The 288,358-nt window shown below is 37.4% G+C and overlaps 4 protein-coding genes across 4 annotated transcripts; all 4 read right to left on the bottom strand.

Moving 5' to 3' along the window:
- Window positions 1–27,422: 27,422 nt before the first annotated feature.
- Window positions 27,423–28,484, bottom strand: LOC149075031 (speckle-type POZ protein-like). The gene has a single exon (XM_089245993.1). It carries the CDS (start codon window positions 28,482–28,484, stop codon window positions 27,423–27,425), a length of 1,062 nt encoding a protein of 353 aa, XP_089102119.1.
- An 18,893-nt stretch (window positions 28,485–47,377) lies between these two features.
- Eip63E (cyclin dependent kinase Eip63E) lies at window positions 47,378–170,422 on the bottom strand. Its single transcript, XM_089246050.1, has 18 exons — window positions 170,166–170,422; window positions 141,830–141,907; window positions 121,351–121,397; window positions 104,840–105,089; window positions 100,272–100,438; window positions 79,694–79,785; window positions 65,981–66,060; window positions 65,765–65,859; window positions 61,197–61,259; window positions 60,376–60,437; window positions 55,718–55,779; window positions 52,779–52,899; window positions 52,452–52,545; window positions 49,755–49,818; window positions 49,571–49,668; window positions 49,390–49,480; window positions 49,195–49,290; window positions 47,378–47,499 (listed from the first exon to the last, which is right to left on the bottom strand). Exons 1-17 carry the CDS (start codon window positions 170,203–170,205, stop codon window positions 49,205–49,207), a joined length of 1,590 nt encoding a protein of 529 aa, XP_089102176.1. The 5' UTR covers window positions 170,206–170,422; the 3' UTR covers window positions 47,378–47,499; window positions 49,195–49,204.
- A 9,897-nt stretch (window positions 170,423–180,319) lies between these two features.
- Window positions 180,320–180,925, bottom strand: LOC149075033 (protein GVQW3-like). The gene has a single exon (XM_089245994.1). It carries the CDS (start codon window positions 180,923–180,925, stop codon window positions 180,320–180,322), a length of 606 nt encoding a protein of 201 aa, XP_089102120.1.
- Window positions 180,926–263,121: 82,196 nt separating this feature from the next.
- Window positions 263,122–264,390, bottom strand: LOC149075034 (F-box/LRR-repeat protein 6-like). The gene has a single exon (XM_089245995.1). It carries the CDS (start codon window positions 264,388–264,390, stop codon window positions 263,122–263,124), a length of 1,269 nt encoding a protein of 422 aa, XP_089102121.1.
- Between the last annotated feature and the right edge of the window lie 23,968 nt (window positions 264,391–288,358).

The following is a 288,358-nucleotide window of genomic DNA, read 5'->3' on the forward strand; positions in this document are numbered from 1 at the left end:
ATCAAGTTTGGGTCCGGACCCGTAGCTCAAGAATCCATCACTGTTAGTTGATTTGAGCGACCCATCTCAGAAGCCCCTGCGAAACAAGTTTGGGTCGTAACCAGTAGCTAAAAAAAAATCCCGTCGCTACAGTGGTGGTCGGCTGAAGGTAGTTTTCTGTGGTTCTCCTAACTTCGAGACGGGAAATGCGAGCCGATCTCCCCGTCGAAAATTCCCGCCAAAGAGAGCAACAGGCCTACAACGGAACAATTAATCATTAAACTTCACTGATGGTTAGGAAATTTGATGGTAGTTGGCAGCGCTACAGATATAAAAAGCAATACGCAGAAACAAACTTCACGTCAAGTTCACAACACGTACACACATACATTCCGGTATGTAACCAATTCGTTAAAAATTCCTTAGAGGAATGTGTACGGGCCACATGTAAGGTTAACTATTAGGCATGAAATCCCTGGCTATTAGTGGATTTGAACGACCCATCTCGGAAGCCCTTGTGATCAAGTTTGGGTCTTGACCCATAGTTGCAAAATTAATGGCTGTTAGGGGGATTTGAATGACCCATCTCGACCCTCTGCGATCAAAGAGTCCCTGACTAGTAGTGGATTTTAACAACCCATATTAGAAGCTTCTGTGACCCATAGGTTAAGAACCTCCAGCATAGAGTGTCCCACACGTGTTCGATTGGATTTGTATCCGTGGATCTTCCCGACCAATCGATGTGCGTTGAATATCTTCACTCCCCAACACAACTCTGCGACAGCCACTGTACGATGAGGTGTCGTCCGTGAAGACGAACTGAGGACCCATAGCACCTCTAAAAAACGGCGTACGTGAGGAATTAGAACCTCGGTACAATAGCCGGCATTAGTCTCTTTGCGGCGTTGTGAAGTCGCTTTGCGGCAAAATTATTATCATTTATTAAACTTCAATAGCTATGAATTGAGAAAAAATTCATAGTTAAAAAAAAATCGATTGCAGATGGCAGCACTACACATAACAAGCATTACACAGAAACAAACTTCACGGAAGGTTTCCTATACGTACACACACATTCCAACATGAACTAATTCGTTCGAATTTTCCGCAGAGGAATATGGTCGAGACGCATGTGTGGTAGTAGCATAAGTAGTAGTAGTAGCCGGCATCAGTGACTGAACCACTTTTGAACGTGTACGAGTACCAAGCATGATACCCAGGGCCGCCTTAAGAGCAGCATGGGCCCCCGGACCAAGTGATTTTTCTGAGTCCCTACTCGTCAAATTCTGGAAAAATTAGCTACTTCTCTTTTGCTGAGGTCCCATGCAGGCCCGAACTGATGATACCTCCCCAAACGAGAACTCCAAATCGTTCCCTTTCGATGCTGTTGGAGGGGGTTATTGCGTGTGTTCCCCGCTCTCTCCAGATGTGTGTGCGTCTGGAATCTCTAGTCAGACTAAAAACCTGCTTTCATCCGTAAAGAGTACTCGACCTCTATTTTTCAGCTTCTTCTTAATTTTTGGCATACCGGTGAACCTTTCAACTTTACCTCTTTGAATTTGCGGTACCTTTTGGAACTGAGGTGAAAAAAAAAGACATTTTCCGGGGCACCCTTGCGCTAAATGGATGCGCACGATTCAGCGGCACAAAACTTTCATTGGATGCGAGATTCCATAATTATTTCAAAATGATTCAAGTAATTACTATGGCTGGTCCGATTAACCGATCATTTGCTAATCTCAGTTGAAAATTTTAGTTCAGTTAATCGACTCGATCAAAATCCGATTTAAATTTTTATTAACGGCTTGTAATTTTGCTTGATTTTTTTGACCGAACTGATTAAGTGTTTTAAATTATGTTTCCACATCCCGGAGCAGGGCCCCTAGGCCCTGGAGCCTCTGACGGGCCCTCAGACCAGACTTTGCACGGTCGAGTTTATCGTTAATTTACAGTGTGAAGGGAAAACCAAAAAAAAAAAATAAATCAGAATTGTCTCTTGTCCCAGGGCTCCAGCCCTGTCAGTTCCGCCTTTGTGGGGAGGGGTGGGGAGGGTCATGGTGTGACCGTAATTACCGTAATTTTTAACTCATCTCTCGATAAGGTCTCATCTTCTCGATACACAATTTCCACAACTGCATTAGTTCTTTTCTGGCGGCGCCACCTTATAAAGGCGAAACAGACCTTCTGGAATCATCTTGACGGTTCTAGTGACATCTTCCCATTTCCGGTTTGCCATCATGTTGGAGTTGTTGCCAAACGTGCCACGTTTTTTTGTAAATTTTGTGAGGGAGGTTCACAAAAAATTCACTACTGATTATTTACAGGTAAAAAGCATTACATAAATGATAAAAAAATCACTATTTACATAATTTTCATAACACTTTTTATCACTTTTGGGTTTATCAGCTGTTTGGATCACTTATTTTGATAAGTTTAGCCGAAAACGCGCAAATATTGAAACACATTTTACAAAACATTTTAGGAGAACAGTTTCCATTGAGTAACATGGGTAGAGTAAACATTCAAAAAGTTCTAGAAATTTGCACATTCATGATTCTGGCAAAGGAAGGGATGATGTTATATACAGTCGAATACCGTTTCTGAAGACGAACACTCTAGCTTCAGTGCGCGCTAAACAGCGTCCCTTGGCACTGTGGTGATAGCCTTGTTGAGATGCATTCCTGAAGAGTCCGATGGTTCTCGAAATCTCTCACTGAGATAGTGGATGATCCTGAAGTACACGGATCTGAAGTCTTTTAATACTTGCAGTATAAAAGACTTGGGTATAAATCGTTTCTCAGCAACGCCGGCCCGTCTTTGTTGTTATAAGTTGTTTAATAGTCCTATACAGGAAGACATAATGCCTCCTGAATAAGATGTATTAATAAGTCTTAGACAAGCACCACAGACATCCATGGACACCATAACCGACGGGCCCATATAACTGAAGTATAGGCGCGTAACTTACATAGTTCATCTACGGATGGTAAATAAAATTGTAAAATTGACATGGTAAATTGCAGCTAATATATGATCTAAATTTGCCGGTGATTAAAACAACCTTACGTACTGATCTTTGATTTGATGATCGCATCTGAGGTGCCCGTTAAGGGGGATTTTACTGTAATATTATACAAGTTATCAACACTACGGTTGCTATGAATGAATAGCATGTGAGAATATTCGATAAAAGTTCGATGAATCGATTAAATTTTTTTTGATTAACCAGTTAAAAGTTTTAATCGATTCTCAGTCCCATTAATTACGTTACTTCTTATATAACGAATATTACCCCCCTCCCTCTACTACGGATGACAACTCTCTACAACGTACACTATCAATTCTCCGCTCGTTCTTCGCATTTTTAATGAGGGGGATTAGAAAGGAAAACAAAAAAAATAGCGATTTATATTTCTAGAGTTCGCGGTACATCAAGCACGTTGAATGCAGGAAAGAACGAATTGATGGATGAAAAGCCTCCACTCGCTCATCTGGCGAGTTTTATGCTAATTTATAGGTAGCAATTCCAAGCCGCCGTTATTCCAGTGCTGCCTGTTGGGAGGGAGAGAACATACATCTCAATTCACTCATACTTTCCCTTCCCTCATCCATTAGGAGAGAGGTTGGTACGCACGTGAGTAGTACGGCGGAACCTCGTTTAAACGACGTCGAAGAGGCCGGGTCAAAACGTCGTATAAATGCGAAAATCGTATAACTGAGAGTTATTATTTTTTTTTCCAATTTTGTGTCACAAAGACATCTCCCTTTGCACCACACAGTATAACATAGGGCCATATAAAATGGTACAATCAGCATATTTACCGTGGAAACAAGTTGAAGAAGATAATAAAAGGCGAAAAAGAAAACAGTATGAGAAGTGAAAGAAAGAACAAAATAAGGAAAAGGCGTAATCGTGAAAATACTTAAAAATATAATAAAAACACGTAAAAGAGGAAAACGAAAAGAAAATATTCACATATAATACAAACAACACGAAAGAAAGAAAACAGAAGCCTCAGTTCTTAATGCTATGTACAAATCTTCAAAGGGCACACAGAGTCTCTTTTGAGTACACCAATTTCGATGGTATTGGTGGCCATTGGATTGATAGCTTCCGTATATAGATCGCGTTCAAATACACAGGGGCGTCGGAAGTGTTTCGAAACTGTGGGTGCTCGTCTTTAGTTTTATATCGGAAATTTTAATTTTTGGATCAATTCTGGGGGTGCTCGGATCCATGTCACAAATTACCGTGGGTGCTCAAGCACCCACAGCACCCCCTGCCCCGACGCCACTGCAAATACAGTTCTCTCTGAATTGTCACCTTTGAACATTCAAAGATCTGATGTTCGGGATCCTCCTTTCCCTTTCCGCAACTGCATATGTCACTCTCTGCTAAGTTGAATCTTTTGAGATAAGATTTGAAATTTCCGTTTCCAGTTAAAAACTGGGTGAGAAGGAAATCCGGAAAAAAGTAAGGTTGCTTTAACCGATGACGCACTGTTGGAAAAAAACGTTTTGTCAGGTAAAATGAATTTTACAGGACGAAACGTACTGGATTTTAAAAACTCGGTGTTCCAACTTCTGTCGACTTCTTCTCGGTAGAGGCGTTTCCAGAACGAATATGGAGGTTTGCATACTTTATTAACTCTTCGGAGAGCAGTGGAGGACTAACTGAGACTCCAACCAACAGACATGCAAAATTAAAGGCATTTTTCTTCCTGGCCGAGGTACATTCGGAAAGAAAAAGTCATCTGGTCTCCACCGGGACTCGAACCCAGGCTTTCTTGCAAATAGGATAAGCGTACTATATCCATACACACAGTGGTTAGATCCCAGCGTCATAAAAAAAAAAAACTTTGTGAGTGGAAAAATGTTTTAAACGGGAAACCTTAATGAAAATTACTTAGAGTTAAGACCACGAAAAAAAGTAAGTCGCACTAAGCGGGAAAGCGTTCTGAATGGGAACGTTATAAGAGGGATCGCCTATACACCAGTAACTAATTGCTGACTAACCGTACATATCCCACAGGATTTCTAACCGCAAAGCCATCATCGGGAAACAAATTTTCAATACGTTTAAAATGCAAAATGAAATAATACATGGGTGCATCCCGTACACATTCCACACTTTCCAACATTTTGGAGATAGAAATACAGACAAAAATGCGTACATCAGATAACCCAGTCGCATATGGCTACTTTACCGCACGCCAACTCCGGTCATATATCGCCATACGGCAATTTCCAACCAGAGAAGTTGGGTGGGAAATGAAGGTTCCATCTATCGGTGGTCGCCCCAGGTTCTTTAGGTAAAGAATTTAATTCTAACGCCCTATGCCTGGATTCCTACCTATGGTCCTTGATAGTAACCTTCATAGTGGAAGACGTTCATCTTACCACGGCACCACTCGGGCGCTTGGTCATATATTTCGAGTCATCAGAGATGCAATACACTACCAGACCACACCACTGGAGACGTGACCAATACCTTCCTTATTCACGCACTGTGGCGTTAGACAATGAAGGAGAGTCCTATTACCCCCCCCCCTTAACTTCAGCAAATGGTCCCCATATGGTGGCAATAACAAGAGTGAGAGTCTCAGCCCTATAGATGAAAAGGAAAGGCAATTTTCAAACTTCAATCCATTGGGCTGAGAAACACATTCCAGACATACAAAATATTATAAAATTTAATCTGCTTGATTGTATCTCCAATTTTGTTATGAAAAATTATTTCAACCATATTTGAGGGGGGGGGGGAATTGAATTTCACATCTTTTAGAGCAATAAAATTGGCAGAACATTACCTTTGCTTAGAAAAAGTTCCCATATTGGACTCTCATCTTATTGGCAGTAAATGATCTGCTACCAGCAGCTTGGTCTTGGACTTTATTTCTCGACTTTGTAATCGTTTTCAAAGTTGACGCAGGGATATTGAATTGTTTTTCAGGATCAACTTTTGTCATTAACCCCCTTAAGCGCCCTAATTATAAATCTCTGAACCACCCTTCAAAATTTCATATCTTTTTAATGAAATAGGCTTTCTTAAGATTTTCGGTACGTAAAACTAAAGGTTACAGAGAGAATTCTGAATCTCGCATTGAGAAATCAGCTGTAAAATATATCTGGGCTTGTCAATGCTAAAATATAGGAGGCTTTTACAGAGGCGAGATATCTCGTCATTGCCGCTTCAAGTTAATTTGAAAATTGTTGTCGATTTCTTCCGTAATATTTCCATTTTAGCTTTTAGAGCAGTGGTTCTTAACCAGTTGCAATACGACTTACCTTCCCGCATCCCCCCCTGGATTAGGATTAGCCAGTTTTTAACTGTAATTAGTTTTCTATTCGTTATTTCTTTCGTAACCAATTAACATTAATTCATTTTTATGAACTCTTTTACTCATTATTTAATTCCTTTTTACGGCAACCGTTATTATTTAATTTTGGCTTTTTCTTTAATTAATTTGAAAAACCGAACTTAAAAAAAAATATATATTTTTGCACCATTTTTCGAAATTTGGGAAAAAGGTTCAATGAATATATTTTTCTTCACGTACTGATTCTAGCCGGTACAACAGCCGCTGTGGTGGTCGAGGGTCCGGGTTCAAACCCCACCGTCGCCGCGGTTCCCAACTTGGAGGCGCGAATGCAAATCGATCTCCCCGTTAAAAAGTTTCGCCTCAGAGTGTAAGAGGCTTACAACGGTATAATTATTAATTCACTATACTTCATTAACTATGAGTTGAGAAAAACTCATAGTTTAAAAAAATTGATTTCAGATGGCAGCACTACACACAACAAGCATCACACAGAAAACAAACTTCATGTATAAAGTTCACTATACATACACACACACATTCCAACATGTACCAATTCGACAGAAGTTCCACAAAGGAATATGGACGAGGTGCATGTCTCGTTTAGTAGCCGGTGCAACAATATGCAGGGTGTCCTAATTCCGCCTTTATCTCATCAAGCGTTCGTTGTAGAGAAATGGTTTCAATTTAAAAAAAATGCTCACAATATGTTCGAAAATCATCCTTTATCAGTTTTGAGAGTGAAAATACACTGTGTCTGAAAATAGAAAATCTAAACTTTACCTTAACACCCAGTCCTGAAAAACCCAAATAGAAAGTGAAACCCGTTTCTCCGAGGCTCGCTGCGTCTGCGTCTTGTTTTTCAGAAACAAGCAATATATATTGATTATTTGAAAACCAACAACAATCCAGGCCCATCGCTGGGCGATTTACTGCCTTTAAAGGGGTGGGTTGAAGCGAAGAAATTTAAAAACAAGAGAAAGAGATTGAATCAACTGCCATGAGACATTAGGCTATGCGAGCAGCAGCAGAAGCAGCCTCAATCTACGTGGTGTGTTTCACTTGCTGTTATGCGACAATTGCTTTTTTGGCACCGCATTTGCCTTCTTATTATGTACAATTTTAACGATGTCAACGTCTATTACACACTGTAGTCTATTATCTTTTTATCTTTGTTGTCAACCGCCACTTCTTCGTAGAAAGCCCTGGTGAGCACCCCCCCCCCCCGCTTCCCAAGGGTGCTCAGTTGAGTCTCTTCAAGTCGTGCCGGGCTCGCCGGCCGGCAGCCAATGGGACTTTGTTCTTTCGTTGGAGGGCCTCGAGTTGGCCCCCCTGATTAGTCGGTGGAGCCTTCGACTGTGTCTTCATGTAGTGCCGGACTTGCCGGCAGACCGTGATGCCAGACAGTGCTGGAAAGAATTACTCAGCATAGAGAAGGAGAGAAATCCATCGTGGGGGTGGGGGAGAGACAAAGTGCGGGGCAAAATGATAGCAGCAAACAAATCACTCATGTGTCCACTCTAAATGGTCATCAGAAGTTCAATTGCTATTTTCGTATATATGTCAACAACCACCCTAAAATTTATGACTTTTTCGGTAACAATATCCAAGAAGAAATGTTGCAGCAACGCGTTTTCACTATCTCCATAAATTGCACGCATTTGATGGTTATAAATGACAGTTTTTCTTCAAAAGATTTCGGAGTTCGAGTGATAGACACCCAAGCTCTGTCACAATCGGTGATATAAGCACATTGTCCCAGGGTACTCAGGTGCTTCCGGGAACCTAACCATTTATTGAGCTTGAACAAGATACATATATGGGCAGGTGTCATTATGCACATCTCCAGTAAACAAGTATGAAATTTATGATCGAAAAATGGTGATTCAAGTAAATAAATCACAGATTATAAATCACATAATCCTCATAAATCGAGAACAGTTCTTGATAAAATTTGATCTTCTTCTCATCGGAGATTTTCATTGATTGATCGGAGTCCGAGTTGAAGCGAAAACGTCGAATAAATGAATTACTTTAACACTAAAATGTATAGGAGCCAATTGCGACCTACGCACAAACGTCGAATAAATGTGAAAGTCGTATAACTGAGCGGTGTATAAACGAGGCTTCCACTGTACGTACTCTGAGGTGTAATCTCTCCCTACATTTTATCGAACAGCAAAGAGTAAGGTCTGGGAATTTCACATCTAATGCAATCGATATAGTTTAGGGAAAGTGACTAATTTTTTGAGGGGGAAGGACTAGCCTCATATACGTGATAATTAGCGATCGTTTCAATGGAGTCACAGAGGTTGCGGGAGATGACTGAGTGATGTGATGATGACTATGCCGTGTCGTATCCCTGTCAGTGCCCAAGAAATTGCAGTGCTATTATTATTAATTTGGTTTTAGGGAATCACTGGAAGGGAATTATGTACCGTGGGAGAAAGCAAACAATAATTCATAAATAATTATAGGGATGATTTTTGAAGAAGAGATAGTAGCTTATTGTATTTATGCCCGGGGTGTTTTTCTCAAAGAACAGTGACTGATTATGGATTTAGCAATCAGTATTATACTGTGAAATATGTGTATATGCACCCGTAAAGAATTGCAAGAAGACCCGAATTTCGAGTGCAGTAGGTGTGTATGTACGTGATGTCTCATAAATGCGCAAATACAGGGTGGTCAAAAAGTCCGTAGTAATTTTAAAAATGAATAAAAACCGGGAAAATAACCGAAATAAAAAAAATGGTCTGGAGAAATTGGAGAAACTGCGAGACACCCAGGCTCTGTCGCAAGAAGCAACGTAAGCTCTTCGCCCCCCCCCCAGAAGGGGGAGGTCCAGGGCATCTCCGGCAAAACCATTATTTATTGATACGTCAAAGATTACATATAGTGAAAGGAAATTAAAAATTATGTAAAAAAGAAGAATGGTCTGCAGGGTTAACATCGCTAGATCGCGGGAATTTCTGTAAGACAGGAAAAAAAAACAACCGATAGGTGGCGATAGTACGAGCGACTTCGGTGGAAATATGCAAATGAGACGGTTGTAAGAACTTGCACACTCCTAATCCTCCTTTGTCCAACCTGAGTTTGAAATTTCATAGAAAATCGAGGAATCGGTACATTTTAAGTGCAGTTTGAGAGAGAAATGGTATTCTTCGAATAAAATTGTTTTTGGTCGATAGAGGGTGCTGCACGAAAGCAAATCTCAGAATTCAGAACCTGGGATAACTTTCATCAATCTCTTCTGCGTCCGAAACGTCCGTAAAGCATCAACCGGCGATTCGTGGCTGAGGTAGGTAAAACAACCTCATGCTTTGACCAATAATGTCACCATCACAATGCCAGCAAATGGGAAAATTCAGAAATGAGCTGTTAATCGTACATCGTTCATTTTCTACGACTGTGATTTGCGTATTTTCAGTGATTTGCTTTAATGCACTGCCAGCTATCGAGAAAAATTTGAACTAATTTTTCTTTCCTGCACGAAAAAAGAAACCATTTTTCGGGAGATTAACTTTTTCGCAAACTCGTTCAAATGTACAGATTCTTCCAATTTTTATGAATTTTTAAACTATTCACGAATTTAAACGCGTTACAAAACATTTCAGGAAAATAACTTCCATGCAGTTACATGGAGATAGAGAAAACATTCCCCAAGGACATCGCACATTCGTGCTTCTGGCGTGAGGGGAACGATACTGAATATACGCAGATCTATTTGCATGGCCTCCCCCATATTCTGGATCAGAGTCCCCAGTCTGCTTTACCGCACCCCAACTCCGATCACATATCGCCATACGACAGTTTCCAACCAGTGGAGATGGGTGGGAAACGAAGGCGCCATCTATCGATGGTCGTCCCAGGCTCAGTAGGTATAGAAGTTGTTTCTGATGTTCTTGCGCGGATTCGATCACGTGGACCTTGACAATAACCTTCATTCGGGAAGACGAGCATCTTACCACTGCACCACTCGGGCGAAGGTTCCTAGGCTGGGATCTTTGGTGGGCCCACATGTCAACCTTTTCACGGTTCCCTCTAGTTAATTTATAGCGTGAAAAAACAAAAAAATTATGATAATCGTCCCGGGCACAAGGGCTAGAGTCCTGTCAGCCCCCCATCCTTGTGGGAGAACATGTCTATTTGTCAAGTGCCATATTTCGGTGAATCTCGCACTATTTTTTTGTATCATCTGAAGTATCTGTTGTCTGAATTCGGCGCCATTTCAGACTAGTAGAACTCCGCCCACGATTCCCTGAATTAGGGAATTTCAATTTCGATGACCCAGTTTTGTACTTTATTTCCCCGCAAATTATATCACGGATTAAATAATCTCGATCCAGGACATAAAAGGGCGAAAAAAAAAAAAAAAAACAACACAGGACATAAATTAAAACTCGCAATTATCGCGAGACTTAAGCGAAGCATATTTCAAAATGTCCCGAGACAATTTCCGTCTCTGGAAATCGGGCAGCAATTGGATTAGCAAACGTTGAGTCTTTCGACATCGCGACAAAAATGGTCTCTTTCCAGGACAACACACACACACACACATATAAATCCCATTTCCTAATAAAGCGTTTGCTTCGCGCCCCCCCCCCCCCGGAGATTACGTCAACGCAAAGCGCAAATCCATCCTTTGTGCCTTTGAGCTTAAAACAAATTTCCAGGCTTTTGTGCGAAAAGACGTCGAATGCGTCTCACAAAACAGAGGCTTTATCCTGTTTTGTCGTCCCGGAAAAATAATTATTATCCCTTTTTTTTTTTCTTCGTTGCGCGTGTGTAAGCCGGGAGAATCGTGTGAATTATATATTTACGCGTCGGATTATTTCCCGGATGTTTATTCACCTGAAGAAAGACGAGATTGAAGGGAAATGTTTCTCCCGGACGTGCTAGATATGATTTTAATTTATACGTAGAAGCTTCCGGGGCTATAAAAGTTGTGTTTCAGATGGAAATTGTTCCAGATGTCTCGTCAATGGCTACGTTACACGTAGTCAATGTCGACGAAGTGGTCTCCACGAAGTGGCCAGAGACTACATACTGACTGACCGAGTTTCCTGAATCGTCTCTGGTCAACCACGTCCATAAGAGTGGATAAAGCCTCCGCGAACGGGAGGGGGAGGGGGGGGCGAAGGGTGTGTTTAGTGAACGAAGCGACGAATTTGTACCTCTGCCCTCCCATCTGTGCAAATAACGAAATTTCTCAATGAACAGGGGCCGGGTTGATGATCAGCCCCTTCGCTCTCCCGCCTAAGCCTTTGCCCTTTTCCGCTTATGATTGTATGGCTGTTGTCCCCCAGGGCCGTCATTTCAACTTTTTCCGGGGGGGGGGGCAAAGCACATGTACCCAATGTATGTATATATATACCATTTTTAGTGTAAAGCAGGGGGGCAACGGTCCCCCCCCCCCTTCCTTAAATGACGGGCCAGGCTCTCTTTGTCGTGACTAACAAAAGGAAAGTGGTTGCTAGTGCTGTCTGGAGCCTCCCCCCCGACAGCAACAGGCCTGCAACGATAGCTATTCAATCATTACACTTCACTCATAGTTTTAAAAACTGATGGCAGATGGCAGGACTATATAAAAAAAAGCATTACACAGAAACAAACTTCACTTCAGGTTCACTACACGTACATTCCAATATGTACCAATTCGTTAGAAGTTTCGCAGAGGAATATGAACGAGGTACGCATGGTCTAGTAGTAATAGCGCTGTCTGGAAGGTGGAACCTAGCAACGTGCACGTACTCGTAAGTCTGGCGTTGCTCTGCAGATGGTGTGTAAAATAACATCTGCCGGACTGTCGTTCCCGAATTCAGAAGGCAGGTAGCAGCACCGTCGTGAAAACATAAAATAGCGATTTCTCAGAAACAGGGATTACTCTCGCTACGTACGCAACAAACACGCAGCAAATACGTTAGAACACCGATTAGTTAGAAAATCTAACCATCTAATCTAATCTAATGTCATCTGCCACTCAAATCGTAAGTGAGACATTCGCAAGGTGCAATAAATATCTCAAACGAATATATATACATTTCTGAAGGAATGTAGGATTTGACCTCCGACATAATTACAGTAGTAGAGTCCAGATGACTTTATTCCAAAAGTTTCGTTGACATCTGTGGTGCCGAGGCGATGTGACTATAGCTCGGTACAGAGGGAGGGCGTCCCCTCCTCACAGTTCAATGAAAAATTAGTATTATTGGCATAGGCGGAAAGGGATGGAAAGTCGCCCCATTTCACTATACACGCCCTTCGGTGATTCACACCCCTTCCCGCCATGACTCGTGGTCTAAGAATCGAAGGCTAAATTGATATTGTAGTGTTCTTGGCGCGTCTGTACTCGATAACCAAAGTTCCATTGGTGGCGATCCGTCCGCGTTCGTTGGATGTCACAAGTTATAATAGTGTAGGCCGTACAACGACAAATCGATGTCATGTTTGCGTCACAAGGAGTCCTGGTTTTAGCTCGTTCTAGGCGCACATTTCTGTTCCATATAAGTATCCTACATCTTAATTCTCCTGGGTGAATTCTCCTGGCGAGAATTTCATCATTCCCGAAGCTGCATCTGCTGGCTATTATTTATTTATTATACAGACATAAAAATACGAGACGGAAAGACAAAAATAAAACTACAAAACAACACTATTTGACCCAAAAGGGAATAAGATCCTTCCATGTGTCATAAACAGTAACTCACACGAATTTCTTTGGCAAGCATATTCCAAACTTCGATGGCGATTGGTCGAAACGTGTAAATGTGTGGTGAAAAGAGACACACACACAAATAAAAACTCTCATATCAATGAATATGAGCCGTTGATTGCGAGAGTTGCGTTGTCTGTAAATTTTGAGTTATTCAATGAAATACTATTTTTGTTTTTCACAGTCAACTCAGTAGTGAACATGTTTAACTATTTGAGTATCTTTCATTGATACTCATTCCTGTGGTTCCCAATTTCGAGGCGCGAATGTGAGCCGATCTCCCCTTTAAAAAAAGTCTCGCCACAGAGAGCAACAGACCTAGAAACAGTACAAATGTAATTCAATCATAACACATCACTCACTTCACTTCTGAAATGTAGATGGCAGCAGTGAAAAATCAAACATAACACTACATACGCACTCAGGCTGTTAGGTACATACACAGTTACACTTCCGGCACTATCGCCCATAGATGGCGATAGACCTGAGTTGTGCTGAGTTGAGTTTGAAAGAAAGAAAGCGATACTAATTCAAAATTGGATAAATTATTCCATAGTAAATTTACTTGCACCGCTTTTGCAGAAAAAAAATTTCTTGCAAAAAATAACTTGCACCATTTGTGCACGACTAACACCGCTTTTGCGTGTAGTAAAATTTCATTTTCACTCTCGTACAAAGAATCATAAAGGAATTAGGCTTGAATGAAATTATATTTTTTAGCAGGCGGGTCTGATGCTGCTGGTGCCGGGCCAGAAGGAACACAAAAAAAGTTCACCCTTTAACCTCTTCTTCTAAGGCGTCTGGGGGGACTATTTTTTCACTTGCGTCTTCATCATAGTCCAGCGGTCCAATGTCTCATCCATTTTTCTGAAAATTTTCAGAGCGATAAAGAAAAGACAGGGGTATAAAAGAAAGCAAGTCCACCCCGTGCTATTTTTTATCTTCTATAACTGACCTTGTTGCGGTCTACAAAGGTCGTTACTTGATTTGTGCAAAAAATTGTTCACATCACTTTTGCAGGTGGCAGTTTGAGTGCGTGAAACTGCTCTAGATCGTTGAGTGTATGTTTATAATCTATAACACGTGGGCTGTCCGGTTTGAATTGCATCAACTACTCTTGAAGCATTGTACTGTCGTTGTCGTTACGTTCTTAAAAGATTTTTTTTCCTTAAAACAGTCTTTCCGGACTGCGCTGTTCATTTTAAGTCCTGCTGTGATATTATTTGCTCATGGAACTTATTGCTTTTCTGGGCGGAGCGGATAGTTTCGTACGAGTTCGAAGGTACGTAATGCACTTTTTTTTTTTCTGGCGGCGGTTTCAATGTTTCCAGAGTGTAGATCGTTCCTCATAAAACTGTGGTCTGATACAAAATATTTGTGATCAACTACCGTAATAGTATTATTTGGGTCCATGACAATTTTTGTCGACGTTTAGCCGCCTCACAGTCCAGTGGTTAGGGAGCTAACTTCTGACTGTGCTGGTCTGGGTTCGAATCCCGGTTCGGGCATGAGTGTCTACTAAAACTAACGAAGTCCCTGTACAGATGTTACGGATCTCTTGGTAGTACTTGAGGATCACAATGCCATTATTATTATTAAAGCTAATTTGAAATCACGGTTTTTCCCATTGAAACTGTCACTGATGCACGCGTTTTTTTTTTTGCTACTGTTTCCAGTTCAAGATGCTTTGTGAGACAAGAAGGGATCCCCCTTGAAGCAATTGTCTCATTCCGCACGTACATCCAATCCTCATCCGACACCAGCTCGTGCCACATTCATTCCCTCTTTTGTGTTATGACTTACACCACTTTCGCCATTTCATTTCATACTAATAAACTTCTGCTGCATTATGGCGATAACACGTTGAACTGGAGTCAAACAAAAGAGATTGATGTAAAGCTACCCACCTATGGTGTTAGTTAAAATTGCACAAAGAAAGTGACTTTTGCAATCAACGGCTCGTATGTTTCAGATTGAAAAACAAAGGAAAAATGATTCCGGTAACCTGAAAAGGCGGACGGAAGGGAGAATTTTCTAAAACGTAGGAGGACGCTTTTGAAATGGCATCAAAATAGAGGACGTCTGGTAACCCTACTTAAAATATACATATTAGTTCAAGAGCAAAAAAGGAAGATGAGAAACACCGCTTTGCAGAGTCAAAGCTACAAGAGAAAGAGATACTTGTATAACGGAGCTCGTGAAGCCAAATCGCTAATCACATTAATGGATTCGCATCCAAACGAAGCGAAAACTCCAAATTTAATGAATCAATAAGCATATATCGGAGACATGAAAGTTGGATGTATCGATTCCGAAGCTTTGTGTTCCATTTCTCTGTTGATTTCTCCCGGACCCACCCCCCCCCCTCCCTCTCCACTCCTATCCAGTTTTCCCAAACATCATCACAGAGGAATTCGCTAACGTTTCAGAATAGCAGGATGCATGGGAAAAAAAGGTAGGCGGGAGTCTCTCTCTCTCTCTGGAACAGCCTCCCAATAGCAAAGATTTCTATTTACCTTTCGACATCGACAAGCAAAAGAGACGGGGGAGGGGGAAAATTTTTATTAAGCGTGTGAATTTTTCCAATTCGTTGCATCTGGAATGCCATTACTGGAGATCGGGAGAATAAGAGCACAAATGTAGCCCTATTCATTATTGTATAACCGCGGGATATATCGCTCTGGAGGAGGAGGAGGACGATGAAAGAGAGGACCATGAATACCTCGATTATTATATCCCATCTCAACTATGGCTATCGGCGTAGTTTCAGAGTGAAAAAGAGGTAGCCGAGGAACCCTATGTGCAATTTGCATGTATTAAAAACTAATAGTACATTCATAATTATTTATTCCTTTGGAATCCATTTCGTTTATCTTATCATAAATTAGGACTTTTATCATAATTTCACTAACGGAAGGTACGGAGGCAAAGTGTAACTACAACTTTAATCAATTGCTTGAAAAAGGAACCTATTATTTGTACTCTATTGTTTGTAGTTTAATGTCTGTGAACAGATGACTTAAAGGCCAGTCGTAGTCCAGACTCTGTCCCTGGTGGGATGTAAGCCATTTACCTGGAAGGGTTGGACCACGCTGGAGAAGGCCAGCCACGCCGGACCGGAGGGCCTGGAATCCAAGCCCCCCGATCCGGCGCCTCCGGCCTTCGACTCTAAGATTGGTGCTCCAGGCCGTAAGCAGGCCGTAATGCCTGGTCCCCTTACTCCCATTGTCCGGAACAGCCTCGGCTCACAGCTCCCCCCACCCAGGGCACGCCCAGGAGGGCCTCACAAACCCAGTAGACGTCGACGCCGCCCCCAATCACCCCCCCCCCCCGGACGCCGATCCAAAAACCCCCAGAAAAAGTTTTATTGTTGCAAATTCAAAAATATACAGTATATACAAAATGTACTCGTTCACTTCTGACCGCTTACGGAGTGACAGGTGCCCAGAGTGGGCGCGGTCTTTACACAGAGTACTGCCGTTGGTCATGTTTTACGAATGACATAGCATGAACAGATGACTGACGATTCTATTGAGATTCTCGATTTCTTCATCAGTTATTTTGTACGATTCTCGATATCAGATTCACTATTTATCCAGATTACATCAGATTCTACATTCCTACCACAAGTATTGCTGGACGGTTGCAAAAGATACTCGATCTCTTCGCTAACCATATCTGGATGATTACACGAATTCTATACTCCATCGCCGGACGATTATATACACAAGATACTCGATTCCTCTTCGCTAACGATTGCCGAACGATTACACAAGATACTCGTTTTCTTTACCAACTATTTTTGGATTATTACACAAATTATCGATTCCATCGCCAACGATTGCCGGACGATTACGCAAGTTTCTCAATTCCTTCCTTAACTATTGCTTGGCTGGACGATTACACGAGAATCTTGTGTAATCGTCCAGCAATCAATAGCGATGGGATTGAGAATCTTGTGTAATCGTCCAAGAAATAGTCAGCGAAGAAATTGAGAATCTTGTGTAATCGGCCAGACAAGCAATAGTTAAGGAAGGAATTGAGAAACTTGTGCAATCGTCCGGCAATCACTGGCGATGGAATCGGTAATTTGTATTTAATCGATAATGCGATTACACAAGATTCTCGATTTCCTCAACGACTATTTCTTGAAAGATTGTACAAGATACTCGATTTCTTCACCAAACATTGCTCGATTATTACCTTTTTTTGAAGGGTAAGCAAGCTCCAGTCCATAGATGTTGAAAAACCCAACTTTAGCCACAAATGTACAATAGCGAACTCTGATCCACACTATACCCAGATGACCACACAGGGCTTGAGACGCTCAATGCTTTCGTTTATTTTTACAAATACAACAAATACAAATACAAAATATAACTTGAACATAAAGAATTATTCCTCTATAACTTATTTTGATGGAACGAAGTGAGTTCATTACACGAGGTCCGGCTGTATGGCATATACATGAAAATGGTCAATGGTCACGTTCTGATAAACAAAAGTGATTGAGGATTTCCTTAGATGATTAGTCAAAAAGGTCGGGAACCTTTAATGTATAATGTAATTCATAAACATGTTGCTCTCGCAGCTCTTTGGCGTGTCCCATCAGAGATTTTGTAAAGAATAGGAACCATAGTATATGGACTTGGTGGCAGGGCTGGCGCCAAGCATGAAGCGACGAGGCGGCATTTTTTATAACAGATTGAACTAATTTTGAAGGGATAGCGTGAGTGTGTGGATAAATAAGTGCAATTAAATATGTAATACTTTTCAGTGTTAAAATGCTGTTCAACTCTTTGCTATTCAATGCTCAAGTCATCTCAGCACACACACACCTCCTTCCTTGCACTTCCAAAACGTTCTACCTGTCGCTAGAGACGCTGGTTTCTGAAGGAAAAAAATTAGGTCCGATCTATCTTTTTTTGTGAAGGATTTTTTCGCTCTTTACCAACATTTTTCCCAATTGATTTTTTGTTTCTTTAGTCAAGTTTGTTGTTCCATCAGCTCAAGTTTGGATTCCTTGTTCATCTTCAGAACAAACACCTCTTTCAACCAACACCCACGCCAGCAGAATCTCTAGTGTGGTGCTGTTTCGGCTCCGGAATGTTCTGACTGCCATTTCTGTATACCTACATCTGTTCTCTATACCAGGGTTAAGTTTCTCGCAGAACCCTTGATAAGGCGGGTCCGCGGAACCCTTGATGATAATTATGCTGTTCTACTGAACTCATACAAATTTTTGTGTATTTAATCAAAAAAAAGCGTGTCCCTACTGCTTCCCCAACAAAATCAAAGCCCCAGGACAAAATGAAAGAGGGCGGCCTAAGCAGCACCTCTTAATTTACATATTTGTGGTCATAAATCATTGTGCCAGATCTTATCGTGGAAGTTCCTATTCTATGCAGGACTGAGGTCCTTCAATGGCCCCCTACAGAAAGATTGGGCCGAGCAGGGCTCCTGCCCGGGGGCCGATAAAATTCTCATTAGATGTGATTCCGTTTTTGTTTTTCATACTACAAATTCATATCAGAGAGATCCCATGAAGAGTCTGGACTGAGGGCCCATCAAATATCTCAGCCTTGGGAACTAGTGCGGGACTACGGGTCTCCGCGCCGTGCCCGGTTGAACTGATGGTTGGGATTTATGAGGTTGGAGCCTCTCAACCTATTGAGAGGCATATTCACGGAACGTGAGCTTTGATTATAACCATCACCAGAAGAAAAGAATCCTCACACGAACTCTGACATATGGCTTTAACTGAAATAATCACGATGCTAATTATTTAATCATCGGGTGTTCATCTGAGTTGTCGGTGAATGCCTCCTGAGTATGAAATCAAGCATCTATCCTCAATGTTTAAGTGAACACTATGATTCCTACAAGGGTCGGGCTCGCAGGGCACTAGCACGGGTACCCGGAAGAAACCTCATTGCTTTTCTTTTTTTTTTTACTCTATAAATTCACTATAGAGGAGGCCCCACCAAAGATCTCAGTCTTGGGGGGGGAGGGTGGCTCAGTTTCCAAATTGTGAAGGGAATGATGAGCACCAAGATGCTCGCAATAAAAAGGAAAAATGTTATCACATGAAAGGTGCCCCTTTTTTCCAGATAGGGGGGCACATTGATTCTTATTACACTTACCATACGATGTTTATATTTTGCGACCTTTATTAATAACATTTTACCACGCACAAAAGAACAACTGTTAAAATTTCGAGGCAAACTCTTGATAATTTAAAAGTATTAACTAATATTATACCATATTGTTTTTTTTATATGGCACGTTAATCAAAATCCGGTTACTAATTTCAATCGAAGAATTGTAACAGTTTTATTTGATAGGTGGCGTAAGTGGTTCTAGTTCATTGATGCCTTTCTAGTATGTAAAATACAGGGTGATTATAAATTCGTGGGACAAACTTTAAGAGGTGATATAAGACACCTAAACAAGCATTTTTGATCACAGAATGCGCTGTTGAATCGAAATAGCAAAGGCGGTAGAAGGTGTTTTTGGAGAACGATTTGTTGATTTTTTCCGACGGATTTGTTGCTATCATTCGATTGGAGTTTGTTTTTTGTAGGTGCAAGGACCATCAAGATTATGCTGCGCCAAGCCAAACAATGACTAGGCGGTACAATGACTTGTGGTAGAATTTGAGTTACCAGGTTGTACCCATGACAGACCTACCACATTACAATACCCTACGCCCTGTCACGAGCATCGGCATACGCAAGATCGGCCTTTTAAAGGAGGGAGGGCACATTGGGTTCGGGGGGACACAAGCAATCTCTGCCAGAGAAATTTTGAGCTACAAAAATCTTCAAAAAGCATCTTAAATTAACAGAAATTGTAGAGATAACATAGAGGTATAAAGGTATCTTCTTTCGATATTTTAATTTGTTACTGAAATATTTGGAATTTTTTTACTTTTTTGATCGTCTTGGGGAGGGCACCTGCCCCACTCCATGTCCTCTCCCGCGTGCTACGCCTCTAGTCACAAACGTATGATGAACTCAGGGCTGTTACTTTGCTGCAACGTATAAATAAAAGGGTAGGAAAAACTTGTGTTTATGTGCTATGCAACCTAACAACATGTGAGCAACATAACGCGACGAATCACGATTTTAAAAACTAAAGGATGGGGAAAGCGTTTCTTGGATTTTCAATAAATGCATTTTATCTTTGGATGCAGAATAAATATATTATTTTTTCAATTTTCGTTTTCTCCTAAAAATGTGTAAAAACATGTTTGTGATACTTAACTGAATAAATTTTTCCTTCATATTATTTTTAGTAAATTTTAATGTTCCATATGATATATATGTGCTAAATAGCTCAATTAATCCTTTGAAGGGCAGACATTTTTCCAAAACCCATAGGATAAGTGCACCCACTATGGGACCAACCTCCCTCTTCAACGGAGAATTATTACATTAATTTCATATGTTTACTCCGTCTGAGCATTTTTATTTAGGAAATTCTCTCGTGAATGTCTTAAATCATCGACGTTACATACGCCCCCCCCTCCCCACAAGGGAGTCGTGACCAACACTTTGGGAACCACTGTATCAAGGCAATAGAGGTGAAGAAATAAAACTCTTTCCGGACAGTCGTATCTTGAGGGCGGCAAGATTTCCAGGACCGGCCCTGCGCTTGGTGGCTCCTGTTTTCATAAAAATTTTAATGTGGTCTGCAACGTCGGAAAGATGGGAAGATCCCTAATTTAATAGGTAAGAAAAAGTGAAAGGGAAGAGAGAAGAGAAATTTTTGAAATAAAAACAAAAAATATCAATGCACCATTCACAGTAGAAAGAGAGAAGAAAGGGAAAGATATGAGACGAAAACAGAAGAAATAACAAAAAGAAAGAAAGAGAGATAAGAGATATTTCAAATTGAAAGGAAGAAAAAAATACACCGTTTAGCCGCTGTGGTGGTCGAGTGGTTATAGTGACGGACTCGCGATGCGAGGATCCGGGTTCGAACCCCACAGTGGTGGTCGGCTGAAGTTGGTTTTCTGTGGTTCCCAACTTCAAGGCGCAAATGCGAGCCGGTCTCCCCGTTAAAAGGTCTCGCCACAGAGAGCAACAGTCCTACAACGATAAATCATTCAATCATAACACTTCACTCATAGTTAGAAAAACTAGTGGCAGATGGCAGCACTACACATAACAAGCATTACAGAGAAACAACAAACTACGTACGTTTCACTACACGTACACGCACATTCCCGCATGTACCGATTCGTTGGGGGGTTCATGTGTGGTGCAGTAGTAGTAGGTAGGGCCTCCAAAAAATGGCTCGGGGATCCATGATGTTCCTAAGTCAGCCAACTCGTTGCGCAATTTGCCTGTTGTGGCGTTGTATTTGTGTATAGAAGAGATAAATAAATCATTTCAAATAGTATTTTAGGGTATAAATATCAAACAGAAGAGTGAGAAAAAGTCACATCGCGGAGATTATTTTTGAAAAATTCCAAATTTTGTTATTACAGCAATTGCAATTTCAAAAAAAAAAATGGAATTTCTTAAACGTACGAATGAAAATAAATGGGAATAAAGATTCATTAAAAGAGAAAATTCGAACACAATTCCAGATCAACCAATAAAAACAAACTCCACGATAGGGTTTTCAGCAATAGGACTTTAATGAAAAGAGAAAATACAAAGAGAAAGAAGACGATTTCGATGAACATATTAAATTTTATGTTTCTGTATTTAAAAACCGCATAAAAAATATTCCAACATCATATAATATTTAAAAAAAACCACGATTCCCTTTCCTTGGAAATTCCAATTTTACTCCAAACTCATAAAATATTTTAAACGAATTTCTCTGCCCTTTTTTTCCTTGAAATAAAACATCGATTTCATTGATTCACGGAAACGAGATAAAAACTCTTTCCATAAGCGACATGATTTTTTTTTCCGAGAAAAAATTTGTATTTCGTATATAAAATCCAACTTTATTCATTTTTTTTCCAGATCAGAAAGAATCACGTTTTTAGCATTTTTGAGGAAAATGCGTATCGATCAATTGCAATTCCAAAATACAGTATATCGTTATTATCTTTCCATCTTGATCCTTTTTATTTTCCGTGGGGGGGATTTGTGCAGCTCCTCGTCTCCCGATGTCGTTTCGGGTAGCGCGGATTTAAAAGCGCTGTAAGGTGTATTATGCATGAATATACATATTCCTGGGAGTTGTTTACTTCTCGGTTTTCCCGAGACTTCCCGCTGACAAATGACTTGCATTTCTTGGAATACTTTCCGGAATATACCATCATTTTGTATCAATCCGTTCGCATCGTTCGGGATATATTTGATGCAATATCTCGTAAATGCACTGATGCCCATAAATTAAGGGACGTACAACAAATGTACGGGACATAATTTAGGACGTAGATGGTGATTTGATTTACTCGCCACCGGTAGATTAAGGTTGGTTGTGGGCCCTGGTGCAGAAGAAAATATAAATGAGTCAAGGAAACGAAATAGAAACCCCTCCCATGAGCGACATGATTTTTTTCTGAAAAAAATTTGTGTTTCATAAAATATCCATCTTGTAGCGATTAGTAATTGGTAAAGATTTTTAAAAGTTACAGAATAACCAGCAATTATTTTCTGTAGCATGTATAGTATGTTTACCAGACCTTAGAATTATTGTCTTTGGGGATATTTAAAGAGATTTTGTTGATAAGAGTATTATATTTTAAAAGTCGGGTCTCGACGAGAGCCAAGAGGGGTCTTGGGGTGCCCTCAAGAGAGGACCCCGAAACCACTCTCTCCCTCTCGTGGATGGACAGGGCTCGAACAGGGACGAAGATGGGAGGCTTTGGGTGCAGGGCATCCCCCAATTCCCCCTCAATGGGCTAGGGCAGGCTCCTGTCACCACAGGTGAAGTATAAAGGGACCATACAGTCCCTCTGTCGTCAACGACGAGCTATAAAGAGGGCTACTGTGGGCCCGTGAGGCGAACTGTAAAGGGGCCATACAGTCCCTCTGTCGCCAACAGCGAATTATAGAGGGCTACTGAAGAACCAGACAGGGCCCTGGCTCTGTCCCATTAGGGATGTAAGCCATTTACTCAGCTGAGTTGGGCCATGCTGGAGAGCTACTGTGGGCCCCTACTACTACTTCACCAAACACCAACTCTGGCCATACCGCTATATTGCAATTTACTGCCATTAGTGAGATGGGTTGGAAGTGAAGGCGCTGTCTATCGGTGGTTGCCTCGAGTTCGTTAGGGAAAATAACTTATCTTCTTCCTCCCTTGGGTTCGAACCCGGGATCCTGACAACAACCTTCACGATGGTAGACGAGCATCTTACCACCATGCCACTCGGGCACACTGTGGGCCCCTGTCGTATATAGCTATAAATGTTTGTTAAATAGGCACCATTAATTTAACGCTACTGAAAGAAAGCATAACGTAGTATATCAACATCATCACTACGGAAACACTCAGATCACTCTCTCGTTGATCATGCTGCAGTTTTTTTTTTCAACATGCTGGACGTCTTTCTCTACATATACATCAACATCTGGGGGTGGGGGGGGGCTTAATGTCATTTGAGAGCTATTGGCGAAATGTTGCCGCCGTCAATCGCACGGAAAAGTTCAGCATTTCAATATGCTCAATTTTTCCTTTTATCCTCCATTTTTATTATACAGGGTGAATAGCTAACTTCTCGAACCGCAAATTACGGGCGGACCAGTGATCCTAGAGGAATACTTCGAATTATAGAAAAATTATCCAGTTAACGTGTGGACCTCAGAAACGCCATTCATGTTGCAAGGGGTGTTGTATAGTTATTGAAATAAAAGAAATTAACTTTTTATACGGACAGAAAAACCACGTTTCCCTTAGAAACGTGGATTTTTCAGGCTGGCCTCAGGAGAGACAAAATAGTTACTTTATAAATAGGGTATTTGAACACAGGGTGCCTTATAAAAAGTTGGTTTTTTTTTTTTTTGATTGCTATACAATCCCTTGCAATATAAATGACGTATCTGAGGGGTCCGCACGTTATTGGTATATTTTTTCCATAATTGGAGGTTTTCCTATCAACGGTTCATCCGTGATTTGCGGTTCAAGGAGTTAGCTGTGTATGCATGCTCCAAAGAGAGAATATTTCATCTGCTTTTATAGCTTAGAGGTAGAGCACTTGTCCGGCATAAGAGAGACCGGGGTTCGAGTCTCCGTAAGGACAGTGATGAATTTTTCTTTTATAAACATCAATATCTCTTTACGCAGCCAGTTTTACTTATATATTGTGTTTCGAGGACATCATTCTCTACGTTTGCCAGAGGTAACTCTTAATATTTTTTTTGTTAAGATGAACTATAAACTCTTACTAGAAAGCGGCTCGTGAAATATCCTGACCTGAGGACAAACCGAAGCATGAGAAGCATATCCGAGAGCCACACGAGGACAGCCTAGTAAAACTTCTGCGTCATTGTTAAGGATAAAAGCTCAAAATGCCCCCCCCCCTATCGGATAGAGTATGAACTATTTTACTTCCCCTTCACCAAAAAAAAGGAAAAATTCCATTGCTACAGTAGTATGTTAACACGTAAAATATATAAAAATATTTTTTTTCGAAACATTACCAATAGATATTTCTGTGTGTGACCATTTTGAAAAATCGTAACTTAAATTATAATCACCTTGTATTACCAGACATTCTATTTGTGTACTCAATATCTAGAACGGGGAGCATTCAACAATTTTCAGCGGAAATTACCATTCAAAATGTTTAATATAACCCAAGAAGTTCATGTAAAGTTGATAATTTAAGCTATCAAATAATCGGGATTTCTCGAAACTCTGTAAAATATTACAAAACTTCTTATTATAAGTCTTTGATATAAACACACACCCACCAACTGAACTCAAAATAGCTTCCGAGAGAAAAGCTTTCTTACGCGACAAGCGGATATTTTGATCACGAATTCAGTTCTTTATCTTAAGTTTACATTTAAGCGATTTTGATATAATTTGATCAGAGCAACTAAAGAACCTGCCAAACACCATAAATTTTTCTGCGTTGTCTTTTTGCAACACTGCTTTCGAGGTGTGGTCCAGTGAAAAAGTAACGAGGGTTGCAGAAAAATACTCAAAACATTTTTATAAAAGCTGAATGTAATGATTTTTATCGTTAAAAAATTGCGATGTTTCGTGTGGAAAAACACGAACATGTGTTGTCTGTTCAGTCAGTGTATATAGACATCTTGTAAATGCAATTCCCTGCAGCATCTGCATCGTGCCACAAACCTGGAGTGTGTTGAATGTTTGTATTACGTTTTCTCATCACATTGTCTGCCGATATGTGTCTCGGCAAACAACATTTCCTGCCGATATGTGTGTGATGCAATGAAGCAACAGTATCTTAAACTTGACAAGAATGCATGTTTAATCTTTTTGTATAAGCATGCTTGAGCGTTTGTGGGGGAATTTCGCGCAAGCGTTTCAAGTGTACAAAAGGCTTGAAGACTGAATGAATTTTTATTATTTATGCTTGCAGTGCCTGCGAAAGTGAAACTGAAGACGTGCTACAGACTGTAGGAGCGTGAGGAGGGGTGCCTCTCGATATGTTAGAAAATGGCTGATTTTTATTAAATGACATCATTAAGTTCTTGTCCATTGTTTTGCCATTTTGGTCCCTCACCGAAAGAAAGCGAGTGAATTATCTTGCCCGAGCATGACATATTCCAAGTATAAACAGATTCTTGTGCAAGCACTCTTGTACCTTATGGTTGCCGAAAGAAAAATTGTTCACGTTTTTACAAAAACATTGAACATGAATATATCGTCGAGCTTGCAGTTACGTCTGTAACCGTCTTTACAGGATTGAAGACAGAAAGTGACTGGTTGTTAATAAGAATCCGTATGAATAGGCTGGCCGTCCAGTTTACTCTCACAGCTTCAGCTCAGTCATCTTGGACCGTTGCTGAATGAGCTCTTTGAAGAACACAAAAACATTATAAATAATCAAGCGTACTATAAAACGTTTCAGTACCTGCATCGTGCCACAAGCGCCCTGTAGTGGGTTGAATGTTTGTATTACGTTTCCCCACCACATTGTCTGCCGATATGTGTCTCGGCAAACAACATTTTCTTGCCGATATGTGTGTGATGCAATGAATCCCCAGGGGCGTATTCTGGCTACACACTGGCCCAGCCTGGCTCAATGTTCCTTGGCGAATACAGCATTTGCTGACAGGGCTGCACGCGTGTCTGACCCAATACTTGTTCTCCAATATTTGATTTCTCCTTATGCATAAAAGCAGCAGAGGCAGTCAAGCTACACGCTTCCAGAAATACGTTGGCAATAATACGCCAACGCGTTTTGTGATTGTTTGCGCTCTTCGACGAATGTATGGCCAGACGGATTGGAAGATCGCGAAGGAAGGTGGCTTCTTTATGACTAGGGCCGGAAGCTGCAAGGTACTCGATCAACCTTCCAATACCTTCCGAGAGACACCCAGACTCTATCGCACAGGGTGATTTAAGCACATTGTTTCATGGGAACTGGGAGTGCCTCCGGATATTTATTGAATATTAAAATTACAATACCTTCCATTCTCCAACATTTGACGTTCATTGCTAATGGTGGAACGGCCACACCACGCTCATGACTAACCTTGGAACGTTGGGCCAAGCTGGACACGGGTGCGCCCTAGCTTCCCTCAAAAATCATCCGAAGTGAGCCTAAAGCAAAGAAATTGTGAGGGTATTGGTTGCTTTCACAGTCCAATGGCTTTGAGGAGGACCGGCTTGAGAATCGATGAGATCTCTGCCTTCAGGTTCGAGGAAGTTACTTCCAACTGGCACGTATATTTATTCAACGCGTCACATACTCTCATCATACATTTAATCAACTTTCATAGTATGATTCGATGTGAAAACTTGACAGAGGATAACTATAACTAATACTTTACCGCACACCAACTCCAGTCATATATCGCCATATGGCAATATTCAACTAGTGGGGTTAGGTGGAAAATAAAGGTACCATCTATCGGTGGTCGCCTCAGGTTTGAGAGGTAAAGAACTTTTCCTTATGTTCTTTTGGCTGTATTCGGACCCGTGGACCTTGACGGTAACCTTTATAGTGAAGACATCCTACCCACTGTGCCATTCGGGCACGGGTAACTATGACTGTCATTCCCCCGCAAATATCATAATCGTATTCTGAAATACAATATAATGAAATAAATTTATTACTAAAAGCTTCAAGGAGAATATCATCAACAGAATAAAAGAAATCCCAGACCAAACAGGTCTTCCATCAATGGAATGAAGACACCGAAGCACACGTACAAGAACTTGCACAAAATAAATTACCTAACTATTCATCAGTGACGTAAACAAACACCCTCCCACCATTGTCTTGAGCGTAATACTTATTTCCTGTATTTGAGAAATTCCTGAACCATGTCATAGATCAGCTCGGGTCGTAGCTTAAGGATCGACCGTTGAGCTTCGAAAGCTTCTTCCGTCATATTCGCCCAGAAGTGCTTCACGGCTTGGCTATGCAGCTTGTCGGCGTTGTAAGTGTCCGTGCCCACCAGGATCTGGCAAACGTTGCGGTCGTTCAAGTGGGATATCAGGAAATTGCTGCAGTACAACTTCAGGCCGACCACGTCGTACTTGTCGCTGGCTCGCAAGAGTTCTACGGCGAGATCGAAGTTCATTCTGCCCACGTTCCCGCAGTAGATGAATTCCAACATGGAGTTCATCGTCTCTTTCTCGAAGTCGGTTATTTCAACCCGTCGGGTGTCCTTCTCCAGCGTCTCGTGTTTGAACATGGCCGCGAAGACTTTCGAACGTGCACCGAGGACGACTGAATGAACGGGGAGGTCATCACCTGCCACGGAGATGACGCAGTCGGTGCTCTCTCGGCTGATCCACAGTCTCCTCCAGTCGTCGATGACCGTCAACATGGAGCTCATTTCGGGAAAGCGGTGGAATTCATCCCGCTCCTTGACGCATGTCATGCTGTAGGTGGCTTCGACAGCGACTACCAGAGTGTCGTTCTTCAATTTGGACTCCAAATCTTTCGCCTCGATTGTTCTACCGCAACCGTATCCTGCAGTTGTCAAAACGACCCAGTCATTAAGTAACGAGTCGAACAAGATATCGCCGATCGTATTGCATATTTGAAGGCCCAATTTCAGTTTCAAACCTTCCGTCGTCCCCTTCTTTACGTTGAGGTAACACGAAACGTTTCCTCTGTACTCTTCCGAACTTCCCCCGGGAAACACTTGCAGTTGCCATTCCATGCCCTTTTCTTCTATAAGGAACCCCTTGCTTTGGATGGACTTGCCGACGCGCGAATCGAGCGTGCTGAAACGTCCGATGGTCCACGTGCATTTGAAGTTCCCCAGCGCGCTTCCCGATAGTCGCAGTTCTTCTGTGTGTCGATTCGGAGGATTCGGAGAAGGCAACCTGGAGACAATTATCATCGTCGGTTATCGTTTTCGGTTCGCTGTTAGCATCAAGTTGGTTGCCAGAAAAAAAAAATTGTGGCTCCACTTGAATCGAAGAGCAAAACGAACTGAAACTTAATTCAAAAACGCGTCAGCCACGAGCGCTGAAACTTCCGTGAGGAAGCGCGAATAGAAAAACAAAATTGCATCATTATTGTTGATGGGTAAAAAAAAAAAACCAGTAAGAGGCATTTTGACCACAGAAGCCATGGTAGCCTATAATTTTAATTCAGTCGAGATAGCGCTTAGGGGCCATTCAAGTATTACGTAAGCATATTTTTAGCCATTTTTGACCCCCTCTCCCCCTTGTCAGCAAAAGTCAGCAAAACACTGACCCCCCCCCCGTCAGCAAAATTTCGTCAGCAGCTTAGAATATTTCATATCTTCAAAAGTCAGCAAATCCGAACCCCCCCCCCCCCGATGCTGACGTAATACTTGAATGACCCCTTAGCGAAACATTCATAAATAATATTCGTATACAGGGTGATTCTGAATTGATAGGACAAACATTAATTAGGCAATATAAGACACCTAGAGAGAAACAAGCATTTTTGGTCGTAGAATGTGTAGTCGAATCGCAATAGTAAATATGGTAGAGGGTGTTTTAGGGGAGTGCACACAACTGGATTTCACTAAAAAAATATATCATAGTTTCCGACGTATTTGGAATGTGGTAGGCCTCCTCAAGGTGCAACCTGGGTAACGCGAAATTTACCGCAAGGCATTGTACCGCTTGTGGGCCATTCAAGTATTACGTCAGCATCGATAGGGGAGAGATTTCGGGTTTGCTGCTGTCAGCAGCATACCCGAAATCTGGGTTATATCATGGGTTATATCTGGGTTATATCTGTGCATATCTCTTGGTTACGACACACACACTTTTGATGATACGATTCTTTTCACGTAACAAACAGTGATCTCATCATCTGAAATGGCCGATTGTGGAGTCATTTGGACCAGCAGAGCACCCCACCCCCCTTCACAATCCTCTGAGTTTGGTATTTAATTTTTCAATAAATGCAAAAATTCATTAAAACTAACTTATCTCAAAGGAGGCTGTGCATATCTCTTGGATTTATAACATCCACGTAGTTTTACAGTATGTACTACGGATACGAACTGGTTCATATCCGAACGCAATCCCAGAGCTCCCAGATCCTACAATATAATCCCACATAACAGATTAAAGAATCCGGGGATTCTCCCTACCTTTCCCGATCCGTATAATAATCTTCCGCCCTAGCAATTCATCTTCATCCTGCCATCCTCATATCCATCCGAGTGCCACGAGAAGGAACATCCCACTATACACAGTATCCATATATTCTCTACGATCTAGGATGATATACGCACGACGCAGAGAAAATCTCTCTTTCTTTCTCTCTCTCTCTCTCCTAGTCTTTCCTCGGGAAATATTTAAGAGACTTTTTCCCGGGAAAAACATGGAGCATATATCCCGGTGCTGACAAGAGGAGGAGGAGGAGGCGGCATCCTCTTCCTCGTTGCCATTAGACGATATGGAGGTTAAAGGGGTTGGATACACACACACACATGCAAACCCTAGGTGAGGAAAATGGTAATTTCCTTTTTCGGAGATGAAGTTGTGTAGGGTTCCTTCGTTGAAAGTTGTGAGTAATTGGTCTTGGGTTCGATCCCTCTTTCCTCCTTCCACTATGAATAAATTATTTGCCCTGAATGAAATTTCCCTCAAGAAATGAATATTTCACTCTCCAGAGATAAATCAAGAAACGGGAACAAAAAAATAAATCGAAAAATTTGATCGGGATCCCGCCCATCCTTTTGATAATAAATTGACCAATTGAAGACGACTTTCCGATTGCGATCCTTGTCTTCATTCATTTTTTTTTTGCTTTGTATATTGTTGGCAGGGCCACGACTGGGGGGGGGGAGGAACAGGCGGGTTTGGTGCCCCGGGCGCACCAAATTCACCCTTTAATTGCCCCTTCTACCTTACACGGGGTTGACAAAATGTTGCTCGCCCTGGGTGGCAAAGTATCTAGTGGCGTCCCTGGTCCAACGACAGTAGTGCTTGCAGTAGATGTTGGGTGGCTCGCAGTTTCACCAATTCTTCAGTAGTGCCCGAAGTCCAAAAGGAGCATCCACCAAACCCTTGGAAAGGGCTTGCTGTTTCAAACGTCTAAAACAAACGTGTGAGGGGCAGTTGGATTCTGCCGAATGATCTGAAACGAACACATGCGAGGTTTCGTTGAGTAGGGCCACAACTGGGGGAGGGGGCAGCAGGTGGTCTGGTACCATCAAGGAGATTTTTCCGGGTTGTTGTGTCGTAATCGACTTGATTCGTATGAACATGGTTTTGTTTACTATGGTGGTGGACATCTTCCGTACAAGATCCCCCTAGCGCCCGAGTGGTGTAGTGGTAACATGCTCGTTTTCCACTATGAAGGTTACCGTCAAGGTCCACGATTCCGAATCCGGGCAAGAACATCAGAAACAAGTTCTTTACCTACCGAGCCTGGGGACGACCACCGATAGATAGCGCCTTCATCTCCCACCCAACTCTATGGGTTGAAAATTGCCGTATGGCGATATATGACCAGAGTTGGTGTGCGGTAAAGTAGTAGTAGTACAGAATCCGGTCTCCACGGAAAACAATGGAGGATTGATTGGTGGTGTGGTCAAATTTATATCATTAGTGTCATTATGACGTAGATTCTCTTCATTGGTTAAGCAAAGAACCTCCTTGTATATCAGGAACCTCCAAGGACTGATAAACACACGAAAAGATCCACAGACATGGATTCAGATTAGGCTAGGATTCTTTTTTTATCGTCTTAACTTAGTCTCTTTTGGATACTCTAAGGAAGAAGAGTGAAGGCACATCTCAATAGTTTAAAAACCTCCTCGTATAAATTAGACTTGTGATTCTCATCCTACCAATCAGAAGCCACATGTCCCACTAACCGTATTAACTAGACCGCACCGCCGGTTATCACGTGATTCTTCTAGTAGATCGCCTCATCTCTTTGCTAGTCACATGCACCGAAGACGCCAACCACAGTGATGGACGGAACGTTCACGATTAAACCGACATGATCCAGCACCTCCTAGAGATAGAAGGCCTCTGCACTCTGCTTGTGAAGTCAGTAAGTAGTCGATTTTCCCTCAGAATATTCAGGGAAAAAAATTCCCTGCTCGTACCAGTATCGTCGTTGTGAGGAAAAAATGATCGAGCTCAGAATTGGCGATTTCTATGCCCCACATCCAATCACTATGCGGCGTTTGTGAGGCAATAAGGAAGATCCGACGCCAAAATAAGAAACGAAATAGGATGCTGTGTTTCAAAATGTGGCAAACTTGCTAGATAGTCTGAATGACGTTTATGGCAAACACTGCAGAGGCCTTCTATCTCTAGGAGGTGTTTCTTGATCGCGGCATAACACCCCCGTCAGAGAAAGATATCAAGTCTCTCCATGATATTCATTAATCTGAAAATGAGGTTTAAGAAAAGAAAAGAAATCAAATGGATACGGGCAATCAAACCTATTTTGGATTTCTCTCAAGTGAATTACTTCGTTTATTTTCCCTGGAAATGAACGGCGTTGAAAGGAGAGTAAGTATTGATTTTTCCCGGAAAAGAAAACAAAAAAAATTACCTGGAATCGTTCCCGGTCTTTTCCCCCAAAAAAAAGAGAGATCTTTTGAAATAACGCAAACACGGTATAAATTGAATTTCCCGGATGTAAATCATCCTTGATATTTCTTTCTTTGAAGTTCGGTTGTTGTATGGGGGGGAAAGAGTTTTCAGGTTGGTCCCGTTGGACTTCATATTGGCTTCGTAAATGAAGAGGAGTTGCCACATCTTCCAAAGGCACCTGAGTCCATCTTGATATTCCGGAAGGTGATTTCGGGATATCCTCGGCCCTTAAATCCGGTCGCGTGGTCAATAAGAAGTAGAAATTCCCGTCATATGTTCCCAGTTCCAATGGCCTGCACCTAAAATTTTGAATTCATGTTTTTTTTGTGTGCAGAAACTGCAGGTTTTGAAGATTTTTCACTCACCGATTCGGCTTCGTGAAATCTCTTTGGGAATCCATCTGGGCTATTCGAATATCCCTTGAGGAAAAAAAACCGTAAAATTATGTTATTGAAGGTAACTGAGACAGAGAGAGAAAGGATATGCGAACTGACAGCGAAATTTGTCCTCCTGGAACAGGGGGCTTCAGCGAATGCCCTCCTTCCGACGTATTTTGCAATGGGGCTCTGACGAAAAGAATTACAAATTACAGAATTCATAGAAGTGCTACTACATAATTTCATAATTATTGAGAGAAATAATGGTGTAATTATTGAAATATAAATGAGTTTAGAGTATTTGAAATACCGTATTCTCCCGCATTAGCCGGAAAACAGCGAGGGAGCCCAGCATGTTGGGAATACCCGTATTTCCCGACATGTCGGGTAATTCGAGTTATAGATTCTGAAAAAAATTCTTGAACATCTTTATCCAGAAAAATCCATTGAAGTGACACTGAATGCATACCGTGATCCTTATTAAACCTCGCTCTTTCCGGCATGCCGTGTACGGGCCAGAATCCATCATTCAAACATCTGTGTCCCTCTAGTTTTACGGGACGGAGTGCTGGCTAATGCGGGGGAATATGTGAAATATATATATATATATATATATATATTAGCTATAATACCCAGCGCTGCCCGGGGTTTTTTTCAATGAGGGTTTTTGGATCACGTGATATCTCCCTCTCTCTTTCTTTGAGGGACATACAAACTGTGTCCATGTTAACCAATATGGCGACTTCCTACGGGACTCATGTAAGAAACAAATCTAGATTGAAGAAACATAGAAATAAATAGTTTTTTTTCTTTTCTAAGGGGCGCTAGAGGTATTTCGCCCCCTTGAACTTCGAGTTTCCATCTGCATGGTTCAGCTTCAAAAAATGCTTAATTAAAGCTATGGAATTTCTTCGATGTACTTTACGGACCCACAAGTAATTTTAACACATCCTAAACTATATCAATTTATGCAGTTGAATACTGAGACATTAATTTTCATGCTTGAGAAGATGTAAATAACAAGTTCAAATGAATGTTACTGCATGAATATCCAACTCAAAAATAGGCCCTTCTAATTACTTCGTATCTAATTTTCTGGGCTTCGTATCTTTAAGCTAACTCAATATATTTCAAAAATCCAGAATTCAAACCAATTTTTAAAATGATCGATGTGGCAGGAAATCCCCACTAAATTCCCGCATTTCTATAGTAAAATTGGCAATTTCAACACTGATTTCTATGGGGGATCATCCTTTACCTGTCCCTCAAATTGATGCTGATGATGATTCTGATGTTTAATCAAAAAGCTCTCATTACAGGGAGGATTGAAAAAGTTGCAAACCATTATAAAGGAATAAACACTATTATACATATACTAACAGGATTAGAGAAGTGACAAACCATTGTAAAGGCATATACACGTCTGAAACGCATTGCTAGGGAACCACTGTAACCAAAGTACGCGTTCGGAAAGTGATTGTCGAGGCCCAAAAACCATTGTTGCCCGACAGATTTTTGCCCATTTCTGTCATTTGTGCCCTACTATGACGAAATTTCAAAGTATCCTATCATTCAAGTTGGGTCCCACTTGGTATATATGCAAAATTTGGCGACGATCCATCTAAAATTGTAGATTTGTATATACTGTATATTGATATTTGTATATACTGTATATATGCACACACACACACACACACACACACAGAAAATCAATTTTATATATAGACAGATATATCATTCAAAGAAATCATTTGAGAATTAATTGGAGAAATGATTCTATGGTTATTTCATGAATTAATGTTAATTAATATTTTCAGAATTAACGCTAAGAAAAATATATGCAGTCGAATCCCGTTTTAACGAATACCGTTATAGCGAAAATCTCGTTTTAACGAACACTTTTCTAATCCCCCCAAATAAGTTAGCATAGGAACGATGATAGGTAACCTGGAATTCCTTTCTAACGAAATTTCGTTTTAACGAAGTGATTCCTCCGGTCTCTTGGCGTTCGTTGTAACGGGATTCGACTATATATATATATTTTTAGTTAACAGAACTTGGGGACATTGGCAGTTAAAAGTACTGAAAAACATTTCCAGCTTTGAAAACACTCCCAGAATGAATCAAAGCCGCTGTGGTGATCGAGTGGTCATAGTCACGCTATCGCATCACGAGGCCCCGGGTTTGAACGCCACGGTGGTGTTCGGCTGAAGTTGGTTTTCTGTGGTTCCCACGTTCGAGGCGCGAATGCGAGCCGATCTCCCCTCACCACAGACATCAGCAGTCGTACAAATATATAAATCATTACACTTCACTTCTGAAATACAGATGGCAGCACTGAAAAATCAGACACAATACAGTCGAATCCCATTATAACGAACTCCAAGACACCGGAGAAATCAATTCGTTATAACGAAATTTCGTTATAAAAGAATTCTAAGCTTTTGCATTGTTCCTACGAAAACTTATCTGGGGGGATTAGAAAAGTGCACGTTAAAACGAGATTTTTGCTATAACCGTATTCGTTAAAACGGGATTCGACTGTACTAGATACGCACTCAGATTGTTAGGTATACACACTTGAACTTCCGGCACAACTCATTAGGTGATAAATTGTCCATGGCAATAGACCTGAATTGTGCTCGGTTTGAAGGGGGGGGGGAATCAACAGAATTTTGAGAATTAACGAATGAAGTGACTGAAAATTAATGATACATTTGAATCCCATCTTAACGAATATCGTTATAGTGAAAATCTCGTTTTAACGAACACTTTCTAATACCTCAGATAAGTTTAATTAAAAAAAATACAAAAACCTGGAATTCCTTTATAACGAAATTTCGTTATAACGAAGTGATTTCTCTGGTCCCTCGGAGTTCGTTATAACGGGATTCGACTGTAATAATAATTGAAAATTAATGAGTGAAATAATTCCAGAATTAATAAAAAAATTAAGAACTTGATCTCAGAATAAGTGAACGATTTCAATAATTTTGGGTTCCGTTCTGATTCGTCGTCCACGAGTCAAACCTCGTTGACCAACTCATTAAGCCTGGTTTCATTAATTTCAAAAACCAAACATTTCATCATTTATGAGTACTTAACAAGCATTTTCGAATTCCAACAGACCCACGAGTCACGGAATTGATAGTGTTGGTGATTTTGGGTCGCACACAAAAGGTCAAGAATCCCCTGCTCGACACCATTGTAACCTCTTCCCCGTATTTGCACAATTAAGTACAGTCGGATCCCGTTATAGCGAACTCCAAGAGACCAGAGAAATCACTTCTTTAGAATGAAATTTCGTTATAAAGGAATTCAAGGTTTTTGAATTCTTCCGATGAAAACGTATCTGGGAATTAGAAAGGTGTTCGTTAAAACGAGATTTTCGCTATAACGGTATTCGTTAAAACGGGATTCGACTGTAATATATTGCGATGTAAGAGTTTGTAGATTTGTGGCCGGGTGGGGGTGGGGATATAATACCAGGAAGGGAAAAATCCCGTATAAAAACGGAAATTAAAGAGATCTCGTCCTGGACCATTCCGGGTAATTCATTTCCTTCTAAAACATAGTATTTTTATTATTACTGTGCGGATGGGAACTCCGCACGCACGTGGTGTCCATGTCCATAGCTTGTGTGTTCTGAGAAAACAATGGATCACGGAATCGTCGAGAATATGCTCGTGGCAAAGAGACATAATGGTCGTAAAACTGTTTCCCTCAATATGTCTGTCGTCGATGGACTCTCGTGACCAGACCACAGATGCTGACAGTAAATTGGTTCAAGGAATTCCGGGTCTTGTCATTATCTGATATTGAGGAATTATTCGAACTCAAATTACAGACCAGAGACAATCTTACCAAAAAAAAAGAACATCAGATTCAGATTCTCTAAAGCGCAGGTGCTCGATCTGCTGGTCAAATGCGGCCCACGAAAGGCTTTCCCGGTAGAAAAGTAACAGGAGTAAAAGGTTTACACACCATGTTTCGTTCATAGAAATACGGGAAACCGGGATCCTTACGCATGGTCCCCCACATACTGGAGCAGGACTCCTAGACTGGAATCTTACGTGGACCTCCAAGCCAGATTTTCCACCAGATTTCCGCAGATTTTCCTTCAATGGTAAATTTATAGTGTGAAAAAAAACTAAAAAAATGGCGAGAATCGTCCCGGGCCCTGTCAGTCCCCACCCTTGTGGATCCATACGGTACGCGGCCAATTATCGCCGAAAACATTGTCAAAGGTAAGTAAAGTAGCTAAATCACTGAGAAATCTCCAACGGCAAGGAAAAGATTCCTACCGCAAAATCACTAATGATTGAATATAAGTCACCAAAAAAAGAAGTATATGTTTAACAAATATATTGGATGAATAAAGTGACCATATGACCCGTATTTTCAGGGATAAGGATATTTACAAGGACATTTACTGAGATCAAGGATAAAAATTATTTTCTCAACTCATAAATTACCAAATTATGGTAATTACGACTGAATATGAGTATTGATCTTACATGTTTGTCCTGTTTGAAAGGTATTTTTTACTTGCATTCATTTATATCATTAATACGCCGTGATTTCCAGAAGTGATAAATTTCCCGTCACTATTTCAAAGTGATTTCAGAAGTAATTGGCAATTTGCTTAAATTTGGCATCATTTTCAGTACAAACTGGCTATTTTTCGTTTTTGAGATACCAATTCCCGTATTTTTTCCGAGAAGTAAGCCTAGACATGAATACATTTATAAAAGTCGAGATGGCTAAAATTACCGGTTTTTTTGTCCCGTGTAATTCAGGCGGTATGGTAAACCCATGAATATAATAATATCAGGTAAATCCATGAATAACGGTATCTGGTAAACCGGTATGGTAATACCGCATATCTAGCCCACGGACTGAAAGGGTTGTGCACCCTGCTCTGGTGTAACCAGGTATTATGTATCTGCTCATCACCAAAAACATTAGCTAATGATACTTAGCCTGGTTGTCACGTGGTCAGTAGGGTATGCCATCAGTTTATTAGACCGAATCCCTAATAGGTAACGGGGAATCCACGGCGGCAATCAAATAGAGTATTGATTCTTGCTTGTCCAATGTGCCTCTAAACTGCAGATATCATAGGTCTCCAACCTTTCGCGAGTCGTCGTGAGCATCGTCTGTGCTCTTTATGAGAAGGCGTGAAGCACCCTTTTTATATATATATATATATATAGTGATTATACAATAAGTGAAAATCCTTGAAGGCAACTCGATTGGGGTGTAACGTTTTCAACACCGCAGATGGCGCTTCAACGTTACGTTCTGAATTCCTTACACCCGAATCCACGTCTATGGCGTGACACCCTTGGCAAAGGCGGATGAGGCCGCATTTTGATTAACAAACATAATATTTGAGGGGAGTTGGTGCACGACCCTGAAATGCTGTTTGCTAAAATGCAATTTTTTGTATCTCCCAAAATGCTATGGATATTTTTATACAATTTAACACGAGCTTTTTTTAGGATTTTAATTGTTTGTTATTTTTTCTCGAATTTTCAACAATATGCAACATTTTCAAAAATCACCAAAATTTACCCATACGTTGTGTCATGAAAATATTTTTTTAAAAATAATTTTAATAAAAAATCCTCATGTTAAAGTATGTAATACCATAGTGTTTAGAGACACACAAAGTTTCAAGATATTTGAATGAGTGGTGTTTGAAAAAAATTTTTCCCTATCTCCAACAAAAAAACGTAGTTTTTGAGAACAGAGCATATTAGAATGGAATGCATTGGCACAGTGGTTCTCGACCTTTACAAGCCCGCGGCCCGGTTTCATTCATTTTTGTGAGTCGAAGGCCCGGTCAAACACGCGACCAACGGAAAATGAATGAGGAAACATGAAATAGCTAATCACTCGCGGCCCGGTATGAATGATATCAGGGCCCGGTACCGGACCACGGCCCGGCGGTAGAGAAACACCAGCATGGTATGGCCGTTGGTCTTATTTCAAAATATTTTTTTAAATATTGCTAGTACAGGGAGGGGGGGGGGGGTTTAGAACAAAAACTTGAGAACACAGATAGAAGCAAAAAATTTCATAGTATTAGAAAATTGAAAAACTCGAAAATGTGTCCTGTAAGTGCTAAGACGGCCCTTATCTCACCAACCGTCCGTCGTAGAGGTACGATTATAATGAGAAAAATGCTCAAAAGGTGTTCAAAACCCTTTTGAGTGTGAAAATACAGCGTGTGGGTAAGGAAAAACAAAATCCGGATTTGCATACGGTGCCCTTGTGCTCCAACTTCCAGTTAGAAAGATCTCTATCTCTCCTTATGCCAAAAAAACCCCGTGTTTCTAAGTGCAATATTCGCTGAGATATTCGAATTCAAAAATCGGATGAAAATTTGGAAAGGACACCGTGAATGAGGGAAAAGAGAGTTGTGTGTCCGTTAGTTTTTCATGTTATTTGATAATTTCTCTCCGATTTTTGGATTCTCATACTTTAGTGAATATTGCACTTAGAAACGTGTTTTTTTTTTTCTGTTGGCCTCAGGAGATACAGGGCAACAACTTTCTTATTGGTCATTAGAAGACAAGGGGACATATAAAAATTAATATTTCTTATTTTGTGACACACTGTATTTTCACTCTCAAAACTGGTACAGGGTAATTTTTGAACACCTTTGAGCATTTTTTAAACTGTAATCATACCTCTACGGCGAATGGTTGATGAGATTAAAGCCGTGGATGAAGTAGCTACACCCTGTGTACAGGGTGCATAGGTAACAGGGCGTATGGCATTTTACTGGCGAATTTTTGATCCCGGAGGCATTGTTAGGAAAAGTATCCAAATAACGTGTCGTACATTTCGCCTCTAGAAATTTTGTCCCTGACATTTCGCTCCGGATATTTCTCCCCTAATATTTCACCTGGCCTGACCGTATGAGTGACCATGCACATAACCAAGTGAGTGACGAAGTGAGCTACCAAGTGAGTGACCTAGTATTGGCCTAGTATGACCTAGTGACTGTATGAGTGAGTGGCCATATGCATAAGCGAGTGAACACATGAGTGACATCATGTGTGTATAAACGAGTAAACAAATGAGTGACCGTACGAGTGAACATACGAGTGTATAAGCGAGTGAACATAGGAGTGTATAAGCGAGTGAACACATGAGTGACCGCATGAGTGAACATATGAGTGACCAAGTGAGTGACCGTATGGGTGAATATATAAGTGACCAAGTGAGTGACCACCACTCGTATGTTCACTCAATTGGTCGCTCATACGGTTACTCACTTGGTCACTCATATGGCCGCAAACTCATACAATCACCCACTCGATCATTCATATGGTTATCTACTCAACCATATAATCACCAACACTCCCACTTATTCATACGTTCACTCACTTGGTCACTCATACAGTCAGGGCAGGCGAAATGTCAGGGGTGAAATCCCTGGAAACAGAGGCGAAATGTCCGCATCCCAAAGAAAAGACAACTGTTAAAGCGCTATCCATTCGAGAGAAACACTCTATATATTAGTATTTGTTTGAAGTCACGAACCCGGCAGCATTGTCGAGTGCCTGGCACGTAAGCGCGTCACTGGGAACTTCTATTAAAAGTAATGTTTACTTTCCTCATCCGTCACTTTTTCCTATTTAGTTCATCCCGGAACTTCCCCCGGAAGGTCGACGACCCGATCGTGAAAGTCCGAAACGTGCCGATTGAAGCAAAGGTGAGATTTCCGCGTTTTGAAACACACATAAATTTCCGGCAGCGTCACGTACTTCCATAAGCCTGCTTTTAAGAACCCAACCGAGAGAGAGAGAGAGAGACAGACCCAACCAGAGCCACAGCGTTTCGTGCGGCCCTACCTTCGAGAACGACCATAAAAATAAATTTTCCCGAAAACATTCGAGGATTGTGCCAAGAATATTTTTCACTTATTAAATATTGAAAAACTGGAAATTTTTGGGAATTAATACCAGAACCACACATACACACACACACAATTTATTTCGAAAATTCGCATAATGTGCTAATTCTCTTAATTTTGCACACGAGTGTAAAAAACCTGGATTCCAGAGCCCGACAAAATTATTGGATATCGGCCTAGGCCGTTTCGCGGCCCATTACGAAAAAATCTTGTAGGCCCCCCTATATGGCCTATTGATAAAACATCAAACTATTGCTTCGTTGAGCACTTATAGTGAAAATATAATAATTAGTGAGAAAGTGTATATTTTTCAAATTCTTTGGTCCCCATAATCACGAAGATCAGACCTGCATACCCATGGAGGAAAACACAAGCCCTGTCCCATATAACTGCACAAGTATGGCGCGGATCCTGGGTGATTTGTCGAGAAGGGACCAAGGCCTGTTTCTGGACTAGGCAAATATTTTTCAGGCTTAAGAATTGGCTGCCATTTGTGTTATAGACACTACTTTACCGCGCACCAACTCCGGTCATACATCGTCAATTTCCAACCAGTGGAGTTGGGTGGGAAATGAAGACTCCATCCATCGGTGGTCTACCCATGCTCGGTAGGTAAAGAACTTACTTCTGATGTTCTATGCCCGAATTCGAACCCATGGACTTTGATGGTAACCTTCATAGCGGAAGAAGAGCGTCTTTCCACTGCGCCACTCAGGCGATAGTACAAGCACTGCCTCAAATATCACTATATATGAGGGTCCCGAAAAATTCTCATTTGCCCAGGGCTTGGAGTTACGAGAAAAAGACCCTGAAGGGGATACGACATATTGTGGATCAATGGTCACTGACGAACCCCAAAATACGGAGTAGACCAATTTTTCAATGTTATCGGGCCCTGTTGGGGTAGTGATCAATACAATCGTTGCATTCTGTATCAGTGCTTGGCGTAAGGCTGGGATTTTTGGTGGGCGGAAAGGGCCCTGTATAGTGTTAGGGAAAAAAAAGTTACTCCGGGCCTCCAAGTTGGAGTCTATCAGCGCTCTTAGGGGCCGTTCAAGTATTACGTCATCATCGATGGGCTGGGGGTTTCCGATTTGCTGACTTTTGATCACGAGGGGGGGGGGGGTTGGATAATGCTTACGACATCAACCACCCTTTATGGAAACATGAAGTATTTTTAATGGCATCTTACTCGGTGCGCCAAAAACGAAGAAAACCTTTCGATAGTTTGTGGGCACTTGAAATAACATTTCCCCCTATTGATAAGTGCCCTACAGAGCCACTTTTGTGATCCCTAAATATTTTGCGGATCCAAGTGATCTGGAAATGTGTCCGGGCCGCTCAAGTGCTCTGGAACTGCGCCACGCATCACTCAAGTGATCCGAAATTATATGCCGCGGATCACTTAAATAATCTGAGAATGTGCTGCGGGTTACTTGACTGATGTAGAACAGCACTGGGGCCACTCAAGTGCTCTAAAACTACATCACATGTCACTCAAGGGATCTCTAAATGTGTGTGTCACGGATCGTTTAAGTGTTCTGGAACTGCGTCCCGGGTCATTTAAGTGATCTGAAAATGTGCCACGGGACACTTAAGCGATCTGTAAATGTGCCGCTTAGTTCATTTTCACAAAATTAGGTTTGAGGAGGGCAGGCCCCATCAGATAACCCCCATATTTGGTCCGCGGGCCAAGGATCTTTATGCGATTCATCATTATATGGCTTAGAGCGTGGGTCGCAATGAATTCATTAAAGATAAATTTTTTGAGTTCACATCCTTCAAATAACGTTGAAATTAACAGAAATTGATTATAACAACATGTAAAGTTATTGTCTTCTGAAATTTCAAATTTAAAAAAAATATATTTTTTTGCACAACAAGTTTTGATTGTGGGTCGTGGGGGAGGTGTGTACGACCCCCTCAATGCCCCCCCCCCGTGTACGTCTCTGATCGATCCCACCAATATGCGTTAGGTTTCAGAGGGACAGAGCTGATGACGAAATTTTGCTGACAAGGGGAGGGGGGGGGCGTCAGAAATGGCTAAAAATTTGCTTACGTAATACTTGAACGGCCCCTTATGTGGCGGTGGTGGGTGACCATCTCCTCGTCAGTGATGATATCCATGCCGAAATAATGACTGACATATACGCACTGTATATGGTAAAAATCCATTTTTTTTCTTTATTTCTATGCGATCAAACCTCCAAATGGTTACATGAAAAAAAATCCTCATGGAAAACATTTTCATTATAATTTGCCCTACAAACTCGCGCACAGTACATTTCTTTCCGGTTACAATACAATTAATTCTCAGTGTACATAACTGTATATAAAACATGCTTTTTCGTGCACCAAACACACGCATACAGAGCAAACATACAACCTTTTGGAAAAAAGGAAAACAACGCGTAAAAATCATCACCGAACTTGTTACGGGTAACGATAGCTATACAGCGTAAAATGAAAACGGAGGCTTTTTGCTATATTATATAGTCAGTAATGGACATTGCATTATCAATGGCAGGGATAATATAATTCATATATGTATACATATGTTGTGTTTGTGAGTGTATATATATGTAGCCTAAAAAAATTTAATGGAAAAAAGAAATTTGGCTCTCGTAACAAAGGCCCGCCGGTGATATGGACATTAGGCAGGAATCACAAAGCTGCAGGATGAGAAGCAAGAATGAGTTATAACTTGGTGCGCAAGCTGTTGATTATGCAGTGGTGAGTTTGCGGCACGGTGAAAACAAATTTTGTGGCCGTCTACAATGTCTGTATGAATTACTATGGGTCTTTAATGGGCAGGTTAATATGCTAGGCCTGATTTCTGCATGGACAACCGTGACATTAATCAGTTCCATGACTCTAATTTAGAGACTTGGGCGATCGATCTCTTATATACAGGGTGATTATAAAAAAACTATCCCGACATATGGGCCCCTAACTATCATACCATTCACAGAAGCTGAATGAAATTTTGGCATAAGATGTTTTGATGTAGGCGCTCAAGAATGATATGGAGAACAACAGTGTCACTCTAACAGTTACGGTTACAGTGAGAAAATTTCGAAAATATCAAATGGCAACACCAAGTTTTTTGTATTGGAATGCGATCTCCTTTATGAAAAACCCTAAATAGCGTTCGAACGGCAACTGTAGCATGAAAATCACCGGCGGTGGATAGGCTAAAAGTGAGGACAACCAATAAGGACAGAGAAGCAGCATAAAATGAAGCATTTTGCTGTGTTTCACAAATTTGACCTTGCGGAGGACTAATCAGGCTGGGATCTCAGCCGAAGAAACGGTGTGACGAATGAAACGAACATTAATGCTCTGGTGCACGGCAAAGTACTTTTTCCTTGCCTAGCTCCGGGGATTTTCGTGCTACAGGTGCCATTCAAACGCTATTCAGTGTTTTTCAATATAGAGATCGCATTCCAATACAAAAAACTTGGTGTTGCCATTTGATATTTTCGAAATTTTCTCACTGTAACCGTAACTGTTAGAGTGACACTGTTGTTTTCCATATCATTCTTGAGCGCATACCTCAAAATACCTTATGCCAAAATTTCATTCAGTTTCTGTGAATGGTATGATAGTTTGGGGCCCATATGTCGGGATAGTTTTTTTTATAATCACCCCGTATATTTTTCTTTATAATTTCACAAGAAAATCAATATAGTTGGCTTGCTGAAAGTCTCGACTGAGGAAGCCTAGCTGGGGAGAGGGTAATATGGTACCGTCCCCACATGCGCCACTATATTCGTCCCGTTTCACGTTTTTCTAATGAAATACATTTTTACTCTCTGTGATTTGTACCAGACTTTTATTTCCAGTCCATTTACCCTTTAAGCGATTTTTAAAATTTCCCTGATCTGCATTATAACTGCAACAGTGGAAATCACTAAACCTTCTTGAAACTGCCATCCAATATTTTTTTTTTGATTTGGTGTGAGCTGTGATAAATGCTTCCCCACCCCCAACACAAAAAATAATAAAAAAAAGGAAAGGAGAAAGAGAAAAACTCCCGTTTTTCTGTTAGTTATGCTGTGCGCAGTAACCCTACACAACCTCGAAGGGGAAAGAAAAACATTGTCTCTTTTCCCCCTTCTGTTAGCGGACTTTCAACAAAAGCTGACTCCACTCCCCCCCCCCCCGGCAGTTGATTGATTGACACGACGTTGGGGGAAAAAGAAAATATGTTATCAGGGAAAGACTGTTCTACAGAGTTACTAGCTGGGCTCGCCAATGCCGAAATACGAGCACTTTAAGAACCCGAGATATTTCGGGATTTCCAACATAAATTGAATCAAGTTAGAACGAGATATGTCGGGATTACCGCTACAAGGGTTTTTTTTTTTTTTTTGGATCCTTACATGTAAGAAAATCAAGACATTGCTAATTGTTGCCAAAAAGGAACTACCCGTGAGGGGAATTTACCAATTTATTCCTAAAATTGTGAAAAATTGTTTCATAATTTTAGGAATAAATTGGTAAATTCCCCCCAGTAGTTCCTTTTAGACAAGAATTAGCAATGTCTTGATTTTCTCACATGTAAGGATCCAAATTTTTCTTTATTTTTCATCGAATTCCTGCAAGTTCTTTGTTAAGGAGTTTAGGGGCCAACTCCGACTTCAGGATAAACTTCAGTTGAGAGGGCATTAGGACGGCCACCTACGATTAACGTTGACGATGTTTGATTACCAGTAGTAAATCCGTCTACCGTTTTAATTACAGTTTATAATATCTGCATTATATATAACCCAAGTTAAATTGATTTCAATCCCAAAATAAAATTTTAGTAGATCCTCAGGCCAATTCCAGGACTACCATTACCAGACGCGGAGCCGGTAGAGAAACTGATATGTGGGGCTCCCTCGTGTTGAGAATAATTCTCCTTTATTTGTTCGAATAATCATTGCTATTTCTATAAAAGAAACATGACTATGTTGTTCTATTTTTGTGAAAAGAAAAAAAAATAACTTTGTTTTTAATATCACTCCGTATGCGGAACTCCATCAAGCGCGGGGCCCCCCTATGTGGTCGAATCTGTCAAACGCCCCCGAGGGCCACTCTGGTCAATTTAATCGAATACTAAATGTTTCATAAATAGCCACGATAGGCATGGTTGTTTGCAGTACAAAAAATAAAATCAAAACAACATGCGCCCCAGAGCCCTGTCTGCTACTACTCCGCCTTGTGTGAGCTATGATGTCAATTCATGACCTCTTGGGACAGTCATGGGTCAGCTAATCAAAGACAACGCAGTCTAATGCCTGAGTGAGACATATTATGTAAAGCACGTGGAGAGAAACAAAAATTTATAAAATTTCCTCCCTCTGTTTTCCTAACAAGGGCTGCGTTCATCTGAAACAAAATCATTCACGTCTAACACCGTCCGGTCAAAACAAAGTTAATGCATGGCAATACCAATCTCTCAGATCACTTATTTGAGTATAAATTGGCCTGGGGGGGGGGGGTTTCTGATGTTAACTAATACTGAGCGATGAAAATTTTGAAAAAGATCAATTCTTTTGGAGTTTCCAGTGTTCAAAATATCCAAGTTTTACAGATAATGCCCTCTGAGATTCACTAATAAATTTAAAACTATGTCAAAATAGGCACACATTTATGGTACGAAAAAGGCATTTTTGCCAAAAAAGTTTGAAAATAGGCAAAAAAAGGCATTTACGACATTTTGCCTGAACTTCCGGGCTTTATTGATGAATATGTTTTAATTTGAAGCCCTGAAAGTTATAGGAGACGTGGGTGATTGCTGCAATCAGGCCCAGATTCAAGTCAAATTGAAATATATATAAATAATATTTCTTTAATTAACGATCAACGACGCGATATCTCGGTCCTGTGTGAATAAAAGCAATACATTCGAGCACTCTCTCCCTTCCTTCGAGACTCTACATTGGTAACCCTATGAAAGAAACTTGTCTTTTTCTTCCTTTCCTTTACTTTCAGCATTATATATCTCTCTTTCTCCCCTTGCTACAGTGTTGGAGGAGTAAATGAAAAATCAGTAGTGTAAAATACGTAGGGGAAGGGTCGCTGGGGGAGGGAGAAAAAGCGGAAAGCTCTCCTCTCACCTCTTTGTCCCCCGTTTCCTCATTTGTAGATAATAACGCTAGTTTTTGAGATTTATCTCTCTTAGTTCAACGGCACGTCATCAAAATTTACTTCCAAAAGCCTGTACGTGAGGTGGGGGGGGGGGTTATATTTTGACGATCAGGTCACACCTGTCAATTCCCGGATCCAGTAGACAATATTTGGCGATATTTTGGGATGATTTGATCAAGAACAGAACAAATGAGGGTTTCTTACCCGCCAAATAAATCTCCAAAGCACGATAATTGGCGATTAAGTATTACGTCTGCATTGAATTTTTTAAATTTAACGATTTGGAAGATGTAATACAAGTTTTACTATTGGCCACTTTTCCTCCTACAAACGGACAGAGCCAATTAGAGAATAAGTTCCAAAAAAGTTCATTCTTGCTTCTCGAAAATTCAATTACAAAAAAAATCAATTGTCGATTGTTACAAAATGCTTGTCTGAAAAAACAGTATTCATTTACATATTGACTGAAGCAGTCCCATCGCTCACAATATTGCACAGTATTTTGTCCCTTCCTGATCCGTCGCTGATTGGCGAATTATCGAGTCACAATTATATAAGATCCCGCCAAATTCTCATAATTCATTCACATATCAAAGGGGGGGGGGAAATATTTTCACTGTCCAAAAAGTACATCATTGCACTGTGGTCACGTGACGGCCTCTTTCACGCATTCCAATATATATACACCATGCCATCATCCGAGCAGGTATCGAGCCTACTTTTTGACTAGAGATATAAACACCAAACGTTTCGCTGAAATCAGTTATAGCCACGAAAGAGACTATCTTTTCCTCGACAATCATATTACAGTGATGAACACGTTAACACTGCCGCCATGTTTTGTTGTTGCACAGCTAGTCAGTTCTCTGTCTGAAAGAAAGGAAAAGAAAAAGAGAAGAAGAAAATTAATCTTCATTAAGACAAATAAATTGATATTAGAATTTCGGTAGCCAATTTCTTTTACAGTTAATTCGCCAATTGCGGAAACTTTTGATCTTATTGAAAGAAAATCAATATTAAAACTCTTGATATTGTAATAATCGATTTTTTCCCAAGACACTTGTACTTGATGCTGGCAACTCTTCAAGTTTATCAACTGAAACTTTTACTTCTTTTGGCGAAATAAAAGTGTGATTGGCTCAGCCCCCTCTCTAGATCAGGGACAGTATCTAAAGGTTGGTTCGGTTCCCTCTAGTCTAGTATCTAAAATTATGGCTCATTTCCTATGCTTTAGGTACTACCACTGAGCTAGAGAGGGACTAAGATGATATTTTAGGCACTAGAGTTAGAGGAACTAAGAAAACTAACTCATTATTTTAGATTCTGCCACTGAGACAGAGGGAACTGAACCAACACTCTAGAACTGCCACTGAGCTGGAGAGGGACTGAGAAAATACTTTCGATACTACCACAGAGCTAGAAGGAACTGAGCCAATACTTCAGACACTGCCGCTGAGGCACGGAGGGAGACTGAGGAGATATTTTGAATATTATCACTGAGCTAGAGAGGAACTAAGAAAACTGAGCCATTATTTCAGATGCCACCGAGGTCAACCACGGGGCATTGTTAGTCTCTTATCCATAGTCCACCCATAAGGGGGGGGGGGGGAGTGGTGGGGTGCAACACCCGCAGGCCCGAGATGAATCCTCTTTTTTTTCCGCTTGTGGGAAATTCTGGACCCTTGTAATTCTACTTTTTAGTGAGAAAAAAACCAGCAGGACTCATCTCAGGTCCTGAGTCCTGTCAACCCCCCATTTCCTTTATGTGTGTTTGTGTGTGGGGGGGGGGGACTGATGAGAGACTGAAAAGACCCGTGGTCGATTCCAGTGCCGAAGAGAAGGCCGATCTCCAGGATGGTGAAACAATTTGTACTTTCTTCTTATAAGCTTCCCCACTTATGTGGGTAGTGTGTGTAACCTAACAAATTGTATTATGAACGCGGAAAGGGAATTCGACAATTACTCTGTATTTTAAGATACATAAATTAACTGGTATTCATCAATTAATTAGTATACATTAGATGTGATTCCACTATGATGCCAATTTTAACCAGTTTAGTGGTTCCACCAGCGGAAAGAATTCAATCCAGAGTTCTCTGTGTATTCTTTCCTCTCTCCTCACCATCGCGAAGCGTTATTGTAATATCATACCGAGAAGTTTTTTTTTCCTTCCCGTTTTTTCCATACTTAAGTTAGTGGTTTTCCCCGCACATATAATGTATCTTTCTACTTTATATACGCAAGAGCGAATGAGAACGGTTATAACCAAGAGAACACGTAGGGTGAGGGTGAAAAAGAACAACCTACTGTATGCTCTCTTACATACGTATGTTTTAAGTATACTATTTTCCCTTTTAGATTTATTTTTTCTTAGTTTTCTTCTACTTTTTCTTTCCCATTATTCCTTTTTCTTACGTGCGGTTAAGTTTGGACAAGGTTACCAGATTTATCGCCGTTTCGCCAAATACAGAATTTGTCGCCGAAAGTTTTTACGTAAATGGGTTAATGTGAGAAGGTTGCTTTTCTTTTCCTGGCGATCAAAAATTTCAAAAAACTGAAACTTACTGCTTTTGTTCTAATGCCGTACTTTGATCAACGATTTGTGAGTGTTGAAATTCTCTGGACTGAGTTTACAGCCGGCAACGGTATAAATGGAGACATCTGTGGAAGAATTACAAAATAAACTAATTTATATAATAATCAATTTATTTGAGCGCAATAATTTTTTTACGCTAGATGATTTCAAATAAATTATATTACGTTCTGGCAGGTCATAGATTTTGGGCGGAAGCTCTTCAAAATAAGAATGGCGAGAAGCTTCGACAGCTGATATTCGATACCTCGGCTGCAGCTGCAAATAAATAAATTTCGGTAAAATGAAATGTTGGATATTGATTTTTTTAATTTACATCGATTAATTAATAGCAAAAAATTAATTAACCTGTAGAAATCTGTGAGCCAATTCCTCGGCTTGGTTGATTTCTTTCAACCTCGGGAAAGTGGAGGTCAGATGCTGCGTCTTGTAATGGCCAAAGTTTTCTGAGGAAAAATAAATATATATACCATTCAAGCAATTGATTAGCTGACTCGTTGATCTGTAATTATATAAAATATTATGTATTTACTTGGCTTGTAGTTCGGCAATTCCGATACTCCGTCCCAAGTTTCTTCCGTCGGGGTCCCAAGTACCTGAAGAATTGCAAAAATGGTAGAAGGTAATGTTTTTAATTTCATAAATATTACATAAACTCATAATTTGTTCAGTACTTTCAGTACTTTTGAGTTAGATATCCATGCAATAACATTGATTTCAATTTTTTATATAAATATTCTCAGGCACGAAAATTAATGTCTCCGTGTTGTCTTTTAATATTCAACCACATAAATTCATGTTGTTTAGGTTGTTTTAAAATTAATTATGGGCCCGTAAAGCACATCGAAGAAATTCCACAGCTTTAATTAAGCGTTTTTGGAAGAAGAAACAGGCAGAAATAGATAACTTAAAGTTCGGGGGGGGGGATCGAAATACTTAGCGCCCCTTAAAAAAGGAAAAAAAATATATATTATATATATATTTTTTCTACGTATATATATTCATTTCTACGTTTCTGTAAATCTAGATTTTTTTATTTTATGAGTCGTGCAGGAAGTCGCCATATTGGTTAACTTACACACGGTTTGTATGTCCCTCAAAGAAAGAAGGGGGAAATCACGTGATCCAAAAAGCGTCATTGAAGAAAACACGGGCAGCGGGTATTATAGCTAGTTTGTTATATTTTCATAGTTTAATCATTATATTTTTATAATTTATTCATTATTTTTCCAGTAATTTGTTCAATATTTTTTAGTTATTTATTCAGTACTTTTTTTCCCAATAGTTTAATCAATATTTTCCATAATTTTTTCTTTATATTTTCATAATTTATTTCTTTATATTTTCATAGTTTAATGATTACAATTTTATAATTATTTATTATTTTTCCGACAATGTGTTCTATATTTTATTAATTCATTTAATTTCTCCGGTAATTTATTAATAATGTATTCATAATATACATTTACAATTACCTATCTATTCATAATCATATTTATAATCGTATTCATAACTTATTCATTCTTTTCCACAATTTATTCAATATTTTTAACAATTTATTCAATATTTTTCACAATTGCTCCCTGGAGCAACAGGGGGATACAAAGCAGATTTTTTTTTGCAATTGCTCCCTGGAGCAATTGTAAAAAAAAAAATCTGCTTTACAAAAACTTACTATTACATGGTTGGTATAATGGTTAATACATTGTATGTCTCCCATGCGATGAAATACAGTCCGCACAACGCCTAGGCATGCTGAGTATCAAATTATCGATCTGATCTTGGGGAAGATCACTCCACTCAGCAAGCAATGCTCTCCGAAGTTCCGGTACACATGTAGGAGGTGGTTGACGGGCTGCAACTCGTCGGCCAAGCATGTCCCACACATGCTTTATCGGATTCAAGTCAGGTGGAATGCTGGCCATTCCATACGGGTTATATCCTTAGATTTAAGGCATTCGTTTACTATGTTTGCTCGGTGAGGACGGGCGTTGTCATCCATAAACACAAATTCTGCGCCCATGGCACCCCTAAACAAACGTACATGTTGTTCCAGAATGATGTCCCGATAAATTTGGGCTTTCATGGTTCCGGTTTGAACATGCAGATCTGTTCTGGAACCCAGTATAATTCCACCCCAAACGAGCAATGCTGCACCACCGTAACGGTGTCGTTCAATGATGTTGTCTTGGTGGTAACGGGTACCTGGCGTTCTCCATATGAAAGTCCGACGTGAATCAGACTGCAAGCTAAACCTGGACTCGTCGGAAAACATCACACAAGCCCACTGTGACGATGTCCACATTGCATGTTCTCTACTCTAGGCTAATCGCTGCCGATAGTGAGTTGCCGTGAGCAGAACACATCTGACAGGCCTGCGAGCATATAGACCAATATCTCCCAAACGTCTGTGCAAGGTTTGCCTTGAAACTGTGGTACCCGTGGCTGCAGATAGCTGACGAGACAGGTCGGATGCTGTGCTCCGTCTGCTTCTTTTGGCAGTTACTCAAATACCGGTCTTCATTCGGCGTTGTAACTCGGGGGCGACCTTTACTGTAACGTCTACTGACATTTCGGTTATCTTGGAATCGTTGCCAAACCCTAGAGATGACACTTTGGGCAATTCCAAGTTCCTCGGATACTTCCATCTGAGAACGCCCACATTCCAGGCGGCCGATAATTCTACCACGTAAAAAAACATCCACATGCCTCTCCTGTGTCATAACTATTCGCTTATGGCACTGAGCGCCTTACAAAACTCTTGTGAACAATTTTACTTCTTTGCCACCATTCCTTATCTACCCCCCCTCTTACACTCTCGTCATTGTGACGTACTATCGGCATCAACTGGTGGCTTCCTGAAATTTGCATATCATTCTTGCAGATGTGTGTGATAATTCTACAGGTGAAACTTTTACTTCAGATTTCGATTTCCGTGTGATTCTGAATTATCCTTAATTTATGGACATGAGTGTATTTGTCCGCTTATTGTAAGCAAACGCACCTTTCCGTAGGATAAATTATATTCCCCATGTATATTTCCAAAATAAAAACAAACGTGCGTCCGTGTCATCAGCACGAGTGTCAATAACCTCTAAAATTACATTTTTAAAAGCGTAAGCGCCGAGGCGAATAAGCCGTAGGTCGAGAAATACGGCATTCATAATAACATTCCCGATTAAAAAATTTTTTTCAATATTATCGGTGATTAATGTATGAACTATTGTACCTTGAATATCTTGTCGAGCTGATCCATGGTATCCTTTATGCCCTGGAATGCGGCTTTTCCTGTGATCATCTCGACGAATATACAACCGACACCCCTGTCGAGAAAAGATTATCGAAAAATCCCGTAACTGATATGCAAATATTATGTAAATAATGGTAATTGAAAAAAAAATATGTTTCCATAGCGAGTATTCAGTTTTGATTATCGACGATTGGCTCGGATATTACATAAAACAATACGAGAGAGAGCAACAAAAATTTAATAATCAATAATTATAAAATATTGGATGATGATAAATAATGAATGATAAATTAATAATTTCATTACCACATGTCTAAAGATGTTGAGTAGTTTCTAGAACCAAGGAGAACATCTGGAGGGCGATACCATAGAGTCACGACTTCGTGTGAAAATGTTCGGCTCGGAACCGATTTAGCTCTTGCCAGACCTTACACGAAAATATTTATAAAAATTATACACACATTAAGAAATTATTACTAAAATAATTTATTTATTATTAATCGCTCTTTTAGAATGTTAAAAAAACGAATTAAATCAAACTAATGAAGAATAATAAGTTTTTCTTTATGATAAGAAATTGCTGAACACGTAAAAAGAACTTTTCTCGTAAAACTGTTTAATTACAAAAATTTTTAAATTAAAAATCTTTAAAATTAAATATATTAAAGTTTTAAATCAAATACATTTTAATTCTAATATTTTCGGTGGATTTTAAAATCAAATATTTTCATGTAGTGGTGGACCTTTTATATGTCCAGGGGGATACAATATTTAGCAAGAGTGGTGGGGGCGTAAAATGTCCAAATTTATTGTCAAAAACGGCTATTTTACCGTGTTATTTTGTAAACAAATATGCATTACGGAATTTTAGATTTTCTGAAAGTCTAAACTGCTGTATTTAGAACTGTGACATACTTCCCAGGTTCGATAGTAATGCTGTGCATTTGACACATTAAAAGGGCCAAAACTGTTGTTTAGGTCTATGATTTCATATGGGTTACATATATCGACAGGCCAATTAGTACATTCAAAATGTATACGTAATTACAGAATTTACAGAAATGCTAAGAAAACACCTTAATGGAAAAAATAGTTTTAGAGTTATTGATAAAAATAATATCATAATTATTGAAAATTTATAATTAATGAAAAAAAATAGTTACGGAACTACTTATACAAATAAGTTCAAAATTATTAAAATTACATTGATAATTCATGAAAAAAATTAAGATTTTTTTTTTGAAAGAAATAATTTTACAAATAATGAAAATTTAAAATTAATAACAGGGAGAAAAAATTTAAAATAAGTGAAAAATAATTTCAGATTTAGGGAGACAAACTTCAGATTTAATAGAAAAAAAATTGATTAAAGAAATTAATTAATTAAATATTGAAAGGAATTTATTTGAAAATAAATTAAAATTAAAATTTAATGAAAGAAATAAATTCAGAGAAAATAAAAGTGTTCACAATAATTTGCACATCGCCGTTTAATAACCGATAATGCCACAGCATGAATTGGTGGCCCGCGGGCCTCGTGGAAAGTACAATTTCTAAAGTAATATCCCGTACTATCTATACCTGCAAAAATCTGAAAGGTTGAACGCCCCAGATATAGACGCTTTCCTCGAACAGGCGTGCTCTGATTCTTTCTTGTGATTGACCGACTAAACTAGTGACGGGCAAACTACGGCCCGCGAGCCAGATGCGACCCACCAAAGGATTCCACCCGGCCAGCTAAAGTGTTTCGGTAGAAAAGTATCAACAAACATACAACACAATAAATACCTAGGGTGACCATATTTCCTTCATAAAAATACGGGAAACGGGAAATCGTAATCTATGTGGGATATCACAAACTATCGGGGAAAAAATTATCCAACGGAAGTTGAGTTGCTAATTGTGGCCAAAAATAATTTTTCAAAGAAAAGTATATTTTCCAAAAAAATTGTCAAAGGCAAGTAAAATTGCCAAATAATCGTTAGAATTGTTGAAAAATACCCAATGGTGGGAAGTAGGGAGCTTCCACACGAGTGAAGATTTATAAGTCATCAAACAGAACGTATGTGTTTGACAAATATGCGAGATAAATATGTTTATATGACTGTAGTATTATGATATTAATTCATATTATATGACAATTATGAATTTATGAAAAAAAATATCAATTCTTGATTTCAAAAATCCAAGAATTCTCCATTAAAAATAAGAGGAAAAACGGGAAATTTTATAAAAAAAAGTTGGAACGCCTGAAATTATCCGGAAATCTACCGTAAAATACACATGTTGTGGATAAAGGCTTCTGGCCCGCGAGCGACAGAAATACAGAATATCTGGCCCGTAGACAGAGAAGTTTGCGCACCACTGGACTAAACCAACACGTTATATTTGTTCAAGCAATTATGAGCGAGAAAGTTCCTCCCGTGTATTTTCCTTTTGACTTGTCACGTGTTTGCTTTAAGATTCGTTCGAATCCAGTAAAGCCAATACATTAAAAATATTGACGACTTAACGAAAGACATTTTAGCCGGGAATCGTTCCCGTAAGAATAAACTTGAAAGGCCAAATATATTCTCGACCTAACCTAAAAGAATGGATTTTTTTTTGGGGGTTGGAATTGCATTTCGGGATGCCTTAATGAGAAAAGATTGGCTGTTTGGGCGGCTTCCCCCACAGGGTCCCTAGAGAAGAAGATAAAGGGAAAGTTCAATAAAATGGGGAAAAGATCGAATTTTTAAAATAGGATTCCACATTGGGGAAAGAGTGAAATACGTTGAGAAAAAAAAAGATCCAACAAAAGGGGATTCAATTTCCAAGTTATCGCAATTTTGTTTTAAGAAAATTCACATAATATTTCAATAATATTTCATATAATGCAAAATGTCTAGAATTTAAAAAAAAATTAGATGTTATCTTTTCGATGAAATGCTTCTGCTGATTTCTGAAAATACATAATAATTTCATAAAAGCCATCATTTTCACATTTTCTGACGTAATAAAATTACTTTAAAGTGAAGAAAATTATGAAAAATAATTATTTTAATGTAATTCGAACAATTTTTATATATGCTTCCTATTTTTAAAAGATCAATCGTTTAATACATTTTCATTTAATGAATTAGAAATTTCACGACGCATCTGCTGTATTCATGATCGTAATTCAATGAAAAATGTTCACAAAAAATTATAATTTTGTAATACACGCACATGTAATGACGATTGCACAATTTAATAATTAATCTCACCGAAATCGGCCAGCTTCAATTCCCCCATTTCACTTATCAATAGATTTTGAGGCTTGAGATCTCTGCAAAAATTGAATAAATTGCATTTCACGTGTTCATTTTTCAAATATACATTTCAATGTTTGATTAAAAAAAAGGCAAATAAGAAATAATTGAACTTATTGATCAACTCATTAATGTCACATATTGCACCTTTTCGAGTAAACGAATCAGATTTTTGAAATTCAATCCAATTTTTAATTTTTGGTTGATAAATTTGATCAAATAAATTATTCCAATTTACTTTTTAATGTTATCGATTTTTTCTTCAAATTACTGATTGGTTAGTGCTGATTTATTTATGCATTGTTTTCCTAAATTTAAATTAAAATACACACGATATACTAAAATACTTTTTTCAAATGAACTAATCATCGGTTAATTATTTCTAAAAATCACGTGAATTTATAAGATTGAAATTTATTTTGTTTTTAAACATTTTTTTTCACAAATTTTGACTTTTTCAGTGCCTTTTAAGTAAAATTTTCAATCGTTTTTTTTCAATGAACTTCCATATTGTGTTAAAAAATCACAACAAAGATACTTATTTGCTAAAAAATTCATACTCATTAACATTTTAAAGACCAAGTTAAGAATAACTTCCATCAAACTCATTAAAAATTTGAAATTCTTATGTGACATTTTTTTTTTTTAAATCCATTATTACTTATATTTCATAAAATTTTACACTAAATTTAACGAAGTTGCTTGTTTTTACATAGGCTTGAAACAAATAATATTTTGTTTGCTTTCTTTGGTGCCGTTCAAGTATTATGTCAGCAAATTTTTAGCCATTTTTGACCCCCTCTCATGTCGGCAAATCTCTGAACCCCCCACTTGTCAGCAAAATTTCATCAGCTCCGCCCCTCTGAATCCTAACGCATATTGGTGGAATCAGAGACATACACGGGATGGGGGGCGCACGAACCCCTTCTCCCCTTATGCCCCCCCCCCGACGATCAAAAAATTATTTTTTTTTACCTGTTATAATAGCCAATTTCCGTTAATTTTGATGCTATTAGGAGGCTATGAACTTAAAATTTATCGTTAATAAATTCATTGCGGCTCACCCTCTAATCTATATAATGATGAATCGCATAAAGGCCCTTGGTCCGCGCACCAAATATGCCCTGGGGGGTAATCTGATGCAGCCTGCCCTTCACAAACCTAATTTTGTAAAAATGAACTGAGCGACGCATTTACAGATAGCTTAAGTGACCCGTGGTACAATTCCAGAGCATCTAAGCGGTCCGTGGCACATTTTCAGATCACTTAAATGACTCGGGACACAGTTCCAGAACTCTTAAGCGGCCCGGACACATTTCCAGATCACTTGGATCCGCGAAACATTTAGAGATCACTAAAGTGGTTCTGTAGGGCACTTATCAATAGGAGAAGGAGGATGTTACTTCAAGTGCCCACAAACTATCGAGAGGTTTCTCTCGTTTTTGGCGCACCGAGTAAGATGCCATCAAGAATATTTCATATCTTCATAAAGGGTGGTTGATGACGTAAGCATCATCCAACCACCCCCCCCCCTCCCCCTTGTAATCAAAAGTCAGCAAATCGGAACCCCTTCCATCGATGCCGACGTAATACTTGAATGACCCCTTTCTATACTTTGCATTTAGTTCTTTGATTAAATTTACTTGAAGTTTAACATTAATTTAAGGTATAATTTTTTTATATTATTTTTACGTATATCAAATGTAGTAATGGAAGCATAATAAAGTATAGACATATATTAAAACACTTGAATATTTACCAATATGTATCATATTTTTTAAAAATTATATGCATTTAGATAATATCAATTTATATTACGCATGCTCAACCTTGACCTGCGGGGCTAAATGTGGTCCCCGGAGTCATCTGACGGGGCCCGTGAAATCAAACGTAACTTTGTAAAAATGAACTAAGCGGCACACGAACAGATCTCTTAAGTGAACCGCGGTGCAGTTCCACATCATTCAAGTGGCCCGCGGCACGATTCCAGATAGCTCAAGTGACCGCAGCGCATTTAAAGAACACTTAAGTGACTTGAGGCACTGTTCCAGATCTGCGAAGGAGGCAGCGACGCATTTTCATGTTACTTAAGTGACCTGTGGCACAGTTCCAGATCACTCAAGCGATTACGGCACACTCATAGATCACTTGAAAGGCACATCCCGGTGTAATCCCAGGTCACTTCAGTGACTCGCGATATAATTACGGACCATTTGAGTGGCCCGCGGCATATTCAAAGATCAATTGAGTGGTCCACTGGCGCAATCCCACGTAATTTAAGAGCCGCCGCAGGTTTACAGATCACTTGAGTGGCCCGCAGCACAGTTCCAGAGTACTTAGCGGCGCACATTTACAGATGACCTAAGTGACCTGCAGCGCTGTCCCGGGTCACTTAAAAAAAGCCCCGTTTTCAAACCAATGAAGTGGCGCGCACTCTCCCGAAGGTTGAGCGCCTTGATTTAGATAATATCAATTTCTAAATTACTTAACTAATTCTAAATTACATGACATTTTTTTATTTGCACATACGGCATTACCCATTATGAAGGACCCGTTCAAGTCTTAAATTAGTTCTTTCATAAATTTTTAAATTTTTTTTATATTAAATGATATTTTATTGAAAATATAAAAATAATCATCATAAAACCCTGTAGGTAACTCCACGTTTGAAATCTTTATGACAACTTTAATTAAATTTTATTAGCATTTCAATATCAATATTTAAATTTCCATTAAATAAATTTATGACCATACACTACATTCAACGAAATTGGAAGACTTGAGAAAATTCGTACATTGTATTTTCCGCTTTGTTACATGTTGAAATAAAATAATTTGCATGATCAGGAAAATAAAAGCAAAATGGAATTTGAATTTCCCGTTTTCACGAAAGAAAATTGAATGTATATGAAAAAGAAAGGAACACGTTAAAGTTTCAGATGTTTCTGACACAATGAAATATGTGTGGAAATAAATCAATTTTTTTTTAGTAAATTTTTCAATTTTTCAGTGCACGGTATTTGCCAGGATAAAAAGCGCTTTGTCTTTTCCGAAACGGCTTATAGACAGGAGAAGAAAAAAATTACATGAGGAATTTTGGAGTGGAAAATAAATAAAGGGAGCATACGTTATGTACATGTATAAGAACAAATATAAAAATAAGCCAAATTCTCGAATTTATGGAAAATTGCCAAAAAAAAAAAAATCGTATTTCTTTATTTCATATTTCCATTCAAAATTCCTATAGACGTCAAAATGGATGCTGTTGTAGAATTTGATTCCTTTTGAATGGCATTTTCGCAGAAATTTCGGTCAGCGTATGGGCAAATTTGGCTAGACGTGTCAGTTGACTGACGTTGCGTTTACGTAAACGGTTTGTATAAAAAAAAATTTAAGTAATTTTCATATATATTTATTCATGTGTCAACTATTTTTGGGGAATTAAAAGTTCTAAATAATGTCATTTTTGAAATAAAATTGGGAAAATGGATATTTATTTATGCTTTAATAAATTTTCAAAAATTTTATCTTGATTTTCAATTTTGAATTTTTTATTTTCTGTACATGAACAGAACTGAATTAATAAAATATATTACTTTTTTTTTTTTGGTGAATAGTGCATGGGGTGTCTTGGAATAGTAGTTACTTATTACTTCAATTTAATGAAATTTTACTAAAAATTTATTTTTCAAAAAGTTTATTAATTTAAAAGAAAAAAAACCAAACTGTCAGTAAATTAAGCACAGTTTCTGTAAGCTTATCGAATACAAAATGTTTTTCCAAGTCGTCCGTAACCATATGAATGTAAGAAAAATTTAAAAAAAAACGCAAAAATTTCAAAGATAAAGTTATGGAAAAAATTACGAAGATAAAACTTTTGAATAATCATGAAGATAAAATTTTTTGAATAGTTATAAATGCGGAAATTGTGAAAAAAAAATCATAAACTTGTGAAATATAGAAAAACTAGGACTATAAAAATTATAGAAAAATTACAAAAATGAAAATAATACAAAAAATTGCTAGTATAAGAACATAAGTAAATCATGAAAACATAATTGCAGAGAAATCATGAAAACATAATTGCAGAGAAATCATGAAAACATAATTGCAGAGAAATCATGAAAACATAATTGCAGAGAAATCATGAAAACATAATTGCAGAGAAATCATGAAAACATAATTGCAGAGAAATCATGAAAACATAATTGCAGAGAAATCATGAAAACATAATTGCAGAGAAATCATGAAAACATAATTGCAGAGAAATCATGAAAACATAATTGCAGAGAAATCATGAAAACATAATTGCAGAGAAATCATGAAAACATAATTGCAGAGAAATCATGATGTAAAACCAGGAGCGGAGCTAGGGGGAGTGGGGCATTTGCCTCGGGTGGCAAAATTCAGGATGGCGACAGTTTTAGGAGGGAACAAAGAACACCGTTATAAAATTATCGAAATTTAAAGTTGTGGGGGGGGGGGCAAAGGCGCTTTTGCCCCAGGCGGGAAATACTTTAGTTACGGCCCTGTGTACGACTACTTTTAATGTAGATCGATAATAAATATGAAATTTTTTTTTTATATAAACGGTGACAAGAAATTGAACCAACCTGTGCAATACTCTTCTCTGATGACAATAAGCCAAACCACGTAACAACTGGAACAAGAACAACTGAAATAATAAGAAAAATAAATATGTAATTAGAAATGAAATTTTTTTTTGAATAAAATATTGCTTTTGTGTAATAATTTGCATGGATACCATCATACATGAAAAACATAAAAATTATACTACTTGCGAAAACCGTTGCGTATGAGCAACTGTTGTTGGATCTCAAATTATGAGAGTGAATCGTTGGATAATTGGAACTTCTATGTCTCAATGGTTAAGAGTATTGTTGGATTGTGAGGGCAAATAGATGGGTCTGCTGTTGGAATTCAGATGTGAAGGGGAGCTTTTGCATATTGCAAAATTAGCTTGCACAAATTGAGTACAGTATAACTTATATTTTCCTTGATCCCAATCGTGAGAGCTGATTGTTGGATCTTAATTGTTGAAGGAATTTTTTGGATCTTAAATTGTGAATTGGAATTTTTCGGATCTTAGTTGTGAATGGGAGTTTTTCGGATCTTAATTGTGGATGGGAATTTTCCGTATCTTAATCATGAATTTGAATTTTTCGAGTCTTAATTGTAAATTAGAAAACATGAATGAAATTGTATGAAAAATCCACAATTGAACTAGATTCATGATCAATATTGTTGGAGTGAAAATTAATCATTGTTGAACCTTTCAATCTTTGACGAGGAAAAAGCATTATTCGTTATGCCATATTAAATTAAAGTTATGCAATTATTTTTTCTCTAGCAGTTACGAAAACATCTCAAAAAATTTATAACATAATACTAAATTAAATATTTGACGTTTCACCTTGACATTGTTAGGATGAAGACCTCCAGGATGCATCTCCATGTATTGACTGAGATCTGTATTCTACAAAAGATTCACAAACAGATATTCATAATACAAATAAATACTATCAAAATTAATTTCAATACAATAAATATATTACAGAACATCGATAATAAAAACTTTGCAATAAATCCATTCCTAGACCAACATAATGAATCCACCTATAGCGATCAATAAACATATTATACGAGGTCTTTGAAAAATAACGGTGAGGAAATAACTAAAATGCAGAGAGAAGGAGATAGCATAGAAAAAATAGGATATCCAGGATCCTTCCCAATATTGCCGATTGTCAACGAAGTTATAACTAATTGATCTTTTCCTAGAGAGCGTATCGTTCCTTTTCTGTTCTTAACTTCCATTTTTCCTATTTTTTTTCCTCTCCTTTATATACGATAGAATTCCCAGAATACGAAAAAAATATATATAGGAGAGGATCGGGAAAAACGGGAAGAATGAATGAATGAGTCTAGAAACCGGGAAATAACAAAAGGAAAAAAAACCGGGAATCTGCTAAGAATAGGAAAAAAAAAACCAAAAAACGGGGAGCGTGTAATCGAGCGCCCGTGAAGTTGTTATTGCCTTATTCTCCCCCAAGAAACGAATATTCGCTTTCTTCTTATCCATGCAATAAATATTTCGGGCAAACTCCCATACTTATCAGTGTATACAGAGTGTTTCGAAAATGCGTACAGGGTGATGGAAAATTTTTCTGGTCAATTTTTAGAGGATGGTTGAGGAAAACCACAAATAGTGGGGGTTTTTCCATAGAATGTAAGTTTGAAGTGCTTCGTTCTGGCGATGTTCGCCACTGTTTTGTTCAGTCGATGATATCATTCCTGTGAATAAACGTGCTCGTGTTCGTTCTGTCCGAGTTTTCGATGACGTGCCTCTTCTTGGATTCGGAGAATGAATACATAGGAGCTGTGTTCAAAAATTGTACACACAGAGCACTTTATACCAGACTATTGCTGTCCATCTCACAGCAATAACATTTCTGTTTCCAACTTCGAGGAGCAAATGCGAGCCGATCTCTCCACAAAACAAGTCTCGCCACAGAGAGCAAGCGGCCTACAACGATACAATTATTCAATCATTGAGCTTCACTCATAGAAAGGAAATTGATGACAGATGGCAGCACTACACAGAAACAAACTTCACAGAAGGTTGACTACATTACACGAATATTCAAACATGTACCGATTCGTTAGAAGTTCTGCAGAGGAATATGGACGAGGTGCATGTGTGGTTCGGTAGTGGTAGCAGTAAAATTTCCGGATACACTTATCCTTCGATATCGCTGAGATGCGAAGCGAGTAGCATTCGGTTCTTCGATATCAATGTCCAGCTCACATAATTCCTGGAAGCACAAAACGGTACGTGCCTCTTGTAAACATTCCTTATGAGAAATGTCTAATGAATGGGCGCATGCCGGACCACACTGTGTGACTATATCACGGCTCTAAAATATTTTTTGATATCAAGGTTATGGGTAAAACGCTTCTTTCCCTGATTTATGCTGTTTCCTTTTTCCTTGCGAGTTTTCTCCTTTTTTTAATTCAAATATCTCAGCGAATATTCAACTTGGAAACGGAATTTCGTTTGTTGGAATCAGGAGAGACAGGGCAACAACTTTCTAGTTGGCATTTTGAGCACAGGGTGCCCGTATAAAAAGTTAATTTTATTTTGATAACAATACAACCCCTTGCAATACGAGGGTTACCATATTGCAAGTTATATCAGATATGACTTATCTGAGGTCTACATGTTATTTGGATACTTTTTCTAATTAGAAGAATGCCTCTAAGATGAACGGTTCGCCCCCATACATCGTCCATGACTAAAAAATGTTTAATTTTGACTTCCCTGCAACACAATTCAAAGTTCGCCCAGAATACTGGATGTACGAACACAGCCAATGTCAGAAAACCCTAAAGCCGCATTTCAATATTAATTCAAAAAACAAAAACAAAAATACCGATAAGAAATTTTGAAAACAAGGGGAAATAAAATTTTTGAATAAATATTTATCAAATTTATACACATTTATAAACACGCATGTATAGGAAATGAATATTAATATCATTATGAATGTAATATTATTTCTGTATTCACTAAAAAGAAAAACATGAATATGGAATATTAACTATATGACTATTCAGCAAAAAAGACGGATATTTTCCGCTGAAAATATTCGTTCCTGTTTCCCAAAGGAATCGTTTTTTATTTGCTGGAAAGCCATATTGAATTATTCATGTAGAAAAATACCGATAAATCCTCTGAATTTTTGTGTTATTGCGAATGCACTTCTTCCTCGCGCTTCTTTACTGCATCATAAAGAACACGTGGCGCATTATTATCATTCGATTGTCCCAATTGGATAGTTTCGATATTCAATTCCTTTCATAAAATTCCGAAGCGGGGGCGGGTGGAACGCATCACTAGGGCGAAAACGCCATTATAAAGTATAACTTTTTTTAAGATTTCGGTCATCGTTATGGTGGACTTTTTGATGTAAGATGCTATGAATTTTATGATGCTATGAATCCTGATTTAACAAAGAAAATGCAATGAGGAAATTGAATGAGGCTTGTTTATGTGTTTTTTGCCATTTGATACCACTGTATGTTTTACTAAAACGTGATAGTTTAACTGAAGTCACGTGACTAGTTCCATCTGATAAGACTAGTCCGACAGTTATTCATTGTTGAATTGAATTTTTTTTATTATTCCCTCCGAGGGCCGTTGTACAATTTACCGACTGTAGGGCTCTGGTCGACTGGTGCATTTTGAAGTTTCCTAAATTCAATGAGCGAATGCGAACTGGCTTTCTCGTTGAGAATATATCCTCAAAGCAGTCGCTATACCCGTAATATTCTAAAATAAATACATTCATTTTAACATTAAATTGCCAATTACATTAATCGGGCAATGCTTTTCACAGTAATAGTTTCACCGAAGCGCTTTGTTAGAGCAATACTTTGCTGTAACAACACGTTCTCTGCAATGGTTTGTCGCAACAATATTTCTCCATGACACTTTTCATTATAATGCTTTCTCTCTCGGCAGTGCTTTATCACTATACTTTGATCACAGTATTTTTCCTAGCAATACTTGTTCTGCGTTGCTTTTCATAACGGTACTGTAGCCATATTTGCTTTTCACAACAATACTTCCACCATATTGATTTTAACTAAACAGTCCATATCAAAGCCTTGTAGCAACAATACTTTCCTCGCAATGTTTTGGCAACAATACCATCATCGTAGTGTCTTAGCCACAATACTTTATCAGCAATGCTTTGCACTATAATACTCTTTCACTATAATGCTCTGTCACAATATTTTCTCGGAAACACTGTGTCACAATATTTGTTATCGCAACACATTTCCCAACAATACTTTCATCGCAATCATTTCCACAATAAGGCTTTCACGTCATTTCTTTTTTGCAACAATACTGTAACCACATTGGTTTCCTACCTTCTTAGCAATGATTTATAGCAACAATACTTTCATCGTAATGTTTTGAAATGACTACTTTCTTCGTAAGCTTTATCACAATTCTTTTCGGCAATGCTTTGGATTCGTATTTATTATTGCATTACTTTTAGAAACAATAATTTTTCATCGAAATTATTTTCCCAAAAGTACAGGGGTGCTTCGTCCTAGATGTATACTTCCAATTAGAAAAAGCATCCAAATAACATGTAGAACTCAGACGTGTCATTCATGTTGCAAGGGGCTGCATAACCATTAAAATAAAAAAAATTAACTTTCTACACTGTACCCGTGTGCCCAAAACTCCGATTACAAAGTTGTTGCACTGTCTCTCTTGGTGCCAACTAAGAAAATCCCACATTTCTCAATGCAATATTCACTGAGATATTCGAATTCGAAAAACGGTGGAAAGTTGGGAAAGAACAAAATTAAATGCGGGTAAAACGGTTTACCAGTATTTAACGCTGTTTTTTTCCAACTTTCCTCCGTTTTTCGAATTCGAATATCTCAGTGAATATTGCACTTGGAAACGTTCATTTTTTTTATTCGCCTCAGGAGAGACAGGGCAACAACTTTTTAACTGGGTTCTTCAGCACGGGGTATCCATACAGTATGTACCCTAAAATCAACCGTTCGTCAGTAAAATGCCATACGTCCTGTTACCTATGGACCCCCGTGTTAGGAGCTCTGTCGCAACAATACTTTCCACCAAAGTATTTTGTCCGTAATAGCTCAGCAACGATACTTTCTCAGCTGCGTTTTTGCAATAATGTCCCTGCAACTATATTTTTTAGAAAATTCATTTCCAACCATAATTCCTCCTGCATGTTTTCGCAATAATAATTTATGAAATTTTTTTGCAAGTTACAAAAATACTTTTTGAACGTTGCTTCCACAGAAATAGTTCTACAACGAAATGGTGATAGATCACCTTTGGGGCTGTACACTCGTGTTGTGCGTGGTACACGCACACACGTACCCTATTTCCAATAAGGTAATTAGTGAGAAAAGATGGAATTTACTCACCACATATTCGAAGACGAAGGTCAGAGTCTCTCTCGTGTGGATTATGTCGTGAAGAGTCACGATATTTGCGTGTTTAAGACCTCTCAGCAGTGAAGCTGATTGGAGGAGAAAAAGAACGTCTATCAATTTTTTAATAATTAAATTATAATGAACCAACTTTTAAAAAACATTGAATTGAAACATTATACTGTTCAAAATTGTACATTAGTTATGTACCTTCTCGTATCGCTGTGAATGGTGTACCTTCTTCTGGTTGGAGTCGGATCTCTTTCAAAGCGACCACTTTGTTGTTAAGTCTGCAAAAAATAATTACGATCGGTCTTAATTGCAATAAGTTAATTATTTTTATTTTTTTTTTATGATTTGAAACTTGAATATGCTGTATAATCAGCATATTCAAAAATAAAAAAATGTTGAGCAATGGAAGAAAAAATTATTGTATGAATGCATCATTAAAAAAAGTATTGATTATGTATTAGAGGTTACAAAAAATGAAAAATATTTTTGAAAAAAACTAAATTTGTCTTTACACATGTATCAACACACCTTCAAAAAACGTTGAATGCTTTTAAATTTTAAATTTTATAAACTCAAAATTATCAAGTTTCAAAAATTCTATGAAAGGTGAATTGAAATCGAAGAAAAAGTTTTGCAAATAAATGAAAATCAATTTAAGGCAACTGACTGTTTTTAAAAACACTGTGATTTTCACAAAACAAGCGAAGTTTTAATCCAAATACAGTATGAAATTAGAAAATCCAGTGAAATTTCTGGAATATCTCTAAAACATTTTGAGATATTCTAAATTATGTCTTCAAAATTGGATCATTTTCAGTACTTACGGCAGACATTGTACAATAAAAACCACAGAATTTATATTAATAGTTTTGATACTGTATGTTTTTGTAATTGTTATCTGTGCAGTGCACTAAAAGTTTTAAGATACATATAATATTCTCTGAGATATGGCAGTTTTTTTGAAATAATACCTGAATTTTCACAAAGAAATTAAATTTTTTTTATTCAAACTGCTGTAAAATATTAAATTCTTAATATATAGCCACAGGATCCTCCTTCATTGCACAGTGAATGTTATTTGGAATGCTGTCACTTTGTGAAAAACATGTATGGAAACAAAAAGTTTCAAAAAAATTATCTAATTTTATTGTAAACTAAAAAAAATTTATTATAAGAAAAAGTATGCATGAGTGTAAATAATTCAATTTTAAAAACTGTGGAAAATATAAAATAAATAATTTACAAAATTCGATTCAAAAATGAATGAATAGTAAAAAATACCATAAACATACTTTCTCAATTGATTGGATTGTAAAAAAACAATTAAATACAGTAAAACCTTGCTATTACGATACTCTATATAACGATAACTCATAAGACAACCATGATATTCTTTATGGGCATTGTATATTATTTTATCATGTGTATATATTGTTTATAATTTTTGTGATTGTGTTTTTAATTGGATTGAGTGTTTTCGAAATGTATGACATCCATATTTGTTACGGGCATCTTTTTCTCAGCCACCTCGTTGGGCATTTTGCCTGTTGTGGCGTTGTATTTGTATTTGTATAGCTCTCTCTACAACAATATTTTTTCACATCTTGAAGGTGACAAGTAATCACTCTAATGATAAACTGCCGTGTCTCTTGATATAACGATAATCCTTCTAAAACGATTTTTTTTCTTGGTCCACAGAGTATCGTTACATCGAGGTTTCATTGTATTCATTTTAGAAAAGGCTCTTTCTAAGTATAAATATATCTAGAAAGAAATACGGTGTAACATAGACACCATCTTGTAGTACGAGAACTACAATACTTTTCGATTGTCGAGAGAAAAACTCGATTTTCTTATTGTATTTTCATACACTATAGGATATTTCTTCACGCGTATTCTGCAACACAAGCCATTTTTTCCCATAGAAAATAAAATCACAAACAAACATGAATTTAGACACACCGAGAGGTTTACTGATTTCCTCCCACACAACATCGTATCGTGTTCAAACACTCGGAATACCTTACGAGGTTGCAAAAAACTGCAAAAAAAAGAAGCAAATATCGAACATTGTTATGGAGAATATCAGTCTCGAGAAAAAAAATATCTATAAATATTTTCAGCCACGTGACAAATGTAGTGCAAGGCAAGTGATAGGTTCCTGGGTTCTGTACGCATAATCGGTTTGCTATCCACGTACACAACAAACGCTTTCCGTGGTAAAAAAAATGTTTTATATGGATGACATTTTTTTTTTTGGCAAGATGACAACGCATTGAAATACGGAACGCATTTTTCTCGAGATATTCGGTTAGAAGAAGTAAAGTGAGAAAAACTAGAACCTGAATCGAGTGGATGGAAATATCGACGAACTGTGAATCTATTTTGTTTCTTAGCTGAGGTGGAAAAGGTCCATGCATGTCAATGTGTTTTGCGGCGCATGTGGCGCAGTTGATTGAACAGAAAATATGAGATTTGTTTTCGAACATAGACAACGTTAAGTTGATGAAATGTTTTATTTATATAGCGTATTCAGAATATATATGTTACGGTAAATGTGATAAGTTGGTTATTATACATAATATCTGAATATCTGGTTATTATTTGTACTTACCAATCATCACAGGCACCGGAACATAAGGGCTGAGGCCATTCGATCTCCCCCCGCCAAATAAATTTTGTGAAGGGACTGAACCCCCCCCCCAATAATTTCTGAAAAAACAATGCAATGCACATTCCTCCTCCTGCGTACGCGCTTGAGTCCCGTATATACGGAACGACCAGCAAATTTCAGCCCCCCCTCCAATGTTTTCTTCACGTCGACGTCTCTGCCATTCGTCTTGGTAAGTGTGATAAATTTATCACTTTCACCGCCGAAGATACATTATACACAAGCGTCGTTGGTAAAATTGATATAAATACTTGAAATTTATCTCTTTTATCTGTGATTATGCATAATACCCAATTGCAATTGGTGAATTTGATAAATATGAAAAAATTCCAAATGACTCTAGTATGTGTGATGAATACAGTCGGGCACTGATATAATGATAATAAGTTTAGTGATTGTACCCCGATATAATGATACGATACGATACATGTATGAATTATCATGTACAGCAGTGTTTCCCAAAGTGGGAAATATTGCCCCCTGGTGGGAGATGGAATTGTCCATAGGATCCTATGGGCATGCGGGGCGATGAGAGAAAAATTTCTGAAGGGGCCGATGGAACAAAAAGTTTGAGAAACTATGATGTATAGTAAGTGTATCATATAATACGATTTATCATGTTTACCAACGATGTGACGCTAGGTATTGTGCAGAGTCGCGAGTAAAAGTGATAAATTTAGGAAAATTTATCAAATTTACAAACGACACTTGGGTACTATGCATAATCGCCAGTAAAAATGATAAATTCAGGGAAATTTATCAAACTTACCAAAATGCTTGGTAAGTATGCATAATAACGGCATTTATGCGTAACATATATATAGCGCACTCAAAATTTATGTCATTCGAACTTTCTGTTGAACATCTGTGATTAGAATGTTTCAAGAATTTGTGAATTATTTTTCGATATAATTTTTACAGAAACTTTTTCAGAACTTTTCGATTTTTTTAGAAATTCTGAGTATTTTTTCTAGAAACATTATAGAAATTACTTAAAAAATTTTTAAGTTTTTTTGTAGAAACAGTTTTAAAATTATTTTAGAAATTAAAATTTTTTTAAAAATAGTTTCTGCAAATTAGTTTGGAAATTTAAGGTTTTTTCTAGAAGTAATTTTTATATACAAAGTAGTTTATAATTTTTCAGCCCCGAAACTACTGATTTTTTCTGAAAATATTTAGAGCACGAAATTTTCTTCAACTTTCTGGTATGAAATACCATAAATACCATAATTTCTCATTCTATTTTGCGGCAATAGAGAATGACTCTCCACGTTTTTCACTGGTAACCTGTAATCATATCTTTCATCTTTCCTGTAGAATGCAGATTATTTCTACAATGAATGAGCATTTTATCATGTTTACGGAGGGTGTTTACGCACAGGGATATGGTTTCAATTTTGAATTTAAAAAAAAAATTTGTTTCGGAACATAAAAATAAGGGATGCCATTAATTTGTAAGGAAAACACGTCAAGTTTTAGGGTTAATTGACAAAAACCAGAAATTATATTACAGAAAATTTCAAAATCAGAAAAACACCACTCGATTGCAAAGAGCTGTGGAAAAGCATTGAATAAACTAAAAATGAAATAATTGATAAACATTTGAATATAATCAGAATAAGAAAAACGTATAGTTCATCGCTTGCTACTTCGACATGCCACTGAGAACGAAACTAGATGCAGACTATCATATGGGAATTGTTTACCAAGAAATAGATGAGGAGAATATTATCAAAATTGACAAAGATCGAGTTTATTTAATTGATTTTAATTGATAAAATATCAATTCACTATCAAAAAAGTCCCCCGTAAGGCTTCCAAATTAGTTGAAGAAAAGAAAGGGTACATTTACAGAGGGTTTATGGTCATTCCCGGTATATTCTAAAACAGAAAGTTAAAAATATATAATAAAAGCTCAAAAAATAATATATGTATGTAATTTTCAGTTCAAGAATAACCGTTAATAACAGTTCTGCATATTATAAGTTCTGCATATATATAATTTGCGGACGGACAAAAGATAAATAAATGGAAAAAATAATTTGCGGACCGACAAAAATGAATAAATGGGAGAAATTATTTGAAGACCGAGAAAAACAAATAAAGGAAATGATTTGCGGAAATACCGTTGAAATACCGTTCTGATAGCACATACAGTTGAATCCTGTTATAGCGAACTCAAAGAGAACGGATAAATCACTTCGTCACAACGGAATTTCGTTATAAAGGAGGAATTCCAGAATTTTGCATTGTTCCTATGTAAACTTATTTAGGAGGGGGATTAGAAAAGTGTTCGTTAAAACGGGATTATCTAGAAATGATGATGCTATATGATAGTCGAAAGACAAGGCTGTCAAATAAGAGTGGTTTTTCAACCTTTTCACAATTGCAGACCGGCGAAAACGGGAGAATTAATCTGCGGAGCGGCCAAAAATGAATAAAAGGGAGAAATAATTTGTGTGAAGCGGCTGAACGTAATAAATGGGGGAAATAATTCAATAAAATAATAATTCATAATAAATAAATAAAGTAAAAAATAAATATGAAAGTAATTTGAGAAGCGGTAAAAAAATTAATAAATGGTAGGAATAATTTGTGGATTAGCGAAAGAAATAAAATTAACAAAAAATTAATAACCGGGAGAAATAAATTAACGACCAGCAGAAAATAAAAGTAGAAATAATTTTCGGACACAAAAGATAATTAACTGGGAGAAATAATTTGCGGAAAATCAAAAGATAACTAACTGGAAGAACTAATTTGCAGACCGACAAAAGATAAATAAATGGAAAAAATAATTTGCGGACCGACAGAAATGAATAAATGGGAGAAATGATTTGAAGACGGAGAAAAATAAATGAAGGAAATGATTTGCGGACCGGCAAAATATATGTAAATGGGACCAATAATTTTCGGCCTTCCCAAAAAAAAGCAAATGCAGTGAATAGGAGAAATAATTCGCAAACCAAGAAAAAATAATTTACGGGCCGGAAAAAAGTAAACAAATGGAATAAATAGTTTGCTGATCGGCAAAAAGTAAACAAATGGAATAAATAGTTTGCTGATCGGCAAAAAATAAATAAATGGTAGAACCAATTTATGGACCAGCAAAAAAAAACCAATACAGTAAGTCGGAGAAATAATTTGCGGACCAAAAACAAAATTCAAATATCTTACGGACCAGCAAAAAGTAAACAAAATAGGAAAAATAATTCACAGACCTGCTGACGAGCTAGACAGAACATTATAGAGACGGCATAATATTTTATTAAGTTGGTTGCGAGCGCGCAATTTTTCCAAAAAACACATTTTCCAATTTTTAAACACTATGGAATTTTGTGCGTCTAACTGTGTCCAAGTTTTTGTTCTACCTCTACTAAAAATATTTTAATATACACTGCTGCCAGGCATTACACACACATGCTAATGTTTTTTTCTCAAAACTTAGGTTTGTAAGATAAGGAACATTTTTTCGAACACCACTCATTCAAATGTCTTGAAACTTTGTGTGTCTCTCAACATCATGGTGTTAATACTCTGAAACGAGCTTTTAGGATTTTAATTGTTGGTTAATTTTTTTTATCGAATTTTAACTCCGACAACATGCAACTTTCTCAAATATCACCAAAATATTTACCCATATTTTGTTCCATAAAATTTGCAAAATAATTTTAATAAAAAAATCCTCGTGTTAAAGTATGTCTCTCAACACTACGGTGTTGAGAGACAGACAACGTTTCAAGACCGGTGGTCAAGAAAACTTTCCTTATCTAACAAAAAACTTAGTTTTGTAAAAAAAGACATTTATGTGAAAAACATTAGCATGTGTAACGTCTGCCAGCAGTTTACATTAAAATACTTTAAAAAATATTTTTAACACAAGTAGAACAAAAGCTTGGACACAGTTAGAGCAGAAAATTTCATAGTATTTGAAAATTGGAAAATGTGTTTTTTGGAAAATTTGCGTGCACAGAACCCCCTTAAATATAAAAAAAACATTCAGAGGCTTTAATCAACTATTCGGTATGTTCCGCGCAAATTTAATTATTTTTATTGACGTTGCAGAAGTCAACAACACGTGTTAATGATTATTAACATGTCATCGTGGTTAAGTATCCATGTGAAATTTCTACCATCCAAGTATTAATAAAAGTTGTGAAATTATATATCTGGATATGTATGAATGCCATTAGGTTTGGAAAGAGATTTTATTTTGAAAAAAATTGCGTGAAGAAAAATTGTCTTTTTTCACCAAAAGAAAAAAATACCGAGGGATCACTTTTCACGATAAAATAAGATAAAGAAAACGACAGAAAATGAGTGGCTTTTTGGCAAGTCACGTGGCCACTAGACGGACTCTCGCAGCTATATCAGGCTATCGTGTTTCGATCACTGAACCTTTTTATTGCTGCTTTCAATGATATAAGAGCTTATTTTTTTGGCCGACGTTCAAAAAATACTTCTTTCTCCATTTTTGTTCGTCCTTTCCCCCCATCCATTATTCTGACTTCACGTAGCGTGTACACACGCGGACACTCACATGAACTTCGCTTTAACCATTTTCCAAAGTACTTTACTATTCTGAATAACACGTAACGTTATATCGTGGTCACGATCCATTCTCAACGTTACAATATAAATAGTAATGAACTGAATATTTACATAATAACCATTTTTCTTCTCCCGCGTGAACTGATTGGATGTCTCGTTTTTTTCTGAGAAAATGTACTCGAATTACAGATGGGACGTAAACCAATGCTTTAAAAGCCCGTTGAAGGCGATTAGTATAACAAAAAAAAAATTATACGTATTTCTTAACTTTTAATGCACTAAGTTTAACTTAATTTTTGCAAAAAATGTAAAATTATGTAGCAAATACAGGGTGGGCGAGAAGTTCTGGCCACATTTTAAAAATTAATAACAAATCAACCAATCGGCATAAAAATGATGCGGTTTGCACTTAAATACTTATCATAGACTAGAGCTTCTTTTCGGATCAAATTTCATTCATAGGTGGAACTGTAAAACGAAAAAAACGTGACACAACATAAAATGCAACACATACGGTACATAATTAATGTTTATGACAATTGGCGCGTTACTTGAAACTATCAATTACATTTAATATTAGCGGCTTTCTTTAACTAGAGCGCTACATCTGAATTTGTGAAAGGGTGCTTATATTGAAATATGGTAGTTTTATGTAACGCGCAAATTGTCATAAACATTAATTATACACTGTTTGTGTTGCATTTTATGTTATATCAATTTTTTCGTTTTACAGTGCAACCTGTGAGCTAGATTTGAACTGTTTTTAATTCCACCGAAACAAGAACAAACAGATATGATAAATATTTTTACATGATAATGCATTAAAATACAGTAAATATCATTTACATATATTTTATATGATAATATATTATACGGCAATGATAAGTATTTTTGTGCAAACCGCACCTTTTTACATCAAATAGTTGATTTATTATTAATATTTTAAATGTTTCCAGGATTTCTCGTCCACCCTGAATATTTACCGTATTTTTTGATTGATACATAACGGAAAATACGTTTTAAATAATAATTTTATTGCAATTTGATTAATAATTTTGGAGGCTTGCGATGCTTACGCTGATGTGGGAGTGTTTATTGCGTTTTGCTTCAGGAAAAGTTTATCCGAAATTGACTGTGAACACATCACTGTATAACATTCAAATGAGCATTGTGCATTTGTTAGATTATATAACACATGAAACTAAATCTCACACTCTAAAATATTTCAGCAAAAAATAGTTTGTTCCATGTATGCGCCACATTGGTGTAAGGGTCGCAAATGTACAGGGAGGAAAAAATCAGTCTTAATTACTACTTTTTTCATTTTCTACGAACTAGATATTTTCAGAAAATGGTTGTTGAACGCTCAAAACGTTTCTGAATAGTTAAAACGTAAGTTAATTAATTTAGATTTCTTTGAGATTGTGTATACTGAAATAAAAATCGATAGTTGGGGCCACGTTTGAGTACGCGCTACATGCCTCCAAAGTTGTGCTTTTAAAAAAGTAAGCGTGACAGGGAACATACCAAGAAATATGGTAATTTCAGTTGAACCTTTTAACGAATCAGGAACGGAAAAATCTTACATTTTTATTTGTTATATCGGGGATGAAACTAACACTAAATTCAAAATACTCAGGAACTTCTAAACAAAATTGACTGGCTCAAGAAATTAGTTAAACTAGAGTTTGTTATATCGGGGGTCCGACTGTAATCTTTTGGCCGATTCAGAAGTAGTTTGTGAATACTTAAAATCAGTTTTAAACAAATATTTATTTTTACAATACAAATAAGCTGTGTTTAATTGGAAATTAATGAGGTGGATTTAAGATGCATTTAAGTATTTTTAGCTCTCTATAGCGATTATTACAAAAAAATATGGTATAGTTTATCCTGTTTATGACATCCCCGGTTACAACGTTTTCTCCCTTGGTAAGCCCTTATTTTCGTGGTCCCTCCTTTCACCAATACTGATCAAGATTTCCCATGAAAAGAATTTTCCCGCTTACAACGTTTTTTATGAAAATGTTATGAGCGGGATCCGCCGTGTAATATAACTGTAGAAAATATGCACAAATGCACGATTTTCTAAATAGCTTTCACTGCCACTTCACTTTTTTGTGCACAAAAATACAGAATTTTTCAGTTTAATCTCATTATTATGGCAAATTTTCGACAAGTAAGTTTTGCATATGCACACGTCTTCGGAAATGAATAAATTTTGTTATCCAAAAATCGATGTTCCTTTAATATTACCTGAAAGCTGAAAACCCCGAGTATCTAACGTAAGTATCCCCCCCACCCCCCTATTTCCTCTTCAAATATTACCCAATGCCAGGGAAAAGGTAGAGTAATAGGAGGAAGAAAAGAGAATCTTACAATATGTTATCCTATGGCAATAGCCTTTCGCGTTTGTGTGGGTTATTGCTCACGGTTTGAAATGATATATCATAAAAGAGAGGCCGTAAATCAAAACGTTGGTAACGATATCCCCCTCTTTGAGTAATTGCGGTTCGTGGTGCGTGTATACGTATGTACGTGTGTGTGTAATATGTCTACATGAGTGGTCCTTCCCCTGTCGTCTACAACTTTCAATGGAACTTGTAGTAGTACACCCGTGTATTGCCGTCCTTGTTGCACGACAAGAACGTATTCGTTCCAGTTCGTCATGGAAACTAAATTGTATGACGAGTAGCTTTTCTTTTTTTCATTTATTTTTTTGTTTGTGCTTGGACAGACAAACGAAAATGAATTGATTGGTCACGTGATGTATGAGCCTACGAGGGATGAACGAGTACGGCAGGTCATACTCGCCAAAATATATTCCAGAAAATTTTTTCGAAAGAAATGCCAAAGATGATTAAGCCACCTTGTTGGGCATTTTGCCTATTGTGGCGTTGTATTTGTATTTCTAAATACAAGGACCGTTTGGCACACTTTAGAAGCACAAATTTGAAACGTATATGAACATTTCTTTCCAGGGTATGACGAACATTTTCTAAATGTTGTTTTTAATGTATCAAACATTTCTCTGCAAAGAAATAATATTTTCTGTCATTGGATGTTGCGGACTAATGTGAAAGCGATTTCGATCATTTCTCTCCTACCAACGATTCCTAAATTTAGGTTCTAGCCAATCAAAAGCTTTACTGAAGAAACGATATTTTTACAGCTGTTAGATGTTGTGGAGAACTGTGATAACTGTAAGGGGTGGTGGATCAAATGAGAACAGAATAGCTGTAATAATTATTTATTATAAATTGGTTGGTTTATTTTTAAATGAATGTGGCGAAACTTTGTGTAGAGATAGAGCGGGATATAAAGAAGGCAACCTTACTGCGGATTGAACTTGCCCTAGGTAGTCGCGCCAGCACCTATCACGTGATAAGTGCTGGCGTTCGGCCGACAGTAACGTCCAACAGGCAATCAATTGTATTTATCTGCGCCTGCGGAATGTTTGTGAGTAAAGAAGAACAACGTTGTGTCATTCGTTTTTTTAGCGGCAAGAGAAATTAGAATTCGCGAAATGCATCGGCGAACGAAGGCGTTGTGCGGAGAACATGCACTGTCATTAACTCGTATGGCAGGGATGGCACAAGTGTTTCCGCGAGGGACGGAAATCTGTAAATGAACGATACTTGGTCAAAGTCACCTCGTTATCGAGGACGCTATGGTGAAAGAAGTTGATAAGATAATCAACCCGAATAGACGACTTTCAATAAGGAAAGCGTTCAGCAAGAAGACGGGAGTGCGTTTCGGTTCCGTTCATGATCTTCATTGCAGAGAAACTCCTATACAGGAAAGAGAGTGCACAGTGGAAACTCTTGTGCCAGTCGTGCGTACGAGTCAATTACAGTGCATGTTCTCCGTACAATGCCTTCGTTCACCGATGCAGTTCGCGAATTCAAACTCCTTCCGCCACTAAAAAAGAACTTGCCCACGTTGCTCTTCTTTACTCGCAAACATTCCTCAGGTGCAAATAAAAGAAAAAGAAACTATTGATTGCCAGTGGGACGATACCGCGGGCGACCCCAGCACATATCATGTGATTCTGCGCGACTATCTAGGTAGTAGGGATTGCCTTCCTTATAGCCCGCTCTACCTTTACACAAAGTTTCACCACACTCATACAAAAATATAATTATAACAAATGGTTGGTTTTCATTTAATCCACTCTTATATTTCAACAACAATGAAATATTAATAATAATTATCAATGATTAGATTTACAGCAAAAATTCAAAAATTTGGAGCATAAAAGTCTGGGCATTTTGTCTGTTGTGGTATCTGTGTTTGTATAAATACGTTGCAATTCAATAATTACAATTCTTGTATCTTCTCGTTATTAGTAGTAACATTTCCATGAAAGTTCTAGATGACCAACACAGAACCAATATAAAATCTCAATTTACGTTTTTCTCTTAAAATAGTAAATATTCAAACCAGAGTTAGTTTTTAGTACATTAAGCTAACCATTATTGTGATAGGAATATTTTACAAGCACAGAAATCTCAACTAATAGTTTTTATTACACTAGGAACAAATGAAATCATTGATTTGACTTTTATAATTATCTACCGAAATCTTAACTTAGTCTTTGAATTTTGCAGAGTGATACTTTTTGATAAAAATTAAATAAATCAAATATAGTAAAACAAATAAAATTAAATAAAAGTTGAAGTTTTTTACTAAGTTAATATACGATTCTTTTTGGCTTCTGGGGGTGAATGAACTATAAAACATTTCTTTCTCTCGAGAAATAAAGTTCTTTATTTTCATTGTTCATTCTTTCCGGAAGGAAAGAAAATATTGTTTCTATTGTTTCAAATTTGGCAATGATTTGCATTTTAACTCCATCCAAAAACGACTAAATGCATTGTTAGTTTTATGTATTATGAGTCTGTATTAGTTGATTTTATTATACGGGGGATTCAAAAGTAATCATCGGAGTTCACAGTTATATATTTAAGAAAGTAATTACAGATAGCAAGATGGATAATACCTCGTAAGTAGCAGAGATATTTGTAGTTTTTTTCCCAACTACTTATAAGTGTTCCATGTGTCCTCCTTCCGTTACGCGGCACACATATACCCGGTAGTTCAATTCCTACTTGATACAGCATGTCAGTAGCCTATTTATGTTCGTAAAAGCGATGGTAATTCGGTTCTTGAGCTCATTCAAAATGGCTGTGGAGGCACGCACACAGCGTCTTTAATGAAATCCCAAAGGTAAAAAGTCACAAACAGTAAAAGAGCAGTAGAGACCTTAAGGACTCGCCGGATGGGACGGCGACCGTGCTCCATATTTTCTTCGGTGCGCTCGTTGCACTGAAACAAGTGATGAGAATGTCGCGCATTCCAAAACACAAATCAGTTTTGGAATATTGAAAGTGTGGAAATAAAAATTTAACCTTTGCTTCTCCGTTCCCCCGTTTACTATCAAACATTTTATGTTTCAAATAGTTTTTAAAACTCGATGATTATTTTGAATCACCCGGTATTATGAGTGGGAAAGGAGAAAAAATATTATTGATAGTGAGAACTCTCCAATGAATAACATCAGTAATAAAAAGGAGACGGAATTTTGGAAATACAACCTTAATGAAACATCACGAGAGGTCATGTTTATCGCCATAAGTATAAGTATGACCCTAGAAATAACTCTCCGTCAATGGCAGTAGATAAGTTCCTGAAAATTTCATACCGTAGGGCGCCTATAAATGTTAGCTTCCTACTCCCGCTCCTTTTAAATATTCTATTCGAGCCAAAACTCCATTCCACACCAGCGACATCACAAAAATAAACATAAATAAAAAAAAACAGGTGAGTGAAGCACATGCAGTGGCGATAGTTATCCCAAGAATGGAAAGGAACAGCAGCAAACACGTCGTTGATGACACCAATAAACAGCGACGCGGTGTACACACACACATGCACGCATCCCCTCTCCTGAAGAAAACGCATCCACACACACACATACCAGAACTTTATGAGGATCGGCCATCAACGCTGTAGGCGCTTGTGCACCAGAGTACAAACTTCCAAGACTTTCCAAACGATTCTCAGCGTAGATGTGGGAGAGATAGAAATAAATAAGCAAAAAAAAAATAGAAATTCCGGGAGAAAATTCCGGAGAAAAGAGAACCGTTGTTTCTTTGGTTAAAGTCTTCAGGGAGAAATTATAATAAATAAATAAACTGGAGGTTTCCTTGCTGGAGAGAGAGAGAGAGAGAGAGAGAGAGAGAAAAAAAAGGCCTCCTTCACACAACGTGGGCATTCTTGGAAATAAATGCCGGGGAGGATGAGTTCTGGATAAATCGTGGTAGCGCTATCCCAAGAGCTTGTTGAACCTCAAGAAAATGAGATTCTCCATGAAAACCCAAGGATACAGAAAGCGTTGGTTCATTTAAACGAGTCCTCGCTGGTGGAATGGAAATAAAATAATAAAAACATTTCGCTAATTACGCTCATTTTCGCATTTCGATGTTGCTTCGCTTCTCCGTGCATTAAGGCTAATCCAAGAAGTTAGTAGCGAATAGATATTTATAAGAATCCCGTTTCTTGGAAAACCTTGTATTTCTTTTTTGGGAACAAAGAAAGAGGTTATCAGTTTACTTAAAAAAGATTAAATATGTAATAAGATTTTTTTTTTCAAATTAATTATAAAAAAAAGCTGGTGTTATACTTACTCGCTGAATCCTTTGTAGACAGTGGCGTATGATCCTTCACCGAGTTGTTCCAATTTGATGTATGATTCTGATCGACCGAACCCGAGCGTTGGCTAAAAATATAGAATGGCAAACTGAACTTTCAACATTGTTTTCATGGTGTTAGTTAAAAAATTTTGAATATAATATAAAAAATATTGTATGAGTTGCTTTTAATAATTCAGATAAGCATGATTTTTATTACGATGAAATATACAGGGTGATCCAAAAGTCAGAAGACTTTTGAAAACTCAATAACTTTTTAAATATGTACAATAGAAAGATGCGGTTTTTACAGGCATGCTTAGAAACACTTAGGATTTTATTTTTCACCATAAAAAAATAGGAATAGTTGCATTTTTGTTCAACAGGTAGCGCTGCACTTGAAAAATAGCTTTGCAATGGAGTAGTTGATTTCATTGAGAGAAAATCATCAGTGTCTAAATATTTTCCAACGCCCATCGTTATAAAGTACAGCCGTCAGATGATACAAATCACCCCCGCACAGCATTGGAGAGCATTTCGGAGGGTATCCCTGAAACTTGACGCAGTATAGCATCTTTCAACTGGGCAAATGACGTTATCCGATCTCTGCGCACACGTGGAATTTCAAATAGCCCTATAACCAAACGTCACGAGGTGTAAGATCTGGAGACCTTGGGGGGCCGTTTGTGCAGAAAACAGCGACTCTCAGGACACTGTTCTCTCCAATGTCGACTTCAATATTGTCTTGACAGGGTTAGCAATGTGCGCGATGGAATGAAGCACTTGTCTCTCTTGCAAGTGAGGGATGACTTAATTCTTCATAAAGCACTGCATATCGCTCACGTGTCCCAGAAACGTAAATTTACCCCTGTTTATTTCCTTGAAGAAGAAACGACCAAATGGTTGAAGAAGGTGAGAACTCGGACTAGACTGTCATCTTTAGGTCATAAAGAGGCATTCCACCACTGCATGTGGGTCCTGTTGCCCGTAAGTGGCAGTTTTGTGTGTTGACACTTCCACTAAGTGAAAAGTGTGCTTCGTTTCGCTACAAGACATTTGAAAGCCAGTTTTTTGCATCATCTCCGATTTTCAAGAAAACCCAGTTCGCAAAATTCCCACGTGCTGTAAAATCAGTTCATTTCAGGTCTTGCACAATTGAATTTTGCACGGATATTTTTTGAGAATGATCCTAGGAGATCGTCACACAGTTCCATAAGGAATTCCAGTTCGCTGCAGGGCCCCCGGTGCCAAGTGATTTTCCGCAGGCCCTACCAGGTGAATTCTCGCTAATTGCAACCAGATCTAATTTTTGTGAGGCCCCCGGGCCGTACCAAGGTGGACCCATGCATTAAGACGGCTCTGGTTCACCGTGAAATTGCACGTGCACTGCATTCACCCAGTGCTGATGACGATGTCGATTGTATGTCGGCGTCGTGTTACCAAAAAAAAGTTCACCTCAATAACGAGATGAACATTTTTCGGTCATCCGCTTCTTGGACGATCTTCCAAAGAGCCTGCTTCCTCGACCTGATCATTGTCTTCAGAGCTGAAATTGCCCTCGGTCCAATTTTCATCAATTGCCATCTTTTCCAATTTCAACGCCCCGCATCTTTCGATAGGAACGTAAATTGCCGATTCTGCATTTTCATAAAACAGTTTAGCTAATAAGGCTTTTTCTCGCAAAGATAACATGTCTACGGATCAAAATGCATCGAACTTTGGAACAAAAACATTTTTCAAAGCAAAATCTTAGTCTGGAAAAAAAAAATCTGAGCAGCTGTTCACAACAATAGTTCACCATCAAATGTTATCACGCAAAACTACTTTACCGTCAAGCTTTCTGACAAAACGACTATTTCAGAGAAACACTTTTCAGAAAATACTTTCTCAAGATTTGTCACAAAAACACTTTCTCAAAAATTATTCGTCACAACGATACATCCATCGCAATGCTTTGTCACAACAATATATTCATATCAATTTCCCACAAAAATAGTATAATTCATACGAATTTTCCACGATACGTTCTCAGAAATGCTCATTCATCACCATGCTTGGCCATTTTCTCAATAATTCATGGTAGAATGTTTTTGGTTCGATAAATCTTTCGCACCACAATACATGCCTTTCCTATAAAAATTTTTAAAGTTTTCGAAATGACATTTTTGAGAAAATTAAATATCAACAACGCTTTTCGTAATACATAAAAGAGTAATTTTTTATCTAATTAACAAAAATAATGGCTATTCTTTAAGAACAATATGCCTCTACGGAGAATTAATCGAATAAATTTACAATTTTTAATTCATAATCTTATTTTAAACTCATTTTTAATTAAAACCGTAACAACATTTTTCCAATTTAAATCAATGATAGTTATCGAAAGAGTTTTTCAGTCTTTCTCAACAGCTTTTCTGAATTTCAGTGTTTATTTCTCATAAAAACTGAAAAAAACAAGAAATAAAAACCAACAGAGGGAAAATAATTTCTAAAAAAATCGACATATCAAAGCTAATTCCAAAAAATTCCAACTAAAGTTAACTGAAAATAATAAGAGAAAAAAAATTTCCCAGAGAATTACGAATTTCTTTTTGTATATATATATTTATAGGAAGTTGTGAAATAAAATATCTGTCAAGAGGAAATTTTTTCCGTGGGAAAAGTAAAAAAAATTGGTTTTCCGAGAAAATTCCTTAAATAACATCCACGGAAGGTTATTTTCTAAAGTTTGCGATGACATTGTAAGATTTCTTCTTCGGATAAGAAACTTAAAATTATATTTACTCTATTTTAAGATAAAAACTGGAAATTTTTTTTCTGGAGCATGAAATGAAGTGTTTTTCTGCTTTTTTTTTAAGTTTTTTTCTTAATCTTATCTTTAATACTGGAATCTGGAAAAGTCTGTTATTTTAATACTGATTTTCTTCCTTTTGTATCGACAATTTCAAATTTATATTTTCTTTATTTTTTGTGTGTGAATGGCCTTTTTTAGAGAAAACTTGCTGGTCAAGAAAAAACAATATTACTAATGAGACTGCCATCGCTAATCTAGAAATTTCCACTGCTGACCAAAAACTTGCTTTTTGTAAAAATATTTTCCACAAGTGTAGGCTTATACTTTTTCAGCCGTGATTCTTGCAGCAATGCTTTTCCAGCAACAATACTTTTTCACAATAATTCCAACAACCGTATTTTTTTTAGCCGTGATTCCCACAATAATACTTTTTCACTAATGATTCCAACAACAGTACTTTTTATTCCCATACCAATTCTTTTTCGGCAATGGTTTTCACAACGATAGTTTTTCAGCAATGAATCTCACAACAATACGTTTCAGAATGGTTTCTCAAAACTACCTTTTCAGCAATGATTTCTAGAAAATATTTTTCGATCAATTATTTCCAACCCTTTCAACAATCAAGTCCAAAACTACTTTTTCTGCAATTATTTTTAACAATCAAGTCCAAAACTACTTTTTCTGCAATTATTTTTAACAATCAAGTCCAAAACTACTTTTTCTGCAATTATTTTTAACAATCATGTCCAAAACTACTTTTTCTGCAATTATTTTTAACAATCATGTCCAAAACTACTTTTTCTGCAATTATTTTTAACAATCATGTCCAAAACTACTTTTTCTGCAATTATTTTTAACAATCATGTCCAAAACTGCCTTTTCAACAATGATTTCCAAAACCACTTTTTCAACAATTTCCAAAACCATCTTTTCAACAATGATTTCCGGATAAATATTTTTTTAACGATGAGTCTCACGACAATACTTTTTCACAAATCTTCTCAACAATATTCTCTCATGCGTAAATGAATCAGTTCACCAATGTTTTAACTAACTTTGTTTTTGAACAACTCCGCGTATGATATTTTTCACAAAAATACTATCGCATGATTTTTCGCAATAACGATGCCTGAATAACCGTTATTCACAACAATAGTTTCTGAATGACATTACTCACAACTACCTTTTTGGGGGGAAATACTTCTTCGGCAATCACAATCATCTTAAAAAAGTTCCGCAGAAATAATTTCTTAACAATGCCTTCACAACTTTAACTCGTTAGCTAATATATCACATGCTGTAAATGATATTCTAGAGCATGGATCTTAGTTGTATGCACGATAAGTCTATGCTCATACGCAGTGGTTTATTTACGGGGGGGGGGCCTTAGCGGGCTATAGCCCAGGGCAGAAAATTTGCCGAATGATTGGCCAAGGAAACTAGTAGAATGGGAGAAGGGAGGCAAAATTTGTATAACCCTCAATAAATCCACCTCTGCCCAGACAGGTAGTGGCTAGATGAGTGACATAGGGAGTTTTCAATAACATGAATGAACAAAAAGAATGAGGTACAAAGCGAGGGACCAGGTCAATAAGTGACCAAGTGTGCAAGCTTGTGAACGACCAAAACAGTGACTTAGAGTGTGTACAAACATAGTAATAAACAAAAGAGTGACCTTGAGAGCGTGAAAGCTTCTCAGTCACCAAAAGAGTAATATAGAACGTGTGCAAGCTTGTGAATGGCCAAAACAGTGACCTGCAAACGCACCCACACAGCGTGCGAACGTTTGAATGACCAAAATAATAACCTACAGAGCGAGGAATCAGGTTAGTGAGTGACCTAGAGTGCGTACAAGCATGTGAATGACCTAGAGTGCGTACAAGCATGTGAATGACCTAGAGTGCGTACAAGCATGTGAATGACCAAAAGAATGACACCCAGAATGCGTGGAAGCATATGAATGGCCAAAAGAATGACTTACACTTAATGTAAAGGTGTAAATGATCAAAAGAGTGTTCCAGCAAGAAACCATGCCAGTGAGCAATCAAAAGATGACCCAGAGCATGTGAGTGACCAAAACAATGTGCAAAGTGTGCAAGCATGTGAATGACCAAAACCATGTGCAGGCATCTGACTGACTAAATGAGTAACTTGAAGAGTGTGTTAACATGGGAGTGACCAAAACAGTGACTCAGAAACACATGTACCTGCAGGAGTAAGGGGAGGGGGGGCCAAGTGGGTTATAACACAGGGTCATGATTTCAAGGAAAGAGTAGTCAAGAAATTTAGACTAGAATGGGAGAAGGGTGGCGACGTTCATGTGGCCTGCAGGAGACATAACCATAAATGCGCCACTTCTCACTGATATACGGAAAGTGCTCTTTAGGAGCATTTTAAGAAGGATGGCTCTAGTGCAATTCTATCAGGGGTAGATGCAGTTATTATGTTTAAGATGTTTTTGGATGCAGGTTAATGTATAGAACGAAATGAATTACAGAATTCACGCTAATGACATTTCCACACTTAATGTTGCCTCATTTCCACATTTTTTTTTGTCAAAATTTCATAGAAGAAAAATCTTTCAGTCTTGATACACGTATGTATACCACAACTGAAGTGCATTGTCATCCGTTCTGGGTAACAATCACGTGAACGAGGTACGTGTTCGTCCATTGACGGAAATCGACGGCTTTTGTGAGTCTTTTTGTGTGGTTAAGAGTGTTTTTTTTTATTTCAAGATTATTACTAAATCAGGACATTGAGGAATAATGGGATTTTCCAAGCACGAAAAGCTTTGGGGAAAAAAGTCTTTTGGAAAGATTGTAATTCTAAAGATTTCCCTAAAATCAGCCTCGTTAGGGAATAAACACGCATTGCATTGTTTATCTTTTGAATGCAGGGAAAAAGGAAAACTTCTCTTCAGACGTTCATTTTGTGGTTCGTTCCCACCAACAAAATCAATATAGATGGTGGAGGAAATATGTTCTCGACATTCGTATGATGTATTGTGTCTGGTTATCATAATCAGAGATCTTCTCCTTCATTCTCATCGTGTGAATAGGTGTGAGAAAAATTAATAAAAATAACTTTTCTAAATTTTCATCACATTTTGTTATTCTTAAACTTTGATTGCATTTTTTTCCAATCTTTATTATATTTTTCCTGTAATTTGTATTATAGTTTTTTCTACAATTTTTTATATTTTTTTTACAATTTTATTCTATTTTTTACACAATTTTTATTCCATTTTATTTACAATTTTATTCTATTTTTTACACAATTTTATTCTATTTTTTACACAATTTTATTCTATTTTTTACACAATTTTATTCTATTTTTTACACAATTTTATTCTATTTTTTACACAATTTTTATTCCATTTTATTTACAATTTTTATTCCATTTTATTTACAATTTTTATTCCATTTTTCCAAGAATTTTTATTCTATTTTAATTCTAATTTTTCCTAGAATTTTTATTCTATTTTAATTCTAATCTTTCCTAGAATTTTTATTCTATTTTAATTCTATTTTTTCCTAGAATTTTCATTCTATTTTAATTCTAATTTTTCCTAGAATTTTTATTCTATTTTAATTCTAATTTTTCCTAGAATTTTTATTCTATTTTAATTCTAATTTTTCCTAGAATTTTTATTCTATTTTAATTCTAATTTTTCCTAGAATTTTTATTCTATTTTAATTCTAATTTTTCCGAGAATTTTTATTCCATTTTTCTACACTTTTCATTTCATTTTTCTTTTAATTTTCATTTTATTTTATTTTTTATAATTTTTATTCTATTTTTTTTCTACAACTTCGATTACATTTTATTATTCGTTAGTTTCGTTTATATTTTATCATTTTTCAATTTCGATTAGATTTTGTTATTTTACATTTAATTCTTCTCCCCGCGGAGTTTATTTGAATTGTTTTATTGAAATTTCTTTCAACTGCCATTCCAAGCATTTCGATGCCTGCAAACACTACTTCTTTGCAATTAAGCATCACATACACTGAAACCAACTTTTGAGCGCTATCTGCCATTCAATGAAGTGGGAGGTTTATGAAATTTTTCACTTTTTGTTTCTACAATAGAAATGATGGAAACGGAGAGCATTTAGATCTATTGGAATTTATTGTCGAAAATTTCTCATTACAAAATTCTAAGGTATGGTGTCTATTTATTGATTACCCCACTAACTCATTATTTATCATTGTTCCCTTTTGAGACGCTTGTTTATGTATTTTTACCTATCCAGTGGTACTTTTAGTTTTGATTGTTGCTGTAACTAAACGTTGAATTAACTGCTACAAAAATTAAAAACTCAATAAAAATGATTTTGATTAATATTAATAAAAAATTAATTTAATAAAATTCCAACACAGTTTTTTTTTCAAATTTATTTCATGTTTCATCATACTAATTTTTTTTAACCCTTTAAGTGGCAATGACGAGATACCTCGCCTCCATAAACGCGTCTTATTTCAGCATTGACAAGCCCAGATGTTTTTTAAAGTTGATTTCTCAATGGAAAACTCTTCCCCAAACCCCTCAATTCGAACCTGCTGAAAATCGGAAGGAAGCCTACTTCACTAAAAAAGATACGGCATTTCAAAGGGGGCTTTAGTCAAAGCTAAGCAATATAGTTTTGATAAATATGAGTTAATATAATGAGTTAACCTTTAAATGCTCGATTTTTTTTCCCCGATCTGATAATTCATTCCATAGTTTAATGACACGCATTGAAAGCCGGAAAAATCATTGAAAAATAATCTATTTCTAATTGCACTGCTAATATACGGCCTTATTGAAGATGTACATAGCCTCAAAAATCTCACATAAAGTGAACGTATTGAAGCAATATTACTTTCTAGATATTTAAAAACCTTTTCTGTGCTTCAAACCATATTAAGAAAATAATTCAGATTGCAAACTGTGAGGTAAAACCAAAAAATAAATGCAAGCAAAAAATTTTAATGAATTAAGGGGGTTGGTGCACGATCTTGGCTTCCCACACTTTCCTACGGGAAAAATCTCCTTCTTTAAAAGGGAGCATTTAAAAATTTTCTATTCACTTTAGACGCTCAATTTTTTTCTCAAATACTATGGATATTTTTATACAATTTAACACGATCTTTTAGGATTTTAAAAGTTGGTTATTTTTTTCTCGAATTTTAACTTTAACAACATACAACTTTTTCAAAAATCACCCAAATTTACCTATATTTTGTGGAGTAAAATTTTTTAAAATAATTTTAATAAAGAATTCTCGTGTTAAAGTATGTAACACTATAGTGTTGAGACACACACATGCAATTTCAAGACATGGAGTGGTTTTCGAAAAAAAATTTTCTTATCTAACAAAAACTCAGTTTTAAGAAAAGAGCATTTTAGTAAGGAAAAAATTATCATGCATGTGATGTCTGCAAAAAGTTTATATTAAAATATTTCAAAAATATTTGTAGTGAAGATAGAACAAAAACTTGAAAACAATTAGACGCAGAAAATTTCCTGGCATTTGAAAATTGCAAAAATTCGAAAATTCGTTTTTTGGGAAATTTTCTTGCACCAACCCCCTTAACGAAATCCCAGTCATACATGCACAAACAAAGAGTTGTCGTTAATTGGGATACCCACCAGAAAATTCAAAATATAAAATGGAAAGAATATGACCTTATAAAAATATGTGAACTTAAATGCAAAGGCAATTCTGAATTTTTATTTCCATCCTGGCTGTAGTTATGAACGTTTAAATAACCCGTTGAATACATATGCAAACTACGCATTTAAGAGATTAAAACGAAGGAAATATGGCCGTATCGTAGTGTCTGTGCGCAATCGTTGTACCAGCTGGCACTATTCACACAATTTATAGTGAGAAGTCAGTCTTTCCTTTCTCCTATTAGGTATCCTCACAGAAACTTGATCTATTTAGAGATGGGAGGAAAGTCCGTCTCCCATTATCGACACCAAAAAGCTGCAATGGTTTCGGGTAAACCACTGCTTTGATGGCGATTTCATGTTCAGGGTTGGGATGTCGACACCTATTGGCAATTTCTTTTTCCGTTTTCTCTTGCAAGTGCAAGGTAAAAAAAAATATTTATATCGTTCCCTAGAGTGCGATTCTCGTCGAATCTAATGTCGCTAAAGTGACATCCACTTGCTTGTTTTGGTCGTTATCACACGTCACTGGAAATTGTCCATTGTGAGAGTTGAATCACTTCTCTTTGGTGATTCTTGACGGAATTTATCCCGCGATGCCACCTAATTTGACCGGATGTCCAACGTGCCAGGAAGTGCGTGGCTCTTGAGATTTCCCCCAGCGGAGTAATGGCTGTAGTTGACGCGACGGGCTCACCACTGCCAGATCTATAGTATCACCATTTACGCTTTTTTGGACTATTTAATCAACTCAAGTTCAGAGAGGTTCGAGAACTTGCAACGTTGCTTTTTGAAATGCGGGTAAGTTTTACGCATATCAGGGATTATATCACGAAACATCTGTGGAAGTTTGTGTAAGAGATTCTACCACGTGATGGGTGAATAAATTACTTTTTGCGACTCCCTGTGTATAATCAGATACAAATTTCGCTATTCTGAAAAATAAATTTCACCATATAGTTCACAACAGTGTATTATCCACAAGTGTGAATTTAATTTCACCAAAAAATGGATTAAAGAATGGAAGAGAATTTTCCTGACAAGTTTTTACTACGAATAATCTGCGGCCGCATAAATTTCGGAGATACGAATTTTGTCACTTTGAAAAAAAAACTTGTTCATCGTATAATCCGCATATAATAATATCGGTCACCAGAAGGAAGAAGTTCTTAGTAATGTTCTAATAGAGAAAATTGTGATTTTTCCACTCCTTCCCACCACCAACTCTAGCCATATTGCAATTTACTGCCATTAATGAGTTGGATTGAAAATGAAGGCGCCATCTATCGTTGGTCGCCTCAAGCATGTTAGGGAAAATATCTATATCCTCCGCCAGGTTTGAATCTGGGACCGTGACGATAACTTTCACGATGGTAGACGAGCGTCTAACCACCACGCCACTCGGGTGCCCATTTTCCGCTAGAATTTGATTTTTTTTTATTTAGAAATCATTGATATAATTATAATTTTTTTCCAAATACAATATTTTTTTTAAACCTCTCGACGAAAAGAAGTGCAGAAAACAGTATTTAATCAGCGTTCATAAATTCAGAGATTTTTCTGACGTATAAAAATTTATTAAAATATAAAATTTATCACCGTAAAATTTTTCAGTTTCATATTATCAAAGTTGGCAAAACGCAGTTTCGTCAAACGGAGTAGAAAAATGGAGTAGAATTCCTTTAATTTTTGAAAAGCGTTAGTGTGTCCCTCTTGATACCATGGCGTACTTGTGGCACGCCTGCCGCGGGTTGGCCAACCCTGGTTTGGATGTTGCTCGAGCTACAAAGGGTGCGCGTATTAAAATGTCGTAGATTTATATACACAAATCGTATTCAACATTAAATATACCCCTACGTTCAAAAGTTTCCTTCGAAGTAACTATTCTGTGAAATTATGCATTTTCGCCATTGTTCGTACAAAGATGTGAATGCGGGTTGTAAGCTAGATTTTTGCCACATCCTCCAGTACCGTCATCACTGCACTTTTTTGGAACCCGAGAGACCTTTAAGAAAATTCTTTATCCGAAGGAAGAAGAGAAGAAGTCACAAGGGGCAAAATCACTGAGACAAGATCATTTGATTATTTTTTTCACACCACGGTCATTTTCTGCACACGAGGACTAGTTAGACCGGGACCTACAATTTATTGCCGATACCGAACGGCAAGCTTGTTTTTGTACTCATCGTGAAGTTGGTGCGCTAACCCCTTGATGTGGGACTCCCTGCGGTAGCAGTTTTCTGGGACAAGATCAGGATCTAGCTTGTTGTGAAAGTATCAGAATGTGATGTTTTTACAGAGAGTTAATTTGACACCAGGGGAGACCTGCGAGTCCATAAACGTCTGCATGATTCGGTGAGATGCAAGCAAACAGATCTTTGAGAGGCCAAGTCGTGGGTGCTTCATCTTACATGTCCCACATGGTGCCAGATTACCTGTCAAAACATCACATTCCGACACCGTCACAAATAAATTATTCCCGTGATTTTGCCCCATATGACTTTTTGCTTTTTTCCGTTGGATTCCACATTCCACTACGGAATTTCTAACGAATTGGTACATGCCAGAATGTGCTTGTACGTGTTGTTAGCCTAACGTGAAGATTGTTCCTCTAATGCTCGTCATGTGTAGTGCTGCCATATACCATCAATTTTTCTAACTATGAGTGAAGAATTGTAATGATTGAATATAAAAAATTGTACCGTTGTAGACCTGTTGCTCTCTGGGGGCAAGACTTTTTAACGGGAAGATTGGCTCACACTTCCCCTCGAAGTTGGCCAACAACAGAGATACTGGAGCATGTGGAAAAAGAAAGGCTTGCTATCCGAATTTAAATCTTTGTAAGAACAATGACAAAAATGCATAATTACACAGGGTAGTTATTTCGAAAGCAATGCCAATTAAACATGCTGTTATTTGGCGTATCTGTATTCATTCTTCCATAACAAAATAAATCTCGGAACTTTTTGAATGTAGCAGTAGTAGTGCACTGTTTGCGTCACAGTTTCTGCCAAGTTATTCATGATATAGTGCCAGCCGTAAACTAAAATTTGAACAACTTCTTTATAAAAGAAAAAAAAACTATATACACACCACGGTGTGTATTTTAGTGCGAAACACACTTTATGTCAATTGGTTGAATTTTTAATTTTTTTTAAACGTGTCATGGGCTTTTCGTCCACAACGTACCATTTAGAATCGTTCTAAGCATGTAAGTATTTAAATAACAGTCCCCTGTGAGGTCGTAAAATACCCCTTTGATGAGAGAAAATGAACCAAACAGTATCGAAGGATTTTAATTGGCAAGTTTACGCTCAGGCTCGAAGACTCAAAGACTACCTGCAGCCCAAATAAGAGTCTTAACTACTTTATCCGGAGTGTTTTATTCAGCAACGGGAGGAAAAGGTCTTTCAAAAATGAATAGTTTCGGGTGATATTTCACGAACACACATACACTCTGTTTCCAGGAACTTCAGAAAAAAATACGTTTTTTCTCCCCCTCAGATATCCCGGGAAAATAGAGACCACGCCTGTTTTGGAAGGGAAAAGGGTCGTGGTCAAGAAGAGAGTGAGTCTATTCTGATGGTCATTTCGTGTTTCCTGTCGCTGGAACCGTTTTTCAGTTCTCCCTACACACACTCTCTCGAAATCACCCTCGAAGGCAACGGAAGGTATCCATAGTGGGTTTCCAAAAGGTAAATGTCCGTCAATATTTCAAGTGGAAAAACTTCTCCTCTCGCTATGTGGCAAGTGACATCGAGAAGTATGGCCGATACCTTGGAAAAGGGAGAGAAAGAGAGAAGGATAATCTATATTTCGATTTTTTTTTCCTTTCTTGACACTTCATTTGACCTCACTCGCTGAAGCTTTTTTGACCAGTGGTCGAAGGCTTTAGTACAGGGGAAGAAGTATTGGGATTATTGTCAAGGGTTTCTATATAATCCTAGTCTCTCTTATACGAATTTACTTTACACTCACTACGTTTGTCATTTAATTCTATATTCACCGCTGTGTGGCGCGTATGGTACGATATGAACAGGGAAGGAGAGTGTCTTATATATATGACATCTCATCATCACTATTGTGGGCAGAAAAATGAGTCCGAAGAGATTAGCAAGACTCGTATCATGTGACTACCAAGTTGTTTAAAAAAAGGTTTAATTGAAATCTTTCTTGCAATGCCACTGCAAGGTTTATTTGTTGAACCTGGCTCGAAAAATATTTTTTCGTAACTCTGCAATGTCGATTTAAATAACCCTTTGAGCGACAATGACGCGATAGCTCGTCTTCATAAAAGCCTCTTATTTTAGCATTGACAAACCCAGATATTTTGTAAGGTTGTTTTCTTAATGAAAAACTTTTCCCTATACCTCTAAGTTTGCACTTGCTGAAATTCGGAAGAAAACGTAATTCATTAAAAAGCATATGGGATGTTGATGGGGGGGGGGGGGCTTTAGTGATTTCTAATTGCCTCTTAAAGGGTTAAGGCATAAGAAATTTTTTTTTTTGCTGTCTTTGCTTCTGCTTATGCCTGACACCTTGTGTGATGCAGTAGCACAGTTTTGCATATATTAATGAAGACCAATATTCATGGGATTATGTGACACACTTTGGGCTATGAACCTATGATAAAGGGGACGTAGACCTCTTGAATAGGGGACTAACGAAGATCCCATGTCAATAACTTCAATGATAGACACGAGGTAAACTGGTCAATAAGTGGATAAAGATTCGTACGTCTACTGATTTCAGTGCAGTGTTTCCAAATTTTTTGGTCCTTATGGAGATCTTCGGAATCACTGTGAGATAATCATATTAAACATATGTTTTGAACTTTTGCGTAGTCAATTTCTCACTGGTTAAAAACCATTGATTTATAGGATAAGCCGATCCCAGAGAATCGCAATTTCTTACGGTTATAGTATGCGAATTAGGCTTTATGAAAAAATTAAATAAACCACTTGATGTCTACGTTTTTTTCAAACACATTCGTGTGATATGTTCAGAGAAACTGTAAGGTGCTTATCATGCCTAAGCCAGTTTCAATGCCCCCTCTTCGTTTCGATATCTTCCACACTACGGAACATTGCGGCATGGATAAATAAATTTTCATGCATGGGCGCTTTAAAGAAATCATTACTGAATTTTGGCTTTTTCGGTAGACTATTTGACATAAGTATAAGGAGATCCAAATTTATTATTACAGGCATTCAATTTGACTGTTTTGATTGCCATGAAAAAAGACAGTTCCATATGAAAGAGATTTCCAGTCGTCCTCTAGGAGGGTCTATTCCCCCCGATCTCTCTCACTCACGCACAATAAAGCTTTCACATCACAAAGCCAATATTTCTCTCTCTCACATAACCATGTCAAGTCCCAGGACGCACACCTGGCACTAAAATTGAATGGCCAACCAACTACTTCCCGAAGGTAGCAGGGGCAACTATCGAAATGGTACCGAAATTAGGATTGATTGGACTATAAAAGCTGTCACCACAATTTCTGAGACCACTTCCAACCAATTTCATCTACTACTGCCATAAAAACAACCAAAAGTAAAAAAAAAGGGGATAGGAGCGAGGAATATGTGATCGTAAATGTCTATCTGCAATCCCTAAAGGGGGGAAGAAATAGAAAACAAGAGTAGGGACTTTTTTTATATATAGATATATATGTTTTGCTACCTTTCGGAAGGTACCTTTAAGGACCTCTCTAGGAGTAATTCGCTTCTTGAAGGAACAGCTTTCAAGGGGAAAATCAAATTTGAATGGCTTTTGTTGGAAGTCGGGGATAAGATAAGAGAAATATATATGGTATGTCAAGATCGCGGGAGGAAAAGGAGGAGAAGGAATCCGGATAGAGAGAAAGAGTTTTGTGAGGTTTGACAAGTGATCAGATTGGATAAGAATGGTTTCAGAAAGTTTGTCTAAGAAATTCCAGACTTTCTACGTCGATTTCCATGCTCTAAATTTTATCTAAAACTTTCAATATTAATATTCTTAAAGCATATTGTGATGTTTAATGTCACATTAAAAGCATTTGGGTATGAAATCGGAAAAATACGAACTCAAATGTGTATAAAAGATATTTATTCTAGGCGCACGGGGGGGGGGGGTTTCAACGCATGTTTCGTGAAGCTTTTTTTACATGGCCTGCCGACCATTTTTTTGGAAATGGCTAAAAATCATTAAATGACGATTAAATACGTAAATACATTAATTGTGGCACATTACCATCGCCATACAAAAACAAACGAACAAACTCGCACACACACACAATATTTACAGAAATGCTTAGAAAACCCTTGATCGAAAGAAAATAGTGTCAGAAATAATGTCAGAATTAGTGAGAGAAGAAATTCCAGAATTGATGGAAATTCATAATTAATAAGAAAAATAATAATTTCAGAATTACTGAAAGCAATAATTTCAGATTAAAGTAAGAACTAATTTCAGAACTCTAACCGAAAGAAATTATTTCAAAATTAACTGAAAGAAATAATTTCAGAATAAATAAAAATCTTCAATTATTTGAAGCCCCCCTTCGTTTTACTAATGGCCGCTTTAGCCAATAGGTTAAGACATCACTGCACTCATAAAGTCCTCGTTAATCGGGATTCACTACTGTATAACAATTATAAATTATGACTTGGCGTGGTAGCCCGTGGGCTTCATGGGAAGTTAAAATCTTTCCAGCAATGTCTGGAAGGTTTTAAACCGCTGTGTTCTGGAAATGGTAAGACTAAAACTTCAGTTTATTTCAGAAACAGTCATTAAACTTAAAAGATTGAAATCACTTTTATCCAAAAAATAATTATTTTGAAGAGTTATTTCACTCCTCTTTAAAATTACAAGGGGTAATTTCTTTTATCAGTGAGCTCTATTGAAAAAACAATTACCTAAAATATAAGAGGATTAATTGAGGTGTATTTTCACTCTTTGACGGAATTCTGAATAAAATCGAGTCTTTTGATGCATCAATTACGCATCTAGATGAGTATTGGTGAACACTGGTTGGAATATTATAGCAGGTGCAACCTGATATTTCTTTCATGAAGGAATACAAATTATGTTTGAAATGGAGCCGTAGAAGCCTTTAAACACGTTTTTATCAATTTTTCTCTTGGACTTGAACCAGCGAATATCTTCATGAATAAGTTAGAAATGTAGCACAAAGCATTCAGGGAAAATGGGAATAGATTATTTTCCTGGCATTTTCCCAGGAAATGAGATTTTTTTGGACGATAGGTTAGAAAGCAATGGAGAAGAAAAGTATTAAATTTTCTGAGAGAATGATTCGAAATTGATTTAAAAAAACGACTCTTACAAATAATGCTACCAAGCCAAAATTTAAATAGCAGAGGTCCTTAACCCTTTTGTTCCACAGACCTTTTGTACCAATTAAAGGAAGGGACCCCCTCAATAAAATGAAGGGCACGGACACCTCTCCGGAATTAATATTAAACATATAATAATAATAAAAAAGAAAAAACGATGAGTAAATTATTTTCTCATCGAAACTCATGGATTTCCTTGAACGGGGGGGGGGGGGGCACAACCTTTCCAGTCTGCGGGACAGATATGCGGCAATTCTACCGGTCGTGGGTGGTATTGTCTTAATTTTTTGAACGTGGACGATATTGTCTTGTATGTGTGTGTGGTGCTGACATATGTATTTTACGGGAGATTCCCGTTTAATTATGACCATAATTTTTTCATAAAATGTGTTGTTTCTTCCTCATTTTCAACGAGGTTTACTTGGATTTTTGAGATAAAAAAAATTAAGATAATTTTTATATGACTTATAAACATCATTGTTTTCGACAATTTTTCTCGCTAAAATTTGCAACTTTACTTGAATTCGAAAAGTTTTTTGTCCGTGATTTGGGGGGGGGGCAACTTCACTTTGTTTTAAAATGTCTTTTGGCTGTAATTGGCAGCTTTACTTACGTTTCACAATTTTTTTTTTGGCGATAATTGGTGATAACCCGTATGAATTGTGATATCCCGTATTTTTATAAAGGAAATTGGGTCCTAGGCATTTATAGTGTCGTGGGCACATTGATACTTTCCTATGGGAACAACTTTCGCGGGATTCATCTGGCCCTCGAAACGGAAATCCTGCCCTAGAATCCCCGAATAAGAACCATTGGTATATAGTATGGAAAGTTTGAATTATGAAAGCCCTGTCCATGTCCACACATTTATAAAATGATCAAAAAGTGTTTATTTTTTATAAAACCCATCACATACATCAATCTATTTTCAATGATACTACAATTGTACGATTTCAAACAAAACAAGGAAAGATTGTGATGTAAAACTCAGTTTCCTCTCCGTCCCGTTTTTTGCTCTGAATTAGTGACATTGGTTCGATGTTGATTACTTTTAATGGTCATTGTTCCAAGCAATTGAATATATAAACTGGCGCAATTTGAGAAATTTAACCGTATGTCATGATGTTGGAAATGTGAGATAGTCAGACATGGGTGTGGATTTCAGCGAGTTGCAAATTTTGTAATTCCCCCTTCACAATAACTGCAATATTTGTTTTGTTACAGTGAAAATAAAAGTCAGTTTACGTTAATACCAGAATCGTCATAAATTCATAGAAAGTTTTTAATTGTGATGGCAATTATAATATAACGAGATGATACGGTTTTAGTGAAATCAAAACGCATCAAATTCGAATTTCATGCTAACACGAATCCAGATTGATGTATCAAGAGGAGTGACTAATTGTATATTTTTGTGAGATCATCCCGTATTTTACGGGACAGAAAATTTTCCCGAGACATTCCGTCTCTGGAGTGGGCGATAGCTCTAATCGTCCCCATCTGAATCCACATCTTGTTGGGCTGATATGAAAGCGCCTGTAAAACTTTCAGTGAGATTCACTGCAGTATTGATGTTTTTGCTATGAAGGTCACTTACAGGAGCAATGTATTTTTTACAACATTAGATATTGAATAATCCCGACTGCTAAAATCCCAGTAAGATGAAAAAAAAATCCTAGAAGTCTGAAATCTCAAAACACAAAACTGTAATATACATTATTTTACATAAGTTAGGTATTGGATGGAAATTTGCACATAGTGAAATACAAAGTGATCTGATGACAATGTACGAGTACATACAAACTCCGAGTGATATTTGTGATGACGATTCACTATGCGAACACGGTATGGTCCGGACAAGCCAAAATCCTCATAGCCCCACAAACACAACATCTACGAAATCTCTCTGTTGTAACATAATTTCGGAATGTTTAATAATATGCACTACATTCCAAAATTTATAAAACTTGATCGAGAAAATGATGGCGATGGTTTCCCGTCTTCGAAGCACCAATGCAAGCCACCAATTAGAAAGTTTCACCATAGACAGCAACAGACCCTCTCAACGGTAAAAATATTCAACCATTACACTTCACTCCCAGTTTGAAATACAGATGGAAGCACTAACTAAAAAATTATTTTTAAGCTTCAGAGAGAAATACTCATTTGCTTCTTTACAAGTGACTCTCAGGCAGGGCCTGTTTCTCGCATGGGTAAACGGGAAACGTGCTCCGGGCTCTTAAATTTTTAAGATCCCGAAATTGGCTGCCTTTTGTATTATGGGCATCCCGCCCCCCTCCCCTCCCCATGCCTTTGCTTCAAAGAACACGGCACAGGGTGCATAGCTATTTTCTCATTGCCGAAAAGTTACTGGCGAACCGTTGATTCTAGAGGCATACTTCCAATTAGAAAAAAATTACCCAAATAACTTTCAAAATTTAAATACATCAACATTTCCCCGGACAACGCTTCTTTCCTTCGTTTATGCTGTGCTTTCCCAATTTTTAATTCAAATATCTCAGTGAATATTGCACTTGGACACGTAGAATTTTTTTTTATTGGCTTCAAAAGAGATAGGGCAACAACATTCTGATTGGGTTTTTGAGCACAAGTTTTCCGTATAAGAAGTTATATTTTATTAACTGTACAGTCCTTTGAAATATGAATGACATACCATCTTAAGTCAGCCACCTCGTTGGGCAATTTGCCTGTTGTGGCGTGGTATTTGTATGTATTTGTAATACCTGAGGTCTACAAGTTATTTACTTTTTTGTAATTGGAAGTGTCCCTGTGATCATTTCATTTTTAATTTCATACCGTGCACCGTCCAGGCTCTATCGACCATTGTCAATTTTAGCCATTGCCCCGGTTCAGGGAGCTGGGTAGTGTCGGGTGCTTTATTATTATGCATACAAAAATGTAAAATACATGAACATTGAATTAAAAAAAAATTGGAACACATTATTAAAAAAAAAGTATCTACAGATTTAAATATTTCTATTATACAGTATACAATTTGTTCCGATGAGCTCCTCTGCTGCCTTTTTAACTCTATTCAGCTTGAACCCTTTGTTTTTCCTCTGTAGCCAAGCGCCAGGTCCTGAACCACGTTTTCCCCTCATTGGCTTGTTGCCTCGGGTGAGCCTCCGCCGTGGCCAGGCCAGGTCCTGGACCACGCGTCTTTCTTTCTTGGCTTGTTGACTCGGATGAGCCCTCCTCCGTCGCCAGGTCCTGGACCACATTTTCCCTCATTGGCTTGTTGTCCCTGTGATCAATGGTTCATCAGTAAAATGTGGACTAGTGACTTTCCTTACAACCCTGAATATAAAGGGCCCAAAAAATTCATATTTATCCAGGGCCCCTAACTTATAAGAAAACAGGTCCTGCTCTCAGTTACATCTATATTTCTTCTAAACCGAGCACAACCGCGGTCCATCTCCGTTATAGGCAATCCACTTTTTGCCTCCGTTCAGAGGTAAGGGAATTATACGTCTGTACGTATCGTGCTTGAACATTATTTCGGCAATGGCGTACTTGTACGGGAAGCAAAATAGTCTTCCTTGAAGTTCTCGAAGATTCTTCGTTACCCAAAGAACCTTCCTACAGAATGATGCTTCTAGACGTTGGAAAAAGGGATAAACAACATCAAAGAAGGGCGTTAAGAGGGCTGAGAGAGAGAGTGTGTGTGTGTGCGAGAGAGAGAGAGAGCATCAGGTTTCCCCTCACTTCGATCCCTAATCTCCTGGAGATGAAAATAGATGGGTTGGAGAAGATGAAAGTTCTTCTCCGGAAGGGGAGGAATGGCAACAGGTGTTGATCCAATCAAAATTCGATACCTTCCCAACCGGAAGAATAAGGAACTAGGGGTTGGGAAATACGTACGGTGACATTTTACAGCCATTTAAGATGTTACAGCAGCGAACATCCCATGGGATTCGGGTTTCAACAAAAATAGGAAAAAAAAAAGTAAGGGATGAAGCTCACAGCTCCCCGTACTGAAACCTGATAGGAGCATTGAAAATTTTAATGCCCATGCGCAGGAACATTAGGGACTTTTTTGCGGTTATCTTAGCTGTCGTGTTAATTGCTCATATTTGTGTGAGACAAGATCGGTAAATACGTCGGAATCTCTGGAAAATGAGATCAGGCTCATATCGGAACAGTTTCTTTAACTCTTTAATTGGCAAGCATTGACATATCCAGAAGAAAAAAAAAATTAAGGGGGTTATGCATTAGGCATATGAGGTACCCTGTATGCTAGGATATAGCAAAAACAATGTCTGTATTTGAAAAATAGGGGGATTTTGCACTTCAGACAACACCCTGCATTTACGTATACGATTTGCATATATTTGAATAGTTTAAAAATGGCATTTATTGTTTGCCAACTTACTTGTTTATCATTGTTGAAAGATGCACAGCAATATGTCTCCCCGACACACGATATTTCCCCATAAAAATGCAAGGGTCAGAAATAATCATTTCCTGGCTTGTCAAAAAATAGGAGACGTGTGTACCATTGAGCCATTCTGCTGATAATTATAGATACTTCATGAAGAACTCACAAGTAAAAATCAAATGTTTATGAATTACAATGAACTCTCTCTCTCTCTCTCTCTCTGCTTAAAAGCATCAATGCCGAAACGAGCTCAAAATATACATTGCCTCCCCCTTGAGAAATACACGAAAACTCACGTTGCTTTTGAGATCAGCATTGACAAATATAGGGTTGAAATTTGTAATGTGGGAACTTCAATTGCATTATTGAGATAGGACTCACCTCGTTTCTGGAATATTTATTCGGATCACCGACGTTGAAAAATTCGGATTTTGGACGAGGCGGAAGTTTCGGTTTGACGTCGATGTCGCTGACGCTGGACAGTTCCCTCTTGAGGTGACATTCTCCGGCTGACCACTGTCTCTTGACTGGTGAACGGAGTACGCTTACTGCAAGAAAATATAACATCACATTCACATCTCGTATATAATACCCATTTTAATATGCACGATCAGAAAGTATTATACAAGAAAGCTAATGACCGATATGAGCGCTCCTGGCATTATTGTCAGGACAGTCCTACTGTCAGGCAGAGTCCATCGTGTTCGAGTTGCTAGGGCTGTGTCTGCGAGTCACCCAGTACCAAGCGACGTTATCCAAGGATCTGTGCTGTGCTGGGCCCTATACTATTCACCTTGTTCACTAATGACATATCTCAAGTCGTCTTTCCCATTCCACAATTTGCAGGTGATATAAAGCTATTCTCAACGACAGACAACACAATGGGCCTAGAGACTGCCTGCCTTTGTCTATTCCGTTGGAGTATATATCCAGAACAATCTTCCTATTTCTATCGTCAAGAGTGGCTCTATGCGTCTAGGCAGACCCACCGAACCTGTCTGCTATCAGATGGGCCTTGAAGTTTTGTAACACTTGACCGTACGCTCCGATCTGGGTATTTTGTTATGCGATTCTCTTAACTTCACTGACCATTATCGTAACATACATCTGCAGGGCCAATAGAGTCGCATATATGATACGTACGGCGTACAATAAGTGTGATATGCATACCCTGACTTTCACTTTTTGTACATATGTCCGACGGATTCGTGAATACTGCTCGCAGGTGTGGTGTACATACAAAATTAAAGACATACTACTCATTGAGAGTCTTCCAAGGGAACCGTTGCAACGGTTCCCTTGGAACGGTTCCTTGGAGAAAGGTTGAGAAACGTTGTTCTGGAGGGAATTTCCAACTAACTGCTACAGGCCGGAAAGTTTTGAATGTGTGTTATGTGTGACACTGAAATATGTAGGAGGATTCAAAACTCAACGTACAAAATTTTAGGGGAGGTAGAAAATACAAAACAGAATTACATAAAAATGTATGACCGGAAACCCCAAAGTGATCATCACCCAAAGTGACCATCAAAAGATGCAGAAATGACAGGCCAATAACGGGTGGAAAAACTCTTTATTCAGCGATACTTTACACGAGGACAGTACGTGTACACGTTAAGTTTCACAACCAAGTGCTCAAAGTACTTTCTTACCATCCACAGTTATGCACAAAAAAGTGGTACATTTCTGCGATTGTTGTTTTTGTTCGTTGAGTTTTGAATCACCCTATATATTCAGGAGTATATTTATCCTTGTCGCCCGAGTGGCGTGATGGTAAGACGCTCGTCCACCACCGTGAAGGTTGCCGTCGCGGTCCCAGGTTCAAGCCCGAGGGAGGATATGAATAAGATATTTTCCTAACGAGCTTGAGGTGACCACCTTAGCGATAGATAGCACCTTCATTTCCAACCCAACTCATTAATGACAGTATATTGCAATACAGGGTTGGTGTTATCCCCTGGGGGACGGAACATCTGCTTTCCCTTTGTTGGGAGACTTTTCTTTCAAATGGAAAATACATGGTGTCCTGTAAGTCAATGCGGCCTTTATCTCATCAACCGTCCGTCGGAAAGGACAGCATAAACGAAGTTAGTTTAGTACATTAGTTTTTTCTGTTCTTTTAGAATCACAACTTTTCTCAGATTTTAGAATCCAAATATCAAAGTGATTATTGCACTTAGAAACCTGGAATTTTTTTTTGTTGGTTTCAGGACATACAGGGTAACAACTTTATAATTGTTAGTTAGAGGACAAGGAGGAACCGTATAATAATTTAGATTTTTTTTTTACATTGTGACATACTGTATTCTCACTCTCAAAACTGGTCCAGGGTAATTTTTGAACGTCTTTCAAGGAATTTTTTTAAATTGAAATCATACGTCTACATGTACACACGACAAATTTGTGTCCAATAACTAACTTTTGCAAAACAGTGTATATTAGAGTTTTGTGTTTGAGACTCCAGAATTCTTGGGATTTTTTCAGGAACTTCATTTCAACTTTTTCCGGCGGGGAGGGGGGGGGGCAAAGAACATGTATTCAATGTATGTATATACAGGGTGATTATAAAAAAACTATCCCGACATATGGGCCCCTAACTATCATACCATTCACAGAAACTGAATGAAATTTTGGCATAAGGTATTTTGAGGTATGCGCTCAAGAATGATATGGAAAACAACAGTGTCACTCTAACAGTTACGGTTACAGTGAGAAAATTTCGAAAATATCAAATGGCAACACCAAGTTTTTTGTATTGGAATGTGATCTCCATTGTGAAAAACTCTAAATAGCGTTCGAACGGCAACTGTAGCATGAAAATCCCCGGCGGTAGATAGGCTAAAAGTGAGGACAACCAATAAGAACAGAGAAGCAGCATGAAATAAAGCATTTTATTGTGTTTTCCACATGACCTTGTGGAAGACTAATCAGGCTGGGATCTCAGCCGAAGAAACGGTGTGACGAATGAAACGAACATTAATGCTCTGGTGCACGGCAAAGTCCTTTTTCCTTGCCTAGCTCCGGGGATTTTCGTGCTACAGGTGCCATTCCAACGCTATTTAGTGTTTTTCAGTATGGAGATCGCATTCCAATACAAAAAACTTGGTGTTGCCATTTGATATTTTCGAAATTTTCTCACTGTAACCGTAACTGTTAGAGTGACACTGTTGTTTTGCATATCATTCTTGAGCGCATACCTCAAAATACCTTATGCCAAAATTTCATTCAGTTTCTGTGAATGGTATGATAGTTAGGGGCCCATATGTCATAGTTTTTTTATAATCACCCCGTATATATATATATTTGTGTATATATGTACCATTTTTAGTGTATTTTCAAAAGCCGGGGGGGGGGGGCGGCAACCCCCCCCCCGCCCTGATCCCCCCAAATGACACGGCCTTGGGTTTTTTTTATTTTATTTTATTCATCTTACTGGAATTTTAGCCATCGGGATTATTCAATATCTAATGTTGCAAAAAAAAAAATAAATAAACATTGCTCCTGTGAGTGAGCTTCATAGCAATAATATCAATACTGCAGTGAATCTCACTCCGCGAGAGTTTTCCAGGAGTTTTCATATCAGTCCAACAAGATGTCGATTCAGATAGGCATGTGCGAAAGAGAAATGCAACATTTGCTTATTGTGAATGCCTATTCATACCGAGAGAGAGACTAATGGTGAAAATCCATTTATCGAGATATTGGCTCGACTGTCACACTCTTCAAACGCAGATGGCGTCGTGACAGGACACACACACCGATCGGATTTTGCCAGAGGGAGGTCTCGTCTCTCTTTTAGCTCTCTCTCTCTCGACGCCGAAAGCGAGGACACAAAATTATCTGGACGTAATTAATGGTGTTGGAAGGAAACATCTATTATATAGTTGCGGAATCTGATAATGCACAGAGAGAGAGAGAGAGTCCATTGTGTGAATGACTCTCTCTTTCTAATACCAAGATGAAGCCCAATCTGGGAGGCCGTGAATATTTTCGTTGAGCATATTACGGAGAAGAAAAATGGCAAGAGTTGCCGACTTGAATATGACATTTGCTATATGGGTGCACAACCTCTTCCGTCCGTAGACCAGATGCCGCGATATTTCTGCCATTCGGGGTCCGGAAACTTGTGTATAATTCGAGTGACCATATCGTAATTTCGCCCATACCAATTATTTTCATAAAATGTCCAGTTTTTTCCCCTTATTTTCAAAGAGGCTTAGTTGAATTTTTGTAATCAAGAATTAGGATCATTTCCATGACTTACATTTTATGATAATTATGACTAATTATCGTAATTGTTATAGTTATGTACATATGTCCATCTCACATATTTATCGAACATAGGCGGATTACAATATTGACTTGATGCACCCATCATTTTTCGCGATTGATGGTTTTTCAGCTATATTTAGCGATATATTTCGCAACATTACTTTTCTTTTCTTTTTATTTCTATGTTGTTATTCGCAACGTAACTTACCGTCGACAATTTTTGGCTGTAATTGACAACTTTAATTGCCTCGGAAATTTTTCTCGACTGTTATTGGCAAATTTATTGCCTTTGACAAATTGTTTGGCTGTTATTGGCTACTTCATTTGCCTGGACATTTTTTTTTTCAGCGACCCCGTTATTCTATGAAAGAAATATGGTCAACCTAAGTATTTATCGCGGTTGTGTGCGTTGATACTTTTCTACCAAAACAACTGTCGTGGGTCGGGTGTGACCCTTTGGCTGGACACGTTTGGTCTATTGCCGGAGGTTGTGCAACCCTAGTCAGTGCCGTCTTAACGAAAGAAGAAGGGGTCACAGAAAAACTAGAAGTATTTGAATTTTTTGAGAATTTTCCAGGTAGAGGACCTCCGAAAAATCACTTGGCCTGGGGGGGGGGCTATGATGCTATTAAGACGGCCCTAATCTTAGTATGTACGTGTTTATGACTTGTATTTACCTGATTTTCCAAATTTCTTGAGGTACTTGTCCAAGTGACTGTGGCTCGAACTGGTTCTGGGCAGAGGTCGGATCAAAGCAGCACCTGTTGAATTGTTCGTGTTCGAAGGTGGGAGGACGTTTCCGTTCGGTTCGAGGAGGGAGCACATGTTGTCCACGGGCTCGGAAAGCTGAGTTGGCAGGACGCAAGAGCTGGACAGAACGTCGGACGTACGGCTCGTCTTGACACCGTTCATCAACACTTCTATATTCTACAAACAAAGAAGATGACAATTTTCAATAATGTCAAATAAATACAACTTGATCATGTTTTGCGATAAGTCATTAAACCATAACATTTCAGTTTTTTTTTGGGCTAAAATTTCGGTTAAAAGGTCTCCTACTTTTTAACATGGTCAAAAATATCTAATGTAGAAATATTGTTAAAAATATTATTTATCCATTGGTTTATTTCAAATTTTTACCCCATATCTTTCATTGCGTTTGCTATGCCATACCAATACAAAATTTAACACATCTCTAACTCTTCAAGTTTTTGCAAGTTTCCTAAAATATGCGTTAAAAACAGCTTCTATTCATGATAAAATCACATGGCACGAACGAAATTAAATGAAAAATTGATTTAAAATGAAGAAAACTGCTTAGTTTATAAAATGACGAAAAAATTTCTGATCCATTCATGAATACTTGGTTTATCATTTTTTTTACATTTTTAAAATTCAATTTTGAATAAGATTCAGTCGATAAAATTTCTTAATTTTTTTCATCATTTCATGAACTGAACAGTTTTCTCTATTTTGAATGAATTTTTATTCAATTACATTGATGCCATGTTATCTTATCGTGCGCTATATTAAGCTATATAAAAAACAAGGGTCAAGGAAAGTGAGTGAAGTTTCACGTAAGCGCCACCGGTCTGCGATGTCACCACTGTATTCCAGTTACTCCCACATTCCCTTCCATCCATTCGAATCTCATCCCGCTAACTTTCCTTACTAGAGCAGCGGCCCCACAAATGATCAAAATAATAAGAAAGCAAAATCAAAAGTATGGACATTCGACGTTGTAACGACTGCTGCACCCCAAATGTACCCACAAAACAAATAACGTACATACAAAATGTATAAAGGCATAACACACAAATCGTAAGAGAGATGGTACGTAGGAGTGCAACGGGGTGCAGAAAATGCATATTAAAATTATTACAAAGCCAATATGGCACCAAAATGAATGAAATAGATTCTCAAAAATTCCATTCCTCCAAAAGAAGAAGTAAGAAAAAAAAAGTCCTGCAACTCGTAGGATCAATGAAATGGAATTAGAAAAACACGAAACCCCTCCTATCCTCGGTCCACAAAATAAATAAGCAATTAAAATGTGCTAAACAGTCGAAAACTGTCGAACAGAACCAATCATAAATAGATATGCCAATCTTTTCAAAGAAAAAAAAAAGCACTACATAAACTTACACCATATCTGCTCCATCAATTTAGCCAAAGCAGAAAGGTTCAAATAAAATATTCTATATAAATTACCTGTTAACCCACTATAGCCTCTTACTACAGTCTATCGTTTGGACCAATGTGCCAAATAGCTAGATAGTATAAATAAATCTACTGATATATTCGGATAAGCAGTTTCTGAGAAAAACTACTCGGAGTATGGGGAACATTAATTATAATCACCCTGTACTTTCGTTATAAGAAGAGAAATATAAACGCACTGTGTATAATAAAACGATTACTCTACAAGAAGAGTTGTTCGCACCGAGTGTAATTACACGTATAGAAACGTTATATTAACAAGAAAAAGGGGTGAGAAAGATGATGATGATATATCGGCAACAACTTTCATCTAATAGCCTTTTTATGGATGTTGTACGAGTACGTAAGGACGAGAAAAATGGATATTAGATAAACGCATTAGCTTTATCAAAGAAACTTCTCGCCCATGGACCATCGAAGCTCGCACCTGGTGGAATATCACATTCGTCTGGAATCGATTTCGGCAAGAGTGTGTTTGGTATCCAATGATCTCGGTCTGCAGGGACCTACAGACATGAACGCGTTGTGACCGTGGAGGGAGAATGTCAAGAGTGTCTCGGAACGACGAATGAACGATGGTCTCAATAAGACTGGATGGAATTAAGTTGGAAGCTCCTTCTCATCTCAAATAAGTATAGGGGATCGGAACTGCAATGAAACCGTATGCAATTGTGACCATCGTAGTGTTGACCAATATCGAGAGAGTTGGATGTAATGGGAACAGAAGTTCTAATTTGTTTGTGGATAGGTCACTTGCGCACAGGATGTGCCGAAAATGACTTCGTAAGTTTGAAGGGAAACAACGAAAACGTTGGTGAAAAAAATTGACTTTTTAAAATGCATTTCTAATGGAAAAATTGTAACTCGTAAATTTCGAACCTTACAGGATTTGATTTTTTCACAAATTTTGTCAATAGAGGGCACTGCTGCAAGATATCGCCGATTTGCAGCAGAGTCCGGATTCCAACTTCGGGGTACAAATGCGGGCCGATCTCTTCCGTTAAAAAGTCTCGCCACAGAGAGCAACAGGCCTACACAGGATACAATTATTCAATCATCACACTTCACTTATACTTAAGAAAACCGATAGCAGACGGCGACACTGCACATAACAAGCATCAAGCAGAAACAAACTTCTGTCAGGTTCACAACAATCACATTCCAATATGTACCAATTCGTTAGAAGTTCCGCAGAGGAATGTGAACGAGGTACTCGTGTGAGTTAGTAGTAGTAGCAGGGGACAAGCTCGGACATTATGAAGATGTGTAAAAGTTCTAAATCATGACACTTTTATCATTCTCTCGTGTGGGATGTGGGGGAATAAACAGACAGACATGATTAATGTCTGTCTGCTTTTTCCATGTCTGAACCCCTACCACATGTTGTCGGCACAGTGGTGATCAGATGAGATTGGTTTTACGTGTTTTTTTCAACTGCAAGGAGCGAATGTGAGCCGGTCGGTCTCCTACTGGAAAAAAGTGTCCCCGCAAACAGCAGGCAGAACGCAATACATACATAACATGAAAATTCCGGCATTTGAAATTTCCCTTCAAAACATGGAAGAAAGATGGCAGCACACCAGCCAGAACACGAAACAAGCACATCTCAGATAACATAAACACGTTAGGGGAGGGCAATAAATATTCAATAATATTCAATAATGTCTTTCAGGATCATACGAAAATACCGAATCACTTTTCGAAAACATCTTTACATTGAATAATGCCTTCAATGACCGTATCAAAGCTGAATAATTTGTTCTGAAACATTTTAGGAAGTGAATGATTCTTCACGGCAGTATAAAAGCTGAATAACTTAAGACGGCTTTTTTTTCTCAGCCCAAGAAATCAATGAAACAGATATTTTCTGGATATTATGCCGAGGTGAACTCTAAAAGAAAAGTTATCTGGTCTCCGCCGGGCCCAGATGACTTTGCTTTATGAGTAATACTATAGTAAGACTATCTTTAAGAGCCGTATAAAGCATAAAAGCAGCTTAATAACTTTTCCGAGAACATCTGAAGATTGAAAAATGTCTTCAAGGGCCGTATAAAAGTTGAATAACTTTTTTTGAGAATATCCAAAGGCTGAATAATGTCTGCAAGGCAGTATAAAAGCTGAATAACTTTTTTCGAGAACGTAGAAAAAATCAATAATTTCTTCAGAGGCAATATAAAAGCTGAATAAAACTTTTCGGAAATATCTAAGGATTGAATAATGTGATTCCGGGTCGTACAAAAAGTAGCTGAATAAATTCTTCGATGCCCATATGAATAAAGGCGGAACAATATCTTCGAGACACGTATAAAAAAAGCTGAATAATTGTTTTTTCGAGAACGTCTGAAAATGAATTGCGTCTTTCAGGATTGTATAAGAAAGTAGCTGAAAAACGTCCTTCGATGCCAAATTTACGAGTGAAGGTTAAGCAATATCTCCGAGGGACGAATAGAAGCTATATAATTTGTTCTTAAAAGTTGAACCAATCCCCTTTGAGGGGAGCCAATTAGAAAGAAAACGAAAATCTAACTGATTGTGTTCAATTGCTTCGAGGACCGGATTGGCCTGGTATTTGTACACCATACTCTAAATCCTTTGTAAAGAAAAAAAATGGATTATAAGTACAAAAATTGTTTGTTCGATCCTTATTTCATTCTGGAAAAATCCTCGAATCGGTTGAAAAGCTTAACATGATAACGAGTCGAGTAGGTACGAGTGCAATGGCATTATCGTCGAATTTCACGGTAGTTTCGGCGTTTGTTTTGGAAATGCAAAAAAAAACTACAATACAATATAAACCCTATTAAATCTGCCAAGTGAAGTGAAATACGCGCAGAATGAGGGAAGTTGTATCGAGAACGACTCAGAGAGAGAGAGAGAGAGAGAGGGAGAGCCATTTCATCTGTATATAATCCCGGTAAAGGCGGGGTTTTTCCCTTCAGGAATCCCTAATGTCAGTCAGAAAGAAGAGATGATATAAGAGAAGAGAATTCTACAAGGACGTCGTCAGAGGATTCAGGATTAGCGTTAAGGGGGAAGATGGTTGGAAAAGGTTGGATCTGCCATGTGTCGACGCAAAAAATATTGGCCGTCTTATCCAATGATACCCCTGGATTTACGCTGACGTTCGGACATTAATATGGAGCCCTAAGCGCTCAAGTGGTCTCCTATACATGGTAAAAATACTATTTTCTTATGTAGAAATATTATTGATAAATTATTTATCCATTTATTTTTTTTGTAATTTAAAATTTTTAACACGTATATTTGATTGTGTATGGTATCCCATGTGCCGGTACAAAGTTTTCTATACAGTAAAACCTCGATAAGTCGTCACCTCGTGTTACCGGAAAATTATGACGGCTTAAACCGAGTGAAGACTTAAGCGAAGTGACGTCAGTTTCAATGTGCAATATTGTAAAAATCATGCAAATTCAAAACAATATAAAAATTTATTAAAATATGAACGAAAATTACAATATAAAATTTATAGATTGCAAAAGAAAAAAAAATAATAGAAATAATAGAAATTTTTTACCTTTTATATCTCTTATTACTTAAATTATTGTGGTAAAATGTAATTGTACACTTTGATTTGTACTAGTAAGTTTATATTTTATACTAATTATAGCAACTGTTAAAATAGTTAGCTTTTCTTCACAACAGAACTATTGTGCATTAATTTCACAAAGACATGAAATTTAACTATAAGGTAATCTCGAGCACAGGATCCACTTTTGACTTGAGGGGGAGGGCTCTTGGCAGGGAAAAATAAACATTAGAAGACCTCAACTTTTTGGAAAGAATGTCTAAGGTCTCTACAAAGATATTTTGTTAAAATTTGAAGAGCCTTGAATTAGTGGGGCCCATGCAGAAATCAAATCTAGCTAGAACAGTCCCTAAGGTTTCAAAAACCTTATAGTCGGCAAATGAACTTCCCCCCAGCGTAACTTTCGTTACTTAAATTGTACCGTTTTGGTATTTGATACACATGCTTTTATGGTGACTTAAGCATATGGCAACGCTGTTAACAAGCTCTTTTTAAATGGGAGCCATAAAAATAATCTGTTCCTCTCTCTCAAGCTTTTCCATAGCGACGACTTAACTTAAATTAGCGACGAGTAAACGAGGGTTTAATAACATCGTTGTCTATGGAAGCTGGAAGGGCCTGAAGAAAAAACGACGACTTAACCGGAGTGACGACTTATTAGGGTGAGGTTTTACTGCATGTCCGATACTCGATTTCTTACAAATTAAAAAAAAAAGCTCTAAAAACAACTTGCGAGCATGATAAAATGGCAAGCGCGTGAGAGGAAAGCAGCTGTTCGTCTTCGCAATTTCGAAAGCGTATGACAAAAAATATAGACAGTCCAGGCATCGGACGTAGATGATGGATGGAATTAATGTAATTGAATAAAAAATGATTCAAAATAAAGGAAACTGTTCAGTGCATAAAATGATGAAAAAGATTAAGAGATTTTATCGAGAGATATGGAGATTTTATCTTTTTTTTTATAGAGATTATTAAGTTAAAATATATATATATAACCCAAGTATTTATGATGGGGGGGACCTCAAATCTTTTTTTATTATCTTATAAACTGAAGAGTTTCCTTCATTTTGAATCAATTTTTGTTCGATTTTATTGATGTCATGTCATTTTATCATGAGCGCGAGCTGCTTTTAATGCGGTTTTTTTTTTTGAAAATTTGTAAAAGATTAAACATAGGCGATATGTGAAATTTTGCACTGGAGTGTGATTAGTGGTTAAATATTTTTTTTCCCTCTGAAGATGCCACCTATTGCGTGTCGAAATGCATTAGGAGTTTCTGTATTTTTCGTATAATTGCCTTATTCGTTGGTGGCACCTATATACCAATTAAAAAAAACAGTTATTATTAAATCAAAACAGTGACGCATATAATACAGGGTGAGCAAAAAGTCCGTAGAAAGTTTAAAAAATCATATTAACCAGAAAATAACCGAAGTAAAAAACGGTTTGTAGGGCTAGATCACGAGAATCTTTTGAACAGGGAAAAAAATAACAAAAAAAAAGTCGATAGATGGCACTAGTACCAGCGACTTCGATGGAAATATGCAAATGAGACGGTTATAAAGCTGCGATAAGTTCAACGTTGTAAACCGTGTATGTGGACCTGCTGCACTCTGCCGTTGCTAGATTTGTGACTCACCTGCAATGGGTTATCCTCTGTGGTGGTCATGTGGAACACATACTGCTGTAATAAACGATTTGGAGGCATTATTTTCGTTTTCTTTAACTTGTGTACGTCAGCGCCACCTATCGGCTGTTTTTGAATATTTCCCCCCGTCTTAAAACCACAACAATTCTAGTGATCTTTTAGCGATGCAAACCGTTTTTTATTTCGGTCATTTTTCCAGTTTTTATGAATTTTTAAAGTTTCTACGGACTTCTAGCCAATCCTGTATATAGGCCTACTGTATTTTTTTTTTTTGGAAACCGGGTAAATAATATCTAATGAAGGTTAAAGACAGCCATGGGTTCCCCTCGAAGTGTATAAATATTTGTGGGAAAAAGACCAAAAATAAGCACACACTCACAAACTAATTTTTGTTTCAAACGCATTTTTTTCCCTGGAAACAAAGGGAAAAAACCAAAAACTAGAAAATGAGACCAAAAAGAAGAAATTTCAAAAAAGTATGAGGATGATTGAAATGACGTCAGAAATGAGGACGTCTGGCAACCCTATATACAAGTTACTCTTTCTTAGGATTTTATGATAGCCAACTTTTGTACTACATCCATTAATATGCATAGGGATGACTGACGTTACGAGTACACTCATTAGAAAGTATGTTTCTCATCGCTTTGCATATTCGTAGCTGACATGCCAAAAATCTGCCACATAGACTTATCCCGTTGCTATGTTCGATTTCAGACCGACTTATCGAGGGAGTTTGCAACAGCATATTAATTACTGCTTGTGTTTGTTCATCGTTCGCACTTGCCAGTTTTATTTTGGATCATGGGCAATTCACCAGTTTATGACACGCTAAGAGTGAAGTGAAATTTGTGGGAATTCGAATAATGATAAATTAGCATTTCGTAAATCTCTGGGATTTCCCCCCCAGTCTGCCACTTTTAATTCCATGTGAAAATGAAGTAATTAATTCCAAATTTTGATGCTAGATAAGATGAAAACTACCTCTCTTGTAGTAGCTAACAGTCACTATGATACACCGTTATTAGCTATAACTACCTTAACTACCTGCTAATTTATGTATGTATTGAAGACTATCCCTGCTCGGTCCATCACAGGGGTTACGGAGGTCTTGCGGCGTTACGCCCTAGTTGTCCTCGAGAGGTCGGGGGAGGAACACTTATATGGATTTTCCATAATTATTTTCAACAACTTTCAGTTTGTTCTGAAACACATCCTGTGGACCCCCCTCAGAGATCTGTGGACCACCTTTCCAAAATCACTAGATGTTGACTAGTGATTTTGGAAAGGTGGTCCACAGATCCCTGAGAGATCCGCAGGACGTGTATGAGAAAAAAAAACGAAAGAACGTTTACATCTTTACTACTCCCTCGACCTGTGGCTGCTGATGACACTGGCAAGACCACGACTATGAATATACAAACACACTGTTGAATAGGCATCTCACGGAATCTACAGCTACGTCTGATGTTTAAAGGTGCCTGCACACTACTACTCTGACGTTACGTGGGACCACCCAGTTCACACTCACCATGTTACTGGCGGGACCACGCCACGTCACAGTATTGTGTAATATGATGTTCCAATTATATGCGAAATGATAATCGTCTGTCAAATTTGCGTCAATGAAAGATATTGGTTCAACAAAATCAATATAAATTTAATATATGATAATTTTAATATCTCAGGTAACTATGCTGCTTGAATAATAGCCCAAGTAACGACGCGTTTCACCAATGTTATTGGTAAAAAAATATCGTTAAACAGTTTGGTTACGATTTAAAAATTGGGCCCTACCTTTAATTACCAGGGATGCGAAACAGATGTTTTTCGGGCATGGGCCTGCTGACTCATAGGAAACAAGGAAAGCGCTTGCGAACTTATGGAAAACTAGAAGCTGCGTTTCTATCATGCGCTTGTGGGACTGGTAAAGACAAGCAGCTTCGTTTCTGTCATGCGCTTAGAGATGTAAAATTCTCGAGAATAGTCTTTCGGAGAATATTCTCATCAAGGAGAATATTCGAGAATATTCTCTGGTAGGTCTACTATTATAAAGAACTTGAGAATATTTTTGTAAGTTCTTCATGAGAATATTCCCCCGTTATTTATAATACAGTTACATATGATATCCTTGGGAATATTCTCTGGAAGGAGTACTTTCATAAATTACTGGGGAATATTCTTATAGAAAATAATAAGAATTATTCTGAAGTTATTAATAATAGTCCTTCCAGAGAACATTCTCGAATATTCCCCCTCGATGAGAATATTCTTCAGTTACTGAAATCTTTCCAGAGAGAATTGTCAAGAATATATGTAATAACATGTATTATAATAAATAATCTCGATAAATAACTTGAGAATAATTATTATTTTCGATAAGAATATTCTCTAGTTATTTATAATAGTAGTCCTTTGAGAGAATATTCTCTGTTCTCGTCAAGAAGATGGGAATATTGAAGTTTGTAGACACCACAATATTAATGTTTGAAAGCAAGAAAATTAAACCAACAGGGCTGATTTTTGCACAACTCTTAAAGAAATGTGAGTGATACAGAATTTAAGTGTGTGTGTATTGAAGAAAACAACAGTTCTATATCTTAGAATGAAGGTGATTATATAAAAATAGCTTAGTTTATCAATTCAACTTTGATTTCATTTCTTTTGTTTTGAACATATTTCTGAAAATTTATCTAATTTTAAAATAATTTTCTAAGGTTTTAATCTAAAGGTTTCTAAAATCTTTACAACCAAACTTTTAAAACCTCTCATCATGATCTGGAGTTTTTTTTTTGAAGTTGTCATTGGGGGTGATTATACCAAAAATTGTTTTGTTGTAAATGTTTCAGGCAATGAAAACTGATTTATATTTCACAATGTAAAAAAATTAGTAAAAAAATTTAAATTATTTAAAAGAAAAATGAAAATTCTCGATTATTCTCCAATTTTTACATCGAGGAGAATATTTTCACCTCACATCTTTACATGCGCTTTTAGAATTGTGGAAGACATCAGCTGCGCTTTTGTTTTAAACTCGCGAACTAAGTCACGCAGCACAATGATCTCTCTGCTCAAATTTAAAGACGAACAACGAGCCCTAAAATCAAGACTGAACAACAAGCCTAACTCTCATAACTTTTTGACAGTGTGCAGACATCGTTCTGTGCTCTTAGTGTTTCTTATGCGGTGTCATAGGTGAGACATTTTTGGGACAACATTACATGATCATAACAACGGGATTTCGATTCCCAACAATTCTGGGACGACATTTTTAAGTGAAGTTGAATCGGCTGAACATAAGCCTCGCGAGGTATTTAAAACCCCTTACGATGCCTAAATGTGAAAAATTCAGGAATTAATGATATATTCATAGTTGAATTAAGTATAACTCATAGTTGGTCACATGGCATCAAATGATATTACTGCCAAGAGCGAGGGTTGGCCGGAAGAATATCTATGCTCATTGAATCAGGAAAGCATTATTACTCAAGTAATTATTTCACCGAAATTGATGCTGATTCTCCATCTTTAAAATGCAAGTACAAACCACGAAAGCCTTTTCTTAGTAAAAAACTCAAATATATTGTTTTCTTACCAAAATTATCTTGCATACCAAGATTTCACTCGGAGGAAAGATCTTAAGATACTATAATTTGATAAATTTCGCAGCAATTAGATACAAAAAATAGGGGAAAAACCACTCGATGATCGCAACGTTAGATGAGATCCTGGAATCCAGGAGGGAAGGGAAAAATCCTCCCCTCCCCAAAAAAAGTTACACGTACAGGAAATTTGGATCAAAATTTTTTCCCGGTTTAAGAAAAGGAAAAAACAGAACACACTGATAATAGCTGTAAATTTTTCACTCCATAGCATAATAATAGTAATGAAAAAAAAAAATTGTACATGTTGAAATATGAACCGAGTAATTGTATTAGACACGTACATTTTTTAGGGGAGCGAAAAAATAAGATAAGGAAAAACAAAAAAGATAAGGAGAAGAGGAGGAAACGGAGAGATAAGGCAAAACCGATAATCGCTTTCTCGCAGGCATCCCAAAGCCAAAGTAATAATAAATAAAAAAAAAAATAAGAAGGAAGTCTTCTCTAGAAGACATCCGGGAAAAGGATTCAGGGACATTGGTAGCCATAGCAACCGATGGCCACGTGACATTTTACCCGATATTTTTTCCGCCGTCCCTTATTTCTTTTCCAGGACGGTTGTCTAGGATTGTCCCGGATGGAAAAGTCTCGAGGAACTTCACCTGCTGGGGATGGTGAAAGAGAGGGAAGAGTTTGGTGTGTGTGTGTGTCTCTTGAAGTGGATTCTGTCGATGTTTCCGATTACGGATTCGATCCGTCCCGTTTTTCAAATAGGAGCGAGCTTTGAAGACGAAAGTCCATGTCAGGAATTTGTTAGTTTCCGATTGAAGAAGTGAGGAAGGACAATGGCCAGTTGATGAGGAGCCGTCTTTTTATTTTGGTATTTTCCTCCAAGAGAACTCCGGTAACTTTTTTTCCTTCGGTCTTTTAAATCAAGGTATTCTGTCCTGGTGTTTCAAGAATAAATAGTTCTAAAGAAAAGCTAGTCCGATCTTTTCAAAGTCTTTTTTTAGCTTTCTATAAAACTTGTATTTAGTTTGTCGCCATTGTTTTTAAATGGCAAACTAAATAGAAAATATAAAATTACGTTCCCGGAATCAGAATTTATGGATTTATTTTTCAATTTCCAATTTCGGAAACGTCATTTACAGAAAATGTATGAAGATATTCACAAAAACTGCTGTAACATGTATCGTTATTCACGGTAGGACGAAAAAGTTCGCATATCAATAGATGGCAGCACGCACTACGCAGACATCTAACGAAATAATCGAAAAACCCTCGCCGTCAGGTGAAATATAGGGTGTCACATAAATTCTCTTAAATAGTTTAAAATCACATAAACATTAAACAAATCGGTGTAATTGAATGCGGTTTGCGAAAAAAATTGTCTCGTGAATTTTTTTTTTTTTTTTTTTTTGGTACAGAAAAAAAGTCTTTGTCGATAGAGGGCACTGCACGAAGCACCAACTGGCAGAAATGTACGAAGCATTTCTGATTTTTCCTCTTACTAGTGCACACATTAGGTTTTCATTGCGATATTGACATTGGCGGATGATGCACTACTGGTGTGAAGTTTTTTTTACTTCAGCCACGAATCGGTGGCTGAACTGTTTCAGACGCAGGAAGGGCTGGAGAAAAGTTAGGTCCAATTACTACTGTTGGACTGCCGTGCAACGCCCTCTATCGACAAAAATTTGAACTAATTGTTTTTCTGTACAAAAAATCCCTTTCGAAAGATTATAATTCGCATATCGAATTCAAACAAACCAATTTCTTCAAATTTTTATGAACTTCTAAACTATTAAAGTATTTATGGGACACCATGTACACGCAACTTATAGGCTGTTAGGCTATGGGCCGGGAACTTTCGCCTTGATGTTGCACTCATATCTGTGGCGAGCGAGCATCTTCGTAATATTCACAATGCGTATGTGTCTGCAGATGTGAGTTGTATTGGCCACTGTTTGATTGAATATGCGAAGTTCTCTGATTGGCTGCCTATGAATAATGTACCTGTCGAAACCTTACACAGGTACAGTGGAATTTCGGCTAACGAGCTTAATTCGTTCGATACCTGGTTCATCATTGTCAGAAAACTTTCCTGACACAGGGATACAACAGAAATGGTGACATGACCGCAGAAAAAATTGCTACCGCAGGGAGTCCCCAAATTGACGGGTTAGCGCACCAACCTCTCGATGAGTATGAAAACAAGCCTGCCGTTCGGAATCGACAATAAATTGTAGGTCCCGTTCTAATTAGTCCTCGTGTGCAGAAAATGATCAATAATCTATCGTCGTCAAATTTAGCATGTATACCTAATTGAATGATAGGCTACTTTAAAAGATCGTCGGAGCAGGAAAAATTGGCGAAAAACTGTCGGGCAACAGTGGTTCATGGGCCTCAACAATCACTTCCGAAACGTTTACTTTGGTTACTGTGGTTCCCTAGCAATGCAATTCAGACATGTATATGCCTTTATAATGGTTTGCCATTTCTTTATTGCTGTCAGTATTATGCATGACAGTTCATGCCTTTGTAATGGTTTGTCACCTTTTCAATCCTCTCAGTAAGTGAAGAAAACCATGCAGCACAAGGGGTATTATAGCTAGTGACTAATAAAAACGGCACGCAATCAATAATGCAACACAATAATAATATGGTAAATAATACAATAAAATGTACAGGGTGTCCTGTAAGTGCTAATGCGGATTTTATCTCATCAACCATCCATCGTAGAGGTATAGTTGCACTTTAAAAAAATGCTAAGAAGTTCAAAAATTACCCTGTGCCAGATCTGAAAGTAAGAATACCGTGTGTGTTACAAAATAAAAAAAATCTGGATTTTTATACGGGCCCCCCCCCCCCGTCCTCTAACTTCCAGTTAGAAAGTTGTTTGTTGCCGTGTCTCTCCTGAGGCCAACAGAAAAAAAAAATTCCATGTTTCTAAGTGCAGTATTCCCAGAGATATTCGAATTCGAAAAACAGCTCTAAATACGGAAAAAGCGTTTTACCACATCTAATTCTTTCCCGAATTTACTCCGTTTTGCACACAAATTCCAATATCTCAGTGAATATTGCACTTTGAAACGTGGAATTTTTGTTTTTTGTTACCAGCAGGAGAGACAGAGCAACAACTTTCTAATTGTCTCACTCTGTATTTTCACTCGCAAAACCGGTGCAGGGTAATTTTCTGAACGCATGTTGACCATTTTTTAAAATCATACCACTACGACGGACGGTTGATGATGTAAAGACCGTGCTAACACTTACAAAAGACTGTATATTACATTATATTATATTACACTGTACATAATATACTAACACCATGAAGAGAAACATGCAATACGATATAATGTTTACAAATTAACTTACTCTAAACGACAAGAGAGAGAAGAACTACCGTTTAGGATGATTTACGGACGATTCTCTATGGTCTTCCTCCCCCCCAAAAAGCACAGCCTCTTCGACAAATGTTGGCACCTGAGCCAGCCCCCTCAAAGTCAGTTCAATAACGCAATTAGCCCACAATTTTCTTCAAGCAGAAAAAAAAAAGACTTCGTGCGCACCTACGCGTGGTTACAATACTACATCTACAGTAGTTTCGTATTGTAAACAGTCTCGCTCGCACGTGTGTTCATTCATTTTTTGATTGAGACAAGCTGACCGGAGACTGTAGGAGAAGAATATCACCCACAATTCCACGGTACGTGTGTGACGAAAGCGAAAAATATCAGCTCAGTTGTGATGACATGTGTATATAAATAAACAAATCACAAAAAATTTTGCTCGTAATGGATATCATCGCTCGTTTACCAAGTCCAAATTCGGTGAGAATTTTTGCTCGTTAATCGAAAAGTTCCACTGTATATAATGAAAAACTCGCCACGGTCAGACGCTTTTCTTGCTTATTTCAGAGACCTACGCGTTATTAATCCTTCACCAAAGGTGTCAGCAAAATGTGGCCTAACAGCCCGGGAGTTACACATTGAACGTCGTATCACTCAAGATAGTTTTTCAAGTCACCGTCCGCAATGCATAATATTCTGACCAAACTCGGCTCTTTCAAAGTAAGGTGCAAAATTTCCCAGCCAACTAATTGTCTGTTACGAAAGAAGAAGCCAGCTGACGTCATCACCTCTTAGTTTATTTACTAAAACTAGTCCAACTTTAGCAATCCAGTGCTATGTGGTCACCGGTATAGAATCCCGCCTTCCGTAATTGGAAGCCAGGGTGTTTTACATCGCGACTACACCGTGACCCCCGAAAAAGAGGTCTCAAAAATTTTCTTGGGAATGATTGAAGTCTCATTTCACCAAGAGCGACGAGGAAGTAATAGCTGTAATTGCTTCGCTTGGCCTCCTAGACATATCACTATTTAAGTATACACCAGAGCCAACGAGAATAACTTATAATCATATTTATTTACATAGACGCCTAAACCAGAGCGTCCGACATCTCTCACGCCCAACAGTCAACAACCTTGTATCTCTTCGGCTCCATAGCCTTTTCACCCGATCCGTTTATTATACATCACTTCATTTCACTTCCGACACAGTAATAACGTGAGCCTCGGAGAAGTTAAAAAATATGGCACTATGAAAATATCAGCATAAAAGCATAAGTTATGAGTGTGTTACTGTTTCGAATAGAGTTAAACAAAACAATATGATGTACAGGGTGTTTCAGAAAGGACTCCCTAAATTTGACATGGCATAATTTTGAAACAGTAATAGGTACAAAGATGAAACACAAGTGATAGTTCGCCTGATGGGCTGGCCTGAAATTTCAAATACGCTGGTTTGTGAAATTTGTTACAACTTTAGTTAATAAATGACTCCACTGTCCTTGGATGATATTGTGGATGATATTGTCCTTCGCGAAGATAGGTCAGATCACATTGCGATGGAGTCAAAATGGTCACGTGCCTAATGACTTTATAGCCACTTTCCTGCAATATCTGCTTCAATGAGTGCGTTGGACTCCCAGATAAACTTTTCAAGCTGATATAGCGTTTGAGGACTCTTGCTTTAAACAATGACCTTCAAATGGTCCCGCAGGAAAGAAGTTGTGAAACAAAACGACTGTAGAGCCATCGGTTAGTTGAAATTCTGATTAATTTTACAAAGCAGTGTATTTAAATTTTCAGGCTCGCCCATCAAACGCGGGTGTACCATTTGTTCCATCTTTTTATCTATCACTGTTTCCGAGTTATATACCATTTCAAAGTTAAGGAGTCCTTTCTGAAACACCCAGTATACATTCATACAGCTTAAAGCATACATGCTCAACCTATGGGTCTGCAGGCCAAATATGGCCCTCCGAATGAATCATCGATGCGGAACGTGACCTCAAACCTAAATTTGTAAAAATGAACTAAGCGGCACATAGTGGCCACTCAAGTGGTCTCCAGCACATTTAGATATCACTTGAGTGACCCACAGTGCAGTTTCACATCACTCACGTGGCCCGCCATTGCCAGATCATTTAAGTGACCCGCGTTACAGTTTCAGATAACACAATCGGCCCGCGATACAGATAACTCAAGCGGTCCCGCACATTTATAGATCACTCAAGTGGCCTGCGACCCTTCGGTACAGTTCCACCCACATCACTCAAGTTACCAGCGGTACAAATACAGATCACTAAAGCAGCCCAGATCACTTAAGTGGCCCGCGACACGTTTACGAACCAATGAAGTGGCCCACACCCTCCTAAAGGTTGAGCAGCTTTATCCTGAAGCCTTCGAAATGCGAATCCTCATTCAATTAGACCACTAGAGTGTTTAAAACGACCGTATAGGTGGCAAAACGAGCAAACAACGTCTATCTAATGAACCGATTCTAAGCGGTTTAAATAAATCTAGTTTAAGAACTCCCGCCTGAAACTAGTGATTCACCGAAGTTCAGTAATTTGTATGAAAGTCACTTAAATTGAAGAAAATTGAACCGAATAGCAGTAAAATGCTTCGAGACACGGACGATGGAGAACGAACGTTTCCTCAACTAATTAGCGCGTGCTTGTTTTTATCTTAATTATAAATCAATAAGAGGGGAAAAAAAATATACATTCATGAGGCAATCAAATTACTTGGTTAATGAATGAAAAACGAAGTAAAGTAATTAATGGCAACGTAAGACGTAATTATTCTCTCCGTCAACTTACTTCGTTATCTTGGGCATATTCTGGAATGATTTCTTCTTTTGATATGGCTGCGAATGAAAATGGTCAAAGAAAAAAAAGGCATAATTAACGTAGAAAAATGTATAAATTGAATACAAAAATACTTTACATAATACAGAAGTGAGTTTTCATTAAATGATTATCATCTTCTGAACTGATTTCTCTCTTATGTATTTGGATTATCTGAAAAAAATAATTCTTTTAATAATTATTCCATGAATCGCGGCGAAATTTAATGGAAGGAATAATCAATTGAATTAGAGATAGAAAATAAGATTTTTTTAAATCCTTTGTTTACGATGTTTATCTGGTACGGTAGATGTGATAAATCGGTTATTATGCATAATAGCCCGTTATTATGCATGCTTTTACCAATCATCTTAGTAAGTTTGATAAATTTATCGCTTCCACTTATGCATTAAATTTATCACTTTTACCGGTGAATATACATAGGGAGACCAAGTGTTGTTGGTAAATTTTTGATAAATACTTGAAATTTATCGCTTTTAATCTGCGATTATGTATAACACCCTACTGTAATTGAGGAATTTGATAAATATGAAAAAAAAATTACAAATGAGTCTAGCGTGAGTAATGAATATAGCCGGAACCCGATATAATGATTACAAATTGTACTATTGTACCCCGATACAATGATAATATAATGATAATAACTAATTTTACCACCGTTCCCCGATATAATGATAACAAATTTTACGATCGTACCTCGATATAATGATGACAAATTTCACGGTAGTACCCCGATATAATTACAACAAATTTTACGACCGTACCCCGATATAATTATAACAAATTTCACGATCGTATTCCGAGATATTCACGATCGTACCTCGATATAATGATACATGTATGTATAGTATATCATATAGTACGATTTATTATGTTTACCAACGACGCAACGCTTGGGTTTTATGCATAATCGCCGGTAAAAGTCATAAATTTAGGGAAACTTATCAAGCTTACCAAAATGCTTGGTAAGTGTGCATCGTGTGACCGTCTCTATTATGAATAATATAACCGCATTTTCCTCATTTCTCTTGTAGCGTACCCATTGCGTCAAGTTGAAAACATTCGGTTATGCGCGAGGCCCAAAAACAAAAAACCTCACACTGAAGAGATGCATTGCATTATAAAATGCAAGAAAATAACCATTATATTCAACTTTAAATCCAGCGTTTGAAGAAAATAAGGTCGTTTTTGTCTATATGAGGAAGATTGATCCGGATGACGTCATTACCTGGCCAACAAACCGCCCACCTATCCATCCAAAGCGATTGATATCCTATTAGGGGGGAGGGCAAAAAGAAACAAAAAGTGTTGCCATTCAGCAAATAACGAAAACAAAGCAATATGTGTGTGTGCATGTATTTTTTTTTTCCCCGATTGTATGAATTTGATCGATCGATCAATGGCTTTGCCTTTCACCCTCACGTACTTCGCTTGAACAGGCGCCAACTTTTCCGTTTCCCAGCGACGCCATTGAATGGAATACACGATGCAAACGTAGTAGGTTGTGTGTATAGTTGGTGTATTCTAAAGACGTTCGTGGATATTTCCACTGAACAACTTTTGAATAAATTTGTTCGATGGAGCAAAATTCCACGACCGATATGTGATGCGATGAAACGCACTATACCTCGAACCGGGGGTTTTCAACCCATGGCTTGCGGGACAAATGTGGCCCTCAGCTTTTTGCTGTGTCCCACCGACCATTTTTAAGAAATAGACTCTTTACATACTAGTATTTTTTACAAAAACTAGTAAATTCCAAAAAAAATAAAAAATTCCTTAAAGAGCTCTTGTCACTGAAATCTATACTGTTGTATTTAGAACTGCTTTATGTATCAATATGTAGTCATTTATGGCAGTGGTTCTCAACCGGGGCCATATGACCCCCTGGTGGTACTGGGAAACTTCGAGAGGGCCACGCAAGAAAATTGAGAAAGGGGCCCTGACAGGTGATTTGGAGGGCTGCAGAGAGCTGAGAAGAAAAATTAAGATGTGAAGAAATAAAGCTTTCATATTAGTGACTGGACATTTACAGAATCCAACAAAACTACCCATAAAACCAGGGCCATTTTAGGGCATGGACCCACCTGGGCCTCACCACCTACATTTTGCAGCAGGTTCCCTAGGATGGGGGTTTTCCGCAGGCCCCTCTGTATTAAATTTATAGTGTGAAAAAACAAAGAATGATGAAAACCATATCAGCCGCTTCCCCCCCCCCCGGGCTGCAGCTCTGTCAGTCCCACTCTTGTGAGGAGGGCGAGGGGCTCTCGTGTCCATAAGTGACCCCCACCTCCTCAATATTTTGTATGGTGCAACAAGTTTTGAAAATAAGTAGGCTGTTTATTTCCACCTAAGTGTGATACCATAGCATCACTTTACCTAGGGGGCCCGTGATGTTGAGACGGCCCTGAATAGAACTCAGACTAGTGGGGAGCTGAATGGTGGAGACCAAGCCAGCCCAGTGGTCGGAGACCAATATTATTTGCAAAATATTCATTCAGTATAAATTCACTGAAAAAATCCAATACGTAAAAGGATCTTGCTTCTAAATGAGGGTCGAAGACTCTGGGTAGGTGGTTCAAAGGGGGCCACAGGCAAAAAAAGTTAAGAAACACTGATTTATGGCAATGGCCAACCAGTAGAGTTGGACCACCTCAGGCTCGGTAGTTAAAGAAATTGTTTCTGATGTTCTTTGCCCGGATGTACAGTCATACATCGTTAGTGCGTCACCCGGTTAACACGTCACTCCGCTTACCGGGTCACTTTTTGGAAGTCCCAATTGTCCTCAGGCAGGAATTGGCACAGCTATGGCTTACTCCGTTTAATGAGTCACTCCGCTTACTAAGTCATATTTTTATTCTCCCAAGAGTGACTCTCATTAACGAGGTTTGACTGTATTTAGAACTGGAGATATACTTTCTAGATCCAATATTAATGCTGTGCATTTGATACATTAGAAAGGCTGTCATTACAAATTCGTTGGCCATGAGCCAAAACAGTTTTTGAAGTCGCCCATAATTTCGGCTACATATTTCGATAGGCCAAATTCGGCATCCAAAAGGCACACACGTAATTACAGAATTTACAGAAATGCTAAAAACACCTTTGGAAGAAATAATTTTAGAACTATCAAAAAAAAATAACTTCATAATTCATGAAAATTTATAATTAATGAAAAAATAATACTTACGGAATTACTGAAAGAAATAATTGAAGAACTACTGATTTAAATAAGTTCATAATTATTTCAGAATGGTCAAAAGTGATTTCAGAATTGTTAAAAGTAATAATTTTCATGAAAAAAAAGTTCCAAAAAGAAAATTTTGGAAAAGAAGAAATTATTTCATAATTAATGAAAAAAATTCAGAATTATCGAGACAAATTTTAAAATTTGAAAAATTAATAAAAAAGAATTAATTAATTAATTAATTAATGAAATGAAGTTAAAGAAATAAATTCAGAGTAAATAAAAGTGTTCAATAAAATTTGGGGAACCCTGTTTGATAGCTAAGAATACCACAACGTGACTCGGTGGACCACGGGCTTCGTGGAAAGTTTAATTTGGCCCGCAGTGTTTGAAAGGTTGACCCCCCCTTCCTTTGAACTTTCAGTCATACATCGTGGTGCCGTAGTTGAGATTAAACCAAAACTCGCTCCCCACTTTATAAATTGATTAAAATTGTTTGTCCACAGAACTAATCTCTGCAACCGCTGACTTTAGAAGTACAGGGTGTCATAAATTCATAAACAATTTAAAAATTCATAAAAAATTGAACGTACAGCTGAATGCCGTTTGCGAAAAGTTATTCAAACGAGGGGGGGGGGGTATACTTCTTTTTCTTTTGGCCCATAGAAGAAAAACAATTAGTTTCAATTTTATTTGATAGAGGGTATCGCACGAAAGTCCGGCAGGAGTGACTGGACCTGCAACTTCGTTCAATCTCTTTTGTGATAGTCCGAAACGTTCGTGAAGCTCCAGCCGGTGATTCGTGGCTCAGGTAAAACAATTTCACCGATAAAGCGTTTTCCACCAATGTCAATACCGCAATGAAAAATTTATGTAAGCGCGAGTAACAGGAAAATCCAGAAATTAGCTATTAATCGTACACTCTGCATTTTATGACTCTGATTTGCATGTTTGCAGTGATTTGCCTTCATGCAGCGCCCTCAGTTGACAAAAGCTTGAATTAATTTTTTTTTTCTGTACCAATGAAAAATCTCCATCTGTAAGAATAATTTTTAGCAAAGCACATTCGAATATACAAATTATTTCATTTTTTGGGGGATTTTTAAACTAACAAAATTGAAAAAATGCGACATTTTAAGGAACTGCATGTCGTTTGGAAACTTTTCACAACATTCTGAAGCCAACGATTGTAGAGGTAGTCAACCAGGGGTCTTCAACCTTTCAGACAATGCAGGCCGAATTAAACTTCCCGAGAAGCCCGCGGTCCACCAAGTATTACCAAGGTATTCTCGGTTATTTCAGGATTTTCCCAAATTTTTACTCTCTCTTTCCCTCTCTCTCTCTCTCTCTCTCTGGATACACTTTTACTTCGGAATTTATTTCTTTCATTAAATTTGAACTTTTATTTGTTTTTAAATTTCTTCCTTTCATTAAATAATTAATTCATTAATCAATTCTTTTTTGATTAATTATGTATTTTATTGAATCTGAAATTTTGCCCGATAATTATAAAATTATTTTCTTTAGAAAATTCTTAATTCTTCTCATAAATTTTACTTTTAACAATTCTGTGAAATTACTCTCAATAATTTTGAAATTGCTCTCAACATTTCTGAAATTCTTTCCTGCAGTAAATCTGTAACAAAATTTTTCATTAATTATAGAATTTCATCAATTATGCAATTATTATTTTATCAATAGTTCTGAAATTATTTCTTATCAAGATGCTTTTTATCATTTCTGTAAATTCTGTAACTATGTATACCATATATGCCCAACCCGCGGGAAAAATGTGGCCCATGACCTCAAACCTAATTTTGTAAAAATGATCTAAGTAGCATGCATTTACTGGTAACGTAAGTGTCTCGCGACACATTTACAGATCACTTAAGTGACCTGCGGTGCAATTCTACATCACTTAAGTGACCTGCGGTGCAATTCTACATCACTTAAGTGACCTGCGGTGCAATTCTACATCACTTAAGTGACCTGCGGTGCAATTCTACATCACTTAAGTGACCTGCGGTGCAATTCTACATCACTTAAGTGACCTGCGGTGCAATTCTACATCACTTAAGTGACCTGCGGTGCAATTCTACATCACTTAAGTGACCTGCGGTGCAATTCTACATCACTTAAGTGACCTGCGGTGCAATTCTACATCACTTAAGTGACCTGCGGTGCAATTCTACATCACTTAAGTGACCTGCGGTGCAATTCTACATCACTTAAGTGACCTGCGGTGCAATTCTACATCACTTAAGTGCCCTGCGGCATATTTACAGGTCATCGAGTGACCCGCTACATAGTTTCAGAAAACTTTTGCTGCCTGCCTCACATTCCCAGATCATTGAATTGACCTAAGGAATATTTATAGATCAGTTTAGTGGATCGCTGCACATTTACAGAACACTCAAGTGGCCCACGACACGTTTACGGAAGACTAAAGTGGCCCGTGGTACACTTTCAGACCATTGAAGTGACCTGCACTCTCGTAATAGTTAAGCACCCTCAATGTATACCTTTAGGATGAGAAATTTGACCTCTCGAAATATGTTGGCTGCATGAAATCACAGGCCTCAAAAACTGCTTTGGCTCTGGGTCTCCGAATTTGCTATGACCTTTTTAATGTGTCAAATGCACAGCGTTGCTATTGAATATGGAAAGTATTCTCACACAGTTCTAAAATACAGCTGTGCAAATTCCAGTGGACCCCAGTACTCTCAAACGATTTCTTTTCTTTTCATTAGAATCTAATCCTTTTCCTACGTAAAAATGGTCAGCGGGCCACAGCTAAAAGCTCGGAGGGCCATGGGTTGAAGATCACCCTGCATACTACAGCCGTGAACTATCCTTGTTGGTTCAGTGGCGTAGAGTCCACAGGAAAATTCTGTAATCAACTATGCAGAGCCAGAGCTAACTGTAGCTTATGTAGGTAAGAGGAATATATCACGTGCTCTCCCTTATTTTCACACTGACGTCCAATATTCCTCCCTAAAGCGGATCTGATCATTCTCCCGATTCAGTGAAGATGTGATAGCTCAAGGGATGCGGTAGAGCGCCCCCAAGGTCCATTAATTATTTCCGGGAAATGGTAATGCGGCACCCGGGGTGCCCCCCCCCCAACTCCACCTCTCGTCGAAGGCTGGTGATTGGAAGGAGATGATACCATCCATGGCCTAAAGGGAGGATGAGAGAGGGTTTCAGAGAGAGAGAGAGAGAGAGAGATGAATGATTCTTTACTGTGTTTCCCATGGGATGCCGTGAAACGTTATACATGCACTAACACACACAGTGTATCTACGCCCATTGCCTCAATTCTGATAAGTAAGGGAGGGCTAACTGATTGATCCGAATTCTGGCGGACAGGTGAACATTACATCTCTACCTATAATCGGAGTTTGCTAATTGAAATATATAATTAATTTTGTGTGAGGTAGGTGGAGAATGAATAAAAACATTAATTATGTAAGTTGGGCGAAAAGTCCTGGACACATTAATTAATAAAAAATCACCCAATTAGCGTAAAAAGGCGTGGTATAGGTTTTTTTACATAGACTAAAATGCTAGTTAAAATTTTCGCTAACAGATGACGCTGTTTCAAGAAAAACACCACGTAACAAAGAAAATGTAACGCAGACAATGTACAATTGATGTTTATGACGATTTGCGTTACATAAAACTACCATTTTTCAACATGTGCACTCTTTCACTAGTTTGGACGTAGCCCGTGCTGCAAGGTTGTCCATATTGAAATGCGGTGTTTTATGTAACGCAAATTGTAATAAACATCAATTGTTTTGTGTTTGTATTGTACCGTCAACTGTATTGCTGCTCTTGCGTGTTGGGTGGAACTTAAGCTTGGCATTGCCGTTATGCAGTGCTAAGCTGTATAGGTTGGAGGCTATAGGGCTTAGTATTCGTAGGACCATTTGTATATTTGTAACATAAAACCCCACGATGTACATTAAGAGAGAATGGCATCTCCTCGAATCTGACCTCAGTGGCACTCGACTAGGGGATTTATCCATTTCGCTCTGCCAGTTTTCATACTGAGCAGGACTTATCCTGCATATCCTTAGGGGTGGATCAGGGGTGAATCAATGAGTACCATCAACTGGGCTGACTGCCCATCTCTCTGCGGGGACTTTTTCTAGTTTTGAAAAGAAAAAAGTTTTTTGGCGGCGTAAAAAGCTTATTTGATTGATCGTTTGTGGCGCTGCAGTCGTCAAGGTATTCGCTTTACATGTAAACGAGACGACTTGAGGTTTGGAGGCGTTTCCTGATAAGGAAATTGCCAATAAGGTAGGTTTTTTTTTGACGAAATTCAATATCAAGAAAAATTTCAAGATTTTTTGATGACAACTTTCATTTCTGCAGTCTTTTCGATAACCAGTTGAGACCCACCTTCATTATTATTAGTAGGTGTAATGAAGATTGTAAGACAATTGAGAGTTTTGGTTTTGCACCTTACTGGAAGATTTTTATTTCACTGGGCAGTGTGCGTGTGTGTGTGTCCAGTGTCACCCCAGGTTCCATAGGAAATTTGGGGTCTCTTTACCGAATTTCTAATTGTCATTTTGTCTCAGTGTACCAATTTATGAGAGGCATAAATGGATGAAATCTTATAACGTAAATATGAATTGAAACTGATCAGCAGCGTGAAAAAAATCAAAAAAATCAGAAGTTTGTTTTAAACACGAGAATATAGTGATGAATATATCTTCATTCATGATTTGTGCCAGGGGGTGGACTCGCCGCTGTGGTCATAATGACGGACTCGCATTGCGAGGATCCGGGTTCGAACCGCACCGTCGCCATAGTGGTGGTCGGCTGAAGTTGGTTTCCTGTGGTTCCCAACTTCGAGGCGCAAATGCGAGCCGATCTCCCCATTGAAAAGTCTCGCCACAGAGAGCAACAGGCCTACAACGATTAATTATTCAATCGTTACACTTCACTCGTAGTTAGAAAAACTGGTGGCAGATGGCAGCACTGCATAACAAGCATTACACAGAAACAAACTTCATATCAGGTTTCACTACACGTACACACACATTCCCGCATGTACCAATTCGTTAGAGGTTCCGCAGAGGAATATGGACGAGGTACATGTGTGGTTTAGTAGTAGTAGTAGGGGGTGGACTCATAAAATTCCTGTGGGAACCATACAACCTGTAACTTTTACTGCCTTTAATGTGTTTACCTTTCCATTCCGGATTTTTTTTCTTCAATTCTTTCAATATTAGATTTTAACGTATTTTCTAAAGATAATACGTGCCTGGAGCTTTGAACTATGAGAAGTTTTTCTGTGTATATTAACTTATGTATATATATATATATATATATATATATATATATATATATATATATATATATATGTTGCAGTGAGACCATCAGTTCGGTTTGTTATATCACAGTATTATTTTTTATTTCTCTTTATATGAAGTTCATTTTTTTTCTAAAATCCTAAAAGAAATAACGAACGAATTTGTAATGTATATAATTTACCCAATTTCAGCTTTAACGGGTAATTTTCTAATTTATCGTAATGTTTCGTGAACCCGCTTCAAGGAAAAGTCATGATTAACCATGTTTCAAAAATACAGTCTCATTGCATTGTTTCCGTTATTTTTATGGTCATTGCTGTTCTCTTGACACCCCGTGTTGGTCACATTGCCCTAAATCCAATCACATCCTTTTTATATACACAAATCATGTGGTGGGCAAAGTGACTCCATTATATATATACCGGATGACTTTGCCGACCCTGTTTTATTTTTTCCACAAAAAAACGAGAGGTGACACATTAGAATAAAACTACATAAATCATGTCTGTGAACTATAAACCAAATATAAAAATTTCATTTTTGACTCTTGACGTGGAATGAAAAATTTAATTTTTCAATTTTAAAACTGTTCAAAGTCACCCCAGTTGAATATATTTTATGTGTTATGTCGAGTTTTCCGTGATACAGCGCCAGCTGTGAGTGAAAATTTGAACTATTTTTTAACTTATCAAAAAAAAAAAAACACCAGTGCATAGTAAGTATTGTAGTGCAAATCCTCAACCGGAATTACGGGTAGAGAGAGATCGAAGAGGTCAGCTGCCCCTGGGTGAGGTTTCCACCTAAATTTAGGTGATAACACAAGTAATGTTATAAAATCATCAAATTTGACAGTGGTGAGGGTTGCAAAATCATGGGTGCTCCCCCACCCCGAAAATTCACCAACGGCTCTCTGGCATATCGACTTCTTCCTGCCAATTGGTGACTTTTTAAATAATTTTCTTTTCAAAATGTGCCCAGAACGTTTCACCCACCCTGTATTTTCACGCTTTATTGACCAATTTCGTCTCGCTAATTGGCATCAATCAGCGTAATATGATTCGATATCATATAAGATACCACGTGATGAATTAGGTTTACATAAGTGATATTTAAGACCTTCCAAAAACGGGTAATAAAATAGACTCCATTGATTGTCCAATCATTTATAATACATCTCGTGCAGTCAGTCGGTCTTAATTCACCTTGGCAATAATAATAATAATAATTTGCGTGAGAGGTTGTGCGATCCTTTTCCCCGTTCATTTGGCATGGCTTTAAGGACATGGAAGAAATGATTATTTTTTTTCTTTTGATAAAGAGACCTTGAATGAGTCACCACGAGTCTAAACCGTGATGTGAAACCGGAGACATAATGTCCAGCGGCCTCAAGCGGATAGGTGTGGCTGCCATACCTGCTGCTGCGATGTGCGTTATTATTCTTGGGCCGCCGCGATGTCTGTACCAGCGGGTGGGGAGACTAAATTCATTGCTCGTGCTATACCTCGTGTATTGCCTTCATTCGCGGCTATAAAGCCAGATATACACTCGTATATTTTTTGGCACCAGACGGCAAGGCTAATCTGCTGATACTATTAGCACGAAACTCCGGGAGAAACCAATCGATTACACTCAAAAAACGTGATTCGTGTACTTTCTCACTCTTTTTTGGGCTCGTGATGTCCGTTATCTTGACGAGATACTTTGGTTGTGAGTCATACGTATATGTTACAAGAAATGTGATAAATCCGGTTATTATACATAATTACCGGTTATTATGCATAGTCGTCGAGCGTTTTGGTGAGTTTGATAAATTTCCCTGAATTAATCACTTTTACCGACGACTATGCATAGTGCCCAAGCGTCGCGTCGTTGGTAAACATGATAAATCGTACTGTATGATACATGATAATTCGTACATGTGTCATTATATCGGGGTATGAATGAAAAATTTGTAATCATTATATCGGGGTCCGACTTTATTCATCTAGATACTAGATTCTTTTGGAATTTTTTCACATTTATTAAATTCACCAATTACATTAGTGTATTACGCATAATCACACAGATAAAGGCGATGAATTTTAAGTATTTATCAAATTTAACAACGACGCTTTTGCATAATGCCAATTCACCAGTAAAAGTGATAATTTTTTTTAAAACTTACCAAAACGATTGGTAAGTATGCATAATAATTAGTTGTTATGTATAATTACGTATTTACCACATACTGATTTACCGTAACATACACATATAAATTGGCTGATGATAAATATACCACCAGCAACGTATTCACTGATGGTAATGATTATTTAAATGGAATTTTTCATGACACTGAATAAAATGGGATTTAACCCAAAACTGGCTATAACATATTTTTTTATTGATTGTGCTTATTGTATGTCAAAATGCCCTTCAGGAAGAATTCCTTTTTTAAATTAGTTATGTCGATATCTTTAATAGGACCATTTGATTTAGGTAGACACGTGTGTACTTCAGGTTTTAACTTGAAAAAGGAATCATTAAAACCGTTTGAAACCATTAAAAATGAAGGAACACATATGTGTGTACCTATGAAGTGAAGTAGTTAAGTGTTGATTTGATTGATTGGAATTAGAAAACTATGGATCGCAATTATCAGAATATCAGCGTGATATGGTTAGAGGCACAATGGTTAGGAAAGCGGTTGATTAATAGAGTTTAGTAGGTTAGAACCTACCCGGGGAGGATATGCTTTGGAGGAAGAGGTTCAGAAAAAGCCTTCGATCACTTGACCTACAAAAATTAACATGTTAAATTGAAAAAAAATTATGAAATCCAATTGTAAAGATCTAATTCTTATAATATATAATATTTCTTAAATCTGGGTCGTCTTAGAGGAAGTACATAGCTCTCTTTGCTACCTCCCGCGTACACCGCTAGATATAGCAATACATGTTTTGTCCGTAGACGAAAAAATGTAACGTTAACCCTTTCTAGAACACAAGTATTTATAAAGTAACACCAAGTTTTTAGGTATCTATTCAACAAAAGACATCGTAAATTGCAAAACAAAACCCACCTTTCTTTGATTGGTGACGCTAACATATGATTTCCAGTAATGAAACGATCAAAAATATACACCAGATTACATATTTGATGGAAAATATAATAATAATGGAATCACGTTTGTTCATGTGTTTAAACAATATTTTGCATTGGGACATTTGTTTCCCCTTCTTCATCAAAGGATTAAATTGGGCCTGTAAAACCCTTGAAGGTGGATTCACTGAAATAATAATCCTATTGCAACAAAGCTACCAATCAGGGGTTCGTGGATTAGATAACGTAACATAGATTTATTTTTCCTCTTGAATGTGTTCAAGTACTCCGTCCAGAAAAATTATTGATAAACTTTAGGTGACTTAGAAAGTTATTAAATCATAGACTCGGTAATCAGTTTGATAATTAGAAATAAGACCTGCATAACACCTAGTTGTACTTGTTATTACCATATACATACTAATGTGTATTATATAATAATTATTTATCAATCAATGTTTGAGTCAGAAAGTTATTGAAGAAGGTTTATGGAAGAAAACACCGATTTCGTGAGCTGGTGGTCAATGGGGGGAGTGACAATAGAAATAGGAGTACGTGTGTACACACACAAAGTTATTCGAAAAGAAAGTTCTTTCAATTCCTTCTGCTCGAGCGCATCTTTTAGGAAACTCGTGCTGGTGGAAGTTCTCTCTTTACGGCTTCTAGCAATCATCGCCTCTCGCAGAAGCAGCTTAAAGCATATAAAACTGAACTGCTGCTGCTGCTGTTCCCGATCGATATTATACCGTTTTCCCAGGGAAAAATTCCTCTGCGAAGCCAAGAAGTCTGTGAAAGCTCAGGAAGCCCTCAGTTATGGTCCTCCTCTCCTTCTCCTCCCCCCCCCCCCCCCACGCCTTTTTTTATTTTCCCCGCATCGCCAGACCGAGTTTATTCAATGGAGAAGATGAAGCATAATAAAAGAAAACGTCCACACTTATAACGCAACGACTTCCTGTTACTAATGTGTGTGCTCCAGGCAGTATCATCTCTTATAAACGGGAGATTTTATTTTATTTGTGTTTTCTGTCTCCATTGTTTTTACGATGCTGTAGTCTTTGTATTAACGCTCCTTGATTCTCAAGCAATTGAATCTCATCCTAGCTATTACGAAAACTGTGTAGGAGTAATTTTCATATTTTGCTTTTGTTTTCCCACGATGGCCGAGTATATGTTGGGTACTTACTTTAAAACCTAACCTGCACCGGGAATTGGAAACGGTTTTTATGAAATCCTCATGCCTAACAGTATTGGAGCACTTTCTCACAGTTAAGTTCTCCGCAGGAGAATGATCAGTGTCTCATTTTTCCGCTACTATTCAGTATTGATTAAGTGGGTCTCATACATTTCAACATAGCCAAAACCCTCAAAAAACTACGCTCTAGTGCAGTGGTTCTCAACCTGGGGCCATTTGGCCCTTTCCCCCTTGTGGCCCTGAGATGCTCTAAGGTGGCTACGGGTGAAAAACAGATGAAAGGGGTCACAAAGGGCCGTGAAAAGCTTTTATTTTAAAATATGGTGGGAGGAAAAAATATGGCTGCTTTTAGAATTCAGAAGAGGTGTCCTAAGAGAACCAGGGTTATACCATAAATTATATTTTTATTGAAGCAATATTTTGGGTTTTTTTTTACTGTGTTAAAAGATATGAGATCCCTTTAATTAATGTGTTAAATATAATACAGTCGATCCCGCCTATAACTTTCTCATTTATAACGTTTTTTCCCTTTTAGTACGACTTATTTTCATGTTCTCAACTCTAATTCTTATCAAGATTTCCCGTTTAAAGTGATTTCCCACTTACAACGTTTTGCATAATAGTTTTTTTGAAAAATGTTGTAAGCGGGATCCACTGTATGATGAATTCTCTCTCCCTCTCTCACACCTTCACGTTCTTTACTTTGGATATGAAAAATTCGCTCGCGGTATAACTTATAAGAAAGTCCTTATGTTGAACTATACCATGAAGGAGGTAGCAGCGTTGTGTGGACTTCCAGAAAACAAATATACAGTGTATATAAACAACGAATTGTCCGGGGTCGAATGTTTGATCTCCTTGCAGCATTGAAACAAACGTTTGCGTTGGACATTAGCCAGAGCGTATGTTTGACCATATCAGCTCGACCATAGATATCGACCCCGCGAAGCTCTTGGCAAATATTTTTGTTGCCAACACATAGGTGTTTCTTGGTGTTGAAATTCTACAGTGATTCGGAAGAAATTGTTCTCACGTTCCAGAGTCGTCTAAACGGGTTCCGAAGGCGATCCCCTAACATTTTTTGACCGCTGTTTTCCTTGAACCTAGGTTTCAAATTTATTGCGGGAGAAAAAATAGGCATTCAAATAGCCAAACGTACAATGTAAAATTCATTACGTTCGAGTTTTTAGGCCGACGTGACAGAAACTTTTTACACGGGTGGCGAACATTTTCAAGAAATAAATCTTAAGCCACCCTTGCGAATGAAACTTCGAAAAGTAAAATAGATAGGAAATGCTTTAGAAAAACCACCAAGTACGCACAACAAAATAAATAAATAAGATAAAACAAATAATAAAGAAATGGAAATAATCATGTAAATTTAGAGTTAATGAAATTTTTCAGTAATTTGAGAGGAGGTTGTTCAACGTTATTATTGAAATACCACTGTCCATCTCTCTGTTGTAGAGTTCAGATTTTCCTTTAATACGGCTATGTAGACAGTTATTTATTTCAGAAAAGCTATATGTTAAACGAGATGGGGCCAAAAAGTGCATGAAACATGCCATAAATTGATGTAAAATCAAGCACCTGTCGTTTAATATTATGGTTTTTCAGTAAGATGAGTGTTCTATGAGTCCCCTTTCAGACCCAAATATTCATTTTTTCGGAATTATCTGATTTTTTTTTTTTTGCATTTTTGATACTAAAAAAAATGCGTTATGAACATAAACGTCAGTAAATGTCCTTTTTTAAATTTTTTAATTCTTATTTTTTGTAAAAAAATTTAATTCATTACATTCAAATTTTTTCAGCCAAGATGATGCAGGGTATATTCATCTTTACATATAATTTTTTTCTTGAGTCTTATTGCTGAATTTTATGTAATAAATCACACTTTCCCGGGAGGCACTTTTCTTGGAAGCCATCTTAAGAAACCCCTGAAAGTTCAGCTTTAATTGCTGCCCGCTCATGAAAGCCACTCCCCCAAAGTTCATATTCACTATATTCACAATATTTCGAAATCAAAACTTACACAATTCTTCAAGTCGAGGTTCCTCCCTGAAGTAAAAAAAACCAACAGGGAGGAAAAATCAACCAACACATTTGTGACATCCAGTTTCCGAAAGGATTGATTAAAGATCTAGCCACGTTTGAACGATATTTAATTTCAGTCCTTACATTGGCAGATGGCAGCACTACACATAACAAGCATTACAGAGAAACAACAAAAACTTCACGTCAGGTTTCACTACACGTACACGCTCATTCCCGCATGTACCGATTCGTTGGGGGGCTCCGCGGGGGGGCGGGGGGGGGGTGAAGCAGTAGTAGGTAGGGCCTCCAAAAAATGGCTCGGGGATCCGTGATGTCTTAAGTCAGCCACCTCGTTGGGCAATTTGCCTGTTGTGGCGTTGTATTTGTATTTGTATTTGCTGACATAGCCTATAATACAGGGTGTTTCAAAAAAAAATCACCCGATTTGAAATGCGTGTATTACAAAAAATATTGAACATAGACACTTAAAATTAATTTTATGTTACATGGCTAATCATAAAGTTTGTTTTACAAACCAAATTAAAGGTTATCAATATGTCCACCTTGGGATGCACGGCATTTGTCTATATGGTAGTCAAGTAAGTCCCAAACTTTTGCGAGCATGTTTGCATCCACAGCCAGTGGATTTCTGTGGACTACGTGCGAAACTGTGTCGGATACGCTCCACATTTTCGTCTGACATGCTGGGACGGCCAGGGGATTTCCCTTTACGCAGACAACCCTGTCTTGGAATTGTTTATACCATCGCCTAATGCTCTGAGCGGTAGGAAGTTCAACACCAGGGTATTGTCAACGAAATGCACGATGAACAGTTGTTACGGACTCGAAGCTTAGAGCACAAAATGATTTCTGTTGTGCAGTCACCATCTTGACAAGCACTGAAGTGGCGGCCGAAAGGGGGAGCGTTAGCGCTACATGTCGGCAACTGCGCGAAACTCGAGATTTTTCCTCTTTCTACCTATGCATTATTCGATCAAAACGGATTTAAAGCTGAATCGTTATGATTTTTTTTTAAAAATCGGATGATTCTTTTTGAAACACCCTGTGTATCGCTCGATAACTTGTATGGGAAAGATCATCTCTCTCAATTAGGGGCCATTCAATTATTACGTCAGCATCGGGGGGAAGGGGGTTTCGGATTTTCTGACTTTTGATGACAGGGGGGGGGGGGGTTCGAAGGTTGCTTACGTCATCAACCACCCCTTTTTGAAGATATGAAATATTCTAAGCTGCTGACGGGGAGGGGGGGAATCAGTTTTTTGTTGGCTTTTGCTGACAAGGAGGGGGGGGGGGCGGTCTAAATGTCTGAAAATCTGCTTAAGTAATACTTGAATGGCCCCTTACTTATTAGCAGGGAAAAAATAATTCGTCGCTTTAAGGTCCAATATTTACCAAACACAAATGGAACAGTGCCATCTATGAGTGAAGTTTTACTCATTTCTTTTATTATTATTTAAGGAAACCTAAGCATTGCATGCACTACTCCGAGGATGACTCTCTGCTATCCCTACGAAGGTTTGTAACATCTGGCTGATGCGAAGATAATTTTTAGGGAAGAAAAATTCAACTGCTCCTGCGGGGAATCGAACCCACGTCCTTTCACTTTCCGGGTGAACGCACTAACGGTTCCTTTCAGCGCACACGAGCTCCAAGGAAAACTCGAGATATTCATTGCCTCTGTAGTCTAGGGCATTCACCTGGAAAGTGAAAGGAGGTGGGTTCGATTCCCTTCATGGGCAGTTGAATTTTTTTTTTTCCCCCTAAGTATATCTTCGCATCATTGATCATTTTTGTCGCACCACGGTCATTTTCTGCACACGAGCCGATTCCGAACGGCAGGCTTGTTTTTTTATACTCGTCGAGAGGTTGGTGCGCTAACCCCTCGATGGGGGACACTCTGCGGTAGCAATTTATTCTGCGGTCATGTCGCCGTTTCTGTTGTACCCCTGTGTCAGAAAGTTTTCTGACCTAGACGAACCGGATATCGAACTCGCGACACCTCTAAGTATCCTTTGGTACTTTAGGCGAGTATCCTATCGACCTGGGTGCCGCGCCCTCTCTTCGCATCAGCCAGCTGTTAAAAACCTTCGAATTGAAATATGCAGGAATGTGTATTATGAGTGGCCCTAAAACGTATTTATGTTATTATATGATTGTTTCTTGGTTATATATGGTGCTGATATCTGTGTCTTTCATATTTTTTTGAAGCGAAAACGCACGACTGACTGTTCCTTTCATGCAAGGATAAGCATTGTACAGCAGGCAGGCTGATTAACGGAAAATTTACCGACAATTCACCGTGACGCAATTTATTGGTAGGAAAATTAACCGAAAGCAGTTCGTCACCAATGAGTGAGTGATAGCGTGATTGAACAAGTGAGTGAATATGTGAACGAGTAAGTAACCGCATGAGTGACCGTATGAATGACTGAGTAAGTGAGGACGAAGGAGTAACCGAAATGAATGGCCGAGTGAGCGAACGACTGAGTGACGTATTAATGATTGAATGAGTGAGTGAGTTACCAACTGAGTGGCCCAATGAGCGATTTAGTGACTGTTCTATTGAGTGAGAGAGGTGAATGGGTGAATGATTGATTGAACGAGTCAGTGACCATATCAGTGACCAAGTGAGTGGGTAAGTGACAGTATGAATGAACGAGAGAGTGAGTTACCAAGTGAATGAGTGATTGAGTGAGTGACCAATGAGTAACTCGCTCATTTTTTCATTTGATCACCTGTTCAATCACTCGCTCACATTTGCTCATCACTCACTCATACATTCACTCAGCGCTGAATCACTCATTTGCTCACTCACTAACTTCCTGACTCGCTCGATCAATCACTAACTTGCTCACTGACATGCTCATCCACTCACTGACTATATCAGTTTGCGATGAATTGTTTACCGGTTAAAATTTCCTTGCGGTGAGTCATTGTCGATGAATTTTCCGCACACTCTGTAAAACGCACTTCCCTGTAACCAAATCGGTTTGACATTATATTAATTTTTCAAAATGTGTCATTCGCTTCCCACTCGTCCACTCTTCACTACAACTAAACATTATCAAAGAATATATCAGAGAAAACCCCGAAAGTTCTAAAAACATCGAAAAACAATATATCCACGAAAAAAAAACAAAAAAACATCCAACATTACTGAGCATTAGATTATTCCTCACATTCACAAAAAAAAATCAAAATCTGTAAACATGGAGAAAGGTTTCATCCACTTACAGCCAAAGCAAAAAAAAAAAAAAAATCCACACGGGTAAGGGTAAGAATCTCATTAACACGTTCTTGCACCCTCTTTATAATGTTTCCAGTAATTTCCTCTAGAGGGCGCTCAGAGAAAGAAACTCTCTTCTACTCTATTATTCAAGACAGTCACACCATTAAGATAATTCTATTTTTTTTGTCCCTTCCTTCTTTGCATTCTTAGAAGGAAAGAGCTTATTACATTCCTCGCAACTTCCATTTCTATTATTAATTTATAAGTGAATTTTCTCTCTCAAATATTAAATTTTCCTTTTGTATGAAAAGGAATTCCCTTTTTTTCTCTTCTATTTTGTTGCAATTTTGTCCCCCGTTTCGTAGAAAAAGATCATTGGAATTCTATTGTAATGTGAGTTTTATTGAAGGAAATGAAAGATTTCATTCAAAGTTACGCTTTTAATAACTTTTTGACATTTTCTTTTTATCGGATATGATTCTTGGTGAGTTTATGTATATATATATATATGTAAATTCATGTTTTTGTTATTCATGTTCATGGAAACACTTTTGTATTGTAAGCTAAATGCATGTGTTTATCCAAATACACATGTGAATTTATGAGGAAAGATATGAATAATATTACTCTTTTTTTTTTCCGGGGAAAGTTAAATAAGGAATGAGAAGAATAAAACTCATGCACACAATTGAAATAATAACTATAATTTACAAGGAAATATTTTTCAGTCTGGAACTTTCGGTTCAAGGTCATTTTAGACGTTTCTCCTACTTACTCGAATGTTATTTTTATTAGTAGAGGCGTATTTACGGGAAGGGGGGCAAAGCGGGCTACAGCTTAGGTTGGCTAATTCAAAGATGAGTATTAGAGGAATGAGTAATAGAGAAAGTTAGAGTGGAATTGGGAAAAAAAAATCAAAACTATAAATTCGCCAATGCAGAGAAATCGGGTCGGGTCGGTGAGTGGATCAGAGGGTGCGCAAGCACGTAAGTGTCCACAAAATTTATCTGCGCTGGAAAGAGTGCAAGCATCTGAGCGATTAAAAGAGTGGCCTAGAGAGTGAAATGCCGAATGAGTGAGTGACCAAAAGAGTGACATAGAGAGTATGTAAGCATGGGAGTTACCAGAAGAATGACGTAGAGAGTGTGTAAGCATGGGAATGACCAGAAGAGTGATCTATATAGAGTGTGAAAGCATGTGATCAGTCAGCACCTCCAAGCGATAGAAGGCCTCGGCACTATTTACTATAAACCGTCATTTAGACTACCTGGCAAGTTTGCCAAATTTTGAAACATAGCATCCTATTTCGTTTCTTCTTATTTTGGCGTAGAATCTTCTTGATTGGCTCACAAATACCGCATAGTGATTGGATGTGGCGCATAGAAATCGCCAATTCCAAGCCCTATCGTTTATTTTCCTCACAACGAGTTTTTTTTCCCTGAAAATTCTGAGGGAAAATGGACTACTTACTGACGTCACAGGCAGACTGCTGAGGCCTTCTATCTCTAGGAGGTGCTGGATCAGTGCGGTTTTAACACAAGGGGCCCACCCGGGAACCTCGAGGGGGGGGGGTCCTCGAGAGTAGAGGGTACTCACAAAATTGAGATCCGAATGAAATTTTCGAGACTAAGCATTTAAATTTTCCTGGTACGACCTCAGAAAAAAAAATAGCTTGAACTGGAGTCCATGAGGCCCCTTAAGGCGGTTCTGCATGGGAGTGACCAAGGGAATACCTTTGAGGATAGAGAAAGAATGAAGTGAGCGAGCTAGGGAAGAGAAAAGAGTGAGCAAAAAAGTGACTTAGAAACCGAGAAATATTTACAGGAGTAGGACTAAGCGGGTTATATCCCAGAAATGAGAGATCAAGAAAATTGAAGGCTAGAATGAGCAAAGGGTGGCAAAATTTGCACAGCCCACCCGCCGCAAAACCGTAAATCCGCCTCTGATATTTAGGAAGTTTTCCAAGGTTTTCGAGAGTTGAAAACAAATTTATATACAGTAAAACCTCTCTTTTGCGGACACAGATGGAACAAAAAAAAAAAATCTTTCGCAAAAGAGAAGTAACCATTAACCAGGGGTTTGAAATTCATGCTTTTGTTATACGAAGGGAAATTATTATTTGGCCGTGAAAGAGGAGTGACCGCATCTGAAGGGTAAAGTCCGTTAAGAGGGGGTTTCACCGTAATAATTTGGTCCTCAACAAAAGTATGTTTCCAATTATTTTTTTGAATTTATTGTCCACGGCAATTGAAAATGTACTGAAGAGAATTATATCGCTACTGTTAGTGAAACATCGAGAAAACACTTTTTTATAATCAATTTTTAACGTGTATTGTAATGATTTCTTTTTTTAAACTTACATAATCGGCCGAATCCACAGCTTAGATGTCGGCGAAGTTTCTGTATACGGGACGTCTTTTTGTCTTTCATATTCACATCTGTGAAAAGAAAATCTTCAATTTATTAGATTGTTGTATCTTTCAAAATTGTTTCGTGAACAGTGAATACAGAATAACTAAAGATCAATTTTATTTTGCGTCTTCATAACCAAAGTGAAATGTTAAATTGTATATTTTACCTCAATAAAAAATACGTAACAATGATGAGATCCGTGCACGATAGCAATCTACAGTCGAATCCCGTTTTAACGAATACTGTTATAGCAAAAATCTCGTTTTAACGAACACTTATCTATCCCCCGTATAAATTCACATAGAGACATTTTTAAATAACCCGGAATTACTTTATAACGAAATTTCGTTATAGCGAAGTGAGATTTCTACATCCTCTTGGAGTTCGATATAATGGGATTGACTGTATTACGCTAATTTTGCAATTATACAGGGTGATTCAAAATTCAACGTATAATGTTTTTGTACAAACCTTTAGGGATAGGTAGAAAACACAAAAACAAAACAGAATCACATAGGAATGTATCACAATTTCTTTTTGTGAATAACTATGGATGGTAAGAACTAGGAACACTTGTTGAGAAACTTGAAGTGTACACGTACTGTTCTCGTGTAAAGTATCGCTAAATAAAGAGTTCTTCTATCAATTATTGGCTTGTCAATTTCTGCATCTTCGTTGATCCTCCAGCTGATCAGGTTGGTGTATTCCGGTCCCAAATTCCTATGCGATTCTGTTTTGTGTTTTCGCCCTTCCCTAAAAGTTTGTACATAGAGTTTTGAATCACTCTGTATGATTTAGCGTGTTGAGAATAATTTTTAGTCCAATTCTTCTCGCCTCTATTGGGAATGTTATTTCTTACACACAATTTCGATAAATCTCAATAATGTTTATTTTAAATCAATATTAAATTTGATATTCAATAGATTAATATGAAAAAATTTGTTTTTAAATAAAATTTCATAAACATAACTCGACGGCATACGAAATAGAAATCAATAGTATACGCAGTTTCCGAAAATTTTAGAAATTTGTAGGTATATGTTGCGGTAATTGTGATAAGTTGTAACCGGTTATTATGCATATTTACCAATCGTCTTGGTTACTTTGATAAATTTATCACTTTTATCGACGAATATGCATAATGACCAAGTGTCGTTAGTAAATATGATATATATTTGAAACTTTATCTTTGATTATGCACAACCCAAGGCGTGTCCCCTTGGTCAATTTGATAAGTGTGAAAAAAAATTCGAAATGATTCCAGTATAAGTGATGAATATAGTCGGACCCCGATATAATGATTTCAAGTTTTACAATCGTACCCAGATCTGATGATACAATACAGATATGAATTTTATCATGCATAGTATATTATTATCATCATGTATAGTTGGTAAATATGAGTATATCAAATAGCGCAATCACGTCGTTGGTACATATGGTAAATATGTACCAACGACGTGACGCGTGGGTACTGTGCCTAATCGCCGGTAAAAAGTGATACATTTAGGGGAAATTTATCAAACTTACCGAATGCTCGGCGATTATGCATTGTAATCTGATCTATCCCATTTACTGTAAAATATACATAAAGGGTTGCATAATTAACAGGGCGTATGGCATTTTACTGGTGAACCGTTGATCTTAAAGACATACTTCAAATTAGAAAAACGCTTCCAAATGACGTGTGGTACTCGGATATGATATTCGTTTCAAGTGGTTGTATAGTTATTAAAATAAAATAATTAACTTTTTATATACAGTCTCCGTGTGTCCAAAAGCCCAATTAGAAAGTACTTACCCTGGCTCTCTTGATGCCGACAAAACAATTTCACATTTCCAAGTGCAATATTCACAGAGATATTCGAATTCGAAAAAAGGAGGTAAGTTGGGGAAAAAAAACCCCATTAAATTTGGGTAAAACGCGTTCTACCCGTATTTAATGCTGTATAAAAATATCAACATGCACAACACACTATAAATACCTAGGCTGACCATATTTCTTTCCTAAAAATACGGGACGTCACGCAGGAAAGTCGTCAAGGCAAGCAAAGTCGCCATTCACAGCCGAAAAAGTTGGAAAAATCAAATAAAGTTGCCAACTGTAGCTGAAATTGAAAAATCACCAATGGCGAAAACGATGGTAGGTACTCTGACCTTTGAAGACCAGACGCAACCCTCTTCCCATCACGGAGACATATAGAAGCCAATGGTTAGGTACTGCAAGTTAAATCAATAGTTCGCGAAAAAATATTAATGTTTAACAAATAAGTGAGACGAATATATTTATATGACTATAATTATGGTAATTACACTACTAAGTATCATAATATAATTTATAGCTCATAAAAATAATCGTAATTCCGGATTTCAGAAATTCAACTAAGCCTCCTTAAAAATAGGGAGGGGGGGGGGGAATAGGACACTTTATAAAAAAGTTGAAAATACAAGTTCATAAAAAAACACTCTTTATATATGTTACTGCCAAAGCCCAAAGTTGGCCACTTCATGAACTCGCCAGCCCAGTTGACCCAGCCAATGTCCGAAATTTGGGCTTTTACCAGGCTTTGGCTGTCCTCTATATGTCGATTCCTACTCATCCCTATATCGATCCCATTTTTTGTGTGATAATTACGGCCATTTATAATTAGCCATAGCTAAACATAATCATTATGGTTAGCTGTGGCAACCCCCAACGATCAAACAGGTCTGAATAGCTATAATATTAGTGCTCCATATATATAGGGAAGGGCATATAGAGAGGGCAGGCGAAAGCCCGAATTTCGGACATTGGCCGTATTGACTGGTCCGGCCAGTTCACGAAGCAGCCAACTTCTGGCATTGGCTGTAAGTAACATACACAAGTTTCTGGCCTGCGAGTCACATAAACACCGTATATCAGACCCGCGAACGGATAAGGTCGTGCACCACAGCTCTAACACATAATTAGAACTCATATGACCATCGCCTCAATCCAAGATGTATCAAACATAATTAAGTCAAATGTAACAGAACGTTTTGTTCTTCCCGCTCCAATGTTTCATTTCCCGGAAAAAGGTGTTATTTTATTTTGTGACCCCACATTCATAACGATTCAAAATCTTTCACTTTTAGAGTCTATATATTTTTTCACCTGAAGGCAAAGTGCCATCACGATTCGATTCACTCTTTCGATACAAATTTTCAATAAAATCCACGTCACGAAACGAAAAGCTTACTCTTCTGCGCTTATATTTCGATTTCTATGGTTTTACACCTCAAGGCTGTTTTTGGTATCGATTGAATTTTTTTTGTTATTTATCTTCGCTTGGGTATTTGTATTGAAATTTTTCTCCCGATTGCTCACTTAATTTTGATATATATTTATCTTAATGGTCGATTGAACAAAAAAACCATTAGGAAACAAAAAAAAAATTAAAAAAAATTTTTACGAGTTTTTTTCGCATAATTTAAGTTTCAGTTACGGGGTTTGTTATCGATCTCTAATTTTGCTTCGGGTCACATTGAAGATTCTTTCTTTTATATTTCTTCATGTATTCAAAAATAAATTTCATAAAATGGAACTTTTTAAATTGCAAGAAAATTGAATTAAATTTTTCAATATTTATTTATGCTTTTTCTTATAATTCATTTTTTTTAATTTGGTTTCTTTAAATCCAATTTTCTAAAAAATCCATTTTTTGTAATAGAATTTTCAGATAGCAAGAATTGATTCAGATTCCGAGTAAAGATTCAGATTCCGAGTAAAGATTCAGATAGCAAGTATTAAATACTTTTCTACATTTTTCTTTAAACCCAAAATTTCAAGTTTTTCAAGTACAATTTTATAATTTTTTTTAGTCTAGTTTGTACGAATTATTATAATTTCAATTTTGAGTCGAATATTTATATAATTTTATTTTTAAAAATTTTTTAACCTAGTTTTTTCAATTTTTTGAACATCTCTTCTGTAAATTTTTGTCTGATTTTTATAATTTAATTTTTCAAGTTCAATTATTATATAATTTTCATATTTTATCTTTTGATGCTGATTTTCAAATAATGTTTTGCTTAATTTTTACATAATTTCTTCCAATTTTTGTGTAATTTTATACAAATTTTTGTGTAATTTTATACAATTTTTTGTCTAATTTTTATTTAAATTTTATAATATAACATTTGAAAATTTTAATATATTTCATTAATTGAATTGCTTTTCAGAATTCTATATTTTTTTATTAAATTTAAAATTGATGTCGTAACTTTGAACTTTATATTTTTCAATGACTTTCTTTTAGTTTAGTTTCCTTGTTTGGTTTCCTAGGTTTATATTACCATACAATATTTTTTTAATATTATTTTCCTAAATTACAACTGCTTTTGTTTTTCTTGATATTTTACATATTGCTGTTGAATTTTTCTGTTTTTTCTGAATCAAAATTATTATTTTTTTTTTTACTTTTCACGCAGAAAAAAAAATGAAAGGAATAGAATTGAATTTTTGATATTCAAAGTAATTATTCTAGATCTAGATAATGATGATTTCTAAGTAATGAACAATTTTGTAAATTGTTTCATAAGCGTTAATGGTTGATATTTTTGCATATAAAAGATTTAGTAAGTACTGATTTCTAGGGATATGTAATTTCCTTATTTGCGGAAGAGGTTCGATAAATGCGAAAATTTGAATTTTAAAACTTTTCCGTAAAATCTTTTTGAAGAAAAAATAGGTAGTAATTTCACCGAGCACTTAAATTCCAGAACTTTAAATCCGGTGCAGTGGATTCAATACTTGGCGACGTATAATTAAACATGAATTAAATTCTGTCGTTAATTTAGTTCGTTTTTGAAAATTAATGCGAAATTTTTCCTTTGAAAAATACTTTTGCGGATGGTTGAAAAATTTTCGATTTGAATTTTTTTTTTTTTTTTTTTTTTTGCGAATGGATGAAAAATTTATTGATTTTGAAAATATTATTGCGGACAAATGCAAAATTTTTGGTCAATTATTTTCTTCGCAAATAAATGCGAAATTCCAAATTCGGATATTTTTTCCTTTTTTTTTTTGCAAAATTTACGTATCTACTTATTTTTTAATGAAACCATTTTCCGATGATAATTGAGAAGAATTTCAAATCACATGAATCATCACCAAATCTATTAAAATGTTTTTTTTTTAAAGAATTCCAAATTTCACAGCAATAAATTTATATCGAAACGGGAAAAATATATTAATCGTCGCAAACAAGTGAATCAGAAAATGAAACATTTTAGAAAGGGACATTGTTATTTTTCTTTTCTCTCGTTCTTGAGTTTTTTCATCATCGGTGAGCGCGTTTGTCAGCGTTAATGAAGAATAATAGCATCGTATACTTCCGAGGATAGTCGTAAATGATGATGAAAGATGAGAGAAAAAACGGATTGTGTTTTGACATCCGGAGTTAGTCTTATCACAAATTAAAACATGGCATCTAGTAATTTGTTTTTGTTAGAGCACTACGTGACTGTGTCGGGTCCTGAGGCCATTTGATAAATTCACGCGATACATCTTTCTTCAAACAAAAAAAATTTATCTTTACTTGCATTCCAACAATTCTAATTATTTCAAACATTTCTAAAATATTCATTTCTTTCTAAAAATATCACGGTTTTTTTTTAGAATTTTTCGATTTATTTTTTTTCTAATCTCTTGGTATTTCTATTTTTCTAAATAATTTTTTTTTCATTTTATTTATTTTTTAATTTTTCATGTTTTTCATAATTTTTATTTAAAAAATTTGGAAAAATTTTATTTAGAAAATTTTAGTCTTTTTTTACGACTGTGTATTCGATTTGAAGATTGTTAATATTTATTCGTAATATTTGATTTAAATAGTTTTAGTATTTTTTTCATCTCATCAAAATTTTCTTATAGTTTTCAAAATTTAAATGCATTTACTTTTTCCAAACTTAAGACCTCTTTCAAATATTTTGATTTTACTCTGTCATTTAGAATGCCAAATGTAATTTTTCATTTGAAGTTTTTTAATTTTTTTCATTTTTTATATAATAATGTTTTTTCTCTTTTCAAAATTTTTTTTTATAGTTTTAAAATATTTAAACTGTTTAATTTTAAAATATTTTAATTTTAAATTGCTTAAATTCCAGAATATAAAAATTTGATTTTTTTTTTAAATTTTTAAACTTTTCTGAACTTACCTCTTTCTTTTTTAAATTAAAAGAGATAGAAAAACCAGGATACTATACAGGCAATTTGCGAATAAATTCTTGATTGAAGATTTAGTAATCGACATATATGGGCAATAGTAGTTATTAAAGGCAAATTTTCAAATTAAAATTTGAACTTTAAATAAAATTGATATTGAATTATAAATTCAGTTGGGAAAATTTGGAAACCGAAATAGATCATCTCCATATATTATTATTTCAAAAATATTTTCCTCAAAATCATCACTAATTGATGCAACCGAAGATATGCTTACATTATCAATGAGAAGCAAGGAATATGGAACAAAGAAACTCGTTTTTCGATCTGAACCATAAAATTAATTATTAAAATGAGTATGAAATTAATTCATGTAGAGTTCTAGCAATCTGATAGTTTTCTATAACAAAGACACGGGAGTTAAAATCCTGCCATGTTAATTATGCATTCAACGTTACTATATGCGGACTCTAGATAGAATAATTTTTTCTTATTACTATGCTGAACAAAGCTAATTACTACATTGATTGTTGTGGAATATTTTATTTGAAATTTAACTATATCTGTGCTGTTCTTTTTATTGCATTTTGTGAATAATTTTTATAGTCTAATTAGTATTTTGTAAATTAATAAAAGACATATAATTATTTCCGTTTTGGATTCATTATTATTCACCACGAATTATATGAAGATTATTAAAAATTAATAAAGAATGATATTGGAATAATGATGAATGGAACATTCAGTGGAGTATAAAAAGGGTAATTAAATCAGTTATGCAAGTAATTATATTTCATAGTGACTGGAAAAAAAATCTCGAAATTTAGAAGAGCGTGCTTTTCTCCACACGTGTAGAAAAATTTTGTAATAAGTATACTCCAAATTAAATTGGATCAAAATGATGAATCTAACTTCTAAAGAAACATAGGAATTATTATTTAATGAAATTAATAAATATTGTAAACCAAGTTGTGAAATAATTTTAAGGAAATTGGCATTATGAAAAAATCTAAAAATAATTTATGAAAACTTCAAAAAAATAATAATAATTGATGAAAAATTCAAAAAAATAATAATTATTATTGAATAATTCAAAAAAAAATAATTATTATTGAATAATTCAAAAAAATAATAATTATTATTGAATAATTCAAAAAAATAATAATTATTATTGAATAATTCAAAAAAATAATTTGGAAAAAATTCAAAAAATAATTTGGAAAAAATTCAAAAAATAATTTGGAAAAAATTCAAAAAATAATTTGGAAAAAATTCAAAAAATAATTTGGAAAAAATTCAAAAAATAATTTGGAAAAAATTCAAAAAATAATTTGGAAAAAATTCAAAAAAATAATTGAGAAACAGTGCGAGAAATCAAACTTATTTAATATCAGGAAAAATGTCAGAAAAGGTTTGAAAATATCTAGAAAAAAATTAGAAAAGGTAATTCAAAAAATAAGAATTAAAAATATCTTCGAAAAATTTAAGAAATTAGGAAATTTCTTTTTAATTTTTCAAAAAAACAAGAAAGTTTTTTAATAAAAAAAAACTAAGAAATGTCAAGAAATGGAAATGGTGTAATTCGGAAGAAACAATTGGAAAATTATTCATAAAAAAAAAATGGAGAGTAATTTTGAAAAAATAAAATTCGAATGAATGAAGTGTGAATTTCTAAAAAAGCTCTGAATTATTTTCTTTCAAAGCATAGAGAAATCAAAAGGAACCAAGAGAAAGAAAATTAATAAAAATTATATTAAAATATTAATATTACAGCTATAAATCACCTGTATTATGTAAAAGTATGCCACTTGGAAATACTTGAAATAATAATAAATAATTTTTTCGTCAAATTTCTATTTTTCTCAAGGATAATAACAAAAGTACAATGCGTTTTCTTGTCTCTCACAATTTTTCTTTTATTAAATTCGGAATTGACATTTTTTAATTTCAAGATAAAAAATAACGTTCTTAAAACTTCTTTTTAATTTGTATGTTCATTAGGTAAAATTAAAATCTCCGAGTTCTTCAATGGCCAGGACCAACTAAAATATTCCATCCAAAAGTACAATAATGTTTTGTAGCCCAATCTAATCAAGATATAAGCTCTCCTCTGAACTTTGCCTTGTAAGAATCTCGTCCCCTCTTAGTTAATTTGCATAACTAGTCATTAAACCAGGAGCGCAAACAAGGAACGCGTGTCCAAGCAATTAAGATACAGCGCAAGACCTTCATTAATACGGCTTCCTCGACATTGTGTAAACGAAAGAAAGTCTCTCATTTCTTCTTCTGATATAAAATATCATCCTATTAAATATTTCGTTTTTAAGTAACTACAATATTTCACGTTGAGGAAAAATATTCTGAAAATCTGGTGAAAAATATGTATGCTACAGTAAATGAGGTAAATCGGTTATTATGCATAATCGCCGAATTGTCTCGGTAAGTTTGATAAATTTATAATTTTTCCCTGCGATTTTGCCCAATACCCAAGTGTCGTTGTCAAATTTGATAAATGCTACATAATTATCTCTTTTAACGGTTATTATCATAGATATAATATAACACTATTATCTCTATAGTAACAATTCAGTCTGGTCCCGTTATAACGAACTCCAAGAGACTGGAGAAATCACTTCGTTGTAACGAAATTTCTTTATAAAGGATTTCCAGCTTTCACATTGTTCCTGTGTAATCTTACCAGGGATAATTAGAAAAGTGTTCGTTAAAACGAAATTTTCGTTACAACGGTATTCGTTGAAACGGGATTCAACTGTATAACTTCTATAACAACAATATAATCTTATTTCTATGGCTAGCATGCATAAGACCCATGTGTAATAGATAACTATGATAAACACTTGAAATTCATCGCTTTTACCGGTGATTATGTGTAACACCCTAGTGTTCTTAGTGAATTTGATAAACATGAAAAAAAAAATTCCCAAATGAGTCTCGGAGTACGTTTGATAAATATAGTTGGACCCAATTATAACAAACTCCTATTTAATGAATTTCACGATTTAACGTTTTTTTGTATTTTGTCCCTTTGCGAATGAGAATATGTAAAAGTTCGTTAAATCGAAGAATTCGTTAAACTCATTCGTAATATTGGGTTAGGGTCGTAAAATTTGTTCAATGAGATTTCATTATATCCGGGTACGATATTAAAATTTATTAAAGGGAGGTTCATTATATCAGGGTACAACAATAAAGTTTGTTAAAGGAGCGTTTGTTGTATTGGGATGCGATAATAAAATTTGTTAAAGGAGCGTTCCTTATATCGGGGTAGGATCCTGAAACTGTCAAATGGGAGTCCGTTATGGGAGTTATTTAGGCGATGTTAGAAAAAATACGTTGAATCAGAGTTTATTATATCCGGTTCAGACCCTGGATCAGTACGGTTATCTTACCCCGGCAATTGGACCAATTTATCATATACACCAATACGAAATTACGATTATGCTTAATAACCGGCAAATGTGATGACTTTGGTACTATTTATCATGTTTACCAGCGACGCTCGGGTATCATACATAATCGCCAGTAAAAGTGATAATTTTTTTTCGTATTTATTGAATTTATATGGGTTTTTCCTTCATGTATATTCGCCAGAAAAGGGGTGAATTTAGGGAAATTTATCAAAGTTACGAAAATGGTTGGCGGTTATGCACAATAACTGGCTATTATGCACAATAACCGGATTTGTCAAATTTACCATAACATATATATGTTATTGCCAAAGTCCGAATTGGCCGATTTCGTTGTAAATTGCCCCAACCAATGTCTGAATTTCGGGCATTGGCCAGCCAGTTCGTGAAGTGGCCGGAACTCCCTCGTCGAAGTCCGATAACAAAAGACATGATTCGGGGATCATCGTCAACCTGGCGTGATATTTATGCCCACGTTAGTTATGGTAACCCATAGTCAGTCACGACGCGGTCATCATTTTTTTCCCCAAAAGATTTGGCAAGTTTTGTTTCTTCTCTCTCGTCACATGAGCTAATCCAATGCAGCTGCTGTATATAGCCATGTATCGCACGTTGGCGACGAAAAAAAAAATGTAGTTGGCCCCAAACGGACCGTCTTACAATCAGCTCATCGAGCTTTGACCAGGGACCTCCGGCCACTTCGAGAATTGACCGGCCAAATCCCGAATCATTTCTGAAAATCGTAATTTGGCCATAACTCTCGGTCGATTCCCGAATCGGCCACACTTCGGGCTTTGGCAGTAACACGTTATAACGAAAAAAAATTCCGAATCCTTGGCAAATTTCCCGTTTTTCCTATTTTTCTTCTCTTCTATAATACTTAAAAAAATCTTATTCTTTCATGTAAATGCCAAGGCTATCGTACCTGATAAATATTCATACCTTGAGTGATTGCTTTTTAAATTTCATGACGACCATTCTGAGAAAACTAATGATATCCTGTCCCTGTGGTGGGAAAAGTGATGATGAAAAGTTCTTTGTGGGAAAATCGCCAAAAATGGAAATTCAAAGTATTAAATCAATTCCAAAGAGTATTATAATTTTTTTAAATAGGAATTGCATTCGTATTATCGATATAATATAAATATGAAATATTCAGGGATTTACGGCATTGATTTCTTTTTTTTATGTACTGGGTGTCTACAAGGGGATGGGTCTTTGAGCATCTTTCTGCCATCTTTTTTCAGCCACCTCGTTGGGCAATTTGCCTGTTCTGCCCCTTGTGTTTGTATTTGTAAAGTTCGCCTGTTCTGAAAGCTGTTTACACGGGTTTCCAGTAGGTGTTCTGCGGAATACTGGGAGGTTCCATGATTGTCTTTTTTGGGTTCCGCCTGATCAAACACCACGGAATCTTTAAAAACCCCGGAACTCAGAGAGCTTTCAAAGAAGGAAACTTGTTATTGATATTCGCAAAGCTATTCTTTGTTTTGAAATTTAACGAGATAGAGTCGCTAAAAAAAACCCCCAGACCACTTGAAGAACTAATCTAGAGAGAGTGGAAGTATGTGAGTGACCAAAAGTGTAAAACTATTTGAGTGACCAAAACAGTGTGCAAGTATGTGAGAAACAAATACATTGTTTAAGTATGTAACAAATACATTGTTTAAGTATGTAACAAATACATTGTTTAAGTATGTAACAAATACATTGTTTAAGTATGTAACAAATACATTGTTTAAGTATGTAACAAATACATTGTTTAAGTATGTGAGTAACAAATACATTGTTTAAGTATGTGAGTAACAAATACATTGTTTAAGTATGTGAGTAACAAATACATTGTTTAAGTATGTGAGTAACAAATACATTGTTTAAGTATGTGAGTAACAAATACATTGTTTAAGTATGTGAGTAACAAATACATTGTTTAAGTATGTGAGTAACAAATACATTGTTTAAGTATGTGAGTAACAAATACATTGTTTAAGTATGTGAGTAACAAATACATTGTTTAAGTATGTGAGTAACAATGTGCTAGTGTATGATTGACCAAAACAGTGTGCTAGTGTATGATTGACCAAAACAGTGTGCAAGTGTATTCGACCAAAACGGTGTGCTATTGAACTTCAGAACTTATGAGAGAAATAATTCCAGAATTAATGAAAACTTCCAATAACTTGGAACCCCTGATCAATTTTGGAAGCCCTCTGGCTCAGACTCTGTTGGCCAAAGTAGCCATGAACTGGTTTCACTGATTTCGAAAGCCAAAATTTTCATTTTTGGATCGCGGCTAAAAAAAAAGTTAAGAACTTCTGATTTATAGACTTTTAAGTATTTTAAAAATCTTGAATCACACTTTATATGAGAGAAATTCAGACTTTGGCTCATTTCCTAAAGATCTACATAAGAACTGATTGTCCTTAATGCATAAATATTCCTCTTTACATAGTTGTATCTACTCCTCTCAGATGTATTTCTTCAGGCGTAGAGATGGGCATACTCAAAAACGTTATCTGGAAAAGGGACTGCATTCCTCAAAACTCGGTGGATGGAGTTTTCCAAGAGAAATTCCTCCATCCCCCCTTCAAATAACATCAATAAAGATTTCTCCTCCTTTCCCGTTTTCCCAAAAACCTTCTCCAGAGAAGTCAAACCCTCGCAGGAACCGGCGTAACGTTTATTTGCATGTAATCACTATGCAGGGACACCGCCGATGTGAATGTATGACTCCTACCTTCCACTGACATACACTTTATTCTACCCAGAGAGAAAGAGAGAAAGACTTCAACCCCTACATACCCCCTGAATTCACAAATGTGGACCCCGTACCCACGTTGCTTGTTTCACAACCTGCCCATTCTCCCTCTTATCTTATCTGCTGGAAGTTTTTCTTCTCTTTCCTCCAACAATGGTGTCGTTATCCTCGCACCCAAAATGCAGGGGAATGTGAAAAATAGCTTAATATTCGTTCCTGGAATGAGTAATTAAACTCACGACATCAAACTGCTATTATTCTTTCGGAAGGAACGGGAGCATGTTCCCATTTGGGAAGAGATGGTGTGTGTGTGCTTTGCCCGTTCTGGGGTCTGTTAATATGTCGTGGCTTATCTTGAGGGACTACTGGAATATCTGAAAATATCTAGTACCTGGTGCTATTGGGGAGAGGAAAACCACGGAGAGAAATGAATTCTTAGAAACGGGAAAATTCTTAAACATTTCCAGAAAATTCCCACAGTGTTTTACGCGTAAATAAATATATGTGAAACAAACTTTTGGAAGCGTATTGTGGTTTTCTGGGGGGAATGTTCACATTGCAAGACCGCACCTACCTTCAGATAGCACTAGACCAGTTTATAATACAGTCAACGCCGCTCATTAAAATCACGGATAATGTTATCATTAGGGGGTATTGTTATTACTTTTGCAAAGAGCGGAACGATAAACATCATAACATGGGGAAAATTTCGTTTGTAGTTATCGGGACTTCGGATAATGCGATCATTTTTTTCCCCGTTGAATTTTTTTCGCATTCAGAAGCTAAGGCTTAACCAAACTTACTTTTTTCCCCGTAAGTTAACCTAGTAAGTAATACTGTATAAACAATCCCGGTCCGCGAAAGGTGTTCCGGTAGAAAAGTATCAGTACACACAACACGATATAATTGTTCGTAGGCTGAACATATCTCCTTCATAAATTTACGGGAAATCGGGATCCATTCAGGATATCACCAACTATCAAAAAAAAAAAATTGTCAAATGTAAGTAAAATTGCCAAAGGCAAGTAAAGTTCCCAGCAACAGCCAAAAAAATTATCATAGGAAAGTAAAGTTCTAATTACAGCCACAATGTGAAGTTGCCAACTCTCTCAGTTTCGGAAAAATTGCCAATGTCGAAAATAGAGAACTACTGCATTTCTTAAAAGATGGGTGTAATTCACAGAAAAAAAATGAAGGTATGTGGGGATGAATACCTTATTGCATATATTGATCATTACACAGTCATGATTATCCCAATATAATTAATTATTAAAAACGAAAATGATCTCAATCTTTGATTTTAGTAAAGAATTAATTATTATTTAGTAAGAATTAATTATTATTTAGTAAGAATTAATTATTATTTAGTAAGAAAAGAATTAATTATTATTTAGTAAGAAAAGAATTAATTATTATTTAGTAAGAATTAATTATTATTTAGTAAGAATTAATTATTATTTAGTAAGAATTAATTATTATTTAGTAAGAATTAATATAAAAAAATATATAGAAAGAAAAATATATTCAAATGAGCTTCATAGAAAATACAAAATAAACCAGGCAATTTTATAAAATAGTCAAAACTGCCAAAATAACGAGATTATCCCATAAAATACGGGTCATATGGTCATATCACCTTACATATTACAGCCCACGGACTAAAAAGGTTGTGCACTACTGAGTTATAATATTATTCTGATTGCGATAACCAATTTTAAAATAAACCAAAAATAAATAAAATTTATTTATTTTTTTACAGAAATATATTTATGCTTGTCGAATAATTTGAAATTGTTATGAGAGTTGGTTCAGTTCTCCCGCCTGAAAAGGTCGCCGATCCCTGGTCTAGAGGATATTCACGTATATCGATAGAAACTCAAACTCTTTAAAAATAAACTGACATCATTAATAAGCCGACATCAACATCTGTAACGTGCAGTGGAAACCAAACACGAGAGGGTTTCCGGATAATAACAACTAACGTCCAGCGTTGTCCACGGCAATGCGAGTTAGACTTCCAGACTAAACAGGATCTAATGCCGAATATATTTTCTATCTCTCCTTCACCACAAAACCAAGAATCGTTGCCAAACTTCTAGTATTGGATCGCGTTGTGTGAGTGTATATTTTTCCTTTTCCTCGTAGATTTTCGTTGCGGTTTTTCTTTTTTGCTCCGGGCTTCCGACTTAAGAACATCCGAAATTGGCGAGTTCCAGAGGATACGGTAGACCTATAACAAGAAAACACGATGGCATCTGGGAACAAGACTTCCCGAAACTCAAAGTCTAATACATTCTCATTTAAGGGACAGGAGTTCCACGAAGCAACAACAAGAATGGATAAAAAGAGAGAAAGAAACATTGTGTTGTACAACTGTTTCCCCGGGTCTATCCGAGAGTTGTGTGATTGTTTCTCGACGTTCCTGCGGCGCTTGGTAACACTTACAGTCTCTTAAAAGATTCCGTCGAAAACCTCCGCTTCTTCTTCTATTAGAGTCCACTGATTCGTGAGATGAAGTTTTGAAATATCAAAGGTACAGGGTGGTCTTAAAAAAACGTTGCCGTTATACGATCCTCCTACCGGCCGCAGAAATAAACGAATGCGAATGAAATTCGATATATAGGTGTTTCAGAGTATGCGCTTGAGAATGGGAAGAGAAACAAAAATCTAGCTCTTATATATATACGGCAATGGCCGCAACAAAAATATTTCGAAATGTTCAAATAGATCACTTACTTTTCCCCATTGCTGATTGACGGAGTAGAAAACCATAAATGACGTTGGTAACGCCGACGATAAACGCCGGTGCTAGATGCAGATACTTTGATACATTTTCCTAAATTAATCACTTTTACTAGTGAATATGCATAGTACCCAAGCGTCGTTGGTAAATTTGATAAATATTTCAGATTTATCGCCTTTATCTTAATTATGCATAATACCGTCGCGTTGTTGGTAAACATGATAAACCGTACTATATGATATACTATACATGTGCATGATAATTCATACACATATTGCATCATCACTCCACACCGCTTGGAGTCTCTGATGACTAGACATCGGAGGTCCAGACAAAATGCCGTAAATGTCTTCTTTTTTTTTTTTTGCCTATTTTCAAACTGTTTTTGTAAAAATGCCTTTTTTGAATTTTTCCTGCCATAAATGCCTATTTTAACCTTTTTCGTCATGATTATTTTTGAATTTTGTAGGTCATATTCTGTAAAATTAGAAATTTTATATTTTAAGGATACTTCAAAGAAATTGCTCGTTTTAAACCAGTGTTTCCCAAAGTAGACGATAGAATTGTCCTAGGAGGCAATAGAAGCTACGGGTATAACATAGGCTCCTATGGGTTCGCTTGAGTCGGGAGACGATGAGAGAGAAAAACCCTCCAACTCATCTCAGTATTCTATCAAGTTGAGCAGAACCGCACTCAGAGGTGTATGACAGGTGCGGCCACACCGGGCCTCGCTCTTGAAGGAATCCTGCATATGTGACAGTTAAAACTAAAACAAGGTAACTGTATTTCAACTTTAAGAATGATGATGAGTATTCCAATGAATACAGCAAATAAACAAGAACTATTCGTAATGCGAAGAAGCCTAATGATAGTTTTCTCTACGGGATCCGCATCTGATAACGGTGGCTTTGAAATATCGGCCTAATCCTAAGGGACTGCAAACTCTTGACTTTTGGCATGAAATCAATTTATAGCATTTACTTTTTATTATCATCTAAGTTAACATATAATGAAAACCCTAGATGTATTTAGTAAGTGAGACCAATTATTCAGCCGGACGTGATATTACAGTAATATCTTCGGACATTTTTATATCTTAGCTCTTGGTTATATATTTTTCCTTCCTTCCATTAGTTAAAAATGCCTATTTTAAGCATTTATAATGCCTATTTTAAGCATTTATAATGCCTTTTTGCCTCACTATTTTTACCATTTTTAGTGCCTAAACTTTCAGTCTCTACTGACAGCAATAACCGAATGATAACTATATCTGAAAACAGTCCTGTTCGCAAGTACGGAGACCATACATACCGTTCAGTTGAACGGAATGAATAGTAAGTCGGTATTGTTAACGGGACAACTATGTTTTGCTTTTACACATAATTAGCTGCAAAATGTTGAAAATCGTTCCATTTTTTTATTCTATCCTAAAACGGGACTTTTTTCCTTTGAGCTAAAATCCTGTATTTTTTATTCAGCCATTGTGATGTGTCAGAACTAAACTGCCTAATCTATATCATGAATGATTTTTTTAATATGCAATACGTTCCATAGATTCCTTTACAGAGTCTCTCTGGTAACTACAAACGAATTTTTCCCCACATTATGATATTGTTCCGTTCCTTTCTTTTCAAAGTCACAACAATACTCGAATGATAGCATTATCCTGATTCCTGATTCCAATAAGCGTAGCCGACTTTATCTTGGTACAATCGTAAAATTTGCTATCATTATATCGGGGTCCGACGATATTTACCACTGACTCATTTGGAATGTTTTTTTCATGTTTATCTAATTCACCAATTACAGACTAAATTTTTATGCATAATCACAGACAAAGGTGAAAAATTTCAAGTATTTATTAAATTTACCAACGACGCTTGGGTATTATGCATATTCACCGGTAAAAGTGGTAAATTTATCAAACTTACCAAGACGATTGGTAACTATATTCAGTTGCCGGTTATCATGTATAAAAACCGATTTATCACATTTATCGTAACATTTACACTGTAATTCATATTCCTTCTCTCTTGTTTTTTCTGTCAAGTTTTTGGAGAAAAAATAGTAAAATATAATAAATATTACTTCATTATAAATAATCAATATCCAATATATTATGGTAATAACACTTTTTTCCAGATTTTATAACATAATAAAGATACTTTTTAATCGTTGAGTTAATAAATCATTCGGGATATCGTAATAAATCAAACTAATTAAATAGTAGCTTCTCTTTTTAGGAATTTTAAAAAAATCTGATTAATTCCAAGATAAAATGATTTAATAGGAAAAAAACTCACGTACTAAAAAAAAATTCCATTAATGAAAATAAATTCAGATATGATTTTCCAACGCGATCAATAGAAATCCCGGCCCTGGACCAGACAGACGGACGGACAAATAGCGGTTAAACACGTGATTAATCGCGAAACGAGCCAAGAAGATCATCACGTTTATCGTCCAACACAAACGTCGCGCTCATTATTCTGGACAATGGCCAACGGGTCCGGACACTATCACGGCCCATTAACCCAAAACACACACACATATATACCCTACGCTCACCATCTTCAATCAAAACGGAGAATCTGATCCAAAATGGGGTAGAGGAAGACGGTCTGGGACATCATTGCGACTAATCGATCGGGTGTACGAGTGTTCAATAATATCCCAACCGAATTTAATGACCAATAAACCATTTTAGGACAGTCACGGAAACGAGCGTAAAAATCACCATTTAAAAGCATTTTAGAGGGAAAACTTAATGTTATAGTAATAAAATTCCCCTTTTATAAGAAAAACTTTATTCTTTTCTTTTTAAAATGAATAGAAAAACATTCAGACAGAAATACATTCAGGGAATAAATATTATTTCCCGTTATATGTATATATAATGTAAATAGAGAAAAAAATTTCTCTCCTTCCGATTTGTGTTTTTATTCCCCATTTTTTTCCATTTCCTATCCTCGCACTTGATTTCAATTCCAAGAATCGCTCTAGTAAAATTTATATATATTTCTGCGAAATCGCTTCATCTTTTACCTTATAGAGTAAACAAGAAATACTTTTGGTGAAATATTTCATCTTTTCGAGAGAAAGAGGGAAATATATTCCTTCTTATACTCGTGAGAAAAATTTACGACATTATTCGCGAGATCCATTTATTTCCAAATTGAAATTGTATTTTCTTATGATCCAGGACTGCAATAATGACTATAGATTTAATACTCAGAAAATTTATTTTTATAAAACAATGTTATTTATCCAGAAAACCCTGCATGGTTCAAAGTAAAACAAACAGTGAGACAAACAAGACGAACAGGAATCCAATACGAAGTGATAAAACCATATAAACCATAATACAGAAACAGTTTTTATGTATCGCTCCTAAAGAATATAATAATCTAAATCATGATATGAAAACCGAAAAATGTATTAAAAATTTAAACGATTACTAATTAATGATATCAATCAAATCACTTGAGTGACAAATAGAATGTGCAACCTGTCTTTCTTATTCTTATTTCTCTTGGGTATCTAATATTTGACTGTATTTGTTTTTTTTTGGAATCTGGTTAATTTTAAATTTCAGTGTGCATGAAAAGTTTGTGGCTGCAAACTAATGACATCAATTTCTCAAAGTGCAAGCATAGCAAATACTAATTTTTATGTACTCAATTCAAGATATGAGTACTGTTTTTTACCTGCTTGGTCTGTTGCCAAGTATTATGAATTAATAAACCCTGGACGAATCGTATGATCCCTTGGGTTAATATTGGAATGTAATATGTGTTTGTGTATTTGTGTTTTGTACTTGTCTTTGTGTTAATTAAATTTCAAATATTTTGTTTTTGAAATGTTTATTTTTGTTTGTGTGTATTAGAATTTTTTTGAATAGAGTTCTTACTTTCTGTAATTTTTTTTTCATTTTCCTAGAAATATTCTTCACTTTTTTAAATTTTTCTGAACCGATTCCTATAAAACATTTAAGAATGTTTAGTTCATATCAATCGAACGTAAAATTTCTACAACTAAAAACAATAGCAAAGCAGTCAATAATTTAAATTTTTATTTATTTTTATGTGTAATAGCAGAACATACGTACCTTTTCCTTTATGTAGGGAAAGAATAGAAAATTCCCTTTCAATTTGTGCTTTTATTCCTTATTTTTTCCATTCCCTATCCTCGCACTTGATTTCAAGAATTACTCTAGTAAAATTTCTATATATTTCTATGAAATCGCTTCATCTTTTATTTTCCGGAGTGAACAAGAAATATTTTTGGTAGAATAATTCATCTTCCAGAAAAAGAGGGGAATATATATTTCTTCAATGATGAGTGAGAAAAAAATATATACGACATTATTCGAGAGATTCATTTATTTCCAAATTGAAATTGTATTGCTTTTATTTTCTGTTAAAATATTTTTTATTAAAATTTTTATATGAATTATAAAATTATTCATATTATAAATATGAATACTTTTTGTTTAATATTTAATGTGAATTTTTTTTTTCAGTCGCAATGTATTTTTTTTTTTAATTTCATGGCAGGGTTGTAGTGATTTAAATCATAATTTAAACCAACTGGTTTTTAAAAAAATCACTGATTTAAATCAATTCATTTCAGATGTAAAACGTTATCTGTTTCAATCAAATAAAATTATTTAATCAACTTCAATACATGATATAATTTTACTCAAATTATTCTGAATATCAATTATTTTAAATGTATACGATTGTTCATAATATTATAATACAGTCGAATCCCACTATAACAAAATCCAAGAGACCGGAGACATCACTTCGTTATAATGAAATTTCGTTATAAATGAATTACTGTTTTTTGCATTGCTCCTATGTAAACTAATCTGGGGGATTAGAAACGTGTTTGTTAAAACCATATTTTCACTGCAACGGTATTCGTTAAAACGAGATTTGACTGTACATATTAATAGATATTACAGTATTAAATATCAGAGATGCCGCTTCATTCTACGGTGCCCCTGTGAATCTAAGAAATAATTGAGTTCTAAAAACATATTCAATCCAAAGATTTACTAAGGGATCATTCAAGTATTACGTAAGCAGATTTTTAGCCATTTTTGACTCCCCCCCCCCCCTTGTCAGCAACATTTCGTCAGCAGCTTATAATATTTCATATTTCCAAAAAGGGTGGTTGATAAGCAACCTTCAAACCCCCCCCCTCCCCCTTGTCATCAAAAGTCAGCAAATCCGAAACCCCTCCCCCCCCCCCCCATTCGATGCTGACGTAATACTTGAATGACCCCTAACTAGGTTTAGTTGCATTCGTTTCTAAATATCATACTTGTAGAGAAAAGTTGAACTAGAAACCCCTCAACATGAGAAATTAGCATGTTGTAACAAATTAAAACAATATAATTATATTTGCCACATTATATATTTACTAATAAATCAGTCTGTGAATTCTCCTCTGATTTATTTGTCATTAGCTCTTTCAAAAATATCATGTGATTGAAGTTACAGCAAATGATTTTGATGATAATCTTCTGATTCATATGAATCCTTGTTGAGCGATTTTAGCTGGAATGATTTCCTTTCCAATCCCTAATGGTCCACAGGTCTGGGCTACCAGCAAATGTGAAATACGTTGAAGTGAAACTTTAACTGCAACATATTTCACACCTGCATATATATAAAAGAGCTATGTCAGATTTGTATTGGTGAAGCCTAACAGTGTGCTTGGGTTTGTATTTCACAATATGATTATTTATCTTCAGTTTGCAAATACTTTCAAAAGCCCTTATTGTTGTAAGCTGAAATTTTTTTTAATTTTATATTCTTTAAATAAAATATAGATTAATGACTAGCGTGCTTTAGTAATATATTTAAATATATATTTTGTTAAAAATACCGTAAAACTTCGATAAGCCTCATGGCATCGAAAAATTATGACGGCTTAAGCGGAGTAACGACTTAAGCGAAGTGCTGTCAGTTTTAATGTGCAACATTGTAAAAATCGTATAAATGTAAAGTAATATAAAATTTATTAAAATATGAATTAAAATTACAATATAAAGAAAATTTATAGATTGCATAAAAAACAAAATTTAAATTTTTACCTTCCTTTTTAGAGCTCTTATTACTTAACTTATTGTATTAAAATATACGGGTACACTTTGATTTATACTAGTAATTTTTAATTTAGACTAATCAGAACACCTGTTAGAATAGCTAGCTTTTCTTCACAACGGAACTACTGCACATCAATTTTAAATATAGATGAAATTTAATTTCAGTGTTCTTTATTAGTAGTTCATGAAACAACTAAAAGGTAATCTTGGTAAAATTTATCAAAGTAATCTTTCACATACTAACTACAAGGTGATCTCCAACACAGGGTCCACTTTGAGGAACTTGTGGAGGGCTCGGGGTAGGAAAAAGCAAATTTAAACAAGGATAACTTGTTTAAATTTGGAGCCCTAAATTAATGGGTCCCATGCACAAATCAGGTCTTGCTCGAACAGTCCTTAATGTTCCAAAAACTTTAGTCGGCAAGTGAACTTAACCAGCGTAACTTTCCGTTGCTCCGTTTCGGTACATAAGGCTTTTATGGTGACTTTTAAGCATATGGCAATGCTGTTAACAAGCTTTTTTTTAATGGGAGCCATAAAAATAATCTGTTCCTCTCTCCCAAACTTTTTCATAGCGACGACTTTACCGAAATTAGCGACGAGTAAACGAGGGTTTAATAACATCGTTGTCTATGAAAGCCTGACAGGCCTGAAGAAAAGCGACGACTTACCCGGAGTGACGACCGAACGAGATTTTTCTGAAAATCCGATTTAAATCAAATAAATCGATTTTTAAAAAAATCGATAATGGTCAATAAACTATTTGAAGATAGTCACCAAAACGATCTTAAGAATCACCACTCAAAAGCATTTATATGGAAAAATTAATAACAAAATTAAAATAACAGAAATAAAGTTCCCTTTTCACAAGAAAAACATTATTAGCGTCTTTTTAAAATGAATAGAAAAACCTTCAGCTATATAGGAATATGTTCAAAGAATAAAATTTATGTTAAAAATATTAAAATATTTTTTTCCAATTGTATATTTCATTTTTGACGGATTTTTTTCCCTCATATAAGGGAAAAAATAGAAAATTTCCTTCCAATTTGTGTTTTTATTGCTTATTTTTTCTGTTCTCTATCTTCGTACTTGATTTCACTTCCAAGAATTGCTCTAGTAAAATTTATATATGTTATACTGAAAAAGCCCGAAGTTGGCCACTTCGCGAAGTGACCAGTCCCCATTGACCTGGCCAATGTTCAAAATTCGGGCTTTCGTCGTACTTTGGCCGGCCTACATATGTCGATCCCTTTGCATTCCTATATATATGTATCACTAAGATATAGATATTCAGATTCCTTTGATCGTTAGGGTTGCCACAGCTAACCATAATTATTATGGTTAGCTGTGGCTAATGAAAAGGTCATACTTACCGCAAAAAAACAACGAGGTGATGACCCCGTATCATAAGATCGATATAGGAATGTATAGGGATCAATATATAGGGGCCGGCTAAAGCCCGTCGAAAGCCCGAATTTCGGACATTGGCTGGGTCAATTCCCGAAGTAGCCAACTTCGGGCTTTGGCAGTAACTTATATATATTCCCGTGAATTCACTTCATCCTTTATCTTCGGGAGTAAATACGAAATATTTTTGAGAGAATATTTCATCTTCGTGAAAGAGAAGGAAATATTTCTTCAATGATGTTATACTCGAGAAAAATTTACGACATTATTCGTGAGATTCATTTATTCCCAAATTGAAAATGTATTTTGTTTTTGAAATTTTCTATTTTAATTTTTGTTTTCTTTTATCAGAATTTTTGAAGTTTTTACTTTCTGTAAAAAAATTTCACATTCATCTTATAAACACTTTTTGTTTGATATTTTATTGGAATTTTTTCAAACTATGATGTTAATGCCCAATAAACCGTTTTAAGACCGTCACCGAAACGACAGTAAAAATCACGGTTTAAAATGATTATAGAAGAAAAATTAATGTACAGAAATGAAATTCTCTTTTCATAAGAAAACATCATGTTCATCTTTTCGAAATGAATGGAAAAACATTCAGATAGAAAAATATACTCAGGGAATAAATATTTTTTATCATACATTTCACTTTTAGCATACGTATCTTTTTTCACTCATATAGGGAAAAAATAGAAAATTTTCCTTTCAATTTGTGTTTTTATTCCTTATTTTTTCCATTCCCTACCCTCGCACTTGATTTCACTTCCGAGAATTGCTCTAGTAAAATGTATATATATATATATTCCCGTGAATTCACTTCATATTTTACCTTTCGGAGTAAATAAGAAATATTTTTGGGTGAATATTTCATCTTCGTGAAAGAGAGGGAAATATTCCTTCAATGACGTTATACTCGAAAGAAATATTTACGACATTTCGCGAGTTACATTTATTTTCAAATTGAAATTGTATTTTGTTGTTAAAATTTGTTATTTCAATTTTTGTGTATTAGAAATTTTAAGTTTTTTTCTTTCTGTAATGTTTCTCATTTTCCCAGAAATATATTCTTTATTTTAAATTTTGGACGATTTTTTCTGAACTGATTCATATAAAATATTTAGGAATATATAGCTTATATCGATTAAATGTAAAATTTCTATAATTAAAAGTGATAGCAAAGCAGTCAATAATTTAATTTTTACTTATTTTTATGAGTAATAGCAGAATGAATGAATGAATGAAATGATCAAATCTACTAAAACATTATAACTAAATTATCAATGAAATGGGATATCAATGATTTGATTTGTAATTGCACTATAAATTGTAACTAAACTATACTAGTTCATATTTCTTATTAGAGGGTTTTTGGCCTCTATACTAGTACACTAGACTATATCCTTGGTTATAGTTTTTTCTATCTGCAATATTTGTAAACAAAAAAAACACACACACATTACAGTATTCATTACTATAATGTATTGTTTTAACAAATACAATACAGACAGACAAAGATTATAAACAAGGATATACCATTTATTATTAATCTATTACTCAACGATTGTTCATATTACTGGGAAATATTGGAATAAATCGAGAATACAGGTAAAACCAGATAACAGCCATTCTATTTTCAAGATAAATAATTGCACAGTAATTTGAGTAAATATAATAAAGCTAGGAAAAAAAGAAGAATGTTTGCAAACAAAGGAATAATTCAGTGGATCACCAAAGATTGAAAAAAATATAATTTTTAGTGATTTGAAAAATAAATTTTGACACGTATATGTTACGGTAAATGTGATAAATCAGTTATTATACATAAAAACCAGTTGTGTATACCTATCAATCGTCTTGGTAAGTTTCATAAATTTATCACTTTTACCGGAGATTATGCATAACACCAAAGCGCTCTTGGTAAATTTGATAAATACTAAAACTACAGAGTATGCATAATACCTAAACGTCGTTGGTAAATTTGATAGCTACTTGAAATTGATAGCTTTCATCTGTGATTATGTATAATACCCTAGTGTAATTGGTGAATTTATAAATATGAAAAAAATTCTATTTGAGTCTAATATCTGTGATGAATATAGTCTGACTCCGATAACAAATTTTACGATCGTACCTCGTTATGATGGTACAAAGCATGTATGAATTATGTTGTATGGCATATATCATATAATACGATTTATCGTGTTTACCAACGACGCGACGCTTGGGTACTATACATAATCACGGGCAAAAGTGAAAGAAAGTTGAAGAAATTTATCAAATTTACCAAAATGCTTGGTAAGTATGCATAATAATCGGTCACTATGTATAATAACCGCATTTATTACATTTACCGTAGTATATAAATGTTTATTTCAAAAGTTTTGGAAAAGGGAAAAGAAATATGAATTTATATGAAAATGAAAATAGATAAGAAATGGAAAAATAATTTTGAAAAGCTCTTCAGTTTGTTTTTATTATTATCATCTTTGAATATTAAAACATTAAATCACATCACAAAAATTCTAAATTGGCAACTTTAGTTTTTTTTAAGTCATTTTGATTAAAAATAATAATTTTCCAAGATATATCAATTATGTATTATTTTTTTGAAACAGGAAACTAATTAAAGACTGAATATTACGATTTTTTCTTTTCTGTTTAATTTCTTTTTCTATCTTTCAAAACATAGTCAACAATGTTAACTTGCATATTTTGCATAATTATTATATAGAATTTCATTTGTATTGTAATAAATTATGGTATTTTATATATGCCTATAATGATGGGGTTCTTAACCTATCAGTCGCGATCCAGGTTTTCGTCGTAGGAGTTTCCACGATGGGTCGTTCAAATCCACTAACAGCCAGGGGTTTTTGAGCTATGGGTGTTCCGCCCCTTCTGATTCTCTGCGGCTTTCAAGAAGGTCGTCGTACGAATCTGCTAACAGTCAAGGGTTTCTGAGCTATAGATCTCATGACCCGAGCCTAATTCACAGGGTCTAGCGAGATGGGTTGCACAAGCCACTTGCAGCCAGGGATTTTTGTGAGCAATGGTACAAGATCCAAGCTTGATCACGGGGTTTCCGAAATGAGTAGTACAAATTCACTTAAAGCCAGAAATTTTCGAGCTATGGATCAAGACCCAAACTTGATTCACAGGGTCTTCCAGAAATCCACTTACAGTCAAGGACTGTCACGACCCAAACTTGATTCAACGGGGCTTACGAGATGGGTCGTAGAAATCTAATTACAGTCATGTTATAGATACGCTCATACGTCACTGGTTTTACTAATTTCGAAGAACAGACCGTCCCCATGGGTCGCAATGCTGATCTTGTTGTTGATTTTGGGTCGCGGCTGAAAAAGGTTATGAACCCCCTGCTATAGTGTAACAGCCGGTGTATTACTAGAGTGCCCTTTGCGATCATTTTTCCATTTAAAAAATGTGGGATTGTCATTCATACTTATAGAAAGGAATTTTCTTAAAACTATTTGTTTCAATGTAAATCAATTCGACAATCGATATTCATCATGGTAAAATAAAACTTTGTTCCTTTTTTGTTATTTAAAAAAGAAGGATTTAAGGGCACAAGGGACGTTCAAAATGAAAAAAAAATTATATTTCTTAAATATTTTCAGCTAAAATGTGTTTTCATACAAATAGTCTAAACACGCGCCTACAATAATTGCATTTTGGTGTTTCTAATCAAATTATTTAGGAAAAATTTTATGCTTGCAATGAATAATGCATTGAAAAATAAATGTAAAACTGAAATGAGCTATATTTGTTCCCACATGCGTTCCCTATTCGTATAAAATAAATTCATATTTTTTTATTCTGTTTCTAACGACACGCAAACATTTATAAGCATGCATTTCAAGATGTGCCTAAAGGTATGCGCGAAAAAAGAAATAAAAGATAAAAAACTGGTGCAAAATGACAAGTTTTTGGCCTTTTTAACCAAAAAAATAATTCTTATACAGTAAACATTGATGTATTTATAAATAGCTGATTAGCTCCCTTGTTTAAAACAAGTGTGTTAAATTTATACAAATACAAATACAACGCCACAACAGGCAAAATGCCCAACGAGGTGGCAGGGAAGACAAGTGGCTGACACTGATTAGCATAATGTCACAAATTAATAACATATGCATCAAAAGTCAAATGGGAATGAATTCATATTCAATCGTGAATGTATGAAAAATTACTTCTATTTTGGAATTATTATTCGCGAACGTTTTTAATTTTTTAAATAAATACAAAATTTAAAAAAAAATGTTTTCTTTAAAATTTGGGGAAATTGAATGAAATTTGATTCGCAAGGGACAACATTTTGAGTACCGGCTTCTGACGAGAAACAAACACTAAGTACACTATAGATGATTATATGTTATATTATTTGATACTAACAAGTGTGAAGATTTCATTTCCCGTAGACAACCATGATTTTGTAATTATAAAAATCGGAATAAAAAAATAAGTAATGAATAGGTTTTAATGCGATTTGTTTCGAAATATTTTACGCAAACTCCGCTATTTTCTTATGTAAAAAAAAATTATGTATATATATATATATATATATATATATATTTGTATATATTTTGTACATATATTTGTATGTGTATATATATATATATACTGCATCGCATTGTCTTGAATTATCAAACACTGATTAGCATAATGTCACAAATTAATAACATATGCATCAAAAATCAAATAGGAATGAATTCAAATTCAATCGTGAATGGATAAAAATTACTTCTATTTAGGAATTATTATTCACGAACGTTTTTATTTTTTTAAATAAATACAAAATTTTAAAAAAAAAATGTTTTCTTTAAAATTTTTTGTGCATCCAAACACTGTAGAGATTTTTGGATAAAATAATTTATCATAATAACTGTCTAGTGTTAAAATGTTTCGTATCCGTAAAATAATTTTCGAATACGTGACAAATTTTCATTGAAAAGGAAAAACAAAAATGCGTTAATAAATTTTTTAAATAGAATTTTCAAGCTGAGTGCGATTATTTGAAGGTTATAAATTTTACTATATTGGATAATATATATACTGTAAGCAAAAAACTAGAAAAAAAACTAAATTTTTTCAAGATAATCGAGATTTTCGGTAGGAGAAGTTGTGGTTTCATTTCTTCAAAGTCCCCCAGAATAAGTAAATTAGTCAATTGCGGAATCATGTCACACTCCACGGTGCGACATCATCACCGCCGAATTCGGTCAATACCCTCTAAAATGTCAACTTCAGAGCAACAGTTGACGCCTCCATTTACCCCCGATCCTCGACCTTTGGATCAATGAAGGTCAACAAATGATTTAATATATACAAACACGTTTTATGTAATATCCGCATCGTCTCCACTCAAAAGCTCCACACATCAATTGAAATCTTTCGAAACTTCTCAGAATTAAATCTTCTCTTTTTCTCCTCAGCCAACATTATAAACCCGGAAACATCAATACCGTCTAGAAATATGATATCTCTCCCGCCTTGAATCCCCTCAATATAAATTTATAATTTACAGTTTTCTAGGAAGTATCCACGTATTCGAAAACGCGTTTTGAGATCTCGCAAGTTTCTGTTTTTAGATATATGAGGATAATAATATTTTAGACTTACCCTGTTTACTCTCCAGCCAACTATTGGCCTCCACAGCCATGCTTGTGGCAAACAAAGTACGCGTACAAGAATGAAGGAAAAATCTTTGGACAAAAAAACAAACAAATAGATAATAAACAACACACACTAAAACAGAGTACGACACATTCACACACACTCACATATACACGCACACTGAACACTGGAATGGACGACGAAGGCGGCTGGATACTCCTTTTCCGTGAGTATCCTAGTGGAAAGGCGATTTCACAGGAAAACCTAGAGAAGAGGGAGCTCGTGTGGGGAAATCACAGCGCCACCTGTCGACGCACAGAAGAAACATGCACATGGAAGGCTCAGCTTCCCGTTACCCCGCTTTCAACAGGGAAAATCGTCACGAATCATTGTTATCGAATTTTGCGACTGGTTTATTAATGAGCGAAAGGAAATCTTGATCCATTTAAACTGATAAAATTTATGATAAATTTTATATTAGTATTGACTTTTTCTTTTCCGATGAAGTTCATTAAAATATCTAAATTTCGAAAAGCATAAAAATATTTAAATACAACCTAAATGATGAATATCTAATAAAAAATGAGAAATATTAATTGAGGAATTTTTTTTATTAAATTATGGAAAACTAAATTAGGAAAAATTTATGAATTAGTAAAAATTATATTTATCGGATAAATGTAGAGACCGTTTCTCCAATGAAGTTGTTTTAAAACTGGAAAAATAAACTTAGGAAAAGTTCTAAAATGAATGATTATGGAATGATCAGTAGCATGAAACTCTAAGAAAGTTTATGAAAGATTATACAATTTTAAATTTTAGTATAAACTTATAAATTGTAATTATTAAATCAAAACTCAGAAATACTAATGGAGGAACTTTTTTTTATATATTAGAGAAAAATTAATTGACCAAAATTTACTGATTGATAAAAATAATTCTTTCATCTGAAATATTTTTAAAAATACATCGTTTTCGAAATGATGTTTTGAAATGTAATTTCACGTTTGAAAAAATTCTAAATTGAATGATTATGTAATAATAAGTACAATGGGATTTTTTTTGTAACTAACTGATGAAAAGTGTTGTTCATTATGTTATTAAAAAAATTTTAGAAATAAATTCAGAAATCATTCATTTACAATGAGAAATTTCATTTAAATATAAATATGTCAGATTCCGAATTAGAAAAAAATAAAATAACATTGTTAGTTAAAGAACTAAAAAATAATAATTTCAATTAAAATACTTGAAAAAATCAACCCAAAAAAATTATTTTCAATTAATATATCAATGTCTATTTCTATATCTATTTACAGAAAATAGATGTAATATAAAAATAATTCACAAAATTTACTTGGGTTTTGAAAAATTGATTCAATGAAATAAGATTGAGAAAATTGATTTATATTCAAAAAAAAGTAATTGGTTAAATGATTCCAATAGATGAACTTCCAATTACAGGATTTTTTTAAAAATTTCATAAATTTTTTAATTAAAAACTTACGTTCAAAAAAGTATTTAATTTTTAAAAAATTATTCAAACACTCGTTTACATGACCCGACACCCAGGCCCTCTTGCATACCGGGCAAGCATACATTGAAGAAGTATATTATTGAATACATAGAAGAATTATATTATTGAAACACATAGAAGAATTATGTTATTAAATACATAGAAAGTTTATATTCATTAAATACATAGCAAGTTTATATTCATTAAATACATAGCAAGTTTATATTAATAAATACATAGCAAGTTTATATTAATAAATACATAGCAAGTTTATATTAATAAATACATAGCAAGTTTATATTAATAAATACATAGCAAGTTTATATTAATAAATACATAGCAAGTTTATATTAATAAATACATAGCAAGTTTATATTAATAAATACATAGAGTAATTATATTATTGAAATGTAGAAGATTTATATTATTGAAATGTAGAAGATTTATATTATTGAAATGTAGAAGATTTATATTATTGAAATGTAGAAGATTTATATTATTGAAATGTAGAAGATTTATATTATTGAAATGTAGAAGATTTATATTATTGAAATGTAGAAGATTTATATTATTGAAATGTAGAAGATTTATATTATTGAAATGTAGAAGATTTATATTATTGAAATGTAGAAGATTTATATTATTGAAATGTAGAAGATTTATATTATTGAAATGTAGAAGCATATTTTCCAGATCAATTCAAGTACTCTTTATCATACAGAGATTTCAGCTGATTTTAACAAATATTTTCCATGATATTTGATTTAAATAAAGGAAATGGCACTTGAAAAATTCATTGTTATTCGAAAAATACAGATATAGTGATAAATTCAGATACACACGCGGGGAAAACTCTACCCCAAACAAGTAATCAAATTCATTTATAACGAGTGGGATTTTTCAGAATAAATTCTCAACGATAGCAAATTGATGGAAATCGCGATGAAAATCCCTCGATTTAAACCAACATTCGAGAGAATTTTCCAGAAAATTTTCGCATTTTCCCGGAAGACAAATGAGCTTTTAAAACAGAAATATTTTCCTTATCCTTCTCCAGTGAAGCTGTCACCGAAAACGTCTTTCTGGGAAAAAGTTACTGTAAAGATTATTGAGAAGACATTCCATTTATCTTGAGGCTTAATTAGTAAAGGAATTATATATTCGTAGAAAAGAAGAACAAACGACAGATTTTTAATTAAGAATTCGGGAATAACTCTCCAATTATAAATATATTTCCTCTTTTATTATCTCTTCATTAATTTAGAATTAATTATTGTGACGTTTAAATGTGATGCGAATTTCGGATTGATTTATCGCAATGAATCGATTTATTTTCCTCAAAAGAAATATTCTGGTCGAGGGGTCTCCTACATTTTAACATGGTAAAAAACTGGTTTTTTTAGGAAAATTATTATTTAAAATATTATTTATCCATTGATTTGTTTCAATACTTCACCAAATACATTTGATTGTGCAGGCTATCCTATGCTAGTACGAAATTTTTCGTATCTCTAATACTTAATTTGTTTACAAATTCTCAAAAAAGAATTCATTAACAACAGCTTGTGCGTATGATGAAATTGCGTGAAATCAATATGATTGAATAGAAAATGATTCAAAATAAAGGAAAACTGTTCAGAGGTCATAAAATGATGAAAAATATTAAGATTTCATCGACTCAATGTTATCCAAAATTAAATTTTAAATTTTTAAAACAATTTATAACCCACGTATTTATGATAGGAACTGAAATCTTTTCTGTCATTTTATGAACCGAGAGTACTTTCCTTTATTTTTAATCAATTTTTATTCAATTTCATTGATGTCGTGCTATTTTATCATAATTGTTGTTAATGCATTTCTTTTTTTTTTGAGAATTTATAAAGAATTAAGCGTTAGAGTCCGTCCGACCGAACCAGACCAGAATTGAACTTTGAGCCGATTCCCAGCCCGTAAGGGCCAACTGCCGACATAAAAACTAGCCAAGAAGACCTGCGAGGAAGAAAATGTGTCTATGTTTATAGATAGATATGTGTTTGCATGAATGTGTAGTGTATGTAAAAAGAACTGGTCAAATTGGTTAAAAGTCATGATCTGGCTTGAGTCCGTCCGACCGAACGAACCGTTAACCTTACTTAAAAATATAATCAGATACACAATCAAATACTATACACGAAGTTTTTGTAGTATTTTGATTGTATTTGTGGTTTTTGCATTATTTTGACTTTTTAGCAGATCTCCCAATTAAAAAGTCTCGCCACAGAGAGCAACAGGCCTGCAACGTTATAATTATTCAATCATTGCACTTCACTCATACTTAGGAAATTGATGGCAGATGGCAGCACTACACATAACAAGTATTTACACAGTAACAAACTTCACTTTAGGTTCACAACACGTATGCGCACATCCGAACATGAACCAATTTATTGGAGATATTTTCGCAGAGGAAGGTGATTTTAAGGTGCATGTGTGGTTTGGTAGTAGTGGTAGTAGTATTTTGATTGGGAGGACCATATTTTAGTGAAAAAGTTGTGGGAAGAGAGAGGGAAACGGGAAATAAAGTGGAATAAAGTGAACAACAGACGGGTATGCTCCCGATGAGCTCTAATTGCATCATTATTTTTTTTTTTTTTGAGAAAACGTAACTGTCGTTACATCCGGAGTCGTTGCGTTTTGTCTATAGCAAAGCTCACTACCACTGTATGTGAATCAGTCGGGACCACCAATTAATGACGTTATAGACGACGTATCGTTACAACCGAGGTCGTTACGGCGAATTTGACTGCACCAATAAAATCTATTTTACTTAGAAACATTCAGATTAATTATTCAATTACAGCCGAAAAAATTGCGCCCGAGTGACGTGGTGATGAGATGCTCGTCTATCACCGTGAAGGTTGTCGTCAGGTTCCAAGTTCGAACTGGGGAAGAATATGAATTAGATATTTTCCCTAACGAGCTTGAGGTGACCACCCATAGATGGCACCTTCATTTCCAATCCAACTTGTAAATAGTAGTAAATTGCGTGCAGCGATGTGGCCGGAGTTGTTGTGCGGTAAAGTAGTAAACGAGCCAAAAACATTATCTTAGGAAAGTAAAATTGCGAATTACCACCACAAAAACTATCAAAAGCAAGTAAAGTTGCCAATTGCAACCACAAAAATTGTCAAAGGCAAGTATAGTTACCAATCATCCCCCAAAAAAACTTGTCAGATGTAAGAGAAATAACCAATTTCAGCCAAAAAAAAAAATTGTCAAAGGCAATAATTTATGTCATGAAAATGATCGTAATAATTAAATTAACCTTCACTCGTGAAGTTCGAGTCATGTGGTGACCCTTTAAATATGTGTCCGGCCTGCGAGCAACAGAACTATCGCATATCTGGCAAATGGACTGAAAATTTTGTACACTCCTGATTCAAACACTTATAGAATTTTCTAAAATCCACACGGAGAACTGAAGTTACGTACTTTGTAAAGAACACAAAATGGATTTAATTTTAATATTTTTATGGTGTTTTTAGCACAATTCGTTCAGAAGATATCAATGTTTCAAGAGCCAGGGATATATTTCTCATCAAATAAGAAGACGAGGCGTTTTATTGAATGATTATCAAGAGAAACGTATACGTCATTGTCTTTGGAGAGTAACATAATCTGGACACATGTGTTGGATTTAGTGGCCAAATGTGTATCCGGAAGGTGGAGAAATGCGTGACACATAAGGGTGCGGGAGAAGATGTGTTTGAAGATGTGTTATCTCTGTCCTCCAAACATATGAAAAATACATGAGGTTTCTTTCGCCGCTGACATTGGCTTTATTCTCTCTACCCTCGAGCTAGAAATCCGATACAGCTTCGAGAGGGTGAGGACGGCTCAACAGCAGCTGTATTTCATCAATAATATAACAACTCTCAAGATATGAAGTAGTCCAAAAAAGTCATTAAATCGAGACGGAGGTGTTATTACGTTCAGTGATGGTCAAGATGGCCTCAGAAAAATAATCAAGAATGTGAAATATCGGTTTTACACTAGAACGCTCTCATTCTGACTGCTTTTCACATTTGCCGCCAAACTTGATCGCCTTTTCAACTCTATTTTTCAAAATTTGGAAATTTTCCTCTTTTCGGTATTTCTTAATTCGTCGAATGGACAATTTCAAGTCATTCCGTTGTGATGTTTAAAAACATACTTCTACCTAGAGCTACCGAGCGGTCACTTCAACCGCAGTTTTGACTTTTTTTTCATATTTATTAGATCTAAATTCACACATAATGTATACTATTTCCCAAGAGGCAGGTAATGGCCCATCCCGTGGGTTATAATTATAAGAACTTTATAAAACTGATACATACTGTACATTTGATGATGGAAAAGTAAAAATTCAAAACACACATAATAATCACAATATAAATTCGAGTTGAATTAGCAGAGCAAAATATATATATATATATAACTTGCATTCAAAAAGAATACTGAATTTAAAAAATGTGTTGAGAAATTTAAAATTGAAACATTTCAATAGCCAGAGTATAGCGCCCAAGGCAGCTGTATACACATAACTAAATATTATAAAATTAGGGAAAAAATGAAAAAATACAAAAATATATTTAATAATTTTTTGCCGGGTGTACTGTTCCTGGGCCGACAAACCCAGAGGGTTGTTAGTAGGCATGAAGAGGAACAAAAATTGCAATAGAACATGGTCTCGCACAGGGCCGTGATTTCAACTTTTCCAGGGGGGGGCAAAGAACATGAACTCAATGTATGTTTATATATATATATATTTGTATATATATATATATATATATATATACCATATATATACCATTTTTAGCGTATTTTCAAAAGCCGGGGAGTGGCGCCCCCCCCCCCCCAAAATGACAGGCCTGGTGTCGCAAACCACGTTGAGAGGGTGAAAATCGCGAAAAATGCGAGTCCAGAGGGGTCGAAAAATGGATGTTTGTTGATCGCTGAATGCGTTCGTCCGCTCACCATATTCAACGTAAGCAGCGTCGCGAAACGCATGCGCTGGGGTAGGATCATGCGCTGCAAACGAAGTAAATTAGTGCTATTGCGGTAGTAAGCACGTGTAGCAGTTAGTTGTCTGTTTCAATGAGTATCGTGATGGCTGACTACACGAACGAGGAGTACGCTGATATCCATGAGATTTACAGTCGAGCAGATGGCAATGTCGCTAGTACAGCGGATGTTCCAACAGTAATATCCGACAGCGCAAAAATATATAAAACCATGAAATTAACTATAAAAATTACAAAAATACTTATCATATATGTCTCTATTATGGTAAAAAAAATTATACAGGGATGTTCTGTAAGTGCTAATGCTGCTTTTATCTCACCAACCGTCTGTCGTAGAGGCATGATTCCAATTTAAAAAATGCTCGAAAGGGCGTTCAAAAATTACTCAGTACCAGTTTTGAGAGTGAAAACATAGTGAGCCACAGAATTAAAAAAAATCTAAATTTTTATACGGTCCCCTTGTCCTGTAACTTCCAATTATAAATTTGTTGTCCTCTCTCTCCAGAGGGCAACAGAAAAAATTCCATGTTTCCAAGTGCTAGCTATGATATTCGTAAATGTCATCGGTGTACGCCGTAATGTAGACAGTAAATGTTAGTATAGGTATAGGTATCATAAAATGTGACTGAAACCACGAAAAGTTCAAATTTTTAATGAATACTCTGTTAACATGATTTTTAAGATGATGTGAAACTTAAAAATCATGAACCTCAATTTATTATGCAAATGTTTTACGTGTGTGATTTCCATTTTAGATTATCAGTGATGTACAAACCAAGATATATATATTTAATGTTTTTTTACGTTCTCGAGACAATTACATGAACATGTGGTAACATCACATTGATTGGTATGGAATTTTAATTGAACGTGGCCATGAGAATCGTCTCGTAGGGAAAATTTCATGCATTTTCTCTTTTCAATCTTAATTTTCATATCATGCCATATCGGCATAGGTGGTGGAACTATAAGAATTCGGGCCACTTGAGGCCCCAAGAATTTCTATGAAGCTTGCCGGTGAACGTGCATAGCAATGCACGTACCCTTCCCAGTGTGTTTTATTGAATCTCGAACCGGACCAGATCGTCAGACCAGACAAAACCGGGGCTCTGTCTGTCTTTTCCGGGACAGAGGCCTTCACCCGTGTGTGTTGGGCCATTCTGGGGAGGACCGGGGATTCCTGGCCGGGGCGCTTGCTAGAGTATCTGCGAGCACTCCGTCTGGACACCCCCTCCCGATCCTCTAAATCAGTGATTCCCAACGTGGGCGTTAACGCCCCCTGGGGGGTGATGAAATGTTCCGGGGGGTGGTAGAAGCTACGGGTATAACATAGAAATCATTTGAAATCAATAGTTTGGTCGCGGCAGTGATGGTAACTCGTGGGAAAAATTGGCCAAAATTTTACCAAGTGGGAAATTTTGCGAGTTCATCAAACAAAAGAATTTTTTGAAAAAAGTAGAAATTAATGCAGTGCAATACTTTTCTAATGTAAAATACTTGACTACGTATTTTCTCCGCTAGATGGCAGCACATTTTTCAGAATGCTTGGGAAAAATTTAGTCGAGAGGGAAATTTTGCTGGAAGAGGTTACCATCACTGAGTCGTGGTGACGCTGTCCGTTTCTTGCACGAACCCAGGTTATTTCCCATAGGAAAATCCAGTTCTTTCACGCGTTATAATTCTTGTTCGCGTCGCTGGGGGCGCTGGGGTTGCATCAGAAACGACCATCCCCACGCGTCGGGTTCGCGAGTTTTTATTGCCTCCCCGCAAGTGGTGGCGCTGTCCGTTTTTAGCGTAGCAGGTAGCCCAAGTCGACAAGATACTACTTGCCTAAAGAAGCAAAGGATGTTTAGAGGTGTACCCAGTGTCAGAAACTTTCCTGACATTGGGGCACAACAGAAATGGCGGCATGACCACAGAAAAAGATTGCTACCGCAGGGAGTCCCGCATCCAGGGGTTAGCGCTCCAACCTTTCTGTAAGTATAAAAATAAAAGGCTGCCGTTCGGAATCGTAAATAAATTTTAGGTCCCTGTCTGATCAGCCCTCGTGCGCAGACAATGACCGTGGTGTGACAAAAATTATCAAATAATGAAATGCTCATTCCATGTGTAAACATTTGCCATGAATTAACACAGCATGAAGTTTGCTTATTATATGAATACATGTTTTTCTGCGGATATGCTACATTTTATAAAAAATGGTTAAAAAAGGGGTTCTTTGGATAACATGGTTTTTCTCTTACTTCACACTTGAATACATCATTCTTGGATGGCATAAAATTGAGGAAATACTTGGAACTTTGAGACTTTTTCGTATTAAATCCGATTCTGAGATTTCTCACACACATTGGCATGTTATCAGAAAATACTGTGTATCCGCCAGGTATTTCGCCCGCAAGGAAAGAGTCCGATGGCGACGTCTTCAAAAAGTTTTGGAAAAATTTCAACTGATTCCCCCTTCATTTAAATGTCCACAAAAATATTAAAAAATATTAAAATTCTGGCGGAACCATCGTAAAAATCACTCAAAATTTTCTTTTTTTAAATATTTTGAATGCCAATATAGAGGCCAAGAATAAATTTAAATTTTAGACATCAGTCCTAGAGAGCGTTAGAGTGACGTCATTCAAGCAACAAAGGATAAGGTACAGCAAAGACAAAGAAACAGGGTAAAAAGGGAAATCGTTATAGTTTCTAGAAGAGAAGCTGAGGAGGAGAGAGTGAAAAGTTTTTTTTTTTATGTAAATATCGCCAAGAAGGGCGAAAGGCGATGAGTATACAACCTCTGATAATAAAGTTCGGTGAATAGTCCTGTAACATTAACGTAGATGAAATGTTAACGAAAGTTACCTTACTGTCCTTCGAAATAGTCACCTCCCATTACTATGCACCGCTGAGATCTCCTATACATGTCCTGGTAACTTTGCAGGAAGTCTTCTTTTGGGATGGAGTTCAAAAGCCTCGTCACGTTTCGTTGGATGTCGGGAATATCGTCAAATCTCTTTCCTTTCAAAGCGAGTTTGAGTCGTGGGAATAGGAAGAAGTCTGGAGGATTGAGATCTGGCGAGTATGGTGGATGTTCAATTCGCACCACCCCCCTTTTTTGCCAGGAACTGTTTGACGATATTGGCTGTGTGAGGGCGAGCATTGTCGTGAACAAGAAACCATGAACCTTGTTGTGCGTTCTGAGGTCGTACCCTGCGTAGACGTTTCATGAAACAGGTCAAAATTTCAATGTACCTTGCAGCATTCATCGTCGATCCCTCAGGTAGAAATTCCTTGTGGATTTTCCTGTTCTCAGTTAAGAACCAACGCACTAAACAAGCACTTTGTAAAACAAGTCTTTCACGGAACACAAACGACGCTCAACTGAACAACGGTGGCGACAGATGGTCAAACCATTTGGGATTATTTTTAACTCTTTCAACATTTCAATTGCACGTTGGGGGGGAGGTTCTTAAACTTTTGTGTTCCACGAACACCCCCGTGCCAATAAAATGAGAAGATCCTTTACTTGATAATATTAAGTACATAGCTAAGTTTTGAAAAAAGCCTCTCTGCAGAGAGCAGGCACTGGATAATGGCATGTGGATAATGCTTTAACTATCAAAAAACGTGAGTAGCATCGTTTTGATGCGTGATTTTTCTGCTCTGAGCTTTTTCCGACGAGTTGATGCAGGAGAACGCCATTCCATGCTTTGCCGTTTCGTTTCAGGGTCGTACCTGATACACCAGGACTCCTCCTTAGTGACAATACAGTTCAAGAAATTTGGTGTTGCATCCGCCGTTTCGACAAAATCCTGTGAAGCCTGTAAACGTGCCTGCTTCTGATCGTCAGTCAAGTGATGTGGCACAAGACGACAACACGCCTTTCGCATCCCTAAACTCTGGGTAACGATTTGTCGCACGGATTCACGGTTAATCTGCAGTTCATCAGCTATCATGCGCACAGTTAATCGACGATCTTTCGTGATCATTTTCATCACTATCTCAATGTTTTCGTCACTGACGGAGGTCGCAGGTCTTCCGCTACGGGGGTTGTCAGAAACACTTTCCCGGCCTTCTCTAAAATGGGCGAACCACTCGTACATACACTTCATGGACAGTGCTTGATCTTCATAAACACGTACCAGCATCGCGTGAGTTTCTTTCGGTGTCTTGCCAAGCTTAAAACAAAACTTAAAATTGATCTTTTGTTCGTTCATTTTCCTGTTCTCAGTTAAGAACCAACGCACTAAACAAGCACTTTGTAAAACAAGTCTTTCACGAAACACAAACGACGCTCAACTGAACAACGGTGGCGGCAGATGGTCAACACCTGCCGCTACGCATGTGCAGCGTTTTGCTTCGCCAGTGTTGCCAGATCGGCCGTTCTGACTTCATTCACCGAACTTTATTGTCAGATGTTTTATATTCATATACATCATATTCATTCTAAATCTTCTTCACTATATTAATTACTATTTTATTTCTTTTGCGTGGCATAGTTTTGATCGTCTTGAAGATTACAGCTGGAATAACGGTGACTCTGCAACTGACAGATAGAACTGGACAACCCAAGACCAAGTCTCTCTATTTCGGGATGATAATTTTCTAAAAGAAATCCCCAAATACACAAACATGAGGTTCCACCAAGACACAGCAAACGTTTCAAACATATTATTTAATGATATGAACATATATTTAAATGCTACCTACCATCTTGATGTCATGGTTAGGTTAGCCAAGAGTTCGAATGCATTGAGAAAAATCTGAATGTGTTCCTATTATTACTAACGCCATAACTAGATTTTTTTTTTTCAATTTAGATACCATCTAAAAGTACTTGATAATACTCAAGTTACAAATGAACAGAAACAGAAAGACAAACTTTTCAAAATCAGGCTAATGATGTACAGAGTTAAAAAAAAGTTGTGTCTTACATTACCTCGCAGCAAAAAAAAGTCTTGCTGTTGAAAAGCAGATGATACCCTTGGCAGGTACATGCGCAATCAAATAATTTGTACCAGGGAAGCCAAATCCAGAAGGGCTAAAAATTTCGTTTTGGCAGCACCGAGTGGATTGGTATTAAATTTTGAAGTATATCAAAAAAAATAATACGTTAATGACAAGTGAAAGTGCAGAACCTTGGTGTTGGAGGTGCAGCAGTGTTGCGACTCATGGAGACAGTGGAAAAAGGAACACGTCTGTTTTTTTTATAGATATTTTACTTCTACTGCATTAATAGATGAGTTACAGAAAATATAAATTGCATGCACAGGAACGATCATAAAGGCTAGAGTTCCCAGCTCAGTTAATTTGACTGATGACAAAATTATGTTCCAAATGGAAAAAAGTAATTCAGACATGTCAGTGATCACCAGGATGAGGAAATTTGCATAGTGAAATGGTACAACAAGAAAGCTGTGTGTGTGTTGCTGTGTTCCTCCAAACTTAGAGTAGAGCCACAAGACAAATGAAGAAAGCCACAAGAAGAATGGCAGGTACATCGAAATCCCTCCTCTAGTATTTGTAAAAGAATACAATAACAACATGGGTGGAATTGATTTGATTGATCGAATGATCAGTTATTACTGAATAAATGCACACGCTAAAAAATTAACCGTGAAAACATCATGCATTTCTTCGATCTTGGTTTAGCAAATGCAAAAATGAGGAAGGACAAGAAGGCTATGAGAGTCGTAAATTCATGCAAGTTTTAGATTTCAAAATATTAATTGTGGAGAAACTTCTACGGCAACTTAAACTGACAGATGCCAGTGATTAAGAAATGGCCAATACACTGCCAAACACTCTTAAACGAAAAAAAAAAACAATATGAGTATTGAGTCCAACACAATAACAAAAAAGGACTTAAACATCTTAAAAATGATGAATATTGATAATTTTGTAAGATTTAATTACAAAAGATGCACAAAAAAAGTAATGTGCATCGAATACAACCTATATTTCTGTTTGACTGCAGAATAATTGTTTTATGCAGCCCCACTCAGTTTTTGCTAAATACTTCCATCTTCAGGTATATATTTATCTATGTTTCACATATATGCAAATATATGTGAATATATTTCTTCTATTTTGATACTTGAGTGTGACTAAAACTATCTGTCCTAAGAATTTATGTGAAATATATAAAGTAAATAACGTTAATTTTGTGTTTTTCACATTAATTGAAATTGTTTTTCATGTCATTCCTTCTATATTAATAGTGAATATTTTCCAAGAACTGAGGCCTGTCCATTGTAATGGACATGCCGAAAAGAGAAGTTTTCTTGAATTTTTTTTTAAAATGACTATGCATAATATTTTGTATTACCATAAAGGAGGTTAATTCCAAATTTCATAAAAATCGGTTGATAAACTTGGGCTTGGGTCTCAAGCGGTTACGAGGCTTTGCACCCGGGCGGCAGATAAGCTCGAGCCGCCCCTGGTCGTTGCATGAAATTGCCGCATTTGTTGTTTATGTGTGGTCATTAACTGCTTCTCAATGGGCGAAAGATTTTTTTTTTTTACCATCTTCCGAAGAGAACTATGGTATACACTGAAGAGCCAAAAAAATGGTAAACCTGCCTAATATCGTGTAGGGCCCCCGCGAGCCCACGGAAGGGCCGCAACACGACGTGGCATGGACTCGACTAATGTCTAAAGTAGTGCTGGAGGTAATTGACACCATGAATCCTGTAGGGCTGTCCATAAATCCGTAGGAGTAACAGGGGGTGGAGATCTCTTCTGAACAGCACGTTGCAAAGCATCCCAGATATGTTCAATAATGTTCATGTCTGGGGATTTTGGTGGCCAGCGGAAGTGTCTAAAGTCAGAAGAGTGTTCCTGGAGCCACTTTGTAGCAATTCTGGAAGTATGGGGTGTCGCATTGTCCTGCTGAAATTGTCCAAGTCCGTCGGAATGCACAATGGACATGAATGGGTTCAGACAGGATGCTTACGTACCTGTCAGAGTCGTATCAAGACGTATCAGGGGTCCCATATCACGCCAACTGCACACGCCCCATACCATCACAGAGCCTCCACCAGCTTGAACAGTCCCCTGTTGACATGTAGGGTCCATGAGGTTGTCTCCATACCCGTACACGTCCATCAGCTCGAAGCAATTGGAACCAAGACTCGTCAGACCAAGCAACGTGTTTCCAGTCCTCAACAGTCCAATGTCGGTGTTGTCGGGCCCAGGCGAGGCGTAAAGCTTTGTGTCATCAAGGGTACACGAGTGGGCCTTCGGCTCCGAAAGCCCATATCGATGATGTTTCGTTGAATGGTTCGCACGCTGACACTTGTTGATGGCCCAGCATTGAAATCTGCAGCAATTTACGGAAGGGTTGCACGTCTGTCACGTTTAATGATTCTCGTCGGTCCCGTTCTTGCATGATGTTTTTCCGGCCGCAGCGATGTCGCAGATTTAATTTTTTACCGGATTCCCGATATTCACGATACGCTCGCGAAATGGTCGTACGTGAAAATCCAAATTTCATCGCTACCTCGGAGATGCTATGTCCCATCTCTCGTGCACCGACTATAACACCACGTTCAAACTCACTTGAATCTCGTTGACCTGCCATTGTAGCAGCAGTAACCGATCTAATAACTAAGCCAGACACTTGTTGCGTTATATAGGCGTTGCCGACCGCAGCGCCGTACTCTGATTGGTTCCATATCTCTTTATTTGTATACGCATGCCTGTACCAGTTTTATTGGCTCTTCATTTTATAAGTTAATATTTAATGGGAATCGCTAGCTTTTAAAAGTTTCTCGAGGCATGCATCGCGCGCGCGTGTATGTTAGTAAAACGATGATTGGCTCAGTGACTTTGTCCAGGAGACATAACACTTCAGAATGCCTCAGCTGATATCATCCAACCTCTATCATCCAACTGCAACATCTGTTATAACTCCATGCATTTACCATTAGAACATTCAGCTGGACCCACAAAGTAGCTAAAAATAATTAACTCATGATTTAGAAAATTTTAGTCGTAACTATTAGTAACGAGGTTCTGAGCCCTGATATGCATTCAAAAGTTTTCTGGAGAATTCAAACCTGAAAGAGAATACATTGGAAAATATCGGTTTTGATATATTGGTCATTATAGGAAATATTCAGCAGCGTCTTCAATAAGATATACAGTAGCAAGATGTGAAACAAATGGATCTGTGGACAAAATTTGGCATGATGGGTTGATATGTAAGGTTATGTGCCTAAACTTATTTTGTATTATTAAATTTGTCAGACAATATCATGACTCGCGTAATTTTCGAGTCCAGATAAACGACCACATTGAATCCTTGACCATGTAGGGCCTCAGGGAAGTGTTCTTGGTCCCTCCACTTTATAATTTGTGCATGCATGATTTTCCAGTGGCACCAAAAGGAATTACTGCTACTTATGGTGGCGTACGTAACATGCAGATGAAGTCAAGTCATGTGCGACGTCACTCAACCTGTACTGTATATATATAAGTAGCGATGCTGCGATCGAATACTCGCTTACTTATCACTTACTTGTACGCGCGCTGCTTATATGCACGTGTTAGTACGTTAAACAAATAATGGTCTGTTGTCGGTTAAACCTAAATTGTTATGTTACAACTGTGAGCCGGATGTTTGGAGTGTCTACAAGGCGTCTTTAATAGCCATTAGAAACGATGTTATATTATCGTATCATTCCATTGTGGTATGGTATTAAAGTGGCGACGAGCCACCAAAACCGGTGACCCTAGTGAACTTGGACTGTGCTCTAATCAGGCGATCCCAAGGTCCACGCAATCTTCAGGTGCAACATCGAACATTCAAGATGCTTCTCGGTCTAGCCAGGCCTCTCTACATCTGATGGGCGTCCTTGCTGCAGGTCCAGCGAGTCTATCTAATCAGCGTGGTAAATTAAAAAGAAAAATAGTAAAATGTACACCCTTTTGAATTTCATACACATATTTAGAATTGAATATAGTTATACAAAGTTATATATTTAAAAATAGATATGAAATTTGCACCATCTCTATGCAGATTGGGTTTAAAAATTTGTTGCATAATTCTAATTTCTGCCCCATGTCGCACGAAAATACTCTTCAAGGGGCTAATAAGTTGGCGTATCACGAATCGCATTTAAGGCTCCACAATTTTGGAAGGCTAATCCGGGATTATGGTTCATTCAATTGGAATTACAATTTGTGAATTCCGGTGTTACAGCTGACTCGACAAAATACTATTGCGTAGTCGCAGCTTTGGAATGTGTTATTCTAACTCTTGTTAGTGACATAATCCACCCGAATCGATATACGAAACCTTAAAAAAAAAAAAAGATTATATATGTCGCGCGAAAATTATGACGATTCTCTCGGAAACTTCTAAATTAAAAATGTCATTGAAGGATTTATAGATAGGTGACCCTCGCACCTATTGCGATCGATACGGGATCTAGCAGCACCTCCTAGAGATAGGCCTCTACAGTCTGCTTGTGACGTCAGTAAGTAGTCGATTTTCCCTCAGAATATTCAGGCTATCACTATGCGGTATTTGTGAGCCAATCAGGAAGATTCTACGCCAAAATAAGAAGAAACGCAATAGGATGCCGTGTTTTTCGAAATGTGGCAAACTTACTAGGTAGTCTGAATGACGTTTATGGCAAACAGTGCAGAGGCCTTCTATCTCTAGGAGGTGCTGAATCTAGCCGCCAAATCTTAATCGGTACCGGTGTACTAAAATCCTTATTTCTTCAGAGACTCCCGGTATTAGTACAGGAAGTCCTGTCAATTTGTCACGACGTAGGTGATCACGATCACGCTAAATTAGCGGAGAAAGCAGATCAGCCAGTTTTCGATTTCTTGAATTAATTAATTTCGATTTATTGAATTAATACACTAACTGAAAATATCGAACGATTATCTCGATCTAAATTTAGAATCGAAAAAGAAATTTTCGCTCCATTTCGAAATTCCAAAATATAAAATCGGATTTTGTTAAAACTTCCGGAAAACACTGTTGGGATATCATGCGAAATTTGGCACGAAAGCGCATAGATGTGCACAACCATGCAATGAGTCTCTGTTTCAGCGGCGGCTGATGACCGCTTCCAAGATCGTGTTTTTCAAGACCGAATGACGGGATTGCAATACTTGATCGACGCGGGAGCAGAAATTTCTGTTTTGCCTAAAAATGGAGAAAAAAATACAGAAAATTAAGCAAGGTAAAACCCCATCAATGGTTTGCTGCTAACGGCTCTAAAATTGAAAAACTTGGCAAGGTTATGGCTTTTCTGGCGATAATCGTAAAAATATTCATTTCAGTGACGTCTTTTGCAACCTACAAAAAAAAAAAATTGAAATCCCAGTGACAAAAATGAAATTTTTACCGAGTTTCTGGGTTACAGTTGATATGAAAACGCCGTGTGATTGATGTTGTGCGTCTGATAAATTAAATATTTTAACATTAATATGTATATAGGAATAAACTGCAAACCGAAGCCAAATGTGTATAATGAATGAGTAAATGAGCAAAAGTCGTATAAATGAGAGTTGTATTGACGCGTGTTCCACTGTATTGTGGTTTTATGAGTGTTTCTGTGTATACTGAACCCCACTGCATGTGAGTATACAATACTTGAAGAGTAATTCCGTCACTATTGGACCTGAAATGTTTGTAAAAATTAGAGAGGTGGGGAGAAGGAGATTGAATGATATATGACGTCTGTCTTTGGGAGATGTGTTGGTGACAGTATCTCTTTGTAATGAAGCTAACCAATGGTCACTCTCAAGCGGGGCCACACAGTAATAACAAACCATAAAAAATACCAATCAAGACCTTGGGTATCATATGTCAGCGCGTTTTTAGCAGGAGCTGTATTACGTAAGATGAGATCATCGTGTTTCTTTAGTGCCTGCTCAAGCTAGAACAGTGTTGACAACTTAGTTATATTTTCCAAACTAGATCGAGCCATTCTTGGTCATTTGGATGGAAAAAAATACCCATCTAGTTGCTAGTTGTTTGTCTTTTTAAAAAAAATTTCCTGTGTACTAGTAGTCTATTATTGTGCCCGAGTGGCATGGTGGTAAGATGCTCGTCTACCATCGTGAAGGTTGTTGTCAGGGTCCCGGGTTCGAACCCAAGGGAGGATATAGATAAGTATTTTCCCAAAACTAACTCGAGGCGACCACCGGTAGACAGTACCTTCACGTCCAACCCATCTCACTAATGGCAGTAAATTGCAATATAGCGATATGGCCAGAGTTGGTGTTTGGTGAAGTAGTAGTCTATTATTAAATCACGTGAAAATACAGGAATGTTCCGGGAAATACGAGACGTATGGTCATACAAATAATTATTGAAATTAATTCTGGGTTGTTTAAGTTCGGTTTCCAGTTGTTTTCGATGAATCTCTCTTTTTTTGAAAAACGTTATAATTTTTCTGCATCTGCTATGCAATGTCATCTTGCTTACTTTTTGTACCTGCAATAATTTTCTACCTCGCATATGTTTTTTATATTGTTTTGAATCAATACCAACACAATGTGTCATTATCCCCATTGTGCATAATTTTTGATTGCAGCTCGCTCTGTAAGCTTGTGATAGATTTCTTGCTATGCTTTTCTTCATGTTTGTACATCGCCGCCCTCCCTATTTTGCATATGTTATGCATTAACACACAGAGAGAGAGTTATAATTAATTAATGGGTTTAATAATTAATAATTTCATTGGTTAATATTTTTATTAAAATTTGAAATTTTCGCATGCTATGTCATTTGTACGGAAGTCACTGGCGCTTACTCCGCTTCGAGTGCCCCACCAGTTTAAATTTCTTATAAAATGGCCTGCAAAAGGCTGTCCTAGAACTTCTACGATTCTCTTCTCAACTCTGACTATGAACGTCTTTGTGAAGTCTCCAATTATACTAGCACTGACATTTTTAGATTTAAAGCCGGTTTTTGATATGTATTTGTATTACATGGCTGATTTTTCCCTTCTGGTAATGCCAGAATTGATACACTGCACATATGTCATTGTAAATACAGTACTTCATGACTGATAGGAGTCACAAAGTTGCAGGATGAGAAGCAACGATGAGTTATAACTCGGTGCACAAGCGGTGAGTTTGCGGCCCGGTTGTGGCCGTCTACAATATCTGTATGCATTGCTATGAGTCTTTAATGGGCAGGTAAATATGTTGGGCCTGATTTCCGAATGGACAACCGTGACATTAGTCAGTCCCACGACTCTAATTTAGAGACTTGGGCAATCGATCTTTGTGAACGGAAAAAAATGGACTCCCGAGATGCTTTTAGTTATTGTGCTAGAGAGCTAGATGGCGCTACAGTTGCCACACATAAAAAGACGCATTATTATGATAATTTTTGAAGAGCTGCCTTTCAAACTACTTTGACTCCGACTCAAGGCAAAACATTTATGTTGGGTCAAGGCCGAGCTAGAGGAGGCCGGGGGGGGGGGGGCAAACTTTACTTAGTGGGGTGGAAAATTTTAGGAAAGAGAAAACAAAAATACCACTATACAAAAAATCATTGAGTGGAAAAACCATGTCTCTTCTTCCCCCCCCCCCCTATCCTATAGTTACAGCCCTGGTTGGGTCCTCTCTCGATTCCTGCATAATTTCAATTCCCTAAAAATTTTTATGCTCCATTTTCATTGTCATGGAGATGTCCTGTGATTACTGATTCACGCAAACAAAGATTAAACAGTCGACGCTCGTCAGAATGACCCCACGTTATAGTGACCAGTTCATTGCAACGACCGGTGGGATGAGTCCCAAATGTTTTCATAGAACGACTATCATGTTTTGCTTTCAATAAAACGACCCTCCCAATATAACGTCCGTTTCCGACGAGACGGAGAGGGTCGTTATATCTAGCGTCGACTATTAATCACTAAAAATATTCAGTGAAATTTTAGAGTAAAGTTCGAGGAGTGCGCTGGTGCATTTTGACATGAATAACGTGGAGATAACGTCAATAAAAGTATCAATTTTTCTAATTAATTAATATAAATATGAAGATCTCATTAATTAAGGGGTCGTTCAAGTATTACGTCAGCAATTTTCCAGCCATTTATGACCCCATACCTTGTCAGCAAAAGTCAGCAAAACTCTGACCCCCATTGTCAGTAAAATTTCATCATCTCTGCCCCCTACTATGTTATTATAATAACTTCTGATAAGAAATCGATTATGATACCTTTATATGTTATTATAATCGATTTCTCATCAGAAATTATTATAGTAACATATAAATGTACTTTCTTTCGCAATTTTTAATTTTTTAAATTTTTGATGTATAAAAAAAATATATTTTTTGAATTTTAAAAAGTTATTTTTTGATCGTTTGGGGGCCCCATGCCCCCCAAAGCTGGAGGGGCCCTATGTCTCCTCCAGCGTACAGTCTCTGATCCCACCAATATGTGGCAGGAGGTAGAGATGACGAAATTTTACTGACGGGGGGGGGGGGGGGTTCAGAGTTTTGCTGACTTTTGTTGACAAGGTATGGAGTCAAAAATTGCTGACGTAATACTTGAACGGCCCCTTAATTAATGAGATTATTTTTCTTCATATTTATATTATTAATTAATAAGAAAAATTGATACTTTTATTGACGTTATCTCCACTTCACGTTATTCATGTCAAAATGCACCAGCGCACTCAGCCTAGCCTGCCCCCAAAAACCAAATTTTGTAAAAATGAACTAAGTGGCACATTTAGAAATCCCTTGAGTGACAGCAGGCACAGTTTTAGAGCACTTAAGTGGCCCACAGTACTCACGTTACCCCCCGGCACATTCCCAGATTACTTAAATGATCCGCGGCATAATTGCGGATCACTTAAATGATGCGTGGCACAGTTCGAGAGTACTTAAGTGGCCCAAACACATTTCTATATCACTTGAAGGATCCACGAAACATTTCGAGATCACTAAAGCGGCTCTCTAGGAGACTGGTTGCAATAGGGAGATTGTTAGTTCAGGTGCCCACAAAGGTTCAGGAGACCATTAAGGTAAGCATCATCCGACCACCCCCCCCCCCCCGTTCCAAAAGTCAGCAAATCGGAAACTCCCCCATCGATGCTGACGTAATACTTAAATGACCTCCAAGTAGAGCAGCAATACCAAACTTCTTTCGAATAAGTAATGTGCTGCCATCTGTTATTTAAAGTAATAATTTATCACTTTGAATAATAGATGGCAGCACATTACTTAAAAATTGTTTGTGTTAATGGTTTTTAAAAGGTACCTTTTAAAAACCAATAACAAAGTCAAAGTTGGACTATGATGCTGACATTTAGCTTTGATAAGTGTAACTAGACTCTAACATTTATGTTTTTAATCAGTAAAATAGATGTCAGTACATGTACTATTCTCAATATTCATTGTTATTTTTTTCATTATTTTGTTCAAATATAGTAGATGACTGCGTGTGTGTGTAGTACCAAAGCTTCCTAGATACTACTTCTAGCAGGCTTTGGTAGTACTGTATTACATAGGCGGAGATGGACTTGGAAGTCTGGGGGGGGGGCGCGATGATAATGATGTCAATTCATATATACACATATACATTAGATCTGCCCACTCAACTTTCGACCCTGGGGGGGCAACGCCCCCCCCCCCGTATCTCCGTCCATGCTGTAGTAGGATATATTTCACAGATTCTCAAACCTTCACCCACGCTTCACAACGGCGGGTCGCTTTTGAGTTCAAAATAGATGGCGCCGCTGTACAATATTTTCATGAATTTCTTTTTTGATATCTCCAAGCCTTAGGTTACCAGGTTCAAAAACTGGAAGTAGAACCCCTTAATACACATACGTATATGAAGGCGTCTTAACTGGAAGGAGGACGCATGCACACGCACCCTTAGTGACGTTACCCATCCCAATTTTCCTATTAGATGGCGCCACTGTTTCAATGAATGAAACCAGTCACAACAGTAATTCCTTCGCACCTATGATGACCATACGTCCAGAATTTCCCGGCACAATGCCGGTTTCTTGGTTGTTCCGGCCATCTCGACTTCTTTTAGAAATGGCTAATAGCTCAAAATTTCTCTTTAAGAAATTCATTTTGAACCTGCCCTCTTAGCCACAGCTATCTTCAACAATGTTGATCGCGAGCATCATAGTGCTCCCCGGTGCTCAGTGCTCGTGTTCGATTTCGTGCTCGCGAGCAAGCACTTGATTAACGCTTCGATTAGACAACCTACAAAAATTTTATTCAAAGATTACAATTTTACAGATTTCAGACATACATACCTATGTGAAATTTGCTGTCGGGAGTGCTCCTCGTTTCATGATGGGCATATGCAGCGCTCGCAACTGAGAAGAAAGGTTGAGGAGCCGCTCCCCCGCTCTAAGCCCATGGCCCGCACGCCAAACGTGGCCCTCGGGGTTATGCGATGTGGTCCGCCACCACAAACCTAAATTTGTAAAAATGAGCTAACCGGCGCTTTTCTCAGGCAACACGTAGCACATTTTCAGATCACTTGAGTGACCCGCGGCACAGTTCCAGAAAACTTAAGAGGTCCGTGGCACATTTATAGATTCCCTTAAGTGACATGTGGCACAGTTTTAGAGCACTGAAGCGACCCGCAGTGCAAATCTGCATGACTCAAGTCACCAGCGGCACATTCCCAGATAGCTCAAGTGATCCTCGGCACGTTCGCAGATTACTTAAGTGATCCGCGACATAATTACGAATCACTTGAGTGACACGCGGCACAGTTCCAGAGCACTTAAGCAGCCCGCGACACATTTCTAGAGTACTTAAGTGGCCCGCAACACATTTCTAAAACACTTCAGCAGTCCTGGCCATTTCCAGATCACTTGAAGGTTCCCGTAACATTTAGATATCACTGGAGTAGCTCTATAGAGGAATTATCAATACTGAGAATATTAGTTCAGGTGCCCACCACAATCTAAGGAAAGGTTTTTCTCGTTTTTTTGGCATACACAGAGTAAGAGATGCCATTACATAGGCGGAGATAGACTTGAAAGTCTGGGGGGGGGGGGTCACGATGATTGCTGGGAGGGCATGGTGGTGATGATGCTGATGATGGCAATTCATATGCAAATACGTTAGATCAGTCAGCTTTAACTTTGACGTGAAGGGGAGCATTGGCCCCTCATGCTCCCCCCCCCCCAGTATCTTCACCCATGTACCATTAAGAATATTTCATAATTTTATAAAGGGTGGTTGATGACGTAAGCATAATTCCCCCCCCCCCATCGATGCCAACGTAATACTTGAATGACCCCATAGGTGGATAAATATACTTGAAAGGGCTAGGAGAAACATTTTCTCAGGGCAAAGGAGGAATCAACGCTAAAAAACATTCTGTGCCCCCCCCCCCCACTCCCCAAACTCGTTAAGACAACCATGGTGAGATGAACAACTCCCCCCCTCTTAAACCCTACCAATAGATATCTAGTGACAATCTCGAGTTTTTCCGGCCTACAACATAGGCATCTCAATCCCTTCCAGCCTGTTTGATTTCGGCCTCATTAGATATAACCGGGCCGTTTAACAACTTATCCCCAATCTCCTTACGCCAAGAAATTTATACGCAATTTATTCCTATCCCAGGATCAGTACCAGAATCTCTGACATCTCATTTTCGTTCAATGTCAATGTAAATTTATAAGGTAAATGGCTTACGGAGAAAGCTCTACCCTGTCCCACTCCTTACAGGGGACCCACTAGATAGATAAGAATTGCGCTCGCTCTTGTGTGTATGGACTCGTCCGGATTAAGGGATAATCGTTTTACTGACGAGCGATTTAGAACGAATGGTGCCATAATTCAAAAGCGGGATCCTCTGTCGGATATTCCGGTGGCCATTAAAGGGGATAAAAACACCTTATTTTTTTTATTTTGAGCCATAAAATGCTCTTTTTTTTCGTGCGGGCCATTAGATAAAGGACTTTATTGGGGAAAAAGCAGGGATATGTCCTCCTATCACGACGTTGCATTCGATATCTTATGGTCATTTTTAAGGAATCGTTATTTCTATATGAATTATTCTGCAGCCGCAACCCCCTCCCCTCCCAGCCTGAAACTAGAGGTCTCCCTTCCCCGGCAACCAGCTACAATTTTTTTACTTTTACAGCAGTGGTTCTCAACCTTTGGAAGTCCGCGGCCCGGTAAATTTCTTTCTTGTGAGTGGTGGAAAGCCCGGTCATACACAGATCTAATGGGAAATAAACGGGTAAAATGCATTGGCGTACGCAAAGGAGAGGTTATGGTGTTATAATTCCCCCCTCCCCCCACATTGAACCGAGGCTGCAGTGTTATTTTCCAGGAAAAATGTAACCCCCATCCTCGCTTATGGCAAAATGAAATGTTGAACCACTCCCAGTCCGGTTTGACTGAAGCCCGCTATCGGACCGCGGCTCGGTGGTTGAGAACCACTGTTTTACGGGATCCTCACAGTATATTTTCAATGCAATGCTAAAAATTATATAAAATGTCAGATCCACTCCACCTTTCAAGTAGGAACTGAGATATCTTTGATACTACCTTTTAAATACGAATACCATTTGCCAACGGAGAGACTAGATACATGGCCTCCTCAAGAGGATTTGCTCGTTGCTTACGAGCAACGAGATACTTTAACAGCCGGGAAAAGCATGCATTATGGCACCCCCTTGTAGCTGATTCTCGGCGCCCCTCTAGTCCATCGACTTCGGCACCGGACCCGACTGCTTCCCTCCCCTAGTTATGGATCTGAACATGGCTCTAATCTGGACGCTCTGGGCAGGGGCGTAGTCAGGATCGACCTTTGGAGGGGACAAAAAATTGTTTTTGGAAGAATTTCTTCTGAATTATTCGGGGGGAAGGGCGAAAAATTCACTAGAAAATATAGGAGCTTGCTAAAAGTCTCAGTGTGAGGATCCTGAAGAAGTCCCAGACATGATCAGAGGGGTGCGTGGCTTTCATCTTATTGGCACTGAGAGTCTAAACCTTAGTTTCCCAACCTTTTTTGTCCCATCGCCCACCTCTTCAGAATTTTTTTCTCCCAGCGCCCCCCAACGCAATCTCACCCATAGAATCCTATGCTATACCCGTAGCTTCTACCGCCCCCCCCCCCTCGGAACATTCCATCGTCCCCTAGGGAGCGTTAACGCCCACGTTGGGAATCACTGGTCTAAACCATAGTTTTTCCCAAACTTTTTGCTCCATAGCTCCCTTTCTTCAAAAAAAAGAAGTCTCTTCTCATCGCCCCTCAACTCAAGCCGACCCATAGGGTCCTATACTAAACCTAAAGCTTTTTCCGCTCCTTGGCCCATTCCGTCGCCCCCCAAAGAGGATATTGCCCTCTTTGGGAAACACTGGTCTGAACCAAGACAAAAAAACCGAACTCAATCCTGGCTACGCACTAGATACCAAGCAGGCTACTGCCGTTGAGTGGAAGGGTCGGAAACTATGACGACCTATGGTTGCACCTGGAACACAAAAGGTTGAGAACCCCTGCTTTAGTGAGAACCACGATGGTGCTCGTGAGCAACACATTCAATGTGTCCTGACGTGGCCCTCACATTCTAGAGCCGGGGTCTATATGCTGACATACTTGATGATTACCCAGTCCAGGATATCTCACGTTCTCCTGTAGTGAATTTACAGCGTTAAATAACATAAATACATACGCAATTTGATTTGTTTCGAGGCCCGAGCCTTACTAGCCTCACCCTTGTGGGGCGGGGAGGGGCTGATCACTAAAGATATCCTTCATGAGCACCCAGTATTAATTCTTTTTCCGGAGAAAAATTACGAAGTAATTCCATAGTTTCCAAAATAATTTTGAGATAAATTTGGAAAATAAATTGAAAAAAAAAGATTCCTCTTATCGGGTGTGATATTTGAAATATTTAATTTTTTTGGAAAAGAAAAATTTTAAATTATTTTTAATATAAATTTCAAAGCAGTTTTTGAAAGGGATTGTAAATTGTGTAATTATTAATACTATAACTTCAAAGTCGTTTTTTTTTTTAATAAGGGGCCGTTCAAGTATTACGTAAGCAAATTTTTAACCATTTTCGACCCCCTACCCCCCCCCTGTCAGCAAAAGTCAGCAAAACTCTGACCCCCTTCCCCCCCCCCCTTGTCAGCAAAATTTCGTAATCAGCTCTGCCCCTCTGAATCCTAACGCATATTGGGGGGATCAGAGACATACACAAGTGTGGGGGGAGCATGGGGGCTCGTGCTCCCTCCCCCAACGATCAAAAATTTATTTTTTTAATGCAAAAAAAAAAAATTGAAATTCCGGAAGAAAATGCCTTTATATGTTGTTATAATCAATTTCTGTTAATTTCAATGTTATTTGAAGGCTTTGAACAAAATTTATCTTTAAAAAAATTCATTGCGATCCATCCTCTAAGCCATATAATGATAAATCGCATAAAGGCACTTGGCCCGCGGACCAAATATGCCCTGGAGGGTAATCTGATGCGGCCTGCCCTCCACAAACCTAATTTTGTAAAAATGAACTAAGCGACACATTTACAGATAGCTTAAGTGACCCGTGGTACAATTCCAGAGCATTTAATTGAATATGGATCACTTGAGTGATGCGTGGCACAGTTCCAGAGCACTTAAGTGAGCAATAAAATCATATTGAAAGCAGTGAGAAGCCTCGATTTAAAGAAACTATGTTTGAAGGGCTGAAAAGTTGCTAAATATACGGGATTAATAGATAGACAATATTACCAATCTCAATCTTATCTTAATCTCATGCCTATGACGGGATTCAATTGCGGGCTGCTCTTGATAATGACATTTGCTGGTACTGTATGGTACACATTTCAAGATCACTTGGATCCGTGAAACATTTAGAGATCATTAAAGTGTCTCTGTAGGGCACTTATCAATGGGGGGAAATGTTACTTCAAGTGCCCACAAACTATCGAAAGGGTTTTCTTGTTTTTTTGGTGCACCGAGTAAGATGCCATTAAAAATATTTCATATTTTCGTTAAGGGTGGTTGATGACGTAAGCATTATCCAATTTCAATTATCAATTTCCTTAATCTTATATAGATTTTAATTTTACACAATATGGACTCCAATAAGCGAGTCCACAATTCCCGTCTTGATATTGTAATGGGAAAAACCCTGGCCTATGTCCCACACTTCAGACATTTATCGAAGTATCACAAAACGATATACAAATCCTTCAAAAAAAAGAAGAAAAAAAAATTACTTATGGCCCCAATTCGTGCGGATCATTATTCCAGTAATTCAACAAGATTTATGGCCCTCCATTAAAAAGTAAATACTGTAATAAAACCCTATAAAAAAAAACCCGTATAAATAACAGCGACTTGATATTATGTTAACAACTAGGACCATATACACTTAATGGCTAAATAAAACAGATAAGACCACAAAAAACACGGAGGTGGAGAGGGGGGGGGGGCACGGGCTGAAACAACAGTCAGACCTTGTCGACGGGGCCAAACAAATAAAAACAAAATCCCTCACAATTGATCCCTGACGAAGATAAAGAGAAACCCCAATGGGAAAAAAATACCTTGAAAAACGCGATGTGAATATTAAACACCTTCGAAAACACGCCGTTGTTTCTCTCTTTCGCCGGTGTGGGACGTTATTTGTTCTACCCTCGGCATTAATTACTTATATTCGCTAATTAAGTCATTTTTCACCTGTGCCGGGACCTGATTTTAGCAATTTTTCATCTATTTCAGAGACACTCTGATTAACGTAACTGGACTAATGGCATTTTAATTTGGTTTCTTTCTCTATGATCTTATTTATACTTTTCTGAAAATGACTTAATCGTAGCCGAGACCTGCCCCATTAATTGAATAAACATTTCCTCCCGGAGGACGAAATAAAAAATTGTCCCAATCTGTCTTATTCGGGTCATATATTCGATGTCATTTCGAAAGGGGAATGAGTGTGAGGGACAAAGAAGAGTCGAACGGGGCGTGGCCGCTGGGAGGGGCTCCATCTGTCGACGGTTGACAGAACTAACTGTACCGGTGGTTTAGTTTTCCTGAGGGTTTGTTCTCAGCACATGCTAATCGGGGTTGAGAAATGAACAGCAGATGTGTAATCGATGGGTTTGTGCGTCTGGTAAATGAATTTCGGTAGTTATTTATGCGAATTAATGGAGAAATAGATGTCACGAATGTCATTTCTGAAGCCAATTAACAAATAAAACAAAAAATTAGTTTGTACGATATGTCAGCTAATAATATTTCAAAAATGTTCGATAAGTAGATTTCAATAGGCGAATTCATCATTAAATTAGCAGTCCTCTGTTAAATCGATTGATCACGGGCTAACAAAAATATATCACGTCAGTACATTTCATTTGCTACATCTATTGGTCTCGCTCGTACCGGAACCTGGGCGTGGACACTAAAGTAAAACGGTTATAACGACACCTCGGCTGTAACGTCAATAATTCGTGGTCAGGATTGATTCTCAGAGAGAATAATGTCAATGAACCTTGCTTACAACGTCGGTGAAAAAGCAACCACCATGGATATAACGATAAATTTTTCGTCACTTTTGTTTTCGTTTCAATGATGCTTTCCCATGAAATTCCTGAGATTAGATCTGATTACATCAAGGAAATATTCGTCTGTTCTTCTATTTACATCTAACTACAAAATATCTGGGCTTGTCAATGTTAGAATAAGAGGCTTTTATGGAGGCGAGATATCTCGTCACTGCTTCTTAAAGGGTTGAGTGCTCTAGAACTGTGGGCCACAGGTCACCAAGTGTTAATGTGTCGCGGTTCACTTGAGTGATCTGGGAAGGCACCACATAATTTATTCTTACAAAATTAAGTTTGAGGTTGCGAGTTACATCAGATGACTCCGAGGGCTACGTTTGTCCCCCAAGGCATGGGTTGAGCATGTATGTTACACACATAACTCGGGTTAAGTAAGATATCTGTTAAGGGGAGCGGATTCTTCATCCATCTTTGAGCAAAAAGGAAAAGTTTGCCGCTCAAAGTGATGTCTCGGAAATCGTTGAAAATAAAACAAGCAGGTGGTTAGGGAACAGCGGTTGATTTTAGCCATAATACAGACGTCAGGCTTTTGTTCACAGATGGTGGATGAGGCAGCCTAGTATTCCAATGTCCTCTAGCTCGGGTTGCGAGTATCATTCCAAACAATCGATACGTCGTTTCTCTAATAACGAAGGGTTTTGAATTCAGTAAATGATGTAAAAAAATTCATGGAGGGAGGTCTCCCTCTTTTGATGAAAGGCCAAGCCCAAGAAATATGCAGTAACGTAAAAGAGCATTTTCTTCCGAATATTTAATATCATCCAAGAGAAAATTCACCATTATTCCTAGAAAATTACTTTCGTTATCATTTGAAATAGAAGACCCCCCTCTTTCTTCCTTTAAAAACAATCGTTTCACATTTCAAATGATAATACTAATTTTGTGCTTAACGATGCTCATTTTCGAAACAATTCATCTCTTCATGACATAAATGCAATATTGAACATAAATACTTCCTAATTATTGAATTTCGAAAATAATGGAAATGATTATCTTTCCCTTCTCTTCGAACAGGAAAACGTTTCAAAATAATTTTAAAGGAAAACTAAATTTTTAAATTCGAATTTCGTATTGTGATATGGGAAATTGCGAGGGGAGGGCTCTATACTATGCTGCACCGTTATTTTCAACAGATGGCTGATGCGAAGATGAATCTCAATTCAAAGAAACGAGTTGTGTTGTGTTGTAGCGCAATGGTCTAGCGTACTCACCCGTCTCACGGCACCCTATGTCGAAATCACAGCACCAGTGGTACAGTAGCGCACTCTTTGGAGGAAATCACTGTTCCCTGGAATGGGCATTTATATAGTCTGTCCACCAAGAGATGAGACTTGGCCACGCCTCTACGAAAAATGAAAAATTAACCACGCGTAGAAGGTGAAAATGCAAGAAAAATTTGAATTTTTTTTCCCAGGCTTTTAATCCAGACAGACAAATCTCTAGAGTTAAGAGCCAGCAAGAACCTTGTTTAGTGTTATTCGTTATTCAGAAGCTGCTTCTGTCATCTATCTTCGAAACTGGAAGTGAGAAATAGGTGACCATGTGTGTATTTTTCTGGTGAGACGACAAGTGCGCATTTCATTGCTACTAAAAATTTATTTTGTTTTGTGAAATGGTCACAGGGCGTCCGTCCCGTAAGTACTAATGCAGCCGGCCTTTATCTCATCAACCGTCCGTCGTAGAGGTGAGATTCCAGTTTAAAAAATGCTCAAAAGGCGTTCAAAAATTACCCTGCACCAGTTTTGCAACAAAATAAAAAAAAGATATAGATGGCTTTTTTCTCAGCCAGAGATATCAAGGAAACAGTTATTTTCCGGATATTATGCTGAGGTGAACTTGGAAAGAAAAGTCATCACGTCTCCGCCGGGACTCGAACCCAGGCCCTCTTGCATACCGGGCAAGCATGCTACCATCTACACCACTGGAGACACATGAATCTGCCTTCCTAATTTCACGCACTGTGTCGTGAGGCGCTGAAGTAGAGGCAGTAGTAGCCTCTCTTAACTTCAGGGAGTGGCTACTACTGCCTCTACTTCAGCGCCTCACGACACAGTGCGTGAAATTAGGAAGGCAGATTCATGTGTCTCCAGTGGTGTAGATGGTAGCATGCTTGCCCGGTATGCAAGAGGGCCTGGGTTCGAGTCCCGGCGGAGACGTGATGACTTTTCTTTCCAAGCTCACCTCAGCATAATATCCGGAAAATAACTGTTTCCTTAAAATAAAATAAAACCTACATTTTTATACTCCCCCGTCTTCTACACCTTGTATATACATAATCAAAAATTAATCACCAAACGGAAATAATTGATACCGCCAATATTTCTTTGAACTCTGATACTTTTTAAGGCGTTTTTACCTGAAAAACATGTTTGGTACCATTGAAATGGTATCGTCAAAAATATCATTGGGTGAGCGTAGCAAATATATTTACGGCGTAACATATTCGCTTCAACGCCGTGACGTTTTTAGTAGAGAGAGAGAGTATCCGAAAAAAATTCAATACCCATTATTTTCGTGAAAAAGAACATTTTCTGTTATTTTCTTAGAAAAAATTCGATTCCGATATTAAATAATTTTAAATTATTGATTAATCAAAAAAAACTTATTATAAACCAACTATTAATTTGATTTTTGAAAGAAAATTAAAATTTCTAAATTTCTCTAGCAATTGAATTGCTGAGGGGAGGGGAAATCGTCAATAAAACAGACAATTGAAATCGTGATAATTAATCAATCACGTGACAACACTTTCTCATACACTAGCTGGACATTATCCGGCGGAATAGCCGCCACTTGCCACGATGACCACGACACGTAGAGAGGCTAATCTCTCCCCCACCATCTCGATATTTTTTTTTCGATGGCTGCTGGCGATAAAATGCCCAACGGCTCATTGTCTAAAAAGCCCATGTCTCATCACAACAAAAGTTATTAGCGATGCTGGTTACATAAAATAGCCATTAATTGGATAGCGATACCCAAGGATGATGTATACGAGCGAAAACATGGCGATTATTTAGGAGCCCCCCCGCACAACTGGAACCTTGTATCCCGCTACGAGAGTGAACATCACCATTCCCTCCGCCATCTTCTTTTTTTCCTTTCACAGTCATCCAGTAGTCATGGTGCGTATAATATAGCTCGGAGCAAAAGCGTTCGTTCAACTCTTGGACGTCGTCAAAACGGATTACAAGCACGCAAAAAGCTTTTTCTCTCCATTGGCTTTTTTTTATTCTTCATCTACTTCATGATTTATTGGGCTTTCAATGACCGGAATAAATAAATACCTACTGCGCCTAGACTGGACCTGGTAGGTACTATCCGACGGGGGGGGGGGGGGTAAGGTATGGTAAAAGCAGGTAGAGATATAGTATTCAGAGTGGCAAAATGGAGGCACTAACGTGATTAGCAGTGAAGATTGGTGAGTTAGAAGTTTGGTGGGTGGTTGGGGGGACCTTGGGGAGCCATGGGGTGCCACTCACGTACACCAAATTAATAACCCTTTTCTTTTCTTGTTTGTGTGACGTCACGATGAAACAGTAGCGAGGACGTGTCGCCGGAAGCGATTGGAAAGTTTCCTGATGAGATGATAATTATTATCAATAATGATTCTTCAGCGAAGTATCGAAGTTGAGAGCAAAACGCTGAGAATGGACGATGAAATTGTTACTCTATTAATTGTTATGCGAGCCCCACCTTCCCACCACCACTTTGGTCATACATTGAAGGGACAAAAATCCTCAGTGGAACCCAATGGTTTCCAGCATGTGGTATGCGTACCTTCGGGAGAGTACGTGAGAGCTATTCGGTGTATGCGGAAATTCATCGGCAATGGCGGTAAAAATGAGTAATGTAATAAAAGAGTGTGGGAAACATTTGTTGTCACGCAATGTCAGCTGTACAACGGAGTACGCGAGTATTAACGCACACACTAACTGCTGACGCTTTTCCGGAGTACGAATTTTTGCTATGCATGTCTAGGATATGCAAGACTCCTACGCATTTTTCGGTTTCTTAACAATCCTCGGAGGCGCATTTATGGTTTTACCTCCTGTGGGCTACGAATTTTGCCACCCTTCTCCCATTTAGTCTAATATATTCATGACTACTTTTTACTCGAAAATTCGCCACCCTGTGCTATAACCCGCTGGCCTCCCCCAATTCCTCCAAGTACACCTTAGTCTCTAAGTCACTCTTTTTGTCACTCCTATGCTCACACACTCTCCAAGTCACTTTTAGTCATTCATATGCTTACAAAGGATTTTAACAGATGGCTGATGCGAAGATATATTTAAGAGAGAGAAAATTCAACTGCCCCTGCTGGGAATCGAACCCACGTCCCTTCACTTTCGTTGCCTCTGTAGTCTAGGGCATTTACCCGAAAAGTGAAGGGACGTAGGTTCGATTCCCCGCAGGGACAGTTGAATTTTTTCTCTTTCCTAAATATATCTTCACATCAACCATCTGTTAAAAACCTTTGTAGATAGTGGAGAGTGACGTCATCCTCGGATTCACATGCTTGCTTACTGTTTTGAACACTGGCACACTTGCACACGCCCTAGGTCATTCTGATTAGTCACTGACTTGGTTTCTAGCTTTATTTAGTCACTCTTTTGATCATTCATTATGTTTAAAAATGTTCTATGCCATCTTTTTCTTTCCCATTCACATGCTTGCACGCGTTCTGGGTTACTCTTTTGGTCACTCACTGACCTATCTCTTACTGTCTCGGCAGAGGCGGATTAGGGTTATACAAATTTTACGGCCCTTCTTTCATTCTACTAATTTTCTTGGCCATTCATTCCTCAAATTAGCCGCCCCTCTGAACTTGTTGCCCTGAGCTATGGCCCGTTATACATAAACTCTCCCTGTAAATATGCCACTGGCAATCTTCCCAATCGTTTCTAGGGATACGCAAGCCTCCAACGCATTTCAAGAGATAAGCTTGCTTTCAGCGCATCTCTAAGAACACGCAAGCCTCTCCTAGGCATGCCTTCAGCGCATTTGTAAGTATGCAATATTCTATTACGTATACCGAAAGATACGCAAGTTTCTTATGAATGTCTAAGGGTACTTCCAGTGCATTTCAAGGGATGCGCATGTCTTTTAAGACAGCTTCTAGGAATAGGCAAGCAGGGCCGCAATCGATACAAAAATTTACTCCATGGTCCTCCTGCTCCAACAAACCAATCGTGACCGCCCCCTCCCACTTTGTCCCCCTAGGGGATAGAATCTGGTTCGTGTCAGGAGACGTTAGCTACGGTGAAGAACTCCGTAGCCCGGGGCAAGTATCTATTTTGGCACCCTCTGTAATTTGAACAAACAAATAGTGAACTCGGCACCCTTCATATTTTGCATCCGAAACCTCCCTCAGACCCTCCATTAGTTGTTGTCTCCTAGGCATGCCTTCAACGCATATCTACGAGTACGCAAGCCTCCTACGCATATCGAAAGGCTTTGTAAGTAAGCTGCACATATCGAAGGGTATTCCCTACGATGCATTTCAAGGAGTGAATATCCTTCAATGCATTTCTAGAAATATGCAAGATTTGTAAGAGTACGCTAGGTGCGACTCATATCAGAGGGTATGGAAGATTACGACGAATATTGGAAGGGTGCGTAAGTCTGCGAAGATATCCAAGGATATGCAAGCCGACGATGCATTTTAAGGAGTGAGAATACTCTTAACGTACTTTTAGGAATACGCAAGAGCCTGCTAGGCATTCCTTCAATGCATTGCTGAGTGTATGCAAGTAATATGCGTAGGCATATTGTAATTTACTCAAACCTCCTCCGTATTTCAAGGGGTGTTCAGTGCACGCTTTCCACGCATTTGTGGGTGTACAAACGCTTCTTACACATTTTCAGATGGTACTTAGAGTATGAAAGGTTGGAAACCATTGAACCAACCCATAGGGATCCTATATAGTGTCATGGCTGGTTTCCGTCAGCTCGCATATAACGTCAGTCTTTTTAGGGGTTTCTGCAGCATAATTAGAAAACTTAGGCTTACTTGTCATTGTCACCATGCTAAAAATTCATTTTCATTCGGTTACCCAGGTATGACGTTATACCGAGGCCTGACTGTCTCACGGAATTTATAGAAATGCTAAAAATAAAATGAAAACCTCAATGAAAACCATGTGTTCCAGAATTGGTAAAAGAAATAATTTGAAAATTACTTTTAGAGAAAACATTTCAGGATTAATGAGAAACAATTTCAGAATTAATGATAGTTTCAGAATTTGTGAAAACCTATTATTAATGGGAAATATTTACATAATTATCGAAAGAAATATTTTCATTATTAATGAAGATTAATAAAAGAGTAATTTTTGAATCAATAGAAATTTATTCCATCAAAAAAATAATTACATGGTTAATGAAATTCATATTCAATCAAAAATAGATTCAGAAGTGATGGAAATGCATACGTATATAACGGGGGAGAAATTCAGAACTATAAAATTCACATTCTTTTTTGATGAGAAAATAATTTCAGAACTAATTAAATTCATATTTGATTTTAAAAAAGTATCAGAATTAATGAATTTCATGTTAAATCAAAACAATTTCAGAGTTGTTGAAATTAATTTTCAGTAAGAAAATAATTTATATCCAATCAAATAATTATTCTTATTTAATCAGAAAATAATTCATATTTAATCAGAAAATAATTCATATTTAATCAGAAAATAATTCATATTTAATCAGAAAATAATTCATATTCACTCAAAAAATAATTTATATTCACTCAAAAAATAATTTATATTCACTCAAAAAATAATTTATATTCACTCAAAAAATAATTTATATTCACTCAAACAATAATTTATATTCAATTAGAAAATAATTTATATTCACTCAAAAAATAATTCATATTCAAACAGAAAATAATTCATATTCAATTAGAAAATAATTCATATTCAAACAGAAAATAATTCATGTCTGATCGAAAAAATGATTCATGTCTAATCAAAAAATAATTCATATTCAATTAGAAAATAATTCATATTCAATTAGAAAATAATTCATATTCAATTAGAAAATAATTTATATTCACTCAAAAAATAATTTATATTCAATTAGAAAATAATTTATATTCACTCAAAAAATAATTCATATTCAAACAGAAAATAATTCATATTCAATCAGAAAATAATTTATGTCTGATCGAAAAAATGATTCATGTCTAATCGAAAAATAATTCATATTCAATTACAAAATAATTCATATTCAATTAGAAAATAATTCATATTCACTCAAAAAATAATTCATATCCAATCAAAAAATAATTCATAATCAAAAAACAATAATAATATTCAATCACAAAAGAATTCATACACAAATTTTCAGAATTAATTGAAAGGGTATTCAATCAAAAAAAAAAATTTCATATTCAATCAAAAAAATAATTCACGTTCAATGAAAAACTTCATTTTAGAGTTAGTGAAATTCATATTTAACGAAAAATAATTTCAGAATTAATGGCATTCATATTTAAATAAAAATAATAATCTCCGAATAAAAAAAATTCACAAATAATTGTAAGACCTCCTCTGACTCGGAGCCCTGGGTACTGTTAGACGCAACCTTTAAGGCGGCGCTGTGTGAATCTAGATACAGCAACAGTAGTATGGCATGATGTCCCTTGAGCAAGGCCGTAACTAGAGGCGGGCAGGGGGAGGCAACTGCCCCGGACGGCAAAAGTTAGGGGAGTGGCAATTTTAGGTGAGAACAAATAACACCGTTATAAAATTATCGAATTTTGAAGTTTTTGTGGGTGGCAAAAGAATGTTTGCACCGGACGGCAAAAATCCTAGTTACGGCTCTGTCTTGAAACTTTATAGAAATTCTTTTTCTGGCCCGCAATATCTGAAAGGAAGGATCTCCATTTTCCGTATTTTTCTCGATGAATATATGATATGGCCAGCGTATTTAATCTCCAACCCACAAATGATCCCCAACTCGATCGCAAGAGACACGTGATGAAAGGTCCTGTTCAGTATTCAGGGTCATTGCCGAAAAGAATGGAAGAAAAAAAAGGGTTCATTGTTCTTCTTCTTTTTTTGCCATTTCTGTTTCTTCATCTTCAGCAGCAGAAGAAGAAGCGTTTCTTTCTTTCCTCTAAGAAACGCTCAAGAACCATTAACATTTTTAATGTCCGCTTCTTTATTCCCCCTTTTGGAAACGCTTAATGATGACTTTTGCCCACAGCGTGACATCCAAAAGGTTGAATGGAAGGGCCACGAGAAAAGAGAGAGAAATGGAAATGAAACCATTTAAAAATTGGAAAAAGAAAGACTGAAAATGACCAGAGACATCATCAAGATGTCAGTCATGAGAATGAATCAAAATAAAGAAACTTCTTCGAGATCTTTATTTTTTTACTGCGGAACAAATCCCCCATTAAAACACATGTTTTATATTCGGTGCGTATTGAATGACTCTTCAGGCTTAGCCTCGTTTCATCGGCCACTTTTTTTTTTTTTTTTGGATTGGCGTAGAGTTTCGCTCTAGATATGTGCCATTAAAGAATCCTTTACATGATCCGAAGACATTAATTCCTCCCTCCGGGGCTGAAGACTTTATTTTTACTGATTTTTAATCAGTCGTTGAATAATGGTCGAGACATTCGTTGGTTACGACATCTAAACTCGAAAATCCCAATAGGACGAGAGTGCACAACCTTTTCAGTCTGCGGGCCGGACATGTGATATTTCTGTCACTTGCGGGCCAGTCATCTGAATATATATAAGGTGACCATATGATCCGTATTTTACAGTAGCTTCCCGTTATTTTTGTCGTGCCGATTTTTCTATAAAATGTCCTGTTTTTCCCGACTTTCAACGAATCTTTCTTCAACTTTTCTACTTTTTACTGAAATCAAGAATTAAGAATAACATGATGATAATTATAACGGATGTTCAGGAATTTCAACAAAAGTTGTCAACTTCACTGATCTCTGACAATCTTTTGGCTATAATTAGCAACTTCACTTCCCTTGAATAATTTTTTTGTTATAATTAGAGACCTCAATTTTCCTGGATAATTTTTGGCAGTAAGTAGCAACTTGACAATTTGACAATTTTTAGAGGTAGATAACTGGCAATGGCCCGAATGGATACAGATTTCCCGTATTTTTATGAAGGATATATGGTCAGCCTTCTACTAATACATTTTCACTGGAACAACTTTCGCGGGCCGGATTATGTGATTGACAGGACAGATATGTGGCATTTCTGCCACTCGCAGCCAGACACCTGAATATATAAGATGAAGATATGACCCGTATTTTACGGTACGTTCCTGTTATTTTGGTCGTGCTGACTTTTCTATAAAATGTCCCGTTTTAAGCATTGAAATATCCAGAGGAGAAAATTTTTCAGGGGTTATGCAGTCAACACTCGTTATAACGACACCACGTTATAGCGACCATTCGATTACAACGACCGGTATAATAAGTCCCAAATATTTTCATTATATAGTCGATGCTCGTTATAACGGTCCCATGTTATAGCGACTGTTCCATTACAACGACCGGTATGATAAGTACGAAATGTTTCCATACAACGTGCTAGTCAAGAAATAAAAGACAACTGTACCTTTGAGCCATGTTGGTGGTAATCATAGAAACTTTATCATAAAGAGCTATGACTCGAACCTCAGTTTCTCGTATGCCGGACGAGTGCTCTACTAACTAAGCTCTGAAGACCGAAAGAATACTTCTTCCGTGGAGCATATATATGTTAAACGGCACCATGCGACGGACAGTGACAGCAATCAGCTCATTTTTAATGACATCGGGGTCCCCAGAGGATGACATATATGTAGAGGAAGATGTCCTCTCTACTTGTTAATACAAGATAACATAAGGAAACTGATTATATGTATAGAACTATGGATGCTGATATTTTGGAAAGAAAAATTCATCTCTGCATATATGATGCTCCGAAGAAGAAAAATTTTCTCTTCCTAGCTTAGTTGGTAGAGCACTCGTCCGACATAAGACAGACCGGGGATCGAGTTCCCCGTCGGGGCAGAGATGATGTTTTCTTTCCAAAATATCATCAAGCATCTCTGCATACAGCCAGTTTCCGTTCTTGTGTAGGTTGGTTATAAATAAACTGACACTACTCAGACGTATGTAGCATCAATTCTGATGGAGGTATTAACATGAAACTTGGTGTATAGGATATATGGGGGGGGGGGGGAATAAACATTCAATTGAAAAAAATAGTTCAATTCTTGACTACCAGGTGGAAAAGCGGCGCTTTTTTATCAGTTATTTTTTCCCACGGTCCAAATAACGTAAACTGAAGAGCCAAAAAAACTGGTACAGGCATGCGTATGCAAATAAAGAGATATGGAACCAATCAGAGTACGGCGCTGCGGTCGGCAACGCCTATATAACACAACAAGTGTCTGGCTAGTTGTTAGATCAGTTATTGCTGCTACAATGGCAGGTTATCGAGATTTAAGTGAGTTTGAACGTGGTGTTATAGTCGGCGCACGAGAGATGGGACATAGCATCGCCGAGGTAGCGATGAAATTTGGATTTTCACGTACGACCATTTCACGAGTGTATCGGGAATCCGGTAAAAAATTAAATCTACGACATCGCTGTGGCCGATAATGCAAGAACGGGACTGACGAGAATCATTAAACTTGACAGACGTGCAACCCTTCCGCAAATTGCTGCAGATTTCAATGCTGGGCCATCAACATGTGTCAGCGTGTGAATAATTCAACGAAATATCATCGATATGTGCTTTCGGAGCCGATGGCCCACTCGTGTACCCTTGATGACTGCACGACACAAAGCTTTACGCCTCGCCTGGGCCCGACAACACCGACATTGGACTGTTGAGGACTGGAAACACGTTGCCTGGTCTGACGAGTCTCCGTTCCAATTGCTTCGAGCTGATATACGGGTATGGAGACAACCTCATGGACCCTACATGTCAACAGGGGACTGTTCAAGCTGGTGGAGTCTCTGTGATGGTATGGGGCGTGTGCAGGTGGCGTGATATGGGATCCCTGATACGTCTAGATACGACTGTGACAGGTACGTAAGCATCCTGTCTGAACCCATTCATGTCCATTGTGCATTCCGACGGACTTGGACAATTTCAGCAGGACAATGCGACACCCCACACGTCCAGAAATGCTACAAAGTATCTCCAGGAACACTCTTCTGACTTTAGACACTTCCGCTGGCCACCTAAATCCCCAGACATGAACATTATTGAACATATCTGGGATGCCTTGCAACGTGCTGTTCAGAAGAGATCTCCACCCCCTCGTACTCCTACGGATTTATGGACAGCCCTGCAGGATTCATGGTGTCAATTACCTCCAGCACTACTTCAGGCATTAGTCGAGTCCATGCCACGTCGTGTTGCGGCACTTCTGCGAGCTCGAGGGGGCCCTACACGATATTAGGCATGTGTTACCAGTTTTTTTGGCTCGTCAGTGTATATATATACCAAGTTTCAATGAACTACATCTACTATACAGGTCGGAGTAGTGTCAGTTGAATTACACTGACCTCACCGAAAATTCGCCGACAAACAATTAGAAAACTTGGAAAATCCACGGAAAAATCCCCTCTGGGAAAATCACGACGAACAATTCAGCAATGGAAAAATCATGATAACTTATTATGATATAAAAAAACATGATAATTCATCATTATATCAGGGTACGATCGTAAAATTTGTTGTCATTATATCGTGATCCGACTATATTCATAACACATACTAAACTCATTTGGATTATTTTTTTCATATTTATCAAATTCACCAATTACACTTGGATATCATGCATAATTACAGATATAGCCGACACATTTCAAGTATTTTACCAAATTTACCAATGTCGCTAGAGTATTATGCATATTCACCGGTAAAAGTAATACATTTATCAAACTCACCCAGACGATTGGTAAGTAATCATAACAATTTATGACATTTACATTTACTACTACTTAACCGTACATGCACCTCGTACACATTCCTCTACGGAATTTCTAACGAATCGGCACACGCCGGATTGTGCGTTCTAAGTGCATGTGTGGCCTTAACGTATTATTTGACGAGCATTATATAACGAGGCGCGCTTGTTTCGTGTTCATGCTGCCACCTATTTTCCGTTTTCTGAAGTAAAGATGGAAATGCTTGAATTTTCGTGTTATTGAAGTATCGTGTTGTAGGTCTGTCTGCTCTCTGCGGAGAAACTATTTCAAATGGGAGACCGGCTCACATTCGCGCCTCGAAGCTGGAAAATCGCAGGAAACCAACTTCAGCCGACCTGCACTGTGCAGTCAACGGGGTTCGAACCTGGATCCTCGGATAAGAGTCCAGCACGATGCTCACACGTGGCTTATGACATTTACTGTAACATGTATGTGCAGTCGAATCCCGTTTAACGTTATAGCGAAAATCTCGTTTTAACGAACACTTTTTTTAATCCCCCAAATAAGTTTACATAGGAACAATGCTAGGTAACCTAGAATTAATTTATAACGAAATTTCGTTTTAACGAAGTGATTCCTCCGGTCTCTTGGCGTTCGTTATAACGGGATTCGACTGTATTTCAATTTTCTGCCTTTGAAACTTTAACTATTATGCGTAAAATATATTACATATCTAACTTTCGCATATAAACATCAACAAAATCATAACAATACCCGAATGATATCATCCATTATTCTAATAAGCGGCGCTGTGTTATTCAAATGGGTGTAGCGTATACACATGCTAATAAGATGGCGCTACAAGTACAGCAAGTGATCGGGAGAGAGCATCACCTTCTAGCTGAAGATGGCGATGGAGAGTCGCTGATAAAAGGAATGTACTACACTCCAGAGTACCATACTTCGAAGCGGTAGAAAAGTTCGTTTCCGCGTACCGCTGGTGCACTGAGAGGGGGAGCATGTGGCTTGTACACATGCTAATAAGTTGGCATCGCGTAGATGGCGCTGCAAGTGCAGCAAGTGAGAGAGAATCGCTGATAAAAGAACTGTACTTTTGTATTCACTCCGCTTACATTTCACTTAACGTTCAATATGAAAAAATTGTTACTTTGTTTAAGTTTGATTAAATAATTTAATAACATGGCATTGTCCTTCTGATTTATGGTGTTGTCGCCTCGCCATATGGGCTTTTTCACTAACTACAGTAGTCCGGCGATTTCGATAATCCGGCACACCCTAATCTGATATGTGTCGGATTAGCGAAAGTCTACTGAAGTCTGAAAGTGCTGGTCGGAATTTCCTATTCGGAAGCTCAACTGACTCCAGAAGCGAGGACATCTGGTGGTTAGCCGCAAGCCAACTCGAAGTTGTCCACCTGATAAAATATCAAAATTATATGCATTACCGAGAGAAACGATGTCACTCTTTGCTGTTATCTGCATAAGCATGTGAATATTGTTCCGTATAATGTCTCAAGCAAGTTCTTTAAATGAGCAGAGGATATGAAACAAAATGCAGGACGTTCAGGGGAACAGCTATTTACACGTATTTAAAAGCAGAGATCTTGGCGGAACGTGTCCTAATAATCGAGAGCGATCAGAGTTTGAATTGATATAGATCAGAATTTGTTTTCCTACTAAAGTTTTACAACTGCTCTAGTTCCGGGAAGGCTGTGGAAAAATAAGCTTCCTAAAAAATCTCGATTCGCTTGACATCTTCGCATTTCTTTTCTGTCATCATGTCGGACCTGTCGCTAAACGCAACGAGTTTGTCGTTAATTTGGCGAGATTTAGAGAGATATGCGCTATCGATTATTTACAGGTGAAACAGATGACATGATAAATAATCACTATCTACATAATTTTCCGTAACGATATTCTTTCGGATATAATCTCCCTCATCAACGTTTGGTACCCTGGGGCAGTAGTACTGTCTACTCATGCTTATAAAAGGATATCCGAGAGAAACTGACGTGTGTTGTCTAGCGTTACGACTACTGTAGGTGTCCATTCTGAGAGCTCATGCGAATTAGAGACATCTATAATTGATATCAAGGCGGCTCAAGAATCTTTAATACAGCTTTGATTGATATATTTAATTGCGAACGGCTCGCAGCATCTGTTGAGCGGTTGGTACAACGACGCAGAATCGAAGGCAACCGAAAAGTTCATGGTTCGAATCCAGCCTGAAACTCTATATTCCCCCCCCCCCTCCTCCCTTACTTTACTTCTTCGGATGATTCTTTGGGTTTTCCTCCGAATATACGGAGGGAAAACGATGCTTGTTCAAGAAGTGGAAAGGGAACCACTGACTGAGATTCGGATTACGGTGTTTTACACTTGCGATAGCGTTGCGTTTGCGAAAAATTCATTTTACTTTACTTTTTGAGAAAAATAATTACAATACAATAGCAAAACCTCATACTTTCATTTCACTTCGCGAAAAGCAATGAAACGTGTGTGGGGCGGCTTGCTGAAACGCCATCCCCCCGCAGCAAGCGCATCGTGACCCCCCACACACCTCCGAGAATGTCGGAACGTTCAATAACGTTCAGCTTTGAGTACAAGTAAAAAAATAAATATAATCATTCAAAATATTGATGTAAAACGGGGGGGAAAAAACGTTACGGGAGGGATTCGAACCACGAACCCCCCTTTCGGTTGCCTTCGATTTTGTGTCGGCGTACCAACAGCTCAACAGTTGCCGCTAGCCGATCGTAATTAAATACATTAATTCTCAAACATCTATTTCTCTCTAATGCGCATGCGCTCTCAGAATGGACACCTACAGTAGAACTCCTTAATACACATATATGAAGGCGTCTTAACCTACAGTAATCACGAGCGCTTGACGTCAGTTTCGTCGGATTATTCTTTAATAAGCATGGGAGGGAATGGTAGAGCCCGTCTTTCATTTGGCATTAGATGGTACAGTCAGACAGACATGACCATCTTGATATGATTTGCGCCCTTCCATTAGATCAGTGTTTCCCAAAGTGGGCGATGGAATGGTCGGGGGGGGGGGGGCGATAGAAGCTAGGACTTAAAATAGGATCATATAAGTTCACTTGATTTGGCGGCGATGAGAGGAAAAAATTGCTGATGAAGGGAGCGATGGGACAAAAAGTTTGGGAAACTATGCATTAGACTGTGGTGCACAACCTTTTCTGTCCGCGCAGCAGATACGCAAGATAATTTGTGTCGTTATTGCGCCTTATTGATTAATACTTCTTTTTACAAACATTGTCCGCAGGCCGGATCGAATTTCTTGGTGGGACACATTTGGCTCCACGGGCCTTAGGGTGTGCACCCCCCCCCCCGGAGGAATAATGGATATGCCTCCCATTACCAGTCATTGATCGAGATTTTCCGACTTATATCCGTATATACAATTAATCCTTATATACATATACTAAAGAAGTAGAGTAGGCCTATCAATTGTGTGACTTCAACTCAGATATCCCCAAGAGAGAACATGGCCCGAGAGTTCTTGAAACATCACTGACCCAAGACGTTTTATAGACGTTCTGGGAAATTCCTGTGAGAATCAGTTTCAAGGGACATCGAACGCATTCACTCATATACGTACAATAGATGAACTAATTCGTTCTAAAGACCTACATCATTATCAACAAACACTTCTGATTTGTAGGTCCCCCTTCAAATCCTTCCATCACCCTCGGTCTGATGGGTTTTATCATTTAGTTAACTCAAGCAAACTCTGATCTCTCTCTCATCGCTCCCTCTTCTTTTTAATTAAAAACTAACGTTTGGTAGCAGAAAATTACTGGCAAACAAAATTGGCAATTATACTGGTTTCTTCATTGTTGAATGAGCAAAACATTTCATTAGATCGGTAAAAAAATTCATTAAAAAATTTATAAAATTCATTACAAAATAGACGGGAATGATGAAAAATATCAACATAAAAAATATAGTCACAATTCAATTGCAAATTAAGAAGAAAGAATGAAAATTTCGAATTGCAGAAAGTTTTAAATCGATGAAAGAAATTATCCCAGAACTGATGAAAATAATGAATTGCAGAATTGATGAAAATGCAGAAAATTCATAAATTCATAATTGATGAAAATGCAGAAATTCATAATTGATGAAAATGCAGAAATTCATAATTGATGAAAATGCAGAAATTCATAATTGATGAAAATGCAGAAAATTCAGAAATTCATAATTGATGAAATGCAGAAAATTCAGAAATTCATAATTGATGAAAATGCAGAAAATTCAGAAATTCATAATTGATGAAAATGCAGAAAATTCAGAAATTCATAATTGATGAAAATGCAGAAAATTCAGAAATTCATAATTGATGAAAATGCAGAAAATTCAGAAATGCATAATTGATGAAAATTTGGAATTGCTGAATTGATGAAAATTTGGAATTGCAGAATGGATGAAAATTTGGAATTGCTGAATTGATGAAAATTTGGAATTGCTAAATTGATGAAAATTTGGAATTGCTGAATTGATGAAAATTTGGAATTGCTGAATTGATGAAAATTTGGAATTGCTGAATTGATGAAAATTTGGAATTGCTGAATTGATGAAAATTTGGAATTGCTGAATTGATGAAAATTCAGAAATGGAGACAATTCAGAATTGAAAATTTGATGAAAATGCAGAAAATTCAGAAATGCAGAATTGATGAATATTCAGAAATGTAGAATGGATGAACATTTGGATTAGCTGAAATGAATTGATGAAAATTTGGAATTGCTGAATTGATGAAAATTCAGAAATGCATAATTGATGAAAATTTAGAATTGCAGAATGGATGAAAATTTGGAATTGCAGAATGGATGAAAATTTGGAATTGCAGAATGGATGAAAATTTGGAATTGCTAAATTGATGAAAATTTGGAATTGCAGAATGGATGAAAATTTGGAATTGCTAAATTGATGAAAATCTGGAATTGCTAAATTGATGAAAATTTGGAATTGCTGAATTGATGAAAATTTGGAATTCCTGAATTGATGAAAATTTGGAATTGCTGAATTGATGAAAATTTGGAATTGCAGAATGGATGAAAATTTGGAATTGCTAAATTGATGAAAATCTGGAATTGCTAAATTGATGAAAATTTGGAATTGCTGAATTGATGAAAATTTGGAATTGCTAAATTGATGAAAATTTGGAATTGCTGAATTGATGAAAATTTGGAATTGCTGAATTGATGAAAATTCAGAAATGGAGACAATTCAGAATTGAAAATTTGATGAAAATGCAGAAAATTCAGAAATGCAGAATTGATGAATATTCAGAAATGTAGAATGGATGAACATTTGGATTAGCTGAAATGAATTGATGAAAATTTGGAATTGCTGAATTGATGAAAATTTGGAATTGCTGAATTGATGAAAATTCAGAAATGCATAATTGATGAAAATTTAGAATTGCAGAATGGATGAAAATTTGGAATTGCAGAATGGATGAAAATTTGGAATTGCTGAATTGATGAAAATTTGGAATTGCTGAATTGATGAAAATTTGGAATTGCTGAATTGATGAAAATTTGGAATTGCTGAATTGATGAAAATTTGGAATTGCTGAATTGATGAAAATTTGGAATTGCAGAATGGATGAAAATTTGGAATTGCTAAATTGATGAAAATTTGGAATTGCTAAATTGATGAAAATCTGGAATTGCTAAATTGATGAAAATTTGGAATTGCTGAATTGATGAAAATTTGGAATTGCTGAATTGATGAAAATTCAGAAATGGAGACAATTCAGAATTGAAAATTTGATGAAAATGCAGAAAATTCAGAAATGCAGAATTGATGAATATTCAGAAATGTAGAATGGATGAACATTTGGATTAGCTGAAATGAATTGATGAAAATTTGGAATTGCTGAATTGATGAAAATTCAGAAATGCATAATTGATGAAAATTTAGAATTGCAGAATGGATGAAAATTTGGAATTGCAGAATGGATGAAAATTTGGAATTGCTAAATTGATGAAAATTTGGAATTGCTGAATTGATGAAAATTTGGAATTGCTGAATTGATGAAAATTTGGAATTGCTGAATTGATGAAAATTTGGAATTGCTGAATTGATGAAAATTTGGAATTGCAGAATGGATGAAAATTTGGAATTGCTAAATTGATGAAAATCTGGAATTGCTAAATTGATGAAAATGTGGAATTGCTGAATTGATGAAAATTTGGAATTGCTAAATTGATGAAAATTTGGAATTGCTAAATTGATGAAAATTTGGAATTGCTGAATTGATGAAAATTTGGAATTGCTGAATTGATGAAAATTTGGAATTGCTGAATTGATGAAAATTTGGAATTGCTGAATTGATGAAAATTCAGAAATGGAGACAATTCAGAATTGAAAATTTGATGAAAATGCAGAAAATTCAGAAATGCAGAATTGATGAATATTCAGAAATGTAGAATGGATGAACATTTGGATTAGCTGAAATGAATTGATGAAAATTTGGAATTGCTGAATTGATGAAAATTCAGAAATGCATAATTGATGAAAATTTAGAATTGCAGAATGGATGAAAATTTGGAATTGCAGAATGGATGAAAATTTGGAATTGCTAAATTGATGAAAATTTGGAATTGCTGAATTGATGAAAATTTGGAATTGCTGAATTGATGAAAATTTGGAATTGCTGAATTGATGAAAATTTGGAATTGCTGAATTGATGAAAATTTGGAATTGCAGAATGGATGAAAATTTGGAATTGCTAAATTGATGAAAATCTGGAATTGCTAAATTGATGAAAATGTGGAATTGCTGAATTGATGAAAATTTGGAATTGCTAAATTGATGAAAATTTGGAATTGCTGAATTGATGAAAATTTGGAATTGCTGAATTGATGAAAATTTGGAATTGCTGAATTGATGAAAATTTGGAATTGCTGAATTGATGAAAATTCAGAAATGGAGACAATTCAGAATTGAAAATTTGATGAAAATGCAGAAAATTCAGAAATGCAGAATTGATGAATATTCAGAAATGTAGAATGGATGAACATTTGGATTAGCTGAAATGAATTGATGAAAATTTGGAATTGCTGAATTGATGAAAATTCAGAAATGCATAATTGATGAAAATTCAGAAATGCAAATTTGATGAACATTCAGAATTTAAGCAAAAAGTTATCATTACCGTACGTATGTGCTGGGCCGCTAAAACGCGGGACCCGGTGTGACCGCACTTATAGCACAGCCCTAAGGGCAACTCTTTGCTACGGGCTAAAAAACCCACCGTGCACATGAGATGATGCCCAGACTCTTCAAAACAGTTTCTGAAATATTCACCGCTAGATGGCGCTGCAACAATTGATATAACGGGTCAATTAAATCGATTTGTATATTTTAGACTTTTCCACGGCCTAAATCTCATTTATTCGATTCTAAAACAAACCTTAATTAATTCAAACTACGTTTGCACGAAAGAAAGTCAACCATTTTCATTAATTAATACGAAAAAAAAATCAATGAAAAAGATAATTACAATTTTTTTTTCCCCTCGATGACAGTATCAATTAATTTCTCCCCCCGTTTGACTTGACTGGACTTCCGAAGACGATGGCGGCCGGCTCAGAAAAATAATCAAAAAATTAATAATACATTTTTATAATTACTATCTAATATTTTTCTGAAAGTGTTAAGTGATGAGAGTTAGAAGAGAAACAAAATTACTCATCAATATTATCATCCATATTATCAATTCATACAATATTTCAATCCCCCATCATCATCATCATCATCATCATCAAGGTCAAACATAATATTCCGAATATTTTCGAGATTAATTAAAGATATTTATACCTACATATAATCATTATTAATGATGTCGAAACATCGAGTGGGTGTGGATAAAAAAAAAATGGACTGACCATTCATCGCCTGTTAAAATTATCATTATTATGATCAATATTATTATTATTGTACCGAAAAAATAATAATAATCTCACGATTTTTTTTTTTCTTTTGAGATTGTTATAAGAACGTGATCGTTGTTTGTACAGGTTGTGGGTTCGAAACCCCTTAATGAAAGGTTGCGCCAATCTTTTTGGCTGTTTTTTTGTTTTGGGCATTTGCCACACGGCTCCGGGCTATAATCCGCTCACGTTTTTTGGCGAATAAATCAAAGAGTTAAGTCTGTACAAAAATATAAATAAATAATATAATAATAATCCATATATTATTATATTTTTACTTGATACGATAATCTCGTATTACTTTTTATTCTAGGATTATGTTAGTGTGGAAAGATGTCGGACGTCTTGAGATGGATGATCGGGGCTCTTGCCTGTTGATGTGGATGGAGGCCCCTAGGCCAGAACCTTTGACGTGGCCCTTAGGAAAGATTTTTTTACGAGCCCTCTTCCTGCGAATTTTTTTTTTTATTCACCTATGAAAATGTTTATGAATGCAGTGGATTCTGCTCATAATGTTCCCATTTAGAACGTTTCTCCGCATAGTACGATTCGTTTACGTGGTCCCAGAGGCGCATTTATGGTTTTGACGCTAGTGGGTTACGCGATTTTTGCCGCCCTTCTCCCGTTTGAGTTTAATTTTCTTAACTACTCTTTCCTTGAATTCGCTACCCTGTGCTGTAACCCGCTTGGCCTCCCCGCAAGTACACGTGTCCCAAAAGTCAGTCTTTTAGTCCTTCACACGCTTGCACATTGTTTTGGTCACACACATGCTCATACACTGTTTTGGGAACTCACGTGCATAGGTGCCGGGATATGGAGGCTGAGGCTATTTGAGACGCCCCCCCCCCCTAAATTTACTGGGGGTGAGAGAGCAAAAAAAATTCGCGAATATACAATGGATCGCACCACTCTGCACCTCCTGCGTGCGGGCTTGAGTCCCGTATATACGGGATGAATAACGATTTTCCGCTCCCTTAATGTTTTCCTTCATATCGGATTCTCTGCTCACATGCTTGCACACTGTTTTTGTCACTCACATACTTGCACGAACTTTAGGTTACTCGTTGTCCTGGTTCCTTGCTCTGTAGGTCACGCTTTTAGTTATTCACATGCTTTCTCAAGCTCTAAGTCACTCTTTTGCTCGCTCACGTGGTTGCAAACTCTCTTGGTCATTGTTTTGACCCTGTCCCCTTGTGGTCTGAGCAGAGGAGAATTTATTGAGGGTTATACAAATTTCACTACCCTTCTCCTATTCCACTAATTTTCTTGGCAACTTATTCTTCAAATTCGCCGCCCCTCTGAACTCACCACCCTTGGTCTAGAGCCCACTTAGCCTCCCTGTAAATATGCCACTGCGTGGTCCCGACTCTTACTAATACTCATTGAGATTTCCTGTTTAAAGCGTTTTCCTGTTCACAATGTTCACCATGAGGATTTTTCGAAAAACGTTATAAGCGGGAGCCACTGTATTTAAAGTCGGATAATATGGGTCAGATCTCTATCACAAGCTTATTTACGGGGGAAGGTCTTAACGAGCTATAGCCCAGAGCGGCAAATTTGAAGAACAATTTGTTAAGAAATTAGAATAATGGCAGAAGGGTGGCAAATTTATGTGGCCAAATAAGGTAAAACCATAAATCCACCTCTGCCTATGTCAGGCGAGAAACAAGGTCAGCGTCACCAAAGGAGTCACTTAGAGACAAGGGACCAGGTTGGTGAAAGGGCTTGCAAGCATGACCAGAAACCAGAAAAAGAGGTGAATTAGGAAAAATAGGTCCACGTAAAATACAGGACGGTTCCCAATGAACCTGCACAATAAGTCCCCTCCTCCTGGCACATCACTATTTGTCCTCTCCTACCCTGGGCGCCCGAGTTCAGTGAGCTTCTTTCTTGGAGTAGGGGAGGGTTCTATGCATGGCCATCTCACCATCATGGGTCCCCGAACAAATTGAGGTTCTGGGGCCCCATGCTTAGCTGGAAGTAATAGCTTACACACTCACACTCGAAAATCATGGTACCAGATCTCCTCGTGAGATTCCCAGGCCATGCGCACATGAGCCAATTGGTTAAAATAGCCTTGGTTCTGTAGACAGCTCTGCTGAAATTTGGAAAGCAGTCATATTTTTTCACCCACCATATTCTTGAAAGCTGTATTTCTTCCCCTTTACCCATTGTCGTGGCTCCACTTCCACTTGGTTTTCACCGGTGCTCCCCCCCCCCAGAACATCACAAGATAGCGGGGGGGGGGGCATATCCAAGGTTGAGAATCACTGATGTATCACAATGTTCATAATCTTTTTTTGCCAATGACTATCTTCGGACAATATTTACTTCTCGTGGCCCCTCTGTCTTATCCAGGGCCCCTCCACCCTCATCCGAAAGCAAGACCCTCTCTACTTATTGAATCGGTTTTTTTTTTTTTTTTTAATTTCTAGTGAAGAAAGATAAACAAGGCCCCCCCCCCCCTCTTCAACCACCTGCCAAAGCTCCTTTTCCCCTTCATTTCCATCTGTACCCCAATGATTCTCAACCTGGGGGTCCATCAGCCACCTGGTGGTCCGGAGATATTCTAAGGGGAAGCCACGGATGAAATTCAAGTTAATGGGAAGCCATGACCAGAGTTCAGTGGACCACAGAGATGTGAGGATCGACCTCATTTGAAAAATTTCGTTCACTATAAAATTTACTAAACAAAAATAATTCAATGAGAATAAAGAGTCGTGCTTCTCAATCAGAGGTGAGGGGACCCTGAATGAGACGGGGTCATAACAGAAGAGAATGTGGTCCAAAGGGGGAGCCGTGGACGCGAAAAGAGGTTAAAAAAACAGCGTGTTTACAGGAGGTAAGCACAGAGTTTCGTAATCTTTTTGCGCCGGAAGAGTTTTAGACCTGTGGGTGCTTAGCTTGAGCTTTATGCAGGAAATAAATTCTGGAGGGTGCTCAAACTTGTTTACAAAAATAGTGTAGGTACTCGAGCACCCTCGGCTCCGACGCCACAGCACTCAAGTAACCTGGGGCGCATTTACAGATCACTTAAGTGACCCTTGAGATCACTTGAATGATGGGTTGGAACTTTCTCACTTCAATTAAGGGGACACGGCACAGTTCCAGATAACTCAAGCAACCTGCGACGAATTCACAGATCACTTACCCGTGTCACATTGCCAAGTTACTTCAGTGGCCCGGGGCACATTTTCAAACCAATGAAGCGGCTCACACTCTCCAAAATATTGAGCACCTTTGAGTTAGGAAAATCATCCGGCTAATGACTAATGTGGAACAACGCCCTCTATCGGTAATGTCCGCGTAACTCAAAGATTTCCATTTAAACAACGTTATATATTTCATTTTCTTCACGTACGACGAACGCTCTCCATTGATGAATCTTTACATTGTATCAGAGAGGCCTCGAAAGTGTCCGGGCATCGAAACTTTATAAATTAATATTAATCAGGAAATGGATATAATAGTCTGCAGCCCCCCCTTCCCCGGGCCCCCAGAGACATCGGAAAGGGCTATAATTTCGTAATTCAGTGTGAAATAACAAATCGCTGCACCGCCTGAATATTTATGAGGTCAGAAGTGTAACGGAGGGAGAAAGAGTCTTAAGCCCTCGCTCACATTATTTGCTGCAGCTTAAGCGGCCTAACCCTACCAGAAAAGGGTCAAGAACCTTCGGGGCCACTTGTGTAAGGATGAGAAGGCCCTCTTGGTTTCTTTTTGTAACCTTCCTAAATTTATAGGTGCGCCTCATCGACAAGCCCATGGCTGCGAAATCACAAGTGGGCTTTGGAGTTCTCGAATATGGCTCGTGCACGTTAACATTGTATAATGTTATAATTGAAGGTTTTTCTTTTGCCCTGGGCCCGTGTAGATGCCCTTTCTGCCCTCACGGGTCGTTTATATGTTCACCCATTTACATATCTATGGACAGTTTTTTTTATTACTTCAGATGGGGGGCAAAACAATACATGACCGAAGAGACGTTTCGCCATTCTTCCGATCACGTCGGTGCTCGTTAGGAGAGTTACGGATCACCAACAAACAATGCACCGATGGAATAATCATCGCTGGGAAAACGCACCGACAAACATTCCTCCGCTGGGAAATTCACCGACAACAGTTTGTCACCAGTGAGTGAGTGATAATGTGATTCAGCTAGTGAGTGATCGTGAGTTGGTGAATGAGCTGTCGAGTAAGCTTGTGAGTGACCGTATGAGTGAACAAGTGAGTAACATTATGATTGACCGGATATGTACGGGAGTGACCGTATGAATGACCGGGTGAGAAGGCGAGTAACCATATGAGTGACAGAGTAAGTGATTGAGTGAGTAACAAAAAAGATATGGTAAGGGATTGATTGAGTGGCCGTATGAGTGAATCGGTGAATTTGTCAGTATCCGAGTGAGTGAGAACATGAGCGAGCCAATGACCGTATGAGTGACCAAGTGAGTGGGCGGTTGACCGAGTCAGTGAAAAGTACGTGTGGGGAGTTACCGAGTGGGTGAATTACCAATTAAGCATGAATCGTGAATTACAATTGAGGACAGTATAAGTTAGGACAGTAATTCACTCACTCGTCTACTCACTCACTCACTTATTTCATTTGCTCACCTATTAATATTCCTTTGCTCACATAATCAATCATTCACTTCACTCACTCACTTGATCAATGGGGCTCACTTACCTGTTCTTCCACTCGCCCACTATATACTTTCTCGATGAATTGTTCGTCGGTGAATTATCCTAGCGGGATGAATTGCCATGTCGGTGAGTTTTCCGTTCAGTGAATTGCATGGTGGTTAGTTTTCCCAGCGTCAAACTCGGTGAAAAAACTAAAACCAGCCGTTCCGTTTTCCGTCTAGGAAAGTGGATTATTTACCCAGGGGCCCCTCAATTTTCAAAGTTCAAAATCTGAACAAATATTCACTGCCTAATCAAAGACCTTTGCTATCAGTTGCAACGCCCCCCCCCCCTGGCTCCCGCTCCCAATTCTCGCTGTGCCCTCATGTTAAGGGGGACTAAAGCCACGGGGTTCACAGGAAACAGACCTAATATTTTTGGCCAGAATGATGCCAAACTCCCTATCACAGGTGTAAGTGCAGAAAAATTTATATCGGGATGAAAAAATGCAGACATTTCCAGAATGTTTTATCTAAATGAAAATGTTCCAGAATACGTTTTTTCTAGAGGAAAATACAAAATAAAAGAATTATTGCTTCCTAGATGGAAAATCAGAATTACGGGATAAAATGAGAATCCCAGGATTATTTCTTTCTAGATCAAGATGCAGAATTCCAGCATAGTTTCTTTCTGGATGAAAATGCAGAAGCATAGAATCCATGAAAATTCAGAATTTACGAAAGAAATTTTACGAAATTACGATTTCACTTCCATTTATAATGGCGGCTCTGCCCCATAAAGGGTTAAGCAACTCGATGCCAGAGTATAAGTATGATCTTATTTGGCGACAAGAAAAATCGCCAATCGGGGACAGAAACCAGATGTATCCGTCCGATTCGGAGATGGTACTTCCAGTGGCGTCAACAAAAAAAAAATGATTTTAGATTGTTTATTCATGTGCGGCAGGATATGAGTGAAAAAATTATTTTCATTTATTATTATTTTGAAATGCCCATCCCATTGAGAAATTTTATCTCATCACTTCAAGTACAAGAAAAAGCCGCCCCCACAGAGAGAAAGACTCGCACCCGAAAGGCAGAAAAACGAGCGGCAACTGCTTAAAGAAGATGATGGAGGTCTTTCTCTTGAAGACATCAATTTTTTTTTTTCCCAGCCCTCGAGTGTTGTGTAAACAATAACAAGACATCCTTCAAGGGTCTCGAGTGCCGACGGCAAATACGAGATTAGCACCCCCTTGAGAGAGACAAAGTCAAAAAATAAATACGGTCTCTCTTTCGGCTTCACATGTTTTCTTAGCCACCCTCGAAGCTTAAAGATCACCGACCACACAAATGAGAACAGCGCCGAGAAATCATCCCAAGAAGGAGAAAGAGGGTGCTCTATTGCCTAGTTCAGGGGGTTCTTAACCTATGGGTCGCGACACAAACTTGATTACTTGATTCGCAGGGTATATTCTCAAAGATGGGTCGTATAAATCCACTTACAGGCAGGAATTCTTGAGCTATGGGTCACGTTGCTTCCGATATGGGTCGTATAAATCCATTTAGACAGAGAGTCTTGAGCTACGGGTCACAATAAACTTTATTCACAGGGCAAACTTGATTCGAGATGGGTCGTGCAAATCCACTTACAGCCAGGGATTCTTGAGCTACTAAACCACACATGTGCTCCTCGTCTATATTCCTCTGCGGAACCTCTAACGAATTGGTACATGTTGGAATGTGCGTGTACGTGTAGTGAAACCTGGCGTGTAGTTTGTTTCTGTGTAATGCTTGTTATGTGTAGTGCTGCCATCTGCCACCAGTTTTTCTAACTATGAGTGAAGTGTAATGATTGCATAATTTATCTTTGTAGGCTAGGTATACTTGGGCTATGGGTCACGGACCGAACTTTATTCGCAGGGGTTTCCGATACGGGTCGTATAAATCCACTTACAGAGAATCTTGAGCTACGGACCTAGTTTGTGATATGGGTGCGATTGCGCAATCCTGGTTTATCAGGCCGATTCTAATAAAATGATGTAGGTGTCTTGCGCCGACTTGATTTAAATATTATGTGAGATACAGCCGTTTGGAAAATACACCATTCGTTAATGGGACAAAAAAAAGTATTCGTCCGTAAAAGAGGGGTGGCCATTAAGGGGGTTTTACTGTAATTGTCTTATCGATACTTCAAGGCCATCTATAGTGGTGTCTGCTTGGCTTTAGATACCTATGACAACGTTCCATCAATTGGTTGTGTCATTTATAACCTATCTAGGTTGCAGTCAACTTGAACACCTCCAGCATCTTATTGCAGTTCCCAACTTCGAGTCGCAAATGTGAGCAGACCTCCCCGTTAAAACATCTCGGAGAGCAACAGCCCTACAACAAGCAATTAATCAATCATTGCACTTCACTCACAGTTAGAAAAATTAATAGCAGAGATGGCAGCACTACCTAAGAATTACTCAGCATTACACGGAAACAAACTTCACTTTAGGTTCACAACACATACACGCATATTCCAACATGTACAAATTTATTAGAAATTGCGTAGAGGAATGTGTACGAGGTGCGTGTACGGTTTAAGTAGTAGTAGGTGGTGGTAGCATCTTATAGTGCCGTTTTTTTCAAGCTTTTTCTCTTATAATATAATTTTTAGTCTGCCTAGGTTGCAGTCAGCTTGGACAGCTGTGACAACCTTACAGAATCTCATTCTGTAACTTCCAGGCCATCTAGAATGCTGTTTGCTTAGCTTCCGATACCTGTCACCATGGCCTCCCAAAAACGATGGGTGCCCAGGGTGCGTAATTACAATCCCTACTTTCTTAGTAACACAAGAAGAATTATTACGCCGGTGATAGGTTACTATGAGCAAGAAAGATAACAAGACGTCATGTGTGTGACGAGCGGAGCTTTCGGTGAAACGGACAAGTACAATTAAATATATCTACGTATTGTTAAACGTCGCCAGCAAAAATGTCACTATGTGACGTAATGGTTCATCACTCATTTCGGGCCAATCGCTAAATTTCTATAATGCAGCTAGGAATGTAGGGTTTGTTTATAAGACCCCGGGACAATTCTTTTGATTTTTTTTTTCCACTTTCTAAATTTATTATAGAGGAGCCTGTAAAAATTCTGACATAGGAAGCCCACCAAAGATTCTAGCCTAGGAGCCCAGCTTCAAGATGTGGGACAATATGCCTGTGATAACCTTCCAAAATCTTATTTCGTCACTTCCAGAACGTCTTACTCACGAGTGTTGGAAGTGTTATAGGCCTGTAGGTGCTCACGTGATACAATATTCAAAGCACGTCCGCTTAGACACCACTGATCAAACTGTCATTGATAAACACTGACTGATCTACGTTTATGTCTCTCCAGCGCACTACCCTAGTATTTACTTTTATGACTCTTGCACAGCTAGTATCTATGTTTGCATCTCCCGCACACTACCCCTGCTTGTGTCTCTCGCACGCTACCTCATCATCTGTACTTATGTCTCTCGCACACTATTGTGGTATCAATGTTTTTGTCCGCCGCATTCTACCCTCTACCCCATCGGTTCTCAACCGGTGCTCCTCAGAGCCCTTGGGCTCCTTATGCACTCTCCAGGGGCTCCACTGCCGCTCGAGGAAAATTTAAAAAAACACAGTAAAATAAAAAATAATAATTATAAATATTTTTAAATAGTAAAAATACATCATTAAAGAGAGATAGATGGCTTTTTCTCAGCCCAAGATATCAAGGAAGCAGTTATTTTTCTGGAGATCACCTCAGCCTAATATCCAGAAAAATAACTGCTTCCTTGATATCTTAGATGGCTTTTTCTCACACACAGCCCCATCTCTCTCTAAACCGTCCCACCTGGGGGCCATTTTCTGAAGTTAAGAGGTTACTAGTCTCTACTTCAGTGCCTCACGACACAGTGCGCGAAATAAGGAAGGCAGGGTCGTGTCTCCAGTGGTGTAGATGGTAGCATGCTTGCCCGGTGTGCAAGAGGGCCTGAGTTCGAGTCCCGGCGGAGACGAGATGGCTTTTCTTTCCAAGATCGCCTCTATCCAGAAATATAACTGCTTCCATAATACATCATTAACATTGATGAATAACTATAAAATTGACCTAAGGGGCTCAGCCATAGAATTCTTTACTAAAAAGGGCTGCGCGAGTCAAAAAAAAGGTTGAGAACCGCTGCCCTACCCCGATATATCTATGCTTGTGTCTCCTACTCAGAACCTGGATATCTGCGATCATGTCTGCTGCATACTATCTGTAAAACTATGTTTGTGTCTCCCGCACACTACTCTGGTATCTATGTTAGTGACACTCTCAACGCAGTCTTGCGCTACACAACAGTTGATCAACGTTTCGTTTAGATAAGAATCTCTTATTCATTTCAGTTTAATCACGCATACACGAAGGAAAATCACAACAACAATAAAAACCCTAATATCAAACGCCGTAAATCAAGCGTCAACGTCGTCGATACCCGTGACAGTTTGGGTTGAAACCCTTCTTGTATCTGGAACAAAAAAAACAACAGAAACTTCCGTTCCACCCTGATGAGGCATAATACCAAGAAAACACAAGAATGGAGAAAAGTTAAAACCCAACATAATGCACGTTTATAGAAGATGGGGGGGAGAGAGAAAAGAAAAACCCAACAAAACACATGATTTGTTTGCACAGACCTGAATCCATGGATGGATGGATCCATTCCAAACCACCCAAGCGTTTTTAGGCGCGACGCCCAACTGTTTTCTCTTTGTTTTCTGTTTCTCCTTAAGGTCAAACCCTGACGTCTTCTGCTACAGCAAACTTCCAAGCAAGACTTTTGGAATATATCTACACGCACAAGAGGGGGGGGCTGCTGCTTAACTAGTGTGTGGCCCACTCTCTTCGGGGGCGGAAGCTTTTCTTTCGACCCTAACAATGGACCCATCATTCCGCGTGTCTTCATATGTGTCATCATCTCCAAAAAAACGAGCGTGTCATTATTTGGTCTCCTTTAAATCATTCCAAGGACGGGGATCTGGTTGGATCATTTCCGGCCCACTATTTCGAGGTCTTGAGGTAATGACTACCTGGCATAACAGCCGTCAAGAGCCATTTTCACGACCCGATAACTCATATAACTGTCGTTTTTTGTGGGATGGGTTGGCGTTTCTTTTATGGCTTATATAAATAATGTTTCTTTTTATTTTCAAGTCAGTCCTACGTATGACATTCAAGGTCAGGATCAATCCTCTTATAATAATGACAAGTCATTAGATTGATATATGATAATACCCGGAGTGATTATGATTGGTTTATTTATATTCGTTTACTATAAATGATTTAATCCATTCATTATACCGGAATTTTAATAATGCTGGTTATAGTGCAGGTCTATCAAAGTTCGAACGATCAATTAAGGTGAACCCGTTGGAGATGCGTCTTTCTGAAACATTATCGCGGTTTTGATTGGTTGGCGTGCGGACGCGTGCTTCTCGCGCTCCAATCAGCGTTGTACGGAGAATATCGCGGCTGATATCACGCTTTTTTATTGATTTTTTTTATTGGAGGAAAATATCTATCGTGTGGAACACGAGTAAAATGAAGCACATTAAGAACAGTTAATTATTAACTCTCTATCAGTGCCGTCTTAACGCATGGGCCTACCCGGGGGCCTCGTGAGAAGAGGGGCCTCACAAAAATGAGATTTGGTTGAAATTTTCTGTAATTTACGTGGTAGGTCCTCAGAAAAACCACTTGGCCCGGGGGCCCATGGTGTTCTTAAGACGGCCCTGCTCTCTATTCAAACGAAAAAGAAACAAAAAAATTCAATTTTTCTCCTTTTTGAAATTTTGTGTAAAAAAATTTAAAAAAAATCAGAATTTCCTTTTTAAAACTATTATATTGTGTTGAGTTGAAAATTCAAATTTGTTTTATAAATTTTGCGAAAGTTCATTCAAAAGTTTTTAACAGCTGGTTGATGCGAAGATATATTTGAAAATCTAACTATCCCTATATACGGGGAATCGAACCTACGTCCTTTCACTTTCCGGGTGTCGATCCGGCTAGGGCGTTCACCCGGAAAGTGAACAGGACGTGGGTTCGATTCCCCGCACAGGGGCAGTTGAATTTTTTTCTCTTTCCAAAAATATATCTTCGCATCAGCCAGCTGTTATAAACCTTTGTATGGATAGCGGAGAGTCACGTCACCCTCGAAAAAAGTTAATTAAAATTTAAATTTTATGAATTCTTCCGCATGGGAATATAAGGAAAATTAAAATTTACTTTTCATAAATTCTTCTGTAAAAATTCACGATAAATTGAAATTAATTTTTTATAAATGTTGTTCAAAAAAGTTTACGAAAAATTTAATCTTAATTTTTTTATTTGCTAGAAACTGAAATTTACGTTCTACAAAATTATAATTCAAAATTCAAATGCAATATTTATTTACCATCTTAAATACCATATTTCTATAGAAAAAAAATATTACATATGCCCCATACAAAAAAACGGAAAATTTATCAACATTCTCGATCAGATTTCGAAGAAAATGCTTTAGGCCGGTATTACACTATAAATGTTTGGTAAAAGTCCTTTTATAAAACTTGAAAAATGCAGCTAATAAAGTCACCGATTGCATTTTCTAGAAATTGCATTTTTACGGGAAAGAAACTATTAGTGTTTTTTTTTCTTCAATTTACTCTCAATTTTTCTGTTACTGCTGGTCAATTTTCATACCGCACATTGCGGTTTTTAAATCAACCATAGAATTTTTATACGTTTCGCAATACCATAGAATATCCTCCGTACACAAGTATATAATTGAAGAAATAAATTTTCTACACAAATCCAAAAAATGATGCTAATCAAAATTGATGCCAGTGGAAAAGTCGTAAAACTGGAATCGAACGAAATCCGTTTTGTGTGAATTTCTATTGCAATGTCTCGTAAAAAAAACATCACGAGATAAAAAGTCATCGCAGAAATGTTTTTTTAGTTGCCTGGGGCTTATTTAATTTCATTTTGGGGGGCCCCACAAATACGATTGGTTGGATGAACGAATGCAACGACACCCTATTCTCTCTCTCGTGTTTAGACGCCATCAGCTTTTTTTATTTCTCGTGGTGTGGCTGGTATAACAACTCGCTTCCCATTTAATAGTTCCTCGAGGAGTCATTCAGGTCCCCCCCCCCCCCACCATCTCCTCCTTTTTTTAATAATAATAATAACCCAGCCCGTGGGTTATACGAACTTTGAAAGCGATTACGTTTTGTGAAATTGATTAAACTCTAGCTTTTTTTCCTCCTCTTTTGCTCGCTAGAGGGCGTGTTGCCCCGAGAGCATTGATTGATTGATTGATCTTATCCTACATTCTTTTACCCTCTTTTTCTTTTAAATTGATCTTAGAAAAATAATATTTTGGTGTATTTCGTATAGAAATATTTTAATAACTTTTCTTAATTTTAAAATAATTAATATTTAATTTTTTATTACTTTAATTATTTTGTTTCTATTCTTACAATTTTTTTCTTACTTCTTGATTATTTTAAACAGTTAATTTTTGAAAAAACCATTTTTACCACTGAATTTTTAAAACAATTTCTTAATTTTTATATTTATATATTTTTTTAAATTATATTTTTATTACAATTTTATTACAATATTTATTACAATTTTTTAATTTTATATATATTATATATATATAAATTTAGGGAGGAAAAAGAGGGAGGAAAAACTAAAAATTATATATATATATATATATAATTTTTAGTTTTTCCTCCCTCTTTTACAAATTACTATTTGTTAAAGTTAATAACTATTAGTAAAATAAGTTATTTCATTTTTATAAATTTCTGATACTCATTAATTTCCAATATTATTTTTAACATTTTCTATTTTGTCTTTTTTTTGTTTCATATATTTTTATTAGTTTACTTACTTTTACAAATTTACAATGCTTGATTTTTTTAACCAATAATTTTCTCTCTCTGTATGCGTACGATATTTACATTTGTTGGTAATTTTTAAATAGTTTATAATTTTTTTTATATTCTTTTATCCATTTTCAACTCATTTTTACATTTTTCGTTGTTTCTAACGTTTTTTTTTCCTCTTTTTTTACTAATTTTGGATTTTTTCGAGCACATTTTTGAAACATTTCTCTGTTACATATTTTTCTTATTTCTTTTTAATCGATTTCGCACGTTTAATTGGTTTTTCTTTTCAAATTTACATTTTTTAGAAAAACCTTTTTTTTTAAGCATATTTATCTTAGTAATAAATATTCATATTGCAAATACAGTATATTCATAAACGCATTATAAATTTCAATTTAAAAATGAAATAAATTATTCTACTTTTTTTATTACGTAATTACCAATTGTGGATTGTTTATGATAATTTTCATTAATTTAGTTTAATTTTGTTAACCCTTTTTAGTTGATGATCATATACATAATTTTTTTGTTTTCCTTTTTTTAATCATCATTTTCACTTTTTTCTCCACGAAATTTCACAATTTGAAATTATTTTTTTATGTTTATAATTTTCGTTTTTCGATCTTCTTCCCACGTCAATAAATTTTTATATTTTATCTAATCTTTCTTTAAAATTTTTTTTTTTGAATTCTAAGCAATTTTTCTATCATAATTTTTTATTTGCTTCTTCATCAGCTTATAATACTGTATTTACATCAAATATAGTAATTAAAAATGATTCGTACAAAAAATTGACACGCTTTTAAGACAAATAAAATTTTATTTGTCTTAAAAGCGTGTCAATTTTTTGTATATATGAAAAGCAGGCAAAGTTCTAATTTTTGTGATGATAAAAATGATTCATTTTTTTTAAATTGACTACAAATTTAATTTTTTTAAATTAATTTATTTGTTTTTATTTAAACAATTTTCTTTTTTTAAATTTTCTTAATTACTTCTTCACCAGCTTATAATATATTTTTTTGTCAAATATAGTAATAAGATTAATTCTTATATATTAATTATAAATTTAATTCAGTCTATTTTTTGGCAATTTCGCATTTTTATCATCTCCTGTTTGATAAATTTTCATATTTAAATATTTTTGGTTTTGTAGTTTTTCAACTAATTTTTTTAATTCCATTAAAGGGTGGTTAGTTCTTCACTTTTTATAGAATAAGTTTTAATTTTTTAATATTATATTTTTTATTTTAATATCACAATTTTTTATTTTAATATCATATTTTTTATTTTAATATCATATTTTTTATTTTAATATCATATTTTTTTATTTTAATATCATAATTTTTATTCTAATATCATAATTTTTATTATATTATAATTTTGATTCTAATATTATAAATTTTGATTCTAATATTATAATTTTCAATTTCAACCATATAATTTTTTTACAAGAGAGAGATTACTATTAATTTCCTTCAGAAATATATCATCAATAATTCCTTATTTTTGAAATTTTAAAAAGAAAAATATTTCAAAATATATCATTGATATTTATTTTAATATTTATATATTCATTATTTGCATTTTATCCTCCGATATCAAAAAACGAGATGGAAATCATCATGGGTTTTCACTGACCAATCATTACGGCCTAGTAAATGAAAAAAAAAACAAAAAAACCAGTCCATTGTCCGGTCCAAAACGAGCCGGAATAATCACTGCTGAAAATCCAAGAAACTTGGAAATGATGGCTGAATAGGCCATCAACTTCTAGAAGTCTTAAAATAAAAATAAGAACGAAAACGTGTTGCGGCCTCTGATACCAAATGCCAATCAACCTTGGAATTATGGGTAAAAAAAAAAAAAAGATATATATACATTCGGAATCTCTTAAAAAAGTCAATAAACTTTGCTAACAAGTAAAAAAGAGTTCGGAGTTCATATTATATAATAGGGAAAAAGAAAATAGCCTTACTGACTAATTTCCTTGTTTCTTGGAACTACTGGGATCGGACCCAAAGCTACGGGGTCCAAAAAGAGCGCGTCCATCCATTGAACGCTTGTTCATAATTATTATAATAAGAACGATGATCCTTAATGGCGACCCGCTGTTCAATTTTTTTCATTATTATTATTATTATTATTATTGCATTTTTTTTTTTGTTTGATATAACCGGGGCCCCTCTTCTCTTTTGCGGTTCGGTGCATCTTCTTATTGTTGTTTTCCTTTTTCCTTGGTTGGAGAAAGTTCTATTGACCTCCATGGAGATTGGTTTGGCTTCGCGGCCCGGCTATGCTTTTTTTTTTTTTTTTCGAGGAAGTGAGATGGATGGTTGTTTGTGCTGTCATCGTATGGAAGTATTAGGAATTTTTTGAGAATTTTTTAAGGTATTTCTGGTTCTGTTGGGTCCAGGCTCTTGACAAGAGGTACGGGCTTGTATTGTCGAAATGGACGCAACTGAGACAACCAGGCGATATGCCCCCCCCCACATCCTGGAACGGGCCTCTATCTGAGGTCTTAGGTGGGCCCCCCCAAGCCAGACTTTTTATTGAACCTTGTATAGTAAGTTTTTTGCGTGAAAAACTAAAAAAATATGGTAATTGTACCGGGCCGCAAAGCTGGAGCTCTGTCAGCCCCCACCCTCGTGGGAGCCATGCCAGGTGGATAGGTTGCCACCACGGGCAGAGATGAATTTATGGTTTGTTCACCCGTGGGATACACAAATTTTGCCTCTCTTCTCCCATTCTTGTCTAATTTTTTTGGCTACTCATACTCATTCCTCAGATTTCCCACCTTGAGCACGCTTAGTCGTCACCCGTGTAAGTATGCGCCTATCAATGAAAGTCACTCTTTTGGTAAATCACGCGTTTGCACGCTGTTTGGGTCACTCACATGTTTGCACACTTTTTTGATAACTCACGTGCTTGCGCGCTTTTTTGATAACTCACATGCTTGCACACTTTCTTGATCACTCACATGCTTGAACAATTTCTTAGTCGCTCACATGCTTGCATACTTTCTTGGTCACTCTCCTGATCATTCACACTTTCTAGGTCATTTTTATTTTATGGTCGTTTACAGTCCTGGTCCCTTCCTCTCTAGGTTGATTGTTTTGGTCATTCACATGGTTTTACACTGTTTTGGCCATTCATATGGTTGCACACTGGTCCTCATTCACAAGCTTGCATACTGTTTTGGTCATTTATATGCTTACGGACGCTCTAGATCACTCTTTTAGTCGCTCACTGTTCTTTGCCCCCACCTCCCGTAGTTCACTCTTATGGTCTTTCACCGATCTGATCCCTCATTCTCTAGGTAACTATTTTGATCATTCCCGTGCTCACACGCTGTCTAAACAGAAGCGGATTTTTGGGTCATCTGTGTTTCATATTTTCAAGTAAAGATGGTAAATGCTTGAACTTTTTAACTTCGGATACTGAAATATGAATCATCATCTTGGATCCTAAAAAAAGTCTAGTCGTTTCGTAGGTACCTCTAAAAATAAAGACTAGCTGTCTTGTGTCTTCTAAAAAAAACCCAGCCATTTTGGATCCTGTCCTCTGTGAAGAGATATTCATCATCTTGGATCCTCTATAAAGAGATGATCACAATCTTATAATCCTCTAAATGGAATCGCCATCTTGTATCCTCCAAACAAGAAACACCATCTTACATTCGCTGAAAAGAATGACCATCTTGGATCCTGTAATATGAAGCATAAGAATTACTATAGACTAATATCCTATTCTAATAGCCGCTGTGGTGGTCGAATGGTCATAGTGAGGGACTACCCGGGTTCGAACCCCACTGGCGCCACAGTGGTGGGCGGCCGAAGTTGGTTTCCTGCGGTTCCCAACTTCAAGGCGCGAATGGGAGCCCATCTCCCCCATTAAAAAGTTTCACCCCAGAGAGCAACAGGCCTATAATTGCACGAATATATATTCAATCATTACACTTCACTTCTGAAATATGCGGCACTGAAAAATCAGACATAGCAGTCTGAATGCGTGTATAGTGTTAAGTATGCACACACACTCACATTTCCTGCACAACTCACACGGTAGTAACTTGCCCATGGCGATACACCGGAGTTGTGCTCGGTTTGAAAGAAAGAAAAAATTTATTCTAATAGTCTATAGTAATAGTCTATTTTATAAGACTATTTTGGACTTGGATCGGGTCCAATCAGAACTGGGTATGTTTGGCTAGAAGTGGCTAAATGTCCCGGTTTCACCATAATGGTGCCCAGGGCAGATGGAACAAACGTACAAGATAAAGATCCCTTGAGCTACCCATTTCCGTAGAGTCTTCCATCACTAGAAAACATGAAACAGGTGATGGTTCCTGACATTAGAGCTGAAATATATTCACAAGACTTCAGAATAATGCGGTAACGATCCCTGAAGAAATGTTTCCTCCAATTTAGCCACTATTCAAACCAACCTTTGGCTTCATTCGAACAAAAAGTCTCGACCATTCCATTATGTTTCAAGATAATAAGTTTCCTAACAGGTGACCGTCTTTTTCAATGAGTTCTTTTCAAATTGACCCACACACGAAACACATCAGGATCTCATTAAGTATTTTTAACTTATAACGTAGGTAAAGTATGAATAAGTAATAAGCTGACTGCATTGTCATTCGTATTATTATTTTGAGAGAGAGTTAGGTTATTAAAGCAGCTTATATCATTCATTTTTTCCAGGTTAATGAATTTTTAATGGTTGATTTATGGACCTGTCAGCGCGTGTTAGCAAATGATGGATGACTGTCGACATGAATTTTTTTTTATATTAATGGATAGAAGAAAAATGTTATTATATTCATGAGCTATATTATTTGATTAAAAAAACAATCGAACAAAAAATTATTAATCATCAAATAATCGCATTTCTTCACATAACCTTTAATCTCTAGATTGGACCTCGACTCAATTTTATTATTGAAAATCGTCCCTCGAGCTTCCGTGCGTGAATGAATCTAAGAATGAACTGCCATTGTTTACCCTCTATAAGGAATCGACATCCTTGATCCTGTAATAAGAATCACCATTTTTTTATTTTCCAAAAATAATCATCACCTTATAGATCCTTTAACAATGATACCCATCATGTATCCTAAAAAAAAGACTATCTATCTTAGATCCTCAAAATGAAAAGACTAACATGTGCCGCTGTGGTGGTCGAGTGGTTATAGTGCCGGACTCGCGATGCGAGAATCCGGGTTCGAACCCCACAGTGGTGGTCGACTGAAGTTGGTTTTCTGTGGTTCCCAACTTCAAGGCGCAAATGCGAGCCGATCTCCCAGTTAAAAAGTCTCGCCACAGAGAGCAACAGTCCTACAACGGTAAATCATTCAACCATAACACTTCACTCATAGTTAGTAAAACTGGGGGCAGATGACAGCACTACACATAACAAGCATTACACAGAAACAAACTTTACGTCAGGTTGCACTACACGTACACGCACATTCCCGCATGTACCGATTCGTTGGGGGGTTCCGCGGGGGGGGGGTGCATGTGTGGTGTAGCAGTAGTAGGTAGGGGCTTGGGGATCCATGATGTTCTTAAGTCAGCCACCTCGTTGGGCAGTTTGCCTGTTGTGGCGTTGTATTTGTATCTGTCTTGTATCCTCTAAAAAGAATCATTATCTAGGATCCTGAATCACCGTTTCTTGTATTTTTTAAAAGAATCACCATCATGCACCCTAATAAAATGTCCATCTTATATCCTCGAACTGAAAATACTATCCATCTTTGACCCTCAAAAAGACTGTTCATGTTGGATCCTCAAAAGAGGAAAAGATTATCCGCCTTGTACCCTCTAAAAAGAATCATCTTCTTGTATTTTCTACAAGAATAATCATCTCACAGATTCTTTAAAAGGAATCACCATCTCACAGATTCTTCAAAAGAAATCGCCATCTTGGATAGTGAAATATGAATCGTCATCTTGGATACTATGAATAACCGTCTTGGATGCTGTAATATTAATCACTATCTTGGGCCCTCAAAAAAAAAGTATTAATCTCGTATCCTCTTAAAAAAAGACTAGCAGTCTTGTGTCCTCTAAAAAAAGACTAGCCGTTTTAGATTCTCTAAAATGAATCACCATCTTGGCATAGACGGAGATAGACTTGGAAGTCTGGGGGTGCACGGTCATTATTGCTCTGGGGGGGCAAGATGATGATGATGTCAATTGATATATACATATATACATTAGATCAGTCGACTCCACCTTTGACGCTGGGGGGGGGGGGACGCAATGCCCCCCACGCCCCCCCCCCCTTATCTCCGCCCATGCATCTTGGATCATCTAAAAGAATCTCCAGATCCTGATCTCAAAATTAAAGGTACATCCATCTGTATTCTCTAAAAATAGAATCGCCATCTTGTATCCTCTAAAAATAGAATCGTCATCTTGTATCTTCTAAAAAGAATCGCCATCTTGGATCCAGTAATATGAATCGTCATCTTTTTATTTCTAAAATAATCATCATCTCATAGATTCTTTGAAAGAAATCACCATCTTGTGTCCTAGAAAAAGGAATACAACTATATTCTTTACACAACGATAAATCCCTCTTTAACGATATTTTTTGACATTTATGAACCGTTACAACGATATTTTTTTTATATTTTGCTAAAAATTGTATTGCCTTCAATTCCAACTTCATCACTTGTTTTCGTTATTCCGCGGACGATCAATTACATCTGTATTTTGTACCACATGTTCACCGAAAGTGTTGATGAAGTGTTGATATTGGCATTATATATATATATACATGTGAAATAACGTTTTTTTTTTAGTTATTTTCACATACAGAATAAATTTTTGGATACACCCATCCTCCGGGAACGCTTTGATATCTCTCTGAGATGTGAAGCAGGATGTGTCGGGTCCTTCAATGTTGATATTGCTACTTTCTGCGTTTAAGACACAAAAGTGCAATGCGGTAATCCTCTTTCCAGAGGCAATGCATTCAGCTGAGTTTTATTAATTAGCAAATCTCTCAGTTTTACAATTTGTCGCGGCAAATTAATTCTGAAAAGCGCATTTTCTGGTGGTACTTATAACGCTGATTTAGAAACAAAATGTTAACCTACTGCATGAGCTTGATGGCACGCGATGATAATGTTACCTCTCGATATAACGATAATTTCTCTACAACGAAATCGATATATCGGAGTTTGAATGCAATTTCAGAATTATTTGAAACCTAGAATATCAGAATTATTCGAAATCCAAAAATTCAGAATTATTCAAAATGAAATTATTAAGCATGAAAGAAATTATTTCAAAATTAACGAAAGTCTTTTTTTATGGAAGGAGGTCCTGTTTGACTCAAAAGGCCCCCGTTAACACACCACTGCCTCCAGTACAATATATTTGCGCCAAAAACAACTAAACTAATTACAAAATCACAGTAAATATATTAGCAGTTTTTGGTAATAAATTGGGACATTTACGCTCATGCACAGCCTTTGTGAAAAATTGGGCACATAAAGGTTAAAAACCACTGGTCTAAAAAAGAATAGCCAAAACAGTTACACACACACACGTGAATAAACTAGGCTAAAATAGCAAGTAGGTACCTACAGTAATGTATAATATGCCTGAAACACTGTTATTAAGGGGAGACTAAAATGTATCATTACTGTTATAAATGAAACCTCACACGGAGAAGTTATCCATTGTTGTAATGAGAACGAATTGTTTTTCGCCCCCCTTCTCCGCAATCCTTCAAAAAGAAACAACGAGAACCGTAACAATAAGACACATTCGGCAATAAACGTAATTATAGTGTGATTTTATTAAGTTTCATTATTTATGGTTATTTCATTGTTAACTTGTAACAATGGTTATTATACAGGATCAAACGAGACCACAACGAGGTTGATGTATTTCAGTCTTATATTATCTTAGCATTTATTTCCGTAATTGTTGCTTCGTAACTCGTGAAACTATTTTTTCTCCGTTTTGATTTGAAAACTAAAATTTTTTGGTCAATTCACAAATTCTAGTAATTATCATAATAACTATTGAATTTATGCTAATAATTAAACAGATTAAGTAAATGAATATGTAACTCAATATGTATACTTTTAAAATTTTGTAATAGTACGTATATACAGGGTGGGCAAAAAGTCCGTAGAAAATTGAAGAATTCATAAAAACTGGAAGAATAACCGAAATAAAAAACGGTTTGCAGGGTTAGCACCGCTAGGTCACGGGAATTTTTTCAAGACGGGAAAAAACAACTCAAAAAAACGCCGATAGGTGACGCTGACGTACGCAAGTCAAAGAAAAGATACGCAAATAACGAACAGAATGCCTCCAAATCGTGTTACAGCAATATGTGTTCCACATGACCGCCACCATAGGGGATAAAACATTGCAGGCGAGTCACAAATCCAGCAACGGCGGAATGCAGCAGGTCCACATACGCGGTTTGCAACGGTGAACTCGTTGTGGATTAGTAGTGCAAGTTCTTATAACCGTCTCATTTGCATATTTCCACTGAAGTCACTCGTACCAGTGCCACCTATCGGCTGTCTTTTTTTAGTTATTTTTTTCCGGTCTTCAAAAAATTCCCGTGACCTAGCTATGCTAACCCTGCAAACCGTTTTTTATTTCGGTTATTTTTCCGGTTTTTATACATTTCTAAAGTTTCTCCGAACTTTTTGCCCACCCTGTATTATTATTCTATAAAATCATTGATTAGGGGCCGTTCAAGTATTACGTCTTCAGATTTGCCGCCATTTTTTACTCCCCCCCCTCATCAAAACTTCGTCAGCTCTGCCCTCCTACCTCCTAATGCATATTGGGATCCGAGACGTACGCGGGGAGGGTGAGGACAGCAGCTTTTTGAAGGTGAAGAACTCGAAATTGCTCTTTGAGAAAATTCATTGTGGTCCACCCTCTAAGCCATATATGTGCTAAACCCATGACTCATTTTCCTATCACTCAAGTATGTCCGTGTCCCATTTACAGAACAATTGAATGGACTGCGGCACAGCTTCAGAGCACTTAAGCGGTCCGTGGCACATTTAGAGATACAAAGGTTTTTAACAGCTGGCTGATGCGAAGATATATTTGGAGAGAGAGAAACTCAACTGCCCCTGCGGGGAATCGAACCCACATCCTTTCACTTTCCGGATGAACGCTCTAGACCACTAGACTACAGAGGCAACGAATATCTCAATCTTTCCTTGGAGCTTGTGTGCACTGAACGCGACCGTACATGGCCGGTCGGACCTAACTCGCAAAATCTCACAATTGCTGACAATGCCACCAGATGGCGACTTATCAGAGGATGATGTTACTCTCCGCTATCCATCCAAAGGTTTGTAATTTTGGCATTGTCAACCCGAGTTAGGTCCGACCGTCCATGTACGGTCCCGTTCAGTGTACACGAGCTGCAAGGAAAGATTGAGATATTCGTTGCCTCTGTAGTCTAGTAATCTAGGGCGTTCACCCGGAAAGTGAAAGGATGTAGGTTCGATTCCCCGCAGGGGCAGTTGAATTTTCTCTCTTTCCAAAATACTGTATATCTTCGCATCAGCCAACTGTTAAAAACCTTTGTATGGACAGCGGAGAGTGACATCATCCCCGAACATTCGCCTCGTTGGGCATTTTGCCGGTTGTGGCGTTGTATTTGTATTTAGAGATACAAATACAACGTTTTTGGAACAAAACGGCAGTTTTGGAAAACTTAAGTGACCCACAAGTGCAGTTCTACACCACTCAAGTTACCCGCGGCATATTCCCACATTATTTAAGCGCCCTGCGACACCTTTCTATAGCACTTAAGCGCCCGTAACACATTTCTAGAACACTTCAGCGGTCCGGACACATTTCCAAATCACTTGAAGGAATCCGCGGAACATTCAGAGATCAATCACTAAAGTGACTCTATAGAGGACTTATCAATAGGGAGAATGCTAGTTAAGGTGCCCACAAACTAGGGAAACTTTTTTCTCGCTTTTGGCACACCCAGTGAAGGTGCCATTAAAAATATTTCATATTTTAATAAAGTGTGATTAATGTCGTAAGCATCATTTGAATCCCTCCACTTCACATCAAAAAGTCAGCAAATCCGCAATCCCCCCATCAATGCTAACTTAATATTTGAATGACCCACTTATTTAAAAAATTTGAATAAAATAATAATAATAATAAGAGTCAAATGAATGTTATTTTTAATATATTTTAATGATGCGATTTTAATTATTAATAAATGATTAAATATTCTGTGTAAGAAGCAATTTGAAAAAAAAAATACAACTTATACGAAAAATAGGAATAAATTCAGAAAATTGAAAAACAAAATTTAAAGAAATTTTAATTAAAATAAGAAGTTAAATCTTAGAGATTTAAATAAATATGAAAGTGAGAAAAATTCCAAAACAGCTTTAAATTTTCCAGAGTCATTTAAAACTAGATCGAAATAAATTTAATTTATTTACGTGCAAGTATTGCAGTATTTAAACCAAAGTTGAATTAAAATAAAAAGTTTGAAAAATATTGTAAACTAATTAATATATTTTAATAGTAAAAAAAATATTGGAAAATGAAGAGAAAATAATAATGAAATAAAATTTGATGAAATGTGAAAAATTCACTAAGAAAATTAAGAAATGAGCTTAACAAAGGTTCAAAAATAAATAAAAAATTAAGATACAACTTAATTTCATATTTAATTATAACAGTAGCACGAGATATTTAATTTTTGAAATTACGTCAAAAAATAACAAAAATGAAAAATTTTGAAAAATTATTTCAAAAAGAAATAAAAATCAATTAAAAATTTAAATAAAAATCAATTAAAAATTTAAATAAAAATCAATTAAAAATTTAAATAAAAATCAATTAAAAATTTAAATAAAAATCAATTAAAAATTTAAATAAAAATCAATTTTAAATTTAAATAAAAATCAATTAAAAATTTAAATAAAAAATGAGAAATATTAAAAGAAAAAAAAATTATGCCTTTAAAACATTTAAATGTTTAACTCCCAGAGTTGGAAATGCAAAATGGAAAATTTTCTATTAGATTAAGGGACTTAGATTAGTTTTTAATCAAATAAAGAAAATTCTTTAAAAAAAAAAAACGTTCAAAATATTCAAAGTAAAAAAGTTAGAAAAATTTTTATTTTCACGAATATAAAAAAATTTAATTTTAAAATCTTCAAAATATTTTGAAATTTATGTTTAAAAATGATTTCACAAGAAACCCAAAAAAATTAAATGAACTATTTTGAAAAAAACGAAATAACATGTTCTGAAACATGAAATACTTTGAATAAAATATTTAAAAATACATACATTATTTGAAATTTAAATTCCAAAAATTCCAAAAATAATTTTGAAAGTGAAAAAAAAAAAATTGAAGAAATCAAAAATATTCGCACAGAGTTTTCGTCATTAAGTTTGAGACAACAATGCGGTCTGCCAACAATATCCAACAATTACACAATGCATCAATTATTACATCTAGAATCCAACGAAATAACAAGAAAAATCAGTCCAATCATTCCGAAAAACTAAAAAAATCCACCCACAATAATGTATAATCTCGTACCCAATTAAGAGATTGCCCCAAACAGTCCATTAACTTCCAGAACCAATCAAATTCCTCAAAAGATGGCGATATAAACGGCGGGAAAAAAATGATGGACGAGGAAAGAAAAAGATGACGATAATAACCATTTCACAAAAACCAAAGAAGTGCATTAAAACAAAAACAGAGACAGAGCAAAATGGGCTATTTTGCCGGCTTCAATTTGGTTTTTGGATGGCAAATCATGGCGCTCTCTCTCTCTTCTCACGAGAAGTCAAAATGGAACCACACCCACCGATTACTAGTCATTAGGTTCACATAGCACCCGAAAATAAGGGTCGATAAGGAGCGAGAGAGAGAGAGGTGGGGGAGACCCTGTCGATAAGGTAGACATGAAAAGGGCCAGGGCACCCTATTATCTCTCTCACTGAAATCATGATGATGATGATGATGATAATAATAATGATAATAGAAAAAAATGTATATTAATGACATGGGCAAGAAGAGTGGGTTCGGACTTCAAAACTCCGCCGTCATGAATCGTTCGAATAATAAGTGAGAGACGTTATAACCGACGTTTCTCGCCTCGTGTAAGATCAGATACGACGTCTCTACCGTTATAGAAAAAAAAAGATAAAATGTAAAAAAAACTAACTAGCCACTCCCAGCTAGAACGAATATTTGAACTATTCTGGGTATGTTAATTAGCTTTCTGCGTTGCTAATAACTGTTGTTATCTGGAAGCTCTCGAGTAACGTCTCTTTTTTTTTTCTATGGAGGTTCTTATCGCTGACATTTGTTTGATCAGTCGAGAGCTTTGAGATAAGCTTCAGTATAAGAGCTTTTTGGACACTTTATAACGTATCCAACAGGCCTTGTTTGTTGTGATATCACTTCTCTAAACACTCACCAGTATCAGTCCGTTACAGATGTGTTAACGTTATTTTATGACGTTTCGCCATAAAATGCTTCTTAGGCCGGGATTACACGATGAAAGTTTGATAAAAGATCTTTCCCAAAACTTGAAAAAATAACAAATAAGCCTATTGGTTACATTCGTTCCAAGTTTCGTAAAAGATCTTTTATCAAACTTTTACAGTGTAATCCCGGCTTTACTAGGATTTGAAAAATCGAATTTTTCCTCAGCCGAAATCAGCCAACATCGCTTAGGCTTCCGCGAGAAATAAAAATAATGTACAGGATATGGATATTATTTCAAAAGTTCTAGAACGCGGGTTCTTGACCCCTTTGTGCTGCTCCACGGACTTTAAGTGTCAATAAGACGAATGCCAGGGACTCCTTTTGCCAATAACATGAAGTATATGAATTCCTTTACTAAATAATATTAAGCATATAACTATGTGAAAGCTATTGATTGTTTTCTCATCCAAGTTCACCCTTATGGGTGTGCGTGCGGTCACACAGGGCCCCGCATTTACGGTAACAATAATTCCTTTCATAAATTCTAAATTTCCACCATATCTGACATTGTTTTCTTTAAAAGAAATCTGAATTTTCATCAATGCTGGAATTCCGAAATTTGATCACTTTCGGAATTCCGCATTTCCGTGAATATATATACACTGCTGGCCACCGTAAATGCAACACCCTGAAGGAAGCATGCAAATAATATTAAATTTACAACATACATTAGCGGAGGTGAGATATGCAAATGATTAGAATTTCAGCGCAGACGCACATCACGCGCGCCTGTGGCGCCACTTAAAAGCGCTATTTAAGGCTTGGAGATTTCGACGATTTGAAGTACGGCAATTGTGTTTTTCTTGTGTTTTTTTCAAAAAAACGATCAATTATGCCTCGTAGAAAACAGCGATCATCTTTTGATCAAGTATCCCAGTTCGACAGAGGAAGGATAGTGGCATACCGAGATTGTGGATTATCTTTCAGGGAAATCGGTAGTCGTGTTGGACGAAACCAAACAACTGTAATGCGGATATGTGATCGTTGGATGCAGGAGGGTACGACGGACCGACGTGTTCGATCGCATCCACCTCAGTGCACCACTTCACGTGATGACAGGCGTATTGTGCGTATGGCAGTGACGGATCGCTCAGCCACATCACGAACCATAGCACAGCACATTCAGTCTGTACCGCATCATCCAGTGTCTGCGCGTACCATTCGACGTCGTTTACAGCAGAGTGGTCTGTCCGCAAGACGTCCATTGCTTCGCCTACCCTTGAAGCAGAACCACAGATGTCTCCGCCGCCAATGATGCGATGAAAGAAGGATGTGGACGGCACAATGGAATGAAATTGTCTTTACTGACGAGTCACGCTTCTGTCTGCAACACCACGATGGTCGGATTCGAGTCTGGACACACCGTGGAGAGAGGATGCTGAACAGCTGCGTTATGCACCGCCACACTGGTCCTGCACCGGGTATTATGGTATGGGGCGGTATTGGATATCACTCTCGCACTCCTCTAGTACGCATTGCCGGTACTTTAAAAAGCCAGCGCTACATCTCCGAGTTGTTGGAGCCAGTTGTCCTTCCTTTCCTTCAGGGCTTGCCCACAGCCATATTTCAACAGGATAATGTGCGACCACACGTGGCACGCATTGTCCAAAGGTTCTTCGTCAATCGGCAGATTGAATTGCTTCCCTGGCCAGCTTGTTCTCCGGATCTTTCGCCGATAGAAAACATGTGGTCCATGGCTGCTCAACGATTGACCCAGATTACATCCCCAGCTGCCACACCAGATCAACTTTGGCAACGCGTGGAAGCTGCTTGGTCTGCTGTACCCCAAGAACACATCCAAATTCTCTTTGAATCAATGCCGAGGCGTGTGGCAGCGGTGATCTCCAACAATGGTGGCTACTCTGGCTACTGATTTTGGCAGGAACCACACTTCACAGAAGTCTATAAATTTAATCATTTGATGCTTTGTCAACATGTTATCTACAAAATAAATATTGTTGCGATATCTCTTGTCTTTCTTGGTGTTGCAATTTGGGTGGCCAGCAGTGTATATATATATTCTGAATTCTCATGGTTTTCATTTACTGAATTTTTTCGATTCCATTCTCTCACAGAAGAAAAACATAGGGGCTAAAGGGCCCGCTATAATTTTCGCACCAGGCCCTGCATCTGGTAATGGCAGCCCTGATTCATGCCCCCCCCCCCCCGAAACCTCTCCAACGACCCCCAAGCTCTCTGCGGACTCTTGGTTAAGAGACGCTGCTTTGGAACGTGGTTATTTTGAAATTTTTCTAAACCATGGATATTTTCCAGGTAATTATCAGAACATATAGGTAGCTTCAGGGGTTTCGAAGAATATTACTTAGTCATATTTTCTGTGGACCACAGCTCTTCAGCAGATGTGTACTTAACATTTAAAAGCCAAAATGCCTCTGGACCACGGTTTTTCGGTAGATGTGACCACGTCCACATACATACATAGGCACACTCACAACACGTTCGGGCAAGTACTGATTCGTCAGAAAATTCCGCAGAGGAATATGTGTACGAGTTGCATGTACGATTATGTAGTAGTAGCAGATGTGAACTAATCATCTAGGATACATAATTCCCATTAACTACATTCTTCCAGCAGATATGAATTAAACATTTTAACGTCCTACTTCCTCTGGATAACGGTTCTTCGGAAGATGTGAACTAAACATCTGGTATCCATAATTCTTGTGAACCACATTCCTTCAGTAGATGTGAACTAAATATCTAAAAGTCAAAATTCCTATGAACCACAGTTATTCGGCAGATGTGAACTAAACGTCCTCGGAATGCTTCCCGTAAACCACGCAGTTCTTCCAGCGGAAGACAAAATTTCTTCAGCAGATGTGGACGAAAACTCCATGTGGGGACAAAGACTAACATATTCCCTGGACAGATCTTACGGATCTCTTGGGAATACGTGCGGATCAAGTTATATACAGTCGAATTCCGTTAAAACAAACTCCAGGAGATCGGAGAAATCACTTCGTTATAATAAAATTTCGTTACAAAAGAATTCCAGGTTTCTGCATTGTTCCTATGTGAACTTATCTGGGGGAGGGGGGATTAGAAAAGCTTTCGTTAAAACGAGATTTTTTTTCGCTAGAACGCTATTCGTTGAAACGGAATTCCACTGTGTCACTAAATGTCTGAGAATCAAGATTCCCGGGGCCAGACTTCTTCAGCAGGTATGGACATTTCATTACATTCATGGACATACTGTACATTCATAAGTTTGAAATCAAAATTCCTTTGGATCACGGTTCTTCAGCAGATGTGGACCAAACATTTTAAGCCGAAAAAATTGCTCTGGTCCACGGTTCCACATTCCGAAATTTTTTCACCAAACTCAAGTCGGAACCTTGTCTAAAAGGAATTCTTCCGCAATCAGGAAATGACCGCCTCATGGTTAAGATTCATTGATCGCAGAAGGCAATGATTAAAAAGGTCTCTAAACACGGCCGATAAAAACGTTTTCTGACCACCAACCAGGAACCATTCGCTATCGAGGGAAAAGAATTGCTCAAGTCCAGCAGCAAAGCAACATCTTTAAATAGAGTGGGAAGATACTAACACGAGCATCATGTGTATGTAATGATAAAAGGCTGCCAATTTTTTGTTTTTGTTTTCTCCACCGATAGCCATTTCTTTTTCTCTCATAAAAGGATCATGTTATTTGACGAACGTGCGTTTGTTGTTTGAACGTCTGTGGGAAAACGTGTGTATCGCCATAGGACGTGACCGAAACTGTAAGAGAATAAAATAAAGAAGGGATCGGCTAATGAAAGAAACGTTGTTGTTATAATGGCCGACATGTCTATATAAACCTGTAAATAATAATAATAATAGTAATGAAAAATTGTTTTAAAAAAAAAAAACGATACGGAGATAATAGAAATGATCGTAATGATGATCGTTTTACGAGTATTAAATGGTTGTTAAAAGTACTGCTTAATAACTCGTGGCTATTTTCGATTATTGTTATTTCAACTCGACCGGAGTTATTGTCTCTTAACCGGAGATAGCCTTATCCACCGAGTGTTTCTCGGTTCGGTTTTCGTATTCTTTACCAGTGGCGTATTTACAGGGGGGCGCTTAGCGGACTATAGCCCAGGGGCGACAAGTTCGGTGAGGAGGCAAATTTGAGGATGGAGTTGCGAAGAAAATTGTTATAATTAAAGAAGAGCCGCAAAAAAATTTTTTTTAGAGATTGAAAGAGTAACCTAAAGCGTTTGCAAGTATGTGAATGACCAAAAGAGTGACCTAGAGAGAGAGTGTGAACATCTGAATGATCAAAGGAGTGACTTAAGCGAGGACACCAGGTTAGTGAGTGATCAAAAGAGCGACCTAGAGCGTGTGCAAGCATGTGGCTGATCAAAAAAGGTGACCTAGAGAGTTTTTTAGTATGAGAGTGACCTAGAGAGCAATGAACCAGGTGAGTAACCTCAGTAAGTACTCGGTGATGAGTACTCAGTAAGCGGCCCACACACACACACACATACGTCGTAAAGCATGTGCAAACATGTGAATGACCAAAAGAGTGACCTAGAGCTTGTGCAAGTATATGCGAGTAACCAAAAGAATGGCTTGGAGACGCGGACGTATTTACAAGGGTGAGTACCAAGCGGGATAAAATTCGAGGAATGAATGGTCAAAAAATGGAGAAGGGTGGCAAAGTTCGTGCAGCCCCACACTCGGCAAAACCGTAAATACGCCTCTGATTTTTACGTATGATTTATTTCGATTCAGTAGTAGCATGGCCCCCACATCCTGGAGAGGGGCCCCCAGGCTGGAATCTTTTGCGGGCCCCGGTCAGACTTTTCACGGGCCCCTTCTATAGTTAATTTATAGCGTGAAAAAGCAAAAAATGATGAAAACTGTTCCGGGATCCAGGGCTAGCGCCCTGTCAGCCTCCCCCCCCCCCCTTTGTGGGGCCATGAGTAGCAGGTATTAGTTATTATTGACCTGTGAATTTCCTCCGCAAGAGGGCGCGTGGCTAGTCTGATAGTAGAATACCACCTGTCATGGGCGTGGTTAAGTTTCTTCTTACTGTCGGACATCGTAATGTGCTGCAAATCTTCTTTCTGAAGCGGGTCTCGCGTTTTCAAAATTTTGAACCGGCTCACGGTGCTTTCACCGATGCGGCGCATGTATTAATTTCTGTTTCAAAGAAATACAGTAGAAGTTCGTTATAACGACAGTTTACAATCACGACGAAAATTGTTCGGTAAAAGAGAATTTTCAATTTTTTTTTGCTCTGTCGGGTCATAAAATTGTGGGAAATTGCTGCTTTATCTGCATTACAAAAAAATGTCTTTTAGATTATTTCAATACAATAACTTAGTTTGAAGAAGATGGGCTCATTCGAAATTGATTATAGTGAAATGTTCACGAAATTGATTTTCGGTCTCGCAGCAGTTGATTCTGAGAGAAAGACATTTTTTGCATGAAATTTCGTATTATCGAAGCGATTTCGTTGACCAACAACTAAAATTCTCAATCATTATATTGATGTCTATGGACTACTCGTCAACATTTTTCTTGAAATTGGTTATATTTAGAAAAGTTTTTCTTTTCTTTGCACGATTTTCTCAGTCATTCGGAAACGACTTCAACCGCCTTGACAATGACGCAGTTCGAGCAACAGAAAAGAAATTTGTATTTGTAACTTGATGATTCAATTTCATACTATTTTACAAAAAAAAATTGTGTTTTTTTTCTATGAAGCCTGAATCGAGTTCGTTTATGTTTTTTTCTGTGTAATGTTTGTTGTGTGTAGTGCTGCCATCTGCCATCAGTTTTTCTAACTATGCACAAAGTGGAATGATTGAATAGTATACCGTTATAGGCCTTTTTTTCCTCTTCAAACCTAGCACATCTCAGGTGGCCAATTTACTACCTAGTGAGTTGTGCCGGTGAGGTAAGTGTGTGTACCTAACAGTCTGAGTGCGTATCTAGTGTTGTGCTTGATTTTTCAGCGCTGCCATTTGTATTTCAGAACTGAAGTGTAGGGATTGAATATTTGTACTGTTTGTAGGTCTGTTGCTTTCTGTGGCGAGAGTTTTTTTAACAGGGAGATCGGCTCGCATTTGCGCCTCGAAGTTGGGAACCACGGACAGTTGTACGCCTGTTGCTCTCTGCGGCGGGACTTTTTAAACGGGGACACAGGCTCACATTTGTGCCTCGAAGTTGGAAACCACAAAAAAACCAACTTCAGCCGACCACCACTGTGCCGACGGTGAGGTTCGAAACCGGGTTCTCGTGATGCGAGTCCGTCACTACGACCACTCGACCACCACCGCAGCTCAAAGGGCTGAACTGTAAATTCTGATCTCGTGATCACTTAGTCACTGAGAGAAACGAAATCGAATAAAATCATCACGTATCCTCATGCGTATGGTTAAGAGTCTCTTAAATGGGAAAAGGGGGGCGTTAAAAATTTTGACTTTACTGTGTCCATTCTTTGTTAGAAGTAACTCAGAGTAACTTTTGTGAGGAGCACGTGCTGTGATTAGAAGTCATCATCTTTAATTTTCGAAGACAGACAAGGAAAAACTGGCATTTTTGAGAAGAAATTTTTTTTTCTGACATTACTGCTTCCTAATTTTCAACTCGCTATAACCGAATATTGCATCTTTAACATTAGCTATTCTACAATAACTGGAAAATAACTTGTTATAAGCGAGATTCTAGTTATAAACCGTACTCTTTCTATCGAACTTTTACTGTACAAAAAAAAACCAAAAAATGAATTATTGGTCATTTGGCAATCTGTATTAGAAATAACATATAAAATAAGAAAATGTATTTCAAAATATTCAGACATTCATACATCCTAATCATCATCATAATCATAATCATCATCATAATCATCATCATAATCGTAATCATCATCATAATCATCATCATACAAAACAAATCTTGAAATCGTCAACAAGACAATTTTTTTTACGATTAAAATTTAATCAATTTGTGTAAAATTATCTCTCTAACAATTTTAGATCATTTATTAAAATGTCAAGTTAAAGACCTGTTTGTTGACCCTGTTGTAGTAGTCCCTGTTGTTAAAGACCTTTGTTATAAAATTCAAGAGATTTTTACAACAAAAAATTTTACGCAACATCATTAAAGATTGATAGTCATAAAAAATTATCTCCAAAGTTAATCACGAGAAACAAGTTTTCAAAACAAATCACTTTCGATGAATAATTTATTTTTCGAAGTTTAACATGAGCTTTTTATTTCTAAATAGCACGTTTTTCAGTAGAGTTCAATCGTTTAATATTACAAATGATTTTCTTTCCCAATGACTTTCGTTAATATTGATCATATCACGATGTCCGTAACTTGAAGGAATTAGACCTCATCAATTGTGGAAGAAAATCATTCATAAAATTTACATTTCATTTTTGAAGTTAAATAAAAACGAAAAAGATCTTTTCAGGCATTCGTAATAATTACAACAAAATAAAGATTGTGAATTCTTAAATATTATTCTTAACCGTCTAGGATTCCGTGTATATTTGAATATGTAATGCAAATATATGACCACAAAACCTATAAAATCAATTTCTTTACTCAATTTTTTTGGTATTTTAGGTAGTTCATCTTTTACTTGTTTCGAAAATTGTGTAAATAGTCCTAATTTATCATTTATCAGTGTTTCCCAGAGTGAGCAATATCGCCCCCTGGTGGGCGATGGAATGGCCCAGGGGGTGATAGAAGACTAACATAGGATCCTATGGGTTCACTTGAGTTAGGGGGGGCGGGGGCGATGAGAGGAAAAAAAATTACTGATGAAAGGGGCTATGGAAGGCAAAGTTTGGGAAACTATGATTTTATAATGTCATTTTTCGCCTGTAAATAACCATTATCGCATTTCTCTGTAAATCGCGCCAAATTAACTACAAACTTGGCGAGTCTGGTGACAGACCCGATGATTTGGCGATGTCATAGCGCCAAGATAAGTTTCAAGATCACGAGAGAATCGTGGAGATTGTTCTGGAAGGTTTCTTTTGCCAAAATAGTGGTGCCGCCAGAACGGAACTAACAGTTTTGTGGAGTTTCTTGAGAAGACGAGATATCTCTCTCTCTCTGGGTATGTTAGAGAAGTCGCTGTCTGTTTTTAGCGTGTTTCGTCAAAATATCTGCTTGTAAATACATGGAAACAGCTGTTCTGTGATTTCCTTCGAATCGCTTCGTGCTTTGCGATCTTGAGTGCTCGTGAGAGGAAATTATCCGGAACAGTGACATTTCAGTCCAAAATTCGGCTTGATAAGTGTAATTTTTTTTTTACATCAGGAAATAGTTGATTCCTTGTCGATGTCAATTTTTAGGATCTGCTGAAAAATTTTACAGATTTAGAAATTAATATTTTTGAAATTAAAGATTTATAAAAAGCGCTTTGAATTGAGGGAATTGGAAATAAAATTCAAGTTATAAAAACTATTCAGCTGTGCTAAACAAAATTTCATCTGTCTATAAATGACATTAAGGTCAGGGATAAACTGTGTATTTTACCCTTAATTTCATCTTAGCTCATTAAAAAAATCCACTCTAATTACAGTAAAACCTCGATATAATGATAGTCTACGGACCAAGACAAAATATCGTTGTGGGGGGGGGGGGGTTATCGTTTCATCGAGAGGTAGCATCATCATCATCAGTCACAGCCAAATTTATGCTGTTGGCATCTCTCCGCAGAGAGCATGCAGACCTACAACACGCGCGATTCTTACACAACATGAAAATTCCAGTATTTGCCATCTGTACTTCAAAATACGGAAGGCAGATGGCAGTACCGACAAGAACACCGAACAATCACAATTCTGAAGACATAAATGCGTTAGGAGCCACATATTCCACTATGTACCAATTCGTTAGAAATCCCGTAGAGGAATGTGTATGAGGTTCATGAGAACGGTTAACCAGCTGAGGGGCCGCGACGCATATGTGAGTCAAAACTCTAGTGTACCAAAAGGGGCAGCAACTCACATATGCGTTCACCAAAAATGGTTTCGAAAGTGCCAGGAACGCACATCTGCGTCGGAGAAAACCAGTTCCTTCCCCCATATCTTTTGTATTGCACCGGACACTAATACTGCCATGTCATACGCCCCTTTCCTTTCTCCATTTTTAATCTTTCAGACTGCCCCTCACTCGAAGATCTCTAAACTAAAAGGACACGGGAAAAGAAGAGTTGCGCGGCGCATGTACCTTCCTACACATTGATAACACAAATACTCATACGTAGACGAACACAAATGAACAATTGAGTGTTGTTTGACATCGGTTTTCTTCGAGGATTATCACGAAGACTACTTTGGGTTGGGGAGGTATTAGGAACTCAGCAGTGGAATAGAAGCATTCTTGGATATCAGATAATTCCCGTCAACAAAGGGAAACAGATTTCCTTCTAAAAGGCCTTGATAGACTGTAGCATATTTCATTCTGTCAATTTATCAATGTCGCCAATTTTTATTAAACGTTGTGTTTATCATAGAAATTTTATGCAACCTTTCAATAATTGTGTGTTGCAATTGAAAATTAAATACCTATAGCAGAGCAATAAAATCATGAGCGGAAACGGGGGACTGGTCGCCTCTACCGAGTGGCGTACGCAGGAACAACTTTTGGGAGAGGCATAAAAGACTTCGGGGGGGGGGGGCACAAAAATTTTCTTCCTGAGAAATTCTGAGTTACTACCCTTCGAAAAGCATTTATATTAACAGAAATTGGTAAATATATAAAGAATATTTTCTTTTGATATTTCAATTTTTTTTACATAAATCTAGTGAAACTTTCATAGGCGGCCAACCCTATTCTCTGGCCAACTTACCTTTGCGGCAAGTTTTTCTCTTAACAGAAAATAGGCTCCATAGACATAATACAAAAATAACCCCTATTTCGCGGCCACCTCTGTATGCGATCAGCGGCCAACCTGTTGTCTTAGAGGAGTTTCACTGTATAATTTTCCTAATTTTTAATGGGCTTGGGGGGGGGGGGTCGGTGCACGGGCCCAGCCTCCCTGCCCCTTTGCCCCTACCGCCCTCCGTTTCCCCAAAAATAAATCTATTATCATAGGCGGGAGTGGAGGAGGAAAATCCCCCCCCCCCTCGTTCGAAGCGCCTGCATCCTCTTATGAATGAAATACAGTGTGAATCCCCTCTCTTGCGGACACCCTGCGGAACAAAACAGCAACCGTAAAAGAGAGTGACCGTAAAGAAGGAGTTTTTCGTTCGTGATAGAGAAATTCCTTTTGAAAAAAAATTCTCTCTCTCATCATTTGAACATCGGTGACAAAGGGTCAATATGTGGATCCTTTGATCTCAGATTTATTTTTCTTGTAATCTTGCACATAGTCATGAGCAGAGATACGGGATAAGTAGACCATTCTTAAAATACAGATAAATACTCCGTATTATCTGTACAAAATACATTCCAATTCATTGTACTAGCAAGTTTGAAAGACACTTAACGTCAGTACCAGCAAGTGAAAGAAATAAAGATTTTCCTTCCCCCTCTAAATCCTCTTCCACAGTGAGAGAGTTGGAATTCTTTTTTTTTTCAACTCCTTTTATTGTTAGCTAAAATTGTTTCTTTCCTGATAAGAAACCATCTCAAAAACGGTTATTCAGTTGCCGATTACCAATTGACTGCTTCATCACCTTCATTTTCATTTGCGACAATATTGAAACAAAGTAAAAAAAATTGAGCGACAGAGAAGAGCTTTTATCAAGCTCAGAAAATGAATCTTCTAAATCATCCGTTTCCGAGTCGTAAGAGGAAGACATAAATGATGTAATATGGACTGGTGCAAACTTAATGCAAGAAATCCTCGAGAAATATGCGAGAATATTATTAATATTGCAAATGTGCCGCTAGTTCTCAATGCCTTGCAATGCGGAACATTTTACTGTATTTTTGTAGCCTACTGTATTTTTAAGGGGACTTTTTCTAATTTTTTTTATTTTTCTACTATCGGTTCAATTCACAAATTTAATAATTGATACTTCAGGTGTCTTTCTTATATTCATTATAATTTTCAAGACTTCGTTTACCCCACATCTGTATGTTACAGAAAATACTTCATTGAAAAGCTATCAAAATTCATTTTGTGAGAATGGTATGAACTCATGTGTATATGTTGCAGTAAATATGAAAAATCAGTGATTACCCATAATCGCCAGTTATTATGCGTAATCAACAATCGCGTCGGTATAAAGTAAATTAATTTTCCTACATTTATCACTTTTATCAGTGATTACGCATAATTCCCGAATGTTGTTGATAACATAAATATGGAACAAATCATGCAGAAATATCCCCAAATTCAACCACTTATCAGTTTTTTTCCGTACTTGATGGGAGGAATTGAATTAAACGAAAATAATGTTATAATGATAAAAACATATAAATTATTACCAATCTTGTAATGTTAGCTATCGTTACCTTTAGAATGTTGGAATTACCTTTTGGGTGAGACAATATACTAGGGATAACAACGTGAGCATACCAAAAATTAAAATAGAACAACAGCTAGATTCGTTTCGGAACTGTATGAAGTTCCTTCTTCAGTAGCAGAGACAAATAGTGGAAAGTCAAAATAATCTTTATAGCTGGAGTTACTCGCTGTTCAAGACAAAGAGTCGGACTGTTTGACTCTTTGTCTTGAACATCGGTATTTGTCTATTTATCACCGGTAAATGTGATAAATTCGGAAAATTTAACGAATTTGTCAAAATGGACTGGAATTATGCATAATAACCGAATTTTTCGCATTTACCATAAAATGTATACGGGGGGGGGGGCACAGATAGCGGTATACACGGCATTTTACTGGTGAACGTTGTCACTAGAGGCATAATTCCCAATTAGAAAAAGTATCCAATCAGCGAGCATTACTCAGATACGTCATTCATGTTTCAAAGGGTTGTTAGTTACTAAAATAAAACACATTAATTTTTATACGGACACCCTGTGCCCGAAAATCAAATTAAAAAGTTGTACCCTGTCTGTCTCTCTACTGCAGCCAACAAAAACCAATTCCACGTTTCCACGTGGTAAAACAGTTTACCCACATTCCAGTGCTATTTTTCCCTAATTTTTCTAATTCGAATATCTCAGTGAATATTCCACTTAGAAACGGGGAATTTTTTGACATCATAAGAAGAGTCAGGGCAACAACTTTCTAGTTGGATTTTTGGGCATAGTATGTCCGTATAGAAAGTTAAATTTTATATTTTAATAACTATAGTACCCCTTGCAACATGAATGCGTGTTTGCGCATTCACGACTTCAGTAAATTTACAAATTTAAATAAAGCCTCGTTGAAAAAAACGGAACAAATTGTATAAAAAAAATAATCGGAACAAAGATTACAGGATGTCCCGTAATAGGGGACACATGTGGTCCGAAAAATTGTATGAGACATTTTAGTGGTCCTTGGGTTCAGAAAGGTTGAGAAACGCCGAACTAAAAATTTTTTTTTACTTTTTTTAGCCGTAACACAAATCCAACAGAATGATCAACTTTAGAAGAGTTATATTTTGAATCTGAAAGTGCCTATATTAAATAACAATACAAACGCCTATAAAAAAGTTTGTACACACCTATACAAACAAAATGTTCGATTTTCATTATTTGTGAAATTAGTGGAACAGCAAATATAAGGTATATTTATAATTCAGATGAATTTGTACGACCCATTTCTGAAGCCGATGCGATAAGAAGCCCTAAAATAGATTGATGATCTAAAAAAAAAATCAAACATAAATTATACGTTCAAGATCTATACACACTTTTCCTCCTTTATTTTTTTAACACCTAAATTATAAATTATCTCATATGCAGAACACCTAAAATACAAATTTTTCAGCATATTTCCCTCATCTATATTTCTGAATAATTAAACCGGAACGAGTAAGTAACTCTCTACTCTGTCAGAACGATTGAGCAGGTTCGACAAAAATCCAGAGGTGCACTATTGTTCAGCGTAAAGAATAGAGGCATTAAGTGGGCGTTACACAAATGCCACTTCAGTCAAATCCCTAGCACCCCTTGCTCGATGTCCTGCGGAGCGAAAGGGGGGAAAGCATTTTCTAGCTGGCCACTTTTGAAAACATTTTGTTGAAGGTGAAGTGTTTTTTTTCAAACCATTTTGTGAAACTTCTGTGATCCTCGGAGGGTTAAGTAGTAGTAGTAGCATTGTTGCGATCTGTTCTGAATTGGCGTTGTTAGTACTACTATAAAGTGTATTTATGAGTGTTTGCTGGCAGCAAAAGGTTTTAATTGGCTGGTTTGATGAATAAAATTCAGTTAGCTGTTTTAAAGTAGTTTACCGCTCGACACTTTTGTGTACTATACAAAGAATAGCTTTACAGCAACTACATTAACACTTTTAGAGCAGCGTTTCTCAACCTGTGGCCCGCAACAGACTTGATAACTTAATTCTTATTGAATGAAAAGTTATTCAATTGTGAAAAACGATATTGCTAATATCCTTCTAGTATATTAGCAATATCTTTTCAAATACGAAAAATTAAATCCCCATACTTCGGGTGGCCAAATTTCATCGATCATTTCATAGTAAATTCGGGATATCGCAAATTGTCGCTGAAACATGCAGACCTCAATAAAATTGCCAGTTATTACTGCAATTAAGGGTTATTACGAATCGTAGCAAACAAAAAATTTATTTCACGTAGAAGTACATTAAAACGGGTCGATCACATTTCATTGATGCAAAATACGGAAAATCGGGGGTCTTGAATACGGCAAAATATGGGACATCGGCGATTTCCGCCAAAAATGTTGCCAATAAGACGGCAAAATGACCAATCATCGCTAAAATTACTGAAAAATCGCATAGGATTCAAATGAAGAGCTACTAAAAGTCGCTGCGAATTGAAATTCATTAACCGGAGAAAACGTTGAATATGATAAATACGTGAGATAGATATTTGTATTTCTCTAGTCACACAATAATTATCATAATATTTTATAAGTTATGAAAATCAGCTATTTTTTACAATCTTAGTGAAGATAACAAATTGGAACAAGCTTCGTTGATAAGACGGGACATTTGTATAAAATAGTCGGACCAAACCAAAAATATAGGAATGTCTCCTAAAGTACGGGTCATGTGGCAACCCTACTCATAGTGGTCCGTCGAAATGTTCCACAAATTTTACTGTTAACTGGACTCAAAAAGTTTGAGAAACGCTGTTATAGAGGGTATTGTGGCGGCATTTTACCTGCAAAAAATTACAAAAATGTGTTAAAAAATCTGAGATAGTGCAAAATACCGATGTCTCACTAGACACTCGCAAGAACAAAAAAAATTGGTGAGAAATTCAAATATACAGGGTGCATAGTAAACAGGGGGTTATGGTATTTTTACTGGCGAACCTATGATCCTGGAGCAGCGGTTCTCGACCTTTTTTGACTAGCGGAGCCCTTTTAAGTAAAAAAACTCTATGGTAGAGCCCCGTAGACCAACTTTTTAATTATTCATCAAGTTGCTGATTTATTTTTACCATTTAAAAATATTTATAATTGTTTTTTTAAATTTCACTGTTTTTTTTATTTTCCTCGAGTGGCCGCGGAGCCCCTAGAGAGTGCACAAAGACGCCAAGGGGGGCTCCGCGGAGCACCGGTTGAGATCCGCTGTCTTAGAGGTATAGTTCCAATTAGAAAAAGTTTCGAAACAACTTGTGGTACTCAAATATGTCATAAATGTTGCAAGGACTTGCATAGTTGCCAAAATAAAAATGTCAACTTTTTATACCATCCCGTGAGCCCAAAAATCCAACTAGAAAGTTGTTGCCCTGTCTCTCCTGATGCCAATTAAAAAAAATTCCTCATTGCCAACTGTGTACTATTCACTGAAATATTCGAATTAGAAAAACGGAGCAAAGGTGGGAAAAAAAAGAGCATTAAATGCGGATCAAACGGTTTATCCGTATTCAACACTATTTTTCCTCCAACTTTCCTCCTTTTTTTTGAATTCGAATATCTCAGTGAACATCGCAGTTGGCAATGAGGAATTTTTTTTTTATTGGCATCAGGAGAGACAGGGCAACAACTTCAAATAGCATTGAAGTTAACAGAAATTAATTACAATAACATTATAAAGGGATTTTATTTCGAAATTTTAATTCTTTTTAAAAATACTTTTTGCATAAAAAAAGTAAATTTTTGATGCCCCCCCCCCCCTCAGCATGCGTACGTCTCTGATCCTACCAATATGCATTATGAGGTAGGGCAGCGGTTCTCAAAATTTTTGACTCGCGGATCCCTTTTTAGTAAAAAAATTCGATGGCGGAGCCCCGTAGGCCCATTTCTTAATTAATTACCAAAGTTACTGATTTATTTTTACTGTTTAAAAATATTTATAATTATTTTTTTTTTAATTTTACTGGGTTTTTTTTATTTTCCTGAAGTGGCCGCGGAACCCCTGGAGCGTGCACAAGGAGCCCGCGGAGCACCTGTTGAGAACCACTGAGGTAAAGCTTGCTGCCAAGGGACGGGGGAGGAATCAGAGTTTTGCTGACAAGGGGGGAGGGGCTTAAAAATGGCTAAAAATTTGCTGAGTAATACTTGAACAGCCGCTAACAAAAACCTTTACCGATAATTCCTTAAATAACCAGTTGATCCCCACGAATGTGATTGTATTCCCGCAAAAATCCCATGGCGTCCCTGGCTGACCTCACAACACCTTACAGTTCCTCGTCATACCGTTTGAGAATTAAATCACTGCCCCATAAAAATCCCAAAAAACATTCCCAAATGGAAAAATAGTTCACATTCCTCAGCAAATATCGCAAACCCGATCCCGAAAATCACTCACACACACACAAAAAAAAGCTTATATGCGAGTCACAAATTACTTCTTCTGGACACAAAAGGACTTCTGCTGACAAGGAGGTGGTCAAAAATGGCTAAAAATTTGCTGACTTGAACAGCCCCTAATTCTGTAAATTGAATACGAAATGCTTAAAAACTTAGAAAAAATTAGTTTCTCTTTCCTTTATTATCTATAAATTTTATTAGTATTGTAATTTAAATTCATATGTTGATAAATGATGTATTATTTTAAATTTACAATAATACTTTCAATTTATAAACATTTAAACTGACGACACTTCGTTTAAGTCGTCACTCCGCTTAAGCCGTCATAATTTGTCGGAAAACTTGAATGACGACTTATCGAGGTTTCACTATATTTTATGTGTTATTTTTATTTTATTTAGTATTATTATATTTTTTTTCTATGACCTCATGAAATGGCATGACACGAATCAATGCCATTTTCATGTAAATTTCACTGGTATGAATTAACATGAAAATATAGACTTCCGTGGAGTGAGAAGAGAAGAAGAAAAAAAAAATGGCGGTTATAAGAACCCAAATCAATAATTCATGAGAAATGTCACCTTTCGTTTTTTTTTTTTTTGGCTCGCTCGATAGAAGAACAATGGGCCCCGCCATTCACCGGGAGGAGGGGCCCGAAACCTAGGCTCTTACAGTAATAGATAAGAGAGGCCATGTTCATTTTTTTCTTTTATTTAGTGCCCTTAAAAATGTCTCTGGGACAAGAGACGAGGACCTCCTTCATTTGTCGTGACCAAAGAAAGATAAGATAAAAACGGGACCCGCTCTGAGACATCTAGTAATGTTATTAAGTGCATAAGGTTCTCGGGGGCTCGACCCTGGGTACTCCTCTCTAACAAATCACTCCATGTTTTTTCCAATCTAGGTAAAAAAATCTATGTATAAATGGGGGTTTTTTTGTAACATTTCCTATCACGGCCGTCATTCGCTGGAAAAACAAAGAGATAAAAATTAATGGATTTACTCGAAAAATACGGAAATGTCGAGGGAATGATTGATACTGTTCAAATCCGGGACCTTAGGTATGATGTACTTGAATGGCGTCAATGCTTTGGGAGTGTATGTTCTGGCGGATTCTAGTTGGATGGGGGAGAAGCTAGAAATCTGTTTTTTTTCCTAGATATAAAGAAGCGCTATTAAACATTGCAGGTTCTTGGTTGGCCTTCAAATCAATCAGTCAGTAGGGCTTGGGTTCAGGTGCAGGTCTTTAACACCACTGCAGGTCGCATTTTGTTTTAACGCCTTGGAATCTTTCGAGTATAAATTTGAGCCAAGTAATCAGTCAACTAACCAGAGGCATATTTAACCCTCTACGGCAGAGGTCTTCAACCTTTTTATGGTCGCGAGCACTGCCTGTACGCCTCCATCAAAAGAAGAGCACCCTTAAGGGAAGCTTTACCGATGGATGAGATCAGTATGATTTCAACACTTAAATGCAGTTTGTACAGAGCGTTTAATTAAAACGCGTTGATCAAGTGCTCGCTCGCGAGTCAAGTGCACCGTAGTGATTAACGCGAGTAACGGGTTGAAGATGCTTGCTCTATGTGGTCCAGTGTATATTTGAATATACATGGGAAATATATATAAATGGTCAAAAAACCCATTACAACAATTTATTTTTCTCAATTTGTTATTTTACAAAATGCTATTTCGCTACAAAATGCTGTTATGGTGATTCCGTAATTCCCGTTGCTGCAAATTACTGACGAACCGTTGACCCTAAAGGCATACCGTACATACTCGTGTATATCCGTCGTTGGACTACTTTAGATGACGTCACTAACCGATAGAGTAATTTCTGCAGCTGTGTTCAAACCCCCACAGACGTGTCTGGAAAATTCACCGACTAACAGTTCACCGACAACAGTTCGTTACGAGTCAGTTAGCGAGGGAGTCATTATAAAGTCATTATTAAAACTTTCCGCCATTATCTTTAGGATCACTCACTAGATCACTCACCCCCCTCAGTAGCTCACTCACTCACGGATTCAGTAGCTCGGTCACTTACTCACTCACTAACTCGCTCATGGACTCAGTAGCTCGCTCGCTCGCTCGCTCACTTACTCACTGATTCAGTAGCTCGGTCACTCACTCACTGATTCAGTAGCTCGGTCACTCACTCACGGATTCAGTAGCTCGGTCACTTACTCACTCACTAACTCGCTCATGGACTCAGTAGCTCGCTCGCTCGCTCACTCACTCACGGATTCAGTAGCTCGGTCACTCACTCACGGATTCAGTAGCTCGGTCACTCACTCACGGATTCAGTAGCTCGGTCACTCACTCACTGATTCAGTAGCTCGGTCACTCACTCACGGATTCAGTAGCTCGGTCACTTACTCACTCACTAACTCGCTCATGGACTCAGTAGCTCGCTCGCTCGCTCACTCACTCACGGATTCAGTAGCTCGGTCACTTACTCACTCACTAACTCGCTCATGGACTCAGTAGCTCGCTCGCTCGCTCACTCACTCACGGATTCAGTAGCTCGGTCACTCACTCACGGATTCAGTAGCTCGGTCCCTTACTCACTCGCTAACTCGCTCATGGACTCAGTAGGTCGCTCGCTCGCTCACTCACTCACGGACTAACTTACTCGCTTATTGACTCAATAACTGACTCGCTCACAGACTCAGTAACTCAATCGCTCACTCCCTCGCTAAATGACTCGCATTGAACTGTTGTCGATGAATTGTCAGTCTGTGAATTTTCCCAGCAGCGAATTGTTGGTCGGTGAATTTTCCGTAAACCAACGCAGAACCGATAATGTTAAAGCCAATGTAAAAAAAATCGTTGGCTTTTACACCCGGTAGACTAACGGCTATTTTGCAGCCTTTAGACGTGAGCATCAACCAAGATTATTAAAGGAATCTTTATAAAAACCTTTTAAAGATTATTCAAGGAATTTATAGATTAGATGAGTGAATGTTTTTCAGAAGATAAAGCAACAACAACAAAAAACGATGCCTTACAGAAAGTAGGATCAACGTTTCGTCAGTAAAATGCGGCAAAGGATAGTTATGGAATCACCCTGTATAAGTACAATAATACGGGGTTTTTTTAATCAAGGAAAAGTTGATTCCTTGTTGGTGTCATTTTTTTGGTGCTGAAAAAATTTGTGTTATTTCAGTTAAAAATATGCAAACAGCACCCATCTGTATCCGTATCTTTTGGGAGGGGAAAAGCTTTCAATACGTTTTTGGGGTGAACCAGAGGGTTTTAAGTCTTTTACTTGCTTTTTCTTTTCCTTCTGTACTGAATGTATATGTTACGGTAAATGTGTTAAATTAGATTTTTTATTATGCATAATAAACCTATTTATCATATTTACCGTAACAAATAGATAAAATAGAATTGATTTCTGTGTTGTTGAACTATTGTGTGTATGTGTGTGCGAATACTTTTGTCAATACATACACACACACACGTACGCAGATTCGAATCTCTAAAACATACGTACTAAACCTATGGCCTACGGGCCAAATGTGGCTCTCAGAGTCATAACCCGTGATGTCAAACTTGAATTTGTAAAAAATTAACTGCCATATTCCTCGCTCACTTATTAGCACGCGGTACATTTCCAAAGTACTTAAGTGCAGAGAGGCGTACGCAAAATAAAATTTCCGTGATTTCCTCCACTACCCTTTCTTGCGTACGAACTTCTTAAGTGACCCTCAGTGCAGCTCCACATCACTCAAGTGGCCCGCGGCACGTTGTTAGATCGAATGGGAAGTTTGAAATGTAGCCCTGAAAAATGATAACTTTGCAGCAACGAAACGCATACACGATCATTTATTACCTCATTGAACATACTTGAAGCATTTACTATGTGGAAACATTATTTTTTAGGGCCCAGTTATATATGCTATTTATAGCTCATGATTAAAAAGCATACATTTGATGGACTTCTATATATCTTGTCGTCTTTTCTTTTTTCACACAGAAGCAAAAGTCAGACTCATGGCAAGCCGAGAACTTGCTCAACTTGCTCTCGGTTCTCAAACAACGTTATAAAGTTTTCATCTAGTTTGACTAATAGATATCTGAGTTTCCGACAGACCCGCACGAACCTCTTCAAAACTGGTAGTTCCACCGTAGATCTACCAAGGGACAATTCCTCTAACAATGGATCCTGGTTATTCTGTAGGAAAGTTTCCAGGATACCAGAGAGGTCATCACCATTTAGTGCATTGATTGAAATCTCTCTCAGAGTATACTTCCACTTTTTGGTCGCATTTTCCAGCGAACCTGTCTTGTATGAGACGTTGAGGACTTTCAGTTTTTCGGATGGGATGTAGTGTATGTCTTCAAGTCCTTGATCGATTTGCAGGTGCTCCAGTTCAGTAGAATTCTGTAGTACCTGGCTGACACGCAGGCCATTGTATGAGCAATTATTTGCTGTAAATTTCCTCATTTCCCTAAACCCCGTCACGTTCACACCATCCTGAAAATCGAAGTTACAATCTTCGAGTTCCAGAACTCGAAGCTTGGGGCATAAATTTTGAAGTTTGTCGATCGGACATCGGAATTTATCTTGATTATAATAACATTGCAAATCGTCACCGCAGCGCACTTGATAGAAATGGAATTCTTCGAGGGATGGGCAGAAATCGGCCACTTTCGAAATCAGGTCATTAGTACGAGGGAAGTGGCATCGGTTCAAGCTTAGATGCTTCAGTTTCTGCCCCCAGTTGTTGAATACCGGATCTAATGTGCTCGGGTGCAATGTCATGAGACTATTAGGAGGATATTCAAACTCATAGTCGGGATTAGAATCGGTGACGCAATCCATAATCAATCGATTGATGTCTGGCCACTCGTTCGTCAGGAGCTCCATCACGGGTCGAGAGATCATGTTCCTCGTAATGTCGAGTTCCTCCAGGTTGTGGCAATGCGGAACCAGTCTAACGAAGTCTTCGGGCTTCAGTTTAGGACGAACTTCGCGAATTTTGCTGGTATCGTCCTGATTCACGCAATCGGTACACAAATCCAGTGATCGAGTAAAGGAAAGAAGTCCTTTTCTTCCTAACCTGAGCAAATGGTCGAAGTTCCAGAGCAGTTTTCTGAAGCTGATCTCTTCCCACAACGAAGGAGTAGCAGAGATGTCTCTCCATCGGGTACAAACCACGGACACGTTCTTGAAGAATTCCCACGGACCTTCGGTTCGCATGTATTCGGAAAAAATCTCCACCATCAGCTCTGGAGGCAAATCGATTATCGATCTCATGTTTTGACTGTAAATCTCCGAACACCTTCAGGAAGTTCAAGCAGGACTCGGTATCTGAATGTGAGCTGTTTTGTTATGAAGGATCGGTCTGTAAATCGAAAATTTTGGATAAAACATCTATCATGGAGAAACAATGGAGTTTTCACAACAGTGTTACTTTTGTACATTTACTTTTACTTTACAAGGTAAATTTTGTCTGAAACAATTCACTTTTTTTCGGAGGAGGATTGTTCAGCACGATGCAGAGCCACCCGTAGGGTTGTGCAATAGGTACGGGTGGCAACGGGTCCCGCAGTTCGAGGGGGAGGTCCTTCCATAGCAGTTGCAGAAAGTTTCGAGTTGTTTGGGGTTAGTGATTTCTAATTACCGCTTTAAGGGTGAAGTTCATTTATGCAACTGCCAAATGATGAACATCATTATTTGGGGTGCCAATAGAAGGAAAAACACAAAAGTTTCAGCAAAAAGCCATGCATTTGACATAAAACCAGCCGAACAAATTTGAATTTGCCGAGGCGAGGTGAATTTGGCCATGCTGTGCCTGTCAGATCGAATGCGTTCGACGGAAGGAAATTAGCGAAAGCCTCGAGAGAGAAAATTGTTCCGGTCACCTGATGGTAAATTTGAAATACACTTTAGGCTACAGTTTTTTCTATAGTAAGCACTTCTATAGCAGCTGCACAAAGTTTCGAATTATTTACAAAAAGACCTCCAAGTTTTGTGAGTCATTTATGCCCTTACATAGAAGATGTCTGATTCTCGAGATTCGCTTATAATTTTCCCAAGAACTGGCATGAAGCTTTATTTTGCCTTTACTCTTAAATAATAGCAGCACCAGGCTCGGAATCGCTTGTGGCCTTCCACAGGAGCAGCATGGACCTTTGAGTTTTTTGTAGTAAGCCCTACCACAGCAGCTGCACAAAGTTTCGAGCAGTTTATGAAATTCAAAGTTCTGAAATTCGTCTATATACTTACATAAGAGCATCTCCATATTTGCGTGTAATGTTCAAAAAAACCAGCCCGAACATTTATTGTGTTTTCACTCTGACATAGGAACAGCACCAGGCTCCGAATTACTTGGGATCTCGTTTGTGCAGAAGCAGCACTAACCTTTTAGTTGTTTATAGTCAGCCCTACGAAAGAAGCCACACAAAGTCTCGAGTTGTTAGAAGCTTCAAGTTTTTTACCCTTACGTAGGAGCCCCATTTGCTGGTAATTTTCCAGAAGAAAATAAATTTTTCACAAGAAGCTGTACGAAGCCTCGAGTTGCTCGTACCCTTCCAAAGAAGCGCAAGGGGCTTCGATTCTTTTTATTTACGTCTTCGGGTCAGCATCGAGATCCGTCTTACCGCAGAGAGCAACAGGCCTACAACGGTACAATTATACAATCATTACACTTCACTCATAGTTGGAAAAATTGATGGCAGATGGCAGCACTACTATACATAGCTGCTGTGGTGGTCATAGTGACATACTCACATCGCATCGCGAGGTCCCTGGTTCGAACCCCACCGTCACCTCAGCGTTGGTCGGCTGAAGTTGGTTTTCTGTGGTTCCCAAGTTCGAGGAGTGAATGCCAGAATGCCAGCCGATCTTCCCTTTCAAACGTCTCGCCACAGGAAGCAAAAGACCTACAAATGGTACAAATGTATTTCAATCACTATGCACTTCACTTCTGAAATATAGATTGCATCACTGAAAAATCAAACACAACACTAGATACGCACTCAGAATGTTAGCTACGCACAATGAGGTTCCGGCACAACTCATTGGGTAGTAAATTGCCCGTAGATGGCGATAGACTTGAGTTGTGCTTGGTTTAAAAGAAAGAAAGCACCACACATAACAATCATTACACAGAAACAAGCTTCGCGCTAAGTTCACAACACGTACAATCCATAGGCAGAGATAGACTTGGAAGTCTGGGAGGGGGGGGGGCACGATGATGATGACGATGTCAATTCATGTATACATATATACATTAGATCAGTCGATTCCACCTTTGACGCTGGGGGGGGGGGGGAATTTCCCCCCACGCCCTTCCCCGTATCACCTCCGCCCATGGTACAATCACATTCAGGCATGTACCGATTCGTTATAAATTCCGTAGAGGAATGTATATGAGGTGCATGTACGGTTAAGTAGTAGTAGCAGCAGCAGTATCGAGAGATCTTCCCATTATTTACTAGTTTCGAATTTTGTTCACACACACACACACACACACACACACGCAAGTTGAAATTCCTTCTACGCGGAATTAGCTTTTAAACTCACAAGGTCACGTGTTCGAGTCCTTTATGTGAATACAATAATTCATTCATTATTATTTTTTTTTAAACTTGGAAAAATTATCGTCATTCAAACGTCTAAATTAAAATAATAATATATTTCAGTGTACATTTTTTTTTTTTTCGAAAAAGGGAAGATAAATATTTTGACCTCGCATTTTGGCCTTTTGCCCACGTTTACCTGCTGTATCCAAAGAAAAGAATGTTTTCTTGTTCCGACTCGTTCATCTGGTACCGAACCCAAAAATCAAGGAGGTTGTCAGACGGGGGCGGATGCGCACAAAAATATCACGTATGGGAAAAAAAAGACGAAGAAAGAGGGGGAAAATCCCCGGTTCATTAATATGTTGAACTCATTATTCATGAGAAAAACATTTCTGTGTATAGAAATGTATTTTTACGGGGGAAAAAAGTGAAAAATCCTCCATAATCGAAGGGCTCCGTGTATAAGGATGATCAAGGACCCATGACAAGTCATAGGACCATACAGTAGTAGTTCATGGTTGGTGGCCGTGGAATCATGTCAATGAACGAATTTCTTAATGTTATTCGAAACCTCGTTATTTTCACGCATCGGCAAGAGGAATGAAGATTAGAAACAAAATGGCATCCGAGTCTTAATGAGGGCTAACTTGGGTGTGGATGATAGATGGCGCCACCGTAGATTTCAGACAAATTTTAGTGGTTTTTTTTTTTTGGTAATTTCCCTGGCATCGTGTTCAGCTCCACAATTTTCGATAATTTTTATCACCATGAATTTCACCAAATACGTATTTGAATTCAATTATACTATTTTCCGTAATTTTTGGAATCGTTATTTCATTAAAGCAGTGGTTACCAACCTTTCGTGCCCTTCTGAAAATTGCGTTACAAGATTGCGTACCCCCTATGAGTGAGAAGCATTCATTTTGTACTCCTGGAAAGGTGGAAAAACAGAGACTTCCGATGTTTACTCTTAAAAATGCTTAGGAGGTTTGTGTGCTCTGGCAACCACTTACAGCCATGTTGGTATTTACTTGTATCTACATATTGAGCAGAATAATTGAATATCCTCAAAAATTCGAGCGAAGCCTGAATATTCCTAGAAATGTGTAAAAGGCGTGCGTTGCGTACTGCAGGAAATGGGAGAAACTTAAGAAGTCCTAGAAATTCGCCAGAGACTTGAAAAATGCGCAACTATGTTATTTATATCAAGATAATTCTAGAAGACTTCTGTGCACCCTAGAAATGCGTAAGAGTCTTGTGTGTCCTAAAAATGCTTAAGAAGATTTGTAGGAGGCTTGAATGTTCCTGGCGATTCTCAAAAAGCTTGAATATTCCTAGAAATGCGCAAAAGTTTTAAATATTCCTAATGTGCGCAACAGGCACGCATTATTTATCCTAGAAATTCTATAACACTTCTGTGCTTTAAAAGACTTGCGTTATATACTGCTATAAAACGTAAAAGGCTTGAATAACCAACCTTGAAAATTTACAAGAGACTGAATTTTTCTAGAAATGGACATATAAGAATCAAATGTTCCTAAAATATGCGCAAGATGCGCGAGTCATGTATTTATAGAAATTCTAGAAGACTTCTGTAATCTAGAAAGGTGTAAAGACACTTTTGTCATTTACTCCTAGAAAGCGCATGAGGCTTGATTATACCTAAAAATATGCAAGAGGCATATGCTATTTACTCCCAGGAATGTGAAAAAGGCATTTTTGCACCCTAAATAATGTTTAAGAGTGCGTTTCGCACCCCTTAAAAATGCAAGAAGTGTGATTTTCATACCCCTAGAAATGCGTATATTGCGTGAGTATCCCCTAAAAAGGCGACGGAGGCTTGTTTACCCATTCGATATACGCACGAGGCACGTAAAATCGGAGAAAAATACGTAAGGATGACGGGAGAAGCCATGTATGCTATGTATTCTCCAATATCAGGAAGCCATGAATGCTCCAATATCAGCAACCAGAGCTGTCTTAAGAATATTATGGGTCCCCGGGCAAATTGGATTTTCTGAGGCCTCCCCTAGCTGACTCGAAATGATTTTGCTTACCAATTTACATGCTCAAAAATCTTAACGGTATCTCATTGTCGCGAGGCCCCACTCTCCACTTGAGGCCTCCCGGGCCATGCCCGAGTGAGCCCATGCGTTATAAGACGGCACTGTGTCAACAACTATTGCTAATTAAACTTTAACATTATCAAAAGGTTTTAGAATTTAGAACTGTTCTTGAATTTAGAAAAAGTTCTTAGATTGATAGTCTTTAGTCTGAAGATTATTCTGCGTGAAATGTTAGGTTAGGGTTATAACTGGAATGAGAGAATGCAATGCAAACATTCATATAATTTTCAGTGATATTTATGCTAGATTTCTAATGACGCATTGATGATGTCAGCTGACGGTTGCAGTTTTAAGTCCGGTACAGCATATACGTAGACATCTGAAGATATATAATAGAGAAGAATTGGAGTCGTTTTGTAACGCGCGTATATACAGGTTTATATGCAGATGAAAATTTATGCGTCTGTCATGAACCCGTTTCTTATAACTTGATACATCTAGGGCCTTGGAATATGTAAAGCATAAAGCAGGAAGCTTCCGCAAGCGTAGAGAACGGGTCATGAAAACGATGTGAAGAACTGGCAACAAAAGAATTATTGCATTTTGCTCATCCGACAGGGACACTGCGTGAATGAAGTTTTCTGCGGTATTTATTACACAGCACTTGTCGAGCGTGTCCATCGGCAGGGGACACAGACACATTCATCATTTCTCGGACGTGCAAAATGAGATCGGAAAAAGAATCCTCACAGAGTATTGGGTTTAGTGAACCAGATGCTTCGTGAATTGAAATTACAGCGAACTGTCAATAAACATCCAATTCATCAGTTTCAGAAATTACATTGAGAAAAAGCATATTATTAACATATCGGTGCAGAATGATTAAAAAAGCACACACATCTGCAGGCGACATCTACTCAGCCGGAAACCCTACAACTACAAAAGCGTTGCAACATGTCGATAATATCGATACACTTAGCTCAAATATTTTTGTTACTTATTTTCGGGCCCTATTTCTCGTAGTGGTTGTTTACCGGTGGCTTTCTTGCCTCGGTATACAGTAAAACCTCGTTAAGTCGTCACTCCGGTTAAGTCGTCGTTTTTCCTTCAGGCCCTTCCAGCTTTCATGGACAACAATGTTATTAAACCCTCGTTTTACTCGTCGCTAATTTCAGTTAAGTCGTCACTATGAAAAAGTTTGAGAGAGAGGAAGCGATTATATTTATGGCACCCACTAAAAAAGGGGCTTGTGTTGACAGCATTACCATATGGTTAGAAGTCAACATAAAAGCCAAAACGAGACAGTTTAAATAACGAAAGTTACGCTGGGGAAGTTCATTTGCCGACTAAGGTTTTTGAAACGTTAGGGACTGTTCGAGCTAGACCTGATTTCTGCATGGACACCCCCTCCAATTTAGGGCTTCAAATTCAAACAAAATATCTGTTGAAAAAACCAGACATTCTTTTCAAAGTTGAGGTCTTCTAATGTTTACTTTTCCCTGCCCAGCCCAAGTCAAAAGTGGATCCGTTGTTCGAGATTACCTTGTAGTTGTATCGTGAACTACTGATGAAGAATTAAAACATTAAAATATATATATATTATTTTCACGTATATGTAAAATTAATGTGCAATAGAGTTCTGTTGTGAGGAAAAGCTAACTATTCTAACAGTTGCTCTGATTAGTCGAAAATAAAAATTACTAGTATAAATAAAAACCTGTATATTTTGCCATAATAAGTTAAGTAATAAGAGATCAAAAAAGGTAAAATATTTCTATTATTTTTCTTTTACTATCTATAAAATTTATTAATATTGTGATTTTGATTCATATTGTAATAAATGTTGTATTAGTTTAAATTTATACGCGCGCGATTTTCACAATATTGTACATTGAAACTGAGAGCACTTCGCTTAAGCCGTCATAATTTGTCGATAACATGAGGTGACGACTTGGCGAGATTTTACTGCAGTTACATACTATAGAGCTGTTTCCTCTGTCTGTAAAAATGGTCTCTCTAGACTTTCCCTAGTGGTCATTTATCAGTAGCTCCAACTGTTACACGTGACTATTTTTTCCCAAGTGGTCATTTAAATGGGGTTTTCTTCTCCCTAGTACAGTGTCTCCCTATCAATGACACATATTTGGTGCTGCGAAATCGTAATTTCAATTTTTTATGATACGCAAATTATAAAAACCAGTGTATTTTGGATTTTATGGGAGGGTACGTTGAAACTGATCTTTGATGCTACGGGGTGAAGGGAGAAGTGACCACAGAGCATTTACCGGCATCACAAGCCCCGTTCACATGTGCAAGATTGGGTGTCGCTTTAGTGGTGATTACCGGCATAAACTTAACGTCATGTGAACGGTTTGTAGCGAAAATCCCCGTTACCGGCAACTTCCCGGGATGTTTTATTGTACATGTGAACGGGGCAAAGGGGTCCGTAGTGCATTGACCTTCACTGCCGTGCAATGGTTCCTCAAAGTTCCTCGAGGGCGTCGCAGCGAACTGGAGATACTGATTTCTGTGCCTATTTATGCTTTGAAGTTGTTCTTTTATTAGGTGAAATATCTGCTAAACTATTCTGCGGGAGGCGCAGATGAGCTATGAATCGGCCAAGGGAGCCGCGACTGACTAAAGTTTGAGAACCACTGCTATAATGGGTCCGTGATATCAAAAAGGTTGGGAAACATTGCCCTAGTGGTTATTAATTAATGGCTCCACTGTTACTAGTGGCCAATCCCCTCCAGTGGTTATTTACCTGCGGCTTTCTTGCACCAGTCATTACATACCAGTGGCTTCCTTTCCCCTATTGGTTATTTGTCATTGGCTCCACTTTTACCTGCGGTTTCCTCTCCCTAGTGGTTGTTCATAAATGGCTCCACTGTAATCTACAGCTTCAGCAAATGACAAGTAACATAAGAGAGGTATTCTACCTCTTATTCTTTTGCTCTTATGGTCATCAATCTGTGACTCAATTGCCTAATGATCCCGTGTCTGGCGGACCGACCACAACATAATGGTCATTTAACTGTGGATACCTTGCAATCATTCACCTGTGATTCCTTTGCCATAGAAGGCATCATATTTGTGATTTCGGAGTGATCATGTATTGTTGTCCAATTGTGATGTCAGAGTTTTGAGTGTTTCATGCTCCAGTAGAGCTGTCATCTGTCTTTCACATTTGAAGGGGAAATGGCTGATGCCTGTATTTTTCCCTATTATCATGCTTGCTCTCAAAAATTTCAGGAGAAATTTTTTGAAATGAGAGACCGGCTCGCATTCATGCATCAAAGTTGGAAAACCACAGAAAATAACTTCAGTAGCTATTAAACCTGTAGCTCATTTGCCTAACTGCACGTCACTGCAATTATACAGAGCTACTCTAGCTGTTGGCGACAAGAGCGAGCCAAATCACTAGGGACCAGCGACCCGCCTTGTGATAATTTACCCCTTGTGTAAATTATCACAAGGGAAAGGTAGACATAGGTAAAGGGTCCCACGTGCGAGGGAGCCAGTGTCGTCACAACGCATAGAGCTCATTCGGGCACACGCAAGGGGCCCTCACGAAAATGAGATCAGGTTAAATTTTCGAGAGTAAGCATGTAAATCCACCGAGCAGAGGGGCAAACATTTCTAGGGTAGATGCATGAAAAAATATCACTTTGCCCCCGGGGGCGAAGGTGGGGGGGGGGAGCTTTCAAGACGGCCCTGAAGGGTAGTACGGGTGAGACAAAGGAGTCACAGACAAATTACCAATGAGGAAGCAAAAAAAAAATTTGAAAACCATTGGTGTATAGAGATAACCACTATCACACAAATACACTCATAAAACAAATTCTACATTAATGTGCGACATGTTTATGGGAAAGGGAAGATGGCTTGAAACCCGGGTCGCGTGCCACGGAAACTTCATCTCATCACAACACCCTGCTACCTGAATTACACACACACACACTCTTTCCCCCCTCGCGTCTAACAAAAGAACAAAGAAGACGCATATTATTATCTGAACTCATCCCGCCATTAATCAAACCACCACCACCACCGCCGCTATTATCATTAGTCGTCACGTGACGGCCATACTTAATAATAACTCGTAAAAAGTAATGGAATTTTATATTCGAACTAATCCCAACAAAAGAGGAACAAGAAAGGGAAGAAAGGGCGTGGTCATTTTATCAAGAACCAATCAGAAATCTCGTTACGTATGGAATCCTCTTTGTCAGGATATAGAAAAGGAATATATGATCGGAAAAAATCACCGAAAAGGCCACGTTGGTGAGGGGGGAGGGCAACGTGAAAGGTCAAGTTCAAGAGATAGTAAAAAAATGGCCGCGGTGGGTCACTAACCGGTATCTTTGATGTCCATTTCTTCTTTTTTTTATATATACCGATATGGTAAAAAGGACAGTATTCGGTCTCCCACTGATTTTGAAAATGCCTGTATAATCGGTCATAAAGGTTCTTTTTTCTCCTTTAGAGCCCCATGATATGGTGAGCAGCGTGAGGTCTTATTGAGGCCTTCTTTTTTTGAAAAAAGTGACCTTATGACTTCTCTTTATTGAAGATGAATCTTTCCTTACGTCTTGTCAAAAAAAGGGAAAAGTTAAGAAATTCGTCGTTTTTCTGTGATTTTTTGTGTTGTTGCCAGAAAAGAATAATACGCCATATTTTTATGTGTGTGTGATTTACGTCCATTATTTTTCGGTCTTTGGATGGCCATGTATTGTATGGATGCCAGAGTCATTTTTTTTTTTTTCGTTCCTGTTTGTTGCGGCACCCTTGGTGACTTGAGATTATAATTTGACACATCTTTTCGGTAACCTTAAATTGCCGATGTGGTTACCATTGATGGCAAATTGCGCGTCGAGAGGAAAGTTTTGGGGTTTTTTCCTTTTTTTTTTTTTTTTTTTTTTTTCACAGTGGCGGGCAGACTCAAGTGATTAAAAAAAAAACATTCATTATGATACTGTATTCATTAATTGGAAATTTTGGATATAGATGGCAGCACCCGTTGAACAAATTTCACGAATAATGCTAAAACGCAAAATATGTTTCACGCTTCTCCCGCGATACATTCCGAGACGGAACTTGTTTTTTCGTGTGGTAAAATTAGCAGTAAATTTCTTAAATGCGCGTAGTCATGGATAAGTACGGATGAACGGTAGCGTTTTCAGGGATGTTAAAGAAATGCGGAGGGGGGAGGGACGGAAGAGGATTCATAAAATGACGGGGGGAGGGACGAAGTCTGTAAAATGGCACGGGGGAGGGCAGAAATTCATAAAGCTCGTAGGTGGGAGGGCAGAGATTAAGAAAAGACAAGGAAATTTAAAAACGAAGTAAACACAATGAGGCAGAGATTAAGAAATGACAAGGGGAGGTAGAAATTAAGAAATGACGAGGAGACGTAGAAATTAAGAAAAGACAATGTGAAGGCAGAGTTTAAGAAAAGGCGAGGAAAGGTAAAAATTAAGAAAAGACAAAGAGGCAGAGATTAAGAAATGACAAGGGGAAGTAGAAATTTTGAAATGACAAGGAGAAACAGAAATTAAGCAAAGACCATGAGAGGCAGAAATTAAGAAAATATAACGAAAGGCAGCGATTAAGAAAAGACAATGAGAGGAAGAAGTTTAAGAAATGACAAGGAAAAGCACAAATTAAGAGAAAAAGAGTAGGAATATGACAACCATATTTTTATGGGCATCTTTTTATCAGCCACCTCGTTGGGCATTTTGCCTGTTGTGGCGTTGTATTTGTATTTGTATTTGTATAAATTCACAAAAAAAGGTGGGAGGTAGAAATTTGATCATATTTGTCGCACCACGGTCATTTCCTGCACACGAGGGCTAATTAGACCGGGACCTACAATTTATTGCCGATTCCGAACGGCAGGCTTGTTTTTTATACTCATCGACAGGTTGGTGCGCTAACCCTTCGATGGGGGACTCCCTGCAATAGCAATTTTTTCTGCGGTCATGTCGCCGTTTGTTGTTGTACCCCCTGTGTCAGGAAAGTTTTCTGACAAGGACGAACCGGGTATTGAACTCGCGATACCTCTAAACCTCCTTTGGTACTTCAGGCGAGTATCTTATCGACCTGGGCTACCGCGTCCGGAGGTAGAAATTTAAGAAGAAGCAGAGGAGAAATTAAGAAAAGGCAAAGAGACTCTCTTTCTCAAAAAAAGGGCAGGAAAAGGCAGAAACTTAGAATAGGCAGGAGATGTAATGAGAGAGATAGTTTCAAAACTACCTAAAATTCAGAAACCAACGAATAAAATGCAGTTATTGTCGAATCCATAAATATTCATAGAATTAATGGAAAAAAATTAATTTTTTTGCTACTGAGAAAATAGAAAATTCAAAATTATCGAAAAAAATAATAATTTAAGGATAACTGAAAAAAAAAATAGTTTCATTACAATTGATGGAGAAAAATAATTTCTGAATTCATGAAAACTCAGAAATAATGAACAAAAGAATTTCAGAATTCATGAAAACTCAGAAATAATGAACAAAAGAATTTCAGAATTCATGAAAACTCAGAAATAATGAACAAAAGAATTTCAGAAATGATGAAGAGAAAAAGACATTTCAGAAATTGCAAAAAAAATAATTTCTGATGGAAAAGAATATTTTGAGCATTAATGAAAATTCAGAACTAGTGAAAGAAATAATTTCCGAATTAGTGAAAGAGATGCAGTTATTTTATAACTCATGAAAAAAAAACCAATTTCAGAACCAATGAAAGATAATATCAAGACTCGGGAAGAAAACGATTCCAGAACAGATCGAACAATATTTTCAGGATTAATGAAAATTCAGAATTAGTGAAATAAATGATACAAAATTGTTAAAAAATAGTCACAAATTTTTACAAAATTCAGAACTGACAGGAAAAGATAATTTCAGAATTTTTTTTGAAAAAATTCAGAAACCATGAGAGAAATAATATAATTTTGGAATCAATGTGAAAAAAAATAATAATTTCGGGATCGACAAAAGAAATAACTTCATAAGTAATTCGGAATCACTGTAAGAAATCATTTCAGAACTGATTCGGAATTCTGATAATTTCAGAATCAATGGAAGAAGCCATTAGCCCACCCTTAAGACGCTACTGTCAATACATAACATATAGATTGACTGTAAACACCAATAATTCTCAGACGCTCATCCAGAAAATTCCGATCTCGACATTTATTCATTCCGATAAACATAAGAAACCAATTAGACATTTGGCCTCCATTAGTTCCGAAAATACCCACCTCTCACAAGAGGGTCGCAATTCACAGCCGAATGTCCAGTCACAAAATAATAATTCCATAAACAACATTAATTGGACGGTCATTCATCGGTCATCCTCGACCCGATCGAGCAGCTCATCCACGAAACCATCATCCAAACAAGAAAACACTGAGTAGGTCTTGAGAGAAGAGAGGTCAGTTAACTATTTATTATAAGAAAATAACAAAACGGCCATTCACTGTATATCCTCGATATACGTATAGTATAACCTCAGACATCACCATATAAAAGAGGATAATCTCTCGGTGGAAACAGTCGCTGGATTGTTTTTCTGTTATTATCAAGGATATGTTCTGTCTCATGACCACAAAGACGGACCTTAAAAATAGCCCTGCCGCTGGTTCTATTTCTGCGGTCGGTTTCGCATCGTTTGACCATAAGGGATGGATCATCTTCTCCATCATAATGATGATGATGATGTGATCGCCATCTTTTTCGTTCTCAACGATTCTTTAGTATGCGGTTTTTCTTTTTGTGGAAATGGGGGGGAGAATGACGGAATGTTGAGCTGAACAACAACAATTTAGACAAAAGAATGGAGATTGTTATGGATTTTTTTTTTTGAATGAAGACCGTGGCCTAGAATAGAAAGATTTAATTGTTGCCGTTAGATTGTAAGATTGAGCATGTATACGGTAAGTGATCGACCGGAACGGTAACGGATATGTCCAGTTTATAAGCACTTGCGGGCGCGATGGCATGATGGATGCGTGAACTTCTGATGCCATCTGGGAAAAAAGAGAAGAACTTGAAGGGTAGATATAGCGGACTTGTCAAAATTAGGTGGTACAGTCGGCCCCGCTCAATTAGATGACGGATAAACGGATAACGACGTTAGGATAAACGGAAAGGCCACTTAAACGGATATAATATCTCCGGCGCCAAAATTTCTCCCATAGAGACAATGCTGCGGTTTCCCGCTTCGTATGGCAATTTCAACGAGACTTTTCCCCGCTTAATCGAATATTACGCTTCACACGTCAACTGTTAATACACATCAACCACTAAATGCGTAATGTTTCCATTAAATGAAACATTTAGAATTAATGTAAAATATGTTACAATAGGTTGAGGTCAGAACATTTGACAGTAGGTACTGGCCTCCAAGTTCGTTTCAATACGTACATTTAATTATTTTATTTTTGTTCTCTGGTGAGCCAGTAGAGGGCGTTAACTTTCCTAATGAAAATTAACAATCTTAGGATCATTGTAATTAAATATAATTTTCGTTTCATTTTTGATGTCTGAGATTTATTCGAGAATCTTCAATAATATTGATCCTTCATCAGTTTTCAATATGAAAACTATACTAACGTTGTAAAATGGCAAATGAATTGTTCCCCGCATAATCGGATATTGTGTGCTGAAATCGTTGATATCCGATTAAACGGGGCGACTGTATTTGCAAACAAGATAAAATTTAGTGTCAGTTGTTGGCATGATGACAGTTTCGAAACATCTACTTCAGTGTCACTCGCGAACATTTTAAATTAAGAGACACCGTATAACTAACCATGTACAACAAGGGTGGTCAACGTTTTGGAGAGTGTGTCGCGAGCCACTTGATTGGTTCAGAAACTTATTGCGGGCCACCTCATTAATTTGAAAGCGTGTAGCGGGCGTAAGCGTTTCCAGATCACTCAAGTGATCTGGAAATTTACCGCGAGCTGCAGATCAAATCAATATGCAATAACGGTACATGGAATACTGTATAACGCAGTGTCTCTCAACCTTTCTGAAAACAAGAACCGGTAAAATTATTGGAAACGATTTGACGGACCGTTTGCGTCCCGTATTACGGGACATACCCGTAATTTTCATTCCAATTTTTTTTATTCATTCGTCCCGTTTTTTCAACGATACTTATTTGAAATGAAATCAATAGGTTTCCGGAATATTATGCCGAGGTGAACAGGGAAAAAATGTAGACTTTGCAGCTCTTTTCAACTTCAGCTGTAATGGCCTCCAGGCGGCGGAAAGAGATTGAGAAGAGAGGCCATTATAGCTGAAGTTAGAGGCTGCAGTCTCTACTCAGCAAGTAACGCGACTGTGCGTGTTTAAGGACAAAAGGGTCGTCTCTCTCTGCGGTAAAATGGGTAAAATGGTAAGTACGCTTGCCCGGTAGGCAAGAGGTCCTGGGTTCGATTTCCGGTGGAGAGAAATTACACTGTTTTTTCCTGTTCACCTCGGCATAATATCCAGAAAGCCTTTTGATTTCATGTATATCTCAGCATTCAACATCCGATAGTTATTTGAATCAGTAATACTCACTAATGTCCATAGGCGGAGATAGACTTGCAAGTCTGGGGGGGGGGGGGGGAGAGGTCGGCAATTAGATGCTTGGTCACCCGAGCAAGTGCGCATTTTGGCCTTCCCCTTGTAATGTTGAAGGACAGGTTTGAGAATAAAGTTTTTGCCCCCTCTGGTCCAGCGCCCGGGGCACGATGATGATGATGATGATGATCTCAATTTAAATACATTAGATCAGTCGGCTCCAATTTTGACGCTTGTGGGGGGGGGGGGGGGCAATGCTCCCCACACAACCCTCACGTATCTCCCGCCCATGATAATGTCGATACACACACACACAATTTTATAAGTATTCATCTCACATATTTGTCAAGTTTAATGTTTTATCAGCAATTTTTTTTTTTTTTTTTTGAATTTTAATTACGATTGGTTGATTCAGCCTACTTCTGATAATGTTTTTGACGGCAATTGGCGATGTCCCGTATTTTAAGGATTATTGCTTTAAGATCCCAGTTTAACGAATTCTATTTTTCTCGATGAAATATGGTCATCAGACCATTTGAATATTTTTTTTTTTCCAGTGAAATACATTTTTGTTTACTGCGATTTGTAGCTGCCCTTTATTTATCCAATCAATTACATTTCACTCGAAATTTTAAATATAGATGGCAGCATTGAAAATTCACATGCACCACTGGATACGCATTCAGACTGTTGGTCATCCTCCGCGCACATACTTCCGGCCCAACTCAATCGGTTGTAAATTGTCCATGGCGACAGACCGGACCTGTGCTCGGTTTGAAAGAAAGCACTGAATGTGTCGTTCGTGCAACGGTAGTGAATGCAAACGAAACGGGTTCGAATCCCACAGAAGCCACAGGGTTGGTCGGCTGAAGTTAGTTCTCTGCGGCTCCCAACTTCGAGGTGCAAATGCGAGCCAATCTCCCCATTAAAAAGCAACAGGCCTACAACAGTACAATTATTCATTCATTACACTTACTCATGGTAAGAAAAAATGTTGGCAGATGGCAGATTACACTGAAACAAACTTCACGTCAGGTTCACTACACGTACCAATTTGTCAGAGATTACGTAAAGAAATGCGTACGAGGTGCATGTACGATTAAAAGTAGTAATAGTAGTAGTGAATGAAAACGATCCCGCGGACCCCCTTATAAAGTATTCACGGACTTGCTGAGGATATCCGCGAACCGCAGATTGAAAAACACTGCTGCAAATCATTTATAAGTGTGGTGCAGTACTCGTCCAAAGCTGAAGCTACATGAGGCCAAGGACGGGCCGAGTGATTTGCGGCCCGGTGCAAAAACAGCTTTGCGGTCCTCTAAAACAGATTCTGTCAAAACCCTAGGCCAGAGGGTTCGATGTCTGAATATCAGGCCTTAAATATCTGAATATCAAATCTTAGATGTCTCAATTTTTAGTCTTGGACGAAGCAACCGGTGCTCCGCGGAGCCCTTGGGGCTCCTTGTGCACTCTCCAGGGGTTCCGCGGCCACTTCAGGAAAATAAAAAAAAAAACAGTAAAATTAAAAAAATAATAATTATAAATATTTTTAAATAGCAAAAATAAATCAATGACTTTGAGGAATAATTAAAAAGTTGGCCTACGTGGCTCGGCCATAGAATTTCTAACTTAAAACGGCTCCGCGAGTCAAAGAAAGGTTGAGAATCGCTGTGTTGAGGTATTTCTTTTGTCAAGAGTCAAAATGTAAATTAGTTTGTTTTTTTTTAAGTTAAAATACAGGGTGATTATAAAAAAACTATCCCGACATATGGGCCCCTAACTATCATACCATTCACAGAAACTGAATGAAATTTTAGCATAAGGTATTTTGATGTATGCGCTCAAGAATGATATGGAAAACAACAGTGTCACTCTAACAGTTACGGTTACAGTGAGAAAATTTCGAAAATATCAAATGGCAACACCAAGTTTTTTGTATTGGAATGCGATCTCCATTGTGAAAAACCCTAAATAGCGTTCGAACGGCAACTGTAGCATGAAAATCACCGGCGGTAGATAGGCTAAAAGTGAGGACAACCAATAAGGACAGAGAATCAGCATGTTTCACAAATTTTCCACATGACCTTGTGGAGGACTAATCAGGCTGGGATCGCGGTGTGACGAATGAAACGAACATTAATGCTCTGGTGCACGGCAAAGTCCTTTTCCTTGCCTAGCTCCGGGGATTTTCGTGCTACAGGTGCCATTCCAACGCTATTTAGTGTTTTTCAGTATGGAGATCGCATTCCAATACACAAAAACTTGGTGTTGCCATTTGATATTTTCGAAATTTTCTCACTGTAACCGTAACTGTTAGAGCAGTGTTTCCCAAAGTGGGCAATATCGCCCCCTTGTGGGCGATGGAATGGTCTAAGGGGGCGATAGAACCTACTGATTTAACATTGGATCCTATGGGTTTACTTGAGTTGGGGGGGGGGGGCGATGAGAGGAAAAAATTTCTGATGAAGGGGGCGATGGAACAAAAAGTTTGGGAGACTATGCTGTTAGAGTGACACTGTTGTTTTCCATATCATTCTTGAACGCATACATCAAAATACCTTACGCCAAAATTTCATTCAGTTTCTGTGAACGGTATGATAGTTAGGGGCCCATATGTCGGGATAGTTTTTTTATAATCACCCCGTATAATCAGATCATTTTTATCCCGTTTTGCGGTCCTTAAAATTCAGCGGCCCGGTGCGGCCGCGTCTTTCGCCCCTGCCGGCCCTGTATCAGGCTTATTCAGGAACGAATCATACGCATAAATACGAGGTGAACTTTGATTGGTCCATGAAGAGACGTCTTTAACGATATCGCCAAAATAATGAAAGAAGAAAAAACTCAGATAATAAATAAATTTTTAAAAAGCATTTCATTCATTGGGATTCTTCTCATTTGGGCGCGAAAACACGTAATCAATTTCAAGGAGTTTGAACCTCCACAATTCATTCTTCTTCCTCTCCCTCGAGATATATATGCTCTATATATATAAATAGAGAGAGAGAGAGATATTCTCTCTCCTTGCACACAAATATAATTATATTATAATATATATTTTTACCAAAATCCACATAGTCCATTAAATCTTGAATTATTCGCAATTAGTACGCGAAAGTGGGAGAACAGTCTTGGGACCTATTACGGGCGATAGTCTTATACTGCTTCTACGTATATTTTTGTTTTGTTTTACGCTGGGACAATTATCTCCTGGCAAGAGAGAAAAGAAAAGAAATTTGGAAACCTGTTATGCAAATAGACCCGAGGCACCGCAGCCAGGGAAACGTGATCCGAATAATCTTCAGTAACATACACTGGCTTGTATCTGATCCAAAAAGGAGCAGCAAACATTTGTTTTTCTTCAAGAAAACTGATACAAAACACGAAAACGGCATTTTTTTTTTTTGTTTTCGCACAGTCGAACCTCGTTTATACGTCGCTCATTTATACGACTTTCACATTTATACGACGATTAGCTTCGGTCGCAATTGGTTCTTATTAGGGCTGGTCCGATTAATCGGGTCGGTTAATCGATCATTTGTCAAAATCGCGGTTAAAAATTTTAGTTGAGTCGATCGACTCGATTTCAATACGATGGAAAAACTATAATTTCACTTGATTCTTTTTGCTGAACCGATTAAATGTCTCTCAAATTACGTTCCTTATTCATAACATTACAGATAAGTGTCCGCCATGGGCCCCTTATCCTAGAGCGGGGCCCCCAGACTTTTTTTACTTCATCAAACACCAACTCTGGCCGTGTTGCAATTTACTGCCATTAACGAGATGGGTTGGAAATGAAGCGCTGTCTATCGGTGGTCGCCTATATCTTAACTGTACCCTCGGATTCGAACCCCGGACCGAAACAGCAACCTTCACGGTGGTATACGAGCATCATACCCCACCACGCCATTCTGACACTGGAAAGTTTTCATCCCTGCCCCTATCGGGACTCGAACCCGGGTCCGTCGAATGCTTACCAGCTAAGCTAGTGACAAATCCAGCCTTAACGGCTGGAGCCTCTGGTGGGCCCCCAGACCAGACTTTCCACGGGCGTCTTTATAGTCAATTTATAGTGTAAAAAAACAAAAAATGATCAGCATTGCCTTGCCGTGCACCAGGGCTGGAGCTCTGTCAGCCCCGCCCTTTTGGGGGCCATGTGGTGACCGTATAACCCTAATTTTTTTTCTTAGACCTTTGGTTTTTTTTTTCAAGGATATGAACGTGAAATTCCAATGAATAAGGGTTTTTTTTTAAAGAAATTTCGAACGGAAGTGTCTTTTTTTGTCTTAATTATAAAAATTTTGAAAATTTTCAATTTTTTTCGAAATTTAAACATTTTTGAAATTTTAAATTTTCAATGAATCTGAAAGATACACTAGAGTTCATTCTATAGCCCCATGTTAGTTTAGTAAGTGGTAAGAAATTTGACAATGATTGGTCAAACCATTTTTTCAGTAATCATGCGCACAACGACAAAAATTGATATTTTGACAAAAACGCGTTTAAAGATTGTGAAGTATGAATTTTTGATTAGGGCTGGTCCGATTAATCGATAAATCGGGTCGGTTAATCGATAAATTTTCAATCGCAGTTAAAAACTTTGGTTGAGTAAGGGTGGTATTCACCGACGTGGTTTAAACTTTAGTCACAATTTTTTTTGATGAAAGATCGACATGGATATTGGTTAAATTCCTCTTATCCAAAAATTGTGACTATAGTTTGAACCATGTCAGTGAATACGGCCCTTAATCGACTCGATCAATCTGATCAAAATTCGATTAAAATTTCTATTAAAAAGTTTATAACTTTACTTGATTTAAACCGATTAAATGTCTTAAATCATGTTCCTACACATAACATTTCAGATAAGTGACTGTATTTAAAAATATTGGAATCAATATTTTGATCAAATTTTTCAACATGAAACAAGTCGATTCAACGAAAACAAGCGATGATTCCCAAAATTACTGATTCAAAAAAAAACAATATCCAAGTTGAGAAATTCCAGGATATGACAAGCAAGTTCAGCATATCGTGTCCCCTTACGCCAGAGAACATGGATGTGCATGAATGTACTTTTGGGTTTACCAGCTGATTGGATCACTTATTTTGCTGTAACTTTTTCCAGAAACGCGTAAATGTGTATCTCCTATTGAAACACATTTTACGAAACATTTTAGGAGAACAACTTCCATAGAGCAACATGGGTAGACTAAACATTCAAAATTCTTTCCGAGTCTAGAAATTTGCACATTCATGTTTCTTTCAAAGGGGGAACGATATTAAATAGCTTCGAGTGTGCACGGCCTTTATTTCTCAATCTATTTCGATATTTATTCACATCCATTCAGTGGATAGAGGCGTGAAATGTGAATAGAATATGTTTTTACAGCATCAATTAATATCACATGGTTAATCGACACTACGCTTGCTATGAATAAATAGAATTTGAAAATATTCGATTAGAACTCGATTAATATCGATTAAATTTTTGATCTGTTGCAAATGTTAATCGATCCCAGCCCTAGTTCCTATACATCAGAGGTCTTCAACCTTTTCCTAGTCGCGAGCACTGCCATTACCCATCATCAAAAGAAGAGCACCCTTACGGCAAGTTTGACATAACAATGCATGAAATCAGGATGATTTCAATCCATCAATGCAATTTCTACAAGGTGTTTACTTGGGACGTTGATCAAGTGCTCGCGAGCACAAAATTGAACACTATCATCGAGCACTCTGGGTGCTTCCGGGAGCACCATCGTTGCTCGCGAGCAACGGGTTGAAGACTGCTATACATTTTAATGTTAAAGTAATTAATTTATTCGACGAGAAAACCTCAATTATTCGACGTTTTCACACTTCGACTCGAACTCCATATCTTTTGAAAAAACTTCAATTTATATCCATCGAATGCCACTCTTCATTGATTTGAAATGTGCCCTCGGGTCACTTAATTAACCCCTTTAAGCGGCAATTATAAATCACTAAACCACCTATCTTCAAAATGGCGTATTTTATTTTTAATGAAGTTGGCTTTCTTCCGATTTTCAGCAGGTGCAAACTAAGGGAGTATAGGCAGGGCCGTAACCGGAGCACTGCCTGAGGCTCCGAGCTGAATGCGGACCCCCCCCCCCTCCCCCACAGTAAAATATACACTTCTTTTGCATGATAATAACTCTTGCAAGGAACCTCCAAGTAAAACTGTGCCCCGGGGCCCCGAGAAGGCAGGCTACGGCCCTGGGTATAGGGAAGAGTTTTCCGTTGAGAAATCATTTTTACAAAAAGCTGAGTTTGTCAATGCTGAAATAAAAGGCTTTTATAAAGGCGAGATATCTCGTCATTGCCGCTTAAAAGGTTAAGTGATCTGAAACAGCGCTGTGGATAACTTAAGGGATTTTCAAATGGGCCGCTTGAGTGATCTGGGAATGTACCTCGGGGTCATTCAAGTGCTGTGGAACTGGGCCACGCTGATTTGTAAACATGCCGGAGGCCACCAAATTATTTTTAAATGTGCCGCGGTGATCCGTGAATGGGCTGCGAGTCACTTGAGTGATCTTTAAATATGTCACGAATCGCTTTAGCACCTCGAAACTGTGCCGTGGTGATCTGTAAATATGCCGCGAGTCACTTAAGTGCCCTGGAACTGGGCCACGCTGATTCGTAAATATGCCGGAGGCCACCAAATGATTTTTAAATGCGCCGCGGGTTGTTTAAGTTCTCTAAAACTATGCCGCGGTGGTCTATAAATAATAAATAAGCCGCGGGTCATTCAGGTGATCTTTAAATGCACCACGAATCGCTTTAATGCGCTGAAACTACGCCGCTAACTAATCCGTAAATAGACCGCGAGTCACCTAAGTCATCTGAAAATGTGCCGCGAGACACAGTGATCTGGAACTGCACTGCAGGTCACGTATGTGATCTGGAAAAAAATGTGTCGCCTAGTTTATTTAAAAAAGAAATAGGTCTGAGATCGCGGGCCATATTAGATGACTCCGAAGGCCGCATTTGATCCGCGGGCCACGTGCTGGACATTGGATTAATTTGGATGTTTCATATGTCTGTTGTTGTAAGGGCGTTGCCTATGGCGATAGACCGGAGTTGTGCTCGGTTTGAATGAATGAATGAATGTTGTAAGGGCGGGGGGTGTTGGTGCGGAGCTTTTTATTCGAATGAGTTTCAGTTATGCGCCTTACGCATTTGTACGACGTTTTTATCCGGCACTCTCGAACGTCGTATAAACGAGGTTCCACTGTGTATACGTGTCTATCGTCTTACTTGGCGAGTCCAATTTGAATACGTTGCCAAAAAAAAAATTTCCCAAGAAGAGATTAGAATCTTTTCTCGTTGTAGAGCGAAACTACCCCGTAAGGACCTCTTGAACGGGGGGGAAAAAAGACATTGAAAATTTTCCAGAATCCTTTTTTATTTTACTTTTCCTTGTAATAAGCTCTCGAGGTATATTTCTGGAGATTATAGAAGATTCAAGTTGGAGTCGTTCTCCGGTTCCTTAGGGAAAAAATATTCAAGAGAGAGAGATGGCAAAACTGGGGATTATTACATTGAGTCCGGCTTTCCTCTTTCCGGAATTGCCGGGATTTCTGGGATCGATCGGAATAGTTTTGTGAAGGATTGGAAGAAACGATAATTTCCTCTACGTTATTGGACTTTGGAGTAATGGATACAGTGGAAATGGGGAAGGCTATAATCTCTGTGAAAATTTTGCAGTTCGTGGAGGGGATCAGCGTCTGTCTCACAAGGAACGGTGCCCCCCAAGGTGACATCTTCGAAGAGTTTTGAAAAAAAAATTACCTCTGATTCTACTCATTCGAATGTGCACAGAAATATAAAAAAAATCCGGCGAGAATTATTACGAGCGACTCTCGAAATAAATTTCTAAATATTAATACCTGAACGCCAATAGAGTCCAAGTATGAATTTGAAAATCCCGCGACACACTAGAGCAGTGGTTCTCAACCTGGGGCCACATGGCCCCCCTTGCGGTCCTGGGATATTCTAGGGGGGGCCACGGGAGAAAATCAGAAGAAAGGTGATCCACGACAGGTGGTGAAAGGAGTCATAGAGAGCTGTGAAGAGAAAAGCTTTAAAAGTGAAACATGGTTGAAAAATATTACTACTTTCAGAATCCATCAGATCCGCCCATAGAACAAGAGGCATCTTAACCCTTGGATCTATGTGGGCATGACAGGGTCTTCATGTCTGTAATGGAAGGAGGGGGGAGGGACTGCACTATATGGGATCTATTACTATGGTTTTCATATGTAATCTGTTACTTCCAGCTGAGTGTGGAGGGCCACCAGAGCAACGGTTGATGTGTTCGGAGGGTCGATTTATCGTGCAGGTTCGTTGGATCATCCCGTATTTTACACAGACCATTTTTTGCCATATAATTTGACTCTTGGGAGAGATGATAATCCACCATTTGAATCTGTGACTAGCCAGGATTCCAGAGATTGATCTGATTTATTAAAATTTCATATTCGTAACAAAAAAATAGAAAGTATCTCACTCTTGGATGAGGGTAGAGGGGAGTCCTGGATAGGACAGGGGGCCACGAGAAAAAATGTGATCCATAGGGGGGCCATGAGCCACATTAAGAAACGCTGCACTAGAGGACTAGAGTGACGTCGTTCAAACAACACAAGCTCAGGTTAAGACGCCTTCATATGTGTATATAGGGGGTTCTAGCTCAGGTACAGCACAGAAAGAGAAAAAAGAAAGAAGAAATATCAGAATGTGAGAAGGGCGCCAGAATTCTTGTGTAGCCCACAGGCGGCAAACAAATAAATGCGCCCCTGTGCAGGTACAGGTGGTCCGAAGGCAGACTTAATTATTTTAGTTCTAACAAAATGAAAAATGTTTTTATGATGGTTCTCGTGGTTCAAATAAAAATTAGCCCTTCATACTTAGAGTAACCATGTCTAACCGAAGAAAATACTGGGAATCGCAATATTAAACATGAAGTAAATTGTAACCAAAAAATGCAATTTATGGCATATTTGCTAAAATTGCTGACGAGTCGGGAAATAAAGGACTGCAGCAAATCACAGTAAACCAAAACGTATTACATGGAATCTCAGAAACATTCACCGCATGGTGACATTTTGGGGGGGGGGGGGGGGGGGGATCATGATGATGAATGGGGGGGGGGAGGGGGAACCCCCCACCTCTTGAGTAGAGATTATGGTGTTATTGTGCAGGAAGGAACATAACCCCCTTCAGAAGGAAGAAAATCGAAACCCTTTCCTTGTAAAAATCCTGCCTACGTTTATGACAACGGTGCTGACAATCTTTAATCATTACACTTCACTCATAGTTCAAAAAATAGATGGTAGATGGCAGCAGTATAGAAATCATTACACAGAAACCAACTTCACGTTAGATTCGCAACACATAAACGCGCATTTCAACATGTACTCATGCGTTAGAAATTACATAAAAGAATATGAATTAGGTGAGTGTGTGGTTTAGTAGTAGCGGTAGTCACTTTTGACGCATTATCGCACTACAACAAATCAACTGAATGGCATCTACTATCGAACATGGGACATCACATGGTGGGGCATCATAATTTCATTCTAAACTATAACTTGCATAGTTTTGTCTTAATGACTGGGGGACAAATAAATTATGTTATATTATCATTTGATCATTGTTATCCATCATGAAATTCCCCCCAGTCGAAATTTTCGGACTTTCAATTTCAATAGTATTCTATTCGGTAACCACTCTAGTTGCTGGACATCTTAAGATTCCATTAAAATCTGCCAAAGTGATATGTTCAAGATATTAAGGCATTGCATTGGGGACACACTGTGTTATAGGATTAATGGAACAGTTTGTGGTCAGTTCCATTCATATCCGTCCAATGAAAGGAGGTGTGCAGGATACAGAGGTGTCTAAATTGTCAGGTTTTATTGTATCAAACACAGAAATGAGCTGACCAAATCACAAGTGAATGGAGGGACATCTATGAACTCGACTGGGTTGTGTCAACACCATTTCATTTACCCAATTTTGAAGC

This window comes from Pholcus phalangioides, unplaced genomic scaffold, assembly GCF_987345545.1.
Source record: "Pholcus phalangioides strain wild (caught in Gottingen) unplaced genomic scaffold, Ppha-v1.0 ptg000016l_1, whole genome shotgun sequence".
NCBI lineage: Eukaryota > Metazoa > Arthropoda > Arachnida > Araneae > Pholcidae > Pholcus > Pholcus phalangioides.

Excerpts from the sequence above, each read along its gene's own strand:
- LOC149075031 (XM_089245993.1), bottom strand. The coding sequence starts at position 28,484 with ATGATAATTGTCTCCAGGTTGCCTTCTCCGAATCCTCCGAATCGACAC.
- Eip63E (XM_089246050.1), bottom strand. The coding sequence starts at position 170,205 with ATGGCTGTGGAGGCCAATAGTTGGCTGGAGAGTAAACAGG. Across the intron at positions 141,908-170,165 it reads TTGGCTGGAGAGTAAACAGG|ATGTGAATATGAAAGACAAA; the intron begins GTAAGTCTAAAA and ends TTCTTTTCACAG. Across the intron at positions 65,860-65,980 it reads ATTCACAGCGATACGAGAAG|CTTCACTGCTGAGAGGTCTT; the intron begins GTACATAACTAA and ends TCCTCCAATCAG.
- LOC149075033 (XM_089245994.1), bottom strand. The coding sequence starts at position 180,925 with ATGAACGAACAAAAGATCAATTTTAAGTTTTGTTTTAAGCTTGGCAAG.
- LOC149075034 (XM_089245995.1), bottom strand. The coding sequence starts at position 264,390 with ATGAGATCGATAATCGATTTGCCTCCAGAGCTGATGGTGGAGATTTTT.